This window comes from Ixodes scapularis, unplaced genomic scaffold, assembly GCF_016920785.2.
Source record: "Ixodes scapularis isolate PalLabHiFi unplaced genomic scaffold, ASM1692078v2 PGA_scaffold0__279_contigs__length_252992795, whole genome shotgun sequence".
Classification (NCBI taxonomy): Eukaryota; Metazoa; Arthropoda; class Arachnida; order Ixodida; family Ixodidae; genus Ixodes; species Ixodes scapularis.
The window spans coordinates 104,020,610-104,308,967 of NW_024609835.1; the positions used below are offsets into that span (position 1 = coordinate 104,020,610).

Genomic DNA, 288,358 nt, shown 5'->3' on the forward strand with positions numbered 1-288,358 from the left:
TGTTCTGCACAGAGTTCCAATGCTCGTGATCGTTCAGTTTACCAGTCTGCCCTTTAAGACGTGGCCTTTCAAACCTTCTGATCTCTTCCCCTAGGCCGGTCGCTCTGCTGTAACCGGTTTTGGACTTTACGAAATTCTACTGCATTGAGACATGCTGCTCTAAACTCCGTTCGCCCCTAAGCTGTGACAGAGCCATATATACCGAAAGTTTTGCCATTTGTTGGGAAGTATAGGAGACGAATGAGGAGGCGCATTGGGCTGAAAGCGGGCTGGGCGTGTTCCAAGGCGTCTTCACTAATTCGAATGTGGCCAATCAGAAGCCGGAAATAATACTCTGGCGGTGGTTGTGAGAAACAAACTTAATAAGTGCGTCGGAGTAACTCTCGGTGACTGAAAATATGGTGCACGTGATGTTTCAATCACGGTCATCCAAACTTATAGTGGAAGAGTGCGACTGGCGGAACGATCGACATAATCCGTACGACAAGCGCCGAGGGCCGGGAATCCACCATCCGAGCAGCTACACACTCTCCGAGCAAAACAGAGTTGAGCGGCACATTTGTTTCGTTCGTCTTCCTGCGTAATCATGACCGTAACATCACGTGCACCCTATTTTCAAACATGAAGGGTCACTACACTTCACACTTACGCGCCTATTAAAACCGTATACCAACATATACCTATGATTAAAACAGTTTCTCGCTACTACCGCTAGGGATTCTTTTAGGCTTCTGGTTCGCCAAGAGAGAATGTCAAGCACACTTTCTGCTTCTGGTGCACGCCGTGGCTCTTCCCACGCCTCCCATTGACCAAACTCTCTCTATACACGGCTCTGAGCTAAAACTGCAGTGGGAACGACGTGCCCGCCGAACCGATCAGCCGCCTCCCTTTCATCACCTTACCCACTCCTCGGTGTGTGGGTATGAGCAGGAGCGTGATCACGTGGCGAAAGAGGGATGTATGACTGGTCCATTGAGGGCGTAGCTTTCACCACAGTCTCAGCTTAGGGATGAATGGAATATAGTCAGCACGCAAGATGGCCACCCAGCTCCGGCCTCCCAAAAAGTAGGTGTTTACAAAACGGCCGCTGTCTTCATTGGTCTCCTCGTTCGATACCTTATGTCGAAGAACCAGCGTGCACCAGCACGCGCCACGAAGCTTCATCGACGACTGCCCGTACGCGGAGGAGCTAGCATCTCCTCTTTTCAAGACAGGTGCTGTCGATGAATTGCAGTGCTGTAAAATTGGTTGTTTATCTTTCGGTTTTTCTTCTAAAAAAACGTTCTTATCATAAATGTCTGTGTCCTCAACAGCAGCCGTTAAGCCGACATTTTCCTTTGACTGCAACTATCTCACATATGACTAACTTTTGTCAGATATGAAGTTTTTCATTATCATTTCTCAATGACTACTTCTGTGTATTGGAAGATAAGTGTCGTGTTCTGGTGTTTTTATTATTGTAGTCTCCCCGTAGCTAATGTTAAAAAAAAATGATGAATGGGAAATCAGTAGTTTTTCGTTCTGCTTCAATGGGGTACGAAGCGAGATTTTAGCGCCGGTTTCTTTGTGTAGACATAGTCTGCTTGAGGACCGCAGCTCACAAACAGCAGTCTTTCGTTTGTACATGCAAGAAAAGCCATTTTAAAACAAATAAAACAATTGCCTAATACCACCTGGTAGTCGAGGTCTCAGGTTTTCGGAATGTCTCACGTCATGGACACTCCACGGTGTGGAGTGCCCGATGGAGGCGTGCGGGAGCGACCGGCGCTTGGCAAACCTCTCAGGTCTAGTTCACCGTACCTCGGGCATTCCCAGTTGGCAGAATCGTAACGCGCTTACGATAGTGCTGGTGCCACCTTGTGACGACGATCGTAATTACTATACCCTTGGATTCGTATGGGCCCGTGACGTTGCGAGCGTGACGTCACGGGCAATATTGCGAGATGCTTCGTGCCGACTCGATGGTTTATTTTGAAGCGCTTGCCAGAATTTTTCGTTTGGAACAAAAAATATAGCCATCTGCTTAAAAGACAAGCGTGTGATTATCATTTACGGATATCATGGATCACATTTCACTAAGACTTAAAACGAAAGAAACACATAAGACGACGAAATGTGTCTCTTATGTGTTTCTTTCATTTTAAGTCATTGTAGATCACCAACACGCTCAAGTCTTTGAACATTTCACTCATTTCGAAGTTTTCCGGGGATATTCCAAGTTTTGATTCTGTGCCCTTTTAATGTCTTTCTTTGGGTTTTGTTTAAAAAAAATGAAGGAAAGGAGAATCTAATAATTGGCTTTACTAGCTTCTTACGTCGTCACAGACACTGTTTGTACTAGTAGGAGTGCAAGTTCGAGCCCGAGCTTCCGCCTCTTTTGCCATTCTTGTTCTTCAGTTCTGATGTTCTGCTCTATATTTAATTAAACCTAAACCTAAAAGTCAATCGCCTCTGCTTTTTTTACCGGCAGGGTTCGCGCTGACTGTGAACCCCGGCTAATACTCGTCTCCCATCACGGTACCCCATCACCTGGCCGCTTCACCAGCCCTTTTTGGATGTCTCCTGCAGCCAAGGAGCAGCATGATTATTGAACCACCGAACCTCCAATATTGTTGCCTCTCCGTCAAAAAATTACTACAGGCAGGCCGGTCGACTTGAGGGGAAGCTGTGTCCAGAGCTGATCCGCCTGCTGTTGGTGCCGTCTACTGCCATTCGTATACCATCAAGTGAGCAAACAATTTCAGTAATCCACCATAGGCCTAAACTGCGCTCCCACACAGTCTGTCCCACAGCAAAAGGATGGTTGCCTCCCATGTGAGGGGACGAGTTCAAATGCATATAGACAAAAATCAATCAAGGATCTGATGTGGTAGCCAAATAACAGTTAAGAAGAGCACATCCTATTTTTTACTGAGGTTCTGCGGCAGCGGAACTTCAATAACAGTGGGGAAGTGCTTGCAAGCCTGGTTCGAAGACTGTAAGGTTGAACCTCATGAACGCCTTTTTGTCTTCACATATCGCATGCTTGGATAACCCGATGAACTGCGGGTGATTCAAAGTGGAGGTGGGGTGATGACATGACCGTTGTAAAAACTGTTTCAAAACTGTACTATTAATGTGGGTCCATTGTCGAACACGAGTGTCCTTGGCTGTCCAAATCGACCAAAGATGTCGCGCTGGCCTTCCACTGTGGTCTCGGCCGATGCTTCTATCTGCTTCGTGGCCGAGTGGACTACGATCAGTATTACGGAACTCTCCAGCACTACGGCATAATATAAGCCATGTTCAGCGTTGCTTGGTATCCAGTCAGCTGACCCCAACCTGCGCCAGGGTCATTTAAGAGGACTGGGCACATGTTTTGCACCTTCTTACATGGTCTTAAATGTCTTTGTCAACACCGGAGTACCAGAAGATAGTGTGTGCCAAGCTCTTAACGACCTACCTGCCTGGATAGGTGTCATGGAGCATAGCCTCCTGTATACTGATAATGCCTGCTCGATTGCCAGTTGCCAGCTATCACCACAAGGGTGCGTCGCTTTCCTATACAAGGCAGAAAATGTGAATGAAAATAAGCCTCTCTCATGCGTTCTTGTATTCTTGGTGCTGTTTTTGACATTTGTCGGGGTACCGGTGGGCAAGAACTTGGCGGGGCTGTCATTTCACGAGACCCCAAGCAACACCCGAGATCATGGAAAGTGACTAAAGCTTATTTTGAGGAAAGACTCCGTCCCAAATTCTGCCTTCTATATCCTTAATAATGTGCAGTAGGGACCTTTTGTGACGTACGTGAAGGAAGACCTGTCTGGTCCTCCTTCGTGCATTCTGCTGAGGCTCCACTCGAAGCCCAGCTTGGCTCAGGCCTCTCTGGTGTCAAAGCTGGATGAGCCCATGTACAACCCAGATCCTGTTTCGGTGCTGCTTGACTGGCTCTCACTGTTTACCTACACACATCTTTCTCGCGTTGCTCGAGGTATATAGTGACGGGCGCCTGACAACAGGCACAGTGATCATTACGAAACATGAGCCCCGGCACAGCTAACACCTTCCACAGTGCTTACCTGACTTCGTAGCGGTTGTTACCCCAGAGGGCCTTGGCCGTTGCAATTCCTCTTCACCTCCTGAACTTTACAGCAAAACCAATTATGCAGCAAAGCCAAAGCATGCACCACCATTCAGCATTTTAGCACCGCTTCTCGGCATCATTGTCGTTGTTGCAATGCTCTGTTGTTTGTAGTTGAGATGCTGATATCACATCTTCCTTGCCACTCATGGTGCTTGAAGTAACTTTGCAGAACACAAGAACATTCAAACTGCATACAGCTGACACTGCAGTGGAATGTCCAAAATATGCGGTTGCAATTTCTGCTTGCGTCGGCCAGCTCACCACAATGCGACAGCGGGACTTGCCATGTCACAGTGTCATAGTACGCCATCTACGATTGATGTGGGCACCATCAAACAAAGCCTGTCTTTGTCATGCATGTGTTTCACATCCACTTTGCCAACTGATGCAATGAAAAGTTTTTGTTGATGACGGCCGTGTGTATTGGCAGGTTACGACCACCTGATCATCCAGATAATGGATGATTTCACTTGGCTACTCGTTTTAGTGGAATGATCTTTATTGTGTTTGTCCATAATCTATTTATTGGCTTTTTTTGTTCGGAATTAACTCAGTCGATCTGTCTAAGGAAGCCTCAAGGAAAAGCTTTGCTTGTTTCTTGAGACCGAGATAAGGCCACCTGATTACATTTTGAGCAAGCCAGCACACTGCAGAGGAGGAATGACCCAGATTTAGCATGAAGGTGTAGCTTTCACATGAGCACATTCTATTTGTAGGTGAAAAAGAGGTGTCACTTATTAGAAAGACAAGTGAAACAAAAACATCATTTGGTTTTTCGGATAAAAAAGCTGTGCATACTTTAGCTCAGCTTTCAGTATTTTGGGCACACTTTGCTTTCTAGCTTTGAGTTTATCTATTATAACTATAAGTTCACTTGGAGCATGTATGATACATTGGCTTTCACAGACAACCGCACTTGGGGCATCCATCACATGTCTGAGCTGAGCCTTAATTTCTTTTTTCAGCTGAAGTGTAACTCTCGCTTGGCTTGATCCGTATCTACTTCGTGTACTGAATACCTTTTTACTGGGTTGCGTTGCCACAGGAGGCTTGTGTGCTTGTGAGTGTTTGGTGAGTGGTGTCACCAATCACCATGAGCCCCGAGCTTAGCCTGGGTTCAGACCCCCTGCGTGCCTGGCTGTGCTAGGTGTCCCCGTGTCTGATGAAACTGGGGTTTTGGCAGTTGAGCCAAGCCCGGGCTAGGCTTCCTTCAGGGCCCTTCAGGTTAGGCAACACACCACCCCAGCTTGCGCTCCGCACAAACAGGTGTACTGCGTTGGCTCGTCCAGGACGATTCGGTCAGTCGCTTTGCTACACCTCTCCTTTCTTCGGGCGTTCTTCTCCATCCCTCTTTTCAACCTTTTATCTTTCTGATGTCACAGAATTTTTTGAAAGTGAAGAGGAATTATATAGCCCATGTGTGTTGAGAACTACAAAGTGTGACATGATGACACCAAATACTTTACTATGAAAATATCTCACCCCATGAAAATCGAATGGCCTAGGCACGAACAGGCTTTGCGTGGTTGGAGCGACTGGATGTACAGCAGCCTCGAGGATTTTGCCTTAGTATAGACCAATTTCAGCAGCCAGTTTCGTCAAGCCGCCGCTGCCACAATGCATCAAAGGAACTTTAGTCTTTTTGAATGTGGGAGAACCCCGCTAAAGTTTTGCATGTGACGAGACGACAGGAGCCGTCACGTGCACTGCCTCTGACTCCTGTGAACTAATGTTATGGCGGCATCACGCATGCGTGGAACGCTTAGTGAGTTCTGTCTATTGGGACGATTGATGGCAACAATAGATGACTGTAGCCATCTATGGTTGCGGACACCTGGAGCACTAATCGAGACAGCTGCCTCTACTGTCTCGGCAAACCCGGTATCTCGGTGTGCCCACGGCAGCCCTCTCTCTTGGTGCGGTATGACTGCTTTAGAATGTGGACGGTGTGATCCTCATGCGTTCTTCCAGATTCGTGGTTTCTACACCGCTAGGAGAGCAATAGTTGGCACTGTGGGTGCGCAGGCGTAAATGAATAAAGACAAATGTATTTTTGCTGGTAAAGTATTTGGTGACACTGTCAACTGGCATACTTGCGGCCAAGCTGGCAATGGCCGTGACTAGGTGACTCGCATCCCAAATGTCCCAAGATGTCTCTGTCAGAATTCAAGGACTGCGTTAGATGTGCTTGCAAGAATAGGGCATTTATATAAGAAAATATATCAATTCATTCAAGATAGATATTAAACATAGTTTTTAATGAATCTGTATATGTTTGTAGTTTAATTTCATTATCACTGCAGTGTCAGAAGGTGAATTTACAACAAAGTTTGATTGGTTTATTTTCGCTGGTTTTGTACTTTATGGTTCCAGATGCATCAGCAAAAGACATAGTCATAGCTGCATGTTATAACTTCAAAGGTTTAAGTCTATACAGCATCAATTGTATTTTTGGATGGTGATCATATCAGAAATAGCATTTTGCTATTTCAGCAGTTGCTGCTCGTGAACTCAGGAGACTGGAATTGCAGCAATTGCGACTTCAAGATGTAACGAGATTTCAGCTGCGCGTCAGACCATGGCCAGGCGGTGGAATGAATCCTCAATCCATTGGGGGGCGTGCTTGTTGGTTTAGATCGTGAAACTTCAAGAATTGTGTTTGCCTTTCGATGTCAAAATGTTGAAAAATATTTTTCGTGTGAAGCCGGCCTGAAACATCTCTGTTTGCTACATTGTTACAGGTTTGTCACCCTGCTTTTTTATAGTGATTTAGAACTGCTGTGGGAAACACTGGATCCCACGGCCGAGAACAGCACCTCATGTGGCAAGCACCAGCGAAAATATGTGAAAGGGGGTTAGCAGACAAGGCCCATCATGCAATCGACGCCACCAGCCCGACAACCCAGAAGACCGCGTATTGTATGCAATAGATCAGTTGTCGTCGTTAACCTGTCTTGACCACGACATGCAGGCAGCTTTCAGATCCAGTGTTTCCAATGACAAGAATAAAGGGTATATAAAAATGATAGGAGACGAGTGAACAGTGCAGTATGCGCTTGTGCTATTTTTATTGTAGCCACCAACAGCTTATCAGCTACCCTTGGCCCCTTTAACAACTTCTTAGTTTAATAGGGTTTCCACAATGCATCAATTTCGACTCATATTGCACATGTACTATTTTAATAAGAATAAGAATAAGATCGTTTTTGCTTGCCCGATTCAGCTGATAACGCGTATCCCCCAGCAACGTCTTCTTAGCAGAATTGGATTAAACTGTAAAAGTTATAACGTGACTTTAGATATTTGTTGTACGATAAAAAACGCAAGGTAGCGTAGGGTCTCCCTTAAGTTTATTGTTAGTTAGGAAATTGTTGTCAATAGGCCATTTTTTTATTGATTCGTATATCTTCATTCTATTTCTGAAAGGAGAAAAGAACATAACGTTGTTAGATAACGGAACGATGAACCAAGAGCAATATTTCTTACGAAGAGATCGAGCGGTCGTCGTATTGTGTCTTTAAGCTTATAGGCCGGCTTTTTGTGAGGATTGCTGGTGGGCGTGTGGACCGCGAAGCAGCGAAACAGGAACACCATAAACCAGACGAATGCGATGAGCAGCAGTGCAGACACGAACGGATGTGACTGTGAAATGTAATAAAATTAAGCGTCCAAATTCAGCGATAATGCAACAAGATGAGATGCCATGTACTAGGAGACGATAAAATTCTTGAATGCTATACTTTGCCTTTACTTATACAGATAGAACACCAACAGATATGTAGATCAGCGAGTATTATAATATTAAAGGTAGAAAAAATAAAACAGTGCCATAAAAAAGTTATGAAACGAGAGGACCCGAAGGAAAAATCCATCAATGTAACCCTGTTTGGCAGTCAATGTTTTCTAGTGGACCGCTGACTCTGCCTGACTGTACGTCAAGCATGTCTGAATTGGCCAACAAGTTACTCTGACCGACAGTCAAACTCCAGTCAGACTCCACTTGTCGGCTTTCTGATGGTTTCCTGGTGGCAGTCGACCGCCGCGAAATGCCATCAAGATATCTTGATGGCGATTCTGATTGTACATCGATTGGCTGTGACTGTAAGTCAAAAAGCTTTGACGTGCAGACAGACGTACGGTCAAAGGACGTAAAGTTCCTTCGGATACCACTATTTCGTCAAATCTATGAATACGAAAAATAATCTATGCACAAGAAAACTATTTCGGGACGTGAGCCCATAAAACCGCTGATGTTAGAGATATGACACGCAGCCGACCGACAAGCTTGATCAGAAGCCCGCCGTACACGCCAGTTCGCTGACTTCGCTTCACCCATTGAGGCTTCGCCGAGCTTTCATGAACGATCGCTCTCGTTTTGTTTGACCGCTTGCTCCAACCTGTCGATACTGCCCGGGCTCTACAATGTCTAATGTTTTAGTAGAGTTTCTACTCGACGAGACCCAGCCTGCTGTGAGTTCCGACGATATAAGGGACTTTAGCGGTGTAGTTGAAGACGACAAGGTGTACCAGGTCTACTGGGCCGGAGACGCGCGGACAAAAGGATCGTTCTACGGCGCGAAAGTACTCTACATGGCAGGTGAGTAGAACTGAAGTACGGCGAGCGATGTACGAGTGCTTTGCATAACATGGTGAAGGCTTAACTGCATTTGCAGCCGAAGCATCTCGTATAAAACGAATGGTCAAATCGAGTTTCCTAAGCAATGGCATAGCATAGCCAATAAAAAAAAAAAAAAAAAAAAAGATGGCATAGCATAGCGGTTAAGGTGTCCGATTTGTACGCAAGTGGTCGCGGGTTCGATCCGCGGTGGTCCTGCTTTTTTTTTTCTTTTTTTTTTCTCGAACATTTTGTTTTATCGAGGCATTTGGCGATATTCATGAGTGCGCATAGCTTCACTCTTATATAAATGCTGCCCTTGTTGATGAAATTCCCTTGACAGTGGCAGTCCGACGTCATCTGACGTCATCTGATGGTCCACCACGTTCCACCAAGGCTGCTGACTGGCAGTCACTGTCCCAAATTACGTATCTTGATGGAATTTTCAATAGGGGAGTAGAATTAAAATAGAACAATTGACTCCAGGTTAGATTTTTAACCATCGTCGCCGGTGTATATTGGAGTATGTCGTGAAGGAGAAACCTTGAAATCCTTCTTTTTAATTTTAAGTGCTTCTAAAACGCAGGGCTTTCGTTAAAGTGCTTCAATGCGAAACGTTCTTTGACTAGGTTTTCGGTATTTCGTGGGGCCCTAAAATGAAGCCTGTATAAAAGCGTGGCCGCAGGACTCGATACTGATTGGTTTCCGTGGGAGGAAAGAGGCCATCTCAGTAAAACGTTTTTGCGCAGGGCAGAAATCGAACCCAGACTATTTAGATTATTAAGCGGAAGTATTTCCAGCATATCACAAACGTTTATTTTTAATACCCTTTGGCATGTCACGACAGATCGCCCAGAGTTGAGGTGTTATTCGGTGGGATGTTTTTAAAACTCTGGTTAGCTCCGGTATTTCCATTGCAGGAATTGCTACCGAGTGTACACTCCACGCGTTAAGTCAGTCGCTAAACTGACCACTGGAGAGCGCCGAGAGTGAAGACGCCCCACGTTTCACGTGCAACACAACTGACCAGAAATTAGCTATGAATTGTTTTCTTCTTATTTTGTGATGCCGAGTAAATTGCTCGATTTCTTCGCGAATCGCACGTGACGTGCGAAAACGTCACGCTTTGTATGAGGAGAATTGGCATGAGCTCAGTGGCGGAGGCGACGAAGAGATACTTTGGTGGCACAAATATGTTACCCTGATATGGCGGGATATCAATTTCATTTTAGTGCACTTTCTTCATGGCTAAAAGAGGTGGTGTTAAGAACATCGCTAAATTCGCCTGCGGTGCTGTCAAAAGTAGAAAACGCTAAATACGTCTGCTAACACTGACATTCCTTCCACGAACATTTCGTCTACGCCAAAGCGGCTGATCTTACGACAGAGCTGCATCGGCTGTGGCGTGACGTGTGAATGCCGCTTTAATGAGAGTTGAGCGAGGACCGCGTTGGCAGACTCGACTCCTTGTAGTAACTGCCCACGGCAAAGCAATAACGTGAATTTGTTTCTAGTGGAATTGGGTTTTCTACTTTTTTTTATAATTACGTAGGCAGATGTAGGATTTACATGCGCTACTAAATGTTTCCTTTGCCATAACTCAGCTGCTGCATTTTGTTCAAAGCGTCTGGCTAATGACCGAAAGAATATACTGCAGCGCTGTGACAATTTATATCAAAAACATAAAGCTATTTTGACAAAATGTATTACCGTGACAAACTCGTGAATGGCGTTGAAGGACTCAGCGCCGAAGAAAACGCGCTGTAGGCGGGCAAGTGGGCCTTCCTCGTCAATGTTGCGGCACTTCTGGAAGACGTCGCAGTATCCCCTGAGGCCGTTGCAGGGCGAGCCGGGTTGCAGCCTCAGATTGCACAGCGACTTCGTCTTCTCAAATTCGCAGAGCGGCTTGCATGCATTCGCGTCTTCTGCAGAGAGCAAAGACAAACACGATGTGAAAAAGCCTTTTCGAAAACGCTCACTTTCAAAATTTATTTTAGGTACGTACTCTGAAGAGTAGTGCTCACTCGTAAATATGTTGATTACCACGAGTGAAAAGTATCCTGTAGTTTTTGCAGAATGATCATATGCAAACTGAAAGCGAAGTGTATTTAGTTAAAATTGCTCCTTTTATATTGTATTCTAAATTGTCTCTCATTTATTGACTTCTTTGTCTCGTAATCTCAAGATAAGGTTATACCGACATCATTGCACTAAGAGTGCCTTGCCTTATAACAAAGTAATTACGGAACTACTATTCGTACTAACCTTTACTGTACTTATTTTTTTAGGCGGGCTGCTTTCATTTGACATATCTTCGATAGGTTTTTGACATCGAATGCAGCACTGAACATTAGCAGACAAGCGACATTCGATATCTGGATGTTCACTAACCCTTCCACAACGGTAGGTAGGATACGGCACTCGTACTTTCACGTTCGAATTAATTTCAATGTTCATAAAAATATGTGGTTCGTGATCTATGCATCTTCTAGTGCTAACTTTTTCAAAAAGTTTCATATGTTGTCTGCTTTGCGTGCAAGTTCAATGCCGTTTTTAGCAATTCTTGGGGATACAATAACGTATAATGCCTTCTAAATTTTTTTTCGACAACGGCAGAAAATATGAACCGATTGTGGACACCTATAATTTGCTTCAACGGCATTATAAGTTACTCACTCGATTTCTTTTAAGGGTAAATATAGGCGTCTATCTACCCCTGAATGTTAAATCAAGCCTATTTGGTTATCGTTTATACAATGTTCAGCTTTAAAAGGTTTTGGTTTTCATTTCTACAGGGTGAAACAAGGAGACGCCAGGCTCTTTAAATCGACCGGAAAATTCGGTTTCTTAACCTATCGCGCTATGACTTTGTGCAGCGTTGCCCACAGATGGTGCATTTTTTTTGTAAAATTTGCAAAGAGCGAACTTACCTGAGGAAAAAGTAAAGAAAAAAAAAGGCTTAGCTCCTATGGAAACGCAGCGACGCCACCGGTCTGCAAACAACACGGCGCCGTTTCGCACAGGAGACAAGAGATGGCGCAAGCGTTCGCGACGCCAACTGCCGCCAACGAACGAGCATACGACGCCGAGAGCCGGCGTCTCTAGCAGACAAGGGACTGCAGTTCCTTGCTGTTATCGCACCTGTCTTTTTTTTTTTTTTTTTGTTTCTGCGATTGTCGCCGCCTGCGGAACGCGCGCCGCTTTCGAGTCGAAAAGATCGTCTGCCAAAAAGGCCTGCTCTCGGCGCCGTATGCTCGTTAGTTGGCGGCGTTTGTTGCGCCATCTATTGTCTCCCGTGTGAAACGACGCCGTGTTGTTTGCAGACCGGTGGCGTCGCTGCGTTTCCATAGGAGCTAAGCCTTTTTCTTTCTTTACTTTTTTCTCAGGTAAGTTCGCTCTTCGGAAATTTTACAAAAAAAAACAAAAAAAAACACCATCTGTGGGCAACGCTGCACAAAGTCGTAGCGCGATAGGTTAAGAAACCGAATTTTCCGGTCGATTTAAACAGCCTGATCGTTCACGCGCACGTCGTGCAAACTCGTTCCTGTTTAAAATTGTGACAACTGGTAAATCTCAAGGTATAGGTACAGTAAAACATGTGTGAATTCCTCGAAGCTAAGACTACGCAAGGTGAAGAAAACAGGTATATACTATACACATAATTTCTTTTTCGAAACAAAGCTTTCTGGCTGTCTGTTTTTTCAATTTCTAACAACTTTATTATCCCTGTTCGTCGAATGGGTACCCGACTTCACTTCACTTTTCACGATAAAAGCGGCCTATCAAAAATGTGATTCAATTCAACGTGATTCTCTTCATTAAGTAGCCGTGCTGACTCAAACATTGGTAGACCATTTACGAGAAGAGTCCGCAGAAGCCAATCACAGAGAGGTACAGAAACAGACTATGCGGAGCGCAAGTTCTGCTTCTTTTGCAGGGGTAGTGGTGACGTCAAAATACCGAGCTCTGGTTGGTTCTGGATGAAGGACAGTGCGTAGACATCAAGGCAGCTTGCTTTAAGGTCTTCCCACTATCCTTTTGAACAAAGCCAATCAGAGCTAGGCGTCTTTCTGACGTCACCGCAGCCCCTACAAAAGAAGCAGACGAACTTGCACTCCACACAGTGATTAACCGCTTAGGAAACCCAGGGCGGGCTATTCTCGACAACCGTTAATTATCGGTGCGCGGCAAACGAGGTTGTGACGTTAGCCAGTAACAACTCCCAAGAACGAAGTAAGCACCGCGAACTCGAAAAGTCATGCCCTGCGGTTGTGAAGCTGTCAGTCACTCTAACGCGAGTGTCCAAATACTTAGGCCTATACTGCACAGATGCCTTTCCGAGTCCTCCCCCCCCCCCCCCCCCCCCCCCCCAATATATTCTGTTTCACATCGCTTATCACCCGGCCGAAAAAACCGTTTCATTGCGCTTGGGATGCATGCGCATGATCAGAAGGCGTTCCACAGCCCAGTGGACAAAAATGGCAGCGCAGAGGGCGAATTTCGCAAAGGTGTATACATTCGTAAGCTTTACTACACTTCCGTTTCACTCAAACGTCCGTCAGCAGCCGAAGCTAAACGATCCGCCAGAACCAATCACAGAGCGTCAAAAAATGCGTCGCCAGGGAGCTTGTCGTTTTTGTGCGTTTGGTATCCCCAATGAACCAATCTCGCAACGTAAACTCCTCATGATTCTGCACTTTATTTTTAGAGCGCAGCTCTTAGGGGCCCGTTTCCAGCCTGAGCGGCGTCGGCGTCGCCGTTGGCGTCGCCGTCGGCGTCGCCGTCGGCGTCAGCGTAACCGCGCCCCTCCCTCTCCTCCTCCTCCCCCTCCTCCTCCCCCTCCTCCTCCTCCCCCCTCCTTCTCCTCCTCCTCCCCTCATTGTGTAGTATGGTCCGGGCGGGTCACAGGACCCGTTTCCAGCCTATGCGGCGTCGGCGTCGGCGTCGCCCCTCCCCCTCCTCCTCCTCCCCCTCCGCTCCTCCTCCTCCCCCCTCCTCCCCCGCCCGGTAAAGGTGGTAAAGGAGTGGGAGGGGGAGCAGGAGGGGAGGAGGACTAGCAGGCATGATCACGAGGGAGGAGGAGGAATATACCCTCCACCCCTCCTCCTCCTCAAGAGCTGCGCTCCAATTCGGCGTTACAGGAAGTTGTAAACTGCTTTCACTTTTTTTTTTTTACGGGATTGATTTATAGGTGGCGATACAATATGCATTCGACGATCGGCGTGACGATACACTTTTTTTTTTTGCTGCTTATAAGGCCTTATAGGATTGTAGTGCCAGCGAATGTCTGACTTAATGTTAAATAGAATATTACAAAACGTTGGCCTAATTTTCTTTCTTTTTTTAGCGAATTCGGCGACCGTTTAGAGTAGGCGGTAGCGATCAGATTGGCAAAGAGTGTCATCAAATAAGTGGGACGAATTGCTATAGCTAATAGGTTCCTTACCGTAGCTTCGGCAAGCCACGAGGCACAGTTCCGCGACGGACAGGTGAGACCCGGTTTGGCTGCACTCCATCATGCCGTACTTGAGGCAGATGGAGCCCGCGCACTCGCCGTTGAGGCACACCTGCGTCCTCTCGTTGCATTCGGTCAAGTTGGGCTTCAAAGCCGGTGCGGGACAGGCAGCATTTTGCCCGGTGGTGGCGGGTCAAGGTAGAGTAATGCGGAGAAGTGACTGCGCCAGTATAAGTGTGACTTGTCTTAAACGAACTACTTTCTCGGTTTTGTTTGAAGCGGCTCAATACCGAGCGAGTCGGCTGGGTCGTTGGCCCTTAGAAGGGGGTCTCGTTAATCGGTGGCTTGACGCATGGCGCTCAAACTTTGTGAAAATGTAACCGAAATGGGGCATCTCGTGCATCAAACTTTTTAAAGAATTAAGTTCCCCGAGAGAAGAGTAAAAAATTACGAACCTGATTTCGCTAGGCGTCTGAGTGGCGCAACAGTGAACAGATGGAGACAGGTATGAGCGACGGCGCACGCTCTGATCTTGGAAAGTAGACGATATTTTAAAATTAAATTCGGCGTGGGCTTTTTGGTGTTTTCTATGATAGCTTTTTCTACTAACTAGTTTTTTTTACTAATAAAACACGCAAAACGGACACAAAATCAATAATAAATATTTTTGTCCCGCACTTTCGGCTATGCGTAAACGTCTGCCTTTATATTGCGATTGCTGATTCACTCAGACATCTTTCATTTGCAGACTGCCGCCGTGGGTAGAGACTTCACCGCTCGTAACCTTTACAGGTCACTTTTGTACCAAATATTAGCTTGATATGTTCCGATTTATGCGGTTCGTTCAAATTGTCAAACATCCCCTTGGCTCACACGATTGGCCTTAAGCTTATTAAATTCCTACTCACTACTACGTCGTACAAATCAGTGCCTCGGGTTGTTAACCGTTTAATTTAGATACATTTGATAAAGTTTAGAATGATCACTTCTAAATTAAACTTGTGTTGTGTTTGAAGCTACGTAGGAAGCACCATGACCTTCTTCTAAATGTTCGCTCCCGCTGTCTTTCGGAGAAAACCCTTTGAGACAAGCACGATTCAAATTGCATGATCTTTCAGTGGTGAAGCTAAGCTGAGCTGGATTTTGCTAGCTCGCATTTCATAGGACCTCCGAAAAATCTGCAAATTTAATAAGTTTTTATCACTAGGAGACACGTACTCTACTCTTCATACCGTCACTTGCTGAAAAACAACTAGTTGCCAAAAAAAGGATATTCACAAAATGTCTTTTTCGTGCAGAAACCCTCAGGAGAGCACATCACCTTTCTTCCCACTGGGTTGCATTTCACAGTGCAACATGGGCCTGCTGTTGGGCTGATAAGGCATGCGGGATTTTTAAAGGAAAAAAATGCGCGGATTATAAAAAAGGCGAAATCTCATGCAAAAAGATTTAGCACTTCGGACCCCAGTACAAGAAAAACGAAGTAAAAATAACTTCAGGATAAAACATTTGTTTATTGCCTGAAGCAGGTTGTTGTTGACGTTATTTTTTTATTATTCTTTTTTTTACGTTTTTTATTCATTTCCGCAAGAATAAACGCTATCAAAATTAGCCGAACGTAAGGTACCTTGGATACCGTGCCCAGCATTTTAGAACTGGCGACTATCAACAGGCCTAAGCACACTGGAAGAAGAGAACGACGCCTTCTCGCTTGTTCTGGTTCTACGTCACCAGAGGCGAAATAAGTTAATTGGCGATACAAAAAAAAAAAAAAAATATGTTTAATCCATTTTTTTTTTTTTCTATGTCTGCGTGCATAATAATAGTTTTCCAGAATCGATATCGAAAAACTAAATCAGTGGCTCTCTTTACCCGGTTAGTTTTCTACAGCGGAGCTGTTAAGGGCTAGTCTCCCTAGGATCGTGTCCCCCCCCCCCTCCCTCCGCCTCCCCCCCCCCCCCCCCCCCCCCCCCAAAGAAATGAAGACACCGAACTCTGAACACCTACCGCCATCTATGAGCGACGGCGGCAAGCCACGTATCTGGTTGCCGCCGTCGCTTATAGAGGGCGGCAGCCTTTTTATCCGGCTTGCCGACTTGCGGCCGGCCATTACTTTCTATTCTACAGCTCCGCTGGTCTTCCTTCTTCACCAAAATGAAAAGACTGAATTTGTTTTGTTTTTTTTTTTGTTAGAAGGCGTGAACAACGGTGATATTTCCTCGCCCTGTTTCCCCCATTACGAATTTTAATCAAAATTTCACGGCCTCGCAAGACCATTGTGACGCTGAGTATGAATAGACTGATCTTACTATATTCCGTTTATCCTTGAGCTGAGACTATACTGCGTCTCATACTTAGTATGCAGCGCTGTCACTGCTACTGGCGCGTGCGTGTGGCTTTATTCATGGTTTCGTTTGTGCGAGAACGCGTGCAAATGGTACGCGAGATCCTACTCCATGCTCGCGCCAGCAGCTTTGACAGCGTTGTACACTTAGTATGAAACAGAGTATAGAGCGAAAGTTTGAAACGCGAGCTAACCCGCGCTCCTGGCTTTGAGACGTGTCTCTCTAGAGCGAGCGCTCGTTCTACGGAAGAACGTTTCAGAGCCCTGACCTCGTGCTCACGCGCTTGTAGCTCTGGCTGCTATCTCAGTTTAAAGAAACACTGCAAGAAAAACAAGTTATTTCGTAAGGGCATAGGTGGGACATATATTTCTTTAAATAACTTTTCCACGAAACATATTTTTTTTCCGCGCAATATTTACGGCGTTAGACACAATTTAGGTGCAGAAGGTGGAGGTCGCACTGCGCTAAGCCTCGCCCCGTGCTTACAATGTGCGCTTACATCTCTTATTGGCTAGAGAGATGATTGACGTGTGAAAGTTTGGTAGTAAATGTTTATCTCCGTGGTGAAACAGAATTTTATTCAACTATATTTCTATGTTTGATAAGCAAATAGTCAAGATAGAGTCATTATTGTTTTCAAATATAATCTGAGAGTGGTTCTCTGATAGAGTTATTATAACGTGCGCTAGAGGTTCAACTAACGCTAATGTCAATGCAACTTCCGGGAGGCAAATTGAAGCAGACCGCAACCAGTCTACTTTAGCGGTAATGCTGTGCAACCTTATGGGAAAACGCGCGTGCATTTTGTCTCTTCGCCGGACAATAACATTTGGGTGGTACCGTATAGTATGTACCTATATTAAGATTCTAAATGAGTAATTGCTTTAATTACCGCATTTTGCTTCATTAGCGAACGATGTTCAACTTCGTTATATTTTAGGCCCAAACCTGTGTTCCACAGCGGGTGTGTAAATACAAGTGAGGATTATAAGCAAAATAACAATCGAAGAGAATGTAGAGTGCGTTCAACGTTCGCCAGAGTTCCGATGAGGCTTATATATTGCTAATATGCATGTCCTGCCATTATATGAAAATGACCCAGTTGTGAATCTTTAAGAGCAGTCAAAAACATTCGAAACGTAAAGAATAAGATACGTGGGCTACGAAAAGTGTCTCTTCTAAGCAATTCTTATGCCGGGCAGCTTTTATCAGGCATAAGTTCTTAAAGATTTCGAGCGTGCGGGTGATGTTTTCAATATAAAACAAGCACCTTCGCACAAAACAGAAAAAGTAAAGCATTACTTATAGAAAATCGGACAATGTTACATGTTCTTCAATCTATTTCATAGTACATGCACAGGGAGTTACTGATCCAGAGCTACTGCGTAGTTATTGCTGTCTTCCTTGATGTTCCAGATGGCCTTCGTTGGTTTGGCGCGTGTATCCCCCATGCTGAAAAGCGCCGACGTCGTGTTCTCGCTAACAGTGTCCGTCAGTGCACAGAATTGCATGCAAGAAGCCGGTTTAGCACCGTTTTTAATGCAATGAATTTGAAAGAAGAACGCCGTAACTGACCAATTATTTCGTCTGTCTGACTGAGAAAGGTTCCAAGCTACCTAGTACGTATCAATTATCTATTCGGGATATTTTCTCATAGAATCGAGCGCAGGGAGAGAATGTACTCACTTTTCCCCATAGAAATGCATTGCCCGAAGTAAATTTTCGACTGGTTGCTATCTGCTTCGATTTGCGACAACACACTAGCGTCAGTTGAATCTGCAGCGTACGTTATAATAACTCTATGGCTTCTCTCGCTCTCGTTTGCAACGTTAACAAACATGGCTGCCGGCCTCTGCGGTGTGCTGACCGAGCGCAGCTTGTGTAGCTCGTAATTGTTTACGAGTGTGAGGTGTTTAATAGGAAGATCTCAACAGACGTAGTTTGCAGCAAACAACTGTCGCAAGTACGCTCCTTCGGAAGCCCTGTGCGGATGCTTGTTCTGGTAGAGGGACTGGCCAAAGCCTAGCGTCCCAGATAAACTATTTTGTTCGATCTGGCTTGATTTCTTTCTTTGCGCGTGTTGATGCAAAATAAAGATGTTGGTTCCCGTAAAAGCGGCCCCACTGCTCTGTGAACTGTTTAACCGTCGTGATTGTGAACATGGTTTCAAATACTGAAAAGATACCTATATAGTGAAGAATTTGTCAGCCACTTATTCGGGTGCATTCTGGCATTCGGCTCGCATCAAATTCGACTAGGTATGTACCCGTCACTGGGCCTCACAAGGCGAGCTTTCAAGTTTTGCATTGCATTCGGCCTGCCAAAGCGAGAAACGTTAGGTCACGTTTTAATTATGCGTCATGACGCTTTCACCTTTCTTGCGGATGCCATGCGAAACAAATAAGAAGAATATAAAAGCTGAAATGACAGCATATTTATTTTGTTGTTTTTTTAGTCATCTCGGTCACTTTCTACCCGCACACCGACAGACCCTGACAGACGCTTGTATTGGACCGTCACCCGCGCATGATGGAAAGCTAGAACGCCGCTTTCATGGTCGAGTCTAACGAGCGTTGTAAAAGTTTTTAGACCGGGGGGCGGAAAAGAAAACGGATGAAGGCGAAAACGGACGCCGACGAGCACCGTTCATGTCCGCGTCCTTAGGGCATGGCAGACAACGGTAGACGGCGGTGAAATAGCAGACGATGCCGGATGCTGCCGCTCGTCCGCTCGCACGACTGGCAGGGGGTGTTAGACTTCCAGACTGCACGCATTGGATGACGCGAAAGGGAGACAATACGTTTGTTAGCCTGTGCGGTCGAGCAGCCAGCCAGTCCAGTAGTAATGGGCGGAGCCACTTATCTGTGGGCGGGGATCAGAGCGGACTGTGACCTCCATCGAAATTGCGTCTAATTTCGTAAATATTGCGAGCACGAGCCCTCGCATGCACGGCCATCTGCCTCCTCCTGTGAACTTAAGTTTTGGCACCGTCACGCATGCGCCGAACGCTTAGTGAGATCGGTATAGTAATGGTCAAACAAATTTTCACGAAAAATATTTCTTAGAGCTGTCTGAGATATATTTGGAATAAAAGTACTTTCTATTGACCGCAATGCCAATTAAAAAAAGAAAAAACTGATTAGGCGTACTACAGAGAGGGAGATAGTTCATCAGCGTCAGACATCCTACCTCTGCTTCTGAAAGACGTATGTTGTTCTAGAAACTCGAGTTTTGACTCATTACGCTGCTTATGTTTTATTAGTTCAGTGATTTAGCAGTGCCCTCTGGATAACACATTAAATGAAACGTAGAATCTCACAAACGAGCTGAAGACGTATAGGTTTTGGAGTCTGGAACGGTCAAATTAAACCTTTAATAAGGTGAGGAAATTAAAAGAATGAAAAATATATGATCCTCGAGCAGTACCGCCAGTGTTGGCAAACCCGATGTAAAGCCAATTAGGTATAATAAATTGGATTGGTGGATCAGGTGGGAATTTCGCCAAAAAGCCAGTTGGGAACTGTGTTTAGAAAAAACTGGGGTCACACCAAGAAACAGCCCAGGAAAGACCGACAGGGAGAAAAAAAACCCGCAGAGCCCAACAGCAGCCGAACCCCGTGAAGGTGCACAGAAGGGGTCGACGATGGGCAAGTGCAACAAGCTCGTTCAACATCCACCGCCGTAGTGATATTTGCTTTCCCCTCCTCCCGAAACATAAAATACTTCCTCTCCCCAATTTTAAATAAAACAATTAATGAAAATGGCTTTAAAACATATTCCGTATATACACGTATCCATAGAGCGCCACGTTTTTATTATGAATCAGTGGGAGGAATGAAAGGACACACCTGCATTTGGCGTTTGGTTTGAGCGAGCAGCCTTCCTTGTTGTCGTCGTTCTGGCGAGCATAGCAGCACTCGTCGTTGCATTCCGATTCAGTGTAACCGCAGTCGCACGTCTCGTTTCCTTCAACCATGGTGTTGCCACAGATCGGTCCCCTGTCCGCTGCATGAAACATCGTTCGATTGACTTCTCAAGCAACTCATCCTTTCATTATTATTTATTCGTACCCTTAGCCACTTTGGGGCTGTAACAGTGTTCACGAGAAAAAAAGAAACAAGACAGTTCCAACATCACATTGTAATAAGCAATAATTTCGAAGAGCTGTAGTAACGCAAAATCAAACTAACGAAACTTTGTCAAATAACATACGTCATATACGGACTATAGAAAAAATAATACCCTGGGGATTAGCCATTTATCAAAAACCCGGTGTTGTCTCAATTTTTAACCATGTTATAAGGGCGGAAAATAAAATCATTTAAGTTTATTTTTTGTGTTTTATGATTCACTGTTTTTTCCTGGGAATTTTTCAACACGACACAGGGTTTGTACCAGAGTGTTCAACCGAAAGTTTTATCGGTTCGGTTATGTTGCGGGTTTACAGCTTTCCCCCCACGAAAATGTCAAATATCGCCCTGATATATTTTATACGTGGCTATATAGGATAAAATAAGGAGTCAAATATGGCCATATAACGCCATATATGGGAGTAAACACTGCCGTACATCGCCATATACGAGTGCAAATACGGCCATATGTCGCTGTATAAAAATTCAAATACTGTTTATATAGCCCGTTCACGACATATATGGGTAAACATATATCCCCTGATAATGATATTAGGGCCCGTTTTGGTCCTGCAAGCAAAAGGTTGTATGTACTCGCGAAGACACTACTTGATTAATCTATATTTCATGAGTTTCATGTAATTGTTTAACTATTGTTAACATCCTTAAAGTGAAGTTATTCCAGATATTTGTACCAAATAATCAATTGCTCATTTCGAAGATTGAAAGACAAATAAAATTTGGTTCTTTGTTTGACATGTAACAATATGACGAAGTCCATAAGATTGAAAAGCGATTTAATCAAATAATGGATTTTAGATCGCAGTTCTTAGGCGCCCGGTGTCGGTGTTGGCGTCTGCATCGGTGTAACCGCCCCGCTAAATTTAGCGGGAAATTGAATTGGTGCTTATGTCACGTGACATAACTTTTCCCGCTAAATCTAGCAGTAAAACTAGTTTTGTTCATGTTTGCCCCACTAAATTTAGCGGGGAAACCCGAACCGCTAGCTTTCTGAAGGTGCAAGACGCTATTTCGTCGTCACGAATACTTTTCCCTTCGAAACAGAAACCGTTGGTCAGCACAGGTTCAGGTTAAAAACGAGCCGCTCGGTTGTAAGCTTGATACCGGGGCTGATTGCTGCGTCATGTCAAAACAGACTCTCCGGCGACTGACAGATAAGACAACGCGGAAATTCAACATGGCTCTGAATGGGTTTTTTGGTCTTTTGAAACATGCAAGAGAGCGCGTTGCGCTAACGCTTCGATGTGGGACCCACACAAGTACATCGCACTTCTCTGTGGTGGATCAAAACATACCCCTTACACTTAGCGGATCGGTCGCAGAAGTGCTCGGGTTAACCAAGCAAATGGCAACAATTACGAGCAGCCACCTGTACGAAGCAGCCAAGCCCTTTGATGATGTGTTCCAGGGACTCGGCAGACTAAAAAATATCTCGTACAGGATGAGGCTGAAAAGTGCAGCGTAAGGTATCGTTAAATTCCAGAGGAAAGTGCCCATTGTTTTGAGAGATAAGGTTAAAAAAGAACTCGACCGCAAGGGGCACGATCAAGTAACACCCAAAGTCACAGAACCTAAAGATTGGAGCAGTAAAACATATAAAATAGCGCAACAGAAAACAAGGACAAGAAGTAAACAGGGCAGTAAGATGGTCGTTGTTACAAAACCCAACAAGATCCGCACCTGTTTGGAGCCGTCAGACATAAACAGAGCCTTATTACGTGAACATTACGCGATGCCAGCATTGGCACATGTCCTGAATTCTCCGGGCCTGCACGGCGCAAATTACTTTTCCACCCTTGATGCCTACTCTGGCTTCTGGCAGATTGTTTTAGACCACGAGAGCTTCTAATTGTGCACTATTGGCGCACCGTTTTGACGGTATAGGTTCTTGATGTTCGCCATTTCATCAGCTCCGGAAATGTTTCAGCAGGCAATGCACACTGGTCTAGAAGGCCTAAGAGGAGTAACCGCTGTCATGATTGACATTTTGGTCTGGGGAGCAACAAAGCAAGAGCTTGACGCAAACCTGCGGACTCTGCTACAACGCTGCAGAGAGGCCAACCTGGCGCTTAACAAAAAGAAATGTTGTTTTCTTCAGAAAGAAGTTCGGTACCGTGGACACGTCATAACCACGGAAGGTGTTCAAGTTGACCACCAACGCGTGCAGGACATTCTAGCAGTTCCTGTCCCGACTAACTGCAAGTCCTTTGAAATATTCTTCGGCATGGTTAACTTCGTGTTTCGTTTCATACCAAATACGTTTTCAATTGCAGCTCCGCTGAGAGAGCTGTTGAGTAAAGAAGTCGCGTGGGTGTGGACGGACCGACACCAGAACAGTTTCGAAGTGCTGCGGTAGGCGCTGATGGAAGCTCCAGTTTTGGCGTACTTCAAACCAGACAGGCCTTTTACTTTGTCTGTCGATGCGAGCCAACATGGCGTTGGAGCTGTCTTTCTTCAAGAAGAACACCCGGTTGCGTACTCTTCAAGATCCCTCACGTATTCACAACGCAACTACACATAAATTGAAAAGGAAACTTTAGCTATAATTCATGGCTGCACGAAGTTTCATGACTACATCGTAGGACAGCCAGTTTTCTCCAGAGACAGAACCTGTCAGCTGTTGCCTGTCATTTGGGTTAGTAAGGGACCGAATCCATTAGTAAGCAACGGAACTTATGAGATCAGCAGGCGATTGAAGGCCGAGTGGGCTAGCGCACAACAGCAGGGAGCACGTGGAGCGAAAATTCACGCTGAAGAACCTCGGGATTCTGGGCTCAATCTCAGCCCCTGCCCGTTTCGATCCGGATAATTATCGTACCGCCGTGCGGTCGCGTGTCACTGCTGCGTGATCAACATTAAAATTCCAGGCTAGCAGTTGCACTGGGCAGGCTAGATTGCTCATCTACACCTGAGGCCGCAGTCGCCCATTGGGGCTGACTAACTTCCTTCTGTATATACATACAATACGATTAACTAATGAGATTCGAATTGCTGGTCTGTAAATTATTGGTTTTTGGTGACTTTCTGACCTTCATTTCCGTTAGACAAGTAGGGTTTTCATTTATTGGCACAGTTCGTCTAGTGAGCAACATTTAATACATATGCTAACTAATATGCACTCACAGCTATTTTCTAAACTTTATTAGCCTATAGACTATTACAGGAACAAGACTCCAGTCGTTTCTATTTTTTTGCATTCCTGCGTATGTAACGTGGTTAGCTCGCTTTTTATGGCGAAAAGCCCTCGCGTGGAGTTTCGCGCTTTGGGTTCTGATTTTGCAAACACTGGAACAGTAAACAGATCAAAACATGCTTAATTACTACTTAAAAAAAACTTCATTTACTACTTTGTTTTTTTCTTTGTTTCTTTTTTTGTGGGGGATTTAGGGAAAAGTATATTCTGGGTTCAAGTATTAAATTATTACGTCTGCTGCAGGACAACTGAGACGAATCCCGATATGAAAGCTTTGCGTGTCGTAGAAAAACAGATGCGGTATCATTTTTTTTTTTTTTTTACTATTGGAGCTCAGAATTTCTCCCCACTAAAGGAACTCAGTGAGTTCACTTTTCCGCACAACACATATAGAACTAATCTAGGGCAATCGACAAAACATACCCACCAAATGTCAAAGCTACGAATACCAATATATCTTAAAAATGTAATAATGACACCGGAACAATCAACAAGCGAAAAGTCACTATAATTATAATGCAATTAAATGCAAAGGAACAAGCGAGCTGGAGAAGAATGGCGAAAATAATCCCTGGAGAAGGGGAACGCTCTTTTTACATGCGCCATCGGACTTTTTGATTTAATCATATTCTGAGGTTCGTCGCTGGCTGGGATACCTACCGTGTTCGCCGTGATTGACTCTCTTCGTGTTGTGCGGAAAAGTAACTCATAGAGTTGTTTTGTGTGTGTGTGCGTGTGATCCCTGCATTTACGTTGAAAGCAGTTCTCGCGAGAGCTCTTGCCCTCGAAGAGCGGAACAAGGATGGCGCTGATGTTGCCCACGCTGCAGCTCGAAAACAGGTGGTTGTTGTGTCTGGTGCCAGACGTGGCGGATGGGAACATGATGAAGTTCCCCTCTTCGCCGCCAGGAGCGCACACAGAGTCATTGTCGTGCTAAAAGAAGAAAAAAAGAAAGCCAGAACATACATTTTTTTGTTAGCGCCAATCAAGTTAGAATCCTCACACTTTAATCATAATTCAGTCACGCGACAGCGCATTATTTTGTGCATCTCAACGTGCTTTCTTCTCTGGGGAAGTTGCGGGGTGCGTATAGACTATAGAGCCACTCAATTAGCCACGCTTGGGGCAACGGCACTCAGTCCCCTGACTGCATTGTGTGCGCTGCCATTTTCTTGCTTAGTGCAGGGCGCATACGCAATTCCATGGCGATAGTTATGATCGAGAGGTCTCATGTCTGAGCTTTAGTTACGGTGTCAGGACGCTCAGACAATATCGTTTTGCTCTGACGTGGACTGCTTTAACATTTCTGGAGGAAGGAAAAGCATTTCTGGTGCACCAGCCACACGACATAATCCAGGCACCTTGTTGAGAGGAGGTTTACACCCTTTTCTGGCGCGTGTCGTAAAACGTTTCATTTTAGTCCAATTTATGGCAATCGAATCGCCCATAACATAGCCATTTTTAGGAATAGTTCGTTTTTTTACATCATGAGCGCAATATACACTAGAAAGCCACTTGCCGAAGAGTCATAATATAGAAAATGGACAATAGGTGTAGAAGCACATGATAAAAGAAAGTAAAAAAGCACACAGCCCGGTACTAGTCATAAAAGGGTATGAACAATATGTGATCGGTTCGAAAATGTGAACCGATCATATATCGTTCAATGCACAAGACACCCAAACCGAATTTTTTTTATAAACTTAAGTTCTTCACAAAGGCACCGCGGTCTCAAAAGCAATCCAGTGCCCAGAGTGCCTATACTATATCTTAAACAGTGTTCTTCGGAATTCATCGTTCACGTTGCTTCATCCGTAGGCTTTGCTGCGCTTGACACTCAACGAGTCCCGCGGTACTGCAAGTGGCAATTGTTACAATAAGTTCTATAATCAAAGCAGTCCTCAATCGACGGATTTTTGTAAATAGTGAAATTAAATTTATTAAGCGCGACGCCATTAACAAATACAAATTATCGTCGTTTTCTTCTGTGTGCGTGTTTATCAAAATATGGTAAGTTAGCGCTTTAAGAGGTGGCACTAATATAGAACATCATCAAGATGGAAAAATGTGATATTGGAAGGTTTCGAAGGAGTAAATTGCATAAAAGGGACAATATTTGGTTTGCGCTAATTCTGTTGCGTAGTGTGAGTAGCTGAGTTTGTGATGCAATTAGCAGGCATATATTACTTTTACCATTGTGCCTGCAAAGCTTTTCTTGCCGCGATATTTGATGCAAGGAAATATTCGATGATTTATAGTCTCTGAAAATTTTTGATCTGAATTGTGTATCGCGATTTCTTACTGGTGATCCGAAGCTGTGTCCCATTTCGTGTATTAAAGTGATCTCGGAGACCAATTGTGGTATGAAGGAATTGTGGTTGATGAAAGTCATAATTCCTGTGTTGAGGCTGAGGTATAGTTGCTGGAAGTTCCGGCTTCCCGGTGCGATGTTCACCGATGGCTTGTTCTTCTCGCAGATACCACCGAAACCTGCAGCAGCCCTCGCGTCAGCATTTCTTTAAAGACTTCGTACAGGATACGACAAAATATTAGTTGAATAAACGGTGGTCATGCCGGGGCGGCACAAAAGCTATTCAGAGAGCCCTGAGTATGTTAAGCTTTTAAAAGTTGGTTGGAATGGACTGCCACTTTTTTTTTTTATTCTCACAGTGTGACAGTTTAATAAGTACCTTAGCACACCGGAGGCACCCCATGCGCCATTTTGCACCCCTTGCTTAGCATTTAATTGAACCAGGTCATATCGCCGCCCAATGCACTTTCACAAAAACCTTCAGTAGCACCTTTCTGCATATTATTCTTGTTTCGCCAGCCTACAAATATTCTGTAAACAAATTATTTCATTTCGGTCTGAAATTCTTTCGTTTCGTAGTAGGTAGTACTTATAAACAACACAAAATTCTTTAAAAAAACGGTTGACCTTTTTTAAATTAAATTTTTTTTCTGATTTATTGCAATTGCTTAAAAACTTTAAATCACTTTGCTTAATTCCGCTTGACTGGAAGGCTTCACCTTGTTCGACCATGTATAAAGTCACAGGTAACATGATGACTGATTAAGACACTTTCGCTTGTATGTTACCGCCTGCATTACGACTGCTTATGTTCACTTAGGACGAGATGGTTACTATGCCCACTGAGAAAAGTGCCACTCGTTATAGTGGAATGCAAAGAGTCATAACGCAACTCATATTTAGATGGCTCAACCAGCCCAATAATATGAGTGGCAAACAAGCAGGCACGTCGCAATAATTTTTTTTTTTTCAGTGTATCTATGCTGTTAGTGAGTTCCTTGTAAAAGGCTCCACATACAGCGCACCGCTAACTCCTCGCTGATGGAGTGCTTACATAGCACTAATAAAGTGTTGATTTTCAGTGGTTTTGAACGAGGTTAGAGAAAAGAAACACTTAGCGGAGAGCGGCGGTAGCACAGCGTTGGCACGTCCAAGTCAGCTGCAACTTTCCGCGGCACCAACGCCTGAATCATCGCTGACTCAGCGCTGGCCTGTTTGTGAGTACCCACCTAAACCATATAAATATTAGGATACGGCGCCAGAATCTAAGCAGACCTACGTCGTGTTAGTAGCGATGCTACTACCTTTGATGCCTTTGATCAGTGCAGCATGTACGTATTCGACATTTAAAACAAAAACGCAACTGGGAAATTCAAAAAAATCTACTGCTCTAAGTAAGGTAGCAGGGTAGCAGGATTTTGCAAAAATACAGAGAAGTAGACTTTACCTTCTCATTACAGTTCATTAAGTATTTCTTATTTTATTTGTACATTTAAGGGTTCGAAAATTATTATCGTACTTTGACACTGTTTAATTGACGGGCAGTGCTTCGTAGTAAATTTAAATTAAGAATGTTCACTTTTTTTTAACAAGCCCTGCGTGTTTACTTTCCCTGCACCTGTGACGGCCTTAGTTGACGTTGAGAATTCCATCCCGCCAAATAAACTTGGCGGGAGGGGTATCCCTACCTTAAGTCGAAGTTTAAGAACACTGATGGATCCCATAGATTCAATCATATGATTCCATTATTATGCTCTATCTGCGCACATTCATTTGGTGCCACTCCTGACGTTAAGGCAAATCTAACAGTAGAGGAATCACATATATGTAAGGTATAAAATAAAGTCTAAAAAATATGTTCGATGAATATAGGAGCAGTAAAATATAAAAAACCGTGAAACGACCTGTCTAGTACCTCTGCTGTTGAAATATACCTATCACTGCAGCACGACTGCAAAGCTGTGACCCTTAACGTGCAATATAGTAATTACGTAAATTCATGACGATACAGCAGCGCCATTATTATAACTGGCAGCAGTGATATTTGTCTGTTTCCTGAGTGGAGAGCACCTGCTACCTTAATGAGGTGCGTCACCACACTTTCCCATTAATCCCCCCTCCCCGATCTCCTTCCTCCACGCCATTCCCATGCATGCCGGTGCGTACACGCCCTTTTCATCAACGGAGTTGAAGGACGCCAGCAAGCATTCCAGCTCCTTCCCTGCGGGGCGAAGAGTTTGCTGAAGCAGAGGAAACCCGAATCCGATGTTCTGCTCATTCCGACGCGACTGTGGTGCTTTGAGTTAACTGCCCGCTCCACATCCGGTCACAAGATGCTTGATCAATAGCGCAATTGAGGGTGGCATAGGGTGCCTTAATGGGCGCTTTCCTTAGGGTGGTTACGTCATTCCATTTTCGTTGAGACGCTTTTTTGTTTTCTAAAAAGCATAAAAGAGCGTTGCTGTTGTTTTTTGCATTTCTTTAAGTGGCTTTTTGTTTCCAGCTATAGACCCTTTTCGAAAAAGTTTTATTTGTTGGAAGCTGTGGAGACTCCACGCAGTGGCGCATCAAGTGCGACATGCAATCTCCCTGCGTTCGATTGCCCTTGGACCGCACGCGCAGCCACAGAAGTCAAAGCTATCATTCGCGCAACTTTCACGTAACGCAATGTTAATTCTTGTGTGCCACATATCCTACCAATCGGTACGTAACTTTCCAAAGGGTTATATTTCTTTGTATATTCTACATGAGCGCGTGTCGCCGACGTCAGGTACTACCAGAAAAGTGTCCTCGCCCCGAACGTTAAAACATTTAAGAACCACGGGTGGCTCGCGGTGCATGCATCACGACGCGAAGATATCGCGCGTATCGGAGAGTGTTACTCTCACCGAAACTCTTAGCCATCCAAGCCAGACCCAGGACACCGTCTGCAAAGTCACGGTAAGTCCATGCATACGAGAGGCAAAAGTCGTCGTGGTTGCCTTGAGACGCCAGGTGTAGCATGAAGGCCGAGTCGAGGGCAGTGGAACAGAAAGGATTAGTGTTCAGCTTCTCTCCAATGCAGTGGGTGGAGTCATTTATCTGAAATCAATAGATAGCGCCTGCTTCAGTCGCATATTGCAGAATTTGGTGGAGTTATTGTATTGGATTTTTTTTTTCTTCCAGGCGCATGTGATACAACCGCATGTAGAGGAGACAGGGATGCCCCGGCACGCAAAGTCTTCCTGGTCAGCTCACTTTAAACATATTTTACAAGGAAGCAAATTGGGACAATTGAGCTATTTGGATTTTTCCGGCATATGCGTATCTGTCTGGAGTAACCAATTTTTTTTCTGCTTTCTAAAACAATAATTTCAAAAGATAATTCTAATCAGTTTTTCCACCTTGCGGCAAGTCCATGGCACGTATATTGAGGTAAAAGCAAGCTTTTCGGCCTGTAAGCAGTACATAATAATTAATATATTTTATTGAAAAGATAACCATAGTGGTATGCTTCTTCTGAGCTCAACTCTCTGGTGGTGGTGGCGATTTTGTATCTTTACTTTTTGTTATTTAAACGAGCAGGACAAAAACTAGCTATCCTTTTTCGAAGATAAATTTTAACTTATATAACTCATTCAGAACAACGCTTAACATAGTCTTCTATTTCCATGCGAATGTGAAAGTAATCTTGTGATGAATCCAGAAATAACACAAAACTTCTTGTGGAGTCTGCATTCTGCAAAGCGGCTGATATTCACGCGTAACAGGCCCATGAAATACTGCTGAGTACGAATTTTACGCACGTTGCACAAACCTGCTCGGTGTGCAGCTTCAAAAGACTAAGAAAATTTGTTTTGTTGTTGCTATCTTTCTCTCAATTAAACATGCATGCTGATGTAACTGCGTGAATCACCCCCAAAGCGTGTGTATCGTGTGTGACTCCAAAGGGCACCAGCATTACGTTAGGGCTCTCTTGGGGTTCGACCGAAGTATAGTTGGTGACAGGCTAATAGTTCAAATGAAGCTCCTCTCCCCTTTTTCCTCTCTAGCAGAGCGAAATCAGGAGAGAAGGCGTCTTTCTTTCCAACGTTCTCTCGGATAATGTGGAAAGGGGTAGGAGGAGTTTCCCCTGAAGTTTTAACCTCTCACCGGCAATAGGTGCCTCGGAGGATATACGGGTGGGAGATGATAGCCAATCACTGCAGTGACGGAAATCTAAATGGTTCTCAATTCCTTACTGAAGAAACCACCGAGCTCTAACCAAATTCGGGGTTCAGCGGGTGACGTCTGCCGCATAGATAGAATAAACATTGGCAGAATAAAACTGGGGCTAGCTCACTTAACCGCTTAGTCTGACTGCCAATTAATATAAAAACGCTGCAAATCTTTTTTGTATTAATTTCTTGAAAGTGTGGTGGGAAAATCTAACACGCGTCACTAATATTAAGAATGTCAAGGATTCATTTGCAGTAGTATTTCGCGAAAATATGAACATCGTTTTATTCCCGTTTTTAGTTAAAACAAAATGCTACTGACGTCTTGCGAAAATGGTAGCGCTTTTTTGACACGGACGAGGGACGAGAACAGGACAACACAGTGCGCTGTCTCGCTCTCCTTTCTTATCCGTGTCAAAAAAGCGCTACCATGTTCTCAAAGTTTCAGCATCAACTCGTTCAACAAGCAGCATTGATCTACTGAAATCGCGGCACTTCAATACTTTAGACCCATGTTGTTGTAAAAAAAAAAAACTATCTCCAAACTCCGGTCTGAAAACATGCTTTTCGTGCAAGGCTCGTCAAATTATGAGGCACTGGAGAAATGCAGCATTCTGCGTTAAGTCCTTATTTTGAACTCTTTTTGTTCGCCTTCCGCCCATTGAAAAGCATGCGGGAAGGGCCTTTGAACGCACCTGGTATCACTGTGCCGCAGCGTTCTTCCGCAACATGAAGTTCGCCTGCTTTCCTCGCCGTAACCATGGCAACGAACGCCGACTGAGTAGAAGCACGAACGGTACCGCCGCGTGAAGCTACCAGCAGCTGACGCCATTTTACGAACGCCGTCTGCTAGCCAAAGCCGAACGCGGTGTGTCAGATCAACCGCCTCCGCCGGTGCGCGGCTAGCAAAGACGACGAAGCTGAGACACGCCGACAGCGATTGAGCAAGCAACAACACCGCGGGACGACTGCAACGGCGGCATTTATTCTGATCAAAGGCGCGAAATACGCAAGAACAATTTTTATTTGAATCATAACACCCGATATCCAAGTTGGGGACCACATACCTTTGCTGGGTCTTTCCTGTGAACTTTTTACAGAGACACAGGGTGCCGCATTCAAAACATAGCTCCGTTTGCAAAATATGGGGGCCCTGAAAAGGACCGTTTAGACCGCTACCAGAACCTATAACTGACGTAACGAGCACTTGACGAGCGGTTGGCGCATAAGTCGTCTTTATGCATGCAGACGGGTGACGGGCTCAGCGCAGCGGATCACTCGAAGTCACCGGGGCCGTCAGAATCCTCGCCCTGTCTGCGTCGGGGCTCTAGAGTTTGGCGGCCGCGGCGACGGACGGCTAGAATCTATCAGTGTTTCCGCGCGCCTTGTCTCTCCTCCAAAACATGAACTTTGCAAGGTGACCAGTGAAATGGTGGCTCTCGCGCCGTCCAGATGGAAGAGAGTTTTTGACGTGGGACCAGGTGCAATCCACCGTATTGGTGTGCGCACCAGTGTTCGCGTCGACAAAGTGCAGCTTTTGGTTGACGGTGAGGTGCGTGAAGCGAGCGTCATCTGCAAGCTTGCGATAGCCAGCCCAACAATCAGTGATTATTCTTGCTCCAGGGCGGACCCATTCGGCTATTAGCCCTTGCAGGGTTCTAGCATCACGGGTCTCCACGGGAACAAGAAAGCAGCACTCGCTGCAACGCTCCACACCGCCGAAAACACACTGGCCAGGCCTTAAATACCCGCGATGGTACTTGTGCCGACCGAACATACTCTCGTCTAGTTCTAGAGTCACGCCTTCGCCACCAATCATGTCTGAATGCTTAAAGACGGCATTTACCACAACCTCCCCACAAAGGCTCGCCCAATCAGTTATTGTCTTACTTGCGACATCAGTCTCCCGCTGAATGACGGCGCACGGTAGGTTCTGGCATCCGGAGGATGATTTTCATAAGTTGGAGAAGTGCCAGATGCGATCTTTCGAAATAGGAACCGCTCCGTACCGAGACCTCACGTGACCTTGGGGGGTCACGTGACCTTGGGGTGACCTTGGTTACGCCGACGGCGACGGCGACGCCGACGCCACTCACGCCAGAAACGGGCGCCTAAGAGCTGCGCTCTAAAAGGGACGGCTGGCTTCGGAACCGGCACCACTCGCTGTCTCTAGTGGTCGCTCTGGGCGTTTTCCGAGGCCGTGCATGGTGAAACGCATTTCTTGGCTTGCGTGCCGAAAGTGCGATAGTACCAGCACGTGCCTTGGGAGGGTGAGGGAGAACGACGCCGACGTTGTTGAGAAGTCTATCTGTGACGTCGGCGTGTTGAAATACGGGTGGTGAGGGCAGCGATCTGAGCAGACAGGTGTCCAATCTTCCAATGAAATTCCTCCCTAAGGCCGCTGACGTCGGCTGTGGCAGTCGTCACGCCAGCAGGTGAAGTCGTGGACGGTAGTGGTCCGGTCTGACCTTAGGCCTGTGCAATGGAGGGCACAGCGACTTCTATGACGGAGTCTGCGAGCTTTGCCAGTTCCTTGAGGTCAAGTCCAGACGCACACGTCAAGACCATGTGGACGTTAGTCGGCAGCCTCTGAAGGAAAAGCTCGTGAAGAAACGCGACGTCGAAGGTAGGCGCCTTCTCACCCAGAAGTTGCTGTAGGCGCCGCAGCAGCTGTGAAGGCTTGCGGTCGCCCAACTCCTGTGAAGTGAGGAGCTGTTTGAGTCGGCGCTGTTCCGGCGACGTGGTCCTCCGTATGAGCTCCGCCTTGAGGGTGTCGTAAGGGGCGTTCGCAGGCGGTGTAAGGACCAGGTCCCTGATTTCCGCTGCGATATCTGGCGGAAGCGCTGCGATGATGTGCTGGAACCTCTGAACTTGTGAAGTGATCAGCCAGGTGGTGAACTGGCTCTCCACCTGGGCTATCCAGATCTGTGGGTCCGCCGTCCAGAATGGAGGCAGGCGGAGGTGGAGTGCGGACAGTTGACCCGCAGCGGGCAGCTCAGGAATAGGCATGGCAAGTGGATACCCTTGGCGCAGAAGATGAAGGTCTTCGGAGGTGGCGCGTTCTCCAGGTCACCAATTTGTGCCGACAGAAAGACATGTGCAGGTTTAAAAACAAACAAATCTTTATCACCACAATTAACAAAGAAACAAAAGAGCTGCTAAAAATCCATCATGCTGCCGCCGTGATCCCAGCCAGTCTCGCCGTTCGAGCAGGGCTCGTGATTGGTGTCTGGTACGCGCCGCAGCGTGCGTCACGCGGCGTTGGATCTCTGTCACGCGTCTTGACGTGGCAGGCGTTCCTGTAGTTTTCGCTTGTCCGCTACAAACTCACCTGCCCAAACCGCATAAGTGTAGCTTTCACGGCTACTTTTAGTCAAATCTTTTGCATTGTAAAACAAACACCACACATATATATATATATATATATATATATATTAGCGTATTTATAAAATTGAGAACTGTATTTTCGCACAGAAGCTTATATATTATATCCCATTTCTTGGGCGCATTACCCTGCGCATACATAATAGAAATAGGTGAATAACAGATGCGTTCCGCCTGAGGAATTCAGTTCAAAAACTTGTTTGAAGGAGCTACAAAAAAATAACACGTATCGAAACGTAGTACATACGGCTGCACCTATTCAGGCTGTGATCAAATACAAAATTGTGCCTCCAACTTCGAACATTTGGCGCTATCAAATTAATAGTACGCTTCTCCCTAACTCATGGAGGTCAATGAGTATTATAAAATACTACCGTAAAATATTGAGATATAGCCCATCTAACATCAAGTGTAAATCGGCTGAAATTAGGTAGGGGACTAACTTTCGGTGTACAATCAAGAAAAGTTTATAAAAAATTGCTATTTTTAGGTTGTGTATCTTCCGAGTTTGTTATGGTGGCGAGGTGCAACGGAGCAGAGATGACTACCTCCCAGTGAGAAACGTTAGCTTATATTTCGCCATAGCGAACTAGCCACATTTACGCAGAGTCCATTACTAATCCCAACACTACTGTTACAAAGAGTGGGATATCTTTCGGTGTTTAAAAAAAAATATAGCAAATCCGGCCGAAAATAGCGGCGGGCTATCTCTTGGGTGTGCGGCGTCTCCCGGGATTTTACGGTAATGTATTTTGAAAACGCAATCGCGTTAAAGGAAGGCTGACGCACTTTTCAAGTAATCTGAGTTAGGAGCTGACTTTTGTAGCTTTTTTTCCCGTGAATTCAGTTATCGCACTTGGGCAAAAGTAAACGTAAACCGCAATTATTTAGAAAACTATGTGCAGCAATTGTCGCCGGGCATGCGGCGATTTTGTCTGCCGCCTGTTATCTGTCCAGAGCGTCGTCACGTCATTGACGGCATCTCCGAGCCAGCTTAGTGGCAAGCAAGGGCCATCCGACTCCGCTGATGATGTCACTTTGGCTAGTTTTTCACTCCGCCATCGCGCTTTCTACCGTCGGCGCGCCGCAACTGGTGGGTCTGCGTCGGCATTTTAATTGGCTATTACTACCGTCCTAATTACATCGAAATAAGACTTAAAACACATAAGTTTAAGGTTTGTACATTACAAGTTTATCTCTTCTTTCGAATTCGAGAACCTATTCAGCGTCCCTTAATTTGAGCTTAATCTTTATGACAATGGTCAATTTCAAGATCATCATTTTTGATGTATAACAATATTTTTCTTTTATTTACGGGAGATAAAAAAATCAAAACACCGGAAACCATGCATCCTAATAATATAAGTACCATGTAATAAAAGCACTTGCTTTTTCTAATTATGCGTTTCAACATGTCACACTAACTGTAATCTGCCAAGAAGTTTCGTCTAGAGAGTGTACAAAAACAAAATGGCCAGCAAGGTTTTTTGTTTTTTTTTAATACTGTTTTAACTTACCTTGATGTGCTGTACGGCGAAACTAATATCCTCAACACCACCAAAGTTGGTACTCTTATAGACTTGACTGGCTCTGCTCACATGCGTAAAGACGAGATTCTTCAAGCTTGCGTGCGTTTTCATGTGATCTTGTTCGGATTCGTAATACTTGCTGAACAAGGTGTGATCAATGTTGATTTGGAGGTTGCAAACTCGTCGGGAAATGTCAAGCGCACGGCGCGTGAAGTTTCGGTTGTTTTCATCCAATTGCCCGGGCCCGTCGCCGATTCCATCTTGCGCGTATTCTTTCGTCAGAGATTGCAGGTGTCGGCTGAGCCAGGGCCCCGGTACGCTGCGTCCGACATTATTCTATCCAAATAAAACAAATATACTTAAATATATGAGTCAAGTATTGCGGAAACTAACCGCAAATTGCCACAGGAAGTTGACAATCGTATACCGTATGTACAGCTCCAACGAAACAAGAGTAGCACAAGTGAACGATGACCGGAGCGGCAAAATGGCGACACGCGGCGCTCCTGTTCCCAAGCGTGCCGATAGCGAGAGTGCCAGTCACGTTGCATGTCTCAACGCGGGGGTGGCCGGCAGAAAATTGAGAGATAAGATAGCTTTTAAAATTAGGGCTTTAGGATGGGCTGTTTTTTGCCGGCCACCCCCCGTTGAGACATGGAACGTGACTGGCACTCTCGCTATCGGCGCGCTCGGGAACAATAGCGCCACGTGTCGCGATTTTGCCGCTCCGGTCGTCGGTCACTTGTGCTACTCTTTTTCCGTTGCAGCTGTACCCACAATCCAATAGAGCGTGAAAAAACAAATTATTTTCATCGAAGCAACAAGTTCACCGACTTACGAGGCAGCCTTATCGTCTAAACACAGTAAGATAATTTCACCGGCACACCGGCTACATCGTGCACAGCTCTTGACCGAAAAAAACAACAACAAACAATGAACACTTTACAGCAATCTCTGCTTTGTTCTTGTATTTACAAATAAAGTATCCGTATCTTAATAAATAGGACGTCGAACACCAGGCAGAAAAACATCTCTTACAAAGGTCTGTAGTTAAATTCTTTTGAATTTCTGTTGAAAATTTTCTGGAATTGTATTCAAATTTAAAAAAAAAATTTGAGGTTTTTTTAGAGTTTATTTTGACAACTTATTTACCTCCTAGTTAAAATTGGCCACTTAATTTCTTTAGAATTCCTCCTTACATAAGTTTTGTTGAACTCCTTTTGACGGAACCGCAGAATAACCGTAAAAAAAGACACTCGAATTGTTTTTAATATATATATTCGATTTTGTTATGAAATAGCGCCCTGTGGTACATACAAACTCCAAAAATACACATTAGAAAAGGACACAAACACCATGAAGCACTCAACGCCAGAATCACAGTTCCGTTAACTGCTCTAGAGCCTTATATAGCTTACATGTTGGAGGTAACCATTTGGCCGGTGACCACCTCAGCACTTATATGGGAGTTTTAGCGAGTCGTTTTTCGAACATACGGTTCCGAAACCACGAATGGTGCAGCTAGTCCCTTCCGTGAAACCGTATGTGAAACATCACATATTTTAGCGAATCGTGAGACTGGCACAACCGTGTAAACGATGATGATAATGATGATGATGATGATGATGATGATGATAGTGTTTAACGGTGGCGCCATCTTCTAGTAAGTTCTCTCTATAAATAAGGATTACACTATCTATAGAAAAGACAGGAACCAATCAAGAGGCGGTGGAGTCCTTGTTGCTATCAAAAACTGTTTTTCCACCACTCCAATCTTGTTTGATACAGATATTGAAATTGTTTTTGTTCGTGTGAAGTTCACATTTTCCTATGCCATAATAGGTGCGTGTTACAGACCGCCTGATGAACATGTCTCGTTCAACGATGAAATGAGTAAAGCCCTTGATTATGTCTCTCTTCAATTCCCTCAGTGTCCAGTTTTTCTTGGAGGCGATTTTAATTTCCCAGGTATTGACTGGACTGCGTACGAACCAAAAGATGGCTGCAGAAATGTCTCACAGTGTCAAAAATTTCTCGATTTGTGTAAGTCGAGCTACCTGGAACAAGTAGCACACATGCCGACTCGTGAGAATTCCATCCTTGACTTATTTCTGACTTCTGCTCCTGAAAAGGTTAAATCCGTTTTCTTTGTTGAAGAGCTTAGCGACCACAAAGTGGTTTTAGTAATGGTAGACATTTCAATACGTGACAAACCGGATGACGATAAAGTGATCTATGATTATGCGAAAGCAAACACAGCTGAGATTTTTACAGCCTTAGAGGCTTTTCTTGGGCAGTTTGAAAGGGACTATAGGTGCCGATCTATTGATGAGAACTGGACCCTAATTAAGGAAACCTTACTGAAAATACAAAACTTGCATGTACCGAAAATTAAGATTCCGTCTAATGTAAAAAAACCGTGGTTTTCTAAGTCTTTAAACAGCCTCCTCAATACAAAAAAACGTCTCTTTGCCAAAGCGAAAAAAATCAATAATACAGACTCATGGAACCGTTACTATAATCAGGCACAGGTATGTAAAATAGAAGTGAAAAGAGCGAAAGAAGACTTTTTTGGAGTAAAGCTTAGAGATATGTTGAAATCAAATCCAAGAAAATTTTGGAGTACTATTGGGCCTCAGGGGGCCACGGGAACCCCTAAGGGGCTTATTAATGACGAAGGTAACCCTATGTCTGATTCTGAATGTGCCAACTCTTTGAACGCATTCTTTGGAGAAGTATTCACCAGTGAGGTTTTCCCACTGCCAGCCTGTGATCCCGATGTCAACATTAATTTTCTAGACAAATTTAACCTTACTTCTCTTGGTATAAGCAAACTCATCGACAATCTTCCTCATTACTCTTCTCCAGGTAATGACAATATCACTGCCAAATTGCTTAAGCTAACTGCCCCGTACTCTAGTAGTCTCCTGAGTTTGTTGTGTCAACAGAGTATTGACTTCGGAGTCATTCCTAAAGATTGGAAGCATGCAAAAGTGCTGCCTATATTTAAGTCCGGTGACAAACATTGTCCTAACAACTACCGTCCTATATCACTGACCAGTATCCCCTGTAAGCTTTTAGAACATATATTATATAGTAACATTATGAGTCACCTTTCAGACAACGACCTCCTCTTTTGCAATCAACACGGTTTTCGGAAACATAAATCATGTGAAACGCAGTTATTTCAATTGGTTAATGATGTTCATGAAGCTATTCATTCTAGGGTTCAAACAGATGCTGTGTTTATAGATTTCTCTAAGGCTTTTGACAGGGTTCCTCACCAGCGGTTACTGAAAAAGTTAGGCAGTCTAAATCTTCACCCTATGTACACCAACTGGATCCTTAATTTTCTCTCTCGCACCGAACACAATCAGTAACCATTAACAAAGAAACCTCTAATACAATAAATGTAATATCTGGAGTTCCTCAGGGCTCAGTTCTTGGACCGCTTCTTTTTCTTGTTTATATAAATGACCTCCCGACAAACATAACCTCTAAAATTCGACTGTTTGCTGACGATTGCGTTATTTATAGGCAAATACGTAACTCGGACGATGCTTCGCAATTGCACCGGGATCTTGATTCCATCACAGCTTGGTGTACGGATTGGCAAATGTGTGTTAGCATATCAAAAAGCAAAGTCATGACGTTCTCGACCAAGAAAAGCAATATTACTTTTGATTATACACTCGCCAACACAAATCTTGAAAGGGTAACAAAGTATAAGTACCTTGGCGTTATTTTAACTGAAAAACTGGTTTGGAAGGAACACATAGACTTTATTGTTGGCAGGGCAAACCAATCGCTGGTATACTTGAAAAGACACCTGTACTTAGCTCCTCCAGAAGTCCGCATCCTTGCATACACATCATTTGTTCGTTCTAAAGTTGAATACGCTAGTGTGATTTGGAACCCTTCGCAAAAAAATCTTACACAGAAGTTAGAGTCCGTACAAAACAAAGCTGCGCGTTTTATTTATAAGGACTATTCACACTCATCCAGTGTAACTGCCCTGAAATCGAGAGAAGGCTTGCAATCACTGAGTAGCAGACGTAAACAGGCGAGGCTTTTATTTTTACATAAAATCTACTACTTCAACCAGGAACTCAAGAAACTACTTTTGCTCCCTCCGTACCATATTTCTCCTAGGATTGATCATCCCTTCAAGATAAGATTATCACCTAGTCACACCAAACAATTTTCGGAATCGCCTTTGCAATTAGCCATTAAAGACTGGAACAGTCTACCTGAATCGGTTGCGGGTCTAGCGGACGTCGCTCTTTTCAGAAACGCCTGTGAAACTTTGTTCAATGACTAATATTTTTTTTTTTTGCGTACTGTGCGTGTACGCCACCTGCATGTTTTACCTTTATTGGTATATGCGCTTGTGTTACCTCTGACTGTCGTCTGCTTGGTTAGTTAAACCATACTGTATGTTTTTTTTTTTTTTTTTAAGTACGTGCTGATTTTTTGCCTTTCTCTCATTCGCGTGTATTTTGTATTAGAATAGAGTCAGCTTGTCTCCTCCCCCCTCATGTAATGCCTTCGGGCGATTTCAGGTCAATAAAGGAAATGAAATGAAACATGTGAAACATTCTGCAACGTGTAAGTCCGTGGCGGCTCGTGTTTCCGGCGTACGCCTGATGTAAACAAGACGGCCGACGTAACATTAGTCAGTTGGAATTTAAAGAACTGTGAAGCTAGATAGAGTAAAAGCCCGTTCACACTCTTGCGACCTCTTAAACCTGGGTTTATTAAAACTTCTTAAACCAGAGAACAAACTGACGCCATCTATTGGGAAGCAGTCTAAACTCGGCGGTCCGGCATATTTTTTTATTTCTCGCGCAATATCCTTTCTGTCTTGGCTCGAAAAACTTTTGTCAATGTTATAAACGAGCCTTTCTATGGGTATTACGCACATTTGACCTCGGAAATCCCGCAAAACCTTCGCTCTTGTGAAATGCAGTTCCAGGGTCACCGCATAGATGGCGCCACAATGCCAGTGTGTTCCCTCATTCTAAAAACATTTAAGAAGTTTTAAGAGATCTCGTCTCTCTCAGTCGTACTCGGTCGCAAGAGTGTGAACGGGCCTTAAGAAGTATCTGAACGAGCGTAAGGTATGTAGTGTGTCTCCGTCATCTTAATCTTGAACGATCGTTCACGTTGTGTGCCATCGAACCACACAATGGGAGAAACGAACGAGAAGAGCCTCCCTACTGCTCCCGACGCCCCGAACGACTCGCGCGCGCATGCGCAGTGGCGTCGCCGATGCGTTCGAGGGCCAACCGTTCGCGTGGAAACGGCCTGCTAAAACTCCCTAATAAGGTTCCAAGATTCCGATCTCCTTCTCGGGGGTCTGTCAACAATAAAAAAAAGTTTTTTCGAAGTTCGTGGGCTCTATCTCTTACTTAAAGGCATTGGTGCAACTAATAATAATTCGGCGCAGTCGCTAAAACAGCCCACGAAAAGAGCTCTTAGAAGAAATATTATCGCTTTTCAGCCTTTACGGCCGAGAACGAGAGGGGGACGGGGGTTAGGTTAGCGCGTTTCAGCGGTCCGTCCGGACGCAATGCTAGGCACAGCTAACTTTTATGTTACGTGGGACGTAACTTTTAATTTTATTTTTGTTATGTCGGATGTGTTATCAGAATGTTTTATTAAATAGAAACAGGAAAGGGAATGAAAAAAAAGGTCAATTGTTTTTCTCCCCCGATTCTAAAAAACACTATCCTAAAATAAAAGAAAAAGAAGTGCAAACCAACCTACTATCATTTTTAGGATGTTACAAATATCTCAACAGAAAAAAATGTGTACAAAATGTCTTTTCCCTTTTAATATTAAAAAAAAATTCTTCAAAACTTTCTTCCAAATTAAGAAAAAATATATCCTCAACGTTTTATTTCAAATAATAAAACCAATTTCTTTCTCACTTTTTATGAAATAATATAGAAAACAATGTCAATAAGTTTTATTTTTTAGAAAAAAAGAACTAACAAAGAAACGTCATTCCGACTTATTTTTGATGTTTTTATAAGTAAGCCTACAAAAAAACCAAGTATTTGTTCCTTTTGAATTGTTTTTTGAAGATAACATACAAAAACGTCCTTAAAATTTCTTTTTAATTATTTTTTATAAATATGTCTACGAAAAAATTCATATTTTTTAATTTGAATTTTTTTAAGAAAATAACCCACAGAAAAATGAAAACTGTCATTAAAGTTTCTCTTAAACTTCTCTTATAAATAAGTCTACAAAAAGAATTCCTAATTTTTTCTTTTGAAATGTTTTGGACAATAATCAAAACAAAGTGCGTTTATAAAGGAATTCAGTAGGATCCCGGAAAGTCAGTAAGAAGTCTAAAGGAAAAATTAAAAATAATGTTGAGATCTGTTTTTGTAAGGGATTCTCCTCGCGCATTCCAAAACGTTTTGTCTTAGGCCTGCAGGAGAGAAGTTTCTGTAGGGCGGAACAGGGAAAGCCATACCACCGTTATGCAACCTTCCTTTAAGTGTGAATTCAATCACTTTGTATTCCAAAGAAATACCTAACAAAAATCCGCATGAGCGTTTTGTGTGGCCACTCGGCCTCTACATTCCAAAATTATTTGAGTTGTCTGAGGCAAACATGTTGCCCAAAGGCAAGCCAATTGACAGAGAGGACCATGCAGGTCTAAAACCACACATTATGAAAAGAAAATACGCCAATTTTATGCTAGCTGGTGTACACTCATTATGATTGTACTTTCAATCCTGGGTGGAAGAAAAAAAACACAGGAGAAGTCAATGCTCTGTTTTATCTCACGTCCAAGCGCCACCAACGATGCGAGCGAAAGCGGCCAATCAGACTTCTAAAACAAGCGCTAGATTAGGCATATTCCGTAAATCTAGGCATGTGTTACCACCAAGAGATCCAATCAAGAGCAAAGATTAAGCCATGAGATTGTGTTTTAGCCTGTGCGTTTGCGTTTATCTTGCAAATAGCTTTTGGCCCCACTCGGACACAAAGGGACACTGACAGGCTAATTGTGCACACATATGCTTATTTCTTCTTCTTTTTTTTAACATGACTTATGAGAGCTTAACTATCCAGAACAGAATTTGCGGCTCGAAATTTGTATTTTTTCCGCCCGGAAACTGCCGGTCGACTATTGGCTGGTATGAAATGCGGTTACTCTCTTTTTCATGGTCACGTGACATTCAGACCGATGCGTAACGAATATATTCAAAGCCGTGGATCATATATGGCACACATTCAATACTCAAAATACAAAATAATATGAACTCCATCTTTGTGGCTTCTAAGAAGCTGCAAATACGTTGATTGAAAAACAATTGCGGCACAGATCACATAAAGTGCATGTACACGCCATTCTCAATATGTCCGCGAACCGTGCGCTGGACAACGCGATGGCGGCGCACGACGGATCAACGTTGCGACTGTCGTGGGACCGCTACTTAGGAACTGTGGTTCGTGGTACCGGGCAATCTATCTTCAAGCGCACAACATCGAGCGGCTGGGATATAAGTGCGAAACAATCGCGCGACGAACTGTGCACGTAACGTCCTCGTCCTCGTCGTCTGTTTCACTTGCCCGAGAAGCGTAGGGAGGGGAAAAAGCTGGGTAGAGAGCGATAGCCACGTGACTTCCGGCAGCTCTCCCCTCCTTTACATATGCCCCTCCTCCTCGGTCCATATCGTACATACGCAACACCTTTTACACTGTTAGCAAAAATGACGTGTAAACCGTTGTCCCATAGCGGACATGTCCAAACGTGTTCGTCTTACACGCAGCCATGTGCATTAGTTGACTACACATAAGGTGCCATGTAAACTTTAACACGATACACCGTGTCTGCCTTCCGCGAAACACGGCTGACCTATTCCTTATAAGACATGGCAGCCAGCAGCCGAGAACAGGCGAGAGACGAGCCCAGCGAGCCGCGCGCCTTTCCGCCGCAGTGTGAGCGGTGAGAGCACACACAAGCCGCGCTTGCTCTGGTTCGATGTCTTTTATGCGCAGTAAATACAGTCTCCAAGCGCTAGCTATCATCGTATCTAGTAGAACAAGGACGAGGTGTCTAACGGAGGACGGCGCAGCCCCGCTGGTACCCCACCGTAGCCTCGGCCATGGACTCGCTCACCTTGACGCTCCGATATCGTATAGAACTTCTATACGCGTACTCTTCCGTCGGCTTAAGCGGGCGAAACTTGCACAAATTGGGTCGCTGCGTTAGACCAGCCGACGTAGCTGCGTACAAAGGTACGTGCGTCGGCAGCATCGGTAAGGGAGCGATTTTTGGGACGTCGCAAGGGGATGGGCGTGGTTTAGTATATGTCACATGACTTGTGACGTCATATATGATCCTAAAGCTTATTTTTAGTCATCAGTTCAAGCACATAACATTTCCATTTTTAACAACTACTGTGAAAATATTAGCAAAGATTGTAGTACTGTTAAATTTAGTTTAGACTTATAACCGCTTTTTTGAACCCAACCCGCGATGGCGCTACGCGCTTTCACTCTCACTCTTCTCGCCACCGCGGATCGCCTGCTCGCTGCTTTCGCGAGTAAAGCGCACCGAATCGAAACTTGAGTCTCCCTGACTAGAGCTTCAAATATTTGTGGTGCGCTGTTAATATCCGAGCAATGCCAAGCGATGTACAAGTAAAGTGCTTCAGAAGCATCGGAAGTCACCAGCCACAAAAAAGAAAACCCGATTCGCCGTCATTCCTTACGTACACAATTCAGCCCACCGGATAATATCCATTGCCTCAAAGTCCGACACGAATGTTGTCTTCTCGTGCCGCATGCGTCTTAAACAACTCTGTCAAGGTATGGGGCGCGAATATGTCCCTTCCGATGAGCATCTGAAAGGACTGGAACTTGATATGACGAATGTCCTCTTAAAGTTTTGCACAACAAGCTCCAGGACCAACAGTGGAATGTGGGAGTACAGTAAAGGTTCACCTTTACTGTACTCCCACTCTCACCTTTCATGCATTTGTCGCTTTGCATCTGCAAAGTACAGAGCGCGACATTCTTAGCACGAACAAGCAATCACCAGTTTTTGCGGTTTCTCCCTTAGAATCAAGCGGCTCTCATCAAAACTACTAGTGTCGTGGGGAGTGCTCATTTGGGGCACCAGCCTAGGCAAAAAACAAAAGATTGTGCACACTCTAAACATTCGAAAGTAAAATTCGAAAAAGCACCGATGTCCTGACCAGTCCAACGAGCCCTTTTCTTCTACTGACCTATCAGCTTAGGGGTGCACAAGTTATAGTGCCACACACAACATAATCACTAAACAAGGCAGGTGTCTGATCCTTCAGACGCTTTGTGAAATGCAAGACGGGGAGTTGAGCCTCTCCGGTCGCCTTTCTCCCCCAATGTCGGCGGCTCTGCTGCGGAAAGTCGGCAAAAATGAGCGGCATTGACACAAGAACATGACACCTTGTCCAAGATTGTCCCACCTATAATGATCAAGGTGGAAATTCTCTTCCCAATATCCCAGAGGAATTCCAACCAGCATCCTTCGTCGATTAGGTTTTATTCTCTCTCACACAGCTGAACCGAACGACCAAATTACATTTCGCCCCTCTGGTCGCAGTTGGCGGGATTTGTCCTCACATGGGACGGATCTGGGCGGCTACTAAGACTTTAAGGAAGAGTACTGACACATGACTTGGGCATGAAAACCAGACTATGATGGCGGCACCATTGACGCTATCGAGAACAACTGGTGGCTACTGCTATTCCGCGAGTAGTAGCACAGTAGAGCTATTTGCTGAATAGCAGTAGCGGTGCAGTCAAACTTTTGCTGGCCAGAGCACCCCGAATCTCCACTAATCATTGCAAATTATGCTTGTCATTTTGATCGCACGCCTTTTCGTGAAACAAAAGAGGAGACTGGGCAATTAGTTCAAGTAACTGATTTGCAGTGCAAAAAAAAAAAAAAAAATTATTTTCACTTGACCATCATAATAGTATGGCGTCCTGCAGTCGAAAATATTATTAAAATATCCAATTCTGCTTATACACACGCACACCCCTAGCACCCCAGAAGGTTAAGTTCGACACCCCGCCCCACACCACCCCATAAATTTCTGGTATACCCCTTCAAAGTGAGAATGAACCTTTCCGACGGAAACTCAAAACCAGGCAAGGGTGGAATGGCGCTAAGGCATGCGGTACCTATTCCAAAGTGGCAACTTTGAGTAAATATCAGACATCGTTAAGAGCGAGAAGACGTGGACCATCCAGTGTGCCCTCGAAACCAAGCCCCAGTTATCCGTTTGGATATTGTTTGGTTAAACTCCACTGGCTGGGGCTTAAAATGCCAAGCAGTGTTGAAATGAAAATGGTGGCGATCTTCTTTACAACCAATGGGCAAGTAGTGCCGCTGGAAAACCAAATACCGCACAATGATACACCACAGTTTGCCTGCCAGCACTCCACGAGGGGAGAGACGACCAAAAATTGGCTCGAGGTTATGAAGAAGAAAAATCAGTATAGAAATACCGAAACTAACCCGGTTTGTTCGTCCCGGTTGGCTACCCTGCCTAGGGGGAGGGGGATGTGGGGGTTAAAAGATAGAAATAAAAAATGAAAGACGATTACAATTTTCCGTGATGCCGAATTAGAACGTAACTCTTGAGAAAGAGGAGGGGAGGGGGAGGTTATGACCCCCTGCCCCCTCCGTACCCTCCCCTTTTTTTCTCCTGCTCCCCTCCCATTCAGCGGGGAAATTTTACCGCTAAATTTAGCGGGGAAGATTTTCCGCTAAATTTAGCGGGAAAATTTTGTTGCTATTTTTAGCGGGAAAAATTGTATACTTAATTTAGCAGGGAATTTTTTCCGCTTAATTTAGATGGGAAATTTTCTCATAATGCAACGCGCGGTTGCATTATGCCCGTAATGCAACGCCCGCGGTGACGCCGACGGCGACGGCGACGCCACTCAAGCTGAAGACTCTAGCGCCTAAAAACTGCGCTCTAAAAAAACAAAAGAGAACAGTTTCGTTTTTTAACATTGAAGCAAGGGTGAAAACACAAGCCAGCTGGTGCACAGCTCCCATTGCAATTCCCAGATCGGGAACAATAAGAGGACGGACTGTCACACGTCTCAACCCTTATATGCCTACTGGAAGAGGCTGCCAAGACAATACGCAGAATGCCCGATCGAAGCTATGGTTTCGATCAGTTTCACAGCATGACTATCCGAGGGTACATCGACTGCACAGTAACCGCACATATGGTTCCCTAAAACGCTGAAACCAGAAACAGAATAGCGTAAGCAAAGACCATACGTCAACTTCCTGCGAAACAGGACGTGAGCTCGGCGGCTGTTGGCGTCTTCGTTCACAACCATTTTGAAAGTAGAGAGCACTGACATGTCGACGTTGGTTATGCGTGGAGAAACGAAACACAAGGCAATCATAAATTGACACACTCTGTAAGAACGTAGTAGGGTAGACCCCCAGACTAATAACCGGCAGAGTCGCTGCAACGGTCGATTCGTGGTCGCCATAGTGATGGGCTCACCGTCGTGACGCTCAAATAGGCTCAAGCAGACTCGGGAGACCTTTGCGCATCCACCGTGACCGGTGTACGTAGCACCATTTTGGAACTTGGCAGTTTATGACAGCTGTGTTTAGTTATTTAACAAAATGAAGGGTAGAAACGAGCATACTGCTCTGCGTTCTTTGGATAATATACAATGGACGTCCTGTGGTTGACATACAAAGGTTCACGATTTCGGGTAACTTACAGTGCTGCGTGGGCCTGCGTGGGCGCACAAATACTGCTTATCAAACTGTGCGTGCTGAGTGTCGGAAAGAAAATAGTAAAGGAGTCACAAAGCCTAGAGCAGCTCAAGAAGATAAGGTGGAATGACTGTCCTCCCGTCAGCCTCAGAAAGAAGGAAGACGTCTTGTATATCCCTGTTTCTTGGATCCGCTTGGGGGTGCGTCATTGAAATGGAGGAAAACAGGCTGTTACTATGTTTCTCCTTCCTTTTATCTTAGAGTGTGCAGTCACAACCTGTGACACGAAACGCTCGACGCTGTCCACAGTAGACGCGGCTAAAGCGAGAACCTCAGGGTCGTTAGACAACATGTTGGCAATGGCGAGGCACTTGCCAGGAACATACTGCACAGTGAACTGGTAGTGCAGCAGCCGGATGTGGAACCACTGGACTCGGCGAGGCATGAGGTCGGTGGAGCCCAGCAACTGGATCAGCGGCTGGTGGTCGGTTTCGACATAAGAGCTCAGATTGTACAGCTTTATGAACCTCTGAATGGCCCAGAGGACTCCCAGCGCTTCCTTCCCGACTTGGCTGTACCGCTGTTCGGCAGTAGTCAGTGACTGCGACGCAAAGGCAACTGCTCGTCGCTCACCAGATGTTGCTCCTGTAGGCGGACAGCGCCCAGGCCCTACGAGCTGGTACCTGCAGAAACGGTTGCTGAATACTCTGGATTCTATTGAGCTACGCAGGAGCTGGATGCCACCATTCTCATCAGCAAGTCAAAGCTGAAGCTTGACCAGTCCCCCAGGTCCAGATCGTGTCCTTCTTTAGGACGAGCCTGATGGGCGCTGTGGCGGCGGACAAGCTTAGCAAGAAATGTTCGATGTGCTTTATCATTTGCAGGAGGGGCCGCACGGATTGCACGTTTGTCGGAAATTTTATACCCGTGATGGCGAGAGAGTTTGTCGGGGTCTGGTGCTATAGCGTTCGTACTCATCGCCACACCAAGGAGCTTAAGGGACACCCCGAGGCGGTACTTGAAGGCATTCGGCGTTACGCTCACTTGCTGCGGTCTCTCGAGGGAAACCTGGAGACTGCTGTCGGGTTTAGACCGGTCATTGCCATACACCAGGATGTCGTTTACCATGTTGACGCATCCATTAATTCCCTTGAGAATCAGTAACATCGGGCTCTGGAACACCTCAGGGGCCTAATTAATTCCGAAGGGCAGGCAGCGATAAAAGATTCACCCGAAGGGTGTAATGAACGTCATGACTCCTGGCAGCTTTCGGAGAGGCGTGCCTGGTGAAACCCAGACATTGCGCACAGTTTCGAGAAGACGGTAGCGCTTCCCAGCAACCCAAACGCCTGGTCGACGGTCGGCATTATATGCTGCTGTCAGAGGACGACCTAGTTCAGCTTGGTTAAGTCGACGCGCAGTCAATAGCCCCCAGCTGCCTTGGCAGCCCCTACAAAACTGGCGCACCGTGCCGTAGGAGTCTCGACCCCCGACCACTAAGAAATGCCACTGTTTGAAGACAAGGACACGTCTCCTTTAAGCAATATTTCAATGCTATTCAGCCTTCTCTTCCAAGAGCAGCCAAAGTGCGGCTAGCATGGCATTGCACGCAGATGGCAGCAATATTGGCTATGTACGATCGAAGCTACGGTCTAGACCAGCGTCACATGACTATACGCAGATTGATTGATTGTACCATAGTCGCACAAACGGTTCCCTAAAACACTGAAATCTGAAAAAGAATAGCAACCAGGGAGTATATGTCATCTTGATGTGAAACATAAGGAAACCTGAGCGACCAGTCGCTCACAACCAATTCCTGAATAGACAGCACTGTTTTAGCGATACTGGTGATGCACAGAGACACGAACCAAGATGATCGTCAGATGCTTGTCGGTTGACACTCGGACACATGGCCACATCCGCGACTGTTCGCATAGTCGTTCATGACCTCTTTCACAACAGACAGTAGCGCCCGAGCATGTTGGTTATGCGCGGAGAAACAAACACAGGGCGATCAGCGATTGACGCACTCGACGAGAAGGTAGTTGATTAGGCGCACAGACAAATAATTGGCATGGGAGTCGCAGCAATGCGGATTTCACAGTCTCATTTGTCACGGGCAGGCAGTGGCTCTCGAGTCTTGGATGTACTCGTATCATCGGGCCTTCAACTGCCGGAACCACTCGTATGGTATAGCATGCGAGCTAATGACTGATGACTCTGAACAAGAACAGACTTCGATCTGCCATGACGGATGTGACATTGCGAGATGTCATAAAAAAGGAAACGAGTGCGAAACTATTTTGATGTTTTGAAAAATGTTCTGCAACACTATCTTCCATTTCTCATACACCCGCATTATGGTGGTCCTTGTAAAAATAAAATAGTTTACTTGAGAGGAAGATTGCAGGTGCAAGGCTCACCCGTAAGCTGACAAGGCAGTGAAAGCTACAACCGCCACCCCGCTAGCTTAGAGCGACCGCAAATGATCCTTGGAATTGTACAGACAAAGCTAGCGGTGCGCATGCTCAGTAGCAGTATCTACCTCCGCCAGGAGGTGCGGAAGTAAGGAACCGATCTACGAAAGCTCCCATTGGAAACGGGCTTTTCAAGTGGTGTAAAAGTCAAAAACAATTAAAGACGAGGAGGTTTCTCAAGAGAAAAATGTGATGGAAGGTGATGGAAAGAAGCCAAGTTTACTCGGCATTGTCTTCTTGGTCTTTGTTTTTCGCATACTATTTTTACGTCTTTCTAGTGGTTCGGGTGACTGGTCAGACGAATTTTTTTTTGTTATTCTCCTCTTTACGATGGTTTCTGTTTAAAATTGTTGAACTTGCTCTCTCCATGCCTTAGAATTGCCTGGTCATATTGCTCCAGTTTATTTATTATTGCCATATTTAAAAAAGTAACAAGTAATAAAGTAATCTGTTACCAATATATTGTAACGAAATGACATTACAAATTACTCCCGTAAAGAAGTAACGTGAAAATTACAAAATGACTTAAAAAAGTAACGGATTACAAGTAATCCGTCACATGTAGCGGATTACTTTCCAAAGTCTTTTAAAAGACCAGATATGCTGCCATTCGCATTTCATCCTTTTCCCGATAGAACCTTGTGCTAGCACATTCAAAGGGAACAAAATAACGTTAGGGGCAAAAAAATGTAGAGCAAGAAACAACAATAATAAGGGGGTTCCTTTTATATCCTTTTAAGCCTACTAAACAAAATTGTTTTCGACGAGTTTGGATCTGCAGATTGGCTTTGACGGAGTGGCCTATTCTACAAGTTGTCTATCGACAAATTGGCCTTTTCCTAACTGGCTTTCAACGAGTTGGCCGGATACCACGACAGACAGGCATGAGCGCCCGCAGGATTATTCCCGGAAGGAGGAGAGGGGTCGGAGCAGAAGGCAAAACCCTCATGTCTTCTTGCGTCGTTCCCAGAAGTAGAACGCTGCAACTTCCTCCCACCCCTTCTTGCCCCCACACCTCTGGGCGCCTTTACACACGTGGGACGTCGGCGACCGTTCGCGCCTTCGTTCGCAGCAGCAGCACTGCCATCTGCAGCTCCAGAAACGCAAAATTAATGTGACTGTCGGTTGACACGATAAGGGGTAACAAGAACGAACGGGCGCCTATGCACACAGAGAACGTCGGCGACCGTTCGAGCCTTCGTTCACAAGAGCAGCACGGCCATCTGCAGCTCCAAAAAAAAAAAAATAAAGAATTAAGGTGATGGTCGGTTGCAAACGGTAAGGGGTGACAACACCGAATGTTGCACAGAAAACGCACAGATAAAAACAAACAGGTATCACAATAGCTGTCGGTGGTCGCGAGAAAGGGTATAGGTGGTCGAGTGGGCTAGCGCACACCAGCTTGGAGCACGTAGAGCGAAAGCTTGCGCTGCAGAACCCAGGGATCCTGAGTTCAATCCCCACCATTGCCCGTTTCGATCTGGGTGAGCATCGTACCAACGTGCGGTTGTGTGCACTACTGCGTGACGCACACAACCGCACGCCGCACGTGCACGTTAATGTGCGTTTTAAAGTGCGTTTTAACGTGCACTACTGCGGGGTGCACGTTAAAAACCCGAGGCTAGTGGTTATACTGCACTGGCTGAATTTCTCCTCTACAGCGAGTGACTCTTCGCTATTTTGAAATGGCTGACCAACACGCTATATAAATATCTACACAACCCCAAATTACTATTATTACGGTCGCGAGAACAGGGGACCTCAAAGAGTCACGACTCGCTCGCAGGCCTCGTAGCGTCACAGCGTAGTAGTCTTTGCACCGTTGGTTGCAGTGGTCGCAGCCAGGGTCAGGACCCGGCAGCCGAGGCACAATATGAGACCGAAGTAGCCGAGGCCCGAAGCCGTCGCTATCGCTGCTGATCGCACCCGCCATCAAAGCCCACTGTACGTAGCAGAGTCGGCATCGTTTCGAAGCTTAGTTGTTTACGACGGATGTGTTCACTATTTTTTTATGAATGTCTAAAACACCACGGCAAAAGAAACGACTGAAGGACAAACCCGTCGTGTTGGCCCCTCCGTGAACGGCCTAGATTCACTCTGGGTGCCCAAAATTCTGTTTATCAAACAGCGCGCAGATGAAGTTTGTACCAATGATATTTGTATAGTTTCCCTCAGTTTTCCTTCCATCGGTTTGGATTTGTTTATTTTTGTTTTAGAAAACTAACAGAACAAAATCTAACAAACAAAACTTCGCTCCTTTAGGGACTGAGCACTCGGCCACTTAGTAGTGATGCAAAACTATCAATAAATTGACTATCGATACTATCGATAGTTTTTCAAAAGCTATCGATAAAGCCGCTGAACTACCGATAGTCGACTACCAATAGTACTATCGATAGTTTTTCGATAGTCGCCTATCGATATTACTATCGATAATTTTTTTACTATCGATAGTCAAATTTCTGGCGACTATCAATACTATCGACAATACTATCGATAATTTCGCAGCACTGTGTTAAGTGCTTGGGCTAGTTGGAGTCCCATTTGAAAAAATAAAGCGAGAAAAAGAAGAGGGAGCGACGTAAACTACTAGTTGCGCAAAACTATCGATAGTAAACCGTCGACAGTACTATCGATAGGTTTACGGTAGTCGGCTATCGATAGTACTATCGATAGTTTTTTTACTATCGATAGTCAAATTTCTGGCAATTATCGATACTATCAATAGTTTTGCACCACTACCACTTAGTCAGTAGTGCGATGTTGTTCCTCTGCGCCAACTTAACTCGAAAAAAACGTGGCCTGTTCCTTTCTTCTTAACTTCCATCCCTTCCTCCTCCGGGGACAACGGGTGGTTGCGCTGTGGGCTGAGTACTCCCCCGCGAAGGTCGACACAATTCGGCGATGCCGGGAGCCGAACCCAGCTACTGGTCGCCGCTGGCTGACTGGCTGTCTGCGGTGTGGGTGGTCGACCATAACAGAGGCAAGGAGAATGCTCATAGTACTGAGACCCGATATGCATAAAGTAGCCAGCCATCGACGCCGGGTCTCGTATCATCTAAGACCTCCAGTTTCATTGCGTCTCATCGACCGAATAAAAATCAACATGGCGGTCGCCCTGTCCGTGGCGAAGCGTGTTTTCGAGGGCGGCTACACGGTTATGCGTGTAAGACCGAACCAAAACACGTTTTTTACAACCTCGCATGATTTTTGAACGAACTATTCCTTACACAACGCGTAAATTTATGCTAATTTGTGTGAATAACGTGTTTGTCACCCCAAATATTCACCAAATAGGCAACCTGCCGTGCTCTTTGGTTTGGCGCCATCTAGCGACTGAAGCAAGAAATATTGAGTACCCCTGGGAGTCCCGCTCCATTGTTCAAACGTGAGCTTTTACTCTGGTGGCGCCGCTTAGCTATAGTGTCTGAAGCAAAAAATACTGGGTATCTCAGGCAGCCGTGATCGCGTAACGTGCCAGTAGAGCAGAAGCTACCTCCCTGGCGGGCCAATGGGAACGTGACTGCGTATCACCGGAGCGCGCCTCTACTCCGAATTAGTATCAGGCTTTTTGCAGCGTCATGCTCCAATATGTGTGCGTTGCGCTCGTATACGTCGCGCATTTCGAAGCCTCCTGCACGCAATGTAGTGCTTACCGTTCACCCTTTGCTAAGTCACAACAAGACAGGGTTATACCCTTGGGCTCTCGCTCTACTGGCGCCGCGCCTGGCTGTTGCCGGCTGGCTATAGACGGGACTTGCTGACAGTGTAGATAACAATGCCGTAGTGCTGATAGAGATGTCGCCATCAGCGAAGGCCAAAGCTGGTCACAGATTGTACACGACAATGGCGTCAACGTTCGGCTCAAACTTGATTTTGAGCCGAGCGCTGAGGGAGCACTAGTTTCCAATTTGTGTCCAGCGTTGGCCTTCGCTGATGACGCAAAAGTGTCAGCACAACGGCCTCGTCTTGTAAGCGGTGTTGCCAAATGTCGCGGCTGTGTGTGCCTTTACTCTCATGTGTAGTTTCGGTCTAGAGCAGGGGCCCTAAACTCGTCAAACACAAAGTTGGAGCCGAAGTTGACGGAGTGCGCCGATTGGACAATCACGACGATGACTTGGCGGTTTTCTCGTCGACGTCCAATCGGCGCGCTCCGCGAACTTTCGGCTACCACTTTGTGTCTGACGAGTTTAGGGCTCCAGTTGAGTTTTTTTTTTTTTTTTTTATTAAAAATGTACGTGATTTAGTAGCAAAATATTGATTAGGGTGTCTCCCGATGACATCATACTGAATCGCATGGCAGAGAAATGAAGGGGTGTTTCAGGAAGTGTCGGTGTCTCTTTACCATGAAATAGAGTGATGACACTACCTCTCTCGCTCTTTCTCCCTCCCCCCCCCCCCCCCCGCAAAATAAAAAAAACCTTCTTTATTGTCTATTTTACTGTGTACTGTGCTTTTTTTTTTCTTCCACCCTTGTTTCAGGTTTAACCACCAGGATGACATATTACGCCAACGAAGCGAAATTCTAAAAACTTCGTACGCCTGAAACTTTGTTTCTCTCTATCGTGCCCATCAATGTACTCTCCGCGGCACTGTTAGCACGAACAAGCGATTAGCGGTTTTTTTTCTGTTTATTTCTTAAAATATTAAAGCTGTCATTAAGACCAGCACTAAAAAAAGGGGTATATTGTTACATCCTTTGTCACATATACGGCACCCGAAAAATTCAGTTTGACGTACAGCGCGCTGTCGTCGAACTGACTGCCCTAACTTTTGCGAGAGGGTTGATGATGGTGCGATATAACATTAATTAGCTAAAGTAAGTATCAAAGTCTACTGAAAAAAAAACAAAAAAACACAGAGGTTTTGCAGTTGAGCAAAGAAAACCCCGATAATGTTTTTGTAGTCAATCACACTTACATTAGCTATTTTAGTAAGTTCTACAACTAGGCCATCAAGCCTCTCGTGAAATTTGGTAGCGCCGATTCAACGTCGGTGCGCTGTACATACAACTGAAGTTTGGGGGTGTCTTATATGTGATAAGGGGTGTAGGAATATTTTTTAGACTGAGTAGTGTAGTGGAATACCAACTGATGCAGAAAAGTTTGATGATGGTCAATCACCCGCATTAATAGTATACGAAAATCCGCAGATGTTGTGTAACTGTGTGACGCATTGAACATTATACGGTTGTCACCGGCTACGACTATCGATTTGCAAAAGGTCAATAACAGTGAAATTTCTTACTACAGTCACTGACCAAAGGAAAACGGCAGGTCGTGCTGTTGAAACACCCAACCTCCAGCACGCGCTCCGGCCATGCCTTCCGCTCTGCTTTGGCTGCGTGCGTGCGCTCGAGGGGCGCGAGACGCCGAAGGATCTTCGAAGTTAGAGAGCTCGCGCTTGAGGCGAGACAACTAAAGCCCCTCCCTGCAGTCCTCACCGTGTTAATGACTCTAATCTACGTCAAAGATTTATCGAGCAATAAGCTGAAGGCAAGCGTTAATCAGTAGCCCGTCCTCACGTGCGCTTGTCGGCGACTCTGGGCCTCGACGACTTTGTTCATCCAGCGTTCCGTTTCTCCGGTGACGCCGCACCACCTGTGCGGCGACTTCCCGGCAGCCGGAAACTTGACGTCGGCGGCCGAGTATAGAACTGAGTGAAATGCCGTCAGGTGATTGAAGTGCTTGGCTGCTCTGTCGACGTAGAAGTGACCCCAGCGCGTCTCGATGCCGCCTTCGAAGACGCCGTCGAGCAGCGCTCCGTACACGTAGCTGGAAGGGTCACCTGATTCGGGTGAAAGCGAAAAATCGAGTTCGCAAATGCCGCATTGCAGATATACGACATAGGATCTCAAAGGCCCGGTAATACTGCTATATACATCAAAGTACTTCTTTACATATATGTTTAACTCCTATCCCCAACACCTCTGCCCAGCCCTTTTGCCTCGTGAGGATTTTGTCAAAACCTGCTGACGAAGGTTCTGACAACGGTGCGCTTTTTTATTCTGTAAACGGAAGCCTCGGCAAAATTTTTCCAGCAATGCGGTACATCTTTAAAACAGACGTGATAGCACCGTTCGGTATGAGGCATTAACAATTTTGAGAAGGTCCTCAATGCTTCTACCACGATACTCGTGCACAACATTTTCTAATTCTGTCAAAAGTTTGGGGGCTGTGCTTGTGGAAGGTCGCTCCGAGCTCTCTTTGTCTTTCATCTATGTTCTGCTATTTTTGAAGCACGTGTCTCACCTAAAACACCTCGCACAACTCACTGCTTCTTCGCCGTAGGCCTGCCAAATCATTGCAAATGTCTGTGTTATAAATTTGCCAAGCTTCGACGCAGAATTCACTATTCGCTATTTGCTTTAGTTTTCAGTTTAAGTGTAAATCGCAAATATGCTCAGGTACGTCTTCTCAAAAACTCGTGTAGCGCAGTTGGAAGGCCGGCGCGCGACTCGCTGTGCTGGCCTGTTTCTTTATTGTTTTTGTGTGTGTGCTACCAAACGAATTGTGAAGCTTTTTGATTGCACCTGGTATATCCACAAATTCAAGGCCACCAAACACTAAGAACATCCTATCTTTCAAAAACCCACAAAACACCCATTCTGAGAATCATAAAAAATTCCACAACACTATATTAAACCGACAAAAATTATAACTCCCTCGCCTTTATCTAAAGAGGTCATTGGTTCTCAAAGTTCCTTCACTAAGTACAAAGAGGGCACATTAAAGTCAACTGGCCTCAATCTTTAGAAAGTAGCCAATGATGCAATAAGTTTGAAATGTGACCTAGTTGGTAGCCGTTACACGTATGGCGAACCTAAACAGCGAAGAAGGCCAGGACTAAAAGAAATTACAGGAAGACGCTTAAGCTCCGCCTTTAAGAGTGGAACGCGATTGCTAAGTATACATCTGCTCTCGTTCCCAAGCCCTGCGAAAGTGTTTCAGCGGCTTGGTCTGTATTGTGTTATTATCGTAACGGAAGTGTCGTAGATTCGAATCCCAATCCGCCTAAATTTCTTAGATTTTTTTTATTTATACAAATAATTTACTTCATATTGTATAATCATTGAGTCATGTGGCAACCTTTAATTCGCATCACATATCCTGTTTCATTCAGTCACTTTCGTTCCACGCGTGACGTCACGTTTCCCGTGAGCCTTCTGGATTGTCTGAAATTCTTTCACGAGGTTATGTGATTGTGACGTCACGACCCTAGCCACCAATCAAGATTTTCCTGTCCCACGCCACCGATACCGACGCCGGCGTCTCTGCGTCATGAGCTCCTTAAAGCTATCGCCTTAAAACAAGATTTCTGCGAGTCAGCGTTTGTGCTGTCGAGCGTGTTCCTCTTTTGCCCTTGTCTGTTGCTATGTTTTTGTTCAAGATGTACAACCCATGCTGCATTGTTCCCCTGGTTCAACAAGCCACAAACTCACACTAAGCAATCATAACTAAGGATCGCCCTGAAAGGACAACCCCAGCTCTTCGTGCTTTACCCGAATAAATAAAAGAGAAATAACTAAAGTCTCAGATTATTCGTTCGAACAGTTCCAAGCTTGTGCTCTTGCGTTTTTTTAGGTGCCCCAGCGAACTATATATTCTAAATCCCCGGAATTTACCATTTCAGGTATGCTATTCAGTATCGCAAAATTTCTAATAGTTATTGTGAAATCGGCAAGTGAAAATGTTGCAAAAGCCAACATTAAATAATTCCCGCACTTTTCAGTCCCGTGACATGAGTGGAAGGCAGGTTTGCAGTCGATCAAGCAGTCTCAGAAATAGACCATGCTAAGCACTTGTTTCGTTTTGCTGTCCGGGTACTGGAGCGAGCTTCCAAAGCATTCATTTGACACTATGAAGCTGCTTGTAAACCGTTCGGAACAGAATCTGCAGTCCAAGGAGTGAACCGATTCCTTGCACTGGTGTCACTTTTTCGTTATGATGATAATGCAATTAATTCAAATGTGCAAGCGAGCTGAACGCTGTTGCCAAAAATGACTCAATTTGAAAAAAAAAAACATGGTTAGGGTCATACTTGTAAATTCAATTACTTTCACGTGGAAAGAAAGGGGAAACTTTCATTCCACGCGATTCATTAGCATAGAACCTCCAATATTGCGTACGTATTTAACCCCTATATATTCCGAGTCTTATTTCTGAAATTAGTTATGTAGAATGCGATATGTGCTAGAAATTATTTCATGTTTCAGTGATTATGAAGATATAGAAAAGTCTAAAGAAACGCAAATAATTTTTCTGGCGCGTATTTTACTACCGGATGAGTCAAGTGGAAATGTCTACTGTTTACATCAATAGCAAAACTCAGTTTCGCAAGCTACCAGACTAATTTTTCACATGGGTGAAGCTAGGTGAATTTGAATTTTAGTAATATCGAACAAAACACTCGCTTGAGTCGAAAGTTGAAATTAAAAATAATACATCTTCCTACATACTGACACGAAGTTATCCTTTCTCATTCCTAAAGTAAAAAATATGTGGGTTATTTAGACTTTCTTTGTCCCCCACTCCCCCCCCCCCCCCCCCCCAAAAAAAAAAATGAGAGAATGAAGTTTTCACAAATTGGTTCTCGTTTCTTAGTTTGTCTCTAAATTACTTCAGTGTCATGCACCATAATTTATTTTTTCTTTTTACATGAAAAATATTCATTAAATTTCGATCTGAATGAAGAGTGTAATTTTTATTTGTAAATTTTTACTTCGGCAATATTCTGCTTCAGGGTCTTTCCATCTCAAACGTCCCAGACGTTGCGTGGTACCATATTAGATTTTTAAAAGCAAAAGTAAGGCTCTTTGCCCTAAGGTCCTTAACCTTGTCCTAAAATATTAGGCCGTGTTTTTTTGTTTTTTTTTCCTATGGCGTAAGTGTGTTTTTTTTAATGCTTCACAATTTGTTTATGAAATCTGAACGACTTTTAGCTTGCTATGTTTTGATCATTATGCAAATTTCATCATTAAACTTTTTTTTAAGTCAAGAAAATGAACAAAAAATGGCACACTTCTCAAATTTTTTTTAATTACCGCCTTTATCCTGGCAATTATATTTTTTTTTGTTGGAAGCCCTGTAGATACCTTGAAAATAAAAAAAATGTTTCAAGCTATACAGCAAAATACTTCACAAAAAAATTTTTCAAAATGTGTCCACCACAAATTTGTTCCACTGCATTAAAGGCCGTCTACTCTTCCCTAAGCTTGTAAAAAAAAAAAACGGATCATAACAGCCTTAGAGGAAGAGTTTATTGCATTTCATTTCTCAAAGTTCAATCGAAATAATTTTCGTCTAAATCGAGGAAACAAACATGGGAGTGGAGCTCCCGCATCGCAACCCGCCACCTGACACGAGATCTGACACGAGAGGTGAGAAGCTTTGCGTGCACGCAAGGCGATTTCTGATCGGGAATGTGATTTCTGCAGAAAGTTTTGCGCATGCACATTCTTGACTCGCAATTGCCTTGCGTATACAGTCATTATTTCCAGCTAAAGATGCACCGCGATCTGTCACGGCCGCTTCCACTCAACCTTATTTTCAGCTGCAATGCAAACAGCGGCAGTGTCGTGTTATAATTGTACAGGCCGCTACTACATTGCAGGTCAACACTTTAAAGATAACAAAGCCGTAGTGCTGATAGAGATGTCGTCATCAGCGAATGCCAACACTGATCAGCGATTGGACACGAAGTTTGCGTCAACGTTCGGCTTTGACTTGACTCGAAGAGGATCGCCGACGCAGCACTCGTTCCCAATCTGTGTCCTACGTTGGCCTTCACTGGTGACGCAGATCTATCAGCACTACGACTTTGTTTTCTACGTGGTGTTGAGCAGGCTCGTTGCGCTTTTTGTACACGATGTCAGCTCCCTTCACTCCGATAGTTGAAGCCTAATCGGGGTCGGCATCTCAAACGGGATGACGAAAGAGCGATATTTTTACTATACTCCCTTTCATCTTTGCACGGACTGCAATGGACGCTACTAGGGATCCCAAGAAATCCAGCGTTGTGCACGTATCACATCACCCGCGCCCAGCGCATCGCTCCATCCCTCTCGAAGGTCACGTGACACTAACATGGCATTGGATTGGCTGCAGTGCCGAGTCCGCTGCGGTACATCGTAATGTGAAACGGTTTCGAAAGGAAACGACCGGCTGTAAGAAAGGGCAGAAAAACGAGGAGTATTGTCTCGAATGACCTTACCACTGAATAGTGCAATTAGGAATCTGCCCAAAACGAAGCTTATTTTTCGTCAGAGTACAAAGCTATAACTATGAATGAAACAGGTCAATCGGCAGATGCAAGTCTTTCTGCGGTTTCTGTGGATGCTGAGGAGTGCAAATAGGACATTCTTATTATATAATTTTTTAAACAAGGATTATAGTTGTATCGTGCTTACTCATCCAAATGCTCCACCGGGCCTGTTCAGTTGCGACGGTTACAGCATTTACGCTCAGTGGAATTGTTTTGCTACATCCCACGGGAAGGATGTAACGGTGTTTGTGACGGATGGAGTAGGGATACAGTGATGCGTTTGGCAGCAAGGGCAAGCCTTCAAAGTCCCTTTCAGAATCAAATTATGACGCTTTATCAGCAGTTCACCTGGGCTAAAACTAACATTGGAGGTAATACAATCCTCTGTGTTCCAAAAGAAATGGTTGAAGAAAAACGAACTCGACTAACTAGAAGATTCAGCTCAACGGACCCCGTCAAAAGGACACGAGGTTTTAATTACTTCAAGCCAGCATCACTTTCAACGATCGCGCTGGATTGATGTCCTGTCAGGGGCACAGGAATTTGCAGTTTTAAAATCAATCTTAGGCTTCTTGCATGAAACCGAAAATTGCACCAATGAAAAACACACCAGCAGAAAAATAAAACAATGAAGCATGAGTCTTTGACCGCCACGTGACCAAGAACATGGTGCTGTTGCGATCTGTTAAACACCATATAGTTAGGTCGCTTTAATATCACCTGCCCACGAAGCTTTTATGCTGCTACTTACGTCTGTCCTGACACTGACAAGGGGCACAAATCGCGGTGTGAAATAACTCACCATGCTGGTGGATTTCCTGCCCCGGCAACGCTAAATAAACAACAGATATGATAAGCCATTCTAGATCACAAAAGGACTCCGAGGGACACGACGGCTGAAATTGTTGAGATTGCAAAGTCACGGAAGCAGAAGTATTTTCCACTGAATATCTATACGACAACACAACGTTCCCGCGTCTTCCTGCGGTGGACACTGCTCAGGAGAAAAAATAGTGCGTTTTGTCCGGCTACGATGTCGACAGTGGCGTGCTGTGCGGTGACGAGGAGCTAAGAAAGCAGTCCGGCTTGCGACGCGGGAGCTCAAATTTAATATTCTTTTCACGCTTTAGAAAATAATTGTTTTGATTAAACTTTCAGAAACGAAAGGAAATTAACTCTTCTTCTAAAGTCGTTACGTTTTGTATTTTTACTTGAAACACATCATCGTAGAATAAATGACTGTTTAGGCTCCAAAACAAACTTTTTAGCATAATTATACTTTTTGTGTGAAGTATTTGGTTGTATAGTTTTGAACATTCTGTATTTGTATAACTGCAGGGATTTCCATAAAAAAGTCATAATTTCTGGGCGCAATTCGACAAACATAAAATCATAAATGTGCAAAGTTTTGTGAAATTTGTTAATATTTTAAAAAATATTTAGCAGCAAATTTTTTTTCAATCCTCACAGCATAGCAAGCCAAAAGCCGTTCGAGTATTATAACACAAATTGTGAAGCGTTTTGAAAACAATCTTATTTTTACTGAAATATTGATTGAGGCCCTAGTTCTACGCTCATTTTAAAAGTGAAAACCACTCTCACGCCATAAAAAAAAAAAAAAGATTTTTTTCAGCGAAATGTTTTTAGAAAAGTCTTAATCGCCTTGCAGTAAAATACCATGAATTTTCTAATCGGAAAGGGTCGAGCGCAACGTCTGGGACGTTTGAAATGAGATGACCCTTCAATGTTATTTTATTTTTTTTTTTTTTTTAGTTGAAGCTTCCGCGATTTGAATCCCCCAACCAGCTTGGGGCGTTGCACTGCTCATACGCGGAAAATCTGCACTTGCGCAACCGAAACCTAAGCTGTTCGGGAGAATCAAAGCGCGGGGCCCCCATTCTAAAACTTCCTATTATCACAGGTCAAATATGCCGGCTAACTGCACCAATGTTGTGATCCCCACTATTGTAGCATGAGAAACTAAATTGTGCAACTTACCTTAAATGTGATGGAACCATTTGCCCCCCCCCCCCCCTCCCCTTTTTGTACAGTAATCGCAGCGGTGATATTCTTACCGACCACACGGCCTGTGTAAATGTGGCTTGTATCAGGGTCAACAGATCCGCGTTTTGTTGTTTCTATTACAAAGTCCTTGTGGAAAAAAGAAGAGTCCTGCTTCAACTTCAGATGAAAGTTCCTGAAAATCACGGAGATCACGCCACGCATCATGTCAACAAACGATCTTGACGAGCAGACGCGCTGCATATTTGTTATATTATTCTGCTCAATATCTGACACAGAGAGAAACGCCTGCACACATACCAACGTCAGAATGGCGCGTAGGCTAACTTCTATTAAGAAGCTGTCCTATGGGTCATTTTGTACAATGAATTAGCAGCCTGTGTGCCCTCTTTTATTTGGGTTACTGCGTTGCTGTCATTCCATCTTGACATCAGCTTTTTACTTTTTATGTTTCCCGCACACCTATTCAATTACCAAAAACTCATTATACTACGAGAGCCATAATATCATCCACAGTTTTAAATACAGCTAGCTTAGGTTACATCTCAAGAGATTTTTGAGAGTAATCTGAATCTGATTAAAGGCCATACAATCTCTCAACGCAGTTAACCAAAAAAGGCTACTGAAAAGTAGACAGAGTCATCAAACATCCATACTGCCAGCTTTGCGGAACCATGTTGGCTGAGCTTTTAAAATTTCTAAATTCTTTTGCCGTAATTTTCTTTACCGAATTTGTTGTTTAGATATACACTTACTTTCCGGAGCACAGTTAGGCTTAGCACAACATCGAAACTTTTCTTTGTATAATATTCCTGTAATTAAATATCACAATTTATAACCTAACCTGCTGCCACTCGTTTGCACGTGACCAAACCCACCTTGCTTCTTCAGTAAAAGGTGCTAAACCGAACCTTCCCAGGCAGCACAAAACGTCGTGGAAACGTCGAGAAAAAGTCCCGGACGTCCGTGACGTCCCGCATGACTTCGATCACGTTTTTTCGATGTTGAGGTGACGTCCTTATGTAACGTTCCATTAGAGTCCAATCAGTGACGTTGTGACGACGTTGTATTTCAACTCAAACGTCGTCAACGTTCCCACGACGTCGATGCACGACGTTCTCACAACGTCCAACGCTCACGTTTCTTTGATGTTGAACTCAAGTTCATAAATGACGTCCCATTATCTCCAAATAAATCCTTGAGAGGTCGGTCAAACTCTTAGTTGCTTTGCAACTTAGATCACATTTACTTGACTTTCACACACGCAGAGTCAGAGTGCAGTCAAATAATATTGGACGCAGACACAGGCACGAACTAAAAGTAGAAGCTAGGCCGCGACACATTCCCTGCGCTTGCTTGGATTAGCCGGGGATAACGTACGATCGAAAAGACGACGGACGCCATGACACTGCGGATTTGGCGCGCCTTCATAGGTCCCGTCATATTAAAGCATTGGTTGCACTCTGAATTATAGCAAACGAGGTATACCCTGTCATAAGTTCATGACAGCTTTTTAGCTGTGAGCGCAACGCCAATACTGAAAATAGCGTCTACAAGCTGATAATTCAGCGCGTTTTAATTTATTAAAAGTGCATAGTATATAAAAGCATCTTAGGCGATAATATCGAAGAAAATACGTTAAAATATCATCTGCACTGTGCTCAACGTTGCCGATAATCGAGTATTTGTCCATTATGAATTGAAGTTAACTTAAAACCGGGTATATAGTCACTGATTAAAAACGACGGGTGGTTTGTTATGTTCACGCTAACTGCTTCATGATTCGTACTTGGGCTGCGTTATTGGCTAATGCCGCCTCCGCATTGACTGTGGAGCGCGTTAATAAAATTGACTCGCTCCGTCGCGCGTTTTTTAGGTTGTCATTTTATGTTTATATATATATATATATATATATAAACATAAAATGACAACCTAAAAAACGCGCGACGGAGCGAGTCAATTTGTGTTCTGTGTTCTGTGTTCTGTGAGTGTTCTGTTCAAGGGGCATCCTCAGAACGAGATGACACCTTATAGATTTCCAAGACCGGCATTCTTGATGGTGGGCACTGCACGTTGCAAAAACACCATGAAAGCTCATGAGCAGCTATGCACTCAGCTATGGCCGCCCATGAATACACCCTATTGGCTATTTTTGAAACTTCGATAACTTCGGGGCAATGCTCGGGACTCGCCACGCTCTGCGTTTCTCCAACTGTTTTAGTCACCGAAGGGTTAAGAAGCACAGGAAACAGACGTTTGCTATCATATGCAAAGAAGGATTTTGGCAACACGCGTGTAAAAGACAAGGACGAGTTTAGAGTATACACTTTTGCAAACAAGGCATCTAGTAGCCGCCATGTTCTTGTTCTTGTGAGAAATCACGGGCAAGCTCAAGCCTTCGAAAGCTACCTTCATGAGTATGCTGTGCGTGCTTGCACGCATAGGCACCAGTCGGGAACCCATGTATGCTACCTTCTATTGGCGACGTGCGCGATCAAAAATGTCGCTTTGGTCGGCCTTCCACGATTGGCCGAATGCCGACTATGACGTCGGCAAAAAATTTCTCATCGACAGAGATAAGAGTAGTGTAAGAACTTCAATTTCGACGGTGCTTGCAGTGTTGGTTTCAGGGCGCTACGATTTCGAGCTTCCACCATGCTCATTAGAAACGCCATCTAACTTGTTGGTCGCAAGGTAATGACGTCACAAAAGGTAACCATACGAGGGTTCCAACAAAACATCTCGCCGCTAATAGACCTTTCCAAAATAGGGCTCCTGACCCTTACAATTTTCTGTGTTCGGAGGTATGACGCATGATTTGCTCGCTTTGCGAAGCGACGAACATACGCGTGCTGGGCTGGGGAGATCGCACGCTGTGGTGAGCACTTGTAAATATTGGAATGATGTACTATATACACCAACACGTGTGATTGGATCCGTGTCCATAAAGTAATATAGTAAACTTGATTAGAGAACATTTGGGTCCGAGCACATGCGCATACAGAGAAAGTTTGGCCATTCATTGGGAGGTATAAGAGGCAGAGGAGGAGGCCCAATAGGTCGAGAGCGGGCTGGGCGTGTTCCAGGGCGTCTTGACACTGGCGCTGGTCGCGAGAAATAAAATTAATAATTGCGTCAGAGTAACTCTCTGGGACTGAAAATATGGTGCGCGTGAGTTTCCAATCACGGTCATACAAAATCAAATGTTTGAAGAACGATCGACGTGATCCGCGCGCCAGGCGCCGAGGGCTGGGTAAATGCCGTCCGAGCGGTCAGACTACGACCGAGCAAAACAGAGTTAGAGCGGCACATTCGATTTTTACATTTTTTTGCGTGATCATTATCGAAACATCACGTGCATTGTATTTTCAACCATGAAAAGTTGCTCAATTTAACTCTTACGCACTTATTAAAACTGTTTCTCCCTACCACCACTAGGAGATTATTTTCTGCTTCTGGTTAGCCAAGAGAACACGTCAAGCCTTCTATCTGCGTCTCGTACACGCCCTGGCTCTGCCCGCTCCTTCTATTGACCAAACTATCTACATGTTTACGGCTCTGGTGCCGACAAAACCACTCCATAGAGCGATATACCACGTAGCAAGTTACTCCATTACTTGTTTGCCTCTGCCGGCCGCTAGAAACCGCTGCTGTGAAAAAACAAAAGTTTCATTTTGAGATTCTCGTTAATAATTTGTCCAGAAAACTTGCATTGATACACGTAATGTATTTTTATTTGTAGGAAAATATTGGAACTACTTCAATGTTTTCATGTTACGTCATTAGTCCCGTCGTAGGGGCAGTTAACCACCACGGACACCATCGTTTGGTCACGGCACTGATCTCTATTGTAGTAGGCTGGATTACGAATCGGGAGCCCGCCGGTGTCAAAACTGGCGGCCATTGCTTGGCACCAGGTAATACACGCAAGTCTATCGGAGAAACGCATAAAAGTAAGAATATCGAAGCATGTAGGCTGTGCTCTGAGGCCAGTATTTTATGGTGTGCTGCGATCCTTATGTTGGGTGTTTGCAGATCGAATCGGTATTTCTGAAACGTTCAAACACAGATTAAAAAAGTCAAACGTACCGGAGCACCCACGGCTGAGCTGACAAGCTTGCTCTCGTTGTGGAGTAAACAAAGGAACTTGCCGTAAATGAGACCGTCCTCGGGGAAGCCCAGAAGTTGATGAATGACAAAGAAGTTCCTTCTCGGTAGCGGTATTCCGGGAGGGAGCGAATTCCGCGTAGCAAAGCCTTCGACCTTGTCGTCTGCTAAACCCAACTCAACTAAACCATCACTGACCCCGCGGTAACTCTAGGCAACTCTCGCCTCATTGAGCTGCACTACATTTTTCGCCCAACAGAGTCATTCTCGACCACGAAATATTTATATTTAGGAACTGCGACGGCTGTCAGTTTTAATGTTTGTACGCAAGCTATTTGACGGGCTTATCGAAAAGCAGCTAAAAAGTTTTAGTGCCGACAACATCTTAGAAACGGGGGAAACGGCACTTTTTCTCGTTTTTCCCATAAAGTCCCATGCACTGGCTGATGTCAATCAATGACCGCCGGTGGCATACCTCGGCAAACCTCACTCATGAGGGCCCTCACTCACCCTCACTTACCCTCATCTTCACAGGTGAGGTGAGGGTGAGTGAGTTTCTGAACCAGGAAAACTCATGAGTATGAGGGTGAGTGAGGGCCGTGAGGGCTGTGAGGGCGGTGAGGGCCGTGAGTGCGTGAGGGCTGTGAGGACGGTGAGGGGTATGAGGGCCATGAGTGCGTGAGGGGAGTGAGGGCCGTGAGTGCGTGGGGGCCGTGAGGGCGGTGAGGGGTATGAGGGCCATGAGTGCGTGAGGGCGGTGAGTGGGCGTGAGGGCCATGAGTGCGTGAGGGGTGTGAAAGCCATGAGTGCGTGAGGGCAGTGAGTGGCATGAGAGGCGTGAGGGGCGTGAGGGCCGTGAGGGCGGTGAGTGCATGAGGGGTGTGAGGGCCATGAGTGCGTGAGGGGCGTGAGGACGGTGAGTGCGTGAGGCCTCCTTCAGACGGAGCATCTTTCTCAGCAATTTTGGTGTTGACAGCGGGTTGTTCTCTAGCTTTCCCTAGATCGACACGAATTGCTGAGATGGGGTCTGGCTCGAAATAATCAAGCAACTCGGAGCAATTCGAGGACGTTTGAAGCGGCTGCATTCAATCAGGGACGCAAAATTTTTACGTGATACCTCGTGTCGGAGATGATGACACCAAACAACTTGGTTCTGGTTTGAAATCGATCGTTTTTGGAAATAAACTGTTTCAGAGAGGAACAGTAGTATTCTCAACGAGATTTAAATGCATAAAAACACGTTTATAACGCGTAATTGTGTCTAAATAGCGCAAGGAAAATAAAATTTCATGATGATAATGGCAAATTGCAGCAATTGGTTGCTGCGTGTGATCGCGGGCGGCCCGTGTTGCTGGTGTTGCCACGTCAAGTTTCTGGACAAAAATGCCCCATCTGAAGCTGACCTGAGTGGCGCGAGGGCCATGAGTGCGTGAGAGGCGTGAGGGCCGCGAGGGCGGTGAGTGCGTGAGGGGCGTGAGGGCGGTGAGTGGCGTGAGGGCCATGAGTGCGTGAGGGCGGTGAGGGGCGTGAGGGCGTAGAGTGCCGTGAGGGCGGTGAGTGGCGTGAGGGCTATGAGTGCGTGTAGACCGTGAGGTCGGTGAGGGGCGTGAGGGCCATGAATGAGTGAGGGGCGTGAGGGCGGTGAGTGGCGTGAGGGCTACGAGCGCGTGAGGGGCGTGAGGGTCGTGAGGGCGGTGAGGGCCGTGAGGGCCGTGAGGGCGGTGAGGGGCGTGAGGGCCATGAGTGTGTGAAGGGCGCGAGGGCCGTGAGGTTCAGTGAGGGTGAGTGAAGAGCTGAAGGTGAGTGTGACTGTGAGGATGAGGGTGAGTGAGGGGCTGAAGGTGAGTGTAGCTGTGAGGGTGAGGGTAAGTGAGGGGCTAGGTGAGTGTGGCTGTGAGGGTGAGGGTGAGTGAGGGCGACCTAAAATGCCGACCTCTGGCCGGTGGCGACACTAAACCCCAGCTGCCGAAGCCGCGGTCCGCGATCCAGCCTACTACTGCGTGTCCCAAATAGCGGCCAGGCTCTTTTAATCGACCGCAAAAATCGGATTCTTACCCTATCGCGTTCCGATTTTGTACAGCGTTGGCCACAGGTGGTGCATATTTTGTATAAAATTTGCCAAGAGTGCCCTATGGTTTGAAGACCGGTGGCTTGCCTGCGTTTTCATAGGAGTTGAGCCGTTTTCTTTCTTTACTTTTTTCCTCAGGTAAGTTCGCTATTTGCGAATTTCATAGAAAAAATGCACCACCTGTGGACAACGCTGTACAAAATCAGCCCGCAATAGGTTAAGAAACCGATTTTTGCGGTCGATTTAAAGAGCCTGGCCGCTATTTTGGACACGGGGTACAAGTGTGATTTTGGTGTTCAGTGCAAATAAAGAAAAATAATTCAGGTGTTCAGTGCTTCGTGTTTGTGTTCGTTTCAAATGTGTAGTTGCGGGATGTACAGTGCTAATCACACGTGTTTATAACGCGCGAGCGTGCGGCTTTCTCCGGGGAGCGCTAGACTGGTGGCATTCGCAGAAACTAAGCTAGTCACGTGGCGCAACATGGAAAGGCCCGCTCGAGGGGTGCCCTGCCCACTCTATCAGCTTGATAAGAGATAAAAGTAAAATGCTTTATGATATATTTTTTTTTATTTTTTGATGACGACATCGTTGATATGTATGTATGAAAAACTTTATTAAAGGTATATCATGAGGGAGGTAGTTTGAGGTGGCCCGGAGGGGGCCATCTCTCACAAGCACTAGGTGGACTCCTACTGTTCGAGCAATGATGTTTGTAAAAAGCGTGCGAGCAGCCTTCCGCGTTCGCCGCCAGCTGAACGCGGAAGGCTGCTCAGCTGGAAGACAGGGAAGGTGGTACCTATACTCAAAGCTGGTAACAAGCATTCTGCTCATAATTACCGCCCAATCTCAATAACCAGCATACCTTGCAAACTACTTGAGCATGTCATCTTCTCCCACATTGTCAACTTTTTAGAGTCTAACAATTTTTTCAGCCCTTCCCAACATGGATTTTGTAGGGATGGCCGAAGGGGCTTAGCCGAAAGAGCTCGGGGAATTGGCGGCGCGGTCACCCGAAGCGTCCTTCGGAGGCGCCCGGTGTCTTGTCTTTCCCTTTGGCGGCAAGCGGAGGCCAGCTCCCGAAAGTGGAAGCAGATTTCCCCGCGTGGGAAGTAAACAAACCTCTGTTCGCGGGTGGTCGCCCTTGCCGCCGAGGTAATTGGGGAGGCGACCTTGTCGGGGCCATGTCGGCGACTTCGGGGGAGAGAGGGAGGTCCGGCCTACCTTCGGAATGTCGGTGCGCCTTTTTGGAAAAGTTGAGTCTGAACGAGCCCGTCCGCGGGGCAAGACGTTATTCTCCCGCGGTCCCGAGGGCTCCGCGTACTTTGTCCTGCGGGACAAAGAACTTGCCGTGCGCGGCAACGCATTTGGCGCTGAGGCGCCATTGTTGGCGTTGGACTGTCGCGAGCGACAGTACGCCAAGCGTGACATTTTATTGCGTTGTTTTGTAAAAAGTTGTGCATAATGTGTAAATATATATTTATTTACTCTACCACCGAGTCCTGAGCATCCCTGAAGCCACCGGGAACGAGCCACCCTCCAGCCAGCGCAGCATTCCACGATAGAAAAGAAACATTACTGGCGCAGTCGACAGGATCGTGGACGTCGTCGGCCACTTCGACAACATCGTGTGCCAGGAAGACGACGAGGCCAGTGCTGGCGCGGAGTGTGGCGGTGTCCAGGACTTGCCGAGACAACGAGCAGCTGTAAACAAGCAGCTTGGCGACACCGGAGGCCTTCAGCGGCGGCAGCCGGGTCTCACTGAACAGACTCTGCGTGCGGTGATCGACGCCGGGACTCGCGAGTTCGGCGGCGTCAACGACTTGCGCGGACTCTACAGCACCGCCAGGTAAGTGGTCGTTTTCCCTTCCGTCGCCGGCTGACACCCGCGCACTTAGCTGCATGGCGAGGTATAACTGGCCCATTGGGGAGAGCCTCAGTGACGGAGACGACGAATGGTCGGATGGGGAAGCGGTTCCGCTGAGTGTTCAGATAGCCCTCGTGAGGAAAAGAACGAAGGAGCTAGACCTGCAGATACAACTCGCAGAGCTCCGGGCGGAGGAGCGGAGAGCAAGAGCTCGGCTCCTGGAGGAGCGCCGAGAAGGGTCGCTGATTAATGCAGCGGCGGGCGCGGAGCCCGAGGCTCACCGCGTGAGCGAAACGGAACCGGACGCACTGGGCAACCCGGAGGCTGCCATGGGGTCCGAGGCCGATTGTGCCGCACAAAAGCCGGAGACTGCCATGGAGTCCGAGGGTGATCGCGCTGTCCAGGAGCCGGAGACTGCGGTGGGGTTCAACGCCGATCGCGATCTCCAAGAAGTAGGGTTTGAGGCCGATCCAGCCGTACCGGGACCGCTGACTGCCGTGGGGTCCGAGGCCGACCGTCCCGTGCTAGGACTGGAGACTGCCGGGGGGCCCGACGCCGATCGCGCTCTCCAGGAACCAGACACGGTCATAGGTTTCGAGGCCGATCGTGCCGTACTGGGACCGCAGACTGCCGTGGGGTCCGACGCCGATCGCGCTCTCCAGGAACCGGACACTGTCGTAGGGTTCGAGGCCGATCGTGCCGTATTGGGACTGGAGACTGCCGGGGGGTCTGAGGGCCATCGGGCCACTTGCCAACCAGGGTCTTCCTACGTCCGGGCAGCTGGAAGGGAGGAGCTCCCGGAGAGCCAGGGGTCGGTCCCGGCACTGGGGAGGCTGGTGGATGCCGATGTCGCGAGGGGGGCCACTGCCGCTGTTCAGATTGGACTTTGGGGTCACCACGACGGGCCTTGTGTTGAGGGTGTGACACAGCGGGTGCCACCAAGCGGGCGGCGCGAGGAGGTACAGGTGCAGGAGCACGAATCGCCGTGGGGCAACAATCTTGGAAGGGGGACGGCGATGGCGCGCCATGGGCACAAAGTTGATCCTTTCTCTGATGTCTGCGAAGCGATTGCCGAAAGCGCTTCCGTGGAGAGGCCGAGCCGAGCACGCCTTCGTGGGCCTAATGAAGCTCTGGCGAGCTACACTGTTCTCGCGACACTCGACACGGGTGCCCGAGTAAGGGTTGATTGTAGGGTGGCAAGGGAGCGCTTTGTCGCACTCATGCACGTGGTGTCAGCGGGCGTGCATGTGGGGAAGCGATCACTGCCGTGGCCCTTGTGAGGTGCCATTGAACTCTAACTTGTTGAGTAGCGTTTGCCACACTTTTTGAGTTTTGTTGTGTTTTTGTTTACGGCAACTCTTGCGGCGCTTTTGATGTCGTTGGTGCGACCAAGACAGGTCCGCGGAGTCTATAGTTAAGTGGGTGATCAAGGTTTCTGTCTCCACGAGCAGAAAGAAGTGTTGTTCCTCTTTTTAATTTTCATTTAGCTGGTCGCGCTAGAGGAGCGTGGCTGTGTTTTATTTTTCGCTCTCTCTATACGGGAATGCTGTCAGTTCGGGAGGCAATCACTGCCGCGGTTCTGTGCAATCGAACGTTCCTGCGTTGTTCAGTGTTCACCAAGCGTTTTCAGTCTTTCGTTTGCTGTTGGTTTGCCGGGATTTATTGATGTTTTTTTCTTTTGGTTGCGGAAGCTCTCGCGGCACCAACGGTGTCGTTGTTGCGAGCGGTCCAGGTCCTCGAGAGGCCTGCTGAGAAACGGAGTGTACTAAGAAGTGTTGTCCTTTTTTTTCTCTCTCAGTTTTATATAGCAATTGGTGCTAGAGGTGCCTGGCTTCGTTATTTCCAGCCATGTGTTTTGTTGTTTTTATTTTTCGCTTCAGTTTAAGCGGGTTGTTTTTGTGTTCTTGTGGGGTTTTCGGCCATCCTGTTTTTGTAACTGCTGGCTAGTCCAGAAGTCCTAGCGCAGTTTTCGGGGGGACGTGTAGGGATGGCCGAAGGGGCTTAGCCGAAAGAGCTCGGGGAATTGGCGGCGCGGTCACCCGAAGCGTCCTTCGGAGGCGCCCGGTGTCTTGTCTTTCCCTTTGGCGGCAAGCGGAGGCCAGCTCCCGAAAGTGGAAGCAGATTTCCCCGCGTGGGAAGTAAACAAACCTCTGTTCGCGGGTGGTCGCCCTTGCCGCCGAGGTAATTGGGGAGGCGACCTTGTCGGGGCCATGTTGGCGACTTCGGGGGAGAGAGGGAGGTCCGGCCTCCCTTCGGAATGTCGGTGCGCCTTTTTGGAAAAGTTGAGTCTGAACGAGCCCGTGCGCGGGGCAAGACGTTATTCTCCCGCGGTCCCGAGGGCTCCGCGTACTTTGTCCTGCGGGACAAAGAACTTGCCGTGCGCGGCAACGGATTTGGCGCTGAGGCGCCATTGTTGGCGTTGGACTGTCGCGAGCGACAGTACGCCAAGCGTGACATTTTATTGCGTTGTTTTGTAAAAAGTTGTGCATAATGTGTAAATATATATTTATTTACTCTACCACCGAGTCCTGAGCATCCCTGAAGCCACCGGGAACGAGCCACCCTCCAGCCAGCGCAGCATTCCACGATAGAAAAGAAACATTACTGATTTAGAAAGACATTTTCATGTGAAACTCAGCTTCTCTCTTTCACCCATGACCTCCATTGCATATTAGATCGAGGATCCCAGGCAGACTGCATTTTCCTAGACTTCGCAAAAGCGTTCGATAAAGTGTCTCATAAACTTCTGATTCTGAAACTTTCCAAGCTTAACTTAGATCCTAACATACTTGCATGGGTTCAGTCTTTTCTGTCTGATCGCTCGCAATTTGTTACTGTCAATAATAGTAACTAATCTCTTGTATCTGTTACTTCCGGGGTTCCTCAGGGATCTGTTCTAGGGCCATTGCTATTTCTAATTTATATTAACGATCTCCCGGTTAACATCTCCTCGTCTATGTGTCTGTTTGCTGACGACTGTGTCCTTTATCGTGAAATAATAGATAATCATGACACCAGTGTTCTACAGTCCGACATTAACACTATCATCGAGTGGTGTGATTTATGGTCAATAAGCCTTAACGCTAACAAATGTAAGTCTACGCGTGTATCTCGACAATCTTCTGACAATCCTAACTATTTTCTTGATCAGGTTTATATGGAGCCGGTGTCGTCTTATAAATACCTCGGCGTGCACATAACATCTGACCTTTCATGGAAGAATCATATTCAGTATGTTTCCTCTAACGCTAACCGCATGTTAGGTTATGTTAAACGAAATTTTTCATTAGCTCCAGTTGCACTAAGGTTGACCCTTTATAAAGCATTAATTCGTCCAAGGTTGCAATATGCAGCCTCTGTCTGGGATCCTGGACAAGTCACCCTCATCACTGCATTGGAAACGATTCAAAACAGATCAGCTCGTTTCGTCCTTTCTAACTACCACAACACGGCTAGCGTGACTGCCATGAAAGCTACTCTATTATTGCAGCCTTTAGCCTTGCGTCGTAGCATTTCTCGCCTTTCTTTATTCCATAAGATTTATTTTCACAATTCTATCCTGCGCGACAAATTAATATCCCGTCCTTTTTACGTTTCTTCTCGCAACGATCACAATCACAAGGTTGGTATTCCAATTTCTAACACAACAACATTTCATTCATCGTTCGTCCCTCGTACGTCACGAGAATGGAACCACCTTCCCGGGACAATTGCCACCATCACGGACTCTGACCTTTTCAAAACTGCGATTACTAATCTTTTATTTGTTGAGTGTGTTTAACTTATTTCTAGGCTTGTTTTCCTTTTCTGTATTTTTCTTTGCTCTCCCCCTTTGTAACGCCTCTGGCCTTGAGGGAAAATTAAATAAATAAATAAATAAATAAATAAATAGAGTGGGCAGGACACCCCTCGAGCGGGCCGTTCCACGTTGCGCCACGTCACTAGCTTAGTTTCCGCGAATGCCACCAGTCTAGCGCTCCCCGGAGAAAGCCGCACGCTCGCGCGTTATAGACAAGTGTGATTAGCACTGTACGTGGTAGTGACTTCAAATACCACAAACACCATTTACCAAAAAAATAAAAAAATCGTGTTTTTTTATTTTATTTTGCTGCAACTAATTTGGAGGAGTGGAAAGCCATAGTAAGCTTCCAAAACATTGTTGAATGAATAGCTAAGCTGTAAAAAAAATTTTTCTTTTTAATCTTCTGTTGCTTTTCAGTTGAAAAGCTGCAGAAAAATCATCTTGGAGGCGAAAGAAAGTCTGTTGACTTTCTTATTACAAAGTCGGCCAATATTCAAAAGAAAGTCAACAGAAAAGTTAGAGAAAGTCAGATGAAAAGCAGTTGACATTTTATATCCCCTGATGACTTTTTTCAACAGCTTTTCAAGTGAAAAGCATCACGGGAAGTCTGTTGACTTTCATTAGAAGAATGGGCCAGTATTAAAAAGAAAGTAAAGAAAAAATTTGTTGATATTCTATATCCTCTATTGACCTTTTTCAACAGCTTTTCAACAGAAAAGCGTAACAATTTTTTGTAAGGGAGTACCGTGCAGCTTCCGAGGCGTCCGCGAAGCGAGCTCGTCTCGCACCACGGAGGCCCTAGTTCTATTTCTACCCACACCGAATCGCACCAAATTTTCTTTTCAAATCTATTAATTCACTTTGTTAATAAAACCTCCCTGAGAAATTTGACGTCAATCCGAGCATTTTTGACGTGTTTCTACTCTGCGCCGTCGGCCATTTCTGTTACCATTGCTCGGTCCCGCCGCCGATGACGCCGGATTTTAGCTTAAAGGCTGATCTCCACCGGACGAATATGCTGGAAAAAATCGGCGTATTTTGTCCCGCGCTTTTGCCCTGAGCGTGGAATCAGCACCGTGGCTGCTATGTCTCGTGCAAAGCGAGCGTGCCGTAGGGCGACGTTTGTCAGTTATTCGTCGCATAATTCGCCCTATGGAGTTCAGCCTTGATGGGGCATATAATGATTTCAAATTAAAAATTAAAAAAAAAGCTCTCGAGCGAAGTTAAGCAAAAGCTGAAAACACGGCATCGAAACTAACGTTAATAGAAACCGAAACTAATGTAGCGCGTCTGCCGACTGCTAAAGGTCCTCCGTTTTCTTTCACTATCTGGGCCGCAGAGGCCTATGGGAGCGTCCACTCTTTACGTTTACTATATTACTCTATGCCGAGTCCTCGCCTGACACTGGCGCAGCACTGGTTTTCAACCTGAGCTGAGCCGAGTTCACCACCAACGCCGACGCGCCCCACGTGTTGAATGCATGCTTAGGGAATGTGCGCAAACAATGGCAGAGATGCGATGGCGTGGACTTTTGAAAAGTGTCTATTGGTTATTTTTGTTTTTATCGACTAACAGTGCGATGTCATTGGCCACTGAATGATAATGAGACACGCGGAACTTGCCACGCCTTGTGATTCTTAAGTCGCCAACGGCTGTAGCAACTTAATTGTATTCACCGGACGACCTATTTGAGTTTCTTGTTTACAGCACATTGCTTGGGAATGTGCAAAGCGTGTTGCAGAAGCACCGTGGAAGCTCGTTGTTAGCTGGCGCTCACTAGCGGCACACATAGCCATAGCCACCAGTGAAAATCGTTTATAATGTCACTAGCACTTTGGGGGTGTACCTTTTGGATCTCATATAACTAGGCCGTATGCACGTATATACAATTGACGGCTGGTAGAACTAAACCCCGCTTACCTGTTGTGTCCCCTGAACTGAAGATAGACGTGTTTGCCACTGGATATGGAACGCTTGGCTCGCAGGTGGCTCCTGTGAACATCCACAGGTCTGTAGGACAGAGGCTCGAAGTGTTCCACAAATAGGTTTAAGCGGCGCCCTGCAAGAACCAACCCAAGAGGCATCGCGCCGGTAACGACGTGAAAGCCTGTATGTTCGACGCGGTGCCCATTAATCAAAGCTTCGAACCTTTATCAGCGGGTCTTACCTCTATCAGCAGGGACGACGCAAGAAATTGCGAAGAGTAAAGCTGCCCTCAGCATATGGTTAATCCACATGCTCCAGGGCCAGGAGAAAATGCAAATTGTGCTCAGGGGTGACGGAACCACGAACAGAAAATTGTGATATATTAATGGGACGCCAAAAAAGCCCTGTCTGTCAGCTTGTTCTTTTTCTGACAACAACCGGAACGGGTGCGCGCTCTTGGTAATCTCGAGCTCCATGTTTTGTGATAGTCGCGTTTAGGGTGCCTCAATGTCCTTCTGTTAAGGGTGATGCCACCCTTTGTAGTACCCGATGCCGACAGCACGCGCTCACGGGTAAAATACAAAGAAATTGACGAAAACAAAATGTCGCCATAGCACAGTCAGCGCCACAAACGCGTGCAGGGACACGCTCTTTCACGCGCTTTTGAACAAAAAAGAAAAATAAATGTGTGGGACAAAATGGCGAGATGTCTCCACCCTAAGCAAAGCGCACATGAAGGCACCCTAGTCGCGTTCAGTCGTATAGCGCGGTCAGGGCACGAGCGCTTCGCTCTGACCAGTGTTTTGGTCGCACGAGGAGCGGCCTTCGAATCGTCATCTTCGATTTCTCTGATCGAAAACAATCAAGATAATTCGGTTTGTTTTCGCCACAGCTGGACCATACCTCTAGAGGTGCGACTGTTTAATCTCCTCCCCAAAAGGTACGGTGGCTTAGTGGAGGCGCATAGCTCAGTATAGCCTCCTGAATAGACGCTTTAGGCACGCGCCAGATTACAGCCGCCATTGCTGACCTTTTCTCGTCTTAAGGCTGAACTCCATGGGACGAAACTGCTGCAAATAGCCAACGAATTTTGCCCGGCGGCTTCTGCTCTGCGCGTGGCATCAACACAGTGGCTGCTACGTCGCGCGCAAAGCGAGCGCGCCGTCGGGCGGCGTTCGCCAGTTATTCGTCACATAATTCGTTCCATGGAGTTCAGCATTTACCCAGATGCTGAGCCACCGAAACGGGCGTTGACGAGCCTCCACAAAAGCCTAGGCTGAAGAGAAGGACACAATAGAATCTGATATGACAATAACCTTTCCGGCTCTGGTGATGAGGAAGTGAAGTAAAAAGAATAAGAGGAAACAAAAATGGAAGATCGGTTATGGCGGCGCCCGAAGCGCGCGTACGCTTCTCCGGCCGTCCGATTCGTGCGGAGGGCGTTATCGGAAAAAGAGAAGGAGGCGGCTTCTCTCCGCGGGGAGGCGCTCCCAACCCAGTCATCGACAGCATGGCGCGAGGCAGAAGAGTTCAAGAAAAAGTCTTGTTACGTCTAGCTACTGCAACTTCTACTTACCACTATGATGATGATGAGGCCACTATGATGTTTTCAGGTATCCCTCCCGTACGCAATTCTAGTTCTATATATTGTGCGAATAAAAAGCCATATTTAGTCCTTTCATTGCTCCTATTCTCGGGAACAACATTTTCAGGCAGTTTAGCAACAACAAAAACATGTTTGGGTGCTTCACTGATGCGTACATGTAAAATGGGACGTGCAACAATTTTTGTACTAAGAGCTAATTCCCGACGTCGATAGCTTACAAAAACACCCATGAGATTTTCTCTCCTCTCAACAGCACCCCCCCCCCCTCTCTCGCCCACTCACTTCGATCCACATCCTGTCGTTCGAAGCGTCATCTAGATTTTCGTTTACGAACTGTGTTTCCCATAGAGTACGGTGGAACGCCATCTATACTTCGTGTATGGACTATTCTTAGCCGCGCGTGCTAAAAGCGCGAGCTAGTCGCTTTGGATGAAGCCGCGGCGGCTGCACGAGCGCTCGTGCAGCAAGTGCTCTAGTCAAGGCAGTCAAGGCTGGCCGCTCGCGCTAGCATAGCCTTCGCGGTTAGTCCATGCTAGGGTGAGACGAAGTATAGACGCTGCGCTTCAAGACGTACGTATTCCATAGAATCTACTGCACTTACCGTAGCAGCCGTCCTGCGCGTTGAGCGATGGGGGGCGAGTCGTGGTGACTGAGGGGGGTACCGCTCATGCAAGCAGCGTCTATGAGCAATTCCGTAACTAAGGCGATCTAATAACGTCGCTATAGGCCCGTAGCTCTCAAGTTTTGAGCAGCGCTCCAGGCGAGCAAAATAGAATATTTAGCTCGCGTTTCGAACCTGCGTCATTACGCTTCCCCCACTAGAGTCTTTTTATACTCCGTTTCATTCTAACCGCCAGCGTAGCAGATGCTACAAGAGCGAGCTCCGATCTTGCAGTATCCCTTCCAAGCACGCGCGCTCGTGCAGTGCGAGCATCGTTCAGGGGAACATGTTTCTGCAAGTAGCTTCAGCTTCGCTATCACGTAAAGTGAAACATACGGGCTCACGGAAGCGATGAAAGAACGCAATAAAATAATAAAACTGAATGGGACGCTGAGTCCGCGAGCTGCATAATTTTTTTTTTTTTATTTATTTTTTCTTTTTTTAGACGTTTTGTTATTGCGCGTCTACAGATGCTGACAGATGCTTGCATTCGAACGTTGTACGTGCAAAATCGAACGTTACAGCGCCGCCTGGATTGTGCTGTCAGCATAACATGGTCGCGTCTTGCGGACGCGCTCGCGCCCCCTGCCCGAGAGCAACAGGTCTATACTCCGTTTCACCTTATATTGTACCGCAGCGAAGGCTAGAAGCGCGAGCTCATAGCGTTGGCAGCTGCCCTTGGTGCACGAGAGCTCGTCCCGCCAAGATGTGCCCTAGACAACGTTACTGAAACACTCAGTTGGGAAACTCCCATAGGGACAGCTTTGAAAAAGTGGCCCCATTCTGTCTCCGAGCACCGAGCTAATGACGAACACAACGCCACCATTTCTCCCGCAACGACCTCTCGCAGAACTGGACTTTACTTCTATACTGGCTTAAGAACAGATACAGCGGTAGAGGTTACAGGGGTGCCACCCCCGTCTCCCCGGCGGACGCGCCGCGTTCAACTACCGACGTTAAAATGCGCCTAGGTCAGGACGTGCTACCTGAAAGGCTCGCTGAGGCATGGTTATATGAAAACAATATTAATTGTGCCGCAAAACCCTGCAAACTAAAGATTTAAAAAACATAACGCGCCCCTATTTTTGTACTAAACTAAAATAAATTTCATACAAAAAGAGTTTTTTCCGTTTGTTTTTACGCAAAAAACAGGCTTTTTAAAAGCTCAAGGTGACCACAGTACAGACAAACGATAAAAAGTGGCGCTGTTGTCGCATTTAGCTCGGTCTCGCTGGACGCCAGCGGCCCAGGTTTCGACGGCGAGTTTCCCAACTGAGTGTTTTAGTAACGTTGGCCCTAGAGCAAGGAGCTCGCGCTTGTATCCTTTCCTGCGGTACAACACTAGGTGAAACAGAGTATAGTAGAAGGCAGGAGGCAAACGGCGATGCATGGGCTAATGACGTCTTGTGCTCTACACGCGCAGAGCTGCAGCGAGGTTGCCGCACGTGCTAGAAGATTAAAATTCCCTCGATGCATGGCTGCAGCGGTGGTGTAGTCAAACTTGCTGGTGAGATCGGTCTATTCGTGTCGTCGTTCAGTTGCTTTTGACAGTTATGCACGCGATGCGTCGTCTGCTCCTGACCGAGTCGTATATCGAGAGAGTTTGGTCAACGGAAGGAGCCGCCGGGAGCCGCGCTGGAGCGGCGAAAGCTAAATCCCCTCCATACGGAAAAGTAGCGACATCCTTTGAAGAGTGCCGCCTGCTATCTTGGAGCGATCCAGGCGGCGCTACCGTCGACGCGCGAGCGGGAAAGAACAAAATATAACAATAAGAGTGTGCCTGAGGGACAAGGAGGGAGAAGGAATGCCTATGCTGTCGGAGTGCAGTGCATGCTATGAGCTCATGTCGCCAATCAAATAACGCCGACTGTGTAACGTCACGACATTCATCGTCTTTCTTTGAGCACATTCTTCGAGGCTGCTAGACCGTGACAGTGCGTTTTTGAGCCTGTGTGTTGTATTTTGCGTGTCTTTCAGCCTTTGACGGTGCTCCGACTCAAGTATATAGGAAGGCCGTCTGATATCTTGGAGCGATCCAGGCGGCGCTACAATCGACGCGTGGGTCTAAAAGAGCAAAACACAAAGATAAAAGGTGTGCGCGTCAGAGGAGGAGGGAGACGATGTCGCTACCTTTCTTATTCGGGTGGTTCTCGTTTCGACCCATTCCCAAAACAACCTTCCCGTTTGTACCTTCCCGTTTCGACCCGTCTCAAAACGACCTTCCCGTTTCATCCTTTCCCATTTCGCTCTTTCCCGGAACAACCTTCCCGCTTCGGCTATCGTTCGGTTAGTATCTATTGTTCCTTAACAGTTGATTAGGTTCAAGTGTCCAGTGTCTGTTCTCCTTGCTCACATCACTTCTCCCTCTCCCGAAACAACCTCGGAGACATGGCACTGTAAGATAAACGCTGTGTCAGGGAGGGCTCACCCGACCATTTTTCAACTTCATCGACTTGCAAACGGGATGATCCTTGAGAAGGATATCGCTGCAGCAGCTTGCAAATGGTGGTGCCCTGCGTGCCAGTTGACCGCCGCGAACTATCACAATTGGAGTGCCACCTTTCTGATGGCGCGATTTTCCTTCTCGACTTCCTCAACCAAGGCGACAGCATTTTGTGGTTTATGATTTTTGGCTGTGTACGCGACGGTTCTGTGTCACGTGCGATGACCTTTCAGTTACGAACCGTTGTAAATTTTAATTCTATCGTGCTGAAATTAAATACTTGAATACATCCTTACCTAGAAATTATGATTGGAGGGTAGTCCTTAAGCTCATTTCTTCCGCTAGAGGAATATTTGTGGCGTGTGATTGGTCACAAGAGCTGTCAATCATTGCGGCTAACGTCATTGAAACAATTTCGGCCAATGACATACCCTTGTTTTCGCCCTATTTTAACCAATTAATGACAGAACTCTCTACACATACGGCTCTGTCCTGCCCCAACGAAGCTAGCGCCCCCACTTTGAAACAACGGCGGCGGCGCGTAACCTCTCGGACGGCATCCCCCCCCCCCCCCCCCCCCCCCCACCCCTTGTATTTTCCACCGTTCGACAGGGACAAAGTGTGTAACAAGGTGTTGAATTGGGCGAGTTGGTAAAAGTTTGACATGGTGGGTGTAAAAGCTTCAAAAACGGGGACGATGAAAGGAATCGAACCGACAGGACAACAGCTGTACTCGCAACGGAAATGTTTTATTGGAAAAGGAAAAGAAAACACATACATCAGTACCAGATAACACAGTGTGTAATCAAACAATACGTCCTCCACAAGGCACGTGTCATCAAAATAGGTTCAATCGACGCAACCCATGACAGTCATGGTCTGGCACAAAAGGGACAGCTCCTTATCACGTAAGGCAACCACGGCTACGCTTTGCCTTCACCGGATTATCGGACCTTGCGCCCCCCTTTGCACAAATCTGGCTTATTTTTTTTTTTTCATTATTTTCTTCTTGGGGGGGGGGGGGGGGGGGGAGAACACTACTAAGACTCCACTATACTCCGCGACAACTTTTCTTGGCAATGCAGTGGAAGGTAGAGGCCCGCGTCCCCTCTCCCATTTTGAGTGTACGCAAGCTCTCTTTCTCTCCCCATTTCCGGGGAGGGGAGGAGAGCCCGCGCACACTCAGAATGGGAGAGGGGACGCGGGCCTGTACCTTCCACTGCATTGCCAAGAAAAGTTGTCGCCGAGTATAGTGTTCGCGGCTATCCAAAAAATGAGCCAGATTTGTGCACGGTAGGGCGCAAGAGCCGATAATTGGGTGAAGGTGAAGTGTGCCAAAAGACACGCAAAGCCTTTTGTGTCATGTGTCTCGAGTGTGGTGTACAAGATACCCCTGTCATGTGAAAATTGGAGCATGCTTACCCGCTGGGGGCCACGGTGGGGGGACTCCTCCCTTTGCATTGCAGAGACTGCACGTGTCAGCCGACCTTTGACGAGGTAAAAGTCGAAGCGAGGCATAAAGAAAGGGCCACTCGCCAAATTATTTATGCTTTTCATATTTCGTGCCTCAGAGAAAGATGCGTGAGTGAGCCGTTGGTTGCCTTATGTGATAACGAGCTGTCCTCTTTGCGCCAGACCATGACTGGCATGGGTTGCGTCGAATAAACCTATTTTGATGACACGGGCCTTGTGGAGGGCGAATTGTTTGATTACACACTGTGTTATCTGGTACTGCCGTATGTATTCTCTTTTCCTTTTCAAATAAAACATTTCAGTTGCGAGTATAGCTGCTGTTCTGTCGTGACTATTCCTTTTATCGTCCTCGCTTTTTCAAGCTGTTACACCCACCATGTCAGACAAAGTATGTCTGCCCTGTTCCATGGACGCCGCCAAGTTTTTTCTATGCTGATGCCATGACCACGTGGCCATGACATAGTAGGGGGCTTGTGCTTTTTGCAAAACTCCTTGTGTTTTTTTTTTTAACTTTGCACATATCGTCGTGCAAGAACGTCAGAAATGAGTCACGAAACCCCAAGAGCAAAACCGATTTTAACAGTGCAGTAAAAAGCAAATATCATGTTTTATGCACAGCCCTCTTCACAAAATCCTGCGTTTGAGATTGCTCTTTACCATATTTATCGCTAGAGGCTAGAATTTCGGACACTGGTCTATTAGCGGCGAGATGTTTTGGTGGCGCCCTCCTATGGTTCCCCCTTGTGACGTCATTACCTTGCAAACAACAAGTTCGATGGTGTTTGTAAAAAGCATGGTGGAAGCTTGAAATCATTACGCCCTCAAAGGAACACTGACAACACCGTCAAAATTAAAGTTCTGTCATTCCTCTTATTTCCGTTGGTGATAAATCCCCTTTCCGACGTCATAGTCAGCGTTCGGCCAATCGTGGAAGGCCGACCACAGCGACGCTTTCGATCGCGCACGGGGCTAATACACCTTTGCAAGTGGGATCCCGGCTTAACCTCCAACCACGCGCCAAGGTGAGGCGGACCTACTCTCCAGCCAGGACGTTCGCTGGTTGTCGTACAATGTTGCCAAGCGTCTCTCGCCGAAGCGTACTCCACTGAGCGCAGAAAGAAATTTTAAAAAATAATTATAAAACGTACACGTGTCGTCTTCGACAGCGAAATAGCAAGGACAATTAAATAAAATGCCTCAAGCGGTAACAAATCGAAAATTTTCAAAAAGATCTAAAGTCCCGAGGCGCTCTCTTCAGAATGCGCCAAAAGTCGCATGGCCTTTGCATCAACGATGGCTGTGCTCGCGGCAGCTCTGGCTTCTACAACATGCTGGAACAGAGGCTGCGATCGTTATCCAGTCAGCTCCAACCCTGAAAGATGCCCCGTCCTACAATATGTGACGCTACGATTCTGTGTGGATACCGCCTCATGCGTTCCGAGACAGTAAGTGTACCGCTAACGTAACCCATCGGCGATGCAGCAAACGGCACCATTTTGTCATCGCGCACCCCAGTGACGTGCCCCCGGCGCACCCCAGCATGGCGGAAACGGTACGGGGCGCCAGCATCGCTCAAAATGGCAGCGCACAGGAGCCTTTCTTGCAAACGTGTAGACAGGAGGCTAAAGCGCAAGTGGCACATGAGACGCCATTTTGTAGGAGGTCTTTCGCAGCGCACGCTCAGTAGTAGTTCCCATTTATCGTCTTCAGAAAATACCCATTTTGATTGTGTGGAATGGATATTAAACTGGCTTACTCGCGTATTCCTTGCAAGCACTGAAGCAAAAGCTATGGATACCCGTGCGCTCACGCACCATGAACACCGATAATAGCTACGCACGTGTGGTGTTCGCTTCTTCTGAAATGCCAACAAAATAAAACTTCCAGCCTTTCCACTCTGGAGAAGAAGAAAGACGAGCGAAGCTGCTGTACTAGGGTGGTAATGAGGTAATGACCGGCCGCAAGTCAGCAAGCCAGAGTAGAAAGGTTGGAAAGGTTCCTGCCATCTATGAGGAACGGTGGCAACCAAACATGCGGCAAGCCGGTTCTATGGTTGCCGCCGTCGCTAATAGATGGCGGTAGCTGTTCATAGTTTTGTGTCGAGATTTATTTGCCCACGGACACGATACTGTGGAAACTACCCCTTAAAGGGAAACTCCGCTTCATTTTTGATATTCAAAAAACTATGTAGCCCTCTCCAGTATCATATAAAAAGACCCCATGTCAAATATTGCGATCTAATTCCGTCTATATATTTAATAAACTGGCCAGCAAACCTTCAAGTGAACCAAGTCGCCGAAATCTGCCAACTCTAGCGTGCGACGTGAGGCGCAATCGTCAGCGCAGTCAATGTGACGGAGTTGGAGCGGCCAACGTTGAGCCACTACGTCAGAGGCATGACTACGTCATTCTCACGTTTTGTTTGTTTTTACTTCTCAGAGCGAAATTGAACGATGACGTCATGAGTTCCTCCTCCCGGTGTTTGTTGAACGGCGTCCACGTGATCACCGTAAAGCGGATTCGCTAGTTTGCGCTGCCCTGCGCGCTTATCGGTCTGTTTCTCCGCTCCCCCTCTCCTCTTTAGTCTTCTCCCCTTCCCCCTCGCCCCCGGGCCATCACCGTCCACGCCATGCGAAGCGACCTGCCTGCGTCGCGTGTCCTGTCCCTCGCCCCCACGAACGTCACAAGACCGCGTGGTTTGACGTGACGTGGCCATGACTTTGACGACACGAGACCAATGGTGCCTGACGCAACCGAAGTTTCGATTTCGGTATCAGCTGATGTTTAAATTAAGATTACACAAATAATATTCCGCACTTCGCGAATTCGAGGACGTAGAGTTGTTCAGTAGTGCTTTGTGAAATGGAATCACATGTAAGCCTAATTTTTTCGCCATTGAGCGGAGTTGCCCTTTAACAGCCCCGCTGTAATTGTCCCCGAGTATATTTCTGAGCATGCGCTACAAACATGGTCCAAAATTATGGAGTCCCGTGAATACTCCTAGTAGGCATCTTTCTTTCTGCGTATCTTCAAGGCAAAGCCAGCAAAGCACCTTGATCAAATTCACTCGAGGTGTTTTTTACAAGTACCTCAAGCCACCGTTTTGCGAACACAGAAAACACGTGTCAGGACTCACGAGCGAGTACTACGCAGCAATTTGTTTGCAAAGTCAACTCAAAAATATTTTAAACATTTTATTTCTTATCTTCTTCACCGTCAATCTTTTTTGTTTCTATGCACTTTAGATGGCAAGCCCTTGAATAACATCACCTGTACACAAGAAAGGAGTCAACAAATCTGCGTTCAAAATGGACTTACTTGTCTCCTTGTAGGGGCCTTGTCGTGCAACGTTCCCTTCAAAGAGGAACCTGGCAGCGGTAAAAGTTTGAAAAGGAGGAGGAAGGGGGGGGGGGGGGGGGGGGGGGGCTCTATGATAAGGAGTGGAAATTCATGCTCTACTATAGCTCAGTTTTGTCGCTGTTCTTTTTCAGGCCCCCTTAACTTGCCTCTCACCCAATCCCTGCCTGGCAGAGGTAGTCTTAATTCTGACACTTAATTTTAAACGATGCTGCCACTAATGTGAAACTATAAATCCTTCTTATATGTCAGACAATCCACAGCTTTAGGCTGTCATTTCAGATGAAAAACACGAGACGCCGGCCTTTAGAGACTGTGGAGGACACACAACTTGATATAGCGCTTTCGCGCACATGCATGCACAAACCCCCCACCCCCACACTGTACGTGACACACGACACACTGCAGTCAAGCATCTTCGCAACGAAAATTCACGAACTCAAAAACAACCACGAACCTCGCTTAGAAACGTTTATTAGGCACCTCCATTGCTGATTAAGCAAATACCGTGTACTCTGAGCAATTTGGAGCGTCTACTTTCCCACGGAGTTTGTTTTCCCGCAAAACACTTGGTGGCGAGTCAATCGCTGCAAACTACGGAAGGTGCTCGGCGAATGAAGAAGCTGAACATTGGCTTAGACCTAAAACAAAAGTATCTGCTGTGAGCATCGTGAAACGTCATGCATGGAGTCACGAAGCAAACTGCTTACTTTTAGGTCTAGAGATGTGTTTAGCCTCGTAAGGTCTCCAAGCTTATTTCGCATATTGCAGCGATTTGCTCCATTAAGTGTTTTGCGGTAAACTATATGCTCCAATTGTTTGTTTTTTCTTCTTTTTTTGAGGGTAGGACTGCGTGCTACGAGCAGTCACGGCCGGCACTCTACAAAGGCAAGGAAGCTGAGACAACTGAGGCAAAATATATTTTAAAGAACTAACACATTGCAATACGTTTGTGTCAGAAGAGTCTTTGAAGCATCATGAGGATGATAGCAAAGAAACAGGAAGTTTGAACACGGGGAATTTTCCGACTAAAAAAATATATTTGCATGTTGACTTGGACCGCACCATTCTATCATACCGGTGCGCACAGAATATCTTATAACACGCAAACCTTTACTCATTTTTGCTGACATTATAAAGCTACTAGTTCTTCGGCAATAAAAGATTTAGATAAAATAAACATTAAATTGTCCAATTTGTAGATACATATGTGACGAGATAAAATAAATAAAAATGCAATTTAGCTCGGTGAAGATCGCATTGGTGGAGATCGCATTGGAGAATTCTGAAATAAAAAAAAAAAAATAAACAACCGATTTAGTCAGTGTGTCAGAAATCCTTTCCATCCAATTTCTAGAAGTAAAAGCCACTGCAAGAGTCCATTTTTATTAAATAACTGCAAACATTAAGCGGCGCTTTAAACAGAATTTGAAAGAAACTCCTCACCGTGACGGTATTTTTCCTTTCAAGTCGTGTTGTAATTTAATATTTCATAGGTTCAGAATATAAAATAGCGACTACAAGCACTGGAGTGAGGTTAAATTTGCTCGCGTGGTACGTATGCACTCTTCATAGCGGCAGTGTTCTGTATAACTCCGTAGAAAGTGCGCTAAAGCGCGAGATACGCCTAGAATCTTGCAGAGCTTAGTATAAAACAGAACAAATCGGGGATTTAGAGCGTGAAAACACAAGAGTCTACATATTTTCGTTGTCGGAGTAGATTTCGTGTCCTTTAATTATTGAGTGTTGTTACGCACTTGCTTTATAAAACACTGCTTTATAAACACTTTCGGGCTACGGGGTATACTATTTTTTGTTGTTCGAAACTTATTTTATTAAATATACTTTCACCACCTTGGCCTCAGAGCATATGTTGGGGGGATGTAGGTTTGGTGGTGGGTGCAAATGTTATAAAAGGGGACGAATAGTAGCCCCTCGAATAAGTTTCAGGGGTGTCCCGTATCATCATCCTGCGCTGAGCTTCACCCGCTGCCATTGTCCATTCCGGAAAAGTATCGGGGAGAAGCCGAGCAGGAGAGTCATACATCATGGCCCGTAGTGTCCGTGTGGAAGCCCCCCCCCCCCCCCCCCCCCCCCTTACTCCTTTCCAGACGAGATGACTCGCGGTGGTTAGGTTTCCCGACCCACACCCTGTGCTGCAGTCTCCCTGAGCACCCGATTAAAGACACACATCCGGAATAGTTCCCAGTTTTTGCGCTTCTTGTTCTGGTCACTTCATGTTCTGAAAATAGCTTGCTGAGAAGTGCAATTTACTAGATTATTACTTTTTTTTTATTTCTTAAAAGCCTAAAGCACGGTTTTAATAACTTTAAAAGACAAGGTTAAAATGATATATAGTTCGCTGAACCCTAGTTCGAATTATATTCAATTATAAAAATAAACATCCTGCATGTAGTCTCGGAGGGTTTACATTACTTTAAGTACACAAACGAGGACGGATCTTTGAGGCCTGAAACTAATATGCCTCTCGACTCCCTGATCCTTTGGTCGTATTTTCCTATTTTTGCTGACACTGAAAATGGCTATGACGAAGGCTACACTCTTGTGAAATACAAGAAAGCACAGAAACGATGTTATGAGGTCAAGTCTCTATCCTCGAGAAACAGTACGATAATATCTGTGGACTCTAGAAAATTGACTCTTACTGACATTTTTATGTCAGTAGATCAAACAGAACTAATCACCAAATTAAATCAAATAAGACGGTCAGAGCTGCTTTAGTGGAAAGCATCCGACTCCATAACTCAGATCAGACCGAACTGAGTGGGCAACTTGATACCTGTCGATATATAAAATAATGAGGGCCTGTCATCTGTACTGAAGGTGACACCTCTGTTGGGTTTTGCTGTCAGATACTTTGAGCCCCGTTCCCAAGCCCAGGCAACTGGAGTAATCAGAGGAGTCGGCACCAACATTAACAACGCCGAGGTTTATGCACAGCTAAAGGCCATCGTCTGCTTCGAAAATGGCAATTCTGGTTACGATTAAGCATAATCTTATGGCACCGGACCCAATTTTGTCGAACGCTCAAAAATATCTTTCTCGGTTTCGTAAGGTGTGGAAAAAATCTGATCAACAGAGCCCCCACTGATTTCCCGATACAGTTGGTTCAGCCGCCTAAAGCCGCCATATGAAGACGCAAAACGCACGGATTGGACAGAGCGCTTCTCTCAGCTACTTCTTGGATCTGTTCTTAATATTTATATAAAAAAAGATAAAATAAAAGCGGCGTGGTGCATTTAGAAGAGCTCTAAAGGATGTATTTTATATATATATGATTTTTAGTTGTTTCCCGCGTTACACTTTTTTGTTATTCTTACGAATGACATATGATAAAGCGGCGAATAACTGGAGAAAATAAAAGCTTAATGCGAGGAACGTGTGTTCAAAACGAAATAGAAGAAGGTTAGCGCCGCAGGCGACGATGTCCCCGGAACAGAAGGATCTAACGCTAGGGTGAGACTGCCTCCGGCTCGCCACGCTGAGTCCCTTATGTACACGCGTGGACTTTCGCCACTGCAGTGCTGTTTTGCGAAAATTTGACCTGGCAAAACAGTCACTGTATTTAGCGAGGATATAAAACAGTTGCCAGCGCTTTGGAGCGGGGAGCTCTGGGTCGATGTCGAGCTGCTGCGCCGACTTGCTCCTGTGCTGGCCTGGACTCTGTCGAACGAGGTTTCCTCAGAGACTGCGATGACCACGGATAACGCTTGAAGCTCCTTGGCGTGATTCACGGTGGTGCCTTTCGTTAGGTGCTGCGGCTCCTCTCGAAAGTTGGCGACGAGAACAGTGCGGGCCTCTAACTCCGATTTCCTCAGACCCTGTCCCCGGATGAACATTGCACAGCAATACTTCGCTCTCGGCAAAAGGGTTTATTCACTCACTCACTACCTGGGGGGTTTCGGGATCGGGGAACGGTCAACAGCAAGGCTTTGGGGAAGTCCGCTGCCACTGCAGTTACTCCATGTCCCAGCGGTGGCTGTCCACACTGCGTCATGAAGACGTCGTCGTCCGGGGTCGCTGCCCCGTCCGTTCGTCGAGTCCGCAACTCGACGTCGCGTTCTCACTTTCCCGCGCGAGCGTCCGCCTCCTCAATTCCCGTGCCAGCGTCCTGCTTTCCAGTCACCGCTGCACGCCCCTTCGTGTACGCCGCCTGAGAGAGCCTCTCTTTGTTACGCGTCCCCTTTTAAGGCCTTGGCCTTTTTTGTTCTGAGAAGCCAGTCGCGTGACGTCAGTTGGCTTAGGGGAGTGCTGCAGGCGAATATTGTGGTGCGCGAGGCCATCAAAGCTCCCCCCGAGGCACGACGCATCTTGGAGGCATGGCACGTTAAGCTTCTGCCGGGCCCACAACGAAGTCCGAATGGCTGGAATTTTGGGCCCGGAGGGTTAGCGCGGGGGAGGGCAGACGGATCTCCACAACAATTGTGCGTGCTTCTTGGAGATCCGTTACGCTTCTTGCGACGCCAATTCCTTCGTCAGAGAGCAGTTGAACGCGACCTTTCAGAAGAGCTTCCCCGCGCATGGCTGCGTCGGTTATGGCGATTACGAAAATACTCAACGGCGACGGGCACTTTCACATGGTCGGCAATAGCTTGGATCGCGGTTGACATTGTGTTGGGCTCCACTGGCGACAGAACAGGTTTTCGCAGCGTCAACCGGTTTACTCCGAGGTCGATGACGGCGCCATACTCGCAGAGGAAGTCCATTACGAGGATAATGTCCCTCACACAGTCTTGCAGAATTATGAACTTCACAGGGCACGTCTCACCGTGGATCTCGACGCGAGCAGTGCATCACCCGACTAGTATGATGAGGTGCCCTTCGACGGTTCACATTCATAGTCCATCCCATGGCGTCGTCACTATTCAAAGGCGGCGAGAGAGCCTCCAAATCAAAACTGGGTACCCTGCTACGATGTCCATGAGTGCCTACGCGTCGTGACCGGATCGATAACAACGTTTAGGTCTTTGGGCTCCGTCGCAGGGGCGTCATTGCGATGTCTGGCGTTGAGAAAGTGAGAGCGCTCCAGAGTTCTTGGAGGCTATTTTTTTCTTTTTCCACGAGATAGGGGAGGCAGGCTGTCCTAACGAGAGCGGTGGAAGGGCGAGAGCGCACGTCGAGGCGATGGGGAAGGAGAACCTCGGGGTTGGCGAGTCGGCACCGGGGACAGGGTCGTCGGAGGTACTCCTCATGTTCCTTGGTCATTACCCTCGGAGGGGTCGCGGGCCGCTCTGCACAAAAACCTCGCAGGCCCATTGTCGGTATGGGAACCTCCGGTAGACCTGGTCGGTCTCACCACAGTGATAACACAGCGGTCGTTCATCGGCCGTGCGCCACACATCTGTCTTGCTAGGCGGCTGTTGTTTAGTGCGGACGAGCTGGGGCCGTTTTTCCATGACGTCGCAAAGTCTGCGCTACCGGCTTACGCCAAGGCGGCGCCGAACACTGCTGAGAAGCTGGTGCCGGTCTCTGAGCTACCGCGGCATAGGTGAGGGTGGGCTCCTCGGGTGCTGCAACGCTGGCAGGAGCCTCTGGTTGAATTGCCCGCTGAACTTCCTCGCGGACAACTACGGCTATCGACAGCGAAGCCGAATGATTGTCAGCAGGCAGGATCTTCCTGAGCTCTTCCCGGACGACGTCGCAAATGATCTCGCGAATGCCTGGGATGCAGGAGCCAAGATCGCAGTTAGGCAGTCCGAGGGCAGCAATACCGGCTAGTCCCTGGTAGTGACTGCCTTGGCCTTGCAAAGCAGGCTCGATGTTCATCGCCTCGGTGACAAAATCTTCGACTGTTGTCGGAGCGCTGGGGACAAGACCGCCTAAGATGTTGTCACTCCCGCCCGCATGAGCATTCTTAGCACCTTCTCTTCCGTAGCCTGAGGGTCGGCGCGGGCGCAGGCGCAGAACGTCCTCCACGAAGCTGGTGACACTCTCCTTGGGGCCCTGGGTTTTGGTCCGAAGTAGGTTTTTAGCTCTCTCTCGGCGGTATTAGTTGACAAATGTCCCCTTTAGCTCGCTCTTGAAAACGTCCCGCAATGTCAAAGGCGACTCGGATTTTGTACCAGTGATTGGTAGTCCCGACAAGCGATAAACATACGTTGTGCAGGCACTGCTCGTCGGTTCAGCCATTTTGGCGGGCAACGCGTTAGTACTGGTCTCTCCAATCTTCTACGTCTTCGTATAGTTCGCCGTGGAACGGAGGAGTCGTCCGTGGTGCGACGGGCAGGTAAACGATGTTAGAAGCGGCCGGGGTCTGCGACTGGTCGGCCACCGTTGTCCTCTTGGGCTTGTGCTTGTCCAGCAGCAGACCACATTTAGGAGGCTGTTCCTAAGTGCGGCGGCTGGCGCGAGTTTTCGGTTCCTCAAAGAGCGGTTTTCTGGCAAGCTTGGAATCTGACTTGGTTGGCGGGTCCGCAGGGGCGAATGAGTAACCTTAGGTATAATATACTTCCCCTCACTCCCTTCAAAATATCACGAGGGACAAATGATCAGGTAGCGAGTAACTGGAGAAACTAGACGTTCAGTTAGCGAGCTTGTACCCAAAACAAGATAGAAGAAGGTTAGCGTCGCAGGCGTCGATGTCGGCGGAACAGCAGGATCGAGTGCTGGGGCGAGACTGCCTCCCGCTCGCCACGCGGAGCCCCTTATGTACACGCGTGGGCTTCTGAAACAATCTGCATAAGATCTTCGGTGGGCAGATATTCAGTCCTCGAACAACTAGCAGGGTTCTTGAATTCACCAGAACGCTACATTCACAGAAATAACAAAAAGGTGCGTCGGCTCCAAGGTCTTGAACATCGGTCTTCTCCGTGGAAGCCAAGCGCGATAACCATTCGGCCACGGGCGCGCTAATTCGGGGACGTGCGACTCAATATGACATTATCCTGACGCGTCTGAGGCAATATCAATGTCAAATATGGGGGCTGTCAGTACGTTTTTAAAAATGAATGGACTATATAACATTTCAAGTGTCGTAAGCAGAGCATCGGATGTCCTTCACTTCTCTACTCGTGTGAACAAGCAGTAGAATTGCGAGCCAGCCAAAGTTATGTTTACGAGTACGCTGCTGTAGCTTGCAAGTTACGTCGGCTATAGCTTGCAAGCTTAAACAACCAGGTAAAACGTCATGCTCACAAGTTACAAAAAAATAGCGATTTGCGTGATGGGTTACGTACGCTAGAGAAGATTAGTTCGACCGGGATCCTCCAGGCGTCCTCAACTTTCGTGCTTCGGGCAAACTGGGATTGCTGCTGGGCGTAAGCACGGCGCAGAAGCGAATGAACAGCACGACGCTCGCCAATAAAAGGAGAGCCAGCGGGATCGATGCCCACAAATGATCCTGCAAAAGTTATTTCACCTGCTTCGTACTCCAAATAATGCATAGCTCAAAATAAACAAACTTCTATTGAAGTGAAAGGAACGCAGCCTAAACAATGTTACACTAATACAACTGAAAATGGCAAAAAAGGGTAAAATCTTTTAAACTATAAATCTACGAGAGCATCTCATCATGCCTCCGCACCTGTTCGCTCTTACTTTGTTGTCCAATCGTCGTGTACCTTCTAAGATCGGGGGCTCTTTTTAATCCCCGAATAGCAAGATATTTCCGGAGGTCCCCTGCGATATTAAAAGACATATACCAGGCGCATCGCCTTCAATATTTCGTTTTACTTTAAAGGGGCCCTGCAGTCAAATTTAAGCATCTACCTTTTTTGCGGTTTTCTCATCTCTTGGGGTTCGGGCAAGCCATCGGGCCCGGAGAGAGTAACTAAATATCAGTGAGTGATATTTTAACCGGACGACGAGGGAAACCTCCTCCACGGCCCCGCGGTGCCGAAAGCGCGCGATATGTGACGTCTTTGGTCCTGGGCTTACTAATGGTCAGAGCCATTCTTTTTAGTCAAAATGCAAAATATAAGTGGCGCGAACCGTTTCGAATATTTATAAGACTAGTTTTTGTTCACTATTTTAGACCAGAAAAGAAACAAATGCAGTTTAGAAAGTACGGAAACAAGAAATGAGCCGTCGACATACCAGCCACCAATCAGTGGAAAAGGCGCCGCATACTAGAAAGATGCAGTGGGATCAGGCACCATCGAGTGGCGAGCGTAGAAAGGTCCCGGGTGTACGCGGCGGCACTGCGGTCGTATGAACTGGAGGATCCGACCGGTTCCGAGCGTTGCCAAGGCCTTCCGAGCAACTTTGGCTTGCGGTTTAGAATTTTGGCGGTATGGCAGCGCGAAGTGGCTCCCGTTCTGAATTGATCTTTACCCTGTGTTTGCTGTTGTTTGTGGCCAATGAAGTGTCATGCCGAATTAAAGTTTAATCGCGCAGCAAATGCAATGCGAGCCGCCTTGGCTTGCCGCTTTATACAGCTTAGCCAGAACATGCTTTAGTGCCGCACTCTCGAGCCGTCGACACGGAGTGCGGCAGGCCGTGACCGCTCGCCGAGCTCACTACCCCTCTTCTAGTTCACGGACACTTGTTTTTGCTTGTTTTTTGTCATTTTAATTTGCCTATAACTTTTAAAATAAAGCGAAATGCGAGAAAAATGTTTCATTAAGTTACCACGTTCAGTGCGCTCAGGTTCGGTGCAAATTAAAAACCATTAAAAAAAGTCCTTGCGGGAACCCTTTAAGTTCCAGCACTGTGAACGCTACAAGCAAATAGGGTCAATCAAGGAGCGAAAAAAGAGCAGGGACACACTGACGCTCGTCAACTGTCTGCGTGTGTTCTAACATCGGTTAAACCAATAGACCGATCTCAACAACCTGTTTCACTACGCCAACGCTGCCAAAATGCATTAAGAAAACTTTGGTTATTCGGCACGTGCGATAACCCATCTGGACCTCCGCGCGTGTAAAGCACAAGACAACACGAGCCGCCTCGCGTTTTGTGAACTAACGTTATGGCGGCGCCACGCATGCACCGAACCAGGCACGTATACAAGGGGAGGGGGGGCACCGATCCCGCTCCCCCACCCCCCCCCCCCCCCCCCCCCGCTTGTAATCTCCCATTTTGCTGGGGCCTTCTCTCCCCTCTCCGCCTCATAGAGAATATTGTCAAGGGTAGGCCCCTCTCCCCCGAAACAATATCCTGGCTACTTTCCTGCGCCGAGCGCTTGGTGAGATCGGTCTATTCACCGCAGTAAATTTATCATGGCCTTGATTTTCTAGCATCTGTGTCTGTACCGGTGCGTGTTGTGTCCTAACCCTGAGGACGTATGGTGAAACGAACTTATTGCTCGCTGAAGACAATACGTTTTCTTTCTCACTGTTTTTTCTTTTTACTTTTTGGTGATAATTGTCACATCTTAAAAAATACCTCCGACCCCATTCCCATCGGAGCAAGCCGAGGACGAATCACTTTCATCTGTGACCCAGGTCAAAATATTGACCGGAAACTAAACGCAAAATGATTTGAAAACGCGATTTGCAAAAAGACGACGAGCAAACGGAATGTCATGTTCATTGTCACTGCGCATGTTTCTTTCTGAATCTCTTGATTGGCTGGAGGCGCTCCTTAAACCACTTTCATAGGCCCAACGTATGCTTTTTGGGGAAGCGGACGCACGGGTATACTCGGGGCGCATTTCGACTCAAACGGTCGAAGTGTTAACAAAAGTAACACATTTAAAGGAGCGCAAAAGACAACTTCATGTTTCTTCTAGCTAACGTGATTTGCGATTTTAGAAGGCTGGGGAAGGTAGGGTAGTTTTCCTACATAACGGAATCAGTGCTTGTGTCTGAATGAAATAAACAAATATGTTGCATCATTTTTCTCTTGATCTCAGTGTCGGAAAGTGCACTGCTATGACGACACAGTCGAGTGATCGTTGTGAAACGTTCTCAAGACTTTTCCTTTGAGATGAAATCACGGCAGTCCAGCGCGTGCTGCAGAGAAATAAAACCGTTTTAACGCTGTAATGTAGTACCTGCGAGTTCGTCATAATTGTGCGCCCACGTTACATTTTATTCGTCGCAACGTATGTACTGTGTCGTCATATCAGTTTTTGTTCATATGTCATTGGTTCCTGGCTCTGTGAAGACCGTTTTTAAATCAAAACTAGTCGTACCTCCGGGAAGGGATACCTTAAAACAAATATCCATTTTTTATTGAGAAATAAGTGCTCACTTATTTTAGTGTCACTCTAAATGCGCAGTGTCCCAACTTATTTCAAATTTCAGCTTCAATCATTCCTTATTCTTACTTCCAGCAGCTTGGCATATTTTGCGGCTCAACTTCTTAATGTTGAACTCTGGAAAAACATCTTCGTAACCGGAGACAAAGGAACAGAACATGAGATGATACACGCACGCTTTGTCGCCGACTGAGGGGACCTGGAGAGCGAGTGGGCGAACGTTTGGGAACACGGAGATACCAGAAAAAATAGAAGCGAGCCGGTGAACTTTCGTCATTCTGTAAACTCGAGACTTATATGTGTGTAAACATATACATATAGGTCTCGAGTTTTCTAAACGTTAAAAGTTCACCAGCTCGCCTCTATGTTCTCTGATACAAAAATTCAAAATTAACTGACATTTCTGTGCTCCCAAACGTTTCCATGTTTCCTAACGTTTTCCAATCGACAAGTCTTAAGTTACAAAAAAGTCATCGCCTCAGCTTGGCACACACGCAAACAGAAACGAAAATACGCACCTCTTCTTCTTTTTTTTTTCTTGATGCTAAGTGTAATAATTGAGTAACTGGCGTGTTGGGACCCCGCTGACGCTGCACTGTCATTAGCACCGACCTTGCTTTTTTTTCGTGGTATCTCGCTGGAGTGTTTGCACTCTCGTGGACACCGGCGGTTCCCCGCGCCTTCCTCCCGTCAATTACCTGGATCCAGCGACTGATCCTGCCGGTGCCGAAGAAAATGCTCTGGAGCCTCCGGAGGGCACCCCCCTCGTTGACAGCGCGGCAGCGTTTGTACACGTCGCAATAGCCCATATTGCCGTTGCAGGGCGCGCCACGGGGCCTCGCCACGCCGCACAGAAGCTGCAGCTTTGGCTCCTCGCAAGGGTCCACGCAGGCTTTGTCGCCGGCTGCAGGGACGTGGAGACCGACAGGAGACATATATATGCATTAGACCAGGAACAACTATACTCCGTTTCTCACCAAGTCCTACCGCAGTCGACGTCACAATCCGATGCAGCCAACTAGTTTTAGTCGGGGATTGCGAACGCACAAAGACGATGAGCGTCGTGACGATGCACTTTTGGTGGCGCTGTTTGACTAGCTCCAGGGGAACGGACTACAATACACACGTAAGAATTGCAACGAGATGCTTCGTTCCCAAATTCCGAGAGAGCAATGGCTTCATCAACCAACCCCTCCTATATAACGAGGCCCCAGGGCTGGGTTTATCTACGTCACCTAACGGAGGCCAATGCGGCCCGCGGATTGGATACGGGTGCTATTGTCACCTTTAGCTGGTACTCCTGCTCGGTCAGTGCTCGGTAGATGACGTATAGAAATTCCAGCACCGCGGCCTTCTCATGCAGGAGGTGGTGCGCCAAACGCGCCATCAATACAAATATCACATTTTAATGCCAGAGAGTTAAGGAACTTGTGTCGCAGAAAAGACGGCGTCGGTAGAGCGACGGAAAAATCCCGATTGGTCGATAGAGTCATGACGCCCATGCCACATGACCTCGCGCGGGAATTTCGAACAATCCAGAACGCTCGCGTGAAACGTGACATCGCAAGTGGAATGAAAGCGATTAAAACATGACACACAATGCGAAATAAAGGTCGCCGCATGCCTCCAATGGTTTCGCTTGATGAAGTAATTCATTTACCTTAGAAAAGGTTTGAAGATTTTAGGCGGGATTCGAATTCACGACCCTTTGGTGGCGAGCCAGACGCGCTACTGACTAGGCGACGCAAGGCACGCTGGCAGGGCGACTGAGAAGGCGATGCGAACGGGGCCCAAAACGCTATCGCGCTTTTTAAAGGCGAAGCTTAACCATCCTCCAAGCGCTTCCTTTACCTTTCTATCGAGAAAGCGTGCAGCCCTCCTTTGTCAAGAATGTTGTCCACAAAACCAACGGTCCTCTTAACGCCCTCTTACGTTCTCCTCCTCTTACGTTGCGTCTCCTTACGTTGCGAGGAACTACGTTATTTTTAACGCGGTAAAGAAAATATTAAGCGAAACAAATTGTAACCCGGATTCTGGGAGGAGAGGGCCTTTGGTGCACAGTTCTACTTAATTTGTGCTAAATCAAGTAGAAAATATTACATTTATGTCATAATTGCCGACAGTTTCTATGCCTCGGGCAAAAACAAAAAGCCGAATATTTGTCAGTATATTTTCTGAGTACATTTCGAGCATCGTATTTCGAGTGTCACTTTCAAAAGTCACGTAGTTAATGTTTTACTACGTCTGGTCACTTAATCTCGTACCTTACCGTTCTCTCCGCAAACATATATTCCTATTAAAACAAGCTGACAACCTAACAACGTCGTTATTTTTTGTATCTTCAACCGGAAGGTTTCTTTCGCTTAAATAAGTCAATGACAAGGTCGAAAATTCCGAATATTTTTTTGTCGTGGCTCTATGGGCCCTTTTCTACCCGGGCGCCGCCATATTGAATCGCGAAACTTCCGTCACGATGAACTTTTGGCGCTGCTTGATTGGTTATATTTGATCTTAGTGTAGACTACGGTTCGACTTGAACCGGGGTCACACTGCTCATGCATCCTACAAACGACAGTCTGCAAACACCATACCGCAATATTCGTGGTTCGAATGCCGTCTGCCATGTTCTCTCCTTGAACTCATTGCGACGCGGCATACGAAGCACGGATCTCACGGTGACTCGCGTTCCAATCCATATGCAGACTGTCTTTTGTAAATGTAGGAGTAGTGTGACCTCGGCTTTAAAAGAGCGCTGCAACGATATTCAATTGGAATGTTTTTCGCTTGACAAGAGCTTACTGGCACACGTCGTCTGCTCGCAACATCGCCTGCGCTTACCTTTCTTGCGACTTTCGGAGGTGCAGGTTTTTACGAGCGAGCTCGACTTCGCCTTTCAGAGAGGGCACACGAAATAACAACTAGCAGACGTGCATCAAGGAGAGAAGTCAAAGGACTCAATGGCGAGGTGTCCCGAGGCGCCGAGGTTTGTTTGCTAAGAACCGAGAGGGTGAGCGTGTTAGTGTCCTCAAGTTACCTCCCAAATACTTTTTCCCTCCTTTCGTGTGCGGCGAGACCCCTCACTCCTTAACGGCGTCGGCGGGTTGGCGCAGTTAACGTCGTCTCCTTTACGTCTGCTACTCAAAGCGATGGCTGCTTTACCTTCCCTGCGTCTGTCCGAGATTCACCGCTTTTTCACCGGTGAGAGTCACCGTTGCCTCGGGAAACAAGGAGATAACAAGAGGAAGAAATTTACCTCTTAATCTAAAATTAAGGTCAGCGATCAAAGTATAATTCAGGAAGGGTCCACCAGGGTCGCGCGGGCATATTCCATTCAGCACGCCAGCCGGTCGTGGGCAGACGGTCGCCGAGTCGCGGAGTGCCTGCTAAGCCTAACTGCCGGGCTCGCTTGGTCGCGTTCGGTAGAATCGTGGCCGTTGGAGCTTTTCCCCGGTGTTTGTGGATCCAGCGTTCTTGTTCGTCGTGGTCTGTTTCAAGCACTTTTTACTTTTTTCTTGCAGCTTGAAGTCGGGACGCGTGAGAAGCGCACGTAGAAAAATAAACGTCCGTGGGTCGTCGCGACCGCGACGCTGTCGGCCATACTGATTTGATCGTAAGAAATGCGTAAGACAGCTTCAGAGCTGTCGTAGGATTTCGTCGTAACCTGCGCAAAACTTACGAAAATTTTGTTTCGTGAATACGAATTTGTTCTTACGTTTTGTCTTACGCATATTTTTGACGTAAGATCGTTTCGTAAATCTGGCCTCTGCATTTTCGAAACTCGCAGGAAAGGTGAGACAGACGCAGACGACGTTGCAAAGGAGCAGACGACGCTCAGATAGGGGGTCGCAATCAGCCAATCAGGGCTCGGCGTTCTGACGTCACCGCTACCCCCCTGCGCAAGAAGCAGACGAACTTGCCCTCCGCATTGGCTTGCGATGATCGATCAGAATAATCCAATTGGCGTAAAAATCGTTCATTAATGCAACGTTGTTTTAGAGCACAGCTCCTAGGCAACCCATTCTGAGTTAAGCGGCGTCGGCGTAACCACGCGTTGCTTTAAGGACTGTTTCCCAAAATGACGTCACACGTGACGTCACGTGTGTCGTCACGTGTGACGTCACGTGTGACGTCACGAGGGTAAACTTTTCCCGCTAAATTTTGGGGTAAAAGTTTTTGCTAAGTTTGGCGGAAAATTTTTCCGCTAAATTTAGAGGAAAAATTTTACCGGTTTGACGTCACCTTCAAAATTTCAGATGACGTGTCATGTGACGTCACACGTCAGTTCAGCGGGAAAATTTTCCGGCTAAATTTAGCGGGAAATTTAGCGACTTTTTTACGCTAAGTGGGATGGGAATAGGAGAAGAGGATAGGACGGTACGAAGGGGGAGCGGCTGCATAGTGCATACCCTCCACTTCGTGCACTTCCTCCCTCCTCTCTAGAGCTGCGCTCCAATTCGGCATTACAGATAATTGTAAAAGTCTAATTTTCTTAAGGTGTCTTTATTAAAGGGTATCGGTGGCCGAGTGGGCTAACGCCCACCAGGTCGGAGTACCTCGAGAGAAAGCTCGCGCTGGAGAACCCAGTGATCCTGAGCTCAATCCCCAACCCTGCCCGAAGAACACACTTCCAATGAAGTGAGTTCAGGGAGCACACTACGCTCGTTTCGGTAGACCGAATGTGTAATCTCGATAGCAGTGTTCAAGGAGTAAAAATAATAGAAGAAATTATCGCTGCGTAAAATTAGTATTATTTTTATAGGAGTAATTTTAGATGAGCACTTGTTTTCTGTTGGCAGAAAAGTAGTACAATGTAGAAAAACAAGCGGCTAATCTAGTTTTCAGCCTTGGCCCCTGCGCGACGGCCAGGAGGCACCTGCGAGACTCCTCCAGGAATCTGAAGATGGCAGGAGAGACGCGAGAGGCTTGCTTGAAATGGAACTCGCCCAAATGGGGCAAGGTGTCTTCGAACCACCGTTCGTTCCTCTGGAAAGTCCACCGTTCTCGACTGATCACGGGTAGGTTGTCGGTCATGAGAGCGGCTATGGTGAAGGCATTGGCCTGCAGCTGCTGATCGATGTCACTTGAAATTCTTGCCTGTGCGTCGGCATCCAGGTCAAGCTGCCTCTCATCTGAAAGGCGTTGGGCTCTCACGGAGAAAAGTACCCCAATCACGCGTCCACAGTCCAACATCGCGGATATCGCCCTCCAGCTCGTCCTCCACACACTCCATGATGTTTCGTTGTGGCGAGTGGCCATCGTGCGAGTGGCCAAGTGGGCTCGCGCACACCAGCTTGGAGCACGCGGAGCGAAAGCTCGCGCTGCAGAACCCTGGAATCCTGGGTTCAATCCCTACTTCTGCTCGTTTCGATCTATACTCCGTTTCACCTTATGTTGTACCGCAAACAAGGCTAGAAGTGCGAGCTCATAGCGTTGGGAGCTACTCTTAACGCACGAGAGCTTGTGCCGCCGAGATGTGCCCTGAGCAAGGAGCTCGCGCTTGTAGCCTTTTCTGCGGTACATTATAAAGTGAAACAGAGTATAGATGAGCATTGTACCGACGTGCGGACGTGTATCACTGGCTTGTAATGGCTGATCGTAATGATCAAGTTGGATTTAAATTTGGATTAAAGCTCGTGACTTAGCGCAACAATGTGTGGTAACGTGTTTCTAATAAGACGACTAAATTATTTATGAAAGAATGCGTATGCACTGTAATATTTTGCGTGCCCATTACTTACCCATTGTCATTGCCATCATTTAGGAGTGACACTAAGTTTTCCCGTGTAGCACCAACACACTTGGAGTGTGTTTCGGTGGGTTGAAGTGCACTCGCTTGTAGTGACACTAAACTAGCCCGTCTGACAGGCGTATAAGATGACAGTGAAATGTATGGGCTCCAGGGAAAAGGAGAATAAAAACAGTCTTTTCATCTCTACAAGTGAAAGCCACGTGCTTGTTAGACCAACTAATCGCTTACGTTTCACACCAGACATCACTGTGGAGATGAAAAACTTGTCTTCATTCTCCTTTGGCCCGAAGCCCATATATTTCACTGTCATCTTAACCGCGAATGAAGGTCTTTGACGTCATTTTTGTTGCGTGTGCTCGCGCACACCGGCGGCTGCTGGCCCGTGGAAAGAGCGTGCGCCACTTATTATGGACACTAAAAATCTTGGTTCAGTATTTCCTTAAAGGGATACGGAAAGGAAATGACGCGAGCCCGAGCTCCCTACCCCTCGCTTCAAAGTCGGCCAGCGAGAAGCGCTATGCGTATTGCGTTCGTGACGTCAACAGTTCTCGCACGGTCAAGGGTACTGTAGTTGCGAGCCTTGCCGCTTGGTGGCGTCAACACACGACAATCTCGCCTAGTAGTAATATCCGATGACTGTACGCCCTATAGCCTATACATAGCTTACCCGTAACGGCCATGCCGGTATTTTATGTGCCACCAGCGTTCGTTTCACCCTGTTAGTTTCAAACCGCGAAAGTAGTGGCTTGAGGGAAACAGTATGTAGAGATAACCTTCAGTACCAAGAAATGGCGAATGGTTGGCCTGACAGAGGTACCCGCATCCTCAGACTACAGTGTACTCAGGCGAGGCTTTTACCTGACGTCTGCAAAAACGGCAGTCTCGATGGTGTGGAATGCATGTTGCAGAAGCATTGTGGAGCTGAGACCAACGTTGTCTGAGACTGCAGCCAATGCCAGAACCCCGCGAGCTCGAAGTCGCTGCTTTGAAGCGTTCTTCCATAGAACGAGCCCTTGCGCTACAAATGTATGTCTTAAAGCCAGGAGCGCGGACTAGCTCGCTCCTGTAGCTTTGGCTATAGTCTCAGCTTATGAGCGTTCTCCGCCACATTCAGGACTAAGGAACTCCATGAGAGAGCCATACTGCCGCGAACTAAAGCCCGTCTATACTGGGAAAAGTGGCGCCATACATTGCTGTGGAAATGCTGAGACACGTGCCACGCGCCACTTCTGGGAAATTCATGACGCCTGACATCTAGCTCAGTGCTGCGCTCTACCGCCATGATATTCCCAAGGGCTGCACGGTGCACGTGCCTCGTGCATCGACGCACATTGCGCTACTTTTGAAACATTAAGCGGTTTTACCGCGAACTGCTGCTGCTTCTTAGGAACTCATGACGTGGCGGCATTCCGACGGAGCTTCACAGACCGCCACAAGACGCAATGTTTAAATCTGTTCATTTGTTTAATTTTTTTTTTTTACTTCTCTTTTTGCAGCCCAGAAACACTAGTCTAGGCTTGTGTTTCTGGGAGGCCGGCACAACAGAAACCGCATCTAAACAAACAAAAATAAAAGTGCATGAATTATTAGCAACAAACATTTAGAAATGATTTCTCTCCACTTGTTTTGTTGCCGCCCGCTATATTTTTCCTCAAATGGGGACATGCAGCAACACCGCCCTCGTTTGTCTTCGCGCGCCGTGGACTTTTGCCCGCAAAACACGTTGACTTCTAACACTTACGAGTTAGAAGTCAACGTATATTTCACTGCATTATTTTCGACTGAATGAATAAAAAAGACTAGGCGAAACATTTCCCTCCCAATGGAAGAAAGTTGCGCAATTTTATGGAAAGCTAATGACCCTGAAAATGGCCTTGACGGCAGCAGCGCAGCTGACGTCAAGCGCAGAGCAGTCGCAGCGAAAGTGGCCGCAGCAAGACACGCTACACCTATGGGCGTTGCGATGTCCCACTTTGCCTCGAATGCTTATAAGTGGTTCATGCATCGCAAGACGTTCGCATTTATTTTACAGTGTCGCGGGATTTTGTTCAGTATTGTAACACAAAAATAAAACCGTGCTAACATGTTCTAGCCTGAATACACTAATAACCTTGTTTTCAAGAAAACTAGTGCTTAACATCAAAATTAAGATAACCTGACAACAGAAACGCATATTGTACCCAAAAGGGAACATAAAGATAACTGTGTTCTTTTTTTTATTTTTTTAACCACAGAAAAAAGCCACAAACGCTCATCCTCCATTCAAATTTATCAGGCTAGAGGTTGGAACCATGCAGGTACCAGATTGAAAATATATAAATTATTTTTGAAGTCTCCACCAGAAGCTGACGGTCAACGAAGTCCGCGGATACATGGAAATGAATGGTGTCTAGTGCCGCGATTGCGCTACATTCTCTCATTAAAAATGTTCAAAACTTCCTTACAAATTATTCATCAGATAACAGTCAGCTCTAAAACTATAACGCCAGCGTTTGGCACATATGGTTTCAAACGCTAGACCTACATTTTGGGGCAGAGACTGACTATTCGGCGATACGTTCTGCGTTCCTTCGGTGAATGAAACACAATGCATTTTCGTCGCTTAAGCACTCGGTAGATACGATTGGCCTGGCAGTGATTTTGCGCCACATTCTTTTTTTTCTCCATTTTTGCTGTTATTGGTGTTGTTGTTTTGCTGCAAACGTTCGCTGTAAACTCTGATACGCCTACCTGTGAGTTTGCAGAACACATTGCAGAGCTTCTCTGCACTGTACGATGGTCCCGAACTCTGGCAGTCTTCGTAGCCGTGCAGCAGACAGAGGGAGCCCTCGCAGCTGCCGTCGATGCACACTTGGGAGCCTTTGTTGCATCGCGTCAGGTTGGCCTTTTTCGTCTGCGCTGGGCACTCCGCCGACAAACCAGTTGGACCAGCCGAGCGTTAAGGAAAAAGCCGCGCTCGATGCCGAAAAGTAAAACAAAATAAGCATATTGGAAATTTCGAAAACTTGCACTTCAGTATGTGCCATGCGCAAATAAATGATTCAGAAAGAAATACCTGTTACAGCAATAACACTGTTTGACACAATCCGTCAGGAGTTCTGCAGGCTCATCAGACTACTCGTTAAGAATATGATATATTACAAAAAAAAATTGCATTTATGAAGAGCGTCACCCTATAAAAAAATAAAATAAAGAAAACAACAGAGAACAAAGCAACGCCCCCCCCCCCCCCCCCCCCCCCCCCCCCCCCGCCCTTCGAAACAAAATCCCGGCTACGTGGCTGCCGCGACCACCGGGGAGCAGGACCGCGGGCGTAGAGATACGTTCTGATAAGAAATGGAAACCCAGAAACGCGTCAAAATAGTGTTTTTTTTGTTGTTGTTCTTTTTTCTTCTTCAGAATGCCGTAAAATGCTGCTCCTGTTTTATATCTTCCTAAAAAGGGATTTTTTAGTGGTTTTCGATTATGCTTAGCAAGTTTTTAATTGGAGCCATATGCCTATTTTACACATTAAAAAGTTAATTAATAAATTATACTTAATTATCCCACTGATCGTAACGCTTAGCTTCCTGTTCTAGGTCCACGTATCACTCACCTGGGAATCCGCGTAAGCGTAGCTTTTATTGCTTTTTTTTTTCTAACAATTCTATAACGCTAACAAAAAACACCCTCTGTACATACCGTATTTTTCGGGCTATAGTCCGCACCCGGCTTATATTCCGCAAAAATCAATTTAGGCCGATAAAAAGTTTTAGATTAGATAATCCGCAGCCGGTGCATAGTCTGCGCGCCGCACATAATCCGCACCTGGTGCTTAGCGACACAATAATCTTCTCATATACGGCTCACCTTCACGAATGTCTGCTTTGATAGCTCGCAAAGATGCTTGTATATACTTAAACCATCATTAACATACTCTTTCATTCACACAATCCGTCACGTCTCGTCCCAATGAACGATCTTGAAAAACAGAATTACTGCATAGTCCCCACGCGTAGATAGTCCGCGCAGCCTCAAATGCCAGCTTTTAAACATGTATAGTCCGCGGACTATAGCCAGGAAGATATGGTATATATATATATATATATAGAGAGAGAGAGAGAGAGTGAGAGAGAGAGAAAGAGAACAAGCTTTTTCACCAAGATCACATAACATTTGGCTCACATCTTGTTTTAACGATATAATTCGTGCTTTGAACCTAGTTTCACATCTTAATGTTTTGTTGTTTTTTTTACCGGTGGGCGCGGGCAGTGCTCGTTGCACTTGCAAAAAAGCGAGCAACGGTCCCATCGTAGCTTTCTAAATTGACCACTTAGTTTTGTCGATACATCAGAAATCTTCTACTTCCCCCAGAAGAGATGTTCTTAGCGTGATATTCATACTGGCAACCAAATGAATCAAACACCGAGTATGGACCTCTTGAAGGATATTTGCAGTTGACAGCCGAATTGCAGTCGTTCTCCAGTGCGCAGACATGTCTCCTATTGATGAACCGACAATCGTCGCCGCAACAGCTCCCCGAGGAAGGACTAAAAACAAAAAACAAAAAAAAGCGGCAAAGGGGAAATAAAGTTCATGTGTACAATACTTCCCGTGCAGTATCGAACTTCTATTGGAAAACAGTTCGTAAGCGATGCACTCTATTTTATGTGCTCATAGTGCAGTGCACGCTTTTAAAGCGCGGTCATCGTGTATTAAAATTAGCTTTGAATCTGTTAGTTAATTGAAATAACCTCGAATATTTGTGCGAAGGAAATCCTGGCCACGCAACTACTTGCTGTCCATACATGAGCTCGGACGTCCGACAATATTGAACATTGAGAAGCTTAGTATCGGTCACTTCTTATTGGCCAGAGCGCTTCGATATATCTCTTTGTTGGCTCGGAAATTGCTATTCCAAATGAATGGTTACATGCAATGCCTCAGCTTTACGCCAAGAAAAAAATCTATCTTTGGAAATTGCGCCAACAGCTCTTCCGAACCCACCTTTGTTTTCAGGCTGCTGTCTTCTTGTCTTTTCCTGATTGTATAACCAAAATTCGAACAAAAACCTGAACACAACAAAATAAATCTGCGATATTAAAAAAAAAAAAGACAACTAATCTTTTTATTGACGAGAATCAAAATTCTGGTTTTCTGAAAAGCGTATTTTCAACTTTTGTGTCATTAAAACCCACTCACGTTTTTTGTCTAGTTTAAATGTTTTTTTTTTGTTTTTTTTTTTTTGTGGAATGATTTTTGCAAGGGCGGATGTTCGTCCCACGTTCAGTTCGTTTTTTCACGCATACACCGCCGGGGCATTACGATTGTGCAAATCATTTGTCGTACCCCACGGAGTTCAAATCATGCTTAATTTATTTTCTTTGTGATTATAAATACGAGAGCATGCCTGAAACGGATTTTACCAGTCACTTGGGTACCTGGAAAGCCATTAGGCGAACGCTCTTCGTCTGCCTATCGGTGCGTATTAAAAATTACGGTTAATCACATTTATTTAAGGGCACATGCCTTTAAATAGACGTGAAAATAAATAAATCAAATAAACTAGAAGCTGTGTTTGAGACTTGTTGTTGTTTTGTCCGTTTTTTTTATTTTTCCGTGTCTATGGTTTACGATGGAAGTAAATAGACGTGCCCGGTCATAGCCATAAACATTCTCTTCTGGCGATTCCTGCTCGTATTAATTTACATCTATATTTTTGTTTCCAACACTGTTGATGGGTGGTACTCCCCGATATTTAACTAATTCTACCCACAAGTGTTTGTTTTAAAATTAAAAATATATATTTCTTTGTTGAATGTAGTAAATACACTAGTGCTATTTAGGCGTGATATGTCATCACCTGCTTGGGCTTAAATAAACGCGGTTATGGTCACAACACCGAAACATACCATGATAGGAAAGCTCGCAGACTAATTTTTATTATATTAAGAATCTCGCATAACCCCGAGAGCATACATTTTAAATGAAATAACACATCTCAAATATAAGCGCGATCAAGATGTCGCTTTCCGCTGGTTGGATTTTTTCTAACAAAATTTTTTAGTTATATTAGAGGCGTATATTAAGAGAGCAGGCCGAGAAGTGGGCATTTGCTACACGAAACATGAATGATGCACCAGATAATGCATAGTCCAGTGATAGAACAAAGAAAAGCACCTGCACTGCGTGGAAGGCTTGAGCGTGCAGCCCTGAGCGTTGGCCTGGTTTTTCCTCGGATAGCAGCACCGTTCTCGGCAGTCAACCTCCCCGTATCCGCAATCACACTCCTCGGTGTCCTCACGAATATTGTTACCGCAGAAAGGGCCCTTGTTTTCTGTGAGGGAAACGTGCAGACACGAGTAAAACGCAGATAGAGGTGATACAATCCCAGCTGTCTATCGATAGAAACCACAGAAGTCTTGAACCATCCCGGTTGATTTGTTCTCGTTAACCGAACCGGAAAGGAATTACAATCGAGCCAATGAACCTAAAATCTACAAAATCTACAAAATCTACAAAAAAACACAAAAAAACGAGGGTGCAAGTGAGCTTTTGAAGGTTCTCGCCTCGATCGCTAACATCACAGATATTGTTTTGTTTAAAAATGTTATTAATATTGTATAGCCGTCTTCCCTCTTGAATGCACTTAGCTTAAAGGGTATATAAAAATTATTCAAAGAATTGAAACAAACGTGTTGACTTTTCCCAAGACTGCAGTTTCCCTTAAAGAAACACTGAAAAATCTAAATCGTTTTTTTTTTTTCGTTTTTTTTTCTTTTTTGATATTTGAAACGATTGAAAACGATGCTGGACATTACCCCGATAATGCGAAACTTGGGAACTCAGTATTTGTGCAGTAAGAAGAAAACAATTTTCAAACGCCTAATATCAAGTTCCCGCGCGATCCGTGTCAGTGTAGTGACGTCAAAAATTGAGTCGTCCTGCCAATCGTTCATCTCACTCCTTAGATCCTTCCAGACCCGCCGTGTCGTGTTTGACCGCGTCCAGCGGTCAACCGCTCTTTTCCGTGCGTGCTGACTATCGCTGAGGGCAGACGGCGCTTCATTTTCAAGTTTGAAGTCCGTTTAGTGCACATTCAGCGATCTCAAATTCTTTGAAACGGTGTTGGGTCGAAGAGAACGTGCAGTGTACTTTTGTGGGCGAAGTGGGGTGCCACGTCGCGGCGGTTCTACGTGAAAGACTGCTCCGGCGGAGTCACAACCGAAACTATGGTACAGAGACCAAGCCCAGTTGTTTTAACCGTTTGACGATTTTGTTCTCGAATTCTGAGAGGTCGTCGGGCACCTAAAAAAGAGAGCTTCATCCGTTTACCCAACTCACCGGTCATCCTCAGTGCTACATGTGCCGAACGCCACCACGACACCATGTTTACCGAGGGAGGATAAAAAACTAGGAAGCGACATCACTGCGAACTCCGATTTTCGGTATTTAAAGAAAGAAGGGCCGTAGTGCGTTCGCAATTGCGTTAAGAGACATGTTTTATGAATTTCGTTATTCAATATTATAAAATGTCGCGTTCAAAGCTTCTAAATTTTATATTCGATTACGTCACAAATAAAAAGAAAAGCGCATAGTGCAGAAGAGAGAGAAATTAACGCCAAAGATGAAAAAGCGCCCGCGCCTGTAGATGTTTTTTTTTTTTTTTCGCGTTTTTTTTTTTTCAATCATTACGTTTGTGATTGTTTTAGACAACCAAAAAATTCAACCTTTTAAATGTCAGTTCCCCTTTAAGGACGACACGAACAGACAAAAGTGTAGAACACACTTGCATTAGAATGAACAGAAGACCCCTTAAATGGTGGTTGTGTTCCAGTTCTTTTTCGAGATACGTAAGCAAACTTCTCGTTCGAGATATACCCGTGCTTTACTCTTCGCGGCATGCTACTTCGTATCTTGAATTTCAAAGCAGCCATAGAGTAAAACAGCAACAAAATATTGAATGCCAAAACCAATAATCAAATGTTCGCGATCTTTGAAGGGTCGTGAAGCCGCAGGTTGTAAACCTTTCAAGTCGAGAAGGCAACCAAATAAACCTGTCACGTATTTTCTTTTTTGCTGAAATGGGCCTTTAGAACATTCATTTCACATCATCAAACTTCTTGCAAACCATGGGTAACAAGATATACTAACTTGCAACATCGTCACGTTTTCAGTGTTGCAAGCAGAGCTCTGGAGTTTTGGACAGCAATCAGGACCAAATATTAAAATTCAATAACTACACTAAAAAAACGCTTTTTGTTTCAACCTATAATTTGGTGTACCAGTTCGGGCGTGTCTACTGATGTGTTGAACCAATTTTCTTAGAAATCATCGATCACTAAACTTTCGCTGGAAACACGAAGAAAGCTCTTTCCACGAGTGCGCTTCCGCTTCCGAAACGAAAGAAATCACGTTCTCGGCTCTTACAACTTTCTATTGTACAAAGCCTTCTAACGTACTCAGAGTCAAGGAACACAAATAAGTAGCCTAGCAACCTACGAATTAATCGTGATAAAAGAGAGGGTCATAAAAGCCTGTGCTACGGCAAGACAAAACAATACTACCCTCATAGGTATTTAGGACCTTTTCACGTAATTACGTCACCGCATCGCCCAAAATCTGTTTATTAAGAACCGGGCGCAGACCAGAAACGACGACGCTCCGTTCGGAACTTTCTATCCACGCACCGAGAAAGCAGTTCTCTTTGTCGTGCAGGGACTCGTTCACCACGTGAAGAACCTGCGCTATGCTGGCAATGCTGCACTTGGAGAACTTGCGGTTGTTAGGAAGCCTGGCGCTCGTGGCCTGATCGAACATGATGTAGTTCCCTTCCGGATCGCCGGGGGTGCACTCCAGGGTTTCGTCGTGCTGTAAGGGGCTGTGAGTTAATCATTTTATTTCAAGCAAATTTAAACCGTGAGATCGCTTATATACGACATATAACTGATCTCACAATAGTGCCACATAATAGTGCCTATGTCGAAGAATTTATTTCAAATTTGAAAGTTGCGCTCATGCGATTGTTTTCTAGCGTTTATATTGTTGATTTTTTTTTCGAGTATACTCTGTTGTTACGGCATGCAGCTGGTACTGATATCTCTTCTGTGTTATATATTATGTTTATATTTGTGGTGCTCACTCCTGCTTGGAGTCTATCATGAGTCTTCAGTGTTTATAAATAAATAAAATATGTTATGTGATATGAACCTCAATATCAGAGAAAGGCACTGATACTGAAACCGAAATTTCTGTTTAGTATCAAAAACGAAACAAAGTGGCGTCGTTTATCCCCTCAGTGTTGGCATCTGTAGAAATAAAACACGTCGCAAAGCGTTATATGCATTTTTTACGCCACCTGGTGGCTTGGTTTATGGAATCTGATGAAGTGGTATAGGACAAGGGATCATCTCTCCGAATTAGAAAATCTACATGCGTAGACTAAAAATTACGAGAAAAAACAAGGCGTTTTATCTCTATGCACAGAATGCGCGGTGTAACTTCTTTATGCATGTTACACACCATTACCGTTCGCGTTTGCGGGAATCGTTTTTCCTGCTACGTTAAACGCAGAAATTACATTAAAGTTTTGCATTACATTTTATGGGACATGGTTTCTAAAACTCTAATTCTAAGCACATGCTGTGTATAGTATATTTTTTCTTGCATTCTTCAGTTTGCACTGCGTGACAGCTTTCGATGAAGCTCTGCAGCGGAAACTAATCAGCGAATAGTTTTGGTAATTATTCTTCTTTTTGTAATTCTGTCAAACGTGTAACAGCACTTGAATATTTATTTATAATTAGTCTTCATATGCTAATAAAACTGAGTGACAAAATAATGAGGGTGAAAATCGTCACCAGTAGCACTTTATAACGACTTGCCGTCACCGTTTCCGGCGAAATTTAGTTATGTCAGTCGCACACACTGGCGTAAAGCCGCTTATGAAATTATTGTGCTCGGGGATCAGAAGTACTATGAAGCATGTTGAGCATGTCTCACTTTAATCCCCTTGTCGTCTTCCTCCACTTCCCTTCCCTCCATCCCTTTTTTACGCTCTATCAGCATAGAAAACCGGATTTTGAACTATCACAGACGCCGAACGCCACGCGCGAACGAGCCAAATCTTTTAGGGGCGAAGCTCCTTAGGGTCCAGCCTTGTCCGTCCGGCGTCCGTGCACACATCGATTGCGCTGCCTCCGTGATCGGCTCATTTTAACAAAAAAATAAATAAATAAAAATGCACGGGGGTTCGAACTAAGGACCGCTTGCTTACGAGGCAGACGTCTTAACCACTACTCCACACACCAACGTTGCATATATCCGCCCAACGTCTATACAGGAGAGGGCGCTGTGGCCAAATGCGTATATAATCGCGTTAAACCTTGCATGCATTGGCTCAACGTCTATAGACGAGAGGGCGCTGCGGTCAAATGCTTAACTGCGTATATAACCACGATCCATACCACACATTCTCTTTCTTACATGGACCGTTGACTTAAGCGGTGGAGATGCGTTCCTACGGCTTCTTGCGGATCCAAGCTGATCCGTTAGAACAGGGGTCTCCAAACTTTTTGGCCAAGGGGCCGGATTGGGGACATGTCGCAGTCTCGAGGGCCGGAAAACAAATAAATATTATAAATCAGCAAAAACTATATTGCCGCGCGCACAGCTGGTCAAGTAGGCAGCGCGCGCGTGGCCTGACGGTTATCGCGCTTGCTTTCCACGCTGAAAGCCAGTGTTCGATTCCTGGCCGCGGCGGCGCATTTTTGTTGACACTGTAATGTGATGTTCTCGTGAATTCGAGAACCGTCTTGCTGATTCGAGGTTAGAATGTTTCACGCGCCGATCCTTCTACGCCGAACGATCCAGAAAGCCACGAGGGTACATAAGGAATTCCGCAGGGCGAGCAGAGTCAGTTTCGCCCCAGCGTTCGACTCTGCTGCTACGCCGACTTCGACGCCCGCGACGCTCTGTTATTATCTTTTGTACCCTATTATTTTTTGGCACAAGTTCGCCACATTAAGCGTTTATTTCTTCCTTTTTATTTCCTGTTTTTTTTGGTCACCACCCGTGACATTTTGGTGGAGGTGCTGGGTAACGCATGTCCCTGCAGCGTACACCTCCCAGGGCCCGCAGTGCAAGTCCGAGAGCAAGCCCCCGAAGACCCGACGAAGACACTACCAAGACTCGATTAAGTCGCCGCATTCAAGGCCTACACCCGGAATTTGGACCTTTGCCACCCAGGACCGTGCAGTCAAACAGGACGACGATGAACAACCAGTCGCCGCAGACCTCGACCGCTCCATCCGTCGTCTTCATGCCCGTCGCCCCACGCAACCCGACGCCGTTCCATGGTGAGGCCCATGAGGATGTGGAGGATTGGCTACAGCATTACGAACGAGTGGCCCGCCATAACCAGTGAACACCAGAGCAGTGCCTTCAGAACGTCTATTTCGCTCTGGAAGGCACGGCGCACACCTGGTTCGAGAACCACGAAGCGTCGATTTCGACGTGGGAAGACTTCCAGGCCGAGCTGCGACGCACCTTTGCCAACCAGCAGCCACGACAGCGTGCCGAAGAACTCCTCCAAGCAAGACACCAAGGACCAAACGAGAGCCTCAGAAACTTCTTCGAAGACGTTCTCCGCCTCATGAACCGCGCCGACCCAAACGCTCCCGAAGAGAAAAAGTTGCGGGTCCTAATGCCCGGCGTGAAAGAAAACATCTTCGGGCGCCTCGTGCGGAGCCCGACTGTCCAAGGTTTCATTACTGAGGCCACCAACATCGAACGTGCCCTTCACGCACGGGCCTCACACTACCAGAGACTTCCCGGCTTCGCTGCCCTCTCGCCGTCCAGCTGCAGCATCCCGGACATCCGCGACATCATCCGGGACGTCGTCCGGGAAGAACTCAGGAAGCTGCTGCCTGCTGCCAACCAGCCGGCTTCGCTGTCGATAGCCGAAGTGGTACGCGAGGAAGTTCAGCAGGCAATTCAACCGGAGACTCCTGCCAGCGTGGCCGCAGCCGATGAGCCGACACTGACCTGCGCCGCAGTGGCCCGACGACCGCCGCCAACTGCTCAACAATACCCGGTGGCGCCACGACGAGACCCACCAATGCAGGCGTACCCCCGACGTCACGACGAAGTACGTCAGTACGACCGCCGAGAACAGCCGGCGCCAAGGAAAACCGATGTGTGGAGGACAGCGGATCGACGACCCATCTGCTACCACTGTGGGGAGGCAGACCATATCTACCGCCGTTGTCCCTACCGGCCAATGGGCCTGCGTGGGTTCCACCCGAACGACCCACGCCCCAGGTACGGTGATCGCCCTCAAGACATCGAGGAGTACCTCCGACGCTCGCCCTCCCCAGTATCGTCTCTCCGCCGTGAAGCCCGCTCCCCATCGCCACGACGTTCAGCGTCCCCAGTGTCACGACCCCGCCGAGAAAGCGTGTTTCCCCTGCGTCACCTGGAGAACTAAGTGCGGCAACGCCTGGAGGTGGCCTTGCCGAAGACGACCGTAGTAAAGAGCCTCCAAGAACGACGGAGCGCTCCCACTCTCTCGACGCTACGGATCACAACGACGTCCCTGCATCGGTGTCCAACAACCTAAACGTTATAATCGACGGCCACGACGCATCGGCCCTTGTGGACACCGGAGCAGACTACTCAGTCTTAAGTGGGAGGCTCTCTCGCCGCCTGCGAAAAGTCATGACAACGTGGGATGGACCCCAAATACGAACCGGAGGAGGACATCTCATCACGCCAGTCGGGAGATGTACTGCTCGCGTCGAGATCCACGGTGAAACGTATCCTGGGAAGTTCGTCGTTCTGCAAGACTGTTCGAGGGACGTTATCCTCGGAATGGACTTTCTCTGCGAGTATGGCGCCGTCATTGACCTCGGGGCAAACCAGTTGACGCTGCGAAAACCTGTTTTACCACCGGTGGAGACCAACACGGCGTCAACCGCGATCCGAGTTATCGCCGACCATGTGAACCTACCGCCGCGGTCGAGTGTTTTCGTCACCGTTATAACCGACGCAGCCATGCATGGTGAAGCTCTTCTGGAAGGCAGCGTCCAACTGCTCCTCGAAAAAGGAATTGGTGTCGCAAGAGGCGTAACGGTTCTCCAAGAAAGACGTACAACTGTTCTTGTGACAAACTTCCGAGAGGAGCCGCAGCACCTAACGAAGGGCACCACCGTGGGCCACGTCGAGGAGCTTCAGGCGCCAGCCGTGGTCACCGCAATCTCGGAGGAAACCTCGTCGCCACAGCAGAACAGCACGACGCCGCCGCCGCTCGACATCAACCCCGAGCTCCCAGCTACGAAGCGCCGGACACTGGTTGATCTCCTTGCCGAATACAATGACTGTTTCGCCACGACATCGAAGATTCGCCAAACACCAATGGCGAAACATCGTATTGTTACCGAAGAAGACGCACTTCCTGTCCACCAGTTGCCGTATCGAGTCTCCTTAAAGGAAAGGAAAGTGATTCAAGATCAAGTCCAGGAGATGCTCGACGACGACATTCAACCCTCAAGAAGCCCACGGGCGTCCCCAGTCGTCCCTGTAAAGAAGAAGGACGGAACCCTGCGGTTCTGCGTGGACTATCGTCGACTGAACGCGGTGACGAAGAAGGACGTCTATCCGCTCCCCCGCATCGACGATACGTTAGACCGACTGCGCCACTCCCGATATTTTTCGTCGATGGACCTGACGAGTGGTTGCTGGCAGATTGAAGTCGACGAACGTGACCGTGAGAAAACTGCCTTCGTCACTTCCGACGGACTGTACGAATTCAAAGTGATGCCGTTCGGACTTTGTACAGCACCAGCCACCTTCCAGCGCGTCATGGACACCGTGCTGGCAGGTCTGAAATGGCAGAGCTGCGTCGTCTACCTGGACGATGTCGTGGTATTCTATCGAGATTTCGACGAACACCTCAGACGACTTCGAGCCTTGCTTCAAGCCATCAAGACCGCCGGCCTGTCACTCAAGCCAACAAAGTGTCGGTTCGCCTATGGGGAACTAAAGTTCCTTGGCCACGTCGTGAACAACAAGGGTGTTCTACCTGACCCCGAGAAGACCCGCGCCGTAACTGCATTTACGCCGCCGTCTGACAAGAAAGCCGTGAGAAGATTTCTCGGACTCTGTGCCTACTACAGGCGCTTTGTTCGAGACTTCGCCAAGCTATCCGCACCGCTGACACACCTCACGAAGGACGCCGTAAAGTTCGAGTGGACAGAAGAACACCAGAGGTCATTCGACGAGCTCAAACAAAGACTCCAGACGCCCCCGATTCTTGGCCATTTCGACCAATTTGCTTAAACCGAGATCCACACCGACGCCAGTAACACCGGACTGGGTGCGGTACTAGTCCAAGTGCAGGACGATGCAGAGCGAGTTATCGCATACGCAAGTCGGACGCTGTCTAACGCGGAGAGGAACTATTCAACGACTGAAAAGGAGTGCCTCGCTGTCGTATGGGCAATAACTAAGTTTAGCCCATATTTGTATGGAAGTTCTTTTCGCGTGGTCACAGACCACCACTCGCTCTGCTGGCTGGTGAATCTGAAGGACCCCTCCGGACGCCTCGCTCGGTGGAGCCTACGACTGCAGGAGTTCGACATGACCGTGGTGTACAAGTCCGGACGGAAGCATAATGACGCCGACTGCCTGTCAAGGGCCCCAGTCGAGGCCGGTCCTGCCTGCACCAAAGAGGACGACGATGAGTATTTCCTCGGCGCTTTGGATGTCAGCGACATGGCAGCACTCCAACGAGACGACCCTGAGCTGCGAGTACTCATCGAGCACCTAGAAGGACAAAAAAGCGCCGTTCCCCGCAGTTTCGTACGAACACTGCCAATCTTCTCCATCCGACAAGGCGTGCTGTATAAGGAGAACTTCAGCGACAACAACACGGCGTGGCTGTTGGTGATCCCTTCCAGTCTTCGAGAAGAAATATTTCAAGCCTGCCACGATGACCCGACTGCGGGACGCCTTGGTTACAGCAGGACTCTTGCAAGGATACGCGGAAAGTACTACTGGCCCAAGCTTGCGAAGACAGTACACCACTACACCCGATCTTGCCACGAGTGTCAACGACGGAAGAAGCCACCGACGAGACCGGCAGGACTTCTTCAGCCTACTGCGCCGCCGTCTGCCCCATTCCAGCAAATCGGTATGGATTTACTGGGACCTTTCCCACCGTCGACGCAAGGAAACCGATGGATAATCGTCGCTACCGATTATCTCACGCGGTACGCCGAGACAAAAGCCCTTCCATCAGGAACGGCTGTTGAAGTCGCCAAGTTTTTCATCGAGTCCATCGTCCTCCGGCACGGCGCTCCCGAAGTCCTGATCTCAGATCGTGGATCATCATTCATGGCCCAGCTGACGCAAGAAGTCCTTAGTCTCAGCCGCACCAGCCATCGTCGCACCACGGCGTACCACCCGCAGACCAACGGGCTGACGGAGAGGCTCAACAAAACCCTCGCCGACATGATCTCCATGTACGTCGACGTGGAGCACAAGACATGGGACGAGGTGTTGCCGTACGTCACATTTGCCTACATCACGGCCGTACAAGAGACCACCGGAGTGACACACTTTCAACTGGTGCATGGCCGCAAGGTAACGACAATGCTGGACGCTATGTTACCCCACGAACCGACTGTCGACGCAAGCGACGACGCCCAGGTGGTTGCCCAAAGGGCAGAAGTCCGTCAGCTCGCCAGACTCCGTATTAAAGCTCAACAACGCGTCGACTCTGGCCGCTACAACCTTCGTCGTCGGGGCGTCCACTTCCAGCCCGGAGACAGGGTGTGGGTGTGGACACCGATTCGCCGCCACGATCTCAGCGAGGAACTCCTGAAACGTTACTTCGGACCCTACAAAGTGCTTCGTCGACTCGGGGATCTGAACTACGAGGTGATGCCCGAAGGAACACGGACTTCGTCACGCCGCCCTCCACGACCGGAAGTCGTCCATGTCGTGCGACTGAAGCCGTACTACGCTTGATAGGACTGTGGACCTTATGTGTTCCAAATGACTCTTTGGTTTACCGTTATTTTTATTTGTTTTGTGTTGGGTTGCATCGGGTCGATGCACTTTTTAAAGGGGGGAGTAATGGTGCGCGCGCAGCTGGCCAAGTAGGCAGCGCGCGCGTGGCCTAACGGTTATGGCGCTTGCTTTCCACGCTGAAAGCCAGGGTTCGATTCCTGGCCGCGGAGGCGCATTTTTGTTGACACTGTAATGTGATGTTCTCATGAATTCAAGAACCGTCTTGCTGATTCGAGGTTAGAATGTTCCACGCGCCGATCCTTCTACGCCGAACGATCCAGAAAGCCACGAGGGTACATAAGGGATTCCGCAGGGCGAGCGGAGTCAGTTTCGCCCCAGCGTTCAAGTCTGCTGATACGCCGACTTCGACGCCCGCGACGCTCTGTTATCTTTTGTACCCCTTTATTTTTTGGCACAAGTTCGCCACATTAAACGTTTATTTTTTCTGTTTTATTTCCTGTTTTTTTGGTCACCACCCGTTACAATATTAATAAGCCCAGATGAGCATTTAGATAGAGGAGCTTAAGTTAGAGTAAAAACGAGAAGTAATCAAAGGTGGATTAATACATATGCTTTATTTCGAAATTCAGCATGTAGGTAATTGTGACATACGATAAGTGTGACCCAGAAAATTCTACAGGCGTAAATCAAAGCGCATAGGAACATGAAATATTCGCACAGATAAAAAAAAAACTAATTAGAACGGTAAAACTGTTATGACAGTATGCAATAATTATCACACATTACTCATATCACAATATACACGAGAACGCAAAGGAATTTGAACGTAGTTACAGATATGAAGCAGGAGACTAAGCATGGCGAACCTGATGATGACAACATGGGGCTGTATGCCACAAAACACTAAGCAGTATTTGAGCAGGAATGCATCAGAATCTTTACACATTTACCCGGACATGAAGTGCAGGACCAATGTGAGCGGTGTAGCTGATTCTTCGACTTCATTATTTCGCTGAACTGCGGCTGCAAGCTTGATGAGCCAATAATTAGGAGGGACTTCAAGTGTTCATCAGACAAGTTAGCTCTGTATTTGGATTTTACGTCCTTCATCCTTGAGATGCGGTTGATTGGTCCGGCGGACATGCGGTTGATTGGTTCGGCGAACACACAACTTCCACCGCACTGTCGGCTTCCAGGTGAATTGTGCATAGAAAATGCCTTTTTTGCTTCGGCGTCGGGCGGGTGTTTTCTCTTTCCGGTATACGTTCGGTGCTCGTCGCGCTCTCGCGTCCTTACGCGCGCTTCTGCCCGCACTGGTAGCAGCGGGCCCGCTAGCAGCAGGCCGCGGGCCGGACCACGATATAAGCACTATGGCCAGCCGCCGGCCGGTCAGAAGGCCTCCGCGGGCCGGATCTGGCCCGCGGGCCGGGGTTTGGAGACCCCTGCATATAGAAGAACCACTGGCTCTGCATTTCACCGACCATAAAGCAGTAATAATGAAGCCGAAACGTAAACCAGAACTCAGCACTACCTATAAGCAATAAAAAAAAAATCAGCACCATCAGCACTCCCTATGAACAATAAAATCAGTATCATCAGCACCACCAGAGCTTCGCCCCAATCAACATATCATTCACAACGTGGAGATGCGGCCTGTTTTTTAATTATATTCCCACTGCATAATCTGCGTGTTATTATTTTAATGCATTAGCATTAGTTCTTTGGTACATGTGCTGACCTTGGACTGGATTGAAGTAGGGTCACAGAAATTTCCCAGAGTACCGAAACTTCCAAGCTTCGTTCCGCAACCAAGTCGCGGCGCAGCAGTCGCGATCCCCAACAGGGCGCTGCCCTGTGCGGTCGAATCGAAGCGTTCGTTCTCGTGTGAGCTCTTCAATTTACGCTTCTGGCCTAAATCCCGATTCATATTGCCGCGACCGCAGCTACACTCTAAGAAAAAAGCGTGCCAACTAGCACCTTTTAGGGTTCTTTCGCTTGTCCAATGGGCGGCACCCTTAAAGGTGCAGAAAAGAACCCACAAAAAGGGTTCTTTCTAATGAACCCTATTTCGGGGTTCTTTTCGGATCGTTTATTGGTTCTTCTTAATGAACCCTATTTTGGGTTCTTTTCAGAACGCTTCTGGGTTCTATTTAACGAACCCTATTTAGGGGTTCTTCTAGGATCCTTTTTTGGTTCTTCCTAATCAACCCTATTTCGGGTTCTTTCCCGAACCCTTTTTGGTGCTCTTGATGAACCCCATTTCGGGTTCTTTCTAGAACCGTTTCTGGTGCTCTTAATGAACCCTATTTCAGGTTCTTTCCAGAACCGTTTCTGGTGCTCTAAATAAACCCTATTTCAGGGTTCTTTTCGTATCCTTTATTGGTTCTTCTTAATGAACCCCATTTGGGTTCTTTCCAGAACCCTTTTTCGTGCTCTTAATGAACCTTATTTCGAGGTTCTTTACAGTTCCTTCTTTGGTTTTTCTTTATGAACCCTATTTCATGTTTTATTTGGAACCCTCCTTGGTTCTTTTAATAAATCCCGAGTTCTTTAGATTATGTTGGCGTTATTTTAGTAAACCATATTTTGTACTTCTAACCCTCTCTTATGACAAATGAGTTTTTTTTACATTCCTAGTTAGTTTTTAGTAAATCGTATTTCGTATTTCTTGCTTTACAAGGTGCATTTTTTTCTACCAACCAAAGTGTCTTTAGATTGTTCATTAATCGCTAGCACTGGGCCTTTTCGACAGGTTGACAAACATCAGTCTGGCCAGAGTCAACACACTTCATTCCTGTACGTAATTAACTAGGTGACAGACAGAACAGTAAACATCATGTCCAATCATATACTTTATTGGAGTAGCAAAAATTCATTCTTCTGTTCGCAGTAAAAAAGCTAACAAAATTCGAAACAGTTTCAAGACGAGACGGGTATCACTGCCAGCAATGTGCACACAGCTTCTACTGTCGTTCTGATGTCGCTCACTGTCAGGACACCGTCCAAAAAGTTGTCAAATTCATTTTCCTGGAGATGGATGAGTGGCATCAGTGTCCGGACTTCCTACAACAAGAAAGCAAGAATATGAACACATGTATTTTCCTCTGTATTATTATGCTGCGAGTTGCTCATTCGCCGCGCTTTCAGATCAATTATAATTGTATAGGTTTCACTAAGCATTTTATTTCTCGTTTAGCCTTACGCTCTAAAACATACCCGCAGATATGATTTCCTTCAAAACATTTAGTGGGTCAATCAGTGCGATCTAGAGAGCGCGACCAGCGGATGACGAAGCGTCCCCTTCGAAGCCCCCTTCGCTACAACAATGTGTAAAAGCGAAAAATGGTACGCAGCATCAAGCGTTCCCTTTCCATCCAAGAAGTAGTAAAGGAAGAAGATCGGAAGTCAATGAATTACAATATATGTGCAGTACACACGTAAAACAATGCCCAACGTGCCACCGAATTTTCTCTGCTTTTAAAAATGCCTGTGCGTCCACTCGAGGGGCCGATCAATGCAATCTACGAAGAAAACTCGGCCAATGGAGAAGCTGAAAATATGTTTGACTTAAAAATGAAGTCTGTAACGTGACACTGAGCATGAAGTCAGTACGTGAACCGCCATTCTCAGAGACATCTCTCGCTTCATTCATATGTCTAAACATGCTTTGGCCTTTTTATTCGCCGAGCTCTCTTCGTGGATTGGTGTGATTGGCTTCTCGAGTGTTCTGCGGGAAGTAGATGCACAGGAATTTTAAGCATGTTTCTAGAAACGTTGGTTCTACCCATATTTAATCCTTCTTGCCCTACAGTCAGTAACAGGTTAAGAAAAAATCTACGAGCTGGAGAGGAGGAAGCGGACAGAAGCTTGTAGGGGAGAGGAGAAACCTTCTCTCCATTTCAAGCGTCCATCGGCTTTCTTCTTTTAGATTTTTCTTAACCTGTCATTGACTTTAGTCGTTTATATTTTCTCTATATTATTTTTAGAAAATAAAGCAAGGATATGTTTTATATTACTAGCTCGTATATTGAAGATATAACCCTGACAAGTTTGCATTACCATCTGTGACAATGCACTATACTCGGGGGTGACTTGGGCAACTTTTTTGGCAATGTGTAGTCGAAGTTAAAAACGCCCGCGCATCTTAAGCAATCAAGGCTATGCACACGCACTCTTCACTTCAGAAACGCCACAGAAGTTGTTTCTGAGTATAAGTTAACCCTGTCTTAAACGAATGGCCCCGATAAGCGGTCATCAGTTCGTAATGATGTAGTAAGTTAACCCAGCATATTTATGGTGGACGAAGGTAAACCTCTGCGTCGTCGCAGTCTGAAACTTGTGCTAGATTACAAAAACACCAACTAAAGTATACCTTCAAGCAGCTCTTCGAGGTTCAGAGTGACGTTCTTTTCCTTTGAGGAACACCTGTGTAGAAGCTGTAAATGCCTCAATCTTGGCTCCCATGTCCTCTGGATGTCTTTGCCGAACGGCAGTTTAACGTCTTGTAGTAACTGAAAAATAAACAACGAATGGACAGTGTTGCTGGTTTACAAAAGTACATTTATGCGCTATGAATTTGTACACAATGATTGTTTACACACACACACACACACACACACACATATATATATATATATATATATATATATATATATATATATATATATATATATATATATATATATATATATATATATATATATATATATATATATATATATATTAACTAAATGACCACTTACTGTCACTATAGTGGAGTAGGGCTTGGCGTCAATTAAAATAATTTCGATTTACGTTTTCTTTTATATTGACTAGTTAATCAATTTATAGGTCGCGCTGATCTTGAGGAAAGATATTGTGTCCAGAAAAGGCCTAGAAACAACCGATTTTTTCTTTGACAAGTTTTTACTACGTCTTATAAGGCTTAGTACATAATAACTTGTCATTGTGCCTCATACAGAAGTAAGGCATGGCTAACATTTAAAATAAAATATATGTACATATTTGTACAATAACAAGTTCAAATATCAACTTGCCGTTGTGCTCATACACAAGAAAAGCATGGAAAACATTTAAAATAAAATATTTGTACGTTATTATTTAAACTTCAAAACCACTCTAGATAATAATCATATAAAACACTTAAGTAGCCATGAGAGACAATTGTGTTATAAACACAAAAAAAGAATTAAATGAATATTCTTTTTACTTTTTTGTTTATAAGACTTTTCGTAACTCTAAATCCAACCAATATGCCTGTTAAACTCACTTGATTCAGAGTAAAACAATAGTTAATTAATCGGAATGTTAACTAATTGATTGCCTAGCCTTATTACGAGGTAAAATTATTTAATTTAGCACGTATCAAAAGCCCTTATCTCATTCACAGGCGATAAAACGGGTAGTAAGAAACTTTTCAAGTCCTGATGATCTGTAAAAATCTCGAAACTTTAAGACTAAATATAAAGAAGATAATATTGAGTTACCATTCCGGGAATCGTCATTGCCGGAAATGCCTCAAGGACTGTGAGGGCTCCAGCATCGCTGAGGATCCATTCTTGGCAAGACTGAAACGTCCGCATCATGCGGTCTTGTATCAAGTCGACGTTCAGGGGCGCTTTAGTTATCTCTTCGTTCATGAGCAAAACATGACGGCGAGCACTCACGGCGTCTTCACATTTGTGAGTATCAACGAATCCCTAAAACAAAAACAATTTGTTACGTTGATGCGCCGTTTACGCATGTAAGCTATTTACATAATAGTTGCAGCACTGAATATAGGAACAAATATAACAGTTATTTTTATCAAACATACATCCACATTTGTGCAAACACAAAATGCACAAAAAGTTCGCGCCTGTCGATTTCCGCACAATAGTCCGAGAGCCAATCGTTGCAACCTGCGAAGTCCTCTCAGCGAATGACGACGCGGAACATACGTTTAGACCAAGAAATGCAATCTGCGCTGTTACATTAAGCAAAGCAAGCGGGACGTTTTGCATTCCCTGATGTCGCAGACAGCATCTTTGGGTCTAACCAAATGTTCGGCATCCTCATTAGTTGAGCGGTGCCGTAAATTGCAGTGATTGGCTCTCAGAGTGCCATGTCCCTGGCCGGTCAAAAAACAAAAACGTTTACAGCACCTATTCGCTCACGTTTATTGGGGCCATAAATACGGATACATTAGCTAATTAAAGCCCGGTAACATACGTTGTTACATTTACGAAGAGATATCATTGCTCATTTCATTCGCGCTGTAAATTCGAAGTTCTGTTCTTGAGATCTTTCTGGCGGAAAGCTTGAACTCAGCATTTTGTCATATTATATATAGTCAGTATTGTAGTAATGAAATCAGTGTTCGCTTCAAAAACGTTTTTTTCTTGTGTAGTTCAACATACAAGACTGTAAAATAATGTTTTTTTTTTTTGTTTTTTTTGCAACGTGCTTGTTTGGACATCTCCAAGTTAAAATAGCATAAAAACAAATTTCAAACGACAAGTAGCTTAATTAATAAGAAGCCGCCCCCTGTCCTACTTATTCTGCCTATGCATCAAACAATTTCCGGCCATTTTGAGCACTACTGTACTTATAGCAATTTTCAAGATAAATTATAAATATTGCCTGATTAGAAGAAGTTTTACCTTGAAATGATGAACAGGCCGATTGCAGTTCGTTTTCAAAAAGCCACCAGCAGACGTCTCCAATCGTCCATGTGCTCATGTCCGCTGACATGTTGCAAGTGATGGCTAAGAGGAAAGGGAGGAAGGTACTTCCTTCTAGAGCTTCAAACCCAAAGGGAGAGGAGGTCAAACATTGTTCCGATCCGCCACTCGTACGAGCGAGTGTGGCACTCCCTCGAGCAACGAAACTAGATCCTACCGAAGAAAGGGTAAAAACACAGGCGAGCTGGTGAAGAACTTCCATCGTAAACCGGAGACACGGAAAAATAAAAAAAACGGACAAAACAACAACAACTAGATCCTGTTGGCTCCAGTGACCTTCAGCGACCCATTCCTGTTCACCGCTAAGCTGACAGCGCGGTGGAAGCTACGTGCTTGCCGGACCAATTAGTCGCCTGGTTTTTATCACCTGACACCTTTCTCTGCGGTTGTGATCACATGGTGCAAGGCAGAAGGTTCACTGGTCAAACGAGCATGACGTTCCCAACGAACTGTCAGCCTAGTGGTGAGCAGATTAGCCCCCGAAACGTCGCTTTTGAACACATTACGGCTTATCTTCTGGGGTGCCGTTGAGCTGCCTGAACCATGGTTCGCTGGCGAAGATAATATGCAGATGTCATCGCTTTTCCGTCCTTGTCTGCCAGGAAACACGGCGATCACGTCACCAAGCATGTCCGTCAGCCGCCGGTAAAATTGTTGGCAGTTCACTCTCTTGCCAAAAATAAACACAAAATAAACAAGAGCGAAATTCTCGATTCGGCGTGACACCTTCCGGCAACGGAAACAATCAACACACTGTGTTGAGCAACGCGTGTTGGCCTATTTGGTGGCTGAGCGACTTTTGTGCCGGCAGTACGACAACGCACCTAGATTCGATGATTCAGTGTCCAGTCAGTGACGTGTTTTTTATAGGAATTTATCAAAATAGAGGGCTTGGAAACAAGATTGAATGATAATCGAGCCTATTTTGGAACTCGAAGGAGAAGTGATAATAAATCAATCAGAGAGAGCGAATTGATGTCGCTGACAAAGAATTTTTCTTCCAATCGGAGCCACCTCCGAACCGTCGATTGCCATTTCTGAACAAATATTCGCTCAGTTAAGCGCCACGTCACGGAAATGCTGGGCGTGCAGGCGGCGCTTATCCCTTTTACACTAGAAATGGGAATCGAAAACATAGAACCAGCCCAAAAACCGGAAAAATGGCCCCGGACAAAATTTTTCGAATAGAAAACTCGGACAAAATGGTTCAAATAAATTTTTTTCGTATTTTTTCTCGCTCCTTATTTTTATTAGCTTTAATTGGTACAATCCCAACATATAAAAAGATAAATATTCGTATAATGCAATACATTTTTTTGTGAAATAAACATTTCATTACACAAAGAAACTAGTTGTAAATGTGTGCTACGTTTGGCTTCACTCAAAACGTCTTCTTGTAGCTCTTTTCAACAGAGCTAGAAGAGGGAACTCCTTTAAAGTAAAACATCAAGTTCACAAAATGTAACTGTACGGCATCAATTTAAAGCTTCGAGCGGGAGATCGGAAAGAGTTGTATCAAACAGTAAAATAGATTGTTGGGCTAGTTGGTTGATCGGCATAATGAAAAAGAATGCAAAATAAACGGTACAAAGTCGAAGAAAAACACGCACGAGACAGGTGCCTGCCCTGTGTGTGTGTTTCTCCAACATTGTCGCGTCTATATTGAGCTTCTTTTTTTTTTATAGTCTCTACAAAAGTTGCATTATAAGAGCATTGAATGTACTTAACAGAACTTCAGAGTAGCACCTTATTAAAAGATGAGTGTCTAAAAATCACTTGGGACCATTCTCTCCGGGATTGCACTTGGGACCATTTTGTCCGGGGCCGTTTCGTCCAGGGCCATTTCGTCCGAGGCCATTTGTTCTGCATCCTATCATGCCATATTGCTCGCGAAAGCTACGAGAACAGCAACGACCACGTTTCTGTGTGGTTGTTTTTTCCTCATGCCATCCCATTCTCCTAACTCTTGGTGGGCGACCTCAAAGTAGCGAGCGGGGTTCAACGGCGGACGGAGCAGTCATTTCTTACACTGCACATAAATTTGAACGCACAGCATATCGAAGTTTAGTTTTGCTTCACTCAAAACGCACTTATAGAATATGCCTATGGGATTATTTCGGGGTATCCTTCTAGACATAACTGCTCCTTGAAATCGAAAAACCACCATTTACAGACTGATTTATTTTTGAAGATAAAGATGACTGCAACACATCACTTGAACCTTCCGCGCAGCAGGATTTTTGATGCCCCTCGCGGATGGGTCCCAACTCTATTTTTGCGGCTCGACGCGTGCCGTGAAACAATCAGAGGCGCCGTATTGGGAGACGGGTGGTGTCATGACTCATGACCACAAGCTAGGACAACTGCATTCTATACTAAAACAAAAAAAACAAAAAACGTTCCTCTGTTCTATTTTTTTTTTCATTCACACGCGCAGTTATACGTATATTGTTTAAACACGAAAGCAAGTTAAAAAATAGCTTTTGTTACAAAAAAAACACGACGCCGCTTAATCACCGTATCACTCATTCATCGCAACATGCACTTTTTTGTGTGTGTTGCTCATTCATCGAAGTTTTGCACCTTTGAAAATTTGTATGCATTTTTTGGGGGTTGGTGGAAATAAACTACACAATCGATTTCCGGAGGTACAGATTTCTTCAAATAAAATTTAATTCAATGACCCGTTTGGTTTATACAAATGAGTACCTAAGAGTAGCTTTATACTAACATTTCTTACTAAATAAAACACGGCGAGCAGTTACGCTTGCAAACGAACGCCAGTGTTCAAACCGCTGAAGCAGGTGGCCCGGGAGTCAAAGGCATCGAAGCCTGTTTCATCTGTGGTCCGAGGCGAAGATTATCTCGGTGTGGTAAACAACACAACGCGACTTGGTAAATAACTACGACATTCCACCTCTCTAAGCTTTCAAGGACTTGACAGCTCGCACGGGCAGCTTTGTTTCCACAGAATGGCGCACCCAATTTCTCGCGTGCAAAGCCTTTCGAGCCTGGTCATTGTGTCCCTCTATCCGGTAGAAGTCTTAAGTGACCTCCTTTTTCCAAAGATCGCTTTATCTCTTTCCTGGCTGCAACAAGAGCCCTTTTCGCTCTCTCCAGGCCGGAAACTAGCTCTGCATTTCTTTTTTTACTTTGCGAGGGGTGCTTTTGGTTGAGAAAGCACGCTCCTAAAGGATCTTCCCCGTAATCGGTTCTTGTTTAGCGAAAAGAACCCTTTTTTGCTCATTTGGCTCCTTTTTTTCTGAGAGTGTAAGAGGCAGCGCGCTCGTAGCCTACCGACCTGCCATCTCGCTATCTTGGTGTACCTTTAGATCACTACCGCGACACTGATGAGTACTGGCGCAATGAAACTGAGGCTTTGCGCGCTAAAGCGAACAAGTGGGGAGGCAATGGGTTATCAATTTTTGCTCGTGCATCTGTATGTAACATGTTTCTTGCAGCAAAAGTTTGGTACGTGTTACAGGTGTTACATTGCTCACGTATCAACATTCAGCGCATCCATCGTGTGTTCGCGGTTTTTATTTGGAGCTCAGTATGGGAGAAGACGAGCCGAACCAATCTTTTTCGACGAGTCAGCGTTGGTGGCCTAGGCCTTTCGCATCTGTTCGTAAGACAGCTGGTCAGCAGATTTATTTTTCTTCGGGACCAGAAGGACCCATTTTTACGCACGGTCATTCAAACAAGGCTACACAGTTTTCTTCCTGGTTTTATTGTTTCGTCTAACGTAACTGTGAGTGGTTGCGTACGCGGGTATCTAAAAGAAGTGATTGGCGCTTATCAATTTTTAACAACGCGGTTTTCTTTAGACTATTTGTGTGGTGTTACGCGTAAACGGCTGACGAAAGATGTGATAGATATAATTTTTCCCACACCATTGTACCGTATGTTGTATAGTGAAGGCCCGGGGCAAGACGTGTTGAAACGAGTTAAGAGAATGTTTATCCCCGCACACATTAAAACCTTCTTTTTCAAGTTGCATAGCCAAACGTTGCCCGTCAAAGCTTGGCTAGCGGAGAAGGGAGTACCCATCGCTTGGACCGACAACTGCATACTCTGTAAAAAACGGGAAACTATTGAACACGTTTTCTTATACTGCTGGGACGCGGTATTCTTTTGGGACGTTTTGCAAAGGACTCTCAGAAAGGACCTCCCACTTACGCCCCAAGGAATTCGGTTTTTACCAGTTGAAGAAGACGAAGGTGTGCCCCTAGACACGATCATGCTGTTGGGCCTTCACAGTTTATGGCTGTGCCGCTTGGCAGTGCGTCATGCAGATATAGATGTGCGTCCTGTGCATAGATATTTTGTTGAGCACGTGTGTTTTATGCGTGAATTGTACATGGCCCAACAAACTCGGCCTGAATGGTTGCCACTTCTAGAGGAGCTGGCTAACCTTAAAGATTTTTAGCTTTTCGCGTCAGCCAGGTGGGTTGGCGCCTTTTAACCCGATTTTGAGCATGTGTTGTTGCTTTGTAGTACTGTCAAAACCAGGCAATAAAGAAAAAAAAAAAAAAAAAGCGCTCGTAGCCTAACGGTTATCGCGTGTGCCTCCCACGCAGAAAAACAGGGTTCGATTCCTGGCCGCGGGTACGCATTTTTGTTGACTCTAATGTGATGTTCTGGTAAATTCGAGAACTGTGTTGGCTAATTCGAGGTTAATGCTCTACACGCCGAAACCTCTACGCGCATTGTTCCAGAAGCCCACACGTGTACAGGGGCTCCGCGTGGCACCCCGGAGCCAGTCTCTATCTATCCTGCGGTTTCGCCGACATCGACGTCCGCGACGCTCTGCTGTCTTTTTCTGTTCCCTTTTTCTTTCGGGCACAAGTTCGCCCCATTAAACGTTTAGTTTCTTCAGTTATCTTTGCCTCATCAATTGTAATTCGTGACATTTTAGTGGAGGCGCATGTCCGTGCAGCGCAGCCCTCCGAGTTCGGCAGTACAAGTCCGAACCCAAGCTCCCGAGGACCCAACGTTGATCAGATCGAGACCCGATCAAGTCGCCGCACCCAAGGTCTACAGCCGGAATACAGACTTTCGCCACCCAGGACCAACCAGCAAACGAAGCCGACGATGGCCAACCAGTCGCAAATGCAGGCCGCTTCTGCCGTCATCTCTGCCTGTCGAACCACGGATGCCTGCTCCGTTCCACGGTGGACTCCACGAAGACGTCGAAGATTGGATCGACCAGTAGGAACGCGTCGCCCGCCACAATGGCTGGACCAACGAGCAACGGCTGCAAAACGGGTATTTCTCGCTCGAGGGGACTGCCAGGTACTGGTACGAAAATCACGAGTCTTCTTTGACATCGTGGGACATTTTCAAAAGCCAGCTGAAGGAACGTTTGTCAACCAGCAACGCCAAGAGAGAGCCGAAGACTTACTTCGTGCAAGAACTCAAGGCCCCAACGAGAACATCAGCGGCTTCGTGGAAGACGTTCTGTGCCTGAGCGCCCGCGCCGACCCTCAGGCTACGGAAGAAAAAAAGGTTAGAATCCTCATGCGGGGCGTAAGAGGCAACATCTTCGGCGGCTTTGTTCGTAGCCCTCCGACAACAGTTTGTCTATGCTAGATCGCAAACGCAACGATGAAGTTAACTCAATCGGTCGGTGATTGGCTGCCCTTTTGGTCACGTGATGTGACGTTGCGATTGAGTTTTTCCCTACGGATTCCGATGGAGTTCGAGCTATGCTGTTGAAATAATGAAGTTCGCGGTGACGTCAAAATGTCGTCACGATTGAGTTTGGCGATGGAGATAACTTTGTAGTAGTCGGGCAGCAAAAGTTGCCAAAGTCAATGAAGATGGCGACGTTCAAGCTCGCGGACGGGGCGGACCAAAGCGGACTATCGCTACGTTTTTATGTGTTCGCCGTTCAAGGTTCGTCAGGGACGTAATCGGGGAATACTGCCCGACACTCGCTGGTGCTGACATTTGCTGTGGAAGGTTTGGCGGCGTCGCGAGGGGCCCCATATGGTGACCGCCGAGCAGCAAGTGCTCTCTTTGAGCGTTGCTGGCGGCACATTTTGCTGCGACAAAGACGTCATCGTGCGTCGGTGTGCTGCGAGTCGCATTCTTTCGATGCTACAGAGGCGATAATCGATAACCCGGGGCTGAAGGTGGGTGGGCTTCGCGCGCCAAGTGAAGACGGAAAGACGACGACCAAGAAGTTCAGCGATGCGAATTCAGCGGTGTTGTCGGTAATACACATCTTCTCAATGCGCTTGCACGAGAGCTCTCGGTAGAAAACGGGTGCCTCGTTCACCGTGATGAGTGTCGTGTGAGATAGTCGCACGGATTCAAGCTTACTCGTGATTGCATGTGTATCATCCAGATGTCTCGGGCCTCAACATCAGGAACCGCGGTTCTCCTGAACCAAAATAAATATTATTATTATTATTATTATTATTATTATTATTATAAATTGTTCTGCCGCAGCACGTTGTGTACGTTTTCATTTTACGATTGCAGGTTCAAACTGGTACAGTATCTTGTTCTTTGCTTGTGTTGTCTGAAACGTTTCTGCTGCTTTTCTGCCACACCGGGTAGGGCACCTCGTCAAGCTGCAAGCCATGCAGCTTGACGTTTGACATTATATGTCCCATCTCCCACCTTTGTATATAAAGGAAAATAAAGAGATTATAAACTCACTTGACACCTCTTTGCTCTGAAGGCATAATTTTGGGTATTGTGCAAGACAAGTGGAATATCTCCACTTTTTTTCAACTTTTTTATTATTACATTTTCAGCCTTTTTGGGGTGCTATGCAACTACTATCTCCAAGTAGAGGCTGCATTAGCATATAGAATTTCTATCTAGTCTTGATGTGCTTTTGGACAACTGAAAAGGTTATGAAACATTCATGTCAGATACCGCCTCACTGTTGTGTGCAGGTGACAGCGACAAAACCCTGAAGCCATGCTTGCACACCAATTCCTCACAACCCCAATGGATGCTCTGCTGTTCTGAGGCCAAGCTTAACAAAAAGCATTGCTTAGGATTCTGTCGTAGAGCAGTGAAAAGGATGCTGAAAAGCAGGTTCCGGTGGTTGCAAAGGTGCTAGGCACAGCAACATCATTTGACTTTCTGAACAATGCGGGCTTGTATAGCTCTATTTCGGGGCCTCTCCCTTGAGCCCCAAGAGTCCGACCCCGAGGATGGTGTAAGCTTTGACAGCAGAGGACACGCTGTGCAGTGCTCAAAATCTGAGAGTTGGCCACCTCTGCAAGTATGTGCTGCCTACCAAGGTCTCCCTGCTCAAACTTGAAGCCTGGCAGCTGTTCAGGCTACTACGAGCTTTGTCTCTCGTCACATCTGCGAAATATACTTGTGTGTATCCGCTTGCAATGTTTTGTCATACTTTGTAACTTGCCAAATCAAGTAGACATGGTAAGTCCCTTTGGCTGCCGAGTGGTTCTTACTAAAAGACAGGTCAAGTGGAGTTTTGGTATGGCACCTAAAAATGGAAGTTTGTAATAAGGTGATGTTTCTGAAAAAGCTTTTTAACACAATGTTTTTGGCAGGTTAACCTTGCAAAAAATGCAAACCGCATAAGTGAAACGTCAAGGCATTAGAATAGAGAATAAAAGAGGGCCTCCTCATGGGTGGCATCTTGTTTCTCATTGACTGCATAAGCATTCTGGCTCTAACAGTATATTGTTGCAAGCATAGAGGAAGAAAAGGTGAAGAATTAACTGTGGTTGCTGGTATCTGGACGATTGAACTTGCACCGCCGTGTCACCGTTAATTGTGAAACTTCTGGTTCCCTGTATATGAAATATACATCGACATCTGAAGTCGAGATACGAGTCCCGGCACATAAACAATTGCACCGAGATTTCCTGACCCAAAATTTGTATTCGATGTATGATAATTTTGTCGGGTATGACCAAGGTAGTACTGCAAACCTTTTTTCCATGCTATACTGAAATCATGACAGACGCAAAATGGTGCCTGGGGAGCATGTTTTATTGTGCATGGAAATTCTGCACCCCCATGAGGGGCAGCACGAGTGTGGTCACTGAAGATGACTGCTGGCTATCTGTAGCTGATTGTCCCTCCACAGCCTGCAAACAAAGTACACGAAAAGGGTGAATGTTTATAAAAACAAGCATTTTTAAAGACTATGTTACAGAAATTGCATAGAACAAGAAAATCACAGGGGTGTGGTGAGCACTAGCGTATGGCATACCACTGCTTTTATCTTTTAGAACTCTCATGCAGTGCTGGAAATATCAAGAATGCGAGACTCCTGAAAGACAATTTGTTTATGCGGGCACCTTTCTAACCAAGGAACTGCTCAGACCAGCAAGCTCATGGTGTGGGTCTTCCAGTACAACACGCAACCTATGAAGCAAGCAGCCTTGAGCAATCTGCACCTAGCATGATCCAATTACTTTGCAGCAGACAGGCCTGCTCTGTTTATCACATGAAAAATGGAAAGCGAAAAGTTGGAAATCACTCACTTCGAAACACAACACAAGGTCCTAAAATGAAAAGGAGCGAAAACAGAAGAGTCCTGCATTCACTTTCCTTTATGCTATAACTGTCTGTCATAACTGATTCCCAATGACAAGTTAACTGTTGTTCTCGTCAATGTTTTTGGTGCTGTGGAAGTCCAGCTCTTCCGCACTGCATTGAGCAAACAACAAAGACTGTGAGCCCAAGCTGCTCTGGGTGTAACTCAATAAAGCAAGGACGAAGAAACTTGGCCTGGAATAATTCATTAGTGCCATACGACAGAGGTTTTCTTTCGACGGTTCTCCAAACAATGCTTGCCAGCCAATTTTAGACATTGACTGCACTTCTCTACATCTAGGGCACTCATGCTGTAATGTTGGGTGCCCAGCAGCATGTGCAATGCAACCAGCTGCTCCCGCTGAGTGGGCGAGAGGTCCTAAACGGTGCAGCTGGGGGCAGTTCAGGCCATCACCATCCAGGGTGGCAGTGTACAGCAGCAGCTGAAAAAGATTAGCACAAGTGACCGATGACCGGAGTAGCAAAATTGCGACAGGCAGCGCTATTGTTCCCGAGCGCGCCGATAGCAAGTGCCAGTCATGTTCCATGTCTCAACGTTGGTGGCTGCCAGAAAATTGAGGGATAAGATAGCTTTCGGAATGCAAGCTTTAGGATGGGCTGCTTTGTGCCGGCCACCACCGTGTGTCGCGATTTTACTGCTCCGGTCGTTGGTCGCTTGTGCTTATCTTTTTCCGCTGCAGCTCTACCTGATGACTGGTGCACAGCTGACATGACAGTTTCAGTAGCATGCATACATGGTTTGCAGGTAATGTCATGTCAGTATAAAAGACAAGACCTTTGAGTACTTCCAAGGGCACCGTGTTGGTGACCACCACTTGGTACATGTCAGATGTGGTTAATGGCAGAGGCTGCTCATATTGCCATGCACGTCTCCGAGCAAGCTTGCCCGTGGCCGAATGGTTATTGTGCTTAGCTTGCACACAAAGGGATGAGGTATGATGCCCGGCCGCACATGCACCTTTTTGTTATTTCTGTAAAGGTTGCATTCTGGTTTAATTCAAGAATCCCATTGCTTGTTCAAAGTCAGACTGTTCTACGCACCGAACTTTCTATGCTAATTGTTCCAGAAGTCCACGCATATACATGAGGGGCTCTGCGTGGCGATACAGAGAGAGTCTTGCTCTTGCGCTCGATCGTGCTACTCCGCCGACCTTCAATGCCTGTGATGCTACCTCTTTGTATTTTTGTTTTCGGCACAAGTTTGCCGAATTAAACGTTTAGTTTCTGTTCATTCGTCACCTGACCATCTGTCATTCGCGAAATTTTGGTGGATGTGCGGGACATTAACAAAAAGGTGCATGCGCGGCAAGAAATCGAACCTTGGCCCTTTGTGTGGGAACCAAGTACGAGAACCATTCGGCCACGGGCGCGCTTGCTCGGACACGTGCGGGGAAATATGTGCTAGTGCAGGCACTTGGGCTAAGCCTAGGCAGAAGTTTAAACCGTCAAGTGATGATGACAAAGTTTGTCCGTGTTTTTCCAGTTCAGTACGCAGAAAATATTGCTCTGTGTGGTGGCGAGAACCATCTGCTACTTACTCTCAACTGTGACAGATTGTGATATCTAGCCAAAGGTGGAGGACGTGAATACCTGAGTGCAAAAAATGAAGAGAAGTATGCAAAACTGCACGCCGATGATTTTGCCGAGTTCGAGGGCAATGCCCAGCCAGGTGCGTCCTGCTTCCACAGCCCTTTGCAGCAAATATTTTTAGAAGTGGACCTTTTATATAAATAGCAGACACCGGTTTTGGATATGGTGAGCCAGTTTTGTCTTAGTGTCATTCCCTTGTCGATTTCAGGGCAGTGGGTAGATGTGGTGCTGCCGGGAATGTTCGGTGGAAGCAGGTTGCTGTTGGGAAACGGGAGCGGAGGCACCGTCTTTTTCCTGACACAGTCTCATTAATTGGATCTGTGTCTTGTCCGACACAAAACTCTAGTAACCATGTGTCGATTGTCTCTGCACCATGTGTACACTTAAGTTTATGTAAGTCTTGCTGAGGTGTCACCTTGCTAGAAACATCAACACGGTTGGACCTACAGTCACCTTGGGAGCTACCGACCAGGCGCAATATGGTAATGACAGCATCTTCTACATAGTTATGCACAGTGCAGGTTGTTCACATTTTTGTGCAATTGCTGAGATGGGTACAAAAGCTGTCACTTTGGGCCACTGGAGCCAGCGCAGTTCACCATGATCACAGTGTAGCAAAGCTGCAACCCCACAACATCAATGGCCACCAGCATGAGGCTACCGACAACACTCATGCATAATACATGTCCTGACACAGGCGCAAACCACGTATTATGGAGATGAATCCAGACTGTTTTTTTATACCTACCATTTGGTGGTGGTGGAGCTGCCATCTGTGCTGGGTCCTCACTAGCACCTTTGGCCACAGCAGATGAGTCCTGCATCATCCGATCAGACACAAGTTAACGCACAACAAATTGGCAGCCTTTCTGGTTCCGCGTTGATGTAATGCCCATTGCCTACACTTTAGAATTCAGGTGTAGGGGCTGATGCACAGCTCTAGAGAAATTAACTCGTCAGCTTGAGCGCTACGATCCGAGCTTTCAAAGAAGCATCACGAGGCAGCACACTCGTGCAAAGTCAATAAGACCAAAAACAACACAGTGTCTGTTTACTACAAGTAGCAAGTTTTAGGAGACCGTTACCGTGTTCTGCGATGGCCACAGTACGGCTGGTAATTCTTTAAGCGCGCTGAAAAGCATGCTTCAAATTTACAGCGCGAGCTCCCAGTAGCAATTTCGCTGCGCGCGGCAACGGTACGCTAAAACTGCCCATTGAGATATCATGCACTTACTTACCGCCACTGCAGCCGAGATGCCGTGTGGCGACGGACGAGGCGCGTCCGCCGTCGAAATCATGCGCCTTCTTCCGTGTCTTAGCGAGGAACCTTTCTCATATGGGCCAAGATTCTGTCCTACTCCTCGAGTTCAGCGAGGACACTTGGTTCACGTCCCCCACCAGACTGCCGAGCGGTAATCGCGACGTGAAAAAGCCCGACTTGACAGCAAAAATTCCAAAAGTGAGGCAAATCTTCGTACAGACACACGAGCACTTTACGTGCGACAACCACCGTCGGCCATGACGATTCATCACGATCGCGATGCAGCTCACGCATTGCGATCATCTAAATTGTTTCACTTACGTAGAAAGACATGATTCATGCGACCTAGACTTGACACCGGTAATTATATTTAGATTGTACCGCATTACACATTTTCAGAAGTTAAAAATGTTGCTTTTACGAGACCCTTCGATGCGGCGTTGCGCATTTCCCTCTAGGGACATATTTTGGGGACAAATCCCGATGAAGTTTCAACTCAATCGCCACTCTCCGTCGACGTCATCAACGCGCCGCGATGAAGTTCCCTGCCAGTTGAGTTCGCCACCGATGGAGATTAGGCTCCTCCCACCGGCGACGTCACGATGAAGTTTCTTCATCGCTTTTTCTAGCATAGACAGACTGTCCAAGATTTTGTCACCGAGGCGACGAACATCGAGCGTGCCCTGCAAGCCCGAGCCAGTCACTACCATCGACCACCCGGCCTCGCTGCCCTCTCACCGTCTAGCTGCGACCTTGGCTCCGGTATCCCAGGCATTCGCGAGGTCATTCGAGACGTTGTCCGGGAAGAGCTCAGGAAGCTGCTGCCTGCTGCCAACCAGCCGGCTTCGCTGTCGATAGCCGAAAAGGTGCGCGAATAAGTTCAGCGGGCAATTCAACTGGAAGCTCCTGCCAGCGTAGCAGCACTCGAGGAGCCCACCCTGACCTACGCCGCAGTGGCCGGACAACCACCGACTCTTCTTCGCGCCTATGTCGCGCCGCCCCGACGTCAGTCTCCTGCGTCGCAGCACGAGCGACGCCGCAACGACCAGGTTTAGTACGCCGGCCAGGAGCCCCGTGCACTTCGGAAGACCGACGGGTGGCGAACGACCGACCCAAGTCCTCTGTGTTTCCACTGCGGGGAAGCAAACAACACCTACCGCCATTGCCCATACTGGCGACTCGAGCTGCGGGGATTTTAACTGCGATTACGCAGTTGCGACGTTTCGCATATAGTCGACACTGTTTTCAATATTATTGTTAAATTTTTTTTTTGTTTTTTTTTGTTTTTGAGTGGTGCATGTTCTGAGTGGTGCGTGACGGTGGGTGTATCGCTGGAACGCGTGTTAGCAACGTATAGTGGTTGGATAGAGCCATAACAGCTATCGGTGTAAAATCGCTTAGTCACTGGGCTGTGGACATCAGCGCGGCGCCTGCTATTTCGCAGAAGTGAGCTATTATTTATACAAGGAACGCGTACTACAGCCCAGAAGACAAGGATGGTAGCACGCAGAAGGTGGCTATTGAAGTGGTCTACTGCTATCTTTATATGAACGGGTCAATACATGCACATGCTACATGGATCTCCGCCTGCTGGTGTGACGGTGCAGGCCTTTAAGGAACCAAAGTATTCCTTAAACATGTGTTTCTCCATGCTTGGGGCCCTTGCAAAAATTTGCTACAAGGTTCGTCAGGAAAGCCCCCGACGAAACGGCTGGCCGCAGCGGGTACATGATTATAAATGTTACATTTGAGTTGATTCCGTTCGCTCAGAACCCAAATAACTTATTTACACATGGCGTGTTTCTTTTACTTTATTACAAAAACTGTGATGGAAGCCGATACGTATGCCTATCGAGAGAGTAGACGTGCTCTTCCTCGCCTTTCTTGCGGTGCACACTCCGAGTTTCCCTGCGTCCTTTGATAGAATGGCGTGTTTTAGTGAACATCCTGCGCCTGTCGAAACGATCGTCTAACCCGATAGTGTTGTAGCAAAGGGAGGCGACTATCTCAACGGGCCAGACAACTACACCCAGAATTTTTTTTTTTTTTTTTTTTTTTTTTTTTATGTTGCTGATTGCGTTTTGAAATGTCGGTCGCTCGGCGTGTGTGTGGTCGGGTGCTCGGCGGCTCGGCGGTGTCCGCGCTGGTGCGTGTTGTCGACGTTGCCGCTTGTGCTCGTCGCGTTCTCAGGAACATCAAAATAAGCGTTCTTCATTTTCAAACTTCGCCCGGTGCCGTCCGTCTCTCCTGTTGCAAATGAAGATTACGTGTACCGGAGGCGACAGAGCCCAGCCGCAATAATTTCGTACGCATTTTTCTGGAGTTGTACCTGTGTGTAATAGACGGATTATCACCCTTGCATAGAATAGCTGCGAAGGCCGTGCATGCGGCGAGCGGATAGCCTTGACTGGCATGGCTGCACCCGCTGCAGGAGCGCGTGCCCCGTGATCCAAAGCAACTAGCTTGCGTTTTTAGCACTATCGTCTACAACATTTTTTTTTTCTTTTTCAGTGTTAATCGTAAAAAAGAAATGTAAATATCGCCAAATGCCCCGACAAAACAGAATGTTCGAAAAAAAAAAAAAGTAATAACTACGCAGCCACCGCCGATCGAACCCACGACCGTTTGGGTGTGAGGCAGGCGCCTTAAAGGGGCACTGACACATCAAAATCATATTTTTTTTTATTATCCGAAACGATTGATAACGATGCCGGGACATTACCCTCAAAATTTGAAATTTGGGAATTCAGTATTTGTGAAGTAAAAAAACAATTTCCAAATGCCGAATTCGAAGTTCCCGCGCGATCGGCGCCGGTGCCTTGACGTCAAAAATCGCGGCGACCTGAGAGTCGACTTTCTTTCACCACTCCCTGCTGTTGCCATGGCGACCCAAAGCGAGGAGGAAAGGAGTGAGCGGCGGCCGCGGCGGCGTTGCGGCGGACCGGTTTTGAGCGGTGTCGCCTGTTTTCCGTTGGAGGATACAAATCCAGGAGACGGCACCACAACGAACTCTCGATTTTTGGTATTTCAAAAAGAAGGGCCGTAGTGCGTTCGCAATTGCGTTAAAAAACATGTTTTACGATTGCCGTTATTAAATGTTATAGAGATGTCGCCTACAAAGCTTCTAAATTTCCAGATTTTTGACGTCACCGATCAAAAGAAGCGAGGAGGCGAGAGGCGGGAAAATCAAACGCCAAAAATAAAAAGGCGCGCGCGCGCGCGGGAAAATTTTTTTTCGCGATGCGGTTTTTTTTGCGTGTCTATGACTGCAACTTGCATCGTTTTAGACAATAAAAATAAATACGACCTTTGGGGTGTCAGTGCCCCTTTAACCACTAAGCTACACTACAGGTTCGGTAAACGCGTTTCTGGATGTCGGCAATTAATACGCAACGAGCACAGGCGGCACGTCGACACGCACCAGCGAGTACACCGCCGAGCCGAGCACCCGACCACGCGCACACACACTCGCCGACCGACCGACGTTTCAAAATGCAGTCGGCGGCATCCAAAATAAGACGTGTTTACGTCAAAGAACACCAAATATATATTGGACGTCCGTGACGTCATTGGCCGCGCCCCCTGCACTTCAAATCGGTGCCGAAGATACGCAGCCTTGCAACACCCGCCGCTGTATCAGGGCAGTCGAGCTGCGACTGCCGAGCTCGCTTACCTATGAGTGCGAGCGACGCCGCCGCGAGAGGCGCGCGTATCGGCACTGAGTTAGAACTGCAGGGTGCCCATTGTTAAAATGTTATCGGGGCGTGAATTCCTGTTGGTATTAGACAGCTGTAAGAAGGAAAATTCGTAAATGTTAGTCTTGAATGTTGAATGTAAATTTTAGTCCGTTAGACGTGAAGATTTCGTGCGTTGTTTTTGTATTTTCCAATAGATCACGCAGCTGTCAGCTTATAATTTAATTGTAGACTGAATACAAGTTGACAAGTCATTTACATATACAGGGTGTTTCACGAAAGGTGGACAAACTCGATACTGCGAAAACTACGCGTCGCAATAAAAAAAGGGGCTTGTTTCGTTTTGGTCCTGGGCCAAGGTCCCATTTCGGAAAATTATTGAAGTCCGGGATAATTCGATTTTTAATTATTTTTGCGTAATTAAATTTTTAATATTGTGTTTCAGGGCATGTTTCATTAGGAAATTACTCAGCGCCATAAAAAATACTAAATCAACAAATTTCAGAACAATAGAAGGCACGCGCAGCATTTTACGGCTTTCTAAAAAAACACACAAATTCGTCGGGTTTTTAAGTTTCGGTGTGCAATTAGAGCGCATCTCGGCCCCGACGGCACCGCGCCCCGTGGAGAAATACTGCAACCAGCCTCTGCTGCATTGCGCGAGGACAGCGCAGCAGAGGTTGGTCGCACTATTTCTCGACGGGGCGCGGTGCCGTCGGGGCCGAGATGCGCTCCAATTGCACACCGAAACTTAAAAACCCGACGAATTTTTGTGTTTTTTTTAGAAAGCCGTAAAATGCTGCGCGTGCCTTCTATCCTTCTGCAATTTCTTGATCTAGTTTTTTTCAAAGATGTTGAGCAATTTTCTAATTAAAACCATGCCTTTAAACACAATATTAAAAAAGTAAAATACACGAAAGTAATTAACAATCTTATATCCCGGACATTACTAATTTTCCTAAATGGGTCCCTGGCCCAGCACCAAAAAAACAAGCCTTTTTTTGGTGCGACACGTAGTTTTCGCAATATCGACCTCGTCCACCTTTCGTGAAACACCCTGTATAAGGATAGCACCGAACTTAGCACAGTTTTCTGAGGCACACCCGATTTGACATTTTGTTGGGGTAAACCTTTATTAATATAACAAACGCATTGTGTGCGGTTAAAAATAAAAGTGGAAAGCCACTGAATTACAAAAGGGATTGTTTTCAATGAACGGGTGTTTAACATGAGAGGGTGATAAGGAACTTCTTGAAATACACTCTGGAAATCGATAAAGATGGCGTGCATTCCTGTGTGGGAGTCCAGGGTTTCACGTATGTCATTAGTAAACTCAAAAAGCTGTTTCGTAAGAGTGGGAACTTTGGAAACCGTGATGGTTTACAAAGAAGTATTTGTGCGTGCGTAAGTGGTTTATTATGTAGGAAAATACTATATGTTTCATGAGTTTACTGGGTACGCTTGTCAAAGATATCTGACTATAGTTAAAGAATTCATTCTGCGAACCACTTTTATAAATTGGAATTACTTCAGCATACTTCCCAGACGTCGGACAATTCCCCGGCATCAAGCGATTGTTAACAAATCAAGAAAAGAAGACATGAACACTCATTTTTACAAAGTTTGAGAGGCTTCGATGTTACTTTTTCAGGACCTGGTGCCGTGTTTGAAGGTGGGACGTCAATCAGTTGCATAATGCCAGATGCGTAAATGTTAATAGGGCCATTTCTTCCTAAAACATAAGGTCTAAATTAACGTCTGTAAGAGGAAACATGTCCTTTGAAAAAACGTTTGGTAAATACCGACCGAACTGTTCACATATCAAAGCAGTGCTCATCTCATTTCACGGGGCATCTGTGAAAGGGAAAGACATCTTGTTTTGGGTTAACAGTAGTCTAGAACTTTTCGGGGATGGTCCTCATAACTTTACTAAGATCCTCATTAAACAAATATGTATTTTTCGCGTTTTTTTCTTGTGAGTTTAGACGTTAACTCACATTGATTGTATCTTTCCCATGCATCTGCAGACTGAGGAATCTTGGCAGTCCTGCAGGACTGCCAAGATTTCTCAGTCTGGTGCCTGTTTTTTATTCAGTAGCTTCTTTAACCGTGCCGAAAACTGAGGTTTTTCAACGCACGAGTGAATGCTCGTTTTGGGAATGTATAACTCAGACAGGTCATGCAACTCATATTTAAGTAACTCGCACTTCTTTGTTAACCAATATACAACCTAAGTCAGCTAAATACCGGCCCGAAAATGTTTTTAATACACGCATATTTCCTCAACATTTGCTTTTGAATAATTCGAAATGGGTTTAGTCAGAAGAATTTGCTTCCGCGCAGGAATAGCCATTTCAACATTCTTAGAAACATGATCACACAATGGTTCCATAAAATGGGCACCCACTACGCGTTCAGGGTTTGACGTAAAGAACAGGTCCAAAACAGAAGAGCTGCGAGTTGGGTGGCTAATCATTTAACAAAATAAGAAGCCAAGCGTGACATTCACAAAATATTGGCTTTGTTTAGTGAATCAACACTCGAAGGGCATACAAGAAAAAAAGGTTGGCTAAACAGTGTCAGGGAAATTAAAATCTCCTGTCAGCACAAACATATCATTACGGTAAGTTCTAACTAGGAGTTCTTTACAGTGGTGAAGTAAAGAAGACAAATCTAGGAGCCCGGGACGCTTCTAACAAGCAATCACAATAACAGGAACAGTACGAGTTTTTATTCCGGCCCACACGCCTTCAAAAGTGGAAAGGTATCGGAGTTTTCAACACGCACACTTTTTTATCGCAATCAAAACTCCTCCCACTCCATACGCCCGGTGCGATCTTTCTGAACGATGGAATGGGCGTCATCCAAATTTAATTCAGAGTTCGGAATATCTGCTGTGAGATACGTTTCGCTGATAACAACCACGTCAGCTGTGCATGATTGAGCAGCGGTAAGTAGCTCGTTTTGTTTGTAGTACGTTTCTCGCGTTTGCGATAAATAAGTTTAGAGCTGGAGAAGGCGGCGGTGTACACACTTGGGCTTAGAAGAGTGACTTGTGTTTTTCCAAGAGCTATGCCGGGGTCGGTTTCACGCAACCGGTCTCGGTGTCAAAATAATGACGTGAGGTTCCTCAGATAAGCTTGTCATGTCGTATTTCAAGGGTGTTTCCTTAGATCTTTGCGAAGGCGATAAATTCTTTGCTTGCCTCACTCACTTCTTCGGGGAAATCTTCGGTCAAGCTATAGACTGTACCCTTCAGTCTAGGTGCTTTTGAAAGGACGACTTTCTTTCGTTTGAAGGAGTTAGATTTAGCAATAATTGGCCTGTGTGAGGAATGATCGTCTTTGTATTAACCAATTCGATTGGCCCGTTCAATCGAGGGAGGTTCTAACTTAACACCGAAAATTTCTTCGCAGAAAGCAAGTAATAATCTTCTGTATGTCAATATCTTAGATATTTAAAAACAAAAGATTATTACGTCTCGACTGACTTTCGAACCCTCGGCCCCTTTGCGCTACCCGCCCGTGTCGCAGAAAAGCCAATGTCGGTGGCGTGACGAAAAAAAAATTCAGGATTGGTCGATATCGTCATGACGTCACAGCCACATACCTCGTGCTGGAATTTCAAAAAACCCACAGCGCCCACGTAAAACGTGAAGTGAAGCGAAGAATGAAAGTGATTAAAAAAACATGGCATGTAATGCGAATTAAATCACGCCGCATGAGTCAAACGATTTTAACTTAAGAAGTCATTGATTTGCATTAAAGAAACTTTTGAAGAATTTTAGGCGAGATTAGAACCCACGGCCCTTTGGCTGCAAGTCAGACGCGCTACTGACTAGACCACGCAAGGCAACATTTTTTTATTTCTTCATTCAGGAATACAGACACACACATACATGTATGTGTGTGTCTGTATTCCTGAATAAAGAAATAAAAAAATTGCCTAGGCGTGTAAATAACGTGTAAATACATGAATGTATTTACATATTTACACTTTTGAAATGAGGAAGCCCAGTGCTTATGGGCGGATGGTGATTAAAATTATTTCATGCATGAGAGGCTATCAAACACTCCAATCCATACAGGTGGGTATTCGCTCTGTTGATAAGCACTCTCTACCTGTGCAACATAATCAATAAAGAAAATACGCTCTGACCGGGGGAATTGCTCTGCGTGTCTCACCGTCATCCGCGACTTCCACAAGATAAACAACCCAAGAGCCACAATCATGTCTAGCGGAAGGTTCTCGTTTGCCCCGATTGCACAGGTCTTTTTTTTTTAAATTCGCTGCAGGATATACAAAAAAAAAAAAAAAAACACTGCGTCCAAGCAGTACAGAAAAGTATGTTCGATAGGTTCGGGGACTTTGCACAGTGGGCAGTTAACACTCCCTAGGACGATCATGCCTCGTTTGCCCATCCAAAGCTTGACAGGCAGGGTGTCACTATGTACTCGGAAGAAAAAGGTTTTGGCTGACGGAGGAATACACATTTTTTTTCACACTAGGACGTCTTGCCCTGGTTCACCCGCAGAAAGAGATCTGTAGAGCGGTGCCGGAAACAAATTATCGATAAGGTCGCGGTACAAGTTTCTGCGCGAGACACTGGATAAATATTCGAACGAGTACCTCACTGTCAGAAATTTGAAAGAATCAACCACTTCCTCTACGAAGCCCACTAATTTAGCAGGAGGGCAAATGTGGGAAGACACAAAAAAAGAAGGAATGCGTTTGACCAGCCTTGTTTGAAGCATCACCTGTATAAGTGGATTAGTCTGGTCTCGTAGAAAAAGGAAACGCGAGACAACCTGACACAGAAAGAGATGAGGCAGTCCGAAACCGCCCTTGGATATGCGTCGAAAGAGATTGTCTCTTCGCATTGGTTCTCCAGCGCTCTTCCCCAGAAACGATGCAAAAACGCGGTAAATTTTCTGTATGTTCAATCGCGAACAGTTCAAAACTTGAATCAAGAACCACTTTTGCAGCCGAGAACAAATTGCACACTATGGATCTCGTAAAAATGGTCTTGTCACGTGAATTACATTTTGCTGTGCGATCTTTCAATTCGGCCTAACATTATGCCAGTAAGTTGAAGGTTGTTTTAAGTGCTGAAAGAGAGCGCCGAGGTACCTGCCAGGTGTACAACACCACTGAACCCCTTCAAACTGGTGGGGCGTAGTGGCCCACTCGCCGTGCCATAAGCCGTTACATTTGTTCATGTTAATCACAGCACCAGTAGAGTCACAAAATGTTCTGCACAAATTTAAAGCATGCCCAACGCTTTTCTTATACGTACAAAAAACCGCTACATCGTCCGCATACGCGAGGACTTTTACTTTTGCATTTCCAATGGCGTACCCACGTATACTAGTTCACTCTGCAACATACTTAGGCACAAAGGCCCCAGGTAAAAGGAAAACATGAGCGGAGACAAGGGGCAGCCCTGCTGCACTGAAGACAACACTCGTACTTTGAGGGTTAAAACATTGTTCCTCACCAGTTTCGTCGCACATCCTGTATACGCCATTCTTACCCTCTCTAGTACAATCTTTCCCACATTCGCGTGAGCTAACATTTTTCAAAGAACATCGTGACGAACGTGGTCAAATGCTTTGTCTAGATCGATTTGAATAAATGCAACTTGCTTTCCTTCCGACTAACAGAAGTCGAGGATAGTACTCGTTGCTGTTACTTTGAACGGTCCTTCCTTTGATGCCGCATGTTCGGTGTGTTCCCACCAATTTACAAATAACGCTTTGAAGTCTTTCAGTTAATACCCTCGCATATATTTTATAATCCACGTTCCAGAGTATGTCTTGGGAATCAGTACTGTGTGCGTTTGCAGAAAGGATGGTGGCACCGTTTTATTCTCGAAAGGTTCACGAACTACCTCGAGCAGAAAAGGACTGAAGTAATTTTTCAATTTCTTGTAGAACTCTCCGCTGAGTCCGTCCGGTCCTGGCGTTTTGTGCATGGGCAAAGTATCAATCGTGCGCTCTACCTCGCCTTCTGTGATTGGTCCTTCCAGACATTCTTTCTCTTCTTGCGATAATTTTGGCGCGTTACAAAGCAAGTAATCGAAAGTAGCTTGGCTTTTTGGCTCTTTATCGCCTCCAAAGAGGCTCCGATAATGCCTCAATAAGGTGTCCTGAATTACAGCCTTGTCATTGCTGATAGCTCCTTCGTGTTCAATGGCTAAAATTTCCTTCGAAAGCGCAAACTTTTTTTCCTTGCCCAAAGCGCGCCTTGTGGGCTGTTCCCCTACAAGAAACTTCTCAGATCGCGAACGTATAACCACTACACGATAACGTTCCTGCTGGAAACTGTCTAGCTTGCTTCAACCTGCTTTAATTCTGCGGCGCATGACCCCGGGTGCTTGCTTTCGCTCCGCAGTAGTTCGAGCCAGTATCCGTGCAGCTCTTTTTCCTCTTTCTTAGCCAAAAAATAATCTGCACTCTAAAAAAAAAAGGGAGGAGAAAGGGAGGAAAAAAAACGATGTTCCTCCCTGTCGCCAACGGAAGGGAGGAAATTGCCCTTGTTCCTCCCTTTCACCGGTCCACATGCAACGCGACCTATACTCCGTTCCACCTTCAGTCCGAGCGCAGTGGACGCCACGAGCTATCCCAGCCGATCCAGCGCCGGGAGAAAATCGCGTGACCTGCCGGTTGGGCAGAGGGACACAGGGAGCTCAAGGTCACATGACACTCTCTCAACGCTGGATTGGCTGGGATGACTCCTAGCGTCCGCTGCGCTCGGACTGAAGCTGAAACGGAATATAGTGGCGCTTGAAAAAGGGACGAAAATTCCTCCTCTATATTCGTGCCGGCAGCGGCGGTCAAACCGCCGCTGCCACCGCAAACATGTTTAATGGCGGTGACGGCAACTTGAGCGCTTGGTAGCTTGGTTGCCGTCACCTACGCGAGAAACGTATACCCTTGAAATAAAGCGTACGTACCATACAGCGAAAGGTAATCCGTGAGGCGTTTATTTCAGTTCTGTATAAAACAGAACAGCATATCCAGTCGATAGGAACGAGCACTGCGTTGCGGCGAGCGACTCCGTCCGACACACGCTATAGTCCGTCCACATCGGAAAAACGACCGGCTTGCGGGAACACCCGTCTTTCAAAAAACATATCTCCGCACAAGAAAAGACACTGCAATGACGATTCGGGGAAGGGACAAGGCAACGGATCCGAAAAGCAAGGTCAACTATGCATTCGGGAAGAGTCCACTTGGAAGAAAGGGTCGTACAGACATTCCATTCTCGTTGCGGGGCAAAGTGGGGGCGGAGGGCAGATCCGCGGGCTTGAAGAAACGCATGATTCGACAGAGCCAACGGTTCACCGCTGCTTCTTTTTAGTTTGCGCTGCGCCCCATCTCCTGCTACATGTCAAAACTCGCACTAGAAAAAAAAAAAAAAAACTTTGTTTTTTACGTTTTTTTTTCTTTTTTTTTTTTTTTTTATTTGGCTGACTTAGTCTATTATCACGCGATCCCTTTTGTGTCGCGAAACGAGCGCAGCTAACCCGGCGTCAACAACCTGGATCTCAAACTCGTCGCAAACGTACTGGACGTACTTATCAAGGAAGCAAACATGAACATAACCACTCGATAATAAATTTCAATACTATTTAGATAGAGACATGAATAGAAGTTTACTAACAATTGCTTTACGGACCTCTATTTTAGCTTTAGTGTCCGAAAGAGTTCCGTTGCGTTAGCTCTCGGAACGCTATATTCTGCACCGGGATGCAAACGTTCTACTAGAACACGAAAACGCGGCTCCGCTACGGTACATATAGCGGAAGCCATAACGGATTGCGTATGGAGTTGCGGGAGTGACTGAACAATCTATTAAAACTCTCAACACGGGCTTTTTAACTTTCCGACTCGGGCAATGTGATGTTTTCAAGCGGTTGCATTATATCACCAAAGACAGTCTTATTTTAGTTGTCTGCTGAGGATACCAAAGTCATGGTTCGTGGGCCTTTATCACGCCCGGCACTTACTTTTTATAGGAAAAACGCTCCAGATTAGTAAATTAAAACAATTCTATATTTCTGTAACACCGGAGACGAAGCATGGGCCAAGATATTTCCTCTGCTTTTTCAAGAAGTCTTGTTAAAATCAGTAATCTTGTTTGTTTGAAAATCCGTTGAACTTGTGCAACAATTAAAATGATTAATTACCCCACCAACACTGAAAATAATTACACTGGCACTGAACACCGCAATCAAGCAATAGCTTGATTGCAATGTTTAGCACAGTGTACTGCACTTCAGCACTGCATCGTCAAGATGATTCATCGAACTTATTCAGAAGAAAATTATTTAATTTTAGTTAATTAGCCTAGTCATCTACATTTCCTTTGCTCGGGGTATTGAATTAAGAGATGGGGGCTATTCCACAAGACAATTCAAATAATGTATTAAGTAAGAGTAATATTTACTCCACCTTTCCGCGTTTATGTGCCAAATGATAGCAGTCACCGAAAAAGTCGGATTCAAAAGTAAGACTGCCATATATAGAGCTAGTGGGAACTTGGCGTACGTATAGAGATGAGAGGGCCCGGTGTTGCTGCGTTGTTGGTGTTATGTGCGTGGTTGATCTGCGTGTGTTCCGTGTATTCTGTATGTTCAGTGATGTACTGTGCATCTCTACCATGTAGCGTTCGAAAATCGGCAAAACCTAAAAAAAAAAAAAAAAAAAACGCCTCTCCGCTTTTTTTCTTTTTTTTTTTTTTGCCGTTTTGAGCGCCCATTTGTTGAAAGCTATATCACTTACACGAGGGGAGGAAGTTTCCTCCATTGAGAGAAAAGGGTGGCAATTTTCCTCCCTTCTTAGGGGAGCAAATTTCCTCCCCGTTTTGTAGGAGGAAATTTCCTCCCTTTATAGAGCAATATAAGGGACACGCAAGTTCCTCCTCTAGGGAAGAAAGTACTACTCCTTTTTTTTTTTTTTTTAGAGTGTGAGAGGATTTTTCAATTGCGAGCTCTTTAACTTCTTGTTTAAAGTATTCCCATTGCTCTAAAAGGCTGAGCTGTGTCTTCGCTGATAATGATTCTAAGTCCTGTGTCACACGCTCGACTAAAATATCATCTTGGAGCAGTTTAACATTAACATTCCCACAGTTCCCAATTAAACTTCTTTCTAGGTTGCGTGGTGCTTCCCAAAGTAACTGTCACTAAGCTGTGGTCACAAAAAAATACTGGCTCGCTGATAGCTTTAACTGACACATAAATGCGGTCCAAACAAACGTGAGATGATGACTGATAGTGAGTATAACGAAAATTACCTTTCGAACCCAGGAGTTGCGTGACATCTTCTAAGCTGCCCACATTTAGTATATTCTTCAAACCTTTCACGCTCCTATCTGTGTGCAGTCTGGGCGCCGTACTATCTTCGCTACTACATACGAAGTTAAAGTCTCCTGCGAGCGCCAACGACTTTATCACATTGCAAGTACGTACGTCTGCAATCTCGCGAAAAAACGAACTCTTTCATCGACCCGATTTGGGGCATACATACACAGTACCCGCTACTCGAAGTTAGGCAAGGTTAAGGCACACATTATAAATCGCCCTTAACTGTCGGTTACTATACTTAATTCTTGGAATTGCACAGTTCTTGAAAGAAATAAAAAAAACAGCCCGCGGAGAAGCCTACCGCGTGGCGCACACACACCTCGTATCTGTGCACAAAAACCTCAGAACTCATACAATGTCGTTATCGTTCTCCATTTTGGTTTCTTGTATGCAAGTAATGTCTAGTTTTTTTTCGCTTACTAGGCGCTGCAGTTGCTACTGTGTTTTGCATAAATTTAAACCACGTACATTAAGAATTCCTATGCGAATGGGGTGAGATAGCTTTGTCACACTTTCAAGTTGCTAAGCCACGCAACCGTTCGATAGTTCGCTGCCAGGCTACGAAAGGGAAAAAAAAACTTTTCTGAACCAGCGATGGAAGCGTAGAGCTTCACACTCACATTGAGTCCTTTCCCCTACGTTCTTTTGAGGGGGTGCGTGGTTGAACTGTTGTCCTGCTCTTCTTGGAGCCCTGCACGCACCACTGCCCCGTCTCGCCGTGCCGTGTTGAATCCGCCGGAGGGACTTGGTCCGCGGACCGCTTTCCTGCCTGCCCCGCCGCGGTGCTTTCAGTGTCTGTTTGATCCCTGGCTGCGTCGTCCTCCTCGGGCTTGAACCGTCACCTTGCTCACCAGCCGTCGCCGCTCTCTCGGCCGTCTCTTTCTTTGTTGTCGTTTTAGAAAGGATGTTCTTGTGCTTTAATAGCCAGCTGCTCTGCAGTGTTTGCCTCTTTTTTATAAGTTTGTGTGTGTGTTTTGGGGGGAGGGGGGGGCGGGGTTCCGCTACCGTCTAACGTATCTGCTAGATTGGTCTTTGAGGACCACTGACGACCCCAGCATTTCTATATTTTTGTTGTTTCATACTATTGAAGAAAACCCTTACGCTTTATATTAAAAAAAAAACCCAAAAACCTTGAAGACAACATACAGGGTGGTTTTTTTTTTTTTTTTTTTTTTTTTTTTCAAAGCTTTACAGATTGGTTTAAAAAAAAAAGCCGTGAAAGCTACACTTACGCGGTTTGAGCATTTGAGTTATGCTGCCAGGGGCACATTGTATAGGGGGCTCATAGTAACGTTCAATCGGCTAATTAAAAATAAATTGTTAATAAACGTTTTAATTAATGAAAATACAGAAATGTTTACAACTAGAAACTTGCTAAGCACCATTGAAAACCACTTAATCAACTCTTTTTAGGAACATATAAGGGGCTGTATTGAACAACGCTCTGAAGAAAAAAAGAAACGAAAAGCGTTTATTGGGGCGCGTTTTTAGGTTTCGGTTTTTTATCGGAGCGCATCTTCGCGCCAGCGGTCCTGCCCTCGAATGAACGCGGCGCGAAGCCACCCCCTCGCCACCCTCGTAGAATGCAGGGAAGTAGGGCGCACGCGTGTTGCGTGTCTCAGTCACTGGGGAGCAGGACCGCGAGCGCAGAGATGCGCTACGATTGAGAAACCGAAACCTTGATACGCGACCAAATTGAGAGTTTTTTTTTCAGAACGCCGGAAAATGCTACCCCAGTCATATCTTCCTAAAAGAGTAGGTTTAGTGGTACTCGATGATACTTAGCAAGTTTATAATTAAAACTATGTCTATTTTCACTAAATAAAAGGTAAATTAACAAATTATTCCTAATTAGACGGCTGATCGTTACGATTAGCCCCCTATAGTATGTCCCGCTGGCCGTATAACTCACCTGAACATACTGCGTAAGTGTAGGTTTCATTTTTTTTAACCCCCCCCCCCCCCCCCCCCCCCCCCAAATCGGTCAAGCATAAATAACACACCCTGCATTTGGATAAAAACTCTTCGGGAGGGCTGTTTAGAAATTCTTGTTCGAGTGAGTGACGTAGATGGCAAAATAGTGCATGCAACCTTTGCTTTTCTGGATGACTTCAAATTGGAGGTGGCGTTTAGATGTCTTTTACTATACTCGTCGATGGCGGACGCGGGTGACTACCAACTTATACTCCGTTTCACATTATATATGTTGGCAGCGTCCGTGCCAAGCACGCGCGCGTGCAGTTCAAGCACAGTTTAGGGCGACATGCTCGCGCTTGTAGCATCGGCTGTGTTTGGACTTAAGCCGAAATGAAGAAGCTAAACACGTCCCTATTTTGCTTTGCGCTTGAAAAGCAAAATTGGGACGTCCTTTCTCTGCGTGCAGAAAACGAGGCCGTTTCACTCGCCCTTCCAACCAGAGAGTGCTTACATTTCAAAGTCAGCGGCGTAGAGCGTTTCCGATCCTCATAAAAAAAATACAGTTAGACGCTTACGTGTCGCCTTTAAGAGTGGAATGCGACGGCGAAACATGTAAACTCCTGCTCGTTCACAAGCCGTGCAATCGTGTCTTGCGTGGCCGATTCTGCTTCAGGCACTCGAAGTGAGTGGTCGGCGAATCATGAGCTCCTCCGGAGCGGCGACAGCGGCGCGCCGCGTTGACAGCCATGACGCTGCAACATCAGACTACGAGATAATACTGCCTTCAACTTCGACTGGTTCTGTGGTGCTGAATACCATTTTCCTGCATGCTGACGTACAGTCGGGGACAAAAGTCTCCAGGACACGCGAGCTGCGACTGAAACGCATTGCTCTGCCATCTGCTGGCGGGTCGCCTGTTTCGAGATCACAGAAAATCGCATGCGCGCCCTACTGTGCCTTCCAACATGTGCGCTTTCCCGCTCTTCTGCGGAATCGGGCGCGTGGTACCGCCTCGGAGAGAGCGCTTACTGACATGGCACCTATAAAGCAAGAAGTCACGGCAGCTCAACTGAGCGATAAGCTGAACTGGTTATAAAGCTAGGTGCGCTGACACGGCGAAATGCGGCGCAATGCCCCAGGCGGTATCTCGAGTTTCGGAATGTGTAGCAGACGCTCGTCAGCCGCCAGCGCTATCTCCGAGGCGGTACCACGTGCCCGATTCCTAGTTAGGTGCTGTGCCGCAGAAGAGCGAGAAACGCACATGTTTGCAGGCAGAGTAGGACGCACACGCGGTTTTGTGCATGTGATCTCGAAACCAGGCGACCCGCCGGCAGATGGCAGAGCAATGCGTTTCAGCCGCAGCTCGCACGTCCTCTGCTACGGGCGTCGTCTTCTACGTGAAGCATGTCGCATGGAAGCGCAGGGGTTAAAATGCGTGTAGATGAACTTATCAGCCCACGGGCATGCGACAAGCATGCGAATATTTTGATGCATGATACAGTATCATACCTTTTTTGTTTCTTATATTTTATTAAAGAAATATTCGAGGCCCCCTCCCCCGCATGCGGTGTGCTTGATAAATTTAGGCGCCTTTGCATTGCTCTCGCAACGATTGCTGCACCTCGTCATGGTCAGAGTTCCAGAGGCGGACAGGTGATTGATCATCGAGCTCTTCCAGAAAGGGCACTCGCAGCGGGCCATCGGGGCCCTTGTAAAAAGGCCTCTAAAGACAGTTAATAGGATCGTTCAAGCTTTCCGTTATGTAGGCCGGATACAGGACGCACCTCGAGGGACTCCCCCAAGAGCGACGACCGAGGATTAGGACCGTTACATTATTGCCGCTGTCGTCGAGGACTCCTTTGTTTCGGCCAGGGAAATCCGAGAGGAGCTGGAATTGGACGTTTCGGACGTGACAATTCGTCGGAGGTTGGCAAGCGCCGGCCTGCATAGCGCCATGGCAGCGCAGAAGCCCTTGCTATCTCCTTCAAACAAGGAAGCGAGGCTCTGCTTTGCGATGGGACATACGTCGTGGACGGCGGATGACTGGGGCTGGGCCGTCTTTTCAGACGAATCGACGTTCTCCACCAGGCAAGACGAATGCGTGCGTGTGTGGCGACTCCGCGGCGCACGGTAAGGCCTGCTTAGTATGCTAGCTGTTATACGTAGATCTTGATAATTGTTTTCGTTGCGGAAATATTTCGTCGTTCGTTTAGGTTCTCGCTACACACTCGTGATTTACTGCAATTCCGTTTGATAAAAGGCTGGGGTCCCTTAACAGTTGAATTTTCTGCTATGTTATTCGCAATGTATCCATTGTTAGTTAAAGCTAATTACGTTGTTTATTTGTTTTTTATTATCGTTGGCTCATATGGGTAGTCGTGACAGTCTTTGTTCCTTTCTCCTCTTTACCTGCGTAATTTCTGTGTATACAGTTCGATAGCTTGGCTGAAAAATCAGACCGCTCAACTAGGGTCGATGCGCTCCTGCAGGAACGATCCCGCCTACGTGCAGCGCGTTGCTTCCTGCGGCAGGACGTCCGTGAACGTTTGGGGTGCCATCACAAAACATGGCCTCGGTCCTCTGCACCCCATAGTCGGGAGGCTGACATCGACCAGTTACTGCGACGTGGTGGACACCGTCCTTATACCCTTCGTTCGCAGTGGTCTCTTCCCCGACGGGAACTTTCTTTTTCATCAAGATCTCGCGCCCATCCACACTGCGCGCACCGTGAAGGACCACTCGCGGCAGTGCGGCATAGAGGAGTTGCCATGGGTTCCGAAGGGCGCGGACCTCAATATCATTGAGAACGTGTGGGGCCGAATGAAGGCGGCCATGGTGCGGACACCTATTTATTCCGCCACAGAAGACCAGCTGTGGGACGCAGTCCAAGCAGAATGGGAACGTTTGAAAGGAGACGCGTCTTTCGTGTCAAGTCTTTACGACTCGCTGCCGCCAAGGATGGCGGCTGTAGTCGAGCTAAACGGGGATATGACCCGTTACTGAGCTTGTTTTAGTTCTTTGACTTTTCTTTAGTCGAGCTGTAGTCGAGCTAAACGGGAAATGACCCGTTACTGAGCCTGTTTCAGTTTCTTTGACTGCAGGTAGCAGCCATTCAATTTTACTTCATCAATAAAGTTTGCACTTTTCTTATCCGACACTACTGACACAACGTCGTCGTTACAGCAATTGGCTGCAGCAAACCTTATAGGCAGAAATCTTAGACGTCTGCACCCCACAGTCACGAACACACATCTGTCACAGGCCAAAAGGCAATAACAATAGGGAAGACAAGAACCACAAGCTATAAATGCAGTTATCAAAGTCAGGACCACGTTAATTAATGATGCAGACACGCTAGCCGACAATTAGTTTATGATCACCGCGCCCGAGATAGCTCTAGACTTCACAGGAAGCTGGGGTCGGCGAAGCTGGCGCAGACTGACGCGAGAAGAAAAAAAGTCACAATGTTTATTTGCTTTAACAAATACTGAAACTAAACCAGGAAAGCAGATGAGCACCTTGGAGGAGCTTTCATTTTAGGGTTCACCACCTTTCGGGTATGCCAAAGTTCTTGCTATCACCAGTAGCATGCGCATGGTAGACAACAGCCGTAGCAGACAACACACGTAGCAGGCGAGGCGCGTAGCAGACGACAGGCGTGGCAGACGACACACGTAGCAGACGACACACGTAGCGGACGACAGGCGTAGCAGACGACAGGCGTAGCAGACGACAGGCGTAGCAGACGCCAGGCGTAGCAGACGATACACGTAGCAGACGACGCGCGTAGCAGACGACAGACGAGCGCTCAGATGACGTGATGCGCGCGACGAGAATATAATCTCGCCGCACGCACGATGCGCATGCGCAGCAGTTGCGCGCCAGTCCGGTAGAGCCAGATGAACTACGTCTGGGCTGTGCCTTTCAAGTCATCGAAGGAAAAGCGGCAAGCTCTCGGGGCGGGCGACCTGGTCGTGAAAGGAAGGCGCTGTCGCGTCGTTGACCCTTGCAGCCGGGACGTCCGCATCAAGCTGCATGTGATGCTTTTCCACGCCCCCGACTCTGAGGGGAGGGTTGCACTTTTGCCTTATGGCAAGGTCATAGAGGTGGGAACTTAAAAGTGGCGGGTTAGGGTGTTACGGGCTGCGGGTCGATGACGCGTATACTGTCACCATTCGGCTGAAGACGAGAGTCAGCTTAGACGACCTGCCGCATCAGCTGAAGATCGTGGAGGGCTGGCATTAGTTGTGGCGCCGGGCAGGGCACCGCTCTGATTACGTTGCCAACAGACTGGCCATATCCGTCGTGAACGCAAAGTGCCAAAACGCCAAAGCTGTTACCGTTTCGGCCATGAAGCTGACCAATGCGTGAAGACCTACGCAGTTGCCACGGGTACCGGAGCAGGCGCCGCTATCGCCGAGCATGTCATGAATGAGGCTGATCCCGACGAGGTAGTCAGGGAGGCGGTTTCTGGTATCAAGACGACCTTGGAGCCTGAGCTTAAGACGGAAGTCGGTCGAACTACGTCGGAGCGCTCCATCGGCCGCCTCGACCACTCAGTAGTCTGATGAGGCGACGGCGATGGAGACTGCTGCGACGAAAAACGAGGGATCGACGAAGACCCCGGAGGAGCATCAAGGCAAAGACGTACATATTGCCGGCGCTAGCGCGCGGGCCATGAAACGGCCACGGGAGCACGACGTCGATTCGTCAACAGTTAGGGATGGCGTATATAACGGTGCCGCCAGCGAAGCCGGGGCCGCAGACAACCGAGCCGCTTCGACCCGCCTTGAAGACCATACCCGTGTCCAACGGCCCGGAAAAGCCGGCCGGCTGTCGGGTTTCCGAGCCACCTCCTGGTGAGGGCTTCCACAGAACATGTGAGTCCCTGATTTGCGAGGACGCCAGGCCTTCTCAATAAGCTGAAGGTAGCGACCAACGGCCATGGCTTCGCTTCGCACCGCAAACAGTATCAGGTCAACAGGCTTCTAATTGACAACGACATTGACGTTCTCGCGATTCAGGAGGCGAAAGTCGAAAGTGAAGATGAGGCCGCTCACCTGTCGGTGACTTTCTTATATTACCTTGATGTTTATGTTTCGCACGCGAAAGGAACTTCCGGGGGACGTATTTTGTTTCTACAAAAGTCTTTAAACATGCAAGTTCAGTCTGTTCTTGTAGACAGTGACGGGAGATCTGTTATTTGTGACTGTAACTTTGTTAACGCTGTATACAAGATTATCAAAGTTTGTTCGTATTTATATTGTGAAAGGGAAGGTACATTCTTAGTGGACTTTGACTATATTGGCGACTCGAGGGATCGTTCCACTGGAACACCAAAAACCGATTGGAGCACGAGCGTTTTAAAAGAAAAGACAGCGGAGCTTTCAGTAGAAGATGTCGCAAATTACCAAAGAAGCAATATAAAGTGAAAGTAGACTCAATTTCAATCCTCTAGTCATGCTGACCTTGATGGAGCATATATGTTTATTGATCTCTTAACCGGTTATGACAACTATAACGTGTTGCCAGTTTTCTTTTCCGATCATGCGTTGGTTTCTTTAAATCTCGGTGGGATAAAAGAAAAGCTTATTTTTCGTTGGGATCTCGTGAAGTTTAACAATAGCCTTCTTAAGAATGAAGTTTTCCGTGACACAATTTATAGATTGTTTAGTGAAATGTCTAATATAAACGAAAGAGCAAATGAAAATTGAGAAGGGTTTAAACACGAACTTAAACTCAATTCGATAGAACGCTCCACCACGCTTTAGTACTGGAAAAAGGTCATGGAAAACTTAATAATAGCAGATCATCATAGATCATGCAAACTTGAATGTGAAAATTCGGGAAAGTTTACACATAAAATCAAGTGTGTTAAACGTAAAATTGCAGAATTAGAAACCGAGAAATAAAAAGGAGCCTTCGTTCGAATTCGAGCTGAGAGATACATTCATGGCGAACAGCCTACCAAACAGGCATTACCTGCTAAGACTAAAAAAGCAAAAAAAAAAATCCGAAATAGATTACGATTGCCGGCCGTGCCGTCGTCCACAGGAGATAGAAAAGGCGTTCACTGAGTATTACAGCGCTTATGGTCAAGAGGTCCAACGAGTCAAAAGGTCCAACGAGTCAAGATGTCCAATAGCCACGTGACAGCCGAGTCAAGAGGTCCAACGAGTCAAAAGGTCCAATTCGAGTCAAGAGGTCCAACACGTCAAGAGGTCCAACGAGTCAAAAGGTCCAATTAGTGTCAAGAGGTCCAACGCGTCAAGAGGTCCATCGAGTCAAGAGGTCCATCGAGTCAAGAGGTCCAACGCGTCAAGAGGTCCATCGAGTCTTATTTTTATCTTCTCTGTTTATAATGATATTGCTATTAATGGGACTGCTTGTGACGGTTACTGACTGTTTGACCTATTTGAATCATTTTGGAGAATACAAGTACTACATAGCCATTGGAGACAAGTAGACAGATACTATTTGCCACAATGTATAACTAAGTATTTCAGTGTTAAATAATGGATAGTGCCTGGCGACATATTTTGGACTTGTAGAACTTCATATTTGTGTTCAAGTCTCTCTGTCCTAGGACTTATTTATGCCATTTCTACGGAAGTGACTCTCATATTCCCGAGATACAAAATACAAATGTACCTCAGCATCTCGCATTTAGCCTTCCCTTTCATGTATCTCAGTATTTGTAAGCGCAAATACTTCCTTGGGTAATTTTGTCCAGTCTCGGGTTTTCGTATGTTTTATTAAAAATATGATGCACCACTATTTTATGCTTTAGTTTTTATTCACTGAGTTCACCGATTCACCAAAGAGGTAAATAACACAACATGGGAAGAAGCTCAAATGTCACTGGAGGGTGTCTTTAAACGAGCCCAAATTATGCCATTTGGCGTCCAATAGTGTTGTTAATGAATGCCAGCATTGTCTCCTTGAAACGTTATGACCGGTGCAAGCTATAGCGGGTTAATTTGGGCCATTGGCTTACTTAAAAGCAGGGAGCAGCCACAAATACTTATGCTAGCGATATGTAACTCCTTTATTGATCTTTATTTTTCAGAATGCTGTGAAATAAACCATGAAACTGAACGTTTCATGATTAAGCATTCTTGACACGAATTACCTAACACTTGTTTGTCGATATCATTTACTTTTAGTTCAAATCACGCGATGTGTTAGTCGGGTGGAATTGTAAGATGGTGGGTTACTTGCTCGACCATTTTTAGAAAATTGGGTCATAAAGATTGAAGTCGATTGAAGAACTGTTTGTGTAGGAAAGCAGGTTGATCTCTGAAGCCGATAGATTTCTACTGTGTCCAGTGCTAGGCCAAGGTCGCGAATGGAAAAATGACTAAATTTACATGCCATGCTACGCCAGGGCAAACAGTCTCTTCAAGTTCTTTAAAAACCAAGCACTTCAAAATATCAAGGAAGCTATTTGGACGAGACGTGAACAAATTTAAACAATTATCACAACTTCTGAAAATGATGTCACAGAAATAAAAAAAAAAAGAACAACGTTCCGTTATCCTGACGTCAAACGCCGTAATAGTGCGTTAGTGTGATGGTAGACGTCGAAATAGCAAATAACTATGGACATATCTTTTGTGTGTGACGAAAGATGTGTTCAAAATAATTTTACAATTATTTCAAACCCGGATGTCGAAGTAGTCACTTCCTAAAGAAATGCATCTCAAATCTCGATATTCGCGGGGAGAGCAACACGGGAGTTGCAGATTTACGACCTTGTGGTTAGGGGTAGAAGAGAGAAGGCACACAGGTCCCCAGCAAACGAATGTTGCTATAAGCTTGACAGTTTTTAACAACAATGATTTCCGGTGTTTACAAATCCAGTGCCCAGCATGCGAACAGCACAGCCCAGCGCGCGCGTATCTGTCGCTTCAGAAACCAAGCAAATCACGGGTCATACGCACGAACACTGATTACATCACCGGCCAGAAACGATGTATCAAAGCCGTGTTCGTGAGATTCTCCCTGCCGTGTGGAAGTCTTCACAGCTCAACTTTTTGCTCTTCAACATTTTCTTCTCCGCCTTTATTGTTAGCATCTCTGTTGTCTGCTTTTTTTAATGCGTGAGCATTACCTGGCTCAGTCAGCGAAAAAGCCGTCGGCAAAATCCGTCGTCAAAATCCGTGACTTGTCCAACACAATCCAACATAATAATAAAAAAAAAACTTTGGGAATATTGGACCTCTTGACCCGTTGGACCTCTTGACACATTGAGGCACGAGTCAAGAGATCCAACATGGGTCAAGAGGTCCAACGCGTCAAGAGGTCCAACGAGTCAAGAGATCCACGGCGAGTCAAGAGGTCCAACGGTGTAATACGATTCCGAGTCAAGAGGTCCAACGCGTCAGGAGGTCCAACGCGTCAAGAGGTCCAATATTGGACCTCTTGACTCGTTGGACCTTTTGACGCGTTGGACCTCTTGACTCGGAATCGTATTACAGCAGTATTTTTGGGTGGAAGGAAGATGGCGGTGACTCGCAGCTTGAAGATTACCTATCAGTGGTGCCACGTGTAAGCGCTGAGATAAGGAAATGGCTGGAAGAGCTGATAAGCGTGGGGGAAATAGACCAAGCGATTGGCAAGCTAGCATTCCAAAAATATCTGGGGCTTGACGGTGTTATGGCAGATTTTTATAAAGAATACAAACACTTCATAGTTGGTTATCTTTACGCAGAAATATTGGAAGCGAATGAAAAAAAAAGAAGTTGCCACCCTCCTTTCTGAACACGCATACTGTGCTCATCCCCAAAAACGACGACGAACAAAAGTTAAATTATATTAGGAACTACAGCCAAATAGTGCTTGGTAACGTTGATTACAAGGTTTTAATGAAAGTCTTAGCTCAAGGGTTACAAAACGTCACAACCGAACATGGGCGGGTGGGTGGGGGCGGAGGTGCATCGCGTTACCTTTGCGCCAGAACTGGAGATTGAAGCTAACGAAAGCCACGCTTGGATTTCATTTCCCACATATTTTGTCAATAAAGGCAACGTGGGCGTTATTTTGTTTACATGCCACTACTAGAAGCTCATTACATAGCGCGTAAACAGCGTCTCAGTAAGGATGATAGCCTTGGCCCGGGAAGGGGGGGGGGGGGGGGGGGGGGAGGGGCACGAGCCCCGATGCCCCCCGAAGTCTACGCCTATGGAGCCATCCGACTCTGATGATGTTTCATAGAGAGAGAGGAGACCATGCGGAGGCCTTCTGTCTAGGAGGTGTTGGCTTTGCCCACTCCACATGTGGGCACTGCGCGTGCGCAGAAACCAAAGTCTGGAGGGGCGAAGCATCTGCGCATGCGCAGTACCGACAGCAGCACCACCGCAGTGGCGTGACGTCAGTGGGTTTTGGGTTCATCTATAGAGCAGTATTCCTCATGGGCGATTTTTTCCGGCGTAAACAGCGCGCGGCGGCCGTGCCGCGCCTCTGCGTACCGGGGAGCCAAAGCTGTGTCCGAGCTCGTGGGCAAGGGTGATTTCGCTGACCTTGGGCGACACTTGGGAGCCGTGGTTCTGGAAGGTGATGATGCCCGTGTTGAGGCTCATTTTCCTGGGGCCACCCCTGGTGTGAACCGTTTGATGCTTGCCGCAAATGCCGCCCTGCCTCTCTGCGAACGGCAAGCCACAAACGGATCGACTTGTTGCGGAAAAAAACCTTTGGACTCGGTTTGAGAGAATCTAATTTTAAATAGACCGATCTTACCGAGTGTGACGACGCCATAACATCAGGGGCTCTTAGTAGACCGTATTCTAGAGCTACGCTTTGCTAACGGGAGCTCGTGCCGTCACTTGGAATCATAGAAGCGAGCAGGCGTCCGCTGAGGCCCGCTTTTCACGGCGTACGATCTACTAAAACAGTCAGGAGGCAGTCGGAAGTGCTCGAGGCGCCTCGCGTCTTCTCAGGATGCCACCGAGTGATGCCACCGGAAGTTCTGTATCGGCCATCTTGGGCCCTCCGAAAGTCTGCCGGGTGGAGCGTTTCAGAGGCTCGGCTGCAGCGTGCGGGAAAACACGTTTTCTGGTAGTACGGCATCAATCATCGAAGAAGACTTTTTTTGTTTTTAACCTTGTGTAAACGGTCGTAGTTGCCTTTGAGAACACGTGGATATTTTCACGGAAGTTCAGCACCGCAGAAAAAAGGCATAACTTGTCCAATGTATGTCTCGGCGCCTCATCGGGGGACAATTGGCACACCGAAGTGCTTCAACCCTTCCATCGCATTCTTGGATACCAATGAGGATTCGACACCGTGCGGATGTGTTAACTTTTCGGAGAAGTTTGGGAGTTGTGCCGCGTGTAGACGGCTGTGCCGCATACATATCGGTGGCGGAGTTCTGGACCGCCCATCTGTTACGGCAAGCTGCAGTGATCAGTGGTTGATTATGCACTACCAATAATGTTCGAAATCTGCACGAATGAGCGCCAACTGCTCATGTCACGTTGAAACGCAGATAGAGCAACGCAGGAAATTGTGTGTTACGAAACTCAACGCCGATTTTCAACGATGAAATGAGGGGTGTCGGAAGTTTTCGGGAGATAATTTCTCCCGAAAACTCCGAAAACGAGAAAAATATTTTCCGTTCTTTTATCTGAATTGATTCTTAGAAATTTCTGAAAAGTAAAGAATGATCGCCGCCGCCGCCACGCTGTCCCCCCTCTGTTCTGTCGGCACGGTATCAAACTCGTTTCTGGGTTGCGAGTGCCACAAGTTACAAATGCGGTCCTCAGAGTAAAGTAAAACGCTGCTCCAGAGGCACCTACACCTTGACGCGCGACACACCTTTAAAATCATCCACATGGAGGCGATTCTTGATGGGTATCCAAGCGTGCGAAGGCAGAGGCGCGGCACTTCGATGCGCCAATTCATGTTCGATCCTAGGTCAGGCCGCAAGATCAGGTCGTTCGACGAGTTGTGCCTTTCTCCCGCGCTGCAGCGCGTTTGTGAAAAAATTTCACGTCTTTTCAAAGGAGACTAAAACAGTTTGCACAAAGTTTTAGATAAATTTATTTGGCGAATGACGGCGAAGCAGCAGAAAGCGTGTCTTCAGGACGCTGCCGTCAGCCTCTGCAACACTCTAACCGGTCAACTTCCTGTTGGCACAAGATGGCCGACCGGTGGCCGCATTCTCGGAGCGGTGAAGCGCAATCCAGCAATTGTCATATAGAGATCAGTAATCCGCGCCAAGCTTCCGCGAGCACTTGCAGCAGGCGCTGCGCAGAGTGCCGGCCACGCGTTCCATGCAGTGCTATTGGACCGCTCTGTACATGCATGAATCTGCCGCATTGATAAACGTGTTTTTTTTCTTCCCGATTAACATTATACATCATTCGATCGACTGTGCAGAACCCTATCGATGACTCATGTATTTGTAAAATCACTCATTGCATGAACATAACCTTGCGCAAACAAAGAGCCGGGTGGCTCCACTCTTTCGCGTCAGCATTTCGTCACGCAAAGTATGCGCAAAGGCTCTACTTCAGCAGCGTAGCTCTGCAAATGGCTATACTTGCGCGAGTACTCGCGCGCGAGAGGTGGCAACCACTCACGTCCGTGCCTTCTAAACCGTTCCTGAGAATTTTGAATTCCAATCAAAAGAGATACGGTCATTAAACAGAATTTATCCGCGCTTATGCCTATCCGATGGATTTAATTGCGATTGAACTTCCCGGTTTATCTTTTTAGCGGCATCTTTTGACACAATGTCTGCTTCTGGCAGCCTTCCATTCAGTCGGAGCCGGCCACTCAGTCTCGTTTTTAGAGCCTCCTTATCGAGAAACTTTCTACACTTCGTTTCAGCTTCGGTCCGAGCGCGGCCGATGTTACGAGCAGAAGGGCCAATCAAACAGCGAAAGAGGCACAACGTCATGGCGTGCCCTCTGCAGTTGATAGGACCAGCCGGTATTCGCCGTCTCTCTGTGCGTGCTCCTCCGCCGGCTAGTCTTATCAAGCGTAGAGAGCACGCCATGACGCTATGCTTTTTGCGGTTTCTGATTGGCCCTTCGGCTCATAACATCGACCGCTCTCGGACCGAAGCTGAAACGAAGTATACTCCGCTTTCATTTAAGTCGGAGAGTAACCGAGGCCACAATCGAATGGAGCCATTTAAGCAGCATCATGAGGTCATCATCATCATCACGGTTCTCAACTCGGACAAATCCGATCACATTATGGGTTCGCCACGATCCCGCTTTTTTTCTAGGTGTGCGGTTCCTTTAACCGGTGACGACAAACGCGCATAGACAACGAGCGCAGTGAAGATGCACTTTTAGCGCGCTGATTGAGTGTCTCCATCAGATCTTAGCGTTGGCTGCAGTTCAACACAAGTGAAACAAAGTAAATACAATGAATGGCATCTCATACCAGCACGCTGGAAGGACCCTAAAAACAAATCGCTTCTTCACCAGTCTTTTTGTTCTTTACTTGTATATTTTGTGGACGTTTACGCTTACATTCTAACCGAAAGAATTTCTCTAAAAAAGGAGGCATTTTTTATCATTCATTTTATTTGCTATCTGTCGAAAAAAAAACACGGTACAAAATGAATAATGTCAAAAAGTTGAGCCTTTTTTTTTTGCAATTGATGCGAAGAAAGAGGGGATGGTATAACCAGAGGAGAGGCTGAAGAGCGAAATAAGTAGACGTTAGTTGAATTGTAAGAACTTTGAATGGCGATACTATTGACTAAAGATAACTCTTTAATCGAAACGGAAAGGAGGGTTATGAAAGTGGTTATTTCTAAGAGCCAGTGGTGGCCGCCTTGATGAGTTCATCTTGCATTTTCTGAAGATAGAATTTTATTGGCAGAGCGTCGGTTTGCACGGACGGCACAGACCACTGGATCTTAGCCAACTTCCTCAGCGTCCCAGAAGCGCCTTTCCACGAGATTCGCTTGTTTTCAACCGCTTTTGCAACCGTCCGCTGGATTTCAAGATCGTAGGCTGTCTTGCCGATGGCCTGCTTTCCTTCGGTGTAAAGCTGTAGCACCTTTTGTTTGGCTTCCGAGTCCTCGCACATGTCCAACACGCAGCAGGCCGTGTATGTGTTCAGCTCAAACAGCACGTTTCCTATGACAGCGTCGGTGACAAGGTGACACGACGGCGCATCTAGCTCGACCCTCCTGTCTTTTTTTGTTTGCTTGCCCCGTATGGATCTATTTGCCTGGTCCTTTCGTTGTTCTTTACTGCACATTGAAGTTTTCATCTTGTTTACGCGATCTCTCGGTTTGGAATTATTTTCAGACACAATGAGCAAGTCATCATCATCATAATCACTTAGCACGATGACTGTTGATGCCACGGACGCAGTTTCCTGGTCACTTTCCCCCGTGGCGGGTTCGTCTGGAAGTGAATCTTCCTCCCCGTTGTCTTTCACGTATCCCACGGCATCGCATGCTGTAGCGGATGCAATTTGAGCGGCTGTTGAAGCACCCGCCTTGGTCGACGAAGTAATTTCTCTGTCAAAGGCTCGGGACCAATCAAGATAATCTAGGCTGCTTGAATACGCCCGGAAGGGGTGACTTCTTTGATGGCTCACCTCGATGTTGCCGTCTGGGCTCCGAACCCGGTCGACACTCACTCGAGCTGTGGAAACTGCCCGCTGAAGTACTTCGCTTGCTGGTTTGGTCGTTGCAATAGATGGGCTTGCTCCACCTTCGTTGTGAGCTGAAAGAGTTTTGCTGTAAATTGTAGCGAATGAGTTGTCCCCACTGTCGGCGAAACAATTGACAACACCTTCTTTCACGGCACCGATGGGTACGGGGGGAATTTCTGTTCTTGTTCCAGTCGAAGAAAAACCTTCCCCTTTCATCGGTGTGTCGCAAATTATAGGCGATTCATATCCACCCGTCGCACAGGGAGTCCAGTGCATCATAGATACAATCCTGGCAACGACAGGTGTTTTGGCAGAAGTTTCATCTAACTTTGCGTCTGCCACTACCGAGCTAAACTTACGTTTGAGGCCCCGAGAAGACAGCTCTTGTGACGCTAGTCGTTCTTCAGAAGAACAAAGCTGTTGGGCAAAATGTTGCTGCACCGACGTCGTTCTCAACACCTCTAACGACGCCCTTACTGGTGTCTTCTGTTGTACTTCCAATGATGCCTGATTCATTGACGTCTCACTTGAGTCTTCCGGCGTCGGCTCTGCTGTAGACTGCCCTGCGTTTGTTGTCGGCCGCTGCGGCGTATTTGTTGTTGGCTGTTTGCTTGGCGAGAGCTGGGAGGTCATTACTGCAGTAGACAGCCCCGTCTTTGTTGCCTGTACTGGGGTCTTTGCACCTGCCAGCCATGTTGACTGCAGTGACACATTCAATGAGGTCCGATGTTCAAGCACCTCTGCTGCCGACTTCTGAATTATTTTGGCTATACCTTGCTGTGTTGCGTTTATTGGCATCCCTTGCTGCGTCATCTTTGTTGGCTTCTGCAACAGCATCGGTGCAGCATACTGTGGTACCTTTGCTGGCGTCTGGAATGACGACGACATTGTCATCCCTTGTAATGCTGCCGTTGGTGTTGGCTCTGTTGCTTGGAGTGATACCTTTACCTGCGACGTGCTAGTTTCCTTCAGCGACATACGCATTGCAATCTGCTGCTCTTTCTTTGCTGGCGTCACAAGCGGTACTCCTGTTGATGTCTGCGGCAAAACTTCAGTTTTTTGCATCGTCATTTTCGATGTTTTTGTAGGCACGTCTGTCTTCTGCGGCACCGTCTCTTTCGTTGTTAGCGGTGAGCTCTTCGTTGACACATGCGTCGGGATCTTTGTTGATGTCTGCAGTGGTGCCTTAGCTGAAATTTGCTGTGGTGCTTTCGCTGAAATCTGTTGTGGTGTCTTTGTTGAAACCTTCTCTAGGGCCTCAGTTGAAGTCTGCTCTGATGCCTTAGTTGAAGTCGGTTCTGGTGCCTTAGTTGAAGTCGGTTCTGGTGCCTTAGTTGAAGTCTGTTCTGGTGCCTTCGTTGAAGTCTGTTCTGGTGCCTTAAATGAAATCTGCTCTCGTGTCTTCCATGATGTTTGTGGCAGTGCCTTCGTTGACGTTTGTGCCGGCGTCTTCGTTGACGTTTGTGCCGGCGTCTTCGTTGACGTTTGTGCCGGCGTCTTCGTTGACGTTTGTGCCGGCGTCTTCGGTGGCGTTCGTGGCGGCGTCTGTGTTGACATCTTTGGTGGCGTCTTTGTTGACGTCTGTGGTGGCGTCTTTGTCGACATACTTGGCGGCGTTTTCGTTAAAGTCTCTGGAGGCGTCTTTGTTGACATCTTTGGTGGTGTCTTTCTTGACGTCTGTGGCGGAATCTTTGTCGACGTTTGCAGCTGTGCCTTCTTCGATGTCTGTGGCGGCGCCTTCCATGACGTCTGCTGTGGTTCCGTCATTAAAGTTGGCAACGACCTATCTTTTGCAAACTGCGTTGGTTCCTTCGATGACAGCTGTCGTTGGTCGGTTGCTAACGTTCCTTCTGTCGGTTCAGTCACCATCACACGCGGTTCTGTAGCTGCCGCCTGCTGCGACGTTTGCGATGATGACTCCAGAGACACATTCTTTAGCGTCCGTGGCGGTGAACGCGTCGATTCTGGCCGTATCTGGCTCTGCGCCTGTGGCCCCTGTAGGAAAGGCTGCTGCGCCAGTGGCGATCTTACTTGAGGTGTCCAAAAGACGAAGGGTGGCCTTCTGCAGTTGCGACGGAGGAAGAACGGCCGCCTTTCGTTGCCTCGCCAACGAGGGCCGGGAGGTCCTCCCCGGTTCCGCGGAGATGAAAGAAGCGGCGGCCTACGGGCGTTGAACTGCGGGTGCCACTGACGGTTGTTATACCGACGGTTGTAGAAGCCGGCATGGTTGGAATCATGGTACTCGTCGATGACCACATAGGTATTGCCGAATCCATGGTTGGGGCAGCCGTTCATGCTGTCGTGAAAACCGTGCTGGCGGCCGGGACAGGGATACTCGTCGATAACCACGTAGCCATGACCGCATTGTTGGTTGAAATTAATGTTCATGATTTGAAACACTCCGTATAACTTCGGAAACTTTTCCGGAAAGAAATGTTTAAAGACCAAAGGTTGAGCAAGACAGGAATGCTCTGATGTTGGGAAGGCGTTGTTCGTTCAGGGCACGTTCAATATTCTGGTAACGGCAAGAAGCGCAGCCAGTGCAGTGATATCCTGACTCTGGCCGTCTTGATAAAATAATGGTTATCATTTTAGTTCCCTCCTTCTTTCCCTTTCTTTCTTTCTTTCTTTATTTCTCTCTCTCTCTCTTTCTCTCTCTCGGAGCTGCAAACTGATAACTCAGACTTCTACATCGAAGTTTTTATAAACGTGACGTGCCCTTTTTGTTAGCCTGAAGGATCAAACTTTGAATTGGAATATTTTGTTTTTATCTTTTAATTTTTTTTTGTGTTGACATGGCAGGCAAATGGGAGCATTCACGCTGCTTATATGAAGCACAGATAAGTGTACTATACTTCGTTTAAGCTTAAATCTAGACACTGTCGACGCTATGAGCTATGGGACCAATCGAGCAGTGTTAAAAGTGCAAATCATTGAGGCTCTTTTTTATATATGATTAGTTCAGCAATGACAGAGAACGTACAGAAACATGGCGAACACCATGACGATGAGCTTTTGATGCTGTCTTCTGATCGAGCTGATTGGTCCCATCAGCTCGTGGCATCGGCTGAGTCTGGAATTAATGTGAAACGAAGTATACTGCTATCACTTATAGTCGGTGACAGGCTAAGGGCCCATTAGAAGATCTGTCCCCAGCACGCACTCGTTGCTTTCCGCCTGGCATATCTTCGTGAGTGACGAATTTTGTGTTATCAAAGGCAGCAAGCTCCCGCTCGAGGCAGAGCATCAACTGGGGTTCTCAACCTGTCACTGACTGAAGATGCAGAAGTTATTTTTATACACAGGCTAGCACAATTAGAAATGCCGCGAACGTTTTCAAACCGAAGTTCCGATGATCGAATCAAGCGGTTCGAAAGGTTCGAAAGTTTTCGAATTTCCGAACTTTCTATATCGAAAAATTCGACGAAATTCCGATTCTCGAACTTTTTAAACTAGGAAGTGCGATGATTTTCAAAATTTCGAACTTTGCACGTTCAGAAATGCAATTTTTTTTCGAACCTTCGACCATATAACGCCAAAAAATTCGATCCTTCTCAAATATTCAAACTTATTACACTGCTAAATTCGATGCCTGTCGAACTTTCGCACTTTGATAGACTAAAAAATTTATGATTCTTGAGCTTTCGAAATTCTTTCACTAAAAGGTTCGACGTTTTTTAACTTTCTACGCTAAGAGCTTCGATCATTTTCGAACTTTCGAACTTATTTATTAAGAAAATTTTGAAAATTGTTTAAATTTCGATTTCTGAAAATTCAAAAGGTCGACGAACTTCGACTTTTAGGGCAAAAGTTCGAAGTTAGTCGACCTTCGAAAGACCGGCGGGCGGTTTCATTTGGATTCAGGCAGTAAAGTACGTTTGTATTTTTTTAAAATGCGGTGGCTGTATTCCTTGCGAAAGACAATGCCGTTTATTTCAATGCTCAGGCATATTTAGTTTAAAAAAAATAAATTCCCGAATGTGCCAGGAAGGACGACGGGTTTTTGACGATTGTCGTTTGTGCCATATTTGAAGCCCGTTAGAGCCGAAGCTATTTATGTGAGAGATGTTAAACTTTCTAAGAATGTATAGCCTAGGTAAGTGTCGTCTTAAGATATGATTATTGCTATTCACGATGAGTATTGAAGAAATGTCCAAGCATGAATTTACGGCCAATTATGCCCTAAACTTGATTTTTTTCTAGATTATTCGACGTATCACATTTAAATTAACACAACTGATAGTACATATTCATTGCCCTCTGTAGAATACACAATAATGTATTTATTATTTTTCACGTTGAGGAATAAACTATCTCATGGGGGAAGACCGTAAATATTGTTCAAGTTCAACACCGTACCTAAAAAAAAAAAACAAAAAAAAACGTTTTTATTATTTTTTTTTTATCGCTTAACCTTTTTGGAATCTGTTTTTTTTAGCCTGTACACATTTTGGTAGGAGTAAAACTTTTGTCGAAGTTTTGAGCCTCTAAATATGAAAAGATACAACACTTCCGGCGGGTTCTTGGTAGGTTTTTTTTTGTTTTTTTTTTCTTTTCCAGTTTTTTATTTTTGTATATATTTCAACACCTCGGTTACAGCCGAACATTGGTCCGTATTCGTGAAAAGTATTACTGGCCCAAGCTCCCCAAAACTATCCATCGGTACACCCGATCGCGCCACGAGTGCCAGCGACATTAGAAACTGCCGACGAAGCCGGCAGGTCTCCTGCGGCCGATTGCTCGCCCGACCGCACCGTTCCAGCAGATCAGAATGGACCTACTAGGCCCTTTTCCGCCGTCAACGTCGGGACACCGCTGGATAATCGTTGCCACAGATTATCTCACGCGGTACGCCGAAACGAAAGCCCTTCCTACAGGGACTTCTGTTGAAGTCGGCAAGTTTTTCATCGAGTCCATCGTCCTCCGGCACAACGCTCCTGAATTGATTACGGATCGCGGATCATTGTTCAGGCGCAGATGGCCCAAGAAATCCTCCCGCTCAGTCACACCAGCCATCGTCGTACCACTGCGTACCACCCGTAGACCAACGGGCTGACGGAGCGACTCAACAAGACGATTGCAGACATGATCTCTATGTATGTCGACGTACGTCTCTACGTCACGTTCGCCTACAATACGGCGGTTCAAGAGATCCCTGGATTCACATCTTTCCAGCTGGTACATGGTCGGAAGGTAACGACCATGCTGGACGCCATGCTGCCCCATGAGCCATCTGACAATGAGAGCGACGACGCCCAGGTGGTTGCTCAACGGGCCGAAGAAGTCCGTAAGCTGGCCCGACTGCTGATCCAATTAAGACCAGCAACGCGTCGACGCGAACCGCCACAACCTTCATCGCAGGGACATCCACTTCCAGCCCGGAGACAGGGTGTGGGTGTGGACGCCCATCCGTCTCCGCGGCCTGTTGCGAAAGGCCCCAGGAGACGACCTTGCCATTTCATACCGACCGGCACGGGTGAACGTCCTGGAGTATCGTCGCCAGGTGGCTACGGTCAGCTGCGCCCGGAGACAGAGCGAGAGGCGCCTTTGAATCGCCAACGCACCTTGGTTAGTGGGGACGACTTGACCTTCTCCGAGGGATCATCGGGTTGACCCACGCCAGTGTAATCTAGCCGACTTTGCCGTCCCACCCCTCCCCTTGCTTATCCTGCCTGACCTCGACGCACGGCGACACGACAGCCTTGGGACGTCCTCGACAAGGGAGGGGGCTTTACTCAATTTCCCCAGCTTAGATCGCCCATGGGATTATCCCCCAACACACGAAAGCCAGGACGCCTGAAATTATGGATGTCTTTCGCCTTCCTCGACTTCGACGGCACCATTGTCCGCCGAGATTGACCGGCGACACCGCGGCCAAGGATGTCTGGCCCTTCCGTGTGTGTGGCAGTGCGAGGGAGAGGGAGATGCCGTGCCTGGACGTTACGAACAATGAACGATAGGGATTCCCTACTAGGGATGTGGGGAAAAGTGACGTTATAAAAGTAGCAGACAGCGGCTGCTACAGTGTGTTCTCTAGTGTTCTCAACAGTGTTCTCAAGTGTTCTTGAGTTGATGTAGCCTGTTCATATGTATATATAAAGAGTTATATAATATAAGAGACACCCTTCCTGCTCCCTGGTCCTTCGCGATTCCGGCCTCCACATGAGTTCCTGCCCTGGCTCGGTTCCCTGCCGTACCCAGATTCCCCGGACAACCGCTCGGTCCCAACAGGCCTCGGTGAGAAACTGCTGAAACGGTACTTTGGACCATACAAGGTACTTCGTCGCCTCGGCGAGCTGACCTCCGAGGTGATGCCCGACGGAACAAGACATCATCATGCCGCCCACCACGATCTGAAGTCGTCCACGTCGTGCGCCTGCAGTCGTAATACGCTCGATAGGACGATGGATTTTATGTGTTCTAAATGACTCTTTAGTTTCCCGTTCTTTTTATTTGCTTTGTCTTGTTTTGTGGTGCATCGGCACGATGCACTTTCTAAATGGGGGGAGTAATGCCGCGCGCGCAGCTGGCCAAGTAAGCAGCGCGGCCGTGGCCTAACGGTTATCGTGTTTGCCTCCCACGCGAAGAGTAAAGGCACGACCACATTGGGCGTCGCGGAGGCTTGCGGCGCGACGGTCCGCGCTGCCGGTTGCCGACCACAACCAGCTTTCGGCTTCAACGGCGCGACGTACGGCGCTGCAGAGCCAAGCGCACCTTGCGCGGTTCTGAGCTCGCCGCCGCTAGCAGCAGAAGAGAGGAGCCAATAGGAGGTGGCGTAGATAGTGACGTCACGATGCCATGGCAACGCTCAAACCGGTCCTTAGCGCGTCTTTCACGCTCCGAAGGACGTGCTTCGTGTCGTCCGTTACCCCTATCTCCCCCCGATGCCTTTCGCAACGGAGTGGTTCTTTGAAACCGTGCGAGTGTTTCCCTTTTTATATGACAAGACGCAGCCAGAGTACCTAGATAATGACGCTAAAAAAACCGCTGGGAAATTATTGAGGAGTTTCAGCGACGGTGTCACCGCCCTGGCGGCCGGTCGCCGAAAGAGAACGAGGGGGATAGGTTCGCTGGGCGTTGGCTTTGTGTAAATGTGGTGGCCACGAACGTAGGCTTATAAATTTCGGCGGCAAGAATATTACGCGGCTCTAGTGTTTCGGTACGAGCAACAGAGCTGACACAATCTGCTACGACTAGCTACGACCACCCGCCGCACCGATGCAGGCGTAGAAGGAGCGCAACCTGTGTACTACGCACTCAGTCGCCGTCGCCCGACGCAGGTCGTTTGGCATTCAGGGCTTTCCGCCCCGGGTTCTTCGCTTGTACTTAGAACCGAGTATTGCTTCCTGTGCTTGTGTATGTGCTCAGTGGCTGGATATGGGCCTCATAGAGCAGTTCTTCAGACTCAACAGCGACTAAAAGTTGACGGCGGAGGGGCTTGCAGCAACGCTTTCGGTTGGTGCACGGGTGCGACGATTACACGGATAAATTTTAAGATTGCAGTAGCCAGGTGGGCCATAGTCGCTTTATGTTGGCACGATTTTGAGTGTAAGTACTCCATGCAAAGGCGAATCTATCGCGTTTCTAATCCACCTTTGTTTTGTTGTTGTTTTTAGCACGCACGACCGCCTGCTAAGCAAATGCTTCTGTGCCGATCACGGAGTGAATGTCTTCGGCCTTATATTGCGGAACACCCTATAAAAAGTCATATTCGTTCAGCGAGAAAACTTCCCTTTCGAGTGACCTTCTTTGATTGATAATTTCTCCCGTACTTAAGTGCTTTAATCAACACGATCGATTAAGTTTGCTTCCCTAGTAAGGACATTTTTGTGCCACATGCGGTACTAATGCTTGGCACGATGTATGCCACTGGTTATATTGTGAATTGGTTTACTTCCAAAGCTAACAGTGTGACAGTTAGGACCATTCAATTTGCTAAAAATGTGATGATATGGGAATTTTGTTCCATACCTAGCGTTTTACGTTTAAGCTTGATAAGAAACATGCTCATGTGATGCATATCTACAGCATAAGCTTTGGAGATCCAGAGTGGATGTGCTAGAGGCTACAGTTTCAAGATGTTTAATGGACCAAATGGGTGATTAAACGGCAATAAATATTGTGGTGGAGAACTGCCCATTGACTTGGTGAGCTTTGATCTTGACCATTGGTGTGCTGTTGGCAAATTAGGTCGTGGCACATCGTTTCCCTGACCATCTGGCTTCAAGGGACATTGCATCTAGATGTGCTTAAATATCTTTACTTCAAAGTTCAGTGGACCCCTCTGCATCATTACAGGAAGGCAGTCTCAAGCCACAACAAACAACAGTGAATATACAATGCATAACAGGCACCAGTGTCCAGGCGTATAGTCCGCAGAAGGCAATTTGAGCCTAAAAATGTTTTTGTTTTCTTTGCATAGTTTGCATTTGGTGTAAAATCCGCAGGGCCCGATTTCCGCGCCCAGTGCATAGTCCGCCAAGCTGGTGCGTTGCGTCTTCGTGCTTTTTTTCCTGGGTGGCATTTTTTTCAGAAGTTCTTCGGCGAACGCTACTGAGCCTGAAGAACTGCTCTTGAGGCTTATATCCAGCCACTGGGCACACACAAGCACAGAAAATAACACTCGGTGCCAAGTACAAACGAAACACCTGGGCGGAAAGCCGTGAATGCCAAACGAGCAGCGTCGGGTGACGGCGACTGACTGCGTTGCGCCCCTTCGACGCCTGCATCGCTGCGGTGGGTGGTCGTAGCCAGTCGTAGCGGGATGATCTTCACTTCAAGCAAGAAATCTTGCCATACCATAGTCACCATATGTGTGCAAGTGTTCGACGACGTGGGCTCTCTCACGTTGGTGCAGTTGTCATCAAGAAAGGTACATATCAACGATGTTGGGTGTTTGAGGCTGAAACTATGACGCCTACTTATCTAAACCTAAATTTATCGATCTGCGGCTACAAACATTTTCGTTGACGTTGCTTAGATGATGTAAACGTTCAGGCCTCGCATTAAATGGTGTTGCGAACTCTTCGGTTGTGTATGAAAACCTATTTTTGCCCTTTTAAAAGACATTTTCAAAAGGACACGTGTATTTTTGCTGATACATATATTCCAATTTACAATGCAGAGGCAAACAGAAAATCAACTGCGTACATCTATCATTTAGCATAATCACCTTTTACCATTCATTCTTGAGCACACTCAAATATCAGCAGGTTGCTCTTGTTTTAGAAGCTTTGCCTTGTTCTGTAAACAGAAAACAGTTAAAAAAGCTTTACCTTCGTTCTCCTTCTCGCCTTTAATACAGACTTGTTTGTCAGCAGATCACAAACAGCAGATATCACCGTGGCACATACAACTCGAACGACCGATGAGACTATTGCTCTTACAATAAAGCTTTGCACAAGAGCCAAAACGAGGCTTGTAGAGGTGCACAAGCGCATTGAAATGAGATTGGCGGTTCCGGGGCTTGTTTACATTATGCGTAAAAACAGGACGATCGGCGACCAGCTGATCGCAATATAACACCAAGGATACCGATGTTTCGATACATAAACGCAGGATAAAGACCTCAATCGTCCCTTGTATGCTGTAGTTGTCATACTTTCCATCCAACCGCTTTTTAGCACAATTAACTAGAACAACCGAATAGTTCGCAACACCTTTTAATGCGAGGCCTGAATGGTTACATCATCTAAGCAACGTCAACGAAAATGTTTGTAGCCGCAGACCGATAAGTTTAGTTTTAGATAAAGTACACTCTAAGAAAAAATGGAGGAAAAAAGTGGCATCGGCGCGCCTTCCTCCCTTCTACCGACGCGCCCCCAAGCGGACACGAGAAAAGGGGAGGAACGAAACTTTTTTCTCCTTCTCCAGGCAGACGGGTGAAAGCTTTCGCCCTCCCGACTCATCGTCTTTCGGTTTCGTTTTTCGAGCAGGTCGCGCGCGTTGTTTAATAAATAGCTGTTGAGTTGATTGAGCTTCAGCAGCAGCGAAGGCCGCCTGTAATTCCGTCTTCCAGTCTAAACGTGCAGAACATTTCGGTTGCATTGACGTTTTTATCACTAATTTTATCAAACGAGCAAACGAAGCCGCTAGAAACAGCGAAGTTCCGGAACAGTGCCAGCAGTGCCACGTACACTGGGGGATGGCCGTCTCCGGATTGTTTGACTCGCGCGGCACGAAACTACGGCCCTACAGCCACTGCAGCACTACAGACTACAGTAGCGAAAGCACGCGGAACTGTGTCGACGTTTTCGACGTTATGGAAACCGCAGGAACTGTGTCCGCTGTGTCCAAGAAAGGCAGGTTTTGCTGCCGGCTGCCTGGGTGCCTTCCCCCCTGAGTTCGGTTCTGTTTTCCGATGCCGAGTGCAACCGGCGTTCAACGTGGTTCTGTGTTTGTGCGTGTCAGCAACATAGCTGCAACATCGTGATGGCAGTGTTGTGGGTTGTGAACGGAAGACTGGAATTATCGCCGATGTGACCGTGTGTTCGCGTATCAGTGGTGTAACAACAAGAGGAGATCGTAAACGGTCGGGCATTGATGCCGCTGGTCGGGCCGTGATCGGAGGGGGCGGGTTGTCGCAGTTTGACATTCTGCTTTACATTAAAAAGTTTAATACCACTTGAGGGATTACGTGCAATCGATCAACGTGCGGATAGTCATGTTGGAACGCTGGTCTGTGCAGTATAAGCTCCTATCGTACAGTGGCCAATGTGACTGTTGGTTGTATTGTCCCCGAGAGCGATTGCGCTCTGGGGCAAGGACAACAGTACGAAATTGTGACGGAAAGTACGTATATTTACAGTGTGGAATTTTAGCATTAAAAAACAATAGTAGGTAAAATCGAAAAAAAAAAGCTACCATTTATTTTGCTGTTTAAATATATACTACGGTTCCTGGAGAAACTGCCCTCCAAGTGGCACGCTAGGATGAGCGCTAGAAGTTTTCGGGCTCTCCACGGCGTAGCTCCGTACACTTAACACCTGCCACAAGTCGCGGCTTTGACTGCATTCAAGTTGATCGAAAAGCGATTTCTCAGCCCGTGAAGCATCACTTCCAGCTGAGTGAATATCCGCTCTACAGAGATTAATTCAAGACGGCAATTGCAGCTTTGCGCGAACAGCAGAAATAGAAAAACAAACACTACAATAGAAATACAGGCTACGACGCGCCGTGCGGGGAAACAAACTCATGGCTTCGAACCGCATTGGAGCGGTTTGATTTATTGCTTTCAAATAATTACGGCGTGATCGAGCGTTTACTTTTTAATAAGAGATTCATCCCCTGAGCCATTCAAAATACTCTCAGAGGTATGACATTGCTGGGAAAAAATCAACATGCTGGGAATGTTTTTTATTGCTTAGGGAGTCACCGAAAAGTTCCGCACGTTCAAAACGACCAGTATAAAAGACGGAAACGTAGAACACGGGTGTATTGTTGGGGTTAGTGTGGTGTTCTGTTGTATTGATATTTGTGTGTGCAGTGCATGTGCTTAATGTATGTTCACCTGATGCTTGTAATAAGTGTAATGGGTTTCATGTGTGTATAGCAGAGGATCCTCAAGCGCAGTAGTGGCCTGAGAGAAGCAAATTATTTTTTGTAGAACATGAATTGGGCGGTATCTAGCGCCACCTAGCCTAGCTACTTGCAATTACTCTGCTTGACCCCGCCATCTGGTGGCTAGCGATTTAACCTTCTTTCACGCTACGCGATAAACAGCGGCTTCGAGTTTGTTCTTTCGAGAACGGCTTTTGGTTTCGCGGAGTGAGTTTGCCCTTCTCCGTGATGTGCGGTTGACGAAGGAATTGTGACTCGAGGAACACCAAAGGTAAGACGCAAAGTGCACGAAGTAACTCGGTATCGGTTGTCTCCGTTTAACATCGCAGTGCTGTCGACGAGAAGACTGAGGAACTGCTTTCGAAACGCAGGTTTCTGTACCTGTGGGGGGAATCTGGCTTCGGAAATAAACACAGTTTTCGGAAAGATCGTGTTACGCTTTCATTTGCTGCTGCTCTCGTCCCGTACAAGAGACGTAGAGTCCTCGTTAAGCCTTATTGGGCTCGATTTGCTCGATTCGGGGCCGCCATATTGAGATGCAAGCGACGGAGGAACTTTGCTCACCTGCTTCAGGGACGAAGGTTTCTCCCTTTCTAAAGGAACATAGGTTACAAGACCGTTCCTCCCGTAAGGGAGGACTATCCGTACCCTTTTTTCTAAGAGTGTACGCGTCATAGTTTCAACACGTGAAAATTTTTGATATGTACCTTTCTTTGGACTCGCGTACATTTGGTTCAACTTCATGACAGCTGCATCAGCGTGAGAGCCCATGTCGAACACTTGCACACATACCTTGATCTTGACTATGGCAAGATTTCTTGCCTTCGACTGGCTCGAACACTTCATTTGTAGCATCACGGTAGGTCTTGGTTGAAACGATGATGTCTCGCACACGGCAACAAACAGAGACAGACAAGCTTTGCTTTATTTATACGCGACCGGTCTACGGGCGTCGCAAATCTATCCCCCTCATGTCCGCCATGTTGGATCGATCGGAGCGCCCCCTATATTCGCTGAAACTCCTCAATAGGAGAAGAATTCGGAATTACAAGTGAGTTTCTCCGTGGCACTGGTTGCATGTCGTCTGTGTTGTGACGGATGTCGTGTTGGTTTGGTAACACTTTCGAAAGTAGCCTTTATCTCTGGCGCGCCGCCAGGGCAGCAAAGCACTGACTTGTCCTTCGGTGTTTCGGTAGAACCAACTCGGCCGGACCCAAAACCTGCGCCTCCTTCCCTTCAGAGCGCGGCGACGTCGCAAGATCAACGAGCAGCCTAGAATAATCACATTCACGCTGATCACCAGGTCATCCTGGACACCTATAGTAGGCAGCATGTGCGGTTTCGATGCTGGTATATGCGAAAGATGAGAGCCGAAACGGAAGAATCTAACGAAGAGCAGACGACGAAAGAGCGGGAAATCTGACGGGAGGCGCGATCGCGAAATCCAGTGCTGTCACGTGACGCCTGCAAAACAGAGGCCCATGTGGACTCCTCGCGTTGGGACGCCAGACGGCGGTGCCGCCCGACGGCGCCACGGCTCTGGGCGACTAGAGTGCCTCAATGGCCTCAATGTTGTTGGCCCTTGCTGGAGTGGGGCCCTCTGTCGTCTGCTAGAAGTGCGGCCATTTTTCCTCCCGCTTGACGCGCTGGGTATATGGAAAAGAGCGCGTCGCATTACCCTTCAAGCTCATTGTGCTGTAATTGGGTATGATCACTTGTAAAATAAAGGAGGACTGCTTTAAGGAACGCGTCACCTCACCCTTCGAGTCACGCGTGCACCTGTTTTATGATATAAAATGACGATTTAGTGCGCACATGCGGCGAGTCCGTTGGCAAAAGTGCCATCGGCTGCTACTTGCGTTGTCATCCGCTTCTTGCTGATGGCCGATTTATGTAACTTTGCGGACAGTGTGTATGTGTGGTACCGTTTTGTGCAACAGATTTCGGTATTTGACGTCGGATTAAATGAGTGAAATGAAAGGCAGTCATCAGCGAGGCGGAGATCTCGATTACGCTGAGCTCGATATATCGCCCTTTAAATTCGCCGGTATTATTGCCTAACAGAATTGAAATGATAGATGGGCTGTGATTTATATTTGGCTGGCCTGGGGCGAACTCACGGATGCTCATAATGAGCACCGTAACACTTGCACTACTGGCTTTTTAACTAAAACAAGAAAAAAAAATTTTTTTTTTCAATTCGTTTTTTTTATCGCAAAAGTTAAGAATTTTATTAGGCCATCTGTCCCGCTTTTTCATTTCTTTCATGGTCCTTCCCCTAGTGAGTCAATCGGGCTTAAAGTGTAATAGCTAGTTTAAAACAGCTGCCTAACGACAAGAGATGCAAGATAAAGACACCCCATAAACAGCTGTCGGTGCAGACAGGCGGAACATCACGACTTTACCTTTAATATACTGTCGAACATGTGTCGTCTAAAGGTATCAGTGCGTAGATACAGACCTGCAGTTTTGTGTTTGCTCTCTTTTCAAATATACGTTTGCTCTCCTATCCCTCTTAAATATACATTGCTGAGACCAGTATGCTTTGTTTAATATTGCAATACTTTTTCTCCTCTGTTTTTTTAAAAGGCACTGGTGCAGAAACAGATATTAGTGTGTGTGTGTATGTTTACTACTACGATACATTTGTTTACCTGTTCCCTTAAGAAGCAGTGGTGCAGAGACCAAAATCAATAGGTTTGGTTACCTTTGAAATGCCTTTGGGCAAGTAACATTTCACTTTGGACAAGTAACATCAATACAACAGTAACGTTGGACAAGTGAAAGTCAATTTATTCATGCAGCTTTAAATAAGAATCAAATATCAGTTGGTATTTTTTTAGATATAAAAAATGCCTTTGATACCGTTAATCATTAAATACTCGTTACCAAGTAAAGGTATGGGTTTCCGCCCTATAGCAATGCAAACGGTCGTCTAATACGGTATGTAGGTACAAAACTTTGGAATTCATTAAGCACAACCATAAAAGAAAGTAAACTATTTATACCAACAGTGAAAAAGCCCTATTTGGACATGTTGTGAATTATGCATTTTATTTATGAGGCACACACATGAGTGCCAGGATCAAACCGCATCCCTTATTTTTGTATACACGTATGCATCCAGAAATAGCCAGGACGGCTCAGGTTCCAGATGCGATAGGCAGTGATTTCGATGTATACTGAAGATGAATAAATATTTTATTCTTATTATTATTGACATGTTGGAAGAGAAGTTTCTGCAGCTAGCTCTAAAAGCATCACCTATGTACATGCTCTAGCTCTTGTGGTGAAACTAGTTTTCAAATTGGCTATCAGCACCTACAACCGGTAGGTTCATTAGAATTGTAAAATTGACAAGATACACAAATCACACAAAACAAATTTTTTGGTGGATAGAATGGGGACCATCATAATATGCACTCAGAACAGGACCAAAACCAGGTTGGTGAAAATAAAAGCAGAAGAGGAACAAGTATCAAGTACCACATACATTTATGAAAGCGAATATTTTATATACAACAAAATAATACAAAACGTGGAGACATTTCGGTAAGCTAGCTAAGGAACGGAGCTTAAAGAAAGAGGAAAGCGAAACAACACACCTAAGCAAACCTATTCAACAAAGCCGGCCAAGCACAGATTTATATACACGAAAAGAACAAAAAACGCGCAGGCACCTAAATCCGGAATCACACAAACAACCTCAACAAGAAAAGTTAAACATTATGCATAATCAAAGCTACTCAGAAGAGTCCGCAAATCACAGATACACGAAAGCAACACGAAACCTGAGTACGCAACGACGGAAACAGGGCTTGAAAAACAACAGGAGTGGCACAATATTCCTAAACAATGCTACTCAGCAAAGCAAAAAGCATGGCTCAGATAATAGTCCTCAGGGTAATGCTACACCAGCACAGGTTTTGCTAGAGTAGCCTTCACATGCCACCCTGTGCCTGTGGCGAAAATATATCTTCAGCCTTAGACAGGAGTAGCGATCTACCAGCAGCTTGTCCATTTACTCCCCATGCTGGTCACAGGTTGAAAGGTTGCCTGAGAACTTGGATAGCAGGAAGGTTCAGATGGACTTCACATGTGACTTCAGGCCTAGAATGGAGTCTGAGTATACTAGGCTTTTAAAGTATTCTTCACACTTGCAAAGAATGTCCATCACCTCGTGTGTTGGGTAGAAAAAGTGGCTACCACTTTGGCACATACTCTGTACAACGTTAGTCCGGCATACCGGCTGTCATTTTTTCCAAGCAGGGCACTTTTGCATCTGCTGCACCCCTCGATGGTTTTCGCCATGCGCTTCAGAATGAAGCCCCCCCACGTAGAACAGTATATCCTCTTCCTCCATGGTGAGGGACTCTACAAATGAGTTTTCGACGTCTTGAAGGGGGTCAGTGTCTTCAGCTGCGTGCTTGGTGCCATGAGCCATGAGGTAGACACTGTCGTCCTGTTCATAGCTTGTGGAGCTTGGTGTGTGCAAAAATTGGCTGACACACACAAGCTTCAAGGCGTACTTCAAGTCGTAGGCATTGGGCACTGGCTTCCGTAGTCTGATAACAGAGAACAAGTTCTCGAGACAATCTTGCGTTAATCTTCCCGTAAGGAGGAATCTATTTCCGCCGTCTCCTAGGAGAACTGTCTGCAGTCGCAGAACGACGTCGGTGGATATCAAAAGTCCTGTCTGCGAGGGCTTCCAGTGTGCAGTCAACCCCATCTTTATCATCCAGACAGTCTCTACAGAGAGGGATAGCTTTTTTATGGCATTCTGATATTTGGACGTATCGAGGCGACTCAGTGCAAGCATGGGGTGACCGGCTGACATAAGCTTGTACCATTTCGAAATAAGTTCCATGAACCAAGCAGTCGTTTCCGCTTGTTCTGGCAGGACTCCACGATCTATCAAGTAGCAAATTGCCGGAGGTGCCTCTCGAAACAATTTTACCGCCACACCAACTTTCATTTTCGTGAAGTGGCCGGCGCCGATGTGAACTTTGGAGAGCTGTGAAGCAACCTTGAGTCCATTGGACGAGTCAAAATCGCGATGGCGGCTTCAATTAACATACTCAAGCTTGACGTCACTGGTTGGCAGCTGATGTCTTGCAACGGTCTCATCGCCGAGCGAAAACACAGTCGAGTTGATAAACTGTCCCCGAATGTTCTTCAAAACATGGGCAGGGTCTGCCATGAAGAAAAGTTGCTTCCCATTTACGTGAGAATGAGATATCGAACAGACGGTCTGTTCTATGACTTGAAAATCTTAGCTCACGCCACATGCCCCTGTTGGCAGATCCCATATCACTGGTGACGACTAGGACCCTCAGAGAGATTTCTTAGCACAACTTGACAAGCTCGAAGACAAAGTCTTTTAGAACCGAGCCATTGACAGATCGTCCAGTCAGGTGGTAGGCAATTACCTGTTTCCAACGCCTATTCAGGCCTCCTAGCATAAACACTGAAGCATGGTTTGCAACACCTTTAGGTCGATCAGGAAGAGTCACACCGTCAAGAAGACTGTCTTCCGAACGGTCATGCTCATAGTCTTGTGTGATATCCATCTCGTCAAGAAAAAGTACACAGACATTTTCTATGTCTTCCATTCCCATCGTCCTACTCTTCAAAACGTCAAACACCCCCGAAAGAATGCCTGGAAGGAAGCTTAACCCTTGCAACCTTCAACCAAGAGTTATGTTGGATGGCAATGGGTACCCCAGTGTTCTCGGTGTTTCGTAACCTGATGTTCCACACGCATATTTGATCTGAAGAGCTTGCTTAATAGTGTTCACAGACCATGTGCAGACTTGTGTGTTGTTTCTGGAAAGTGCACGGAGCTGATCCTCATTAAGAAACTTCAAACCGTCTTTGAGGTTCTGCTGTTCCTTTTCAAGTGCATCTATCTTTTTCTTCAGGCTTTTGATAGTCCCTTTGGCCTTCTGGTGATTTTCTCGTAAGCTGGCATACTTCCTTATGACATCAGCTAGCTGCTTTTTTAGTTCCGCATATTCCAGTCTGTCAGGGCTCTCGTTGGGATCTGTACCAGTAACGTAAAGACTGAAGTCACTTTGACAGGAAGGAGGAAGTGTGGTCAACGGGTTGTCCTTAGCAGCTGAGTAATTGCTATGGCAATCATGGAACTCGATCTCAGCTGATGCAGGCGCACATAAAACATCCATACCATATGCTGCAGGCGATGGCTGAAAACTCCGAGACTCATTCGTATACACAGAGCACGTGGCAGCACCAGCTGCCGGGTGATATTGGTACGGACCAGGGGTGTCATGTCCAGCTGATGCAGATGCGACGTCAGTACTGGGCAGAGCAGGGGTGGGTGGCAAACTCGGGCACTGATCCATATCCTCATGGCGTGCAGTGTCCACCTGACAGCTGTTTTTCTTTGATTCAGGAGCAGGTGGAAGAACACATCTTGGGCTTGGTGGCTTTCTTCGTTTTGGTGCCGCTGCAAGACATAAAACAACATTGCTGAGAGGGTCACGCACATGGACATACACTGCTTTCTCCTCGCGACAAGTGATCAGGGTTCCTTCCGATGGCTAGATTACAAGCCACCAGCGTTGGCCAATGCAAGTCATTGTGGCTCTGTACACTGCAATATGCTGATAATTTTCATACAAATACCTCATATATATATAATGAGTAAGGCAGATGTATTCGAGCCCTGCTACCATCCCTTTGGGCAACCGGATATATACTATAACACAAGGGAAGCAGAAGCTGGAAGAAAGAACTCAAAAAGGAATCTCCTTGAAGTGTCAGAGTCACAGCGAACCTCTTTGAAGCTTAGAGGGGCTTTGTTTTTTAGTCAACCAATACATTGCATACCTTCGTTAGCTATGAAAACCAGTTGAGTAGACAAAATGCCTGAGCAATGTAGATGTCTATTGAAATTACAAAACAAAGGTGAACACTAAAAGCATGAAGAAGAAATAAACACAGGATGAGGGTCAGGCACGTAGCCAGGGGGGGGGGGAGCATGCCGCACCCCCCCCCCCCCACCCGCCCCCGAAATCTTCCATTTTGCTGGGACCTCCTCTCCCCCTCCCCTTCCATGCAGCATTTTGCCATGAACGCCCCCCCCTCCCCTCCCTCTGAAACAAAATCCTGGCTACGTGCCTGACGAGGGCGACATGTGTGCCTCATTGATAGAGGTGGTGAAACAGGTACACATGTCATCCCTTGTCCCGTTTATTAATAGTTGCTTTGTGCCCCCACCGCTTTCAATACATTCTTCAGTTAATTTAGCTGAAGGAAACATTTTCATCTGTTTAATGTATTCGGTAGAATATGAATCGGATAGGAGGACGAAGGAACTGTATACGTATAATGTACCGAAATAAGCAATTCGCACAAGAAATGTGTCGACGCTGAGTCTCCAAAACGGTTATTCTGATTACCAGTCAGGCATGCTAGCAGCTACACTGCACCAATGCCTTTTTCTACATCAGCACTCATTCAACAATGGGAATTCTTCAAGCGGAACCTATATGATAAAAACAATCATGATAGTATGATGAAAAGGGAGGGAAAATGTTAACATGCCTTGTAAATTCCCATGCCAGACTCAGGGTCATTACTACCATGCTCAGCTTCCAGGCGCTTGCCTGTGTCTCCCTCTCATGCTTGATACGTAGAGTTACGGCGAAAGGAAAACAATGTTGGAACCGCAATCCGTGTCAGCTTTTGCCATATCCGTCGGCTCTGTTCTGATCGTAGGCACTGGGGTCAAAGTGGGCCTGAAAATAGAACAGAGGGCATCATTAGAAAGAAGTAGGCTCTAAAGCGAACTTGCTCTCAATTTTTTTTTAATTGGCGATCTATTACAGACATGAGTCTATTTAACATGCTAATGCACACTAAGGGGAATGTTCAATATCTAACTTAAAGACGTTCATTATACTAATGGGTTCTCTGCAAAAGAACTGTTCATACACCAAAATAACGAAATGTGCGATACAACGCTAGCTTCATACTCCCCCAGGCTGAGTCAACACCCTTCCCAAAGGTCCTGATGCAAAGTGTACACAAGCTTGTGATGCAATCACCCCGGAACCCCTAAAAAAACTAACCCCCCCCCCCCCCCCCCTTTCCCGATTGCCCGGTATTTACACTCACTCTAGCAGCGTCGACCGAACGGCCTACAACCCGAGACTGCGGATAAGCAAGGACATTACGAAATATTCTTACTTAGTAACATTCTCAGCACACAGGAACCATAGCCTCCGAGATCGGCGCGCTTGCGCTAGACACGAACATTCGTTGCTGGGCGATTGCATTTTACTGGCGTACGGGAGAATAGAAGGAAGTCGGATCGCTGGTTGCTATACCAACGACTGCGAGCAATAGCAGTAGCGAGTCATGGAAGTATCTATATAACATAATCGTTCGGGACCTCAGCCAGTACTTCTAAACAATATTTCTTACGGTGAACGACACAGGGATCGGAAGGAAACAGAGCTGCTACTCACACTGCACACAGACGAGGAGCGGGTTGGCTCCCAGTTGTCCCTTTTTATCTGCGTCAGCCACAGTCGCTTCCGTTTGGCGTTCGTTGGAATGTTGAATAGCCTGCACCCGTTTCGGGAGTTATTTGAGCACTTCGGCACGCAGAAACCCGGCATTGTTGTCGAGGCAACCTAATTGTTGTGGGTACGAGGCCACGAGGCGATTTCCCGCTATCACACCCCTTACAAAAATGATCAATGAGTTTCGATTGGCTTTTCATTGTGTTCCTATAGAGTCAATTGAAACTCGATATAAACTCAATGTCTAATGAGTTTGACCATTAGAAACTCAATTTTGATTCTATTGAATTTACTCATTAGGAATGCAATTGAGACTAATCATAAGAAACTCAATATCGATTCTATTGACTTTACTCACTAGGAATGCAATTGAGTTCGATCGTTAGAAACTCAATATCAATTCTATTGAATTTACTCAATAGGAATGCGATTGAGTTTGGTCATAAGAAACTCAATTTCGATTCTATTGAATTAACTCAATAGGAATGCAATTGAGACTGATCATAAGAAACTCAATATCGATTCTATTGACTTTACTCACTAGGAATGCAATTGAGTTTGATCATTAGAAACTCAATATCAATCTATTGAATTTACTCAATAGGAATGCGATTGAGTTTGGTCATAAGAAACTCAATTTAGATTCTATTGAATTTACTCATAAGGAATGCAATTCAGACTGCTCATAAAAAACTCAATATCGATTCTATTGACTTTACTCACTAGGAATGCAATTGAGTTTGATCATTAGAAACTCCATATAAATTCTATTGAATTTACTCATTAGGAATGCAATTGAGTTTGGTCATAAGAAAGTCAATATCGATTCTATTGAATTTACTCATTAGGAATGCAATTGAGTTTGGTCGTTTGTGGATTACTGCACCCGTGTGCACCGAACGATTATTGCTTGTACCAATGTTTTTCTATTAAGGGATAGAGTCCAATGACGTCGAAACACTGTTTATCATCTATGAGACTTTCAAGGAGGAAATAGGAAACTGGGAACCTTAGTAGATGCTGAGGTGGTCTCCGGCCAAATGAATACCTTTCTTATGTAGGGTATATAAGGCGGTGGGGTAGTCAAGGGAGTACGACTAGTGGGTTGTAAGTGCTTAGTTACGATGTTTGTGTTCGTTTCCTCTATGTGCTTTGTTTCCTTCATGTTGCATGCTTTAAAGAATTGTGAAAAAAAAATTCTCAACCAGAGCAATTTTTTTTAAATGCAGTTGCAATAAATTCTATTGAAGCACGTTGCAATAATTCAATTGAAAGTCAATTGCAATATTTTTATTAAAACTCAATAGCAAAAGTTCTTTTGAAACACTATTGCCAAAATTCAATTGAAATGCAATTGCTAAAAATTCAATTAAGACTCAGTGGCCAATAGTCTGGGACGGATCAATAGCGACTCAATAGAAAAAGTCAATTAAGTTTCAGTTGAGACTGAATGAGGTCTATTGAGTGAGTCCTTTACACTTTCAATTGAAATTCAGTTCATTTTTTTGTAAGGGACGTGCAGCGTCAACACAACGAGAGAGGAAAAATGGCGGCCGCCACCGGGAGTGGTCGGGGGAAACCGGGGAATCCCCGAAAAGGCGGCACTTGCCCTCCCTAAGGATGTCGCCACTCTAGCAAGGCGCAGCGGCCAACAACATTGAGGCACTCTAGCGGCGCCGTTCACGCCAGTGTGGTCAGGCCTTATCGATTCGATTCCTGGGAGCGACGAGTCTTTTATTTATTTTTGCAATTTCGTATTCTGGTAAATTGGAGAATCCCGTTGCTTGTTCGAGGTCCGAGTGTTCTCCGCGTCGAACCTATTACGCCGATTGTTCCAGAACTCCACGCGCGTACATAAGGGGCTCCGCGTGCAGATGCGGAGTCTAAAGATGACATATTGAGCTTCCGGCTCAGCTACACTTCCTTTGATTTCCTTGCTCCCAAGACTGACTGACTGATGCGGAGTCAATCTCGCCCCAGCGTACGATCCCGCTGTTACGCCGCCATCGACGCCCGCGACGCTGTACTGTTATCTTGAGTTCCTTTTATTTTATTTTTCTTTTTTTGCACAAGTTTGGCTTATTAAACGTTTAGTTTCTTCTTTTTTACGAATGGCACAGTTATTTAGGTCGAAATGACATAGCTTTGAACTTCCGAACCACTAAGCATGTGACGAGTAGTGCCTTCTGAGAACGAGTTTCCGACAATTTCCATCTACGCGATCTTTTATGCAGTAACGAGCGACAGTAGCTATACATGTGCATAAATAATTTCAGATCAAAATAGGCTCTACCACGCCCTCTGTCCCCACATTGTTTTATAAGAGGGGGGGGGGGGGGGCACGGGGACTGAAGCCCCCTCCCTGTTCTTTTCCGCCCCCCCCCCTCCTCGGGCTGACGGTCAAAATAGACCTATTGCTATATTACCCAAGCATCAAGGAGAGTGCAGGGACTGGTGTTCCACGCGCCACACGCGCACACCTTCCCCGTATAATACATTCGAAGTAAATAACCAAAAGGAAGCGCTGACGAACGAGCGTGCAAGATGCCATTTGCTTTATGTATTTGCTTTATACAATTTACTACTGCTGAGGCCAGCACGTGCGGTGCGTAGAACACCAATCCCTGCATTCTCCTTGATGCTTGGGTAATATAGCAATATGTCTATTACTGATGAAGGGTCACACGTCACTGTCCACTGGCAAATATTCCAGCACATCCGGGACACCCGTCGTCTCATTTAATTGCCTGACCAACTTCGCGCAGTCTAAATATCACACCCGAACTTTTCTAAACCTGATTTGGTGTAAACCAATGAATCGTGAAAGCGTTATTTGAAACTGAAACTGTACAAGAACATGAAAGTCAGACTTCGAACATTGTGAACTTGGACATGAAAGAAATTCAAAACATTCGAAGTTCTTTTCAAATTCAGTCCTAAAAAAGAATCGAAACTGTAGTAAATCACGGTTTATTTACATATTTATACAGGCTAGGCTGTGCTAGACGATGCTCGCCCGATGATGGCCGGTTCCTGATTGCTCGAGCTCGCCTGTCCGCTCGTGCACGTTCTCTTCCTCCATTGCCCGAGTTACCACATTCCTCCAGGTTTAGTTGTTAAGTTCCAGGGGCACTCCAGCAGCCTACAGGTCAGGCAGCGCTCCAAGTCTGTCTGGGGGACGCCGAACGCGTTGTGGGTACCCAGTTGAAGGTTCATACGGCGTTGAGGAGGTGTCGCCGGCCGACCCTGTCTGCACCACTGGAGGTGGGGCGGTTGCTGCTGGACGAGGCAAATCTCCATCTGCTAACGTAGACGCTCCAGGACTAGCAGTTGGACCCAAGAGCATCCATGGCTGTGGGCCTGATATTTCACGACTTGGTGGTTGTGCATGTAGTCGTAAAATATGGTCCAAGTGAACGGAGATTGTGCGTCCTCGAACGCCCACCAGATACCACAGTGGTCTTCGTCGGGAAACAATAATGCCTCGTGACCACGAGTGCTGGTGGCCTCTCACGTCTCGCACGAGGACCCGGTCACCCGCATCAAAGCTACGAAGTGGTCTTCGTGATTTGTCGTGCGCCAACTGCTGCTGGCGTTGATGCTTGACGACGGTTCGCTCCGTAGTTGGCTTTATCAAGTCAAGTCGGGTTCGAAGTGGGCGCTTGGTGAATAGCTCAGCCGGTGTCCTCTCTGTTATAGTATGCGGAGTACTGCGGTAGCTCAGGAGAAATCTGGCCAGACTTTGGTTTTCTATTTCTCCTTGTGCGCTTCCTATAGACGAGTCTTTCATCCAAGCTCGCTTGAATGTCTGAACTGCTCGCTCAGCAGCTCCATTCGATGCCGGGTGATTGGCGGTGTGCGAATGTGCTTTACCCCGTTCATTCGCAAGAAGTTGTCGAAATCCCCTGAGACGAACTGTGGTACATTATCCGACACAAGCTCAGAGGGAACTCCATAGGACGCGAAGAGGTTCCTTAGCATATCAATGGTGCGAGCTGCCTTTGTCGTCCCTGTCGATAGAACTTCTATCCACTTCGAGAAGCTGTCCATGACTACAAGATAGTGCCTTTTGCTCAGTTCAGCATAGTCGACATGAATACTGTCCCACGGGGTTCTTGCCCACGACCATGGGTGTAGCGGTGCTGCCACCGGATAGTTTTGCATGGACGCGAAAGCGTAGCACTTTTTGATGAACTCTTCTATATCTTTATCCAACGCTGGCCAACAAAAATGGTTCCGAGCCTTGGCCTTCACGCGACTTGTGCCTGGGTGGACCTCATGGAGTTTATGCAGCAGTTGCGTTCTGATTGATGGTGGTATGATGACTCGGCACCCCCACAGAAGACATTCTTGGTCTGTGGATAGCTGGTCCCTCTTGTCAAAGTAAGGCCGGAGCACCTTGTCTTGGACGGAGTTGGGCCAACCGTTCAAGGCAAAGTCCAGCACCCTGGATAACGTTGGGTCCCTCCGAGTTTCCACTGCGATGTGGTCACTTCTGACGGGGAGCAGCTCCACGTTGGAGACTTGCAGTGTGGAGGTGTCTTCATCGGGGTGATACGAACCAGAATCACAAGGCAACCGCGAAAGCGCATCCGCATTGCCGTGGTCCTGGGACTTCCTGTAGACGATATCACAGTTATAGGAGAGGAGTGTAAGTGCCCAACGCTGCATTCGAAGAGCATTTAAGCTTGGGATTGCCGTGTGCGCGTTGAAGATCGCGGTCAGAGGCTTGTGGTCTGCAATAAGTGTGAAGTTCCGGCCGTACAGGTACTTATGAAACTTTTTCACTCCAAATACAATACCAAGCGCTTCCCGCTCGATCTGTGCGTAGTTACGCTCGCTTGGTGAGAGTGTTTTAGAGGCGTAGGCAATTGGCACTTCCTCCCCGTTTGGCATGATGTGTGAGATGGCTGCTCCCACTCCGCTTGGTGATGCGTCGCAGGCGAGGCAGAGCGGCTTGCTTGGGTCGTAATGAGTAAGCCAGTTGCTCCGCAGCAAGCTCTCTTTCGCTTCTTTGAAGGCTTCTTGGCATTCTGCTGTCCACTTCCAGCGTCTATTTTTCTCTAGTAGCTCGTGGAGTGGTTTTAAGATCGTGGAAAGTCCCGAAGCAGCTCGTAGGTTGATGCAGACAGTGTCGCAAGCAGGATATCTGCCTTCTTGCCTTCAGGGACCTCGTTCGCCGCGAGTCAGTGGTCAAACCTTTCGATGTAAAGATCGAACCGTTCTGACTTATCGAAATCAGGAACGCGACCGATGTAAGTCATCCTCACCCCGCTTTGTGTTGACATCGAAGGGGTCCCTTCCGAACGTCCGTGTAGTCGTAGGGTCAACCAGGCCGCTAGAGCTGTGGAGCGTTCGAGCTGAAGAAGCGTTACCCTACGCAGTTTATGCCCACGGATGATGAGTTGACTGGAACATCTCGTCGACAAATGTAGTAAATCGCGGTTTATTTACATATTTATACAGGCTAGGCTGTGCTAGACGATGCTTGCCCGGTGGTGGCCGATTCCTGGTTGCTCGAGCTCGCCCGTCCGCTCGTGCACGTTCGCTTCCTCCATTGCCCGAGTTACCACAGAAACCTTCGAACTTTTCGAACTTAATGTAGAAATATATTCCAAATCTTCAATTTTTCGAGCTCTATGTATATGTAAATTCGAAACTTCAGAGTTTTTCGAACTTCAAATCCAAAGAAAAATCGAAATCTTCGATTTTCGAACTTCACATTTAAAGAAATTCGAAACATTTAAATTTCAGATTTCAAGAAATTCAAAATTTTCGAATCTCTCTACCTTCAAGTTAGGAAAGTTTGAAATCTTTGAATTTCTCGAACCTCAAGTAAACAATTTTCAAAATATTCGAACCCCAACTTTTAGAAACCATAAAGCTTAAACCTTTTTTCGAATTCGAAGCTCTACGGTGTTGGAAAATTGCGAACTTTTCGAATTCGAACCTCGGTTCAATTCAAAATATCGCGACCTTTTGGATTCGAACTATGGTGGTTCACGGCATTCCTGAGCTCAATGGACCAGCGCATTTCGGTATGACCTCCCGCCAGTGGCCTCCACTTGGTTCCTCGTTGCGACCAAGTACACACTCGCTCAGGAAACTTTGAAACAAGGTGGTGAATAAAAATCAAGGTGATTTAAATCGGGATTTAAACCGCACCGATGTGGCTATAATGATTTAAGTCAGGGTTCTTAAAACTTCAGCCTGCCGGCCAGATCCGGCCCACGGGGGCCTTCCCACCGGCCCACAGTTGGCCGCGACCCTTGCAGTGACGCCTGGCCCGCGGCCTGTTTCTAGCAGGCCCGCTGCTACCGGCGGAAAAATATGCGCGTGCAAAGAGCTGTTCCTCTCACCAAACGCTTCATATCCGTTATGACTTTTTTCTTATCCCGCTGAACGCTTTGTGCTACATTTCGTGCACCTTGTCATCACTGGCATCTCCATTCTTTGTCCCCTGTTTTATGTCTGTGCAATTACGTTGAAATTTTTTGCGTATTTCTGCCTGATAAGTTTCAGGAATTGATATAATTTCTACCATTTTCATTAGTCTTCTGGCCTTTGCAAAACATGCCATTGTTCCTAAGTGCCTCTATTAAGGCCCGGTGAAGTATCTGGGTTACAATTGATATATGTCATAATTATATTAATATTTAATAAAACTAGGTATTGTTGAACTGTATTACTCGCAAGTCATGTTACTCTCATGTAGGCTTTTTATCATTAGATGAATAACTTTTTTATTTTAAATTTTTTTATTAAAATAATTTGGTCTATTTATTACGTAACTTTCGCCTTTGTATTTACTTGATTATTATCTTTTCCTCGAGGCTGCGACAGACACATAGTCCAGCGGCTAAGCCATAAAGTTTCGAGGCTCCTGATTTAGAATAAACAAGCAGAGTGAACCTTGTCTATTGTAAATGCGTTTTAAAAGTAGCGATATCAAATTAATTATTAAACTAATTAATAATTAACTTAGTTAGTCAGTTAGTTATTACGTGCAACACCCAATTAGTTAATTAATTAGCGAAAAATTAAATTAAGTCATAACTTAGTTAGTTCGTTAGTTGGTTAGTTAGTTATTAACTACAACACCCTTCTAGGGCAATTTTGTAGGTGGTCATACATAAGTAAAAATACGCGAAATACATTAGGTGATGCAGTGTAATTCAAAACAAAGCAAAATTAATAACATGAAGAGGAAACTGCTGCTACGGCACTTTGTTAAGGCAGTGATGGATCTAACAAGAAAGGCAACAATCGGATTACCAAGTGCAGTAATTATTTAATGGTGAATTTTAAAGGAAGAGATGGGATTTTCAGAGGCAATTTCGGCAGTAAGCCCCCATTTCATTTCATGGCAACTACTCTATTTCAATGCGGAGCCCATGTTCGTCTGCTTCTTCTACTGGGGCATGTGGTGACGTCGGAACGCCAAGCTCTGAGTGCCTCTGATTTAAAAATAGCGGGTACACGTCACAGCAAACTTCCTTGGGGTCTGCCCACTATCCTTCAATCAGAGCCAATCAAAGCTCGGCGTTTTTCTGACGTCACCGCAACTCCTGCACAAGAAGCAGATGACTTGTTCTCCGCATACAGTAGTTGCCAGCTTACTTTTTGCGTTGTTTCGTAAACCTCTGCGGCACGATATAGACCAGCTCTCGTTACGTACCATCTGGGTACGCCAAGTAGGCAAGACCGAGTGTTCCGAACGAAAAGTCTCTGTTCGTCAAGACGTAGGTGAGACAGAAGTCGTTGTGGTTCTCGAATGACAGCAGTTGCAGCATCACCGACGCGTCGATGTCGTCGCTACAGAAAGGGTTCTGACTGGCCTCCGGAGGTTCGCAGCTCGTCGAGTTTATCTGCGAGGGACACCGCGGTGTCGTCTCGTTGGTCTACATCGCAGCAAATAATGACCAAAGTAATTCCTGCAGCTTAATGTTGTACAGTTACAAGCAAGCAGTACAGTTTTTCTGAGATTGTACGGCTAATTTTTAAACACTAAATTCACTAGTAGAAAGAGTTGGGGACGTTGAGTTCGTCACGCGACAAAACGCGAAGGTCCCTTATTTATTGTAAAACACAATGCACAAAAAAAAAGGGACCAAAGAAAGGGAGTTACGATGGAGAGGCGCTCCTGTCACGGATCTTCCTTTGGTCCTTGTTTTAATGTGAAAGTATTATCTGTCTCGTGGAGCGCAGTGGCGTTGTCCGTAACCACGAAAAACGGCACCTAGTTCAATTGGCTGAGTGCGACGGCACCTAAATGCCCAATGGCGGAGCGAAACGACGCCTAAATGTAAGTCATCAAGCACGCGCGTTCACAAATAAAACACAAAAGAAAAACACAGCAACGCAGATGCTTTGTTACAAAAGCCGACGGGGGCGCTCAAGGTCAAAACGCACGCGCCTCAGCAATAAAACGCAAAGAAAAGCACAGCAACGCAGATGCTTTGTTACAAAAGCCGACGGGGGCGCTCAAGGTCAAAACGCACGCGCCTCAGCAATAAAACGTAAAGAAAAGCACAGCAACGCAGATGCTTTGTTACAAAAGCCGACGGGGGCGCTTAAGGTCAAAACGCACGCGCCTCAGCAATAAAACGCAAAGGAACGCACAGCAACGCAGATGCTTTGTTACAAAAGCCTACGGGGCGCTCAAGGTCAAAACGCACGCGCCTCAGGAATAAAACGCAAAGAAAAGCACAGCAACGCAGATGCTTTGTTACAAAAGCCGACGGGGGCGCTTAAGGTCAAAACGCACGCGCCTCAGCAATAAAACGCAAAGGAACGCACAGCAACGCAGATGCTTTGTTACAAAAGCCGACGGGGCGCTCAAGGTCAAAACGCACGCGCCTCAGGAATAAAACGCAAAGAAAAGCACAGCAACGCAGATGCTTTGTTACAAAAGCCGACGGGGGCGCTCAAGGTCAAAACGCACGCGCCTCAGCAAGAAAACGCAAAGAAAAGCACAGCAACGGAGATGCTTTTTTGCAAAAGCCGACGGGGGCGCTCAAGGTCAAAACGCACGCGCCTCAGCAATAAAACGCAAAGAAAAGCACAGCAACGCAGATGCTTTGTTACAAAAGCCGACGGGGGCGCTCAAGGTCAAAACGCACGCGCCTCAGCAATAAAACGCAAATAAAAGCACAGCAACGCAGATGCTTTGTTACAAAAGCCGACGGGGGCGCTCAAGGTCAAAACGCACGCGCCTCAGCAATAAAACGTAAAGAAAAGCACAGCAACGCAGATGCTTTGTTACAAAAGCCGACGGGGGCGCTTAAGGTCAAAACGCACGCGCCTCAGCAATAAAACGCAAAGGAACGCACAGCAACGCAGATGCTTTGTTACAAAAGCCGACGGGGCGCTCAAGGTCAAAACGCACGCGCCTCAGGAATAAAACGCAAAGAAAAGCACAGCAACGCAGATGCTTTGTTACAAAAGCCGACGGGGGCGCTCAAGGTCAAAACGCACGCGCCTCAGCAAGAAAACGCAAAGAAAAGCACAGCAACGCAGATGCTTTTTTACAAAAGCCGACGGGGGCGCTCAAGGTCAAAACGCACGCGCCTCAGCAATAAAACGCAAAGAAAAGCACAGCAACGCAGATGCTTTGTTACAAAAGCCGACGGGGGCGCTCAAGGTCAAAACGCACGCGCCTCAGCAATAAAACGCAAAGAAAAGCACAGCAACGCAGATGCTTTGTTACAAAAGCCGACGGGGGCGCTCAAGGTCAAAACGCACGCGCCTCAGCAATAAAACGTAAAGAAAAGCACAGCAACGCAGATGCTTTGTTACAAAAGCCGACGGGGGCGCTTAAGGTCAAAACGCACGCGCCTCAGCAATAAAACGCAAAGGAACGCACAGCAACGCAGATGCTTTGTTACAAAAGCCGACGGGGCGCTCAAGGTCAAAACGCACGCGCCTCAGGAATAAAACGCAAAGAAAAGCACAGCAACGCAGATGCTTTGTTACAAAAGCCGACGGGGGCGCTCAAGGTCAAAACGCACGCGCCTCAGCAAGAAAACGCAAAGAAAAGCACAGCAACGCAGATGCTTTTTTACAAAAGCCGACGGGGGCGCTCAAGGTCAAAACGCACGCGCCTCAGCAATAAAACGCAAAGAAAAGCACAGCAACGCAGATGCTTTGTTACAAAAGCCGACGGGGGCGCTCAAGGTCAAAACGCACGCGCCTCAGCAATAAAACGCAAAGAAAAGCACAGCAACGCAGATGCTTTGTTACAAAAGCCGACGGGGGCGCTCAAGGTCAAAACGCACGCGCCTCAGCAAGAAAACGCAAAGAAAAGCACAGCAACGCAGATGCTTTTTTACAAAAGCCGACGGGGGCGCTCAAGGTCAAAACGCACGCGCCTCAGCAATAAAACGCAAAGAAAAGCACAGCAACGCAGATGCTTTGTTACAAAAGCCGACGGGGGCGCTCAAGGTCAAAACGCACGCGCCTCAGCAATAAAACGCAAAGAAAAGCACAGCAACGCAGATGCTTTGTTACAAAAGCCGACGGGGGCGCTCAAGGTCAAAACGCACGCGCCTCAGCAATAAAACGCAAAGAAAAGCACAGCAACGCAGATGCTTTGTTACAAAAGCCGACGGGGGCGCTCAAGGTCAAAACGCACGCGCCTCAGCAATAAAACGCAAAGAAAAGCACAGCAACGCAGATGCTTTTTTACAAAAGCCGACGGGGGCGCTCAAGGTCAAAACGCACGCGCCTCAGCAATAAAACGCAAAGAAAAGCACAGCAACGCAGATGCTTTGTTACAAAAGCCGACGGGGGCGCTCAAGGTCAAAACGCACGCGCCTCAGCAAGAAAACGCAAAGAAAAGCACAGCAACGCAGATGCTTTTTTACAAAAGCCGACGGGGGCGCTCAAGGTCAAAACGCACGCGCCTCAGCAATAAAACGCAAAGAAAAGCACAGCAACGCAGATGCTTTGTTACAAAAGCCGACGGGAACGCTCAAGGTCAAAACGCACGCGCCTCAGCAATAAAACGCAAAGAAAAGCACAGCAACGCAGATGCTTTGTTACAAAAGCCGACGGGGGCGCTCAAGGTCAAAACGCACGCGCCTCAGCAATAAAACGCAAAGAAAAGCACAGCAACGCAGATGCTTTGTTACAAAAGCCGACGGGGGCGCTCAAGGTCAAAACGCACGCGCCTCAGCAATAAAACGCAAAGAAAAGCACAGCAACGCAGATGCTTTGTTACAAAAGCCGACGGGGGCGCTCAAGGTCAAAACGCACGCGCCTCAGCAATAAAACGCAAAGAAAAGCACAGCAACGCAGATGCTTTGTTACAAAAGCCGACGGGGTCGCTCAAGGTCAAAACGCACGCGCCTCAGCAATAAAACGCAAAGAAAAGCACAGCAACGCAGATGCTTTGTTACAAAAGCCGACGGGGGCGCTCAAGGTCAAAACGCACGCGCCTCAGCAATAAAACGCAAAGAAAAGCACAGCAACGCAGATGCTTTGTTACAAAAGCCGACGGGGGCGCTCAAGGTCAAAACGCACGCGCCTCAGCAATAAAACGCAAAGAAAAGCACAGCAACGCAGATGCTTTGTTACAAAAGCCGACGGGGGCGCTCAAGGTCAAAACGCACGCGCCTCAGCAATAAAACGCAAAGAAAAGCACAGCAACGCAGATGCTTTGTTACAAAAGCCGACGGGGGCGCTCAAGGTCAAAACGCACGCGCCTCAGCAATAAAACGTAAAGAAAAGCACAGCAACGCAGATGCTTTGTTACAAAAGCCGACGGGGGCGCTCAAGGTCAAAACGCACGCGCCTCAGCAATAAAACGCAAAGAAAAGCACAGCAACGCAGATGCTTTGTTACAAAAGCCGACGGGGGCGCTCAAGGTCAAAACGCACGCGCCTCAGCAATAAAACGCAAAGAAAAGCACAGCAACGCAGATGCTTTGTTACAAAAGCCGACGGGGGCGCTCAAGGTCAAAACGCACGCGCCTCAGCAATAAAACGCAAAGAAAAGCACAGCAACGCAGATGCTTTGTTACAAAAGCCGACGGGGGCGCTCAAGGTCAAAACGCACGCGCCTCAGCAATAAAACGCAAAGAAAAGCACAGCAACGCAGATGCTTTTTTACAAAAGCCGACGGGGGCGCTCAAGGTCAAAACGCACGCGCCTCAGCAATAAAACGCAAAGAAAAGCACAGCAACGCAGATGCTTTGTTACAACCCAGGTAGCACACTTGCCTGGTTTAGCTGGGGCCAGAATTGGCATTTAGCTGTCATAGCTTGGCCACGACTGCCCAGCCATTTACGTCTGTATGCCAGCCTGGCATTTCACAGTCTTTCCTTGCACCAGAAAGCCACGGAACTGCCAGGGAACGTCTTCCCTGGTTGACCAGTCAATATCCTTGGTCATTGATGGTCAGTGTAAACGGGCCGCTGCCATTATTTATGTACCCTGGCTGTCTATTGATTTTCCTCGGTCAGAATTGGCCAAGGTAGCAATGCCTCTGCCAAGCTTTGGGGTTCCATGGTGGTTCGTTGGAATTCCCTGGTCCACTCAATACAAGCAACAGCCAGTATTCGGGCATGTTGCCAGATCGAAGATAGGGTGAGCCAAGGAATGGCAGGGAATTGCCGCTATGCAATGTTCCGTGGCTCAAGCTCGTATTTTATTGGACCCAGAATGCCCGCTGAAAGCCACTGTTTTTTTTTTTTTTTTTCACTTTCTCTTTTTAATTTGCATGAGCATTCTCTTAACATATTTTGGGTGCTTTGAGGCACGAGCCCTTGCAGTAGAAAGCGACGTTTCAGTGCAAGATGTCTGTTTTAGTTGGAGACGTAAAAAAGAACACGTTTTCCCCATTGAAAAAGAAAAAAAGAACTATTTGAAAACAGTTTGGATATGAACAGGCCAAACCCGAAATGAACTGGTTCTAGTGGAATTGTACCGAACAAATTGGAAATCAAACTGTCTAAATTGGTCGAACTCGAACTTTATAACTTTCCCGCTTTTTACCGCGGCCTTTATCTACCCTGATTCGCACGGACAAGCCGCTTCCAGCGCAAGTGCCCGAGGCGGGGAGCCTCCCACGTGATGTTGGAAAGGCGCGGGAAGACTCCCACACCCCCAAGTGTATCATGCGCCTGGAATGCGCCAGTGCACCGGGACCGGAGATGATGCAGTGTCCTTGAAAGAGGAGAGCTGCTCACGTGCCAGGACAGGGAGCGCGCGTGCCAATCAGCGCGGCCTTCGTGTCCGCTCGAAGCGCCAGTTTGAGTCGGCGGCGGCGCAGTACCAAAAAAAAAAAAAAGAAAAAAAAAACGGATTTGGCGTTGCGCGGATTTCGATCTTTGTTCCCTCCAGTGCCCGCTGCTGTTCTGCTTGGGGAGGTTAGAGGCTGCTGTGTAGTTTGCCGGTGCCTTGAGTGCTCCCTCTGCCGATGGTTCCTGTGGCTGATGACGTCCTCCGCCTGAGTTCCGCTCGCTCGAGGGCGAAAGGGCTGCATCCCAGAATGGCGTGTTCGGAATTCGCTCCGTCCTGATTGCAGCGCGGGCAATGGCTGTCTCGTGTCTCCGCGCCAGCAAGCCAGGTAAGCAGGCTCGACCATTTGGATTCATTTTCGTAATCAGGTGCATGTGAAACTGAACCTGTTTGCAACCCAATTTGGAACAGGTATGCTAGTAATGCAACCTCATGTGTATACATTCAGCTTCAGAGATCCTCTACAACAGGGGTTAACCACTGTGGTAGAGCATCCGGCTGTTGTTACCCCCTTCCTGCCGTCCCAGTCCTTCGTCCGCTATGCAACTTGCGATTGCGAGTTGCATGGCGGACGACGGACTGCGGAGGCATGAGAGGGGTAACAACAGCAGCTTCTTTTCATTCCTAGGCGTTGTTTTGCGTAAAGGCTGAACCGCATGTAAGCGAGCGACGAGCGGCGGAGATTCCCAGCAATCGCTCGTCGCGTCGCTCGGTTTTTGCATTTCTAAAAATCGTCTCTCATCGCCTTGGTCGCTTGCTCCCGTCGCTTTCATGCGGTTTGCCGCGTCGCACCAGTGACCGAACGACAGCGAAGCGGATCGTCATCGCTCATCAAATCGCTTAGATCCGGTTTACACTTAATGCCGCGAGACAGGCACGACATGTACGATTGGCACACGCTTCCTTATTCTCTCATACTGTTTATGGTAGTGCATATTTTTTATTCGTGGCATTAGTTACGTACCGTTTTAGTACAGACGGATGAAAATAAATCTGCTACGGTTCTAATTATTGATGTTTACTATTATTTCAGATGCCTTGGGGTACTACGTCAGCCACCACCGGAACCCCGACACTCCAGAAGATGGGGAGGATCTCGCCAACCGCCTGGGACGCATGAATAATATCATGACAAATTTGTTTGCTCTGTACATATGTCTTTATGCTTATTTTCGCGGCCTGCAGTATGTGTGTGTGTGTTTTTTTTGTGACAATAAATTTTATTTTATTAATTTACTACGTGTGTTGTCAATATGACCAGTTAAACTGGTTTAACTGCATGGTGAATTTCTCTCGTCTAGCCAAGCTTGGCTGACCACCCGGCCACTAACCTGGCCCATGCTGTATATACAATTAAGAGCCAAGCTTGGGGTACCACTGAGCTTCCCGCCTGGCCCATGCCGTAATTCCAGCGGTGAGCCAGTCCATGGCTACACAGGGAACTGCCGGTGGTCGCCAGACTGGCATACCAGGATGGGGCTGCCTAGCGCCATGGGGCAAAACAATCAAGGCCCAGTGAAACTTCCCCGGCTACCCAGTCTGGCTCAAGCTTGAGCCGGTCGTAATGTGCTGCTTGGGAAAAGCCGACGGGGGCGCTCAAGGTCAAAACGCACGCGCCTCAGCAATAAAACGCAAAGAAAAGCACAGCAACGCAGATGCTTTGTTACAAAAGCCGACGGGGGCGCTCAAGGTCAAAACGCACGCGCCTCACCAAGAAAACGCAAAGAAAAGCACAGCAACGCAGATGCTTTTTTACAAAAGCCGACGGGGGCGCTCAAGGTCAAAACGCACGCGCCTCAGCAATAAAACGCAAAGAAAAGCACAGCAACGCAGATGCTTTGTTACAAAAGCCGACGGGAACGCTCAAGGTCAAAACGCACGCGCCTCAGCAATAAAACGCAAAGAAAAGCACAGCAACGCAGATGCTTTGTTACAAAAGCCGACGGGGGCGCTCAAGGTCAAAACGCACGCGCCTCAGCAATAAAACGCAAAGAAAAGCACAGCAACGCAGATGCTTTGTTACAAAAGCCGACGGGGGCGCTCAAGGTCAAAACGCACGCGCCTCAGCAATAAAACGCAAAGAAAAGCACAGCAACGCAGATGCTTTGTTACAAAAGCCGACGGGGGCGCTCAAGGTCAAAACGCACGCGCCTCAGCAATAAAACGCAAAGAAAAGCACAGCAACGCAGATGCTTTGTTACTAAAGCCGACGGGGGCGCTCAAGGTCAAAACGCACGCGCCTCAGCAATAAAACGCAAAGAAAAGCACAGCAACGCAGATGCTTTGTTACAAAAGCCGACGGGGGCGCTCAAGGTCAAAACGCACGCGCCTCAGCAATAAAACGCAAAGAAAAGCACAGCAACGCAGATGCTTTGTTACAAAAGCCGACGGGGGCGCTCAAGGTCAAAACGCACGCGCCTCAGCAATAAAACGCAAAGAAAAGAACAGCAACGCAGATGCTTTGTTACAAAAGCCGACGGGGGCGCTCAAGGTCAAAACGCACGCGCCTCAGCAATAAAACGCAAAGAAAAGCACAGCAACGCAGATGCTTTGTTACAAAAGCCGACGGGGGCGCTCAAGGTCAAAACGCACGCGCCTCAGCAATAAAACGCAAAGAAAAGCACAGCAACGCAGATGCTTTGTTACAAAAGCCGACGGGGGCGCTCAAGGTCAAAACGCACGCGCCTCAGCAATAAAACGCAAAGAAAAGCACAGCAACGCAGATGCTTTGTTACAAAAGCCGACGGGGTCGCTCAAGGTCAAAACGCACGCGCCTCAGCAATAAAACGCAAAGAAAAGCACAGCAACGCAGATGCTTTGTTACAAAAGCCGACGGGGGCGCTCAAGGTCAAAATGCACGCGCCTCAGCAATAAAACGCAAAGAAAAGCACAGCAACGCAGATGCTTTGTTACAAAAGCCGACGGGAACGCTCAAGGTCAAAACGCACGCGCCTCAGCAATAAAACGCAAAGAAAAGCACAGCAACGCAGATGCTTTGTTACAAAAGCCGACGGGGGCGCTCAAGGTCAAAACGCACGCGCCTCAGCAATAAAACGCAAAGAAAAGCACAGCAACGCAGATGCTTTGTTACAAAAGCCGACGGGGGCGCTCAAGGTCAAAACGCACGCGCCTCAGCAATAAAACGCAAAGAAAAGCACAGCAACGCAGATGCTTTTTTACAAAAGCCGACGGGGGCGCTCAAGGTCAAAACGCACGCGCCTCAGCAATAAAACGCAAAGAAAAGCACAGCAACGCAGATGCTTTGTTACAAAAGCCGACGGGGGCGCTCAAGGTCAAAACGCACGCGCCTCAGCAATAAAACGCAAAGAAAAGCACAGCAACGCAGATGCTTTGTTACAAAAGCCGACGGGGGCGCTCAAGGTCAAAACGCACGCGCCTCAGCAATAAAACGCAAAGAAAAGCACAGCAACGCAGATGCTTTGTTACTAAAGCCGACGGGGGCGCTCAAGGTCAAAACGCACGCGCCTCAGCAATAAAACGCAAAGAAAAGCACAGCAACGCAGATGCTTTGTTACAAAAGCCGACGGGGGCGCTCAAGGTCAAAACGCACGCGCCTCAGCAATAAAACGCAAAGAAAAGCACAGCAACGCAGATGCTTTGTTACAAAAGCCGACGGGGGCGCTCAAGGTCAAAACGCACGCGCCTCAGCAATAAAACGCAAAGAAAAGCACAGCAACGCAGATGCTTTGTTACAAAAGCCGACGGGGGCGCTCAAGGTCAAAACGCACGCGCCTCAGCAATAAAACGCAAAGAAAAGCACAGCAACGCAGATGCTTTGTTACAAAAGCCGACGGGGGCGCTCAAGGTCAAAACGCACGCGCCTCAGCAATAAAACGCAAAGAAAAGCACAGCAACGCAGATGCTTTGTTACAAAAGCCGACGGGGGCGCTCAAGGTCAAAACGCACGCGCCTCAGCAATAAAACGCAAAGAAAAGCACAGCAACGCAGATGCTTTGTTACAAAAGCCGACGGGGGCGCTCAAGGTCAAAACGCACGCGCCTCAGCAATAAAACGCAAAGAAAAGCACAGCAACGCAGATGCTTTGTTACAAAAGCCGACGGGGGCGCTCAAGGTCAAAACGCACGCGCCTCAGCAATAAAACGCAAAGAAAAGCACAGCAACGCAGATGCTTTGTTACAAAAGCCGACGGGGGCGCTCAAGGTCAAAACGCACGCGCCTCAGCAATAAAACGCAAAGAAAAGCACAGCAACGCAGATGCTTTGTTACAAAAGCCGACGGGGGCGCTCAAGGTCAAAACGCACGCGCCTCAGCAATAAAACGCAAAGAAAAGCACAGCAACGCAGATGCTTTGTTACAAAAGCCGACGGGGCGCTCAAGGTCAAAACGCACGCGCCTCAGCAATAAAACGCAAAGAAAAGCACAGCAACGCAGATGCTTTGTTACAAAAGCCGACGGGGGCGCTCAAGGTCAAAACGCACGCGCCTCAGCAATAAAACGCAAAGAAAAGCACAGCAACGCAGATGCTTTGTTACAAAAGCCGACGGGGGCGCTCAAGGTCAAAACGCACGCGCCTCAGCAATAAAGCGCAAAGAAAAGCACAGCAACGCAGATGCTTTGTTACAAAAGCCGACGGGGGCGCTCAAGGTCAAAACGCACGCGCCTCAGCAATAAAACGCAAAGAAAAGCACAGCAACGCAGATGCTTTGTTACAAAAGCCGACGGGGGCGCTCAAGGTCAAGACGCACGCGCCTCAGCAATAAAACGCAAAGAAAAGCACAGCAACGCAGATGCTTTGTTACAAAAGCCGACGGGGGCGCTCAAGGTCAAAACGCACGCGCCTCAGCAATAAAACGCAAAGAAAAGCACAGCAACGCAGATGCTTTGTTACAAAAGCCGACGGGGGCGCTCAAGGTCAAAACGCACGCGCCTCAGCAATAAAACGCAAAGAAAAGCAGAGCAACGCAGATGCTTTGTTACAAAAGCCGACGGGGCGCTCAAGGTCAAAACGCACGCGCCTCAGCAATAAAACGCAAAGAAAAGCACAGCAACGCAGATGCTTTGTTACAAAAGCCGACGGGGGCGCTCAAGGTCAAAACGCACGCGCCTCAGCAATAAAACGCAAAGAAAAGCACAGCAACGCAGATGCTTTGTTACAAAAGCCGACGGGGGCGCTCAAGGTCAAAACGCACGCGCCTCAGCAATAAAACGCAAAGAAAAGCACAGCAACGCAGATGCTTTGTTACAAAAGCCGACGGGGGCGCTCAAGGTCAAAACGCACGCGCCTCAGCAATAAAACGCAAAGAAAAGCACAGCAACGCAGATGCTTTGTTACAAAAGCCGACGGGGGCGCTCAAGGTCAAAACGCACGCGCCTCAGCAATAAAACGCAAATAAAAGCACAGCAACGCAGATGCTTTGTTACAAAAGCCGACGGGGGCGCTCAAGGTCAAAACGCACGCGCCTCAGCAATAAAACGCAAAGAAAAGCACAGCAACGCATATGCTTTGTTACAAAAGCCGACGGGGCGCTCAAGGTCAAAACGCACGCGCCTCAGCAATAAAACGCAAAGAAAAGCACAGCAACGCAGATGCTTTGTTACAAAAGCCGACGGGGGCGCTCAAGGTCAAAACGCACGCGCCTCAGCAATAAAACGCAAAGAAAAGCACAGCAACGCAGATGCTTTGTTACAAAAGCCGACGGGGGCGCTCAAGGTCAAAACGCACGCGCCTCAGCAATAAAACGCAAAGAAAAGCACAGCAACGCAGATGCTTTGTTACAAAAGCCGAAGGGGCGCTCAAGGTCAAAACGCACGCGCCTCAGCAATAAAACGCAAAGAAAAGCACAGCAACGCAGATGCTTTGTTACAAAAGCCGACGGGGGCGCTCAAGGTCAAAACGCACGCGCCTCAGCAATAAAACGCAAAGAAAAGCACAGCAACGCAGATGCTTTGTTACAAAAGCCGACGGGGCGCTCAAGGTCAAAACGCACGCGCCTCAGCAATAAAACGCAAAGAAAAGCACAGCAACGCAGATGCTTTGTTAAAAAAGCCGACGGGGGCGCTCAAGGTCAAAACGCACACGCCTCAGCAATAAAACGCAAAGAAAAGCACAGCAACGCAGATGCTTTGTTACAAAAGCCGACGGGGGCGCTCAAGGTCAAAACGCACGCGCCTCAGCAATAAAACGCAAAGAAAAGCACAGCAACGCAGATGCTTTGTTACAAAAGCCGACGGGGGCGCTCAAGGTCAAAACGCACGCGCCTCAGCAATAAAACGCAAAGAAAAGCACAGCAACGCAGATGCTTTGTTACAAAAGCCGACGGGGCGCTCAAGGTCAAAACTCACGCGCCTCAGCAATAAAACGCAAAGAAAAGCACAGCAACGCAGATGCTTTGTTACAAAAGCCGACGGGGGCGCTCAAGGTCAAAACGCACGCGCCTCAGCAATAAAACGCAAAGAAAAGCACAGCAACGCAGATGCTTTGTTACAAAAGCCGACGGGGCGCTCAAGGTCAAAACGCACGCGCCTCAGCAATAAAACGCAAAGAAAAGCACAGTAACGCAGATGCTTTGTTACAAAAGCCGACGGGGGCGCTCAAGGTCAAAACGCACGCGCCTCAGCAATAAAACGCAAAGAAAAGCACAGCAACGCAGATGCTTTGTTACAAAAGCCGACGGGGGCGCTCAAGGTCAAAACGCACGCGCCTCAGCAATAAAACGCAAAGAAAAGCACAGCAACGCAGATGCTTTGTTACAAAAGCCGACGGGGCGCTCAAGGTCAAAACGCACGCGCCTCAGCAATAAAACGCAAAGAAAAGCACAGCAACGCAGATGCTTTGTTACAAAAGCCGACGGGGGCGCTCAAGGTCAAAACGCACGCGCCTCAGCAATAAAACGCAAAGAAAAGCACAGCAACGCAGATGCTTTGTTACAAAAGCCGACGGGGCGCTCAAGGTCAAAACGCACGCGCCTCAGCAATAAAACGCAAAGAAAAGCACAGCAACGCAGATGCTTTGTTACAAAAGCCGACGGGGGCGCTCAAGGTCAAAACGCACGCGCCTCAGCAATAAAACGCAAAGAAAAGCACAGCAACGCAGATGCTTTGTTACAAAAGCCGACGGGGGCGCTCAAGGTCAAAACGCACGCGCCTCAGCAATAAAACGCAAAGAAAAGCACAGCAACGCAGATGCTTTGTTACAAAAGCCGACGGGGGCGCTCAAGGTCAAAACGCACGCGCCTCAGCAATAAAACGCAAAGAAAAGCACAGCAACGCAGATGCTTTGTTACAAAAGCCGACGGGGGCGCTCAAGGTCAAAACGCACGCGCCTCAGCAATAAAACGCAAAGAAAAGCACAGCAACGCAGATGCTTTGTTACAAAAGCCGACCCCTATTGAAAATGTTTCTAAAGGGCCCGTCAGCCTTGAAGGATTATGGGACCTCACAGGCCTTCAAAACCCTTCAAAAATACCCTACAGAAAAACCCTTCAGGGATGCCCCATAGAAAAACCCTTTAGCCCCACAGCCCTTCAACCCGTCAGACCCTTTAGCCCATCACCCCTTTAGACGCGCAAATGACTGTGAACCATAGACAAAATGCAGTTCAAAACATTATTCAAAATTTATTGCAGACATTTAGTTTTACATGCATATTATAACTCAAAAAGGTGATAAAAAGCAACGTGTGTTGAAACCCGGCGCAAGGAGCGGTAGACGAAAGAGATCACATCAAACAGGGACAACTGACTTCTTTATCACAAAGAAAAATATATTTCGAAGTACTCACAATGCCGCTGGGTATATTCCTGACGTGCGGTAGTTCAGCTAATAAAACCGAGCAGGTGTACCTCACGTACACATACACAGTCTTAGTAGGCGCGTTTAGCGAAAACCACGAAGTCGCAAGCGCTAGCACCCGCCGCCGTTGAGAAATCCCGAGCACAGTCACGGTTTCGTCCATGATGACAATACGCCGGCGTCTTCGGCGTATTTTTCGCTCGCTGGATGCTTCTGAAGTCGGACGGACGAAGAGGCGCAAAAACCAAGTCCGGAGAGCGACCGTCATCCACCGTCTCAGGGCCCACAGCGCCATAATCCCGGTGTGCAGGCACAACATGCGGTGGGACGCTGACCCCGACTGCCAGGCTTTGCAGCGAGTAAGCCGACACCGGCCACCATCTCCTTGAATGCGCTGAACACGACGGCGCTCGAACGGTGCTGAAGGCGGCCAGCGCCGAACTATGGTGCACCTGCGGAACCAAGGAAGAATCAAAAGAGACCAAGGGGCGAGCCCTGAAAGGCATGCATGCTCACCTTGCTGGAGGAAATCGGTCCGCTCCAAAAATCCGCTGTGTGGGCTAACCGGAACTGTCCACGAGCAGAGAGAAAATGGCTATACTGGCGGCTGGCCTCCCCCGCTTGCACACACCACCCTCTCCCGCCGACCGCTGGGCTGGCAGCCCTGCACCCTCTCCCCATCGCCGGGCTGAGAGAGGGGCAGTGTGACTTGCTTTTGGGGACCGTCTCCCGTGGAAGAACCGGTTCCCGGAACGAGTCGCTCCCGCGTGGGTCCCTCTTTCTGGAAAGCGCGCAGTGGTGTCAGCTTGTTTATTTTATTTTTTTTTTTATTTATGGTTCCACGGATTTCGCCTCCAGCGGACAGGATTGCGTTCGCCTCAAAACGCCGCTCGGTCAACACCACTCGGCCAGCGGCTCGTTGATTCTCTACGTGGGGCGGTCGCCCTCAGTGGCCTCCTTGGCGACCGAACCCCCGGGCAGTGACAGACGACCCACTCGTAATTGATAGAAGAGCAGTACTACAAATCTGACCGTACATACATACGATCGGTATTCTCCAAATACTTTTTTCCCCGTAGCGTACAATAAGGCTATATTCTAATTCTGCGAAATGTGTTTTCTCGACCTAAGCTGTGGCCCGCCGACATCTTAAGAAGCCTGAAGGTTTTCCCGACCCCATTAGAAAAGTTCTTGACAGGCTTCCAGACATGTCAAGGCATTGTAAAGGGGACTTCAGACATTTCAGGAAAGCCTCTGACGGGGCCAACGAACCCACCAGGGAATATCGGTGCACCTTTCAAACATCACAAGAATTCCTGAAGTCCCTTTCACACCCTTTAAAAAAATCCTGAAGTCCCATCAGAGCGATTTTCAATAGGGACGGGGGCGCTCAAGGTCAAAACGCACGCGCCTCAGCAATAAAACGCAAAGAAAAGCACAGCAACGCAGATGCTTTGTTACAAAAGCCGACGGGGCGCTCAAGGTCAAAACGCACGCGCCTCAGCAATAAAACGCAAAGAAAAGCACAGCAACGCAGATGCTTTGTTACAAAAGCCGACGGGGGCGCTCAAGGTCAAAACGCACGCGCCTCAGCAATAAAACGCAAAGAAAAGCACAGCAACGCAGATGCTTTGTTACAAAAGCCGACGGGGGCGCTCAAGGTCAAAACGCACGCGCCTCAGCAATAAAACGCAAAGAAAAGCACAGCAACGCGGATGCATCGTCACGGAAGGCGTGGAGCAAGCGAGGCTCGCCGCGCCTGCGCAGAGGGAAAGCGTGATGTCACCGCCGGAGCGCCGTGTGCGAAAGGAAGACGGGGCGCGCTGCTTGTTGGAATGCGCTGCATGTAGGAATGCGTTTGCATTCCTACATTTTGTACACTGTATTTGATGAATCAGTAACCAACGAACCCAGTTTTCAACTCTTGCTATTTCTTTTTTTTTTTTGCTGAGGGACAAAGAGGCGCGTTGCCATCAATATTAAGTTAAAAAAGAAACAAAAACGTGGTACTATTTTAAATTTTGGTAATACATTTGTTTCGGAGATCCATCTGCCCAAAAATTTGTTTTCGTTAAAAAGATATGCTTGCGTCCGGCACCAAACTCATCTTCGTTGAAGTTTCTTTTCTTCTTCCTTTTTTTCTATTGCGAACTAACGGTTGTTGTTTTCCCTTTCAAATTTCGACGAATTGTATTTAAAAAAAAAGAACAAGAGCGGTAAAAAATATGTTAATATAAACACAATGTAAATACATATTCAAGCCATTTCTCAACATAGTCACCGCACAAATTTAGGATGTTATTATGACGTTGCGAAAGCTTTTGGGTGCACTCCTGTAGCCGCCGAGGTTCTGAGAAATTCCCTCGCGAGTTCAACAAGATGAAGGGTTTCATCTCCCTCAAAACTCTGATTTTCGGGTATTGTTAGAATATGTATCACTTTTAAAACCCCAGTACGATTGAGGATTATTTTCTTACGAGCTTTTACCAATTAGCTAACTTTCCCCACGCATTTGTAAAACTAACCGTAAAAAAGTGAGAAAAAAAAATAAAATATTCAAAACGCTACGACAAATTTTCTTATGAATTCACTTTAAGGCCGCGTTCACACTTGCGAAAAACTCTTTCTTGTCGCCGACCGAATTTAGTGGGCGGAAAAAGACGGCGCCGTTCACATCTGCTGCCACCCGTCGCGTTCGCAAGGCTCCGGTCTCTTGCGGATATCAGAGCAGACTGCCCCTGGATCGAATGGTGATCGAAAAAATGCTCTCGCAGACTTCCCCTTGCAGTTAACGCTAACCCACAGTGCCGGGGAAATGCCTAACATTTCCTTCGCAATACGAGAAGGCAATAATAGCATAACGAGCAAACGGGGACAACCTGTGTACGTGCCACCCATGCCAATTTTATTCCACGGATCTTCGTTCACATTTGTTGCCGTCTGCGGAGTGCGCGGCGCCAGCGTCTCTCAGTTTCCCGAACAGACAAGGGAGTTGACGAGAGCTCCCAAACCTCCTCCTCGCCCGCGCGCGTCTCGTCGCCATCGTCGCCAGCTGGCGGCGGGGATCTGACGACAGCAAGCGCCACTTCTCCCGGGTGTTATGATTGGCTTGCGGCGAGAGAAAACCTGTTTCCGGCGTTCGAAATTGGTCCCAGAGCGATCTTGCTCTCGGCCGGAAATTTTGCCTGCCTTCGTCGCCGGGTGTCAGAATTCTCGCGGATCTGGCCGCCGGTTCCCAAGTGTGAACGAGGCATAACATTAGGTTATTTTTCCGCCGAATTTAGAGGCAGTAAACGACTTGTCGCGCTCACCTTGAGGGATTGCACGATAAACTTGATACCGACGATGCCTCCGAAATCAGTGGAGGAGTAGATTGTGGTGGCGGTGTTCACGTGAGACGCCACAATGTTCGTCAGGTAAGCTTTGGCGGAAGCGTCGTCAGAATTTCGGCGATAGTAGTTGTACAGCACGTGGTCTACGATTACCTGCGGGTGCGGCAACCGGAGTATTAGGACGCTATACTTTCGTTTTAGCTTTGCTACAAGAAATGTTTGAAATTATGTTTGTTTGTTTCATTGATGTCCAACTTGAACACCATTGATGTCGAAGTTGAGGAGAGGTTTCAGCATATATTTTTTCAAATAAAGAAACTTACCATTTAATAGCCTTTCTTTTTTTTTCTTTTTTACATTGTTAGGGTAGTACAAAAGAACTATGGCGTCCAGGACGGACTCTTAAATTATATTTACACTTTGCAGTCTGTTCTTATAAAACAAATATCTCTTGATATTTAGTGGCTAATTTGGCTCTCAAGAGCTCTGAACGAAAATCAAAAAGGAGTAAAGTGCCAAAAGCCTCGCGTTTAAAGAAACGGAAGTGTGTGTGAGGGCGTTTCTTTCAGCTTGTAATAGATCGGCTTGCGATTATACTTGCCACATTACCTCCAAACGGATATTGAAGTCTCTTGGATGCGGGACGCCTTCGATCTCGCATGTACACCCGCCGGCAATATGAAGGTGAACACCTTACCTGGTTTCCTGCCTGTTTTACGGCTCCCTAAAGCTATGTTAACTCAACGACTCAAATGGTACGTGGCTTGTAGGTCTAATTTGCGTTCTAGCCCTCTTCTGGAACAGAGCATGTTCCAAAACTCGCAGGAGCGTCAAAAACCAGAAGAGGGCTGTCCACCTTCGTATCGCTCACGGGTGTACGTAAAACATCTCAAAGCTGCTGAATATTTTTGTCTATGTTCAAAATTTGCGTTCATGGCGTTTTGTAAAGACGGATTTGTTATTAGAAATCTTGTCGTGCATACTTATGTGGTAAGACTGTTCTATGAATTTGGCGTAATTTCTACAGCAGAAGCATGACTCTTTAAATATTTTCAATGTAGGTTAGAACACCCTGTAGACTTACCTAAACATTTCTAAAACCCAAGACGGAGGCTACGAGGAGGGGACAGACACAATGCGCCTCTAACACAGCTACCAAATTTTACTTTTTTATACCTGTGATCTCCACACCGCCAAGGTCACTCCCATCCACCCACGGTGGATAGGAGTGACCTTGGCCATTGTGTAGAGGGCGTGGTTCTTTGTATCCTTCAACCCTTGGACCATTTTTCGTAGTTGTTTGTAAACTGTAGGCGAACTATTGGGCCGTGTGCAAGTGGAGGGCGGTGTGGAGGACAGGTATAAAAGAAGTGGCCTGAATAAAAATTCAGAAGCTGTTTTTAGAGGTCTTGTATTTGTCCCCTCCTTGTTGCCTCCGTCTCGGGTTTTAGAAATGTTTAACTTAAACCAGCTCGTCTGGCTTAGTAAGTTATCTCCACACTTACCTATGCTATCAAATAGGCATAAAACACTTCCTGGCCAAATAAATGAGTCCTAACTCAACCTAAAATAAATTATATGCCTAGTATTTCTGCGAAAGTCTTAAAAAAATCTACCAATAGGGTGGATTAGGAAAAAAAACTATTTTCGGGAACAAACTGCCAGCCACGGCGCACATCAGGAATGGCAAAAATTAAACACACTAATAAGCTAAATAATTATCTAAGATTTACTCAATAACTTCTTTAAATTGTAAAAAAAGATATATGGTTCCAATTAAATACACGCTGAGCGCCATCAAAAACGCCAAATTAGAGGCGTCTCTGCGTCTTTTGCACTCGGCATGCCGCCAGCGTTGTTAGATCGATTTTTGAAACGACAATACCCGAGTAAAATCACCTGGAGGTGACAAAGTAGCCGCTTTTGCGTGCCAAGCTGAGCCCGCATCTTGGGTTTTAAGCTCCGTACCCTCGGTGCAGCCCCTTCGAGGACCGGGGAGGCGGCAATATTTGGTGACCGCCGAGGCCGCAGGTGCTCCTTGGAAACCCTGTCACGAGTGGACTGCACATAATACATACCAAAAGAAATTTCCAAATGCACTGCAAACTAAAAAAAAAAAGGTTTTTTTTTTTGTAGGTTTTAACGAACCGAACACTTCAACCGAAATGTATCATTTTTTTTTAGTTCGAGAACAGCTGTATTTCAAGGGACATGATTTTACTTTTTTTTTCAGACTCTCTTTGAACTAATTTGTTTATATCCTAAGCTAAAAGGTAGACGACTGCGAATAAAGAAAAAAAAAACTCTTCCAGTTTTTTTGTTTTTTTTTACCTAACTGTTATAGTAGAGCTTTGGCTTCGTACACTCTACGTTCTGACCCCTTCACCTGCATTTTTTGTACAGAAAGATGTCTACACTGAACTGCAATTTCCACGGCCTTTAACAATTTCCCACAATCACAGCTGAAACATTTACTCCTACAAGCTAGTTAACTCCAATCAGGGATGGGCAAAATCCATGCAAATATGTATCGAAATACAAATACAAAATACTTCATCCAAAAATGGATTTAATTCCAAATCTAATTACATTTCCAAAAAGCATTTAAGTACAAGATACAAATACAACCAAATGTATTTGGTCTCCTCCAAATACGTTTCCGAATACATTCCTCAAAATTTGCGTTAGCGACTTCAGGGCACCTGCAACGGGTTTTTGGGTATCTCATTTTAATTTTGCATCGAACACTCGGGAGTTAGTGTGCGAGGCTCTAGTAACGTAATAGAAATATAATCACAAAAAAAATTTAATCAGCTTGGACGTAATAGGTGAAAAAAGTACAGAGCTTCAAGCAGCTTTTTTTGTCGATTACATTTTGGTATAGACCAACAAACAACCGACACGACTAAGATGCGCAGCACTAGCTAGAGAATTTTTTATTGTCGCAACTCGCACCAGTTACGAAAATCTGGACGACCCGCGCATTTAGAATGTTCCAGGCAAAAGTATGGATGGAAATCAGGCTGGAAAGCATCACAAGTTGTCACAGGCACTTATTTAGCCAGTCTGCCTGTGAACGTCGATTTCGTCACTATTCTTGCCCTGGACTAGCTCCGTAATGACAAAGTCACTAAACGCTTGTGCTTGATTGAGAGACACTGCATTCAGTGCAGAACGTAGTTTTCTTCCTGCTCTGGACACGTCTTAGGATGAGCAAATTGAGTCGTGACAATAAATTTGACGGATGTATTTTCGCCCACAAAATTGTATTTAATTAAAATTGTATTTAAAATACCCACGTTTTAGTATTTAAATAACACGTCAAATACATTACCCAATTTGTAATTAAATACAAATGCAAAATACACAAAGTATTTGAAATACGTATTTCATATACTTGTATTTGAAATACTGCCCATCCCTGACTCCAATTAAGGTGCAAGTTAAGTTACAATCTAATCAGCAGTGTTATGGAGTATGCCACCACGTGGAACGCGGCAAGCCATTTTGAAAGATATGTTCGTCGTCCATTGCCTCGAGTTCGTTATATCTTTTTGTGGCAAGACATTTTATGACACGTGGCATCTTCGAAATATAAGGCACATGTTGTTCAAAGGAGCGTTCTTGTCGATTAAGGGAGCGCATGCTGAGTATTTTACCGCAATATTTTGCATCGTTCGCTACTTTCATATCTGTCATTTAACTGGGTATATAATAGGGCTGAAAACTTAATCGATTGCCCTAGCGAATAATCTATTATTGCTTTAATCACTATTTTTTAACCGGTTAAAGTTTGACTAAAAAAAAGGGAGCAAAAATTCAACGATTTTATTACGCAAGCCTACAACCGCGTGAAGGTAAACTTCAGGTGAAGTTTTCACTTAAAGTGAACTGTGGTGGTAAAATTCGTAACTCCAAACAAGTGGAAAAGGTTCTGTGTGCCCCAGCCACTTCAACGCCGTGCGAGTGTCCGTTTAGCGCAGGAGAGAGTGTTGTGAACATTCAAGGGAATTCGCTATTGCCGAAGAATATCTTTGGAGTGTGGGTGTCATCTTACCGTTTTCAGCTATACTTCAAGAATGATTCAAAATTTCAAATAAGACACTGCGCCGTTAATCACATTTTCAAAAAAGACAACAAAAAATATTTTTTTAAAGTCATTATGCAGGGGAATGAACTAAACAGATGAATCGATTAATTAATCAAATAAAGGTTGTCAATTAATTGGGCTATAATTTTTAATCGATGCCAAGCCTCAGTGTATGAACATCTTTATTTCATGTTTGCGTAATTCTTTGTCTTAATGGACACTTTAATTATTAAAAGCGACCTTTGTGTGCTTTAATTCAATATGAACTCACGTTATGTTGTCGCACAGTCGGCCAATCACGAGTCTCGGGTATCTGCAACAGGTCCAGGTCACAGCCCCTATGAGCTTCAAGGTGTGCCGGCAGATGAACGTCTTTTCCAGAGTAGATGACGGAATGGCCGACACGTTGCGACTGGGTTTTGTTGAAGTACTTCCACGATGGCTCTACGAAGAACTCTTGGCTGTCGCCCGTGCTGATTCGGCCGTTGAATACTCCGTTTATCAGAGAGCCGAATACCCGACTTCCAGGATCACCTGGAAAACAAATAGTGTATGAGTGTGTGCTGCTTGGCAAAAACAAAAAAGTGAATATTCCGAATAAAATTTTTTTATCGAACATCAGTTTTATTTTGTGGCGTTTCTGAATTTAATTCCGTGGTTATTATAGTGCCCTAAACGTTCTCGTTTCTATATGAAATCAGCGGTGTCAGTCATAACTGCCGTTAGTAGTACTTTACTCGAGCACTATCCTCAATTAAATTCACTCAAAATATCCTGTACGAGACTCAAAAAAACGTTAAAATTGGAATTTATTTAGGTTTTATCCCGCAGTAAATTCGGCATTCCTGAACATTGTGTCGCTAACCCCTCTGTAAAAATGTTGTGTGAGGAGGAACAGGGCTATTCATTAAAGATAATACACATACAATACGCGAGTAGTGTGGAAACCAACACTCATTTGAGAAGATGTCAGGCGAGAATACCTTCGAGGGTACCAGAATAGATGTGAGAGAGGTCCAGGTTGATAAATCCCTTCGAGTCCGTGGCGACAAAATTATTCGAGAACGCTGAGCCATCTCGGCGAAGCACGAGACGTAAATCCCTGGAAGATAAAACGTAACGCACTTTAATACAGTTCGACATCAAGTCTACATCTTAAAGACAAATAGTGAACGGGATATTTAAGTTACATTCATATCCACGACATTGACAAGGACCTTGACCGCCCAGCGCGTATGGCAGTTGTATCGATATTTATTCTTACGACATCATTATCAGTTCGATGTTATGTAGCACTGTGACCAGCGTGTGTTCTTTCAGTCCAAAAGCTCCGAAGCATGCCCTGGGCGCTCGCGTTGGCCAGCGCGAGCACTTCTTCGCTTCACCGCGTGGTCATCTTGTAGAGCTCCATATGATACACCCCCCCCCCCTTTTTTTTTTCTTAAATTTTAGTTACATTGCAGTTACGTTAGTTATAAGAAAAACCAAAAATAAGGGGGGGATGTATCGTATTGCGCTATGCAAGATTCGATGTTATCTTAAGGGGCATGGTTCGGAGCTTTTGGACTGAAAGGACACTCGCTGGTCACAGTGCTAATAACATCGAAATGATAATGATGTCGCATGAATAAATATCGATACTTAAAGATGAGAGCAATGCTTCCTTGAGACCTTCGTTTCCAATACTCATTGTTCTAGCGAACGAAAGGCGCGTTGAGCGTGTTCTGGGAAGTACCCAGCTTCTAGGCCTTCCCGTAGTAAGAATACGTCTCTATATACTCAGATTGTTAGGTGGGCTCTTTGCGCCAACTTAGCACCATTCCTTTGCGTTTGCATGGAAACATTTTGATCTCAGCAAAACAAAACTGAAGTCGTAGTGTTACAGAAATTTGTATCATGAAGTATTAAAAGCAAACACCGATTTTATAATCTTTAAAGCGAGCTTTAAGGACATAAAGCAACCAGCAAACGATGTTATAAAATATTGTCAGTTCATACATTATTAAAAGTAACTTGTGGAGATTCGTTTGGTCTTTCTTCACAGGAAGGAATGTGTAGTCGCCTTGCTAGGTTTTCTGGCCCATTCACGCAGAGACGAACCTTCCGTAATTGTGGAACCCCACTCTGCAGCCTCCCATCCGAGAATCCATGCTTTCGGAAACGGTGCCGATCGCTGGGTGAGGAGGTTTCGCGCTTTCTGTCGTTTTGGGACAAAGCTCCACTATCATTCCCGGCTTCTGGCCAGCCAGAATCTCTGAATAATACCCTGGCGGGGGTCGCGAGAAACCAAACGATAAGTGCGTCGGAGTAGCTCTCGGTGACGGAAAATAAGGTGTACGTTATGTTTCGATCCCGGTCATGCAATATTATGGTGGAAGATATACAAGGGCATATAAGGTATAAAATGTGTGCTCAACTAGCAGAACGATCGACGTAATCTGCACGCCATGCGCTGAGGGCCAAAATCTGCCGTCCCAGCAAAACAGAAGTCGAGCGGCAGATTCGTTTCTTACACCTATTTGGATGATCTTAATCGAAACATCACGTGAGAATAATTTCAACCATGAAGAGTTGCTAGATTTACCTCTTACGCACTTATTAAAACTGTTTTTCGCGACCAACCCTAGGGATTCTTTTCGGCTTCTTGTTGACCCTGAGAGCATGTCAAGCCCACTTTCTGCGTCTGGTGCACGCCCTGGCTCCACTCGCTCCTCGTATTCACCAAACTCCCTCTATATGCGGCTCTGATGCTTCATTGACACACACACACACACACACACACACACACACATACACACACACACACACACGCACACGCACGCACGCACGCACGTACGCACATTTATTTATTCTTTTTTTTTATTGACAATATATTTATTTTTTATTGAAGATTGACAAGTGCAGCCATAGTAATATTGTAAATAAAACGGGGAGCGAGTGATTTTTAAATTGATTACATCAAACTTAGGGGAAGGGAAAGGGAAACAAAGCCGGCGAAAAATCGGGCCAGGAGCGGGGATCGGACCCGCAAGCTTCGCCTACCCGGGGCGTTGTCCCGTATAGGCGAAGGTTGCGGGTTCGATTCCCGCTATATTACATAGCCTTCAATTTATTTTGATCGAATATGCACAGAGACTCTGATCCACTATTACTACGTAGTTCTTACAGTTTTTCTTGGTTTTCCAGAAGTCCTTCCTTCGTTTTGCACGTATATCCCCCATGCTGAAAAGCGCCGACGTCGTGTTCGCGCCAGCAATGCATGATCATGCACATAAATACATGTACGACGCCGTTTTGGCGCCATTTTGAATGTGACGAATTTGAAAGAAAAAAGCCGTAACAGACCATTTCTTTTATCTTCGTGACTGAGAAATGTTCAAGCTACCTAGTCCGTACAAATTATTCGGGATATTCACTCTTATAATCGAGCGCAGAAAGAAAATACACTCACTTTTCCCCATACAAATACATTACAGGAAGTCAGTTTTCGACTTACTGCTGTCTGCTTCAATTTTCGATAGCACACTAGCGCTAGTTTAACCTCTAGCGTACATTATAATAACTCTATGTCTATGCCAATCTGGCCCACTGACTCTTTTATTGTCCTGTCGCTTTTCAGTCCCCTTTTTGCCCCCCTCCATTACCTTCAGTCCTCTCCTGGCATACCTGGCTGGCTTGTCCTCATGAAGAGGACCAGCTCGGTATGATGTGGGAAGCGCAGCACATCTTGAGCTTTAAGTTTGCGGTCAATAATAAAGTGATTCTTTCTCTCTTTCAGTTCAAAAGCGAAATAAGAATTCAAATGATAATGACGTGTTTGGGATGCGATAATTCTAAGCTTCCACGGATCTTTTACAGCGGCAGCTGTTATGGGCTCATCCCCCCGGTGTCGAGACGGCCGTGAGCGTAAACGAATTCACTTTCCCCGCTGGCGGAAAAATTGACGTCACGTGACTTATGCACCAATTCAGTTTCTCCGTTAAATTTAGCGGAAAAATTTATGTCACGTGTCCCAGGCACCAATCAGTTTCCCCGCCAAATTGCCCCGAAAATTGGTGTCAAGTGATCTCGAACCAAAACAGCTTCCCCGATAAATTTAGCGGAAAAATGAAAGCCGTTTAAAGCTCCCTTTAACGCCGAATTAGAGCGCAGCTCTTGAGGAGGAGGAGAGAAAGGTACGGACAGGGGGCTATGCCCCTCCTCTCCTGCTCGCCCCTCCCCCCTTTAAGAAAATATTTTCCGCTAGATTTAGCGGAAAAAAATCCCCGCTAAATTTAGAGGGGGAATTTTTTCCGCTAGATTTAGTGGGCAATTTTTCCGCTAAGTTTGGCGGGGAAAATTTCCCGCTAAATTTGGCGGCGAAAATTTTCCGCTAAATTTAGCGGAAAAAAAATCTCCGCTAACTTTAGCGAAGAATTTTTTTCGATAAATTTAGCGAGGATTTGTTTTCGACAAAATTTAGCGGGGAATTTACCCATCATGCACCGCGCGGTTACGCCGACGCCGACGCCGCTCAAGCCGGAAACGGGCGCCTAAAAGCTGCGCTCTAAAAATTAACGTCACGCGGCCTATGCACCAATCCAGTTTCCCCTTTAAATATGTCGGAAAAATTTGGCGACGGCGTGAGTGTAAACGAAAACAAACAAAAAAACTTCCGCTGTCTAAACGCATCACGCCGTATAATCGTCCCCCAATGTTTTAAGTACACCATAAAACCTCTCATTCACAAGTGACAATATGTGCCGTCCCGGCACTCAATGGCCACGAACGTGAATCCAAATATTCGTCGACGTATTGATTGTAGACGAGCGCATACGTCCGAGTGACGCAGTGCTCGTGTCCAGTGCTTGGGCTCGGTTCGGCTGGCGTGCTTGGGCACCACGGGTGCATCACGGTGAAAAGGCGGAGAGTTTCCGAAGGAAAGAGGTCAAGAAATAGTCCGCTATACTTGCAAATGTTCGTAACGAAAAGCAGGCTTCTGGCTTTCTACCCTCGTGTACAATAGTTTTCTTTTGACCCCCTAAACGATGTGCGATTTGTAAAATTCCAATTTAAGATTATTTATCACAGCCCAAAATAATTTCACTGTCTATTTAATATTTTCATGCCTCATGTATCTGATGCCACCAATTTTGTGCCCTTTGCAAAAGAAGTGCTTGCCTTTGTCGCTTTTTTGGAGGTCCTCAGCATCCTGCGCGCGACCGATCTCAGAAATAGAACAAGAGTGCCGTGAAAAACAATTACAGGCAGAACAGTTCACGAGGATCAAGCACGCCCTAAAGTGTGCTGATGTTGATTGCATTATTCATACGTCTAACTCTCAATGTCGTCTTTGCAGCACAGCACGTGCGTGCAGCAGCTTTTGAGGGTTCTGTTATGATAGCACTGGTTGGCCAGCAAGAATATCTAGAGCACAGTCACGGTCATGCAAACGATATCCAACGAACATTTGGCTTTTCAAAGTAGTGGATCCTCCGTGCGTAACTTGCGTGATTTGCGTGCGCATTTCGTTCCTTCTCAAAGCGGTACGGTCCTGCTGTTTAGAGTGATTTGGAAGGTGTGATTCCTCACCTTGTCTTTATTACTATAATCTACCCCTGTCTGCGTACAATTACGTGACACGAGTGAATAAAAACGTATCTTACGAGTAGCGTTGGAGCAGCGCCGGGAACGCAAGTGCCTAAGTTGAGACTCGCCATATCAATGAGGATCGAAAGTGGTCAGCCTCATAGCCCGCGTGTAGTTTTGAAACGCCTCCACTAGATGGCGCAAAATTCCCGGAATGGTTTATTTATGCGCTTATGGAGCAAGTTCTACGGCGAACTAAGTCTTCAGCACTCCATATTTCAAGCCGAAACGGAGGTACCTGATTAGCAAAACTATAAAATGTCAACATTGTATCACAATATCAGGAACGGACTGCTTACTTAAAACGTGACTACCCTGCTCTATAGAAACACTAACCTGCCGTAGGCTTTGAAACGGACGCGGGTGTCTGCCGTGTCTGCAGCGTAGCGCTTGATCCTGGCGTGGCTTGTTCTGGTAGCGTGCTGCGGCGAGTACGACAGGGGTTCATAGTGGCGAACGAACAGGCTCAGCCTACCTGAGGAAAATGAATCGCGAAAGTAAAATATTTCTTTGGAGCCGTGTCCTCGATTAATTCCAACCCGAATACACCCAGTAACACATGCATAGTCTGACATGAGCACTGAGCCATACATTTCCGACTGGTTCCTGTTATGACCCAACAGGCGGGTCCGACGTCCCTCCGCCGTCGTAGCGCTGCTGTCGGCAAGACATATGCGCAGACGTTTCACTCGAATCTGGTACTACGCACGCAGGATCATCCAGTTTAACGCGGGCTTGTTTTTAAATACAGCCATGACGTACACAGGCACGTGCTTTTGTTTTGTATAGAGTAAGGCAGCTTAGTAAAATATCCTATTAAAAATCAAGCAACGAGGATCTCAGTGAGTAATGAGAAACCAAAAACGTAAACAATGCCCATATATATTACAGAGAGTTTTAGTTTAGCGTACGCTGCTAAACTGCATCCCCTGTTGACTCGCGCAGCACCATGCTCCAAAGTGACGGCAAGAGCTCCCGACAGCAACGGAATTCGTTGCATTCGCTAAAACTAAAAATGACTAATGTCTTCTTCCAGAAACCCGCATGAAGGTTCTTAACTATCTGCCACAAACAAAACAACAACAGAGGAAGCCTCTTTTATCTCGGTTTACAAGAAGTAATGTTCGACACTGTTAAGGGTAGCATGAAATGATTTTAGAACTTCTTCCTCCTTAGCTTTCCTCCTCAACTCAAAAGCGAAATGAGGAATCACGTGGTCGTGAAGTGCATGAGAAACGGTGCGCTGACTTCAAGCTTCCACCGTTCTTCTTAAGCACTTTATGGAACTTGTCATTCGCAAGCGATATTAAGTGTCGTCACGGCACTTACCTCCCACGAGCGCGAATTCAAATATTCGTTGACGGATTGATTGTTGACGGGCGCATACGTTCGCGTAACGCAGCGCTCCCGTCCAACGCGACCCCCTCGCTAGGCTGAGAGAACTTCCGTTTCCAATAGAAAGGCATTCTTTGTGCCAAGGCCTCGTGACTTCTGATGTTGCTAGCCGAGTCCAGTCAAGTTGAGGAGAAAAGCAAAAGACTGTTTTCATTTTTTTTAAGTGGGGCATTAAAACGGAAACGAATTCCTGCTTTGGGTTCTATGAACATTGAACAGTTATTGGGGTCTTCATTTGACAAAAAGCAGAAAAATCGATTCATGGTTCCTTTAAGGTCACCATTCCATTGATCCTTCATCCATTCGAAGGTAGTTCATTCAGTAATCTTGGAATACACGTCGACGGGAGGTATTGGTAGAAAGCTCGCACCAAAAACTTTTCCAAAGCACGGCCGGACTGATTTCGCGCTTGCTACCTTACGGCATCTCCAGTGAGGCATGTCAGCACAAATGATTGCAATGCGGCACTGACACATATCATGTTGCGTGACACCTAAAACTGTGGTGCAGAAAAGGAAAAACATTTAGTCGGAGGCCCTTCGAGCTTAGTCGAAGGTCCTTCGAAAGTCCTTCCACTAAAACTTTTCTTTTCAGCACCGCAGTTTCAGGTGTTAAGCAACATGATTAGCTACTATACCAGCTCGCCTGCGTGCTCACAGTCTTTCACATACATATAGTTGACTAGAAGCGTTACTGAGCGGCCGGGAGCCGCGCCGTAACGCGACCGTAGGAGTTTTACTACTTTACTCGGGAACATCTCTCTGTGCATATTCAGGCCAAGGTACGAGAGAACATTTTTGAGAGCCGTTTGGTTCATCCTGTTCAGTCTGTTCACAATCCTCTTGCGAAGCCAACATATCTGTCTTTTGCTTTAATGTTTTTGGCGCAGAAGCCGACTGCATCAAAACGGGTTTCTTTCGGGCTTTCTTGAGCGTAGACATTAGGTTCTTGAAAAACCCATCGAACATCATGGGCACGGCTCCAGGGGCAATGTTCTTTATTCAGCATTACGGTACATGATCATCCGGTTTAAAAAGCCTGCGGAGCACAACCCTAGAAGGTTTATCGGTGACATTAATGTTCTCCCTTAGCATCCTCTTCCGCTTGGTGCTTATCGATTCATCGCTGGGCAGCTCGTGAAAACACACACTAGAAGTATTTCCCAATATCGATTTGCACTTCAAGCGCACAGCAGTAAATCATTGTGCCACGTGAAGAGATAGAATAGTTAAGTCGTGGCGCCCCGCCCCCCCCCCCCCCCCCTCCCCCGCGCAGGAAAATGCACATGCTTTCTCCCTCAACAAAAACGCCTGATAAAAAAAGAATCGCACGAACCCAGTCCGGTCGTGTTCAAAGCCGGTTGAGTTCATCTAAGGTACCGTATGATAAATCTATACAACTCTATACTTGATTAGCCTATTAAATTATTTTAATTTCATGGACGACGTAATGTAAACTATACATATTAAACGAGCCAAGTGTGAACGTGAATGGTGATCTAGGTTAGTAATGGTGGATGGAGTTTCAGAAACCTTCATGATTTGCTGCCGCAAAACATTCTATCTCATTTATACCTAATTCAGTAAACCTTTACCAAAAGGGTCGTGTCGTTTTCTAAATATGTTAACCTGGTTCAAAAGCCAAAATTCAACAAGCTGCAAGTCTAAAGTTACCTGTCTGACACTTGAAAGCGGAAATCATTTCTGGATTTTCAAGCTCAGCTGTGTCAGTGTCTAATAGAATTGCGGTACATTTTGGAGCTCAAGCTTTGCAACCCCTGCTAAAACATCTCACCCTCAACTTAACGATCCCCCGCCCTCCCCCCTCGAAGTCAAATTGTAAGGGCGGAGGGGTATTACCGTTTACTAGAAGAAATGATCTCCTTCCGGACAAACGCAGTCCACATAAAAGTCTCAAAGTGAGCTATGTTAACATTCACCTGCTTTGGCTTCGTCGCTGAGCAGCAAGAACATGAACAGCGTCTGCTTGATGACGCACTTCTTCGTTGCACGTTGAACACCTGGACTGGGATAATCTGCGGCCATTGTTCAAATTTCCACTCCACGAAACAGAGGCGTGTTGTTTCTTTTGGATAACCCCAATGCGAATGACACAAGTGAACGAATACGCCGATTCTGTTGCTAATTAACGCTGCCATCCGAGCCCCATTAGGCACGATTGCGGGGAGCACGCCACGGGTCACGGGCCCTCCTCGAGGCGTTCTTTTCCAGAAAACGCCACGCGCTGTTTCCAAAGGACACGCGACGTGGCTTGAAAGGAAGCACAAACTGAAATATGTTGTACAGTGGGTTAGAAAGCAGGTAATAAGCGATGTTTTCATACTTTCATTCGTTCGTTTATTTTATTTTATTTCTGTTCAATTTGTACAGCGCGTCCCCAAAAATAATTACGGTATTTTTTTTTCTTTATTGCAATAATAAAGTATGCAGTTATAAGTGATTTTCTGAAGTTTTTGATGGAAATATAGGGCCTATTTTTTCTCGTTTTTGATAAATGGCGCCATAGAACTCTATGCATTCGAGAGCTCTGTCGGCTGCCATTTTCCTATTGAAAATTTTGAAAATCAGTTATAACGTTTGAGTAAAACGACGGTTACTGCTGAACCTTTGGCACGGGTTACGACCTTTAGCGCTACACTTGGCCGGATAATGAGCGTTCCTCGTTGCGTGGTTCATTTTTCGCAATAAAAACAAAGTTTTGTAATTCTTTTTTTCGGAAAAGGGGGGGGGGGGGGGTGATTGGACAATAACAATGCACATACAGTAATTGGAGTCGTAGCCATAGACATTTGAAATATACGGTATGTTCGCTGCAGATGGACAAGTTGGACTATGACAAAGAAACCGAAGTCTTTAATGTGCATCACGACGCACTATACTTCATCTAACAAATGTGTAAAGTTCAGACAAAGACGCAGGCACGTAAAGCTAGGTCAGCACAATGCTTTGTTAATGCAAAAACTCGCGCACTGGAGCAATACCATCTAAAAGGCAAGGGCTACGCCTCCCTCCCACACGTCATCACTATATAATGGATTCATGAAGCATCGCTTAGCTCACGTCAGCGTCGCCGCTAACGTGTTTTTCAGCGTCTCGCAAGAAGCAAGACGCTAGTGCGCGCGGCAACTTAAAAAAACTTACGGCCCCGCAGCTATGCGCCGTAGTGTCATCAAGCTTCATTCCAAAGCCACGCGCTCACGTCAGCGCCTTTGCTTTTTATGCAAACGGCCAAGCGAAAAGGAAGTCAACTTTGTGAATAATTATACGTGAGCGGTCAGAGTGCCCTTACGATATATGACAACAGTGGTTCGACGCTGTAAAGGGGAAATGTAGTCGGTGCAGTACAACCATTCGAAGTCGGCTCGTTAAAGTTTGGCCAGAGAGTATAGTATGCGACTTCAGCACGCGTTGACTGCACCGTGTTTTTGACAGGAGATTGGGTCATGCCCCTACTGATGCACTTAAGCTGCGCGGAAAACAAATAATTCCGTTAACTCTCTTCTAAAGCTGTTTAGTGGGGACTTATCGCGGGCGGGCCCTGTGGGCGCGTGCTCAATTCGTTTTCAAAGAGACGGCACGGGCTCCCGCCAGCAACGCAAAAGTCTTGCATGCGATCCACAAAAGTTACACTGTAGCGCTCTCTAAAACGTTTGCGACAAATTATTAATACGCCTCAATTTTTGCAACTCATAAAAACGTCAAAAATGGCGTTGTGGCGTTGCCGAATGGCAATTTCTCTCAAAGGGTTGCGTGGTTGTATTGTATTGTAGTGTAAGGGAGAAATGCCCGTGCTGGAAATCTCATTCTCCCATGACGAGGAAAATTCTCGCACTGACGGGGAAGAAAGGAGCTAAAGAGAAGAGAATGTTGGTGGGTGAGAAGATTTTGGTGATGCGTGAAAGGGGGTTGTAATAGCTAACTGCATTGGTGTGGGGAAATGTGTTTTGCAGGAATACGTTAGATGTCGCCTTCCGGGTCTGTTTATTTATCCGTCAATGTAGATACGAACAAAAAATAAATAAAAATAAAAAATAAATAAGAAAAAAGAAACACTTCCGTCAGCACGAAGTTTGTCGGCGAACTGTTTCACCGGTGTCGTACATCGGCATCCACATGGTAGCAATGGTCTGGCGCGTTCAGTTCAGTTTGTGTAGTGACAAACCTTTTTGTGACTTTTCGCGTTTTTGTCGTCCTTTGTTTAACGGGAGTTTGGTGGGGCTGTGCCAGATATCTGCTGATCACCCCGGCTGCCTTCAATTCTTCGACAATGAGACCTTTGCCCACATCCCGCTACACAATCATAATACTCGGGAGCCCGTCGTACTCCGCGGGCCAAGCTTTCCACGCTTGGATTAGGCAATCCCATCGAAAGATACCATTATCTTCCCAACTGGCTCAGTCCACTATCGCTGGACTATTCAGTATAAATATCTACTCGAGTTTCTGGATTCAACCGGCGAGGCCAATAGATTGTAACTGCTTCCCTCTTATTCCATTCTAATTTGTCCCATCTCTCATATTTGCTCACTCGTTATTTTTCTAACTTTCCGAAGTCATTTAATATTTCTCTTTCTCTCGCCTTTCTTGCCTCCGTTTATTTATATTTTTTTTAAGAAAAACGAGTTTCGATCTTCTTTAGAACAACGTTATCTTTTCACACTTTTTTTATAGTAGCACGCACTGATTTCTTTATATATATATACCAGTCTTGAAGAAGGCCTGTCTCAGGCCGAAACGTCGACTCACTAAATGCTTTAAAACTCCACCAACGTTTCGAAGTGCGACTTTATTACTTTATAGTCTTCGGCATCCTACGCTATATTTTCTTTGTCTATATATATATATATATATATATATATATATATATATATATATATATATATATGAAATAGATATTATTGAGGGGGTCATTTCAAATATCTCCCTTCGTGAAGACACCTTATCGAAACGTCACATGATCTTTCGTGACGCTATTGTGCTCTCCCTACAGCTCTTTGTGCTCTTATCTCGCACAGATATGGGAGGAGGTCTCCCAAGTGGCCCCAGTCTCGATCTCCCGGGTTGCCTGATATACACAGGCTCAAAACAGGCGTTGGGCTCGACTGAAGTTTTTCCACGGTAAGTCGTGTCCTTGAGATATTCACAGACTGTGTTGTTGCTCTACGCTATTTTATGTTACTTTTAAGGACGTAAAGTACGAACTTCTAGACTTTGGTTATAAACCCGATTTTTCCGAACGTGGACGCCGGACGTGGACTGTTTCTCCCAGTCGTCATTATCGTTATTTTTAAGTCGAGAAATAGCTTTTTGTGACATTCAGTTTTTCTCATTTATTTTACCTGCAGTTTCAAGAGCGGATAATAATTGAAGTTGCTATTGTTAAGACATTGACTTCATGAATAAAATGTGTCTCATCAAAAACAAAAGGAATGCCATTGACTCAGGCGTAACCCGCAGCGGCGTAGCCAAGGGAGGGAGGGGTAGTTACTGGGGCTTCATTCCCCCCCCCCCCCCCCCGCAAAATCCAGCCGACCCAATAATACACACAATCCTCTTGAACTCCCCCCCCCCCCCCCCCGCCCCCAACCCCCTTCAAAATATTGGACATCCCAGGCATCTCAGTGCCCCTTCCCCCAAAAAGAATTCCTGGCCACGCCACTGGTATTCTGTTAGTTACGGGATCTTACTATGTTTCTATTTACTTGTTGCTTAGCAGACCAAATGAATGGTCCCGGTGAGAAGGGAAGAAAGGGCGATGCAGAAAATATCGCACAAATTCATTGAACGCGCAAACGTTTTATAACAAATAGATAAAAAAAATATTGTCACTAAGTTACAAAACTTTCTACAATGTACATCTTCATTGCACACAGCTAGTACACAGAAAAAGCGAATGCGCACCAACGCTGGAGAAACACCGACACTGGGCAGAAATAGGTACAAAATAAACAAGCTAAGGTAAAGTGACAATGCCAATGAAACAAGCGAAAACGCAAACAAAAGATGTAAAACAAGTTGATAGTACTCTGCAATGATGTGGTGCAGTGAAGTAAAGCGTAGACACTGGATCGTGAATTAATGATTTACTTTAAGTTGCACCAAATACACATGATGGTGCGAATTGAACATAAAAATATGCTGACAATAATTTTCTGGATTTGTTTGTCCCTCGAGGTATTAGTTGCCAAAAACGTGTTGTTTGATTAACATCTCACTTGTTTCTTTTGAGTTTGGACTAACAGATGTCTAAAATCACACACATCTTAATTTCTCACGTTTTTTTTTTTTTTTTGTCTTTTTTTTTTTTTTACTGGCAGTTTTAATAAATACACAGCTGAGTTGCTCGTGGTATCCGCCCCTGCCCGGCCATGTAAATGTAAACAACTATAAAAACTGGGAATGTCTGAATAGTGGTTGGATTCGAATAACACTGCACCACATGCCGGCTCTCTTTTTTGTGTTGAAGCTAGAGATGTTGCGGAGCTTTTCTATTCGGAGCGGTATTTACAGACCCTTATACACGGGGACAAATTTCTGGCACTTCCGAGGAGAGGAGAGAGCACGTGCAGCTTTGACCAGCGCTCAAAATGGGAAATGGCACGCGTGCCGTGCCTTTGACTGCACTGCCAAGAAAGGTTGTGCCCGAGTACAGTAACAACACAGCTATATAAAGAAACAAGGAGAATAACTAGGGTGCCTTCATGCGCGCTAGGAATAACATGCGGTCAGACTTTATCTTTTGAGGACAGAAAGACACGCTACGATGACATACTGTCGCGGCTCGAAAGGCTGTATGTGTCTCCTTTTTTGCTGCTATATTGTTCAGAAGTTATCGGAAACCTTGACGCCTTCAGAAGCGCGAAAGGTATCTGCAGAGTCCTTCTGACTCAGACAACATGTGTACGCTCCTGCACATTATGTATCGAGGACATGGTGTTGATAAAGAGCTTGAAAATATTAAGTGCCCCCCGCCCTCCCTGGGCTTGCCTATTCTCAGTGATATCCACATTCTAATTATCTACTTAGTTTTGCAGCAGCCCTTTCAGTGCCACCCCTATGTGAGCACCTCTTTTAATTCCAGCATTCATCTTTACCGGAAGTATGAAGGCAACGCGGATCCCGCTTTTGTTGATGGCAATCTGCTCTTTATGTGAATCGACGAACCCCATTGCGAGGACAAAAAACGGAGACGTCGAAGGATTGCAACTCAACGTGTACGGCGAGAGTGTGCACGCGTTCCTGGGCATCCCGTACGCGAGGCCTCCAACAGGAATTCTCCGTTTCCAAAGACCTCTCCCCAAGGCTCCCTGGTCAAAAGTCAAGAAGACAAGGACCTTCGGAAAGCGGTGCTTACAAGAGGCGCCTCTGGACGTCCCGTCGGACCCGTACGCTCCGGTCCCCAAGATGGGAGAGGACTGCCTATACCTCAACATCTGGTCGCCGGCGACTCGGAATAACTCAAAGGCCGTCATGGTGTGGGTCCATGGTGGAGAATTCAAGGAAGGTTCCTCGGACAATCCGTTATTCGACGGATCCGTCTTGGCCGCCACTCAGGGCGTCGTTGTCGTCTCGTTCAACTACAGACTCGGCTTTCTTGGCTTTCTGAATGCGGTGAACGTGAACGCCTCCGGGAACGCTGGACTGTACGACCAGGTCCTTGCACTCAAGTGGATTAAAGATAACATCGAGGCGTTTGGAGGAAACGCTTCTCGTGTGACCCTTTTCGGAGAGGACGCCGGCTCAATGGCTATTCGACTTCATATTTTCTCCCCAGTCACTAGGGGACTATTTCAAAGGGTGATAATGCAAGGAGGTGCCTTTTACGCGTCGAGGGGCGTCGAGAGCACGAGCCGTGGGCTTTTGAAGGCGGATGCACTGGCGGTAGAGGTGGGATGCTCCAAGAGTACCCATTCCCTCGTGTCACACCCTCACGATGTTCTGGAATGTCTCAAGTCCCGTCCGGCTCTCGAACTTATAAGCGCCCAAGCAGAACTACACCTGCAAGGCATTGAATCGCCTCTGCCGACGTACGGTACTGAATTCCTGCCTCAAAATCCCGATCTTATCTTCGCTTTGAAAGGGTTCACTGATGCCGAAATCCTTATGGGGCATAGCGACGCAGAGAGTCGCAAGTTCATCTTCAGTGTGTTGGACGGTCGTTTCGAGTCACTGAGAAAGCAAAACAACATGACCGTCAAAGACGGCGAAGTTGCACTTCACGTGTTGCTCAGCGCACTGGGATATCGCCGTCCGTCGGCTTCCGAAATTGTTCAACAATGCCTCGGAAGCACGCAGCCGTGTGACCCTTCTGGTGTGGTGGAGGCGGTCGAGCGTTGCGCGAAGGACTTTGCCGTATTGTGCCCTTCCGTTGCTCTGGCCTATAAGCTAGCAGATGCCGGTCTGACTACCTACTACTACGCTATCAGCTACATCCCGGCGGATACTGAAACCTACTCGAGGAATCACGTGGATCGCCTGACGGAGGCTTCCCTCGTCTTCGGATCGCCATCAAGGTTCCCAGGAAAATACGAAGAGTCTGACCGAACGTTCAGCGATATGCTAATGCACATATGGGCCCAATTTGCTAAAGACGGGTAAGATTTCTTTTGCTTTGTTTTTGCATGTGTACAACACCGCGACCGACATAGTTAACACAAACACGACATTGCAGCTTTTCGCATTTCCCTCATACAAGTTAGAGTTGAGCAAAGCACGTCACCGCTTACGTTGGTGCATTTCCTTGAAATGCGATAAACCACTGATCCCGTGTTCTTGCTAAGTGTCCCGCGTTGTATACTTTACGTTTTGTGTTTTTTTTTTAATAGAAAAGGTTAAACATATGATGCAGTATGGTGTGAAACTACACAAACTGATCGCCGATATTTTTTTTCCCATTAGCTGATTGCTTCCCTTCGTTATATTATATATTCACTATTCCTCCCCTGTACGTCTAGCATGTGTGCGTTGGTGCTTGGGGTTGCGCATGCGCATGAGAAAGAGAGAGAAAGAAGGATAACTAAGTTTCCGCACACGAGTGAGACATTATTCGTCACGGTAGTAACGCGTAATAATCCTTGTTGAGACATTTTATTTTAAATCGTCTAGAGAAAAGGGGGCATGTATAAAAATATTTTAAAACAAATATGTGGTGGGGCAAATTCATTACTAGGACTAAACTTAAAACCGTTCTTGCATCATATTTATTTCCATTATTTCCAATTTTTCTCTTTTTTTTTCTTTCTTACTTTTAAAAGGTTGAGGCGGATTTTGAGATTTGGGTGATAAACAAAGTTCATATATTTGGGAGCTTCGCCAGGCTCAGGTATACCTTTTGCACAATAAAGAAACGCTTTACATATTTTTTTTCTTTTTTTTGCATACATTAAAATCGCAATATGTCCATTAAAAGTTCTTGTGGTGTTTATTTTTGTAAAACAAAAATTCACAACCTGGTCCCTTTCAAGGTAATTTACCAGCTTTGGATGATTATAACTTTCATAACATTCAATTTTATGACATAAATAATATATTCAGTGGCGTACCAACCTTTTCTTGAGGGGGGGGGGGGGGGGGGGCAAACCAGATCCCCCCCCTCTTCCCGGGGGGGTATGGTTCCCTTGGTATTCGTTGGGCGCCGCCGGCCAGTGTTTGCCCTGTCCAGTGGCGGCTGTTTCAGGGGAAAGGGGGGGGGGGGCAAAACACACACCTTGCCCCCCCCTTTTGAAAACGGGGGGGGGGAAACGCCCCCCTTGCACCCCCCTTCCCGGGTTGGTACGCTCCTGCATACATTACATTAAAGCTGAGAGAAATACCTGTTTACAAGTGCAAATCGTTATAGTTGAATAAAGTTATCTTGGCGAGAAACGCATTTGAATGCAACAGGAAGCTTTAAAATACCCAATTTCAACATATTTTTCAAATGCTAATTTAATTTTTTTGTATGATTGATTTTCGGTAAGGTATATAACATCCGTACATTCATAAATACAAAATGTTTGAAGTTATATTTTAAGACGCGAAGCTTGGTAGTCATAACTGGTATGTCTATTAATATTTTAATTCTTGGCCCCTTATCAGAGTATTCGTTGACTTCGATTTGACATGCGATTAAATAAAGTAAATATCCAATTTATGAACTTTAGAAACTCTGAAATCAAAATTACATGAATTTAAAAACTTGCTTCGTGAGAATTAAAAGCTTATAGATACTTTCTTCCAGAATGTTTACACAGACTGACTGGGTCATTGGGGCAAACAAGACATTTTCGACGTGCCTACAGCCCTATCAAATTTCTGCTTTTTCCTATTCTCACATTTCCAAGCACACTAAGCCTCGTAAAAAGGTGGGCTTGTTTAAACCTTATGCTATTCGTTTGATTATTTCTTTCGAAAAAAAGAAAGCTTGCGTACACCATTGGGATATACATACATTTACATAAAATGTAATTGTATGTTTGTGTTTTTTTTTTTAATCGGCTCAGAAAGTGATGCAGCTCATCTCACACACTGTTGCAACGCAAAAAAAAAAAAAGAGCAGAGGGCTTTCAGTTTTTACTCATAACATTCGGTACGCGACCTGTGGTTGAAAATGGTGAATAATAATAATAATATAATAATATATTTATCTGGCTCTGAAGAGCCGCGGCACCGCGGAAAGGCAACAGCCCGCACCATGAAGGCCCGCGATATCTCCATGGTCCCTCAATTTTATGTTAAAACGATTTGCTAACCCTAAGTAGTGAACCTTTAATCCTGTTTAACGTCGCTTTAAGGTCACAATAAGCGTTTTTTGTAACCTTGCGTTATTAGATGTTTTTATGTAATTGCATGTACAGTGCTCTTCAAACCAAACCTCGCCACTCGGTCACCCAAATATTGATATTTTGCACGCTACTCAACTCTAAATTTGTCACAACAGCTGTTAGAATGTCTTCACCATGCCAGGTTGTGATAGGGAATCAAGACGACACCACGTATAGTTAGTTGAACCGGCAAGCCCAGGAATAGCACAAAAAGTGACCAGAACTGAAAATCTCATGCCGGCGTTAAGTTTGGGGAACACTGTACCTCCGCATAGTGTATGAGAGCTTTTCTTTTTTTTTCTTTTTTTAATATGAAACAAAGACAAAAAAGCTTGAACGTGTCCAGCTTTTCATAAGGCTTAGCGCGCGTCGCGAAGCGCCAGTTGAAAAAAAGTGAAAGCTGTTCACTCCCCGTAACGCCGAATTGGAGTGCAGCTCTTGAGGAGGAGGAGGGAAGGGTACTGAGGGCCACAGTTTCTCGGGGGGTCACGTGACATACAGGAAAGGGTCACACGTGACCCCCCCCCCCCCCCGAGGGCACGTGACCTTGCTGGGGTCACGTGACCTCGGAGGAGGGGGTCCACGTGACTCCCCAGGTCACGTGACCCCCCAGGTTACGTGACTAAAATTTCCCCGCTAGATTTAGCGGGGAAATTCTACCGCTAGATTTAGCGGGGAAATTTTTTTTCCACTAGATTTAGCGGGGAAATCTTTCCGCTAGTGACCAAAACCACTAGATCTAGCGGAGAATTTTTTTCCGCTAGATTTAGCGGGGAAATTTTTCCGCTAGACTTAGAGGGGAAAATTTTCCGCTAGATTTAGCGGAAAAATTTTCCCGCTAGATTTAGCGGGGAAATTTACCCGTTAGGCACCGCGCGGTTACGCCGACGGCGACTTCGACGTCGACGCCGCTCAAGCCGGGAACGGGCGCCTAAGAGCTGCGCTCTAAAAGGGCGAAATGTCGCGCTAGGCCTACCTGCTCATTTATAATTATATTTTTTGGTTACCTTTAGCACCCAGTGCTAGCGGTAACGCGTTACAAGTAACGGTGTTACATGAACATGTTACTTTTTTTAGTAACGTAGCAACGGACTCGTTACTTTTTCAAAACTTACTTATTTATAGTAAAAGGGAACAGAGTTACTTTACTCGTTTCATCTTCCCAAGACCCGAAAAAGTACACTTCATTTCTTCCTTGCTCCTACACTTCGTTTTACTTTACGTCCAGACGCAGCCCGCTCTGTAAAACTGATGAAACTAATCAGAGAGCGTCAAGAGGGCCCCATATTGGCGTTCGTCGTGTTTCTGTACGTGGTCTATCATCGCTGAACCGAACGTAACCAAAAAGGCCGAGTCACTCCCGCTTCTCACGCTGTTTCATTGGTCCCATTATCTCGTAGCGTTGATCGGCGTCTGGACTTAAGCTGAGACGAAGTATAGGCGGCAGGCCATTAATTTTTGCACTTATGCCACATACCTTCAATATTTTGCCAGTGTTTTCCCCACGCAAAAAGTCCTGTTTAAGGAAAACCTCAACCTCCACGCCCTTTGTCCTTGCAAAAAAAAACGCTCTAGCCAAAAAAAAAAAAAAAAAAAAAAAAAACGCTGTTACCGTCAATTTATAAATAAAAAGTTACGCAAAAAGTACCGTGCGTTGAATTTTATCTCTAGCAGTAACGGTAAGGCGCTCCTTGTTATTTTGAGGTAACGTAGGTCGGTAACGCGTTCCTTTATTTTGCAAGTAACGAGTAACGTATTTCGTTTTTTTTTTTTTTTTTTTGACAACGCCTACAACACTGCTAGTTTCGCAGATATCCCGGATAAGTCTTTTGGAAGAAAATATTTATAAACTTTTACTTTTCCTTACTCAATTGAGAGAAATGTTTTGTTGTTTTGTTTTTTACTTGCACTTTTTTATTTTTAGTAAACAAGCTGAACGTGTGTATAAATGCATTTATATATTATGCATATTATATATTATACATATTATATAAGCACCCTACTTGGGGTGAACAGAATTCACAAATAAATAATAATAAAACGCTTAACTATTTGTTCTATTAAAGCCAACCAACACTACGAAAAAGTGCCAACAAATAATTAACAATCAGGCAAAATCAAAAGGCTGCGACATAGCTTCGCCTGAATCAATCGCCTGAATTTGCCGGGGCATGTCTGACATTTTAAGAATATATAAACATTTCAGCTTTTCTTTTGAGCAGAAGTCGCAATGTGATATTAAAGCCAACCAACACTATGAGAAAGTTCCAACAACTAATTAACGATCTGGCAAAATCAAAAGACTACGATATAGCTTCGCATCTTAAGATATAAAATACAAATAAAAAACGATATATTACATTTTATTTTTACAGAATGTATAAAACCAAACCAAAAGTTCTTCGTAGGGAAACAATATTTATAATGGCCTTTTTAAGAAAGTTTTTGTTGAAAATTGTACCTTTAGAGTTTCCTCCTGTCGTCAGTGACGTTTTTCGCCAACATAAATTTATTTGGTATCGTTGGCTTTTTTAATATAGATTTGTTTCAGCTTTCATTAGATTTATAATTTATCATAAAATCGAATTTTATAAAAGTTATCATAATTGAAACCGGGATAATTATCGTGAAAGGAGTCAGGTTTATTTATCTCTTTTACAAAAAACCAATAGCAATTAAATTTTTTATTAACATCTAGTGCTTTTAATGTGGTTTGAAAAGCCATGTAAAAAGTATATTTGTTGTGACATGTTATCTGAGCCGCCGAAGCTTCAAATACGCGATCTGTGACGATCGCCCAAAATCTTAAAATCCGCCTTTGGTCCTTTAGAAGTCAAAAACTCAAAAACCAGAAAAATATAGTGATATTTTTTTAAAGTTCCTGCAAATTGTAAGATGAAATCGCCCAGTTATAATGCACAGGGTGTATTTATAGGCTTTACATATGTGCTTTTAAAACCGCACGAAAGCTATAGAGTAATGCGGTCTGTGCATGTGAGTTATACGACTGCGAGTAACCGGGACATTCATGATTTGTGTGCCACTTGCCAAACTACTCCTTGAATTGGTGGCCACGCTTTACACGAAGCACGCCTGACCCGGTGACTCGCGGCCGTTTGTCGACGTAATGCAGTCAAACGCATTCAAACGCAACCGTGTGTACGGACCTTATTTTTGTCTTCATCATTTATTGTCAATCCATAGCCTAGGAGGCTATGTTGCTGACAGAAAATTAGATGTGGTACTTCCGACAAAGGAAAGTGCAAATGTTTCCTGCTGCGTCGGCACAGAACGTAGGGGCGAAAAAGCGGGGATCTATTCGTGTGATAGTTGGGAAGCGTCGTAGAAAGAGACCATCCCTCTAATTCACCCTTGTCGTCCTGTGTGTTTTCTTCTTCTAGGAAGCCACCAGCGGTGCACGGTACACTTTGGCCCCCGTTCTCCGAAGCCGGTCCCCTCTACGTTGAACTTGGTCCGGCTCAAAAGTTTCTAAAACAAATTGAGGCGTCTCTATGTAAACAGTCTAAAAAATAGTGTGTGTTCGAACCATCAAAAATAAATACCGTGAGAGACATCGCTCGCAAATTTTATAAACTTCAATTTCACGTGGTGCTTTGGTTCTCGTGGGATCGTGTTTCACATTTCACTTTTGCACAAGCAATGAATTTAGGTGACTAAACGAATGTCACTTCGCACTGAGGCGGCTGAGAAAAGGGGGGGGGGGGGGGTCATTATCCCTTTCCCCCCTCCCCCTCCCTTCTTCACGGAGCAGGGTAAAAATCCAATACATTGAGCGCTTGAAATAAGGAGATGGTTTACGTTTTCATATAAACCAACGTTATAAATTCAGAACGCAAAGAATAGATGCAATAAAATAAATACAGAAGCGCCAACATTTTGTTTGCGCTGATTTTGTCGCCTAGTGTTCATGGATAAGTTTCATATTTCTTAGGGAAGATCGGTGGCCGAAGCGACTAGCGCACACGAGCTCGGAACACGTGGAGCGAAAGCTCGCGCTGCAGAACCCAGGGATCCTGGGTACACTGTGCTAGAATATGGTGTAGCGTTTGGACCGGCGCGGCTTGGCAATGGGAGCTCGTGAGGCTGCGTGTAGACAATAATAGATCCTTTCCGGAATTCAGTCTGGCCACTTGATCACTATCATCATCATCTGAAAACGGCATATGAGCTATACTAATGGCGGCCTTCTGTTTACAGATGAAGGAAGAAGTTGAAGATGCTCTTAAGCAGATGATTCGTTGCCTTTACATTCTCGACGTTAGCGCGACGTGAAGCAGGAATTGGACGCAAGAGCTGCGTAAGCGTTCATTCCTAACTCGGCCCAGTCAATCTGTTAGTAGCACTCACTCGGCTTCAAAGCACCTTGAAGTATAGGACTCTATCAAGGCGTCTATATGGGTTGGCGCTTCGTTCCGACTGGCAGCATTTGGTTCGTCATCGACACTAAAAGAGATTGAGAAATAATTGTAGTGAAGTGCACATTCTCGTTTACCGATGACCTTTAAGTGACGGTGCCCCATTAAATACTGCAGACCACAGGTATTTGCCGCCATCAGTATAGTAAAAGATAAACTGCCATTTTAGTCACCAGATGGCACTGAATTCCAGAAAGGGTCTTTGCAAATTTTACAAACAGAAAATACACCGTCTGTGGGCAACGCTGCACAAAATCGTACCGCGATAGATTAAAACACCGAATTTCACGGTCGATTTAAAGAGCGTGGCAGCTATTTGGGAAAAACGGTATTTTAATCTGAGTGGCTCCCATGCTGGGACTACTAGGTGTGACTGTCTTATATAGTTTTATGTCACGCGCATTGCTTGACGAGTATGCTTGGGTCCTGGAATATAAAGATGTTTCCGATGTCTCCTTGAGCACCCGGCCTCCCGTTTCATCCCCGCTTTCGATCGCGCACGTGGCCATATTGGCGACGTCCGCGATCGAAAGCGTTGCTGTAGTCGGCCTTCCATGGTTGGCCGAATGTTGATTACGACGTCAGTAAAGGAGCTCTCATCGACGGAAATAGAAGTTATGGAAGACCTTCAATTTTGGCGGTGTCGGCAGTGTTGGTTTCAGAGAGCAATAGTTTCGGGCATCCACCATGTTTCTTACAAACACCATCGAACTTGTTCTTCGCAAGGTAAGGACGTCGCGAGAGGGAACCATGGGAGGGCGCCACCAAAACATCTTGCCGTTAATAGACGATTGCAAGCAAGGCGACTGGCCGCCGCCGTGCCTCTGCTCATGCGGACGAGCCCGTGCAGTCACAAGCTTTGCCGAAGCTATGCTCACGCGCAAGCTGCAAGTGTTGCACACATCGGGGTAATGTTACAGGAATAAAAGAAATATAACAAGGACGAAGGCCGGATAAAACAGAAAACACCTTGCCGTGCTGTCTCCCCCCCCCCCCTCCCCCTCTCCCTTAGTCTTGTCCTCGTATTTCTTGTGTTCCTTTTATTCCGGCTATAATTCCTGGCTTCTGCAGCGCAGGCTTCACTCAGCGTTCTCACAGCTGCCATACGCTAACAAGTTGTGCTCAACACATAGCTGCAGGGTTTACCGGACATTGCTTAGGTTCGGCGACTACCTTGAGCCCATCCACTGACTGAGCCAGAGGATTTGAACATCATCGTTAACGCGAACACAGGCTAAGGAAGCTTAATGTGAAAGCCTACGCTGCACTTGTTCGTCTCCGATACATGAGCGGCATTGCGCAGCGACACAAATTCCTGCGGTAAAGTATCGTTACATGTTAATAAACTTCCACCGCTTTCTGCCCCTTCTACGTAAAGCGCGTCAAGCTCAAACCAAATCTCATTTCGAGGCCCTTTTTACCCCAACCCCCATACTGTTCCGCAGAATAGTGAACCAGATTAAGTAGATGCAGTATTTCTGCATCTACTCAATGGGGGCCGAGAGCTCGTCAAGCCGTTTCGTGCGGCTTTTTTTCTCGGCCTCCACCATTGTAAACGGAAAATAAATATATTATTATATTATTATTAGTATTGATAGCTTAATTATTATTTATTTACTGCAACGAACATCTGCTGCGCTTTCGTCGCGCGACGCAGCGGAGGCTGGTTGCACTATTTCTCCACGGGGTGCGGTGCTGTCGGGGCCGAGATGCGCCCCGATGGCAAACCGAAATTTAAAAACCCATAGAGTTTGTGCGGTTTTTCAGAAACCCGTAAAATGCTTTGCGTGCCTTCTATCGTTCTGCGATTTGTTGATTTAGTGTTTTTCGATGATACTGAGCAATTTTCTAATTGAAACCATGCCCTTAAACACAATATTAAAAAGTTAATTACTCAAAAATAATTACCAACATAATTATCCTGGACTTTAATCATTTGTTTAAATAGGCCCTTGGCCCAGAACAAAAACGACACAAGCCTTTTTTGTTGTTGCGACGCGTAGTTTTCGCAATATCGAATTTGTCTACCTTTGGTGAAACACCCTGTATAGACAATTGCAAGCATGGCGCCACAAGTGGTGCCCCATGCGTGCAAGAGCGTGCAACGCGCGGGTGAACGTAGCTTTGGCAAGCTCGTAATCGCACGGGCGTGCCTGCTCGAGCAGAGACATGGCGGCGGCCAGTCGCCCAGCTTGCAATCGTCTATAAGCGCAGCTCTTGTCTGTTGGAAAGCTGTCGTGACAAGTTAGTTCATTGACTACGAGGCTGTTAGGGCGTCGCGCAGGCACACAGAATGCGCAGAGTTCGTTGGAGACAGCAGCGAGAACCAGGCGAGCGGAAAGCAATTGATCATGTCTAAGCCTCTTTATCGGCTTCTAAAAAAGGAGCAAAAGTGGTCGTGGACATGGCAGTGTAGCGAAGCCTTTGCTGCTATGAAGCAATTGATTGTTAACAATCATGTGCTCACTTTTTACGACGTAGGGAAGCCGATTGCATTGATTTGCGATGCGTCATCCTATGGGCGATGCGTCATCCCGATGCAAAATTTTCGTAAGTTTTGCGCAAGTTACGACGAAATCCGTAACTCACCCTAAACTTACGAACATTTTGCCTCGGAAATACCTCAAAAGTTCGTAACTTCGTCCTAAGATAAATTTACGAACTTTTTGTCGTAGGTAAGTTTCGGAAATCTGGCCTCAGATCTTCCTACTAATACTGCAACAGCCTTATGCGCCTCAAAGTGAACCATACTGAACGGACGTTTTGCTGGCGCGCACGAAAGAAGCGTTAAACATAATTAATCGCTTCTTCTTTCGATGTGACTCAAAGAGAGTTGACTTACCGGTTTGGCTGTTAACTCAACGGTGAATGTCCTTACTAAAAGGTCGATATGTTTCCGTCTTCCTGCTTTAGAAGTCACAGTTTGTGTCAGTGGGGCCATGGGAGCACGTTCTTACAAGGAGTCATCAAGTAAAACGTTTTCCTTCCGCCTCGGATGCAATATAGTCCTATACTCCCAAAGGCACTAGATAACGTATTCCCGGTCATTCCTATCAAGGGGTATTTCTAAACACCCGATGAGCCCAAGTTATTGCGCGTTGTCACACAAGGGGACTAAATATTTGCTGGGCAGAAGCGTCGCCAGTTGAGGAAAGGGAAGGCGCGAGCTTCCTAAAATTGCACTTTCCCAATAAAAAGGTGGTGATATCTGCTCGTAGGCTTATCCCAAAATAAATTTCCCAAAGAGAGGCAGCGAGGCTAGAGTTCCTCTATAGGCTCCCTACGGGAGCCGCCTTGGTGGCTCCGAGGCGAGAGCGCTGGACTACGGATCCCCATGTGGCGGGTTCGAATCCCGTCCAAGGTGCCCGTAATCTGACGGAGGCGTATTGCGGAGAAGGCGCCGTGTAACCGAGCTTTCGGTTGCACGTCAAATGATTCCCAGGTGGTTCAAATTAATTCTCAGTCTTCCGCTGGGGCGTGCCAGATGCCCGTCGTTGGTTTTGCACGTAAAAAAACCCAAATTTAGGCTCCCTGCGGGAGCCAGAGTTGCACGTCTGTTTTCCACATGCCGCCGCGCCGCTATTCGCCGAGATCCGATCATGTGAGGATCCGGATCAAGTGCCGTGCAGGAAAGTAGACGTTGCACCACTCCCCGACAGTACGTTCCCCTGCTTTTGAGCGCGCCGCGCGCCTCGAACGCGCGGCGCCGCTATTCGCCGAATTCAGTCACGTGACGAGTGGGATCAACATGCCGTGCAGGAAAGACGGCGCTACGGAGATGAATGCGCCACTCTGGCTCCAGTAGGGAGCCTATATAGGAACTCTAAGCGAGACATGCAGCGAGCGGCACCTGCTTTGCTCGATTCCTGTGTTTTGCGACTACAAAAAGCACCTTTACATAACCAAAGGCCAAGGTACACACGAAACGTTTTGGAGTCTTGACAAAGCATTTTGAGATTAACTATTTATTCTGGTTGTTTGCTGTTCACGATGATCGAAGCTTACGGTTTGACCTTGCTTGACAAAAAAGCAAGAAGGCTGGGGATCTGTTTGTTCTTTTCTTTCAGGTTTTAAAACGTGTTGTTCTCAGTGGCAATGGGCCCTTCGCCTTGTATCCTATAACCCGTTCATTCCTGAGCCGACAGCGTGGAGGAAGCTACGTGCTCGCTGGAACAGTCATACTTATATCGTTCGCCACGTAACCACGCTCTGGTTCATACCCAGGGGCAGAGAAAGGGACAGGTCAGGTGATCAAAGGAACGTGGTTGATCGGTTTTGGTGAGTTCGTAGCTCCTACCGCACTGTCAGCTTAGGGATGCACAAAGACAAAGTATAGTATCGTCGAGATGACATGACGCCGTGAATCTCTCTTGCCTGAAGTTCGTGAGCCGTGGTGGCTTTCCAGCAATGTCTTTACACGTAAGCTTTTCTCATTCGCCTCTCCAGTCCACCTTTGTGCGTCTGTCGAGTTCATACTAAGAGGCTTGGCGCTCCGATGACCTCCGTTTATTTGCTCTGATGTCTCTTTCACGACATGTCACCTTGCAAAATAATTGTTATCTTTGTTCTAAAGCTCGAATAACAACTTTCTCATTTGGACCAAAAGTAATTTCAAAAGTAATTAGTAATTTTCTAGAAATTACTGCCTCGGGTTTATTCATTACACTACTAAATTACAAGCAGAAAATTAATTTATTATATTACTCATTACCACAAGAAGTGAATTAATTACTGTAATTGCTGGTTCTAGCCAGAGATGAAATAGCGGCTGTATACCAGAACCAGCCGGTTGAAATACCGTCTCGTTCTGGCTTTCATTACAGTAATGATATTACTGCAAAAAAATTACAGTGATTAAGTTACTTTTTGTGGTAGTGAGTAATGTAATCAACTTTTAAAGCCCCTAGACGACGTCGTCGGCGCTGGAATTCTTACGATGGCGGAGCCCTTAAAGGGGCACTGACACCTCGATGGTCGTATTATTTTTGATTGTCTAAAACGATGCAAGTTATAGTCATAAACACGCAAAAAAACCGCATCGCGAAAAAAAATATCCCCGCGCGCGCGCGCGCCTTTTTATATTTGGCGTTTATATTTCCTGCGCTCACCTTCTTGCTTCTTTTGATCGGTGACGTCAAAAATCAGGAAATTTAGAAGCTTCGTAGGCGACATTTCTATAACATTTAATAACGGCAATCGCAAAACCTGTTTTTTAACGCAATTGCGAACGCACTACGGCCTTTCTTTTTGAAATACCAAAAATCAGAATTCGGTGTGATGTCGCTTCCTGGATTTGTATCCTCCCTCGGAAAACTTGGCGGCGCTCGAGCAGAGGATGATCGGTGAGTCGGGGAAGAAACCGGTTTTTTCCCGCGCCGGCGCCCTCCTATCCCGACCCTCACCTCCTTCTCGCTTCGGGTCGCGGTAGCAACGGCGCTTTGCTTCATAGCGTGGAACGGAGGTCCTAAAAAAAGTCGAGTCGCAGGAGACCGCAAAATTTGACTCAGTGCACTGGCGCGGACAGCGCGGGAACTTCAAATTCGGCATTTAGATTTTTTTTTTTTTAGTTCAGTAATATTGAGTTCTCAAGTTTCGAATTTTGAGGGTAATGTCCCGGCATCGTTTTTAATCGTTTCGGATAATAAGAAAAAAATGATTTTGATGTGTCAGTGCCCCTTTAAAGAAAAGCTCTGTGGAAGTTGGCAAATCGAAACCGAAACCTTGGCCAAAAGGTACCCAAGATACTTTACGCGACACTATGCCGCTAGAATCGCTTCGATTTTGCAACAGGTCTATTGGGCCAACACCTCCTAGACAGCCTTAAAGCCTGCGCGTTACGTCAGATGACGTCAGGTCCGGGGGTCCCGCACGGGCGCCGATTAGATGCGAGTGCCGCATCTAATCGAAGCTCGTTTCCTAATATGGTAGGAAACGAGCTTCACGGGCGAAGCCTGACGCGGCACTCGCATCCAATCAGCGCTCGTGCCGGACCCCCGGACGTGACGTCATGTGACGCAACGCGCAGGCTTTGCTGTCTAGGAGGTGTTGATTGGACCCGAGCCCGTTGTCGAGCTTCCTTCGACGCGTCGATTGGGCACGATGCCAAGCCGAGCACAGACGCACAACTCGTTTCCAATGTGTGTCGTCGCTCGGTCTCAGTGCGATGACGTCAAAATTCTAGTTCACGGGCTTATAGAGACTTTGAACAAACCGTGGCCGTGTTCCGCGTGCTGCACTACCGAAGCCTTTGAAGAAGGCTTTTAATTGCGTGCCCCGCGGTCACACTATCAACCTGGCGCGCCTGAAAGAACACTTCAAAGGTTCCGGTAGTGCGTTACGCAGAGCATGGTAACGGTTTGCTCAAAGCCCCCATTATTTAGGTGTTAGATGGGGACAATGGTAAAGTCGGCAATGTCAAAAGCAAATTCTTTTTTTTTTTTTTTGCCGGGTAGTTTTTGAGATTTTGGAGGAGCTATCGTCGAGCGACTGAAAAGTGTGGATTATCCCTTATGTTTCTCGCCAAAGTCCCCAAAGCGTCGTTTTCTTTTTCATCTCATTAAAATGCAAGTCAGCGGAAGCCGCTGACTTGCATTTCCACGTTTTACGCGTTTTAAACTAATTATGCACAGCATGCTTCCGCCCCCCCCCCCCCCCCCCCAAAAAAAATAATAACAATAAAAGGTCGTGTTTTCTTTTTTTTTAATTGCAAAATAAACTGCGCATCGCCGAAGGCTCATTCTTCGCCATATACGCTAGAGGTCCGAACCAGATGCGGGAGTTTCCGACCTAACCGTTACCTTATTACAAAGTTACGAGTGATTTTCTGAAATATTCAATAGGAAAATGGAGCCCGTTTTCGCCTGTTTTCGGTAAATGGCGCCACAGAATTCCATCTTTTTGAGATCTCGATCGGCCGCCACTCCCCAGGCATGTACACGTCAATGAAATAAAGAAACTAAATACCGTTACTTATTACTCACTCAAAAAGCAACTAAGTACGTTGATTTCTAGCGCGATCCAAACGGAACGCGTTGCGTCAACTTGAAAGTAACGCGTTATTTTCGGGTTACATTTAGTGCGTTTTGTTTATGAAGCAGTAGCCGCCTCTAATATTTTTCGGCGTTTTTATTTTTTATTTTTTTTTAACGCGTTTATTCGGGAATAACTGTGGCTAACAAGTTCGGGGGTTTTACGTGCGAAACCTACGACGGGCATCTTGCACGCCCCTGCGAAGGACTGAGGGTTAATTTCAACCACCTGGGGATCTTTTGACGGGCAACCGAAAGCTCGGTTACATGGCGCTTTCTCCGCAGTAAGCCTCCGTCAGATTGCGGGCACCTCGACCGGGATTCGAACCCGCCAACCTGGAGATTTATAGGCCGGCCACTGTGGCTATAGTGACATACCGTATGCACAGTTTCATGGTAAATCTATTGTTTTCTTGTCGTGAAAATTGCAGGCACAACCTGGGTAAAGGAACTAGGTTAGGTATTTGTATTGTAAAGTAACTAAACACCGTGACTTGTTACTCGATCCTTCCTAAATAAATAACTAGGTAATTACTTCGTTACCAAACCAAACGTAAGTAGGTACAAGTAACGCGTTACTTGTTACTTGCGTATACGAGTCTGCCATTTCTCCGTTGAAAATTTCAGAAAATCGCGTGTAACTTTTGAATGAGATCAGGGTTAGTGCTGAAACTTTGACATCTGGTGCGGACCTCTAGCACGACATTTGGGCGGAGAATGAGCGTTGGACAATGCTTAGCTTATTTTCGAAATAAAAAAACTTGTAGTTTTTTGTTTTCTTTATTAGCAGTGTTTTACAGGTGGGAGGCCCTGTAAAACACAGCTCAAAAAAATAAATAAAAAAATCTCAAACTGAAATGTAACGCGCCGTCTGCATGCGAAGAAAGGACGCGTGACAAACGCGGTGCAATTGAATTGCTCGATTGACCGGTTGGTGCGACCCGAGGTTACCGCGATCGATGAGAAGAAAAAAAGAGAAAGCTAAACGACACTTCCGGGTCAAGTCATTCATAATGACAATGAATGAGTCATTTTACTATAACCGTCATTGATTCCGGCGGGAGCCTAAAATCTGTCTTTTTTTTTTTTGTCTTTTTTTTAATTACATTTTTGTACGCCTGTTTTCTTCGACTTTCTTTTATTTTCTTTTTTTTAATTTAGTCTGATGTCTATAAATTATTTACAATCGACTGCAATATAATAAAGAAAAATTATCGATGTTAATCGGCCACCGACAATCCCAACAGCAGCGCAGAACACGCATTTTTTATTGGGGTCGGACACACCTTAAATGTTAATTGACGAGCCGTTTTACGGGGTGCGTGAGAATTCAAGAGATAAGGCATTTCTACAATCAGGATTTATTCCACTTCTTTCTTTATTTACTATTATTGACTAATCGCACGTTCAACGTGGTACCAAAAAACACGTACGTTCAGCCTGGGAAAGTGTTTATTAACACTTGCTCTCCCCGCCGCTACTTGGCGACGCCTTCACGCAAACCTTACACGTTTTACAGTCATGGCCACACTTGCACAATGACGAGCCTCGAGTAGATTTGGTAGAGGTTGATCTTCCGGATTTTCTCTCAGTGCTGTCGCATTTCGTTCCTTTGGCACTAGAAGTCGTTTGGGTGTTGCTCTCTTCATTCCCTTTCTTTTCCCCAGAAGGCGACTTTCTAGCTGGGATTTCGACCACGATGGTGGCCCCTATGGGAGCTGCATCCGCGTAGCCCCCCATCTGCTCGCAGGTCGGCAGAAGCGGCTTCGCGTCAGTGGAGCTCCCCTGCACCCTCATGCGGCTCCCGCAACGCACTACGAGGGTAGTCTGTATTGGATTAGACGGACAACCACGGACGTAGTTCGAGGCTTGCTGCTGCTGAACGTACTGTTGCTGCGCATACTGAGGTGGACCATAGGCGTGTTGTAGCGTGTACTCAGGCCCGAAGTTTGGCTCTACGACGCCGTACTGATTATTGATTTCGTACTCTTGCTGGTAGAGTGCAAGCTCCGCCAAAATACCAGCTTGGTGGCCCATGGACGCCTGCATTATAGACCTACAGTCCTTGCATATGCGTATCTTGTTCCTGCTGTTGCAAGCCTTGCAAACCAAGTACGATTTGCGATGCTTGCAGCGACGGCACTCGAACTCCACTTGAACAAATCCGGCTGGTTGTTCGTGTCCATTCGTGCCGTTTCTACTGCTACTTTTTTTGGCTTCAGAACTTGATGTCGCCTTCGAGGATTTGGTTGAAGATGCTGTCCCAGTTGTCTTCGTGGATTCGGTGCCCATGTTACACACACATCTGAACACAATAGACTCGGTGCTCTTAATGGGTAGCGCTCTGTACAGTTCTGCAGCCATCATGTGCTCGGGGGCATACACAAGTGGAGGTTGCTGACACGCCACGTAGGGTTCCTGGTAGCAAGGCAAGGCTCTCTGGTAGAACGCAGCCTGACGTCCGAAGGCTTCCGCTGAAGCGCCGGAATCTTGCACCAGTTTTCCGCGTGGACTTACGCGCATTCCTTCTGGGAGATCGACATCCAGGTTGTACGTATAGAGGCGCTTGGTGACAGTCTCCCTGGTAAGAACCTCCATGCCGATCTTTTCATTGCCACCTTTCATCGAGGGTCTTCGACATTCCTGAGATGGGCCCCCTTCTTTTTTTATAGAAGGCACACCCTGCACAAGCTCGACCTCGATCATTTGGCAGGCACAGGCCTGGCTTTCGCGCTCGAGCTTGGAGACGGACACCTCTGATCCTTTCTCGGATCCTTTTCTTGAACTTTTTCCGGACTCCCTCCCGCCCTTCTCTCCCTCTCTCGCAGAACTCTTTGATGATTCTCGCGAGCCCTTACCGGGAGGCTTTTGAATGAGGTTGTTGGACGAGTCGGAGCATTTTCTTCTGGAACAGGAACTTAAATCCTCCCGATCGAAGTGCCCATCGTATTTTTCTGTTTTCATGTCCGTGTTGCTGGTAAATAGGCTAAAAGAAACACGAAATAATATAAATGTTGCTTAATGTCATACTCGTAAATGGTAAACAATAATGATATCCCTGTTCAATTAACATTTTCTCTCTATAGTATGGCGATCAATATTTCGATCGTATTTTACTTTTCTCGCCTAAGGAAAAACTGAACCCGATAATAAGCACAAAAACTATAACGACCCACAATGCAAACTTCCGGTGGCTAAACGACATAAAGATGTCTCGCAATGAAAACTGATCTGACAAAACAATTGATATTTTATATACAGTGTCCGAAAAAGTTACAGGTCTGAGAGAGCATGAAACGTTTATTGTACAAGTTACGTACACAACCAAAGCAAAGTTCGCTAGGCCTCACTTGAAAGTACTAATGCCTAATTTTTGTGATATAAGAACGGCAACGGCCCCCGACTCAAAGCCGTGTGACCATTTCCAGTTGGGTTTTGTGAAACACTGCGTTTACAAAGCTCCAATAGCAGGTATTGCACAAATCGATGAAGATATAACCGCGAGCATGTCTGAGTCAGCACCGCACACGGCTGTCGCGCAGAGGTACCGGATTTAAATCCGACTTAGCAATTTCTTTTAACGTCTGATGCCCTTCTTCAAATGTTCATTTCACTCTCGATAGTTTCTGTGCGTCTTAGTTTAGAAACTTCCTGAACATAGCGTCTGTAGCGCGCTGCGACGGGTCAGTCGCCCTTCCGTTGCTGTTACAGTACGTACGTACAAAGTGTTTTAAATTATTTTAGTAGCACTAACAAGTTCGTTTTATTAAACCTCTGTATTTAATTTTACATATGTGTATTTTTTTTTTCTAGACAATATACTGCACTGAACGTTACCAGGGGCCAGAATATTGCCAGGACACTTTACGTAAAACTAAAAGAGCGCACATTGAATGCTTGCGATTTTGTAGTAAAAAAAAAAAGCACTTTGAAATGCGACTTATCCAAACATTTCCTTCTCCTAGTACTCGTCACCGTTACAAATGAACGCTCAGTCACCGAATTGGACTACCGGTGGTTTCGGCCTATTGCTAAATAGCCTAAGAATCGAGGAGAATGCCGAGAATGTTATTCTACGCGCCGCCCACGCTCGCCTTCCCCGTTTAAAAAAATCAAACTGACTAAAATAAGGCTTGGACAAACGTGCGTGCAAGATTAAATTTGTTTTAGGTCTTTGCTTTAGAACAGTTCCTATATAAAAAAAACTCTGTTTCATTTTATGATGTACCGCAGCAAAGGCTACAAGCGCGAGCTCTTTGTTTTAAGGCACGTCTCGGCGGCACAAGCTCTCGTGCGTTAAGAGCAGCTCCCAATGCTATGAGTTCGCGGTTCTAGCCTTCTCTGCGGTACAACATGAGGTGAAACGGAGTATAGTGCAGACGCCAGCAAGTGCAGTGCGCGTAGCTACACTCGCAGGCTTGCAATTGCACGCGCTTCCTCGTACGAGCAGGAACATGGTGGCGGCCAGATGCTGTTTGCAATCGTCTGTAGATGCTTGGTACGGGCGCTGCATGGGCGCTGACATTACCGGCCTTTATTTTTATTTTTTTTTTCTCTTATTACGTTTACTTCATTCATCAAGCCGACAGCAAGACAGGTTATTGCCATTTTAAATTCTGCTGTTTTTCTCCCCAGCATTGGCCACTGTGGAAGCTCGCCAACGCCCACTTAACTGGCTCGTCATCCAGGTAAGACAAGAGAAAGTCAGGAATGGCGGCTTTGATCTGGGGCATGTGCGAAGCGTGTGTAGCGCACCGCAGCTCGGCGCACATGGAGCGAAGCTCGCTCTGCATAATCGGGTAGCTTAGTGGTGGGTGTCTGCTGGTGGTGTAGTGTCTGGGTCGAGGTCAGTCAGTCTGGCTCAGTTCCGCTAGCTTTTCGGCAACGTGTCTTTTTGGCTTCCATCTTTTCTGTCTGTGTGGACGACTATAAATAGTCGTTCCCTTGCGAATAAACTCAGCTGTGATTTGAGATTGTGTGTTGTCTTGTCGGTTTTATTTTTGCGTTAACATACCTACACGACAGGGAAAGGTTGACTCCGTTCGTCTGTGAACAAAGCAGTGGAAAGGGACGCGAGCCGCGTGAGGAAGGGGAGGAGATTAGTGAAGGACAAAGGCAAGAGCAGGCCGACGTCACGAGGCGGAAGCCAATGGGCGCGCGGCGAGACAAGACGAGAGGGAGGCGACGTCACGGGGCGGAAGCCAATGCGCGCGCAGCAAACCGATGAACAGCGAAAGCAGCGTTAAGCGGGTTTCAGATGCAGCGATTTTGGCCCTAAAGCGGCGCGATTTCTGCCGTCGCGGCGCTCGTGCCGCAGAATTGCTGGTGCTGGCCAGAGCGCCGCGACGGCAGAAATCGCGCCGCTCTAGGGCCAAAACCGCTGCATGTGAACTAGGCTTTAGGCAGCGGATGACGCCGCTAAGCGTAAAAGGCGGGAAAACGAGATAGAGGAGCGGAAGCAGCGCCTAGCTCGGCTGGCCGAAATGCGGCGCAAGAGGCAGCACGCCGACGCGGGTCTGCATGCGACAGAGGGTAGGGCGAAGCGGGCTTGGCGAGCCCGCTTCGCCGGGAAATATTACAGGATGATACATTGGTGGATCCGAAGGGGATGCTTGGTATGCCCCTTGTGAAACACCTTACACATCCCTCTTTGGGAAAAGCTAACATTGACCCCGTAACCAGCCGAAAAAATGCCTCAAAAATATATAGGAAACAAAAGAAAAATCCAAAAGAGAAACTCAAAACAAAAAAAAGTGAAGGTGTCAGTTTTGGCGTTTCCCAAAAGAGCACGTGTGTGGCGTTTCCTAAGTGTCATGCTAACGTATTTGTTAAGTATCCACTAATCGATCTTTCCTTTTTCTCCTTGTCTCGGTGTCTAATTTATGACCTCGGACTCGTTCCCCACCCTGCAAGTTTTCGTCTAGATGCGCATCCTGCCAGCGTGTGGTCGTGTATCCCTACTGCGTGGTGCACTTTAAGAGGTCCCAGGCAAGCCGTCGTACGACACATCTACAGCCCAAACCAGTATCGCCACACAAAAAACAGACCGACTTTACACTGTCTAAGCACTCGTCTAATTTGTGATTTTTTTTTAATGTAGCACGGGCAGTGAATGTTTTATTCCGACTCAAACTAAAACCTTTTTAGGGCACCCTGTAGGCAAAGGCAATTCAAGGAGAATTTGAGGAGCGTCTAGGCAAATTATTGCAGCTCAGACAAATTATTTGGCTGCATATCTCGTCATAAACTTCATTGTGCAGCTTCCCATTTGTGATCATTTCAAATCCCTCTTCTATTCTGTGTTACAAAATCAGTTTTTTGATATTCAGAAGACATTAAGGATACTAAAATTTCTGTTTAAGCTTTATTTTTTTCTGAAGGAAGTCTTTAAATATTTTTATAAAATATCTTTCAAACATATCGACAGCAGGGTGATTTCACGTCAGTTTATGCAATGGTGGTCCGGGTCCTAATTTTGATATTTTTGTTAAAAGTATATATGAAAGCCATGTTCTTTGGAGGAACGTTCCGCTATATATGAACGCCGTAACAATATTTTTTTTTGCTGAGATATAAAATAGAGAAGCTCGAGACGTGGAAATTGAGAAGGTTTCGCGATGCTACTTTGCACAGTCGTCATTTTCTCATTGAAGCTTTCACGTTACCATAACTTTTTTATTACATTTGACAAGAAATATGCAACACATACACAAAAAAGTAAAAATATCACTAACATATTTCTTTGCAAACAAAAAAGTCAAACATGGCATAAAACACGTTTTAGAGACATATTCACAATTTTTTTGGAAATAAACTATCTTCTATAATACTCCACAAAACGTATCAAAATGTGCGTCTTTAAATTTTCTTTACGAATATATAAAGATAATATGCCCACCCTAATTGGCTTCTTGTTATTAACGCGGAAATGCGGCTGATTTCACAAAATGTGTCAAGATTGGGCGTCGATATTTAAAAAACTCCACCTTTTATTTTCTTTAAACTCCCCTTGGCAGTTTGCAGTGACATGAAATAACCTGTGATGGGAAAACGTTGTGTAACATATGAACCTCCGAACGGAAGAGCTGCGACAAACCTTCACTTGGAGCGAGCCGACGTCTCGTTATAACGGCTTTGCCGCATAACGTCCCCTTCATGGAAGCGTGAAAAGCTGTAAAGCGAGACTCTGTCGTAGAGAGCGGAAAGTCGTGCTGTTCCGAGCATTGCTTTATCGTTGTGTGACTATACGCCCCCCCCCCCCCCCTTCTCCCACCCTGCCATCTTCTTCCCGCCCCTTAACACGAGTAAGAAACGCCTACGAACGTCACTACTTGCGGCAGTTAGGAATCGTAAGCACATCACATTGCCTTGAAACCCAAAGCCGTGAAGAGTCAGTTATGGCAAAATAAATCGAGAGTAGTTGTAAGAGAAAATATGCATGTCAGTTGGTCAGTAAACATTTCAATCTAAACCAAAAGACGAGGAAAAACAAAAATAACGGACAGTGCGAAACGAACCCTCAAACGCAGCTGAACTTATTCACACGAAGAACGACAATAAATGCATGTCCACGCGGAAAGAAATAAAATAGGGAAGATCAAGACATGCGACCGCAAAGACTTGACCGAACATAACCAGACAAACTAAATCACTCCAAGGTTAAGGGCAGCAACGGGAACCCGAACAGATGGGTTTTTTCAGCGCGCTATGCGAACCGACCGAGACCGAACCCCTAACCCCGTCTTCTATTTTACTGCTGCAACCCCCTTCCCCAACACACACAAACTACACCCCAACACTGAAAATCCCAATAACATCACAATAAAAAAAACTTTTACACGGTAAAAAAAAAAGACGACTGACCATCGCTATGCTTACTGGAGACTCGGTGTCTTTGGTGCACAATAAGTGGAACTACAAACAAACAACACCAGCTTAACCATGCGCGACGCACTGATTATATCTACAAGGGAAGACAAAAGTTGATAACCACAAGGACATTTTTTTTCGGAACTCTGACCGGATATTCGGAGCCGGGAGAGAGGAATTCAGAACCTCTCAAATAGGCGGTTGCAGGGACGTTTGAAGTTCTGTCATTTACGAAGCGAGTATGAGTCTAGTGTCAAATCTAACAGCCATGGCCCAACAATTCAGCACTTTGCGATTGTTCTGTGTGAACTATCTACGGAGACACAAGAAGAAAGTGTATAGCGATAAGCACTTCGTATCGGTAGGGAGACTCAACAAAGTGCGGTTGAAAAAGCTACTGGCTCCACGGACAGTGAACGAATCTGACCTTTTATGCCAACATTGCTACAAATACCTCCAGAATGAGATTGCTTCTCCTCACAACGTGAGTACATCAGACTTTTCTTTCCGGGACTCTGGTGAAGTTCTGGCTGAAGTAAGTCAAGAATTGTGAGCTGCTAGTCCGTCGGTAACTCCATTGAAACCACTTAAAACCATTAAAAAAAAAAAGGCGCGAAGCATATTTGAAGAACAAAACAGGCTCAGGCGAGTTCTTCGATTAGAAGAAAGCTGTCAGGCGTTTATGGCATGAAAACCGGCGAAGACAGTTGTGAGCACTGCGCGGAGAGGTTTGACGCGTTCCGCGAAGCGCTGAAGGCATGCAGTTCCCACCAGGAACGCAAGCGATTGTACGCGCTTCTGCCACCAAGCATTTCGAAAAAATGAATATTGCGTCTGGTGCCAGAAGCGACTGCCTACATGATTGATCAAACAATAAAACTGAAGCGTAAAGGTGGTGTATGGGCAACCCCTGATCCCTACACGGGGAAAAAGGCGAATGCCGAAGACGCGAGAGTTGCACTTGAGTACTGCACGCGCGACGACCTCGCATGCTCTGTTCAAAGCCCCAACAAAAAGGACGTCGTCAAAGCCATGATCAACGACAACAAGACCAAAGTCGCAAAAAGGTTTATGACCCGCTCTATTAAGGAAGCTTACCAGCTGTTTAGGAAGGACCATCCCCATCAAGAACTAGGCATCTCTAAGTTCTATTTCCTACGACCAAAATAGGTAAAAAAGAGTGCCGATAACGAGGTGTGCGCTTGCATATATTGCGTCAATTTTCAGTTTAACGGCAGTAATAAATGCCTCACAGGAGACATTTACTGAAGACGACTTCAAGCGCATCTACCTCTGCAGCGCTCCACAAAACGATTGCTTCCTGCGCCGTCGCGAAAAGTGCCCAACAATGCAGAGCATCTAGCTGCAGTCGCTCCATCTCGACGAAGACGAAAAGATCTGTTTCACGTTATGGGACGCCGGCGAACTCGTCAAAAAGGTATGGTCACTTCCGATTTCCTAAAGGAACAGGAGTCATGGTGCGAAAAGTATATGAGGCATTCTTAAATCGGTAACCTTCAACGAAGCCTCATACGTGACACAAGAACCGCCTTACCACCCAAGGCAGTGATGTTCCACTTCGATTTTGCGGAAAAGTGGACAGTCATCTTCCCAACCGAAGTGCAGAGTTTTCATTGGAAAAAAACTCAAGTGTCTCTCTTCCCATGTGTAGTTACCTCCACGCAAGGCACGGAAAGCTTTGCCGTTGTCAGCGATGACACGACACATGACACAACTCACGCTCTCAGTCTAGCCACAAAGGCCATAAAAGAGTATGTTGATGAACGTTACCCGCTCTTTTCTGGGATAATTTTTGTATCAGACGGAGCCGCGGCGCATTTCAAGAATCGCTTCCAATTGCACGAATTATCTCGGAAGCCGTACTCTTTGGCAAGATGGATCTTTTCAGCCACTGAACACGGAAAAAGCGCTTGTGATGGAGTAGGTGGTGTTTTTAAACACCACGCAACGCTCACCAACTTGAGATCTTCGCTCAACTCAACGATTGTCAGCGCTAAAGACTTTGGGGAAGTGCTGCGCGAAAAAAAGTAAAAAATGTCTGCATGTTCCACCTGTCTGCGGAACGGGTTCGAGAGTTTTGTGCGGTGAAGCAAGTGGAGTGGGCCACCGTGAAACCTGCGAGAGGAAATCAGGCATCTCGTCTGTGGAAGTCATCATATGCCGAGAGGCCGGATGTATACGTGGCCACTTGCTCAACTCTGAGTTTTAAGCTTAGGTATGCATAGTTAGCGAATTTTCGAATCATTGAACTCGATCTCAAACTCGACCGTCTCAGTCTGTCGAACTCTGGCGCGGAGCTCACGTCTAATCGCTCGGTGGTTAGGCATCCCAAAATTTACCCATTTTGGCCGCAGCCCGCGCTGACTAGCAGCCGACAGAGGCGCCTTCTGTTCACGGCGCTGTGACCATAGCCCTGACCTGCGGCATTTAATTGTTTGTGTCGTCCTCTTTTTTATAACATCATGATCACTGGGAGAACGGCTATAAGGTACCCAGGTAATTATTAGAGACATGTGAAATGAGTAAACAGGGGAAAAACAACACCATAAGCCAAACTTTTCTTTACTTGCACAACACTGAGATATACTATTCGGACGCGTGTTGGCACGATTGTGATTTGGTAGTTTACTTCGTTGGCTGTTTTTCAATACATAGTCTGTTGTCAGTTTAGCGCTCGTCTTGAATACGTTGTTTTGCATGCTGCTTCATATATTGGTCAAACAAATATATGCTTTTTCGCCGGCCTAATGTCGTACGCTCAGAGCCTGCCCGTTTAGCCTTCCTAGGATAAAAGTCGGTCAAAAAGAGGCGTGCGTGCGATAATGCTCTAGCAAAGCTATAAACATCGATTGTTTGACATGCAGAAGTGTTGAGAACTGGCTCAGTTGATAAAGATTCATATTGTAAAACAGAGCGCACAAAAACAGCGTGTTCTGTTTTTTCATTATGAGGATTTGTCATCTATTGGGACTAACACCACGAAAATTACAGGACTTTGTTGGACGAGCGGTATGGGCGTAACCGCAAACAACGTTGCTCCTGGGTCCTAAACTCGTCGAACACAAAGTTAGAGCCAAAAGTTCGCGGAGCGCGCCGATTGGATGTCGGCGAAGAAACCGCAAAGTCATCGTGGTGATAGGACAGTCGGTGTGCTCCGTCAACTTTGGTTCCAACTTTGTGTTTGACGGGTTAAGGGCCCTGGGGTCTAAACTGAACACTCAGAGAGAAAGTCGGCAAGATAGCCGGCTGCATATTGGCCGCCGGCAAGATCGAACGCGGCGCTGGAATCGCGGCGGTCGGCCGACTTTCTCCTTGAGTGTCGAACTAGAGCCCCTGTGGCAAGACTTGGTGCAGCTGAGGCACGATCAAATGCACGGATGTCACGCTTTTAGCAATTGCGTCTAGTTTACGTTAACGTGAGACAAATTATTGTCTTACTTCTCTATGCCTCTTCTATATGCCCGGTAGCCAGCGATTTATCATCGCCAATTTTTTTAATGCATTAGAATTAGTGCTTTGGTATATGCGCTGACCTTGGACTGGTTTGATGATGATGAAATACGTTTTTTTTTTCATAATTAAATCTCAGGAATCGCTCTACGGCATAGCCTAAGAAAAAATTCAAAAAGTTTTACTGAGGCCCGTTTTCTCCAGGTAGGAAATGACGGATCTGAGCAGTCTTCTTCCGGAATCCCCTGCTGGTTTTATCCACTCATTAAGGTTTTCGGGCTTATCTTCGGGATCTATTGTTGTATGTGCATCCTCCCTTTCTCTTCTGAAGTGTTTGCAGTGCCACCGGAGATGATCGATATTTGGTGGGATCTTTTCTCTACAAAAGTTACACTCTGGTGGTTTTGGTATGAATTTCGGGTCTTGTCTCAACTTTGCTTGTGTTTCCCATGTCTTGAGGAGGTGCGGGGTAATAGCACTTCCTGTCGTTACCCTTCTCAAGAGAACTGTTTGGTATCTTTTGAGTTCAGAAGGGATAGGATCCTGTTCTTCGGGATGCCTGTTTCGTAGTTGTTGCTGTAGTTGTTTCGTTGCCTTATTTATGGTAGCTATAGGATCGTATTCTTTACTCAAACTTTTTAACACAGCAGAGTACGGGTGATCTCGTTGGGATTGGCCTGGTCTGTCGGAAAGGAGGGAACGACTATTCTCTTTCACGACTTTGTTTGCAATCTCATTTACCTTAATCCCCGTGTGTCCCGGGATCCAACGCAGGAGTATCGTTGCATTCTTCTTCTTCAGTGTTGTTATTGCCGCCTTTAGGATTTTTAGTATTGTCGGGCTTACCGCATGGTGTACCTTACATGCTCTAATAACCTCTTGTGAATCGGTAAAAATGGTTATTCTTTTCTTTTCTATTGTACTGCTACTTGCGTGTTCTACTACAGCCAAGACTGCTTGCGCTTCGGCTTCTTCCGGGGTGCCTGCGACTTTTGGTATGCCAATGTTCCTATGTTTAGTAGGTGAATAGCTATCGTTGCGTTATTATTGCTGACCGCAGTGTCCGTATAGTATATCGGTAACTCGGGGTCATTGCGGATAAGCCCAATTTCTTCGTTGTATTTTTTGGCATATCTTCTTCTTTCCTGGTGATCAAGGCCCATGCTCTTGGGAATGGGAGTGCCTGAAGCTACCATTATTCGTTCCTACGGTGGTATCTGTTCCGGAAATTCACCCAGTTTGCTCGTGTCTTGATTTAGCAGATTCATGATACGATTCATGGACTGGTTTGGAGCACACGTACATATATAGTTCGCAACGCCACTACAGGGTGGCGCCAAAGCCCCACTGGCTATGGGAACTGGCTAGTAAACACATTCTGCAAGCGCAGAGAGATTTTTATATATATATATAGGAATCCTTGCACGTATACAGTTGATATCTGTATTTCTTAATGATTCAACAAAATAGATCATATTTGTTCCCTATGGAAGGTTTAAGCTAGAAACGCCTTTAATTCCTCTTAAAGAATATGCTACAACAAATTCCAGTTTAAGCATTTATCAGTGTATTTACTAAACTAATTCCTACTTCAGTTGCTTAAGTTTTGTAAGATTTGTATCGCATCGAGAGTGTTTGAGTTTCAAAATATTCGTCTGCTTTGATATATATTAAAATAAACTTAATTGGGATGAGAATGGGGATATAAAATAAATGGAAATGTCCACAGTAAAATGCAATCATTAAATAAAGTTCTGTCTAAGCTATAAATAAAAATACCACGTAAATACACAGGAACTTACACACTCTAGCGCATTCATTCAAAGAAGCAAATGCTGATAATGACTTATTTTAATCCTAATTTGTTTGCACGATTTTAAAATAAGTTAGTGGCGCAGCTGCTTATTTTAAAGGACTGATTGTTACTGTAAAGTACAGTGGTTTTCTCGAAGTGCTAATGGTATTTATAAACCAGACAATGGACGGCGTTCTCAGCCGCGATTGTTTGTGACACGTAATCAATCACAAACGCAAAACGCTTCATACTTCTCTCTACACTTGTTGAGAACACCGGTTTTATTGGGAAACCTGTCACTGTCGCCATGAATGTGGAAGTAGTTTTACGGTGTTTATAGGGTTGCGTCTAGATTTTATCAAAAAGCTAATTATTAACCACTCAGCGTGTAGCTTCAAGACAATAAAGTTTTGATCTACCGCCAAAAAAATGTACTTTTACTTTCATTTTTTGACGCAACATCACCTCCTTCGGAATAAAAACTTACCCGTCTTGTCCTTCTAAGCCCTGAAAACGAAACAAAAAACAGTATTCCCTACAGGTTTATTGACTATAAATTCAATGTCTAAGTGAACTATCTGAAATATCTGAAAACCATATGCGGCTCAAAGAAAAGCCAGAGGCACCTCTCGTGCGTTACAGTACAGTCTGTCTCTCCAAAACTCTAGGGATTCATAAAACAATCGCACGTGGTCATATGAGATAGGCCCAAGTCAAATTTTGAAATTTTACGGGTTAAACCAACGAAGGGTATCTGGCACGCACTAGTGGAGGGCTGAAGATTAATTTCGACCACTCTCTCTCTCTCTCTTGCAATCGAAATCTCAGTTACACAGCGTTCTCTCCGCAATGAGCCCCCGTCATACTGCGGGCACATCTGCCGGGACTCGAACCCGCCATCTGCGGGAGCCACCCCAGATGGCGGGTTCTGGGTAGCCCCCCGTTCCGTGCCACACCTATAGGGTGTGGCACGGAACGGGGGAGAGGGGCGACGAGTATTCGACGATGGCGCCCTGAGTTAGGATCGAACAAGGGGCACAGCGGGCCGAAAGCTCTCTTTGAGCGGCTCAACAAGGTAGAGGACGTTAGAGCAATAAACTGGCAGCTGAAAGTGACCCCTAATTGGCCGCCGCCATATTGTACATTTTTAACCATTAGCCACGGGACCTTACAGTTTAAAGTCTAGATTCTAACGAAGTACGCGCACAAGTAATTGCTTATCGGTCCTTACTAACAGTACCGACGAGATAAGTTATGTTTTGTTTCTTTTAAGCCCAAAATGTGATTTTAAGACAAAAACTCGGGCAGCTTCGCAATACCTCCGCTAGATGCCATCCGCCGCGACCCTGTGTTTCGGGCTTTTATCGGAGCTAGACACTGGTCTGTTGGGCTAACAGTATTGAAAAATAGTGTATTATGTTTTCTACAGTGTTCGCAATACAAATCTCGGCTCAGTTGTACGTAAAAGCATCAGAATTCGGTACCGTCACGAGTCTAGTGGTCAAAATTCTACAGCATGGCGGCAGCCAAGTAGGGGTCACGTTTGCCTGGTGAACGGGATGTCAGTTTATCGCTCTAAGCCCCTCACCTCGTTGGAGCGGCTAGTGCAGAGCGCCCCGCTAGTGCCGAAATACGGCGGTCACCCGGGAGTCAAAGCCTAAATATGCCAAAGCGCAGCACTAGACGACAGCGAGCGCTAGGGGCACGCCGACCTCCCTTTCTCTATACAGCAATGCTTCCAAAACTCTTCTATCCTGCTACCGAATATCTCGACCTTCCCACCACCCCACCCCTTCCCCTTTTCCGGTCTTCGCGATACCACAATATCTTTTTTTATGCGATAACATTTTTTTAGTTTATCGCCCCCCCCCCCCCCCCCCCCCCCGATTTCGTGGACCTTTGTGGCCTCCTAATGCGTTGTAGGTTTCTATACTAAATTTAGCAGAAAAATTCACGTCACGTGACCTATGTACCAATTCAATTTGCCCGCTAAATTTGGCGGGAAAATTAATGTCACGTGACCTATGCAAAAGTTCAGTTTCCCAGCTAAATTTGGCGAGAAAATCTATGTCACGTGACCTCACGTCACGGGGCCTAAAGACAAATTCAGTTCCCCACAAAATTTAATGGACAGGTTGACGACACATCACCTATGCACCAATTCAGTTTCCCCGCAAAATTTGCCGGAAAACAGGTCACGGCTCTAAAATCATCCTAGAGGTCATCTTAAAGGTCGTCCTCGAGGCTGCCCTGAGCTGGTCATAGCGGTCGTCTTTGACGTCGTCCTCTAGGACGTCGTCCTCGACATCGTCCTAGACGCTGTCATTGACGTCATCCATGGCCTCATGAAAAAAGGAAGTAAACATGACTAATACTTTCGCAATTTGAAGACCACCAGCTATAGTGGTTTCTGCAGTCCTTTTTTTTTTCAGTGCATGAGCGGTAATACACAAAATTAGCGCTAAAACGTCATTTCCCAGTTGATATAGTGGTCAGAGTAAGTCAGCTAAACAGCGAACCATCAAAAAAAAAAAAAAGAGGAACAGATGCCTACAGTGTCTTTCCGATGTCTAAAGTCAGCTTATGATTAAGGTTGTGTGGATATTTCTACAGCGTGTAGTTGGTCAGCCATTTCAAAGTTGCGACGAGTCACTCGCTGTAGATGAGCAATTTAGCCAGTGCAGTACAACTGCTAGCCTCGGGTATTTAACGTGCACCACGCAGTAGAGATACACGACCGCACGCCAGTTCGATGCTCATCCAGATCGAAACGGGCAGGGGTGGGGATATAGCCCAGGATCCTGGGTTCTGCAGCGCGAGCTTTCGCTCCACGTGCTCCGAGCTGGTGTCCCCTAGCCCACTTGGCAACCGATCCCCCCTAAGATCAGCTGGTTTGTTAGAAAACAGTTTTCCAAAACGATGGCAAAGTTTATACACCGCAACTATGAGTTCGGGCTGGATGCTTAACTGCGACTTGTATTTTGTGTTCATCCACGTCAGAGCAGGGAAAGCAAGTTTAAATCTTTTTAAGTTCCCAAAACCACTTTACGAGACACCCTGGGGTCGCGACCCACAGTTTGCGAAACACTGATCAACTGATTTCTATTTTCATGTATGATCTGCAGAATTACCTGTTTCATGGGCGCCGCCATGTATGTGTACGCTGGCGCCATTACGCAGTATAGGAGATGGCGGTGAATGCGCCGCTGCGTTGCTATGAAAAGCTTAGTACAAAATGTTGTGCAATAACGACAGAAATGCATACTCATAAAAGGCAAAGAACAATACCATCGCTGGCGGCGCTGCAAAAAGCAAAAACATATCACGATCGCAGGCCGTCTCTGTAAAGGACTGCCGGCGCCTGGGTTTTCTTTTGTATTTTTAAGGAAGTACTTCAATCTCAAAAGGAAACGATAACTAATGTTAATGAAACTAGCGAGACAGAGCGTGACAGTGACGCAAGACTGTTGTAAAGCCGGCTGCTTAGCTACGAGATTCTGATTTTGCTCGACTTTTTGAACAAGGTACTGATTTGCGAATATCGCAACTTACGTCACGTGACCTATGCAACAATTCAGTTTCCCCGCGAAATTTGGCGGAAAAACAGGTTACGACCTATAGCCACCCCTGAAGAAGGAGCCAAGTAGGCTCCGAAGCGTCGGGATTTCTTTTTCCGGTTTTGTGGTTAAAGAGTTCTCTTTTACTTTAATCATTTCACCCAACCAAACAGATCTTTGTCGAAGAGATCTGTTTGGTCGAAGAGACCTTCGCATTAAAGAAGGGCTGCAAAATCCAAAAATGACCTTCACGATGCTGCCTTATACATGAACTTCATTCCAAGGTTATTTTTATGATGAAAGAGAAACGCTGGTAACTGAGTCCCTTGATGAAGGGCTTCGTTTATGTGAAGAGTGGGACATTTAAGTTGAAAGGCGTCCGAGACAAAAACAAAACAACATATGCCTAAAAAAAATTGAGGGAACGACTTAACGACCAAGCGGGAAATGGAAAGAGACATGAAATGTACACTCGGCCGTCATCCTATAGAAATCGACGAGAGGTATGCACGACACCGATACCAAGTTTGGCTTCCTCTTGAATATGACGGACTGTGATATGGTATCGACAAGTATAACTGAATTTTAAAAAAAAATACTGCAATTTCGGAGAATTATAAAGCTGTGACGTTGGTGGACATAATCTGTATGAGGAGAACGTGCAACCAGTCTTGATACATTCGAACCTGTCGCCAATGCTCCGCCTTCACGATTTTGCACACTCTTGTGGCATGAATGTATCAGGACTGGTTGCAGGTTTTGGTTCACGAGGAGAGTGAACCTTGCTCCGCAGAACGTCGGCTTGCTAGGTACAGGAGGTTGGCGATACAGTCAACAAACTTTTTTTGGCAGCGTGTACGCATGAACCTTCCGCCCAAGAAGAAATGTGTGGCCACTTGTGCGAACAACGTCACTGTACTGGGGGTGCCCGGAGCTGCTTCTTCATTCAAAGAATATGGAGTTCATCAAGCAAGCCAGGCAACCAGGCGCCTGGCAATCCTTCCAGTGGGATCCTGACCCCAAGACTTAGAAAATTCTAGTTCAGCTGGCCTCGGACGCCGCCGGGAACATCGCGTCTCGTCTGTCGACCGAGGGGATTGCTTCGTCAAGAGTCTCTCCTTAAGAGAGACTCGCTTGACGCGGGGATCTAACAGTCTTGAACCCAATAAAGTCTACCTTATCTTACTGCACTCGGCGATGTCTCCTTGCCAGGAGACGTACGGATGACTCTGGAAAAGGGTCCGAAGTACAGTTATGAACATTCGTCAAAGCAACATGAGCTACTGGGCGTGGTGCGCCGGATCGCCAAACGCGTCAGTGAACAGGACAGAGAGCGAGCCATCAGTGAAGGAGTGGGCTGTCTCAAGCACACAGTGTGTCGAGAGCCAAGCAAACAATCACATGTTAGAAAAATCGTCGACTTTATCAGTTGCAGTTGGCTTACAGGTGTACAAGCCGACAAAGAGGGTGGTTTTGTTGTGATGAGGGAAAACCTTTTCCGGGACAAGGCTTTAGCGGCTATTGAAAAGAATTTCAAGCCTGTCAAATTTCTCCCGAAGAAGCAAAAGGCAGCTGCGGTCGGGTTGCTCAAGGACGTGAACCTTGAAGGGGTAAGAAAGGCGGTTAGCAAGGCAAGAAATAGTTTTTAGAGGTCTTCTTTAGCGGCAAGACTCATAAGCCTTGCTGCCCCTTATGAGTTATTGTCTCGGAAACGAGTGCCTGGCAGGTTCAGGCCAGCAGGGGCTTACAGTGTCACCTATGTGCATTAGTCATTGACGATCCCTTTCTGGTTCAAAGCTCTGGACAAGTAGAGTAGCTCAAGATTTGAAAACAGGACTGCAGAACGCGGCCACAGCCTTTTCTGGGGATGTAGAAGATTTGTTTTACTCGGGTCATCATGATGGGACTTTACATCGCTGTTCGTGAGAGCATAAAGCAGTCAGGTGAAGAGGGGTTCCAGAATTCTACGGGTGTCAATTGCGACCATTTTAAGGCGCTGTTAGAATTTTATTTGCAGTCCACGGCCGTTGTTTTTACTAAACAGTTCTACGTACAAAAAAAAAATTGTATTTGTATTGGTTATTTTGTGGCACCTGTTTTGTGTGACATTTTTCTTGCTGCTATGGACATACGTATAGGGGGGGCTCTTGACGAAATAAATGTGATCAAGATCTTCCGCTATGTGGATGATTTTTTGGTTATTTTGGTTGAATGTACAGCGAATTTTATGGAACATGATGTGGCAGAAATTGTTAATCTGTTCAGATCCCTGTCCGGGGGACTGAACTTCACTTGGGAAATGCCTGATGATGGCAGTATTCAGTTCCTAGATTTGCAGCTCTTTTTTACTAAGAATCATTTGTGCTGGAGCTATAATTCACGAACTAAGAAAGGCCTCCTTTCTTTCAGCAGTGCCCACTCAACGCTTGTAAAACGGGGGTTTACATCCACCTGGCCTCACGCAGCCATTACAAAAAGCTGCCAACATAGACTGCTGGTCAGCTTTGATCACCAGGTTGCACGCTTGACAAGAGCCTGTTAACCGAAGAGCTTGGTGACAACTGTGTGTGCAAGGCTCCTACAAAAAATTAAACGAGATGGCGTTGACAAATGTCGTAAAAGGACAGACAAGATGCCAGTTCAGGTGATACCATGTTTGCACAAAGTGTCCCACAAGTTAAAAAAGATGGCTGTTAAACACAGGGTTAACGTTGCAGTCTCAGTCCCGTGCAAACTTTCAGATATGCTCCGCGATGTCAAAACGAAAGTTTGTAGCGTGCTCAAGAAAACATCTAACAAGGTTCATGGAATGCGTGACTAAGGTGCTTATGAGATTCCCTTTAGTTGCGGCCAAGTTTACATCGGTCAGACTGGCCGATGCTTTAATGAAAGAAGGCGCGAACATAAGCTTGCCGTACGCATAATTCGGGCGGGCATCTTGCGGAGCACTGCAAACGATGTGGGTACGAAACTTTGTTAAAGCGCACAAGGTTTATTAAGAAAGAGAATGAGAAGATGGAAAGAAAATTGATCGAAGGTTTCTGTATGCAGAAAGCGGCTGACAGATGCGTAAGCATGTCATCTCTTTATCTACTAAACAAATAAATTGTGTTTCTTGAAGGCTGTGTGTAATGAGCGATAGGAAATTTTATCAATTTTATCAGTTGCTAGTGTTTAAGCGATTGGGATCTACAGTTTAACGATTATTCGTGTTTCATTAATTCAGTTGCAAGTTGGCACCTGTCCGTTTCGTAAATGTATCTTTCCGTCCTGTTTTTTTTTTTTTTGTGCATTTTAACTTTTTAATTGAGTTGTAAACCTTTCCGCTCAAATACTTTCTGAAAAGTGATTTAGTGTAGGCGGCTAGCATGAAGGACATGACAGGCGGCTATGCTGTGAAGTTTCAAAAACGCTTTTGTTTGATAGGCTGGTTGCCTCACTTCTTATATATTCATCTGTGAATAAAGAGACCATGGATTCTTCGTGAAAAAACGAAACGCCTGAAGTTTATTTGGGCCTTTTGATTGCGTGCTCAATTTTATCAACTCGGCAAAAGGTGTTTGAAATAAACAAACTGAAGCTTGCGCACAATTTAGCCAATGTGTGCATCACAACGCCGCACAGTTATTGACAACGATTACACTTTCGAATAAACAACGAGGTCCGTGATGTTTAGGTAAAGTTAAAACATCCCAAGCTGGACCTACGAAAATAAAGAGTGCTTCGGGGTGACCAGAAAGTTTTCGCCATTACTTTCATGCACTTAAGTTATTCTTGAGCAAGGTCAGTGGCCTTCCTCGTTTTTCCAAGACGCTGGCTCTTTACTTCTATCAGGATTGCTGGTACTTCATTCTTGGAAACGACGCCATCAGGACTGTTACCGAGCCACGGCACAAGCCTATTTATTACTAAACCGAGCTTCGTCACCGTGTTCGTTGAGAGCTGCGTGAATTCTGACAGGGCTGCCTACTCGCACGTTTTTGCGTATCGTGTGGCTTCATTACTTTTGAACGTAACTGCTAGCATAGCAGACACTTCGTCTTCCCATGTCCGATGGTTTCTGGGAATAAATAAAAAATATGGAAAATACGTACTCTAAGTTATCCTAACTTTACGCTCTTTTCGTAACTTTGCCGTGTCTTGTGTCCTCGTTTCACTGACAATTTCTTGAAAATATTCCTTAGTGATTTCTACGTGATTTTTGCAGAACTGCAGCTTTAACGTTGTGAGACCACCGATTAAAAATTCAAATACTTTAAACTTTGTGGCATTTCGGAACGCAACCGCATACAGAAAGCATCTTTCTGTAATGATTCTGTAATGATTCAGCCTCTCATTTTTGGTTATATGGCTCTGCCGGGCATATTCTTCAACAGTCGAAGCAAGAGCCATTGAAATGTCAAGTGGCGCAAGCCGGCCACGAGTATGAAGTGCAAGTGGACCTTGGGGTACACGTGCGATGCTCCCTTGTCGGATTTCCTCCCGCCTATGCTCGCTGAGTCATATACGTGGCTGCACTTGAACATGACCAAACTCCTGCAGTTCCCTTGCTTGATATATTGGGTTCACCCGAAGTCTTCCCCGGGCCTGCTTCCTATCGGTGGATGTCAAGGAGTCCAGGTTCTGGATGCCATTTCTGAAGACCAACAGGATTGCATTCACAACATTATCTCTCAGACTCAACACATGAAATTACACATACTCATATTGTGTGTAGCACGATTGACCCGTGAGCATAAGACTCGCCACAAAAGCGCAATGTCACTAGAACTCAGATTTAAACATTCCGTGCTCAGTGACCCCGTTTTATATTCTCCGCATAGCAAAACCCTTGTCCCATATCCCTGTTACGCTCCAACTTGCCTCGTTCTGTGCCTTGGCATCCTCATCTCTTCGGGGTCTACAAGGGGTGGGCAAAATGGAGGAAACTATGAAATCAGGCTATTATGAACCAGGAAAGTACCTTGCGATAGCATATACCCTTGTAAAACTCTTATATACATAAGAAATTGTTTTGTCCAATAAACAGATATGATCAAGTAAGATCATATCAGAACATACAAGAACCTTATAATAACAGAACAATATGAGATTATATAGGTAGTTAAAAAGCATTATCAGTTTGTTATAACTTCGTATATAATCTATATAGTGGTTATAGGTTCCTGTAACGTTCTTATATCCTCTTATACGATATTTGGATCGTATCTGTTTATTGGACAAAAAAAATTTTAAAAGATTTTTTTACAAGTTCTTCGCTAAGGAACTAAAGAACTCGCGGAGAAAAAGCATCAACAATAAATATACAGTAGACGAAAAACGTTTCGAAAAAGTTTAGCAAACTACAGTTGTAAACTTTTTGTAAAAGGTCGTGACATAGGCAGAGAAACATTCACATAGGAGCGATTGTATGGCCACAAGTCGGACATTGGTATAAATACGCAGAAAATTATAAAGTAATTTCCTTTCTAGACTTACACCCATTTTGTTTTAAATATTTCGAAATAAAACTTTCCAATGAGGGTGTGACAATGAAACGCGAGTGCCCTATATCTCGAACCACTTGCAGGATGGTGCCCTGAGCTAGGATCAAGTTTCTTCAGAAGATTTAGCGCCGTTCAAACCAATCATATAGCCATGCAGAGATTGCGAACAGATTTCGCAGACAAATGAGTTCGACGCAACGCTGAAAACTTCTTGCGAACGTGTTCAAGAGGTTCTCAGTGTCACACAACTACGAAAAAGGCACCAACTGGCCGGCAATAAAAATCAATAAACTTTCGCGCGAGGTAGCTCGCAAGACTACCAAAAGCGGAATGGCGTGTAATATCAAGGACCCGGGCAGGTTACACGGGGCAATTGCATCTAAGGCTTTTTAAACAGGGCCATTTAGAGACAGGCCAGAAAGGGAATTCTACCACAAATCAATTTGACACGCCGGTTTTGAGATTGGGTGATTTTGTGCTTCACAGCCCTAACATGTGTTCAACCTGTTCAACCAAACTGGGAGGTAAAAGAAATAAAGCAGTCTTGGCTGTTTACAAACAGCAACATTGCAATTATGTGTCTTCAATGCTGCAGGATTGCCGAGTTTACAGGAACAAAGACCCTGAGAAGATAGAAGACGGGCATAAAAAAATCGAATATTGTAAGCCTAAACCACACTGCGTCACCGTAAAACAAACAAACTAAATTGTTTAGAATAACCCCTCTTGCAGCCGGCGAAAACACCGTTTCTTATGACATAGGCTAGATAATTTGTTCGCACTTAAAGGAGCGGTGCAACCATGTTCAATTGGAATGTTTTTCACTTTACACGAGCTTACTGGCACCAGTGGGACTCAAGGACACTCGCACGCAGCACCACTGGCCGACAAACTCCTTTGTTGCGGTGTAATTTCAAGGACAAAAGCGAGCGTTTTCCATTGATTCTCTCTTTCCCAAAAATAATATCGGCCAGCGACGATATTCGCATGTAGCTCATAGATTTCACCCGACCGTTGCGTGGGCACTCAATTTGGGCTCGTGATAATCAATAGCTTTTGAAGCATTCGGGTAGTGGCTTGTGTCCACGAGCCACTACCGCAATGACGACAATAGTCGAACCATAACAATGTCTGGAACTCGGCGCGTGTCCCGTGGCTTGCCACCCCACCCCCCCAGCGCGTGGCTATGATCAAAATTGGCGCCATATAATGGGCTCCGGATCACGTGGACGCTTGTTCTGGCTGCGAGTTGATGGGGTGAGCGCAGCTTGTTTTCCTTTAATTTTATCTGCGACTTCGACTGCGTGTGGTGAAAAATGAACGGGTGATTCACAGGTCAATAACGTCAAGAATCCGTTCTAAGCGGTATTTGCGAAAGTACAAAAATCGTTGCATCGCCCTTTTATTGCTTAAGTGGATCTCTGCGCAACGCGAAAGTGGCGTTTTTGGCGGATCTATCGGCGGGGCCCGCACAGGAAGGTGTAGGCGCAATCCGCAACTCAAAACAGATATTCATTTCAAAATGCGCTTTCATTTCATGCTAAATACTACGACGCCAAAAAATAATAAAAAGCATGCTCACATACCTTGAGAGAGCTTTCCTGGGCATAAACGAACTCGAGCTCGTGCGGCCTCTGTTATAACGCTCGAAGTTTCTAATGAATGCCCTTGAACAGTAACCGATGCAGCCGTACAGGTTTTCACGCCACACCAGATCACATGGCCGGCGTTTCGCACCTCTTCATCTTCAACTACACTTTTTTTCACCTCAAAAACAGATGTAAAAAAGAAAAAAAGAAAAGTCCGACTCATGGCGGAGGAGTGCTAATTTCCTCATTTATATAGAGAATTAAGATATATGAGGAAGCATTTTAGATTAGATATCTGTTATTTTATCAAGGTGTACACGTTTCAAGCGCCAAAAGCATCGTTTCTTCCTCCGACGACCAAATCGTGAAAAAACTACTTTCCGCGGCGTATGAACAATGAGCGAAATTCTCTTCTTTGTTGAGGTTAAAACGAGTATAGAGAACGTATATATTCTTGTCTCTGCACTTCCAATGTGTCTCAAAATGTCTCCCAAAAAGAGGGACCCCGTGAACGGCAACGGCATCGTTGTTTTGGTCACAGTAGGCTCACTCGGGCGTGGTTTGGTTCTTTCGATAATCACTCAGGCAGCCATATCGGATCGTCTCATGCGCCCCCTATAGGCCGCGAAACTTGTGAATAGAGAAATCGGCCACGAACGAATATAATGTTTGGTTCTTTAGGATGCTCAGAGCCCATATATTGAGTTACGACCATAAATGGACTATCGCAGAAAGTGCTTTAATGCCCCAATTATTGTGTATATGTTTATATATGCAGATGTTAGTCCCAATGGGTGTCTGGTTCTCAGCTGTCGATGAGTAATTCGGCCGGTACAGTACAACCGCTAGCCTGGGTAATTATCATGCACTCAGCGGTTGTAGACAGTAGAGCCGTGTATATAGAGAATTTGGTCAATCGGAGGAGCGGGCAGAGCCAGGCCGTGCACCAGACGCAGATAGAGGGCTTGGCATGCTTTCTTGGTCAACCAGAAGCCGAAAAGAATCCTCTAGCGGCGGTGGCAAGAAACAATTTTAATAAGAACGTAAGCGTTAAATGCAGAAACTCTTCACGATTGAAAATATGGTGCGCGTTATGTTTCGATTACGACCATTCAGAAATATGTAAGAAAGACATGTCCCGCTCGAACTCTGTTCTGCTCAGACAGGACCGCTCGGACGGCAGACCCCTGGCCTTCGGCACCTGGCGTACGAATTATGTCGATCGATCCAGTAGCTGCGCTCTTCCACCATGATTTTGGATGACCGGGACTGAAACATCATATGCACCATATTTTCAGTCGCCGAGTGTCACTTCGAAGCACTTGTTAATTTCGTATCTCGCGACCACCGTCAGAGTATTATTTCCAGTTTCTAATTGGCCACATTCGAATTTGTGAAGATACCCTAAGACACGCCCAGTCCGCTTTTGACCAATGGCACCTCCTTACTTCCTAATGAATGGCCAAACTATATATACAACCCTCGTATACACGACCGCACGCCGATAAGATGCTCATCCAAATTGAAACGGGCAGGGGTAGGGATTGATCCAAGGACACGGTGTCCAAGGATCCCCGGGTTCTGCAGCACGAGCTTTCGCTCCACGCGCTCCGAGCTGGCGTGCGCGAGCTCACACGTCCACCGATCATGCGTATGAATAATGTATTTGCACAAAGTACAAGAATCGTTGCATGAAGATGATTTTGAACCTTTTTCAAAAAGCATATTTTCCAACTTTGTAGGGACCGGGCAATATGCTCAATCTCTGTTGTTTAATGACAACCGCAAGGTTTAACCCAATACGAACTGTTTATTATTCTAAATCTACAACTTAAGCTTCGTTAAACACAGAAGAGTTCTTTTTGCGTGGCGTCTTTCGTGGCGTTCGTTTTCAATCTCTCTTGTTCCCACACCGGGCTGTTGCTGTTGCTCGCGTCCTCCTTCTCTCTCCTCCGACCGACGTTTCAGATTCCGCTTCTCGCACCCCCAGATGGTTGATGGCGGCGGCAGGCATCTCGTCTTGCTCAAGTTCGCCCGAGCTGGTGTAAACATGACGTGAGGCCGCGGGCAAAGCTCAGTCCGTCAGGTGCCAGCCGAGGTTACCCGAGCATCCACGTGCTTTCCTCGTGCTCGGTGTTTTCTCTTTGTGTGTGCTTATTTTTCGTCTTGTCCGTTTACGTTTTTACGCTGCGCCGTACCACGTGAGATTTATCGCCATCTCGTTGTCGGTTTTTCTGTTTCTTGCCCTCCCGAGCTCCGAGTCAGAGTTTAAACATACAACAACCTCCCCCGGAATGAGCGGGCACGGTCATTCTTTTAAGTCCAACGGGTACAGATGTTGAATGGGCCTGCGAAGCCTTCCTCCCCCGGGTAGGATCAGCTTACATGCTCTTGCTCTGCCGTCCCTTCCTTGAATGGTTTCCTCTATTCTGCAGGTTTTCCACATGTGTCTTGGTAGACGGTCTTCCTTTAGAAGAACTAGGTCACCAACTTGGAGTCCCGATGAGGCAGTCGGTTTGACCAGGTGCGCTGACCTTAGTTCGAGCAGATACTCACGCCGCCACCGTCTCCAGAAATTGTCCACCACCGCAGTGCGGTATTTCCATCTTCGAGCAAGCTGATCTCCAGCTGGTAGCGCTTCCGTTGGTAGTCGATGAGGCGGAAGGCTCGTTAGTTTCCTCCCCACTAGGAAGTGAGCTGGGGAGAGCACCTCTGGTTCCTCGGGATTTGCGTACACGTACGTCAGAGGGCGAGAATTTATGACGGCCTCGACCTCGGCCAGTACAGTCGTTAGTTCCTCAAAATCCAGGCTGCGGCGTCCCAACACCTTGCGCAGAGACACCTTGACGGATCGCACCATTCTTTCCCAAAATCCGCCCCACCATGCAGCCCCCTCGACGATAAATTTCCAACGGATTCTGTGATTCGAGAAGTATGCCTGCACTTCTTCAGACCGGATGGCACGGAAGATTAGTTCAAGGTCTTTCGACGTTCGTTTGAATGTTAAAGCGCTGTCCGAATACACTGTCGTGCTGATCCCGCGTCGTGCGACAAAACGCTTGAAAGCCAACAAAAATGTGGCGGAGGAGAGGTCACTCACCAGCTCCAGGTGGACCGCCCGTGTAACAGCGCACGTGAATAAAGCGATGTAACACTTGCTGCTTCCTTTCCGTTGACGGCAGATCAAAGGTCCTGCGAAGTCTACCCCCGTTATGCTGAAAGGGTCGCTTCTTGTGACTCGGTCCGCCGGTAAGGGAGCCATATTGGCTCGGATGCGGGCAGGCAACTTTGTTTTCGGCAGGCGAAACACTTGTGAATTACTTTCTTTACTGCTTGTCGTCCTCTGATGATCCAGTAGGATTCCCGTAGCCGTCCTAACGTGTCTCGAACCCCAGCATGGAGCAGCCGACGGTGTTCTCCAGCGATGAGAAGGGTGGTGAAAGGGTGATCGGCGGTAAGGACGATTGGGTGCTTCACATTCTCGCCGTTGTCACTGTGCTGCAATCGTCCACCCACTCGAACCAATCCGTCGCTGTAGGGATGGCCGAAGGGGCTTAGCCGAAAGAGCTCGGGGAATTGGCGGCGCGGTCACCCGAAGCGTCCTTCGGAGGCGCCCGATGTCTCACGTTTTCCCTTTGGCGGCAAGCGGCGGCCAGCTCCCGAAAGTGGAAGCAGATTTCCCCGCGTGGGAAGTCAACGAAACCTTTTAGGCGGGAGTGGGTGGTCGCCCTTGCCGCCGCGGTAATTGGGGAAGCGACCTTGTCAGGGCCATGTCGGCGATTCCGCGGAGAGAGGGAGATCCGGCCTCTCTTCGAAATGTCGGCGTGTCTCTTTTTGGAAAAAGTGGAGTCTGAACGAGCCCGTGCGCGGAGCAAGACGTTATTCTCCCGCGGTCCCGAGGGCTCCGCGTATTCTGTCTCGCGAGACAGAGGCCTTGCCGTGCGCGGCAAGGAACTTGGCGCCGAGGCGCCATTGTTGGCGTTGGGTTGCCGCGAGCGGCATCAGCAGCGCTTCGCTTTCCTGTTTTGTTTTGTAAAGACTTGTTCGTCATTTGTAAATATATATTTATTTACTCAATCAACGAGTCGTGAGCGTCACTGAAGTCACCGGAAAAAAGCCGCCCTCCAGCCAGCGCAGCACTCCACGATCGAAAAGAAACATTACTGGCGCAGTCGACAGGGATCGTGGACGTCGTCGGCCACTTCGACGACATCGTGTGCCAGGAAGACGACGAGGCCAGTGCTGGCGCGGAGTGTGGCGGTGTCCATCGGCAGGAGCCCAGGACCAGCCGAGACAAGGAGCAGCTGTCTACAAGCAGCTTTGCGACACCGGAGGCCTTCAGCGGCGGCAGCCGGGTCTCACGGAACGAACTCTGCGTGCGGTGATCGACGCCGGGTACTCACGAGTTCGGCGGCGTCAACGACTTTCGTGGGCTCTACAGCATCGCCAGGTACGTGGTCGCTTTCCCTTTCGTCGCCGGCTGACACCCGCGCGCTTTGCTGCATGGCGAAGTGTAGCTTGCGTAGGAGGGGGAGCCCTAGTGATGGAGGCGACGAGGGGTCGCGTAGGGAAGCGGTTCCGTTTAGCGTTCGGTTAGCCCTTGCGAGGGAAAAAACGAAGGACCTGGAGCGGCAGGTTCGACAGGCAGAACTCCAGGCGGAAGAGCGAAGAGCTAGAGCGCGGCTCCTCGGGCAGCGCCGTGAAGAGACGCAGCCTCGGGCAGCGGAAGGCACGGCGCCCGAGGCTCGCTATGTGAGGGAGACAGAACCGGACGCGCGAGGCGACCAGGAGGCAGCCGTGGGGTCCGGGGCCGATCGTGTCGTTCAGGAACCGGACACTGCGGTGGGGTCCAACGCCGATCGCGCTCTCCAAGAAGTAGTGTTTGAGGCCGTTCGAGCTGTACCGGGACCGCAGGCAGTCGTGGGGTCCGAGGCCGACCGTCCCCTTCTAGGACCGGAGACTGCCGGGGGGTCCGACGCCGATCGCGCTCTCCAGGAAGCGGACACTGTCGGGTCCGAGGCCGATCGCGCCGTACTGGGACCGCAGACTGCCGGGGGGTCCGATGCCGATTGCGCTCTCCCGGAAGCGGACACGGTCGCATTCGAGGCCGATCGTACCGTACTGGGACAGCCGACTGCCGGGGGGTCCGACGCCGATCGCGCTCTCCAGGAACCGGACACTGTCGTAAAGTTCGAGGCCGATCGTGCCGTATTGAGACCGCAGACTGCCGCGGGATCTGAGGCCAATCGGGCCGCTCGCGAACGAGGGTGTTTCTGCGTCCGGGCAGCTAGAAGGGATGAGCTCCCGAGGAACCAGGGGTCGGGCCCGGCTCTGGGGAGACTGGTAGATGCTGAGGTCGCGAAGGGGGCTGCGGCAGTTGTTCAGATTGGACTTCGGTGTCCCTACGACGGGCCTTGTGGTGAGGGTCTGACACCGCGGGTGCCACCAAGTGGGCGGCGCGGGGAGGTACGCGTAAAGGAGCACGAATCGCCGTGGGGCGACAATGTTGGAGCGGGGACGGCGATGGCGCGCCATGGGCGCAGAGTTGGTCCTTCCTCTGACCGAACCCACTGCGAAGTGAGTAACGAACACGGTTCCCGGAGGAGACCGAGCCGAGCACGCCTTCGGGGGCCTAATGAAGCTCTGGCGAGCGACACTGTCCTCGCGACACTCGACACGGGTGACAGAGTAGGGGTGACTGTAAGGTGGCAGGGGAGCGCTTTGTCTCGCTTATGCACGTGGTGTCAGCGGGTGTGCATGTGGGGAGGCGATCACTGCCGTGGCCCTTGCGAGGTGCCATTGAACTCATACTTGCTGTGTAGCCTTTGCCGCGCTTTTCAAGTTTTGTTGTCTTTTTGTTTACGGCAACGCTTGCAGCATTCTTAGTGTCGCTGGTGCGAGCAAGGCAGGTCCGCAGAGTCTAGCTGAGTGGGTGGTCACGGTTTTGTCTCCCCAAGCAGAAATAAGTGTCCTCCCTGTTTTAATTTTCATTTAGCAGGTCGTGCTAGAGGAGCGTGGCTGTGTTTTATTTTTTGCTCTCTCTATACGGGAATGGTGTCAGCTTCGGGAGGCAATCACTGCCGCGGTTTCGTGCAATCGAACGTTCCATTGTTGTTCAGTGTTCACCAAGCGTTTTCAGTTTTTCGTTAACTGTTGGTGTGCCGGGATTTATTGATGTTCTTTGTTTTTGTTTGCGGAAGTTCTTGCGGAACCAGAGGTGTCGTTGTTGCGAGCGATAGAGGTCCTCAGAGGCCTGCTGAGAAACGGAGTATATAGTACGAGGTGTTGTCCTTTTGTTTCCTCAGTTTTATATAGCAATTGGTGCTAGAGGTGCCTGGCTTGGTTATTTCTAGCCATGTGTTTTGTTGTTTTTATTTTTCGCTCGAGTTTAAGCGGTTTGTTTTTGTGTTCTTGTTGGTGTTTCGGCCATCCTATTTTTGTAACTGCTGGCTAGTCCATAAGTCCTAGCGCAGTTTTTAGGGGGACGTGTAGGGATGGCCGGAAGGGTTTAACCGAAAGAGCTCGGGGAATTGGCGGCGAGGTCACCCGAAGCGTCATTCGGAGGCGCTTGATGTCTCACGTTTTTCTCTTTGGCGGCAAGCGGCGGCCAGCTCCCGAAAATGGAAGCAGATTTCTCCGCGTGGGAAGTGAACAGAACCTTGGTTCTCCAGGCGGGTGTGGGTGGTCGCCCTTGCCGCCGTGGTAATTGGGGAGGCGACCTTGTCAGGGCCATGTCGGCGACTTCGGGGGAGAGAGGGAGGTCCGGCCTCCCTTCGGAATGTCGGTGCGCCTTTTTGGAGAAATTGAGTCTGAACGAGCCCGTGCGCGGAGCAAGACGTTATTCTCCCGCGGTCCCGAGGGCTCCGCGTATTCTGTCTCGCGAGACAGAAACCTTGCCGTGCGCGGCAAGGGACTAGGCGCCGAGGCGCTATTGTTGGCGTTGGGTTGCCGCGGCAGCAGCAGCGTGACAATTGTTTTGTGTTGTAAAAAGTTGTTCATAATCAGTAAATATATATTTATTTACTCAACCAACGAGTCGTGAGCGTCACTGTGGTCACCGGAAAGAAGCCACCCTCCAGCCATCGCAGCACCCCACGATCGACTAGAAACATCACTGTCGCTGTCCAGGAATGGGTTCAAATTCGTGAGAGTCAATTTCCTGTCTACTCGTTTGTCTTCACGCAAGCTCGTGATTTCTGGCACAAAAGTCTCGTTCTGGGCAATGGTAAGCCAATAAATTTCGGCTTCTATCAGTTCTTCGCTTGAGAGAGGTCCGCTTCGTTTGTCTGCTGTCTTGGCACAATTCTTCACGAAACGTTTGATCCAAGCAGTTACGCGGATCACCTTGGTTGCCGAGTTGTACCTTTCCAAGTCGAAAACTGGAAACAGAGCTGGTGCTGTTACTGGTAACACCATTGCCTTCTTTTCTTCTGCTTTGTTGTCCGCAACCTGGCAAGCATTTTCCACTTGACTTGGCCAGCCTCCTTCACTGCACAAGATCCAGTTCGGTCCGCTCCACCACGTTGTGTTATTTACGAGCTTCACTGGAAGAAGTCCGCGTGTCAATAGATCAGCTGGGTTTTCCGCTCCAGGGCAGTGTCTCCAGTCTTTTGAGTCAGTCAATGCTTGTATCTCCGTGACCCGATTAGCCACGAACCGCTTCCACCTGGTGGCAGAGCTTCGGATCCAGTGCAACGCCACCCTAGAGTCCGTCCAAAGACACGTTTTGATGTCTGATGAGCACAGTCGTTCCTGGATGAACTTCGTTAAGCGAGCGCCGATCAGTGCTCCTATTAGCACCAATCGCGGGAGTGTGAGTTGTTTGAGGGGAGCTACCCTTGCTTTCGCCATCACGAAGGCCACGCTGCTCTCGCCGTTTGTATCTTCTGATGTGATATATGCCACAGCACCGTATGCTTTAGGGCTCGCGTCGCAGAAAACGCGGAGCGTCTTTGGTCGTTCGTTGCTGGAGTCGCTGACCATTTGTCTCGGAATCGAGATACTCTTTAAACACGGGAGTTCTTTACACCATTTGTCCCACTCCTCTTGGAGATCCGCGGGCAGTTTATCATCCCAGTCGACGCCTCGTTCCCACAAGCTCTGGAACAGGATCTTCACACTTGTTACTGCGGGTGCCAGAAAACCCAAAGGGTCAAATATCCGTGAAGACACTTGCAGCATAAATCGTTTGCTGTCCTTCCTTGTTCCCAGGAAGCGGATTAGAGAGTTCATGTCGAACCTGAATACGTCATTCTTGGGCTCCCATGTAATTCCTAGTACCTTTGTTGTTTCACCGAGCTCAAACACATCCTCGTGAGTGTGGTTCTTTTCTTCCAAGTCTTTCAGCAGCCCTGGCTCGTTTGTCTTCCACTTTCGAAGTCGCATTCCTGCTTTGCTTAGTATTTCCGTTGCTTCAGTGGCGAGAACCTTCGCCTCCTCTAGATTGCGGGCACCTGTCACAAGATCGTCGACGTACATGTGCCCACTCAAAATAATTGAGGTGGTGGGGTACTCATCTTTCAAGACTTCAAAATGGTGTCTGAGCGCTGCGGCTAATAGAAATGGACTGGATGACGCTCCGAATGGGACCCGAGTCATTGTCCACGTCACGACTGGCGGAAGTGGCTGGCCAGACTGTGGCATTGTCTCATACCAGAGAAAACGGAGGGCGTCTCGGTCTTCTTCGGGGAGTGCGACTTGCAAAAAAGCCTTTTCAATGTCCGCTACGATGACGACGTTGTACGTGCGGAACTTGATCAGCAAGTCAGGCAGGTCAGGGTTCAAGTTTGGTCCACTACACAAGGTGTCGTTCAACGATGAACATCCTTCAGCGCTCGATGACGCATCGAATACCACTCGGAGTTTCGTTGTTTGACTGTCCTGTCGTATCACCGCTTGATGTGGCATGTAGTAAACCGGGTTCTTGGCCTTTTCGTTCTCTTTTACGCTTTCAGCGAACCCATTTTTGGTGTATTCCCGGATCGCCTTGTCATACTCTTGCATGAGCGTGTCGTTCTTGTTGAGGCGTGCCGTTAAGGACCGAAGCCTTTTCTGCGCGATTTCGTTGTTGTCCTTAAGCGTGTCAACCTTCTCGTTCCATGGCAGTGAAACTTGGTACCGTTCGTTCTCAAACTTTACGGATTTCTTGAATTCGCTGAGCAATTCCGTCTCTGAAGTCTTCGTCCCGTTGTCAGCTATTCCAATGTGCTCAACTTCCCAGAATGATCTGAGCTGAGCCGAAATTTCCGCGTCGTTTGTGTCGGACACAGTCACCCTCATCACTCCAGTTGTTGGCGAGTAGATTGTCGCAGAAGTAGAGGTAACGGGTCCCTGAAGTGTCCACCCGAGGATGGTGTCGACTGCCATCAGCTTCCCATCCAAGCGCTTGACTCCGCCGTTCACAATGTCCCAGAAGTGATCGGCTCCGATGAGAAGGCTGATTCCCTCCTCGCATGGATTGCCCCAGAGCTCCACGTCCGCGAGGTTCATATCGTCAGGCAGCCCCCGCAGTACAACCTATTAGCGGCGAGATGCTTCGGTGGCACCCTCGTTTGGTCACCTTTCGTGACGTCATTACCTTGTGAACAACAAGTTTGATGGTGTTTATAATGAGCATGGCGGAAGCTTGAAATCACAGCGCTCTCAAAGCAACACTGCCAACATCGTCAAAATTGAAGTTCTAACATTCCTCTTTTTTGCGTCGATGAGAAATCCTTTGCCGACGTCATAGTCAGCATTCGGCCAATCGTAATGAGCCGACGACAGCGACGCTTTCGATCGCTCACATCCCCAATACTCGGGGACAACTTTGGCATTTTTGAAGAAGTGAAGGCCGCTCGAGCACAGCTGTGATCAGCGCTCAATGTGCGCAAGCACACGGGGGATCGGTGGCCGAGTGGTCTAGCGCACACCAGCTCGGAGCACGTGGAGCGAAAGCTCGCGCTGCAGAACCCAGGGATCCTGGGTTCGAGCCCCACCCCTGCCCGTTTCGATCTGGATGAGCATCGTACCGGCGTGCGGTCGTGTATCACTACTGCGTGATGCACGTTAAAGACCCCAGGCTAGCGGCTGTACCGCACTGGCTAAATTTCTCATCTACAGCTGGGAGACTCGTCGCCCCTGTGAGGCAGACCAAGTTCTAGGCTGTATAAACACACACACAACCCAATTTTTTTTGCGCAAGCACACGGTACCCATAGCCTTGACTTCATTACCACGAAAAGTTGTTAACAAGTTTAGTCTCGTCCAATTTACCTTCACCTCCTGCACAGGTGTAGAAAAGGGTTAGGGGCGGTGTACTTCCGGTCGTATTTCAATACACATACCTGCCGGAAGTACACTGCCCTATACGTTTCCTCACCGGTGCAGAAGGTGCAGGTAAATCGAACAAGCTTACCCTACTGAAAACCCGAGTATAACTTTTCGCTATCTGGGTTATGAAACTGGAATTCCATCTGGAGTCTATCTGTACTTTAGCTTTTCGGAAATTATACTGTTGTCTGCAAACTGGATCTCAGGCTTCCAGAAACAATTCCAGTTTGATTTCCAGTTCCATAATCCAGGTAGTGAAGGGATGTAAGAGGGTTTTTCGGTTGGGTGGTGAACCACCCATCTCGGTAGAATTTAGTGTTCACGAGCGCCCATAATGCGCGACATACACAACTTTCTTAGACATCAACGCCTCGGTGCATGCACTAAAAATTAGAATTTTAACTCGCAACATACATCGCAATCATCTCCGAGAATATTTTACACGACAGTCATAAAATATCAATAAGCAGTAATTCAACTTTTGGGCACGTATAGTTATTTAAAGGGAAGGTACGGAGCTTCTTGAAAAAAATGAGTTAGAAGTGAATTCTAGTGTATTTTTACCTCGTGAACCCGAATACCAAAACCATTTGCCGCGCAAGTATTGTTAAACGCGAGAAAAACGCGAAAGACAGTCGCTGTCCGTGACGTCATCGACGGATCTTTTGGCTTGCCAAGGCTAGGGAGGCGGGGCTTCAGCCCTATTTCCAAATTGCTCTTATGGCTCTCCGGCGCGTCGCATTGAGATATAATTGTGATATTTGTTATTCTGAACGTGAAATGAACGCAATTCAAGCGTTTTTTCTCAAATGTAGAAGTGCCCCATCTTCCCTTTAACTTTATTTTTGAATGAATTGTATGCGCTGATTTCACACAATCATAAACTTGTTTTTTTTTTTCTTAAAATGGTTTTATTCCGCGGAATGTCCAAAAGTTGAACCTCGACGACGCTTCAATGACGGTGCTCACCCGATATTTCAACACGGCCTGGAGGGTAGAAAGAATCCCTGAGGAATGGAAACACGTGGACATCAAACTCATCCCTAAGCCTGGCGAGTCACTGGGACTTTAAAACTTGCGATCCATCTCTCTCGCGTCATCTGTGGGGAAACTCATGGAGCATGTTGTCTCGTCGCGACTACAATCATATCTCAAGGAACAAGAGTACTTAGAGGATAACATGTATGGATTCTGACTGCACCTCTCTATGTAAGCGCAAGACATCCTCTTCCAACTCAAGGAACAGGTCCTCAACTTCCAAAGCCAAACCCAGGCAAGGGTGGTGCTAGCCATCGACCTGAAGGGGGCGTTCGATAATGTCTCGCACGATGCTATACTACGCAACCTCACCGAGACCCACTGCGGTACGAGGGCATACTACTATGTGCGATCCTTTCTTATGGATTGACCAACCACCCTGGGGACTGGCGACATCCGCTCGAACCCCGTTCGCCTAACAGGACGAGGGACGCCTGAGGGGTCAGTAGTATCGCCCTTGCTGTTTAACGTGGCAATGGCGGGCTTTCCGCACAAACTCAACGAAATCGCACACTTGTGACACGCCCTCTACGCCGACGATATCACGGAGTGAACCACCACAGGGTCGGAGTGAGAAACCCAGGACAGACTGCAAGAAGCAGTCAACGTGACCCAAGACTTCATGGGAGCGGCAGGGCTAACCTGCCCAAATGAAAAATCCGAGCTTCTGCTGATCCGAAAACACTCAGTACTGAACAAACACGCGCCGACCATCGACCTAACGCTAGGAAATATACCTATACCCCGGGTAGAGCGCTTACGAGTACTTGGTATGCACCTCCAAAACCACAGAGGAGCACGACACTCCGTGGAGCTCCTGCACAGACAAGCCGACCAAACAGCCCACCTCATCCGACGGGTGTCCACTCGGAAAGGCAGAAAGGAGGGCTGAGTGAACAAGATACACTGCAAATCTATCAAGCCCTCATTGTGAGCCGGTTCACATATCACATGTGCCTTTTCACAACTTCACCATCCCCAAAATGGACTGGCTGAACACTGCGGTCCGCAAGGCGATCAAGGCATATACTTCGCTCTACCAATAAGTACATCAACGAGGCAACTCCTCATGCTGGGGGTCCACAACACTATGGAAGAGCTGGTCGAAGCGCGAAGAACGAGACAGCTAACAACCTCAACGCCACCTGACCGGGCCGAGCAATGCTGCGCAGACTTGGTTACCCCAATCTCACGCAGGAAGAGCCACCCGCCCCAGTGCGCCTGAAACCGGACATCCTGAGCCGCGTTCGGGCGGCACTTATACTTAAGAACATGCACCCAGATATCCAAAAATTGCGAAGGGAGGCTAGGGTCTGGGCCTTACAGAAATTCTACGCCCCAAACCCATAAATATGGTACGCAAATGCTGCTCTCCACAGGGAAAGAGCTGGAGCAGCAACCATCCCTGTAACAGACAGAGACAGCACCTGCCACAGCTGGCCGTCTCACACACAATCCCACGCAGAGACACCACTGATCTCAAACATAAGATGACTACCGTCACTGACCCGTAAGCAGCATGCAGAACGTTTACGGGCAACACCCTCTACCCACGGACAACACACTTCATCAACGCCATAAGCACCGACTGATTACAAATACCGGTCATCCGGGCCATCTGTACCCCTGGATATCTGGGCACATCCGGCAACGAAAGTGCTCACGTACCAGCCCGAGCGGTAGCGACGAACCGGGGTTTGTCGGATAGGATCAAGGTATAGCGGGGCCCAGAGCTCAACACACCCGCGGACTCCCAGTCCCTCCGCACCCCAACCCGACACGCACCTTACTACCTACCACATGGTAACGGAATACTGCCGAACTACCGGCCGGGTCCTGCTCCTCTGCATCGGGAGGTACCCCGGGCTTTGGCAGTGAACTGGCGACATTTTAAAACGTTTACGTTCCCTAACCTCCACCAGCGACATCGCTGATTCCCCAACCGCTACCCATGCACATGTCCGGGATGTGGCAACGCGCACCTCAAACATGTACCACTCAATCTGAGACTCCCCCCCCCCCCCCCCCCCCCGGTGAAGGTATCACCCCCCCCCCCCCTCATTCCCCCACCTTTCCTCCGGGGAGGCGGCCCGATCCGGCACAGTGCTCGATAACCAGCGACTGGTTGAGCGAGCCCACCGAATCTGGGCAGCCAACGGAGCCCTGGACTAAGGGCACCGACCAGGGACCGCAAGGTCTTTTCAGTTTTTGAATATTCAACTTTACAATGATGACGGTAATGGCCGTGGCTGTATATAGCGGCGCTTTGTGGCTTGACAGCGTCGTACCGCATTGCGAGTGCGAGTAACCAGAACATTCGCGCTTCGTGTGCCGCTTGCCAAACTAATGCGGAGCGCAAGTTCGTCTGTTTCTTGCACAGGCGTTGCGAACATGTCAGAACGCCGAGCTTTCATTGGTTCATAGAAACAAAAATAGTGGGTAGACCTCAAGGCAACTAGCATTAAGGTCTACCCACCATCCTTTCAATCAAAGCCAATCAGAGCTTGGCGTCGTTCTGACGTCATCACAACTCCTGCGCAAGAGGCAGACGGCTTGCTCTCCGCATTGGCTGCCACGCTTCACACGAAGCAGGTATGACCCGGTGACTCGTGGCCGTTTATCAACGCAATGCAGTCAAGCGCATTCAAACGCAACTGTATGAGTAAGAGCTTATTTTTGTTGACATCGCTTATTGCCAATCACGTTGCGTGAGGCATTGTCGCATTACGAAGAACAATAATTGTGCGTTGCTGCTACATACCATTTCAGACAAAACACCGTGATAGGCCTAACGCGGGCGCCTTTACCTTTGCTAACTTAAGACCAACGCTACTTGATTAGCACGGTTACGGAACTGCTCATTGACGCTGCTTTGCACGAGCATTAGCCCCCTTCTCTCACTACGGCTCACCTCCAGCCGTTCGACGCTCCACTGTTATAGGAGGACAGCTGCTATGGTAACTGCGGTGAGTTCTATGGAATACATATGTTTCGAAGCACAACGTTTAGATAGTGTTTCACCGTCCTCTATGGAACGAACAGCTCTAAAACGAAAATCTATACGGCGCTCCAAACAACGGGATGCGGACTGAAGGGAAGGAAGGGAGGCGGGGGGGGGGGGGGGGGGGGGGGCGGAGAGAGTTTACGGCTCGCTCAGAAGCGTTTACCGATGTCCTCGTTCCCGCATATTCGCGCACAACACTTCAGTACCCCACTGGCGGAGAAATGTCTCGTTGGATGAAAGGGTGAATGAATGTACAGGAAAGAACACGGCGTGCTAAACGAGATCTGAAAGAAGCTTCTTAAAAAATAGACCCGGAGGTGTACCGGAAACTACAGCGCGTCAGTCTGGAACAGTTCCTGCAGCTTCTTCAAGAGCAACCAAGAATCGCGCGACAAAACGTGCAAAACACAGCGATACGCCATTGTTGTTTTCCTCAACAGAAAAACAATATTCTGTTGTTGCCACACTACACGCTTTTTAAATCGGTCCCCACCCAACATTCGCGAGTGAAAGGCGATCGGTAGATCGCGAATAACAGTTTTATCATCCGCATCAGATCCTCATCCACAGACTTCGTATCTGCATCCGACTCTCAATCCGCGGATTCATTTTACATCATGAAACCAAGCATGAATAAAAATTAAATATAAAGGCATCTGCATGTTATTCTATGAGGCGTCTGCTTACCTTTCTACAAAGAACTATTCGTGTGAAAATACGGTGAAGGTCATTTTATCCGTATTCTGTTCTATCGTATTTATAAAATAAGCGATTATCCTTCCAGAGACACTTCGCATCGCTCGAAAGATGATCGCAGTTATGAGATCGTCTTGGGAGTCCGTGACACTGACACTTTGTCCAGGGTCGCTAAACTTGTGAAACAAAACATTCTTTGCTTTCTGACGTATCGGCAGGGGAGTGACCAAAAGAACGCCGCAAAGTTTCCTCCGCCCTGCGCGCGCTCAACTTCGCAACTTTTGATGAAAAATCCCCCGCGATCCTTAGGCGGTGCACGAGAGCACGAGACAGGGCGGGGAGGCGAGCGTACACGCCGCTCGCTGTGCGTTGTCTTAAGGCTCTGTAGCGCCGTTGGGCCGAAATTCGATCCCGTCATGGCGGTCATGCCTCGCCCAGACGAGAAGCGAGAGCAGACGATGGGCGTTCGTCTGCTACGATGAGGCATTCGCCCAGCGGAACCGAAAGGAAACGTAGATTTTCTGCTCGAAATTGCGTCCCGCGTCCATAAACTCAAATGCGAGCTTGAATTGTAAGTGTCTGATATTTCACGAAGGGAGGAATCGACGACCCGTGCTTTATTTGCAATATTTGAGTCGCGATGTTGCCGTACGGACGCTCAAACCTACCAGTTTGTAATGAAAGGCTCAGGACAGACGCAGAGGCCGCGAGATCTCACATCATCCGTGTGCGGGTGAAAGGTGGAACATTTGTCGATAAAGCTCCCACAGCAGAAACCTGTGACGCATTCACTCTGCGTCCGGGAGAGCTAAACATGGAGACGTTGCCCGAGGCGTGAGCAAAGTCATTTTGAACGGCAGCTATCCTGCCCCGTCGTATTTTGTTTGAGAAAGCTCTCGTTCTCAGCGCCCTCACAAGGGAAATAAAAAGTCCTCAAACCACACTGTTGGTTTAAGGATTTTTTGGGGGGGAAACTCTATAGAAACAAAAGGCGCTTTGGGAAGCCGAGGGGAGAACCTTCATTGTACGAACTTTGGGCTGAAATATGAGTCACAGTTTCACGAGCTCAATTAAAGTCACCGTAGCTAATCGGAGCTAGCAACAGGGTTCGGTTGCTCGAGTGTTCACGCTTGCTCGTGCCACGCCCACCCCACTTCATACCGAAAAACTCGGAAAATGGCGGAATGTCAAAAATGTATTTAAGATAATCAGTACAAGATACTAGGAATTGTAATTAAAATAGAGTATTAAATACTCTCCATAAAAGGTATTTGTAAGATACCAAGATACTCCAACTAGTATTAAAGATACAGTATCTTAAGTAGAGTATTTGAGATAGGCACAAGTCTGCATTAAACACATCACAGTTAACGCCCAACAAAGTCGCCCTCAACCTTCAACCACGCAACATTTATTTTAAAAAGATTGGAATTCTAACGTGTTTAATATTCTTGCCCAGAATATTAACTGTTTTTTGCGAAAAACACGACAGAATGTTCATGGTCGAGAACAACCTACTAACGTAATAAAATTGAGTTTTCCCGTTTCTCCTATTGCATGCATGAGCTCGTGTCAAGCGATGACTGCCGGCGGTGCCGTTCTACCCCAGCAATACAAGCCTCTATCCGCGATTCATCCTACTGAAAGATCAGTGCTGTCAGTCCTAGAAGACATAAATCGTTTATTTGCATCGGTATGCCCGTACCTACTGGAAGTTGGGACGAGGCGTAAAACCGTACATCCGGCCAATATTGGAGCCGGTTTTCGGCCGAAATTGCCTCGACATTGGCCAAGTATTGACGTGCTGTTTGGGCGACTTGTTTGTGTAATTTATTTTTTCAGTCATTTTATTGGGTCCCGGGCCACTGTGTAAACCGCAAAAAAAGAAGTGTACTGTGGTAATTAGACCTTTGGTGACTTTACGAGAAGGATTATTGTAGTTTTACATCTTTATAAAAAGGTGTAGTGCATTATCACACGTTTTAAGAAACGTGTTTAAAAAATCACACATTTTTAAGGGTGTGAGTTTTACATCTTTTATGAGGTTTATCGTTACACTTATTAGGGTATCAGTTATGGGACAACTCACTTACATGTACAAAGGTGTGAAAATGTTTAATGTGTATATACCTCTAACTGGAGAAAATCTCCTTCATGTGATTACATCGCTTGCCGATGATACGATCTGTCAACGACACGTCCTTCGATGAACTAATTTGACCGCCAATGAGTGACGACTGCCAGTAGAATTTCGGGGAGATAATTCGGCCGGCTGCCGGGAGACTCTACCCTACCCGAGAATTACCCCGGTTCTTGTTTGTTTTCCAACATTCTGAATTGTATACCAGCTTAGTAGTACCTCTTCGGATATCACAGAGAAAAAAAAAACGATGACAGCCGCAAAAACTCCGACAGCCCGGCTCACAGCCATGTGGGAGGGAGAATGACAGGTTCTAGTCAGCAGCCACCATGCCTTGAAAGCTACTGGTTCCGAAGAACCGGAGCGCGCAGAGAACTTGGTGTTCCACGGTCATGGTAGACGCGATTGTCCGCCGCCTCGAAGTAAGGGCGCCGAACGAAGCTCGTCGCAGAGTTAACGCACAACGGCTTTCGATAGCCGGTACTGTCGCCGAAAGTCGTTGTCGGGGAGTTGAAAGGCGTCCCGGTGGTCTCGGTAGCGACGCCGACGGTGGCGGAAGATAAGCTCGGCTGCAGCGTACGGCACCGCCACGTTGACAAATTTTAACTTCGCCTCAATCCGAAGCGAAGATTTCGAGCTCAAACCACAGCTCTCGCAAAGTTCGGAAACGTCACTTTGACGTCAGCGACAACTTCGTCAAACGAGGTTTCTAATCACTTTTTTTTTTTTTACACAAACTTTGGAGGGATTTGTAGCATCAACAGGTTGCCTAGGGACAATCTGCAAAGCATTAATTTTAACTTGGCGTATGGATGTAGTCAGTGGCGTACCAACTTCTATTTGAGTGGGGAGCAAACCAGACCCTCCTCCCCCCCCCCCCCCGGGCCGGAGGGATGTGCCCTTGGTATTCCTTGGGCGCCGCCAGCCAGTGTTTGCCCTGCCCAGTGGCAGCTCTTTCGGGGGGGGGGGGGAGTGCAAGCCCTTGCCCCCCCCTCTGAGAACTGGGGAAGCGAGGGCCCCCCTTGCCCCTCCCTCTCCCCTCCCCCCGGTTGGTGCGCCCATGGTTGTTGGGACGAACGGGCGGTACGTCATCGGCGAAGCCGTTCGATCAGCGGACTCCTCGCGCCCCTCACGCACTGCAGGCGCGCCTCGGTGAACTTTGCTATATTCTGCCGTTCCGAAGAAATTAGAGTGCCTGAAGGCACCCTAGAAGAAATGAGCGTTCTATCTTCGTCTCACCTTAGCATGGACTATTGTCAGCCGCGCATGCTGAAAGCGCGAGCTAGTTGCTTTGGATGAAGCCTCGGCGGCTGCACGAGCGCTCGTGCAGCGAGAGCTCCAGTTAAGGCAGTCTAGGCTATCCGCTCGCGCCTTCACAACCTTTGTAGTTAGTCCACGCTAAGGTGAGACGAAGTATAATCATTGACACCTCGTTCAGCGCGACGTCAGCGTCGCGAGAGTCCAATTAGCGCGTTCCGCAAACTTCGGGCACAAAGTTGTGCTCGACGAGTTTAGCGACCCAGTAGATGCGCTCAAAAAAAAAGGAAATTTATATTCTTCCTTTTTTCTCTGTAAAACCCATTTCAAGCAGACGCATATTTTATAATCATGACAACTGACAGAGGGCAGACTAATAACATTGTGTCATTTTATTTAAGCCATACAATACAAAAGTGGGAGAGGAAGGGCACTCGCTCAGCGCAGGAAAGTACTCGTGTACATGTGGTAAGGCGCGAGTACACCACTGGAAAATGTCACAATATTCAATAATGGCAACACCTTCTACCGGTTTCAGTTTTAAACATGAACTGCCAACTGCATTCTCGGAACCATGCACTTAGAAACAGTGCCAACTGTCGAGAAAAAAAAAAACGCGCATGCACGCAACGTTTTACTTGTCGAGGCATCTGTATACTGTAGAAAAAACAGAATATCGTCAACTCGGACGGGTCTTGACTGTTTCGCCATTCTTAAATTAATTACCCGCTAATGGGAAGTATCTCTCCGTCGGTGCACTTGATGCTGGGATGGCATGCACGAACTGCGCTACAAGAATGAGGTCTGGCAACTCGTGGTGGCGCAAGTTCCACCACCCCAGAGGATGGAATTCAGTCTCCTCAATGTATAGACCAACTCAACTCTCTGACGTCACGCCACTGCCCATGCGCAGACGCCTTACTCCTCCCCAACCTGGTTTCTGCGCGCGCGCACTGCCCGCACCCGGTGTGGGCAAAGCGGGCTTTTTCGGAAACACTGCGTTGGTGTATACTTGTAGGCGAAGAAGCCACTTGCAGGCTTTTACTTTTTTGCGGCTTGCACCCTTTCCGGGATGACTGATAGTTGTGCGTTCTTTACTCTTTCTAGGCACAGTACTTTGGCAATATAGAACGTTAAAGCGGTCTTTGGTGAGAATCAAATTTTTATTGGCGTAAAGAACAATTTCTCTACAATTGGCCACTCTAATTTAAGAGATTAGTTTGCCCCTGTGATATATTCCATGGTGCACCCCCTTCATATTATCACTCACTTATCCACTCTACACCGCACGGTCGCACACATTTCTGGGCCGTTTTGGCAAAAATGGAATCGAACCCGCGGATATTTACTCCCGATCCGCATCCGCAAGCCCCGGCATCCGCACCCGATCCGCAATCCCCTTAATCTGATTAATGTCTCCCCGAATCCGCCTGTTTACTCCGGATATCCGAGGTTAATCCGCGGATATGCAGGGCTCTAGCGATCGGTTATTTCAGTCCACGCGTCCGCGGACTGAAATAGTACTTTATTTCTATCGCAGTAAACCTTTCTAACAAAGCTATGTGGTTTTCATTGTTACGGAAGTTAGAAGAAACAAAAACAAAATTTCAGCAACTCACGATCTAAAACAAGAACGAGCGGACTACGTTCGTTTCGACCAATCGGCTGACGAGCCTCAATTGATGGCACGCTCTACGTCACTCAAAAACTGAAATTTTCCCGCAGTCTCGGGTGTCCCTGTTATATGTCCCGGCGTGATTATTCCTGGATCGGATAAATTAATTTGTGGGGCGCGCAAGCGCAGCTTTGGTCTAACACTTCTTCAACATTACCTGGAATTCGCATGAGGACTATTTCAATCGCCAAACTGAACTTCGCAGTCGTCTTCTTGGTCCATTTAAGGATTATTTGTAGATTGCTGCCAACCTCCCGTGACGCTCTCCACAACCCGCTACGATATCCTAAACTCTGCAGACAAAGCCAGCGACACGCTTACGAATTTTTGCCGTCTTCTTTGCGCAAAACGTAGTGCAGAGGAAAGGCTATTCACGGAAGGACCTTGTGTGATGAACGTTAAAGACCCCGAGTTCACCGTAATACTGACTGGCCATATTCGTCTGCAGCTAGAAAAAAGTTGACTCACTTAAAAGGCAGACAAGACTACGCTGTTTAAATAACAAAAAAAAACAAAAAAAAAACAACACTACTTTAGACTATTGAGACATAATAAAGGCTCATGTTTATAATTGTACACTTCCGAAGATCATAGCATTTTGCCATTTTTGGCATGTCGAAAATGGCAAAGCACGCTGTGTCTCTTCACGTGTCTCACAGCTGCCACAAGCACTTCGTCAACCTGACCCTCAGGTTTCTACGCCCGTGATTCGATAGGCACTCGAGTAGTACAAATGGCGTCACCCCTTAACACACGTCAGGATATGAATGCATAGACCAGTTGGATATCACCCCAGAATTATATTAGGTCACCAAACCTTGGAATGTCGATTGCACACTTTAGTTTATAAAATTCACTGGTCCCTTATGTTATCTTTAAGACGACTTGAAGGCGAAAGCCCAAGCGCCGATGCATTAAATACAGACACCCCTCTTAATGTGCTGAGTCATCCTTCTCAATGTGCTGAGTCACCTTCCTCAATATGCTGAGTCATCGTTCTCAATATGTTAAGTCATCCTTCTCAATGTGCTGAGTCCTCCACTTAATTCCCTTAGTCCTCCACTTAATTCGCTTAGTCATCCACTTAACTCGCTTTAATTCCTCTTAATTCACTTTGATTCCTCTTAATTCGCTTTGTCATCTTCCTAATTTCATTGCCCCCAATTCACCTGAGTGGTCACGTAAACGGTTTGGTACTTTTCGTGCCGCCGACGTGTTTTCGCTCAAATACTTTGAAGGTCGCCTGAACGATGAGACATATAAAGCATCAGCCTTAATAAAAAAAAACTATACTCCGTTTTACATTAAGTGTCACCGCAACCAACGCTAAGATCCAATGGAATCAAACGAGCAGCGCCGAAATTGCATCGCCACGGCGCTCGTCACTTTTGTACGTTTTCCGTCACCGATTAAACCATTCACGCAGAGTTAAATGCGCCGCGATCCTGCCTCTTTTTTTTTTGCGTGATTGGTTATGCCGGTGTAAGAAAACCCGCAAAGACAACGAGCTTAGTGAAGATGCACGTTTGCCGCAGCTTGATAAACTTCGTAGTGTTTGCTGCCGTCGGACTGAAACGGAGTGTAGTAAACCCAAACGTAAGCCTCCAGGCTTTCGTTCGAACAAACGACTGCAATCAGAACGTAAGAGAGTAAGTATGCTCACATCTGGAGGAGCGGAGAACTCTGGGGCAATCTCTCCTTCGGAGGTCGGTACTTTTTTCTTCTGCTCTGGCGTTTGCTGCTTCTGCCCCTGCTGCTTTTGCTTTTCTTTTTCGTCTACGGACGGTTCATCGCAACCACAGAGCCACATGTCCCTTGATTCCGAGACTGGTGCTGCGAGCAGTAGACGTGGTAAAATTACACCAGCAAAGCAACTTTATATGCCAGAGTTTGGTTTCAATACCCTCGTCTAGTATCAATAACCAAGATTTTTTTTTCTGCTATTGCATCATATCTGTTGATGCCAGAGGAACCTTAATCAAAACTTCTTGCGTGTTTTTTTTTTGTTTTTTTTATGGTAGAATTTGTTTCTAGCGAGGAAAACATCATGAAAATCTAAGGTGCAAAGGCGAGACCCGAAATCAAGTCACAAAGGTGAGACGAAAATGCGTTACGGCCGAGAGAATATTACATGGTGCCCCCTAGTGGCGCCTCGCTTCACTGGCTAACGTACGTGATCGTGTGACCATAGGAGCAACGAATTAATTTCTCTCCGGAAGTCGCAGCGTGAGTCTCAGAACAGAAGCGGTAGCACTGGCCATTTAACCACCCAAAAACGTGGTGTAATATGGCGATTTCGGCAGGTATGACCAAAGTGCTGGCGCAAATATTTCCAACTATAGCGACAAGTGCGGCAATGCACAAAGCGCGTGGCCTGCGCAGCCCTAGAATAAAACGTAAAAGGTTGCGCGCAGCGTTATCATACCATGTGCTCAGAAGCGCACCGCGTCTCCCAGAACCACACATTGTCGCGCGCTAGCACGAATAACATGAAAAATAATATCGATGGCAAATTAGAGGTTGGCGTATGCCCACTCAAAACAGCATATCTGTAGGACGCCAAAATTTTCATAACGAATGTCCTCGTTGGCGTTAAGGAAATCGTTCAAGTACGCGCAAGTTTTCTGTGTGTTTTCAGACTCATTCCTTTCAGACTCATTCCGATGGGTGGCATCAAATATATAACCATATGATATCTATCAGGGTTTTATCATTTTAGAATAGAGGTAGTTTGAACAAAAAGGAAACATGCCATTCTTATTTAATTGCGCTCTCTTACTTTATTACAGCTTCCTTTCAGCAATAGCGTGCCAATACTCG

At 46.6% G+C, this 288,358-nt stretch overlaps 2 protein-coding genes across 2 annotated transcripts; one reads left to right on the forward strand and one right to left on the reverse strand.

Moving 5' to 3' along the window:
• Positions 1 to 15,508: 15,508 nt before the first annotated feature.
• Positions 15,509 to 210,198, reverse strand: LOC8030150 (disintegrin and metalloproteinase domain-containing protein 10). Its single transcript, XM_042292594.1, has 12 exons — positions 210,151 to 210,198; positions 208,231 to 208,404; positions 191,584 to 191,773; positions 163,040 to 163,044; positions 159,639 to 159,803; positions 109,719 to 109,899; positions 107,209 to 107,365; positions 105,480 to 105,578; positions 103,780 to 103,970; positions 95,999 to 96,204; positions 20,387 to 20,543; positions 15,509 to 15,566 (listed from the first exon to the last, which is right to left on the reverse strand). Exons 1-12 carry the CDS (start codon positions 210,196 to 210,198, stop codon positions 15,538 to 15,540), a joined length of 1,602 nt encoding a protein of 533 aa, XP_042148528.1. The 3' UTR covers positions 15,509 to 15,537.
• Positions 210,199 to 223,789: 13,591 nt separating this feature from the next.
• On the forward strand, positions 223,790 to 233,786 carry LOC8050793 (acetylcholinesterase-1). The gene is made up of 4 exons (XM_029968804.3): positions 223,790 to 223,856; positions 224,400 to 224,502; positions 226,466 to 227,978; positions 233,588 to 233,786. Exons 3-4 carry the CDS (start codon positions 226,486 to 226,488, stop codon positions 233,718 to 233,720), a joined length of 1,626 nt encoding a protein of 541 aa, XP_029824664.2. The 5' UTR covers positions 223,790 to 223,856; positions 224,400 to 224,502; positions 226,466 to 226,485; the 3' UTR covers positions 233,721 to 233,786.
• The last annotated feature ends 54,572 nt before the right edge of the window (positions 233,787 to 288,358 follow it).

What these genes read in the sequence shown, in the direction of transcription:
- LOC8030150 (XM_042292594.1), bottom strand. Translation starts at nt 210,198, where the DNA reads ATGCGGGCTCAGCTTGGCACGCAAAAGCGGCTACTTTGTCACCTCCAG. An exon ending in TTATCGTGCAATCCCTCAAG is followed by an intron (nt 191,774 to 208,230) that starts GTGAGCGCGACA and finishes TGTCCCTCGCAG; the next exon opens with ATAAACTCGACGAGCTGCGA. An exon ending in AAACCAAACGCCAAATGCAG is followed by an intron (nt 15,567 to 20,386) that starts GTGTGTCCTTTC and finishes ATGCCTTATCAG; the next exon opens with CCCAACAGCAGGCCCATGTT.
- LOC8050793 (XM_029968804.3), top strand. Translation starts at nt 226,486, where the DNA reads ATGAAGGCAACGCGGATCCCGCTTTTGTTGATGGCAATCTGCTCTTTA. An exon ending in GCCCAATTTGCTAAAGACGG is followed by an intron (nt 227,979 to 233,587) that starts GTAAGATTTCTT and finishes TTCTTCTTCTAG; the next exon opens with GAAGCCACCAGCGGTGCACG.